Source organism: Bombina bombina, chromosome 4, assembly GCF_027579735.1.
Source record: "Bombina bombina isolate aBomBom1 chromosome 4, aBomBom1.pri, whole genome shotgun sequence".
In the NCBI taxonomy this organism is placed as follows: domain Eukaryota; kingdom Metazoa; phylum Chordata; class Amphibia; order Anura; family Bombinatoridae; genus Bombina; species Bombina bombina.
This window is the reverse complement of record NC_069502.1, coordinates 247,580,462-247,817,324: the sequence shown is the minus strand read 5'-3', so window position 1 is coordinate 247,817,324 and position 236,863 is coordinate 247,580,462. Positions and strand designations below refer to the sequence as shown.

Genomic DNA, 236,863 nt, shown 5'->3' with positions numbered 1-236,863 from the left:
CTGGGGTGTCTTTGCCTCCTCCTGGTGGCCAGGTTCTTAATTCCCACAAGTAATAAATGAAGCAGTGGACTCTTCTACCAGAGATGGAAATGAAATGATCAGGTAAGCATAATTTATGTTATCGTTTGTGCTCAACAGTTAGCGCACCATTCGTAATCTCGCCCACATATCTGGTATAAAACACTTGCAAAAACACTGAGCTTCGGGTCTGTGAGTGAACATATTTTAGGCTTGAAATGGCTATCCTGAATGAATTAATGAGAAATGGGTCTGAAACTGGATATTCCCGGCAAGCTGCTTCCCATAGAATGTAATGAGGTTCTCTGTAACAGCGGCTGTGAGAGTTAACAGGGAAGCTCAGGAATCTGCTAAATCCTCTATCTGAAATAAATACAAATGGAAATGCAATAAGTTATTATACGGCCTTTTGTTTCACCTCAGTTTTCATTCTGGGTTTAGTGAGTTTGATTTGTATTCCAGTGCAATCTAGTGAGACTGATCTGCGAGTCCTACACAAGGATTATTAAACACACCCTGAGCTGTGAGAAAAGTGACATAAACCTCCCCCGCATTTTTCATGATTCAGATAGTGTAAAATGTTTAAAAAAAAAACTTTCCAATTTATTTCTGTTATCAAATTTACTTTGTTCATCCTTTGACATCCTTTGTTGAATAGTAGGTAGGAAGGTGTAGGAGCGTACACACGACTTGAGCAATATATAGCATCCGTTTTGTAACTTATACATTTGCAAGAGCACTAGGTGGCAGCAGTGTTTCCTGTCATGTACTGCTCCAAAAATGTGCTTGCAACCTACCCGGGAATCTCTTCAACAAAGAACACTATGAGAATGAAGTAAATTTGATAAAGTAAATAAATTGAAATTGTATACTCTCACCAAAGAAACGTTTCTGGTTTCTTATCCCACAGAAGGAAATTAATTCCTTTAATCAGCTAACTTGCTAACACAGGGACATTTTACTGTACATTGTATTAAAACAAAATAGATTTTAAAAATCAGATTTCCAAATGAATTGATCTACCCCAAATACAAAGTGTAAACTGAAGAGTGTATCACGGAGTACTATATCTGTTTCTCCTTATCCTGAAGTGCCATTGTGCAATACAGACTTTTCAGAATGAAATATAATCCTGTGTGGAGACCATGGAAATCTCAAGGACCCTAGATGAAAAATTGAGAATAAAACTGTAGTTATAATTCACTTTAGCAAGCTGGTAAATAAAAGCAAAAAACAAAACAACACATTCTTATGTCTGTAAAAAAAATGCTGCAGGGTTAAATACTTGTCTTTTTCGAAGCATTTACAATTCATTGCTAAAAGGGAGTCATTTCACTGTGCGATTGACACTCTCTCATATACCAACATTTAGCTCCAAACCCGCAGAAACATAGCAGTGGTTATGGTTTTCATGCCAGGCACCATAACTATTCAGCTCCATATACCATTTGCTGAGGTAATGAATCAACTCATTTCAGTCACACAGAATACTGCTAATCCATTTCTAGCTGGAATTAATATTTACCTCTCAGACACATGCTGAGCACTGAATAGCCTCTTCTTGACAAATGCATTAAGTATTGATTGACTCTTTACAGCCAGTAACATAGAGAGCAATGATTAACCCCTTCTTACCTGTTTCATCAAGAGAATGAACTCCTTCCTGCAGTCACATGGACAGCAAAATATAACCCTTCAGGCAGGAAAATACTAAACCAATTAAAGGGAAAGTAAACGTTTACAATGAATTGTTATACCACCTGCAGAGTTTAAAATGTATGGGAAATTGCTCCTTTTGGTTTATTTTGTATAATAAATACCTTTCTGCTAACTTAAACCATGACATAATAAAATGGGCTGAGCTTCCAGGGAGTGCAGACCTCATTAGTTTAATATTCAAAAGTGCCGACATTATTGTTTAAAGGCAGCATCGCTTGAGGTTCCGCTTGAGATTTTACTTGGTAAACATTGTACTATTTGTCCAACTGACCTGTAAAAAAGCTAATAAAGCTAATCACATGTTGTAATCAAACTGATGCCATGTATAACTGAGGCCATTACAAATGGAGCCTTTCAGGAGAACAATAGTGTTATAAAATAAAAGTTTCCTTTAAAAACACGTAAAAGTAACTTTGCTAAATGAATGCACTTAGTTGGGGGGTTTTTACTTTCTAGAGCACTTTTTTTCTTCTTGTATATCCCTAAGAAAACAGGCCGAATGTTAAAAGCATTGTGATAATTTCCCTTGTTGTAAGTCCTACTTATTGAACTCTACAGTCTATACACGTTATTAAATATATCGGAACTACAGTTCATGCAATATTTCTGTTGAAATACTTGACTAGTCCTAGTGCTCTCAAAGGTATCTCTGAACATTACATGGCCATAGGCCTTGCACATACAATCTCCACATTTTTTGGACAACCAAGTACTCTGTTCCACCCTTTCCGATTTTAACTGTGTTGGTAAAACTGTATTCCCTATTGTCAATCCTTTCAACATCCCTTTTTAACCAAATATGTCAGAGAATTTTTATTGTTTAAAAAGATAGAAAATTCCTTTATTACCCATTCCCCAGTTTTGCATATCTAACAGGGTTATATTAATATACTTTTTACCTCTGATTACCTTGTATCTCTAAGCCTGTGTAGACTGCCCCCTATCTCAGTTCTTTTGACAGACTTGGATTTTAGATAATCAGTGCTGACTCATAAATAACTCAAAGGGAGTGAGCATAATGTTATCTATATGGCACACATGAACTAGTGTTGTTTAGCTGTGAAAAATGGTAAAAATTAGATAAGAGGCTGCCTTCAAGGGCATAGAAGTTAGCTTATGAGCCTACCTAGGTTTCACTTTCAACAAAGAATACCAAGAGAACAAAGCAAATTTGATAATAAAAGTAAATTGGAAAGTTGTTTAAAATTGCATGCCCTATCTGAATCATGAAAGTTTAATTTCTTTTGCAAGATGTACCGAGTCCTTACTTGTGGGATATTGTCCTTCCTAACAGGAAGTAGCAAAGAGAGCACCACAGCAGAGCTGTCTATATAGCTCCCCCCTTAACTCAACCCCCAGTCATTCTCTTTGCTGGCTCTAAGCTGGAAGGGTAAAGAGAAGAGGTGTTAAACTGTTAGTTTTTATTTAATCTTCAATCAAGAGTTTGTTATTTTTAAATGGTACCGGTGTTGTACTATTTACTCTCAGACAGGACATAGATGAAGATTTCTGCCTGGAGGATGATGATCTTAGCATTTATAACTAAGGTCCACTGCTGTTCCCACAGAAGCTGAGGAGTACAGGATAACTAAAGTGTGAAGAACGGTTTCTTGCTATACAGCAATGAGGTATGTTCAGTCATTTTTTCTGCAGAGACTGTGTTAACTCAGAAAGGCTGACAGTTTCCTCATTAGGGGAAGGGTAAGCAGTAATCCTAGTTATATAAGGGGCATTACTAGCTTACATACAGGGCTAATCTTATGGGCACTCAGTTTGTGTATAATATATTGGGCAAACGTTTGTGTTTTATGGGACATATGTTTGAGGGTACACTTGGCTTATTTAAGGGTTTTATAACCCACATGGCTTTCAAAAAAAGGTTTTTGTGTAGGCCCCAGCTACATCGAGTGAGAGGGGCGGGGCCCTATTTTCGCGCCTCAGTTGCGCACTTAGTTGATGCAGGCAAGCAGCAAGCAATGTCTGCAGAGGTCCTGGTACTCTTCTGGGGCCCAATCGAAGCTTTATTCCCACGGAATCGTTCCCTAAGGGCAGGTAGGGCCACAGCAGAGCGGTTTTTTTTTTACCGGTTTTAGACATTTGTCAATCCGTTTTTTTCATTTGGGGGTATATTGCTTAGATATTTGTGGTGCAATCTTACTATAACTTAGTGGGTGTACTGTAAAAATTTCGAAAAATTTGAGGCAATTTTAAGCATTTTTGCTGTTTGTGTATGTCTTTTTTCTCTTAAAGGCACAGTACCGTTTTTCAAAATTGTGTTTTTTTCATTAAATAAAGTGTTTTCCAAGCTTGCTTGTCTCATTACTAGCCTGTTCAACATGTCTGACATCGGGGAAACTCATTGCTCAATTTGTTTAGAAGCCATTGTGGAACCCCCTCTTAGAATGTGTCCCACTTGTACTGATATATCTATAAATTGCAAACAGCATATTTTGACTTCTAAGAGTTTGGCATTGGATGATTCTCAGACAGAAGGAAATCAGGTTTTGCCATCTAGTTCTCCCCAAGTGTCACAACCAGTAACACCCGCACAAGCGACGCCAAGTACTTCTAGTGCTTCTAATTACACCTTGCAAGATATGGCCTCAGTTATGAATACTACCCTTAAAAGAGGTTTTATCTAAACTGCCAGGGTTGCAAGGGAAGCGTGGTAGCTCTGGGTTAAGAACAAATGCTGAGCCTTCTGACGCTTTAGTTGCCGTATCCGATACTCCCTCACAATGTTCTGAGGTAGGGATGAGGGATTTGCTGAAACACTCTAAATCAATCCTTGGATTGAAAAATTGTGCACCTGAATAGCACTCTTTCCCCAATCTAGGGTGGCAAGATTTGGGCACAGACTGAATAACTATGGAGTGGGAGTGCTGGAAAGTATTTAAAATATAACCTTTATTTGGAAATTTAAAATAAAAAACCAAAAACACACACACATAAATCTACATATATACAATGTTAAAAAAATACAGGGTTTGGTCGGATTTATTTCAATCCAATGTATCCTACTTGGATAAAGTAGTGATATCTACTGAATTTTTCAACTGACCAATTCCCAAATGTTAATGTTTGTAGATAACAATAATTATGGTGATCTTGGTTGATATCATGGATAGTTAATTCTCAGACGATGATGTGCTGAGTTGAGAAAATAGGGGAGAAGATATGCCTTTACAATATATCAGGCATAACTTATAACATATCCAGATAGTAGCTGTTAGTAAAAGAATTAGTTGACTACTCAAAGTAAAGCTTTAAATACAGAACATCACTCATTCCATATTTGAAAAATCATTCTGGCAACAACAGTGATATCGAATTTGCAAAGTCCAAAACGTCAATATTTATAACAAGACAAACTAGACTCTGCCGCATATCACTTTAAAATTAGTTTCTACAAAATTGCACTACTACATGTATGTTCAACAAAGAACTTAGGAAGACAAGACCGACTACAACTTAAGATCAATAGACAAGGAATAATAGAGTCCTTAATACAGTGATATAGGGTTAATAAATACCACGTATTACCACGTAAGACAAGACCGACTGTAACTTAAGAACAATAGACAAGGAATAATAGAGTCATCAATACAGTGGTATAAGGTTAATAAATACCACGTATTACATACGCTATATCAGACCTATACTAACCTTAATTGAAAAAACTGACTCCAAAATAATTAATTCAAAACCCAAGATATCACTACTTTATCCAAATAGAATACATTGGATTGAAATAAATCCGACCAAACCCTGTATTTTTTAACATTGTATATATGTAGATTTATGTGTGTGTGTTTTTGGTTTTTTATTTTAAATTTCCAAATAAAGGTTATATTTTAAATACTTTCCAGCACTCCCACTCCATAGTTATTCAGTCTGTGCCCAAATCTTGCCACCCTAGATTGGGGAAAGAGTGCTATTCAGGTGCACAATTTTTCAATCCAAGGATTGATTTAGAGTGTTTCAGTATACAAGTGCACAGCACCTCAGCCACTTTGTAATCAAGCCAGGTTTACAGATACAAATCTACATAGAATCTATCTCTAATTCCAGAGATTCATAGGCTACCCCAATCTCTTACTTTCAGCAGTGCCATTAGTACTCTTTTCTTTCTATGATGAGGGATTTGCTATCTGAGGGAGAGATTTCTGATTCAGGAAGGTTACTCCCTCAGACAGATTCAGATATGACGGCATTTAAATTTAAGCTAGAACACCTCCATTTATTGCTCAGGGAGGTTTTAGCGACTCTGGATGATTGTGACCCTATTGTAGTTCCAGAGAAATTGTGTAAAATGGACAAATATCTAGAGGTTCCTGTTTACACTGATGTTTTTCCGGTCCCTAAGAGGATTTTGGACATTGTTACTAAGGAGTGGGATTGACCAGGAATTCCGTTCGCTCCCCCTCCTGTTTTTAAGAAAATGTTTCCCATATCTGACACCATGAGGGACTCATGGCAGACGGTCCCTAAGGTGGAGGGAGCTATTTCTACTCTGGCTAAGTGTACAACTATACCTATTGAAGACAGTTGTGCTTTCATTTATCCTATGGATAAAAAATTAGAGGGTCTACTAAAGAAAATTTTTGTTCATAAAGGTTTTCTTCTTCAACCCATAGCGTGCACTGTTCCTGTAACCACTGCAGCTGCCTTTTGGTTTGAGGCTCTAGGAGAGGCTCTTCAGGTGGAGACCCCACTAGATGATATTCTGGACAGAATTAAGGCTCTTAAGCTAGCTAATTCTTTTATTACAGTCGCCGCTTTTCATCTCGCTAAGTTAGCGGCAAAGAATTCAGGTTTTGCCATTTTAGCGTGTAGAGCGTTATGGCTTAAGTCCTGGTCGGCTGATGTGTCATCAAAATCTAAGCTTTTGACCATCCCTTTCAAAGGTAAGACCCTATTCGGGCCTGCACTGAAAGAGATCATTTCAGACATCACTGGGGGGAAGGGTCATGCCCTTCCCCAAGATAAGTCAAATAAGACAAGGACCAAACAAAATAATTTTCATTCCTTTCGAATCTTCAAGGGTGGTCCCGCTTCCTCTTCCCCTGCTGCAAAGCAAGAGGGGAACTTTGCTCAATCCAAGCCAACCTGGAGACCTAACCAGGCTTGGAACAAGGGTAAACAAGCCAAAAAGCCTGCTGCTGCCACTAAGACAGCATGAAGGGGTAGCCCCCGATCCGGGACCAGACCTAGTAGCGGGCAGACTCTCTCTCTTTGATCAGGCCTGGGCAAGAGACATTCAGGACTCCTGGGCCGTAAAAATTGTAACCCAGGGGTATCTTTTAGATTTCAAAGATTCTCCTCCAAGGGGGAGATTCCATCTTTCTCAATTGTCTGTAAACCAGACAAAAAGAGAGGCGTTCTTACGCTGTGTAGAAGACCTTTTTACCATGGGAGTGATCTGCCCAGTTTTGAAAGCAGAACAGGGACAAGGTTTCTACTCCAATCTGTTTGTGGTTCCCAAAAAAGAGGGAACCTTCAGACCAATTCTAGATCTCAAGATCCTAAACCAATTCCTAAGATTTCCATCCTTCAAGATGGAGACCATTCAGGCTATTTTACCAATGATCCAGGAGGGTCAATATATGACCACCGTGGATTTAAAGGATGCGTATTTAAACATTCCTATCTACAAAGATCACCAATTCCTAAGGTTTGCCTTTCTGGACAGGCATTACCAGTTTGTGGCTCTTCCCTTCGGGTTGGCCACGGCGCCAAGAATCTTCACAAAAGTGCTAGGGTCCCTGCTGGCGGTCCTAAGACCGTGGGGCATTGCAGTGGCGCCTTATCTAGACGACATCCTAATTCAAGCGTTGACTTTCCAATTAGCCAAGTCTCACACGGACTTAGTGTTTGCCTTTCTAAGATCTCATGGGTGGAAGGTGAACGTTGAACGTGAAAAAGAGTTCTCTTATTCCTCTCACAAGAGTTCCATTCCTGGGAACTCTGATATATTTGGTGGACATGAAAGATTTTAACCACCTGCCGAGCTCTTCATTCCATTCCTCGGCCGTCAGTGGCTCAGTGTATGGAGGAAATCGGAATTATGGTAGCGGCAATGGACATAGTTCCGTTCGCTCGCTTGCATCTCAGACCACTGCAACTATGCATGCTCAAACAGTGGAATGGGGATTATGCAGATTTATCTCCTCAGATAAATCTGGATCAAGAGAACAGAGACTCTCTTCTTTGGTGGTTGTCACAGGATCACCTGTCCAGGGGAATGTGTTTCCGCAGGCCAGCGTGGGTTATAGTGACGACGGACGCCAGCCTACTGGGCTGGGGTGCAGTCTGGAATTCCCTGAAAGCACAGGGTTTGTGGACTCAGGAGGAGGCCCTCCTACCGATAAATATTCTGGAATTAAGAGCGATATTCAATGCTCTTCAGGCATGGCCTCAGCTGGCTTTGGCCGGATTCATCAGGTTTCAGTCGGACAACATCATGACTGTGGCTTATATCAATCATCAGGGGGAGAACAAAGAGTTCCTTGGCAATGATAGAAGTTTCCAGGATAATCTGATGGACAGAGACTCACTCTTGCCATCTATCAGCGATCTATATCCCAGGGGTAGAGAACTGGGAGGCAGATTTTCTAAGTCTTCAGACTTTTCATCCGGGGGAGTGGGAGCTCCATCCGGAGGTGTTTGCTCAACTGGTTCAGCTATGGGGCACACCAGAATTGGATCTGATGGCGTCTCGCCAGAACGTCAAACTTCCTTGTTACGGATCCAGGTCCAGGGATCCTCAGGCAGTGCTGATAGACGTCAGTCACCTCTGCACCTTATAGTTTCTCCTTTTCTTCCTTGGCCTTTGGTCGAATGACTGGGGGGTGGAGTTAAGGGGGGAGCTATATAGACAGCTCTGCTGTGGTGCTCTCTTTGCTACTTCCTGTTAGGAAGGACAATATCCCACAAGTAAGGATGAAACCGTGGACTCGGTACATCGCAAAAGAAAGAAATTTATCAGGTAAGCATAAATTTTGTTTTTGACTAGACTGTCCCTTGAAATAGGATCTTTTTTTTAAAAAAAATAAAATGATTTTTTTTAATGAAAATCTATCTAAATATAGTTTCTATTTAAGGTACATTATTATCTAATGGTTATTTATCCTGAAATAAGGATTCATTTTTTCTTATGTGGCATGAGGCTGTATATTAAAGGCTGTAATGTTAAATTTTTTTGTTAAATTAATTCCATTAATCCATTTACAAAGTCATACTCTCCCAGAGGTTTCTGTAAGATTATTTTTGGCCTTTTTTTCTATCTAGAAGATCACATATTCTTGGTTTCTCTTGTAAGGTGTATCCAGTCCACGGATCATCCATTACTTGTGGGATATTCTCCTTCCCAACAGGAAGTTGCAAGAGGACACCCACAGCAGAGCTGCTACATAGCTCCTCCCCTAACTGCCATATCCAGTCATTCTCTTGCAACTCTCAACAAAGATGGAGGTAGTAAGAGGAGAGTGGTAAAATATAGTTAGTTTTTTTCTTCAATCAAAAGTTTGTTATTTTCAAATAGTACCAGAGTTGTACTATTTTATCTCAGGCAGTATTTAGAAGAAGAATCTGCCTGCGTTTTCTATGATCTTAGCAGCTTATAACTAAGATCCACTGCTGTTCTCACATATGTCTGAGGAGTGAGGTAACTTCAGAGGGAGAATGGCGTACAGGTTATCCTGCTATGAGGTATGTGCAGTTTTAAGTTTTACTAGGGACTAGAAAATGCTGCTGGTACCTGATTAATGTAAGTTAAGCCTAAAAACAGTGATTTAATAGCGACTTGTATCAGGCTTACTACCAGAGATATATACTCTGATAATATGGCAATATAAAACGTTTGCTGGAATGTTTAATCGTTTTTATTTATGCTTTGGTGATAAAACTTATTGGGGCCTAGTTTTTTCCACATGGCTGGCTTGATTTTTGCCTAGAAACAGTTTCCAGAGGCTTTCCACTGTTGTAGTATGAGTGGGAGGGGCCTATTTTAGCGCTATTTTGCGCAGTTAAAATTACAGACAGAGACATTCAGCTTCCCTCAGCAGTCCCCTGCATGCTATAGGACATCTCTGAAGGGCTCTAAAGGCTTCAAAAGTCATTTATTGAGGAAGGTAGGGCCAGAGCTGTGCTGTGGCAGTTGTTGTGACTGTTTAAAAAACGTTTATTTCGTTTTTTTTATCAGTTTTTTGCATTAAGGGGTTAATCATCCATTTGCAAGTGGGTGCAATGCTCTGCTAACCTATTACATACACTGTAAAAATTTCATTTGATTTACTGCCTTTTTTCCAATTTTGACAAAATTTGTTTCTTTTAAAGGCACAGTACCGTTTTTTTTATATTTGCTTGTTAACTTGATTTAAAGTGTTTTCCAAGCTTGCTAGTCTCATTGCTAGTCTGTACAAACATGTCTAACACAGAGGAAACTCCTTGTTCATTATGTTTAAAAGCCATGGTGGAACCCCATATGAGAATGTGTACTAAATGTATTGATTTCACTTTAAACAATAAAGATCAGCTTTTGTCTTTAAAAAATTTATCACCAGAGGATTCTGACGAGGGGGAAGTTATGCCGACTAACTCTCCCCACGTGTCAGACCCTTTGAATCCCGCTCAAGGGACTCACGCTCAAATAGCGCCAAGTACATCAAGGACGCCCATAGCGATTACTTTACAAGACATGGCGGCAGTCATGGATAATACACTGTCAGCGGTATTAGCCAGACTACCTGAATTTAGAGGAAAGCGTGATAGCTCTGGTGTTAGGCGTAATACAGAGCATACAGACGCTTTAAGAGCCATGTCTGAGACTGCCTCACAATATGCAGAAGTTGAGGAAGGAGAGCTTCAGTCTGTGGGTGATATCTCTGACTCAGGGAAACCTGATTCTGATATTTCTACTTTTAAATTTAAGCTTGAGAACCTCCGTGTTTTGCTTAGGGAGGTTTTAGCTGCTCTGAATGACTGTGACACAATTGCAGTGCCAGAGAAATTGTGTAGACTGGATAAAATCTTTGCAATGCCGGTGTGTACTGAGGTTTATCCAATACCTAAAAGGTTTACAGAAATTATTAATAAAGAGTGGGATAGACCCGGTATGCCGTTTTCCCCCCCTCCTATTTTTAGAAAAATGTTTCCCATAGACGCCACCACACGGGACTTATGGCAAATGGTCCCTAAGGTGGAGGGAGCAGTTTTCTACTTTAGCAAAGTACTATCCCTGTCGAGGACAGTTGTGCTTTTTCAGATCCTATGGATACAAAATTAGAGGGTTACCTTAAGAAAATGTTTATTCAACAAGGTTTTATCCTGCAACCCCTTGCATGCATTGCTCCTGTCACTGCTGCTGCGGCGTTCTGGTTTGAGTCTCTGGAAGAGTCTTTACAGAGAACGACTCCATTGGAGGACATACTTAACAAGCTTAGAGCACTTAAGCTAGCTAATTCTTTTGTTTCTAATGCCATTGTTCATTTGACTAAACTAACGGCTAAGAATTCTGGATTTGCCATCCAGGCGCGTAGGGCGCTATGGCTCAAATCTTGGTCAGCTGACGTGACTTCAAAGTCTAAACTACTTAACATTCCCTTCAAGGGGCAGACCCTATTCGGGCCTGGTTTGAAGGAAATTATTGCTGACATTACTGGAGGTAAAGGTCATGCCCTTCCTCAGGACAGATCCAAATCAAGGGCCAAACAGTCTAATTTTCATGCCTTTCGAAACTTCAAGGCAAGTGCAGCATCAACTTCCTCTGCTACAAAACAAGAGGGAACTTTTGCTCAGTCCAAGACGGCCTGAAAACCTAACCAGTCCTGGAACAAAGGCAAGCAGGCCAAAAAGCCTGCTGCTGCCTCTAAGACAGCATGAAGGAATGGCCCCCTATCTGGTAACGGATCTAGTAGGGGGCAGACTTTCTCTCTTCGCCCAGACGTGGGCAAGAGATGTTCAGGATCCCTGGGCGTTGGAGATTATATCTCAGGGGTATCTTCTGGACTTCAAAGCTTCTCCTCCACAAGGGAAATTTCACCTTTCTCGATTATCTGTCAACCAGATAAAGAAAGAGGCATTCTTACACTGTGTGCAAGACCTCCTAGTTATGGGAGTGATCCATTTAGTTCCAAAGGAGGAACAGGGACAGGGATTTTACTCAAATCTGTTTGTGGTTCCCAAAAAAGAGGGAACCTTCAGACCAATCTTGGATCTAAAGATCTTAAAAAAATTCCTCAGAGTTCCATCATTCAAAATGGAAACTATTCGGACCATCCTACCTATGATCCAGGAGGGTCAATATATGACTACGGTGGATCTAAAGGATGCTTACCTTCACATTCCGATACACAAAGATCATCATCGGTTCCTAAGGTTTGCCTTTCTGGACAGGCATTACCAGTTTGTGGCTCTTTGTCAGGATTCCATTCCAGCTTTTCTTTTTCACCTAAGCTTACCTGCCTTGCTTTTACCACTCCCCTATTTAAGGCATCACAGCACCTTGCACAGGTGCTTAGTTATTGTTGATTTGCAGCTAGAAGCTATGCCAAAATTCTACCTGACTCCCTACTGAGGATTAAGAAAGGATTACAATTTTATACCAAAGAACTAAAGACTTATTTGAAGCCTCTCTTTATTCACTGCAGCTTGCCTGAAGTGCTGCAGCGCTTGTTTGGATTTCCTTATTTATTTACCTGAATGTGATTACCAGCGTCAGCGCAATCTCTCAACTGAAATTAAAAAGCTACAATCTGGGACATTTCACTGTTTCATTCTGTATTAGGCATTGAGGTTTACTCGGGACATACTAAACATCTACTTGTTACCTTATATAACGGATAACCCACTGTTGATTAACGGAACTTAGCCACACCCACCAACTATCACCGTGACACTTCCAGAGCTTCTACCGGAGCCAGAAGCCGACTCTGATTTAACAACTCACTTGCTCATCACACTGTAGCAAGATATCTCTTGATACACAGACCGCATAGCTCCGGTAACTACTCCAGCAGCGTCTCTGACGTCACTCCTCAGTAGATGAAAACTGACACTCGGATTTCATTTCGCTGCAACGCTTAAGCTATAACAAACCTCCTTACTTGTATGTGCTCTGACTCAAGTAATATTTAAAGGGAACATAACAAACTCTCTCTGTGCATTTAGTTTCTAGGATAAAGGCAACTAGAAGTAAAATAACAGGTTCTCATACATAATAGAAACCTGCTTATGCAAAGTCTGATACTTTCATCTTACCTTAAGTACTATTCTTTAAAGGACTGTTCATCTCATAATTTACAGACTTCTCATTTAATTAAATTCACTTATGTCACTCTGAGCTCATCACTTATATAAGCACAGAGACTAAAGTGATACAGTCACTCATTGTTGGATAATTAGATCTGCAGTTGAGATCCATAATATCCTTTAACGGTGTCAACTGCTGACACTCTACACATTTTCTCACAGAATAACTAAGCCCTACAGAATAAATGGATCCAGTAGATCTACCACAAGTAGTCTACAATCTCTCTCAAAGAGTCGACCAACTCAGCCAAGGGTTGCGGGAACTCCAGTTGGAGAATGAAACACTGCGCAAAGTAATCAAGGATACAACCACTTCCAGGACTCCACCTTCTGATCAATCTCCTGAACCTTCTGTTTCCCCACCTGATCTATTCTATGGAGATAGAAGTCAGTACAGACATTTCAAGAATGTTTGTCTCCTAATGTTCCACCTGAAACCCAGGACCTATCCCAATGACGAGGTCAAGGTACTTACTCTAATATCTTACCTCCGAGCTGAACCTAGGGTTTGGGCTGACACCCTATATGAAACACGTAACCCAGTGTTATCCACTCTAAATACTTTTCTCACAGCCATGGATGAATACTATGCAGACACCAATCTCCAACTTAGTGCTGAAGGGAAAATGAGAAAGTTAAAGCAAGGAACTAGACCAGTCGAATTATATATCACTGACTTTAAGCAATTTGCGACTGACTCGCAATGGAATGAAATAGCTTTGAGGAACCAGTTTAGATTAGGCCTTTCAGAGCCCCTTAAAGATGAACTCGCCAGAGTTGTTCTACCGGATACACTGGAGACACTTATGAAATTAAGCATGCAGATAGACCGAAGACTTCGGGAAAGGAAAAGTGAACGTCACAATCAAGATGTGCCTTACAAGAAACCCACTATACCACCTGCACATAGCCCAGCTATATCTCCTAATCAAAGTGAAGCCATGGACATAGGGTTCATTCGGGGACCCTTGACAGCCGAAGAACGTTCAAGACGCAGTATCAAAGGCTTATGCATGTACTGTAGTATGGCAAACCACACTGTTAGGGACTGTCCAACCCTTGAAAGGAATAAAACTCGTAAGTGCTCTCCTTTCATAACTTCTCTCATTATGCATAATAAACCTTCTCACTGTAGTCTTCTACTCTCTTTACAGTGGGAGCAAAGGCTGCTGAAGAAAGAAGCAATCGTTGATACTGGAGCCCAAGAAAATTATATTGATCACACACTTGTAACCTTAAATAAAATACCACTAATTAAAAAAATAAACCCTGTGTCTATCCGTGTTGTAGATGGTTCAGAAATCTCCTCAGGTCCAATCACACACCACACCATCCCTATTTTGGTTTCAATTCAAGGATCTCACCAAGAATACATTACATTTGATGTGATTCTCTCCCCATTATTTCCAATTGTTTTGGGGTTGCATTCGCTACAATTACATGAACCCTCAATAGATTGGAAAACCTTACAAGTGAGATTGGATTCCTCTTATTGCAAGCAGACTTGCTACCAACATTCCTTAACTTCACTTTTGCACTTCAATGAAGTACTATCAGAACCAGATTTAACTTCAATCCCAGTCGTATACTCCAAGTTCTCGGAAGTATTTAGTAAGAAAGAGGCTGAGACATTACCTCCACATCGTCCATACGATTGTCCTATAGATCTAAAACCTGGGACCACACCACCCTGTGGACGTCTTTACCCCCTTAACAAACCAGAATTGGACCATCTTAAAGAGTATTTAGAAGAAAACCTGCGTAAAGGTTTCATACGTCCTTCAGTTTCACCAGCCGCAGCCGGCATGTTCTTCGTCCGGAATAAGGACCAATCTCTACGTCCAATTATTGATTATAGAGATCTGAATAACATCACTGTGAAGAACAGATACCCACTTCCCCTCATCCCTGAATTGATCGAAAGACTACAGGATGCGAAGATCTACACGAAATTAGACTTGCGAGGAGCATATAACTTTATTCGCATTAGAGAGCGGGATGAGTGGCTCACGGCCTTTAGGACAAGATATGGGTTGTACGAATATTTGGTTATGCCCTTCGGGTTGACAAATGCCCCAGCAACCTTTCAATATTTTATTAATGATGTCTTCAGAGACCTACTGGATATCTGTGTTGTGGTTTACCTCAACGACATCTTGATATATTCTTCCTCCCTGGAGGAACATATAAAGCATGTTAGTTGGGTCCTTTCCCGTCTACAAGTACATCGCCTTTATGCAAAGGCTGAAAAGTGTCTATTCCATACACAAGACATCACGTTCCTTGGATATCGTATCAGTCCCAAAGGTATACAGATGCAACAAGATAAGGTAGATGCAGTCAAACAGTGGTCACAACCCACAACTAGGAAGCATCTGCAACGATTCTTAGGCTTCAGCAACTATTATAGAAAATTTATCAAGAATTACTCCAAGATAGTAAAACCTCTCACAAAACTAACCAGTTCTAACATACCTTACATATGGAATGATCAAGCTAACCAAGCCTTCCTTTTCCTAAAAGATGCATTCACTTCTGCACCCATACTAAGTTTTCCGAACTCCACACTTCAGTTCATTTTAGAAGTGGATTCCTCAGAATACGCTATAGGGGCAGTCTTATCGCAACGGAACACATTGAATTCACCCCTCCATCCAGTTGCCTTCTTTTCAAGCACCTTATCTCCAGCAGAGATGAATTACCCCATCGGGGAAAAGGAGCTCTTGGCCATCAAAAGGGCGTTCGAACATTGGCGGCATCTATTAGAGGGCACCAAAGACCCAATTATCATATATACGGATCACCGCAACCTCGAATACCTGCAGAAGAACAAGTCTCTTTCTAGTAGACAAGTCAGGTGGAACCTCTACTTCAGCCGCTTCAATTACCAGATAATATACAGACCAGGATCACGAAATGGAAAAGCTGACGCCCTTTCAAGAATGGTTGATAAACCACCTTCATCCACCTCTCCCACTTCCATGATCCCACCTGAAAGATTCCTCGGAGCTATGACGGTTCTAGAAAGCGATATCCAAGTAGCATTGAAAAATGACAAACAGATACCTTATGACAAACTTTCTTTCTACAATGACTTGTACTTCCTCGGAAACAGACTCTACATACCTGATTCACTGAGGTCTCAACTGATAAGAGATTTCCATAAACCACCATTATCAGGACATCCAGGTATCAGAAGAACGCTGGAATTATTACAAAGACATTATTGGTGGCCTAATATGTTCATTAGCGTACAGAATTACGTAAGGTCATGCAATATCTGTTCCATTTCAAAGGCAGAAAAGAAACCACCATATGGTTACCTAATGCCAATGCCCATTCCAGACTCCCCATGGAACCATTTAGGAATGGACTTCATTGTTGATTTACCGCTCAGTGCTGGGAAAAATACCATCCTAGTCATAACAGATCTCTTGACTAAGATGGCACACTTCATTCCCTTTCATAAGATCCCCTCTTCTCTTGAGACTGCTCATCTGTTCCTTGATAATGTGGTTCGTCTTCATGGTCTTCCTTCCATTTTCACTACTGACAGAGGTAGTCAGTTCACTTCCCGATTTTGGAAACATCTCACAACAGCTTTACAAATAGATCATCGTCTATCTACATCCTATCACCCACAAACAAATGGGCAATCAGAGAGAATAAACCATTGGTTGGAGCAATATTTAAGATGTTATTGTGCATACCACCAACAAGACTGGATCAAATTTTTGAGTATGTCAGAGTTTTCATATAACAACACCCTAAATTCGTCTTCTAAAATGACACCTTTTTATGCTAATTATGCATATCATCCACGCTTGTCATTCAATTATTCTGGCATTGAAGACATACCTTCTGTTGACGAATTAATACGTAAACTGACAGAAAATTATCTTTCATTGAAGAAAAACCTGCAACAGGCTCAAGCTTCCCAAAAGCGCTTTTATGACCTTAGAAGAAGACCCTCGCCTCATTACTCCGTGGGCGATAGAGTTTGGCTTTCCACTAAGTATTTACGACTTCAGGTACCTAGCAAAAAACTTGCCTCTCTTTTTATCGGTCCATTTACTATTTCAAGGATCATAAATGAAAATGCTGTAGTTCTTGACCTTCCTCCTTCCCTGAGGATACACCCTTCATTTCATGTGTCTCTCCTGAAACCTCTTACTTCTTCAGATCCAACTGATCAGATACTCCCACCAAATTCTACCATCTTGGATGCGGATTCGTTCGAAGTACAAGATATCTTGGATTCCAGGATTGTCAGCATTGTTCAATATCTCATCCGTTGGAAGGGGTTTTCGCCTGATGATGACACTTGGGAACCTTCAACTAATGTATCTGCTCCTAGGTTGGTAGCTCGCTTCCATAGACGATACCCTCAACGACCCAAACCCCAAGCCGAGGGTCGGCTTGCTTGAAGGGGGGGGATCTGTCAGGATTCCATTCCAGCTTTTCTTTTTCACCTAAGCTTACCTGCCTTGCTTTTACCACTCCCCTATTTAAGGCATCACAGCACCTTGCACAGGTGCTTAGTTATTGTTGATTTGCAGCTAGAAGCTATGCCAAAATTCTACCTGACTCCTTACTGAGGATTAAGAAAGGATTACAATTTTATACCAAAGAACTAAAGACTTATTTGAAGCCTCTCTTTATTCACTGCAGCTTGCCTGAAGTGCTGCAGCGCTTATTTGGATTTCCTTATTTATTTACCTGAATGTGATTACCAGCGTCAGCGCAATCTCTCAACTGAAATTCAAAAGCTACAATCTGGGACATTTCCCTGTTTCATTCTGTATTAGGCATTGAGGTTTACTCGGGACATACTAAACATCTACTTGTTACCTTATATAACGGATAACCCACTGTTGATTAACGGAACTTAGCCACACCCACCAACTATCACCGTGACACTTCCAGCGCTTCTACCGGAGCCAGAAGCCGACTCTGATTTAACAACTCACTTGCTCATCACACTGTAGCAAGATATCTCTTGATACACTTACCGCATAGCTCCGGTAACTACTCCAGCAGCGTCTCTGACGTCACTCCTCAGTAGATGAAAACTGACACTCGGATTTCATTTCGTGTCAACGCTTAAGCTATAACAAACCTCCTTACTTGTATGTGCTCTGACTCAAGTAATATTTAAAGGGAACGTAACAAACTCTCTCTGTGCATTTAGTTTCTAGGATAAAGGCAACTAGAAGTAAAATAACAGGTTCTCATACATAATAGAAACCTGCTTATGCAAAGTCTGATACTTTCATCTTACCTTAAGTACTATTCTTTAAAGGACTGTTCATCTCATAATTTACAGACTTCTCATTTAATTAAATTCACTTATGTCACTCTGAGCTCATCACTTATATAAGCACAGAGACTAAAGTGATACAGTCACTCATTTTTGGATAATTAGATCTCCAGTTGAGATCCATAATATCCTTTAACGGTGTCAACTGCTGACACTCTACACATTTTCTCACACTCTTTCCTTCGGGTTAGCTACAGCCCCAAGAATTTTTACAAAGGTTCTGGGGTCGCTTCTGGCGGTCCTAAGGCCGCGGGGCATAGCAGTGGCCCCTTATCTAGACGACATCCTGATACAGGCGTCAAATTTCCAAATTGCCAAGTCCCATACGGACATAGTTCTGGCATTTCTGAGGTCGCACGGGTGGAAAGTGAACGAAGAAAAGAGTTCTCTGTCCCCACTCACAAGAGTCTCCTTCCTAGGGACTCTGATAGATTCTGTATAAATGAAAATTTACCTGACGGAGTCCAGGCTATCAAAACTTCTAAATTCTTGCCGTGTTCTCCATTCTATTCCGCGCCCTTCGGTGGCTCAGTGCATGGAGGTAATCGGCTTAATGGTAGCCGCAATGGACATAGTTCAGTTTGCGCGCCTACATCTCAGACCGCTGCAACTATGCGTGCTCAGTAAGTGGAATGAGGATTACACAGATTTGTCCCCTCTAATAAATCTGGATCAAGAGACCAGAGTTTCTCTTCTCTGGTGGCTATCTTGGGTCCATCTGTCCAAAGGTATGACCTTTCGCAGGCCAGATTGGACAATTGTAACGACAGATGCCAGCCTTCTAGGTTGGGGTGCAGTCTGGAACTCCCTGAAGGCTCAGGGATCGTGGACTCAGGAGGAGAAACTCCTCCCAATAAATATTCTGGAATTGAGGGCAATATTCAATGCTCTTCAGGCTTGGCCTCAGTTAACAACCCAGTTAACAACCCTGAGGTTCATCAGATTTCAGTCAGACAACATCACGACTGTGGCTTACATCAACCATCACAAGGAGTTCCCTAGCGATGTTAGAAGTCTCCAAAATAATTCGCTGGGCAGAGAAACACTCTTGCTACCTATCAGCGATCCATATCCCAGGTGTAGAGAACTGGGAGGCGGATTTTCTAAGTCGTCAGACTTTTCATCCAGGGGAGTGGGAACTCCATCCGGAGGTGTTTGCTCAATTGATTCATCATTGGGGCAAACCAGAACTGGATCTCATGGCGTCTCGCCAGAACGCCAAGCTTCCTTATTACGGATCCAGGTCCAGGGACCCGGAAGCGACGCTGATAGATGCTCTAACAGCGCCTTGGTCTTTCAACCTGGCTTACGTGTTTCCACCGTTTCCTCTACTCCCTCGACTGATTGCCAGAATCAAGCAGGAGAGAGCATCGGTGATTTTGATAGCGCCTGCATGGCCACGCAGGACCTGGTATGCAGACCTAGTGGACATGTCATCCTTTCCACCTTGGACTCTGCCTTTGAAACGAGACCTTCTACTTCAAGGTCCTTTCAATCATCCAAATCTAATTTCTCTGAGACTGACTGCATGGAGAGTGAACGCTTGATTTTATCAAAGCGTGGCTTCTCCGAGTCTGTCATTTATACCTTAATACAGGCACGAAAGCCTGTTACCAGGGAAATCTACCATAAGATATGGCGTAAATATCTTTATTGGTGTGAATCCAAGAGTTACTCATGGAGTAAGGTTAGGATTCCCAGGATATTATCTTTTCTCCAAGAGGGTTTGGAGAAAGGATTATCAGCTAGTTCTTTGAAGGGACAGATCTCTGCACTGTCTATTCTTTTGCACAAGCGTCTGGTGGATGTTCCAGACGTTCAGGCGTTTTGTCAGGCGTTGGTTAGAATCAAGCCTGTGTTTAAACCTGTTGCTCCCCGATGGAGCTTAAATTTGGTTCTTAAAGTTCTTCAAGGGGTTCCGTTTGAACCTCTTCATTCCATAGATATCAAGCTTTTATCTTGGAAAGTTCTTTTTTTGATGGCTATTTCCTTGGCTCGTAGAGTCTCCGAGTTATCTGCTTTACAATGTGATTCTCCTTATCTGATATTCCATGCAGATAAGGTAGTTCTACGTACAAAACCTGGGTTTTTGCCTAAGGTGGTATCTACTAAGAATATCAATCAAGAGATTGTTGTTCCATCATTGTGTCCTAATCCTTCTTCAAAGAAGGAACGTCTTTTACATAATCTGGATGTGGTTCGTGCTTTAAAGTTTTACTTACAAGCTACTAAAGATTTTCGTCAAACATCTGCTTTGTTTTTTGTTTACTCTGGACAGAGAAGAGGTCAAAAGGCTTCGGCAACCTCTCTTTCTTTTTGGCTAAGAAGCATAATACGCTTAGCCTATGAGACTGCTGGACAGCAGCCTCCTGAAAGGATTACAGCTCATTCTACTAGAGCTGTGGCTTCCGCTTGGGCCTTTAAAAATTAGGTTTCTGTTGAACAGATTTGCAAGGCGGCGACTTGGTCTTCGCTTCATACTTTTTCCAAATTCTACAAATTTTATACTTTTGCTTCTTCGGAGGCTATTTTTGGGAGAAAGGTTTTACAGGCAAGTACCTGCCTTGTCCCTCCCTTCAGCCGTGTACTTTAGCTTTGGTATTGGTATCCCACAAGTAATGGATGATCCGTGGACTGGATACACCTTACAAGAGAAAGCACAATTTATGCTTACCTGATAAATTTAATTCTCTTGTGGTGTATCCAGTCCACGGCCCGCCCTGTCATTTTAAGGCAGGTCAAAAATTTAGATTAAACTACAGTCACCACTGCACCCTATGGTTTCTCCTTTCTCGGCTTGTTTCTAACTGGATATGGCAGTTAGGGGAGGAGCTATGTAGCAGATCTGCTGTGGGTGATCCTCTTGCAACTTCCTGTTGGGAAGGAGAATATCCCACAAGTAATGGATGATCCGTGGACTGGATACACCACAAGAGAAATACATTTATCAGGTAAGCATAAATTGTGTTTTTGTAGTTCTCACAACTGTGAATTTGTGTCTGCAGAAATATTATGCCTCCTCTTTAAAACAAAAATGTTATAAAATAAACATACAGGGCCAGATTATGATTGGAGCACTATCATTAGCGCGAGGAGCGTAAATATGATCGCGAGATTGCAGTGTTCTTACACTCAAATCCATATTACAAGTGGTGAGTGCCCTAAACTGTCGCAACCCCCATCACAAAGTAACTCACTAACATATAAACCCCATAACCAGCTAAACCCCCAAACTTAACACCCCCTAAGTTATACCAAAAAAATACTAACCTTACCTGTAAAAAAACAAAAAAAAAAATCGGCTAAAATACGAGTTTTGAGTTAGCCTTACAAAGCAGCGTTGAGAGGTCCCAACGCTGCTTTTTTTCCTAACGCTGGTATTAAAAGTCTTGCAGGTACAGGTGTACCGCTCACTTTTTTTCCGCGACTCGAACATACCGCAAATCCACTTACGTCAATTGCTTATCCTATCTTTTCAATGGGATTTTCCTAACGCCGGTATTACAAGTCTTGGAAAAAGTGAGTGGCAGACCCTCTCCTGTCAAGATTCCTACCGCATTTAAAAGTCAGTAGTTAAGAGTTGTATGGGCTAACGCCGTAACATAAAACTCTTAACTAAAGTGCTAAAAAGTACACTAACACCCATAAACTACCTATTAACCCCTAAACCGAGCCCCCCACATTGTAAACACTAAAATAAAATATTTAACCCCTAATCTGCCGACCGGACATTGCCGCCACTTTAATAAATATATTAACTCCTAAACCGCTGCACTCCGGCCTCGCAAACATTAGTTAAATTTTATTAACCCCTAATCTGCCATCCCTAACCGCCGACACCTACCTACATTTATTAACCCCTAATCTGCCGCCCCCAACGTCGTCGAAACTATATTAAATGTATTAACCCCTAAACCTAAGTCTAACCCTAACACCCCCCTAACAAATATAATTTCAAATTATCTAAATAAAATAACTTTAATTAAATAAATTATTCCTATTTAAAACTAAATACTTACCTATAAAATATACCTTAAGCTAGCTACAATATAACTAATAGTTACATTGTATCTAGTTTAGGATTTATTTTTATTTTACAGGCAACTTTGTATTTATTTTAACTAGGTACAATAGTTATTAAATAGTTATTAACTATTTAATAACTTCCTAGCTAAAATAAATACAAATTTACCTGTAAAATAAAAATAAACCTGTTACAATTACACCTAACACTACACTATAATTAAATTAATTCCCTAAACTAACTACAATTAAATACAAATGCACCTATTCACCCATATCACTCTCGCTAGCTTTTCAGTGGCAAGATTTTAAATTGTAAGAAAACTACTGAATGTATAGTGAAAACTAGTTTACATATGTATTACAGTATTTAAACTATTACTACACAGAAAAAACATTTTTATATTTAGTGAACACACATTCTGAGCCAAAGTAAACATTTATTGCTGCCAGGTTAGCGTGTGTATTACAAGCTGCAAGTAAAAAGTTAGCGTAAGAGCAAAAGTCCAATAGACTTCTATGGGGCGAACTGTAATAAAAAAATTAATAGTTATTGCTTGCGTACTAATTGGAAACCATGTTAGACTAACTGCGCTTTATATTCTTAAAAAAAAATATATATATATATATATATATAGTGTGTATATATATATACAGTATATATATATATATATATATATACTGTATATATTTATTTATTTATTTTTAAATAAAAATGATTTTTTTTTCTATTTGAAGAGCACTGGATTTGTTTAGTATATCTATTAGAAGTTAATATAATGGGCAAAGTAAATGGAAATCTAGATTTAATACTGAAAAAGGTTCTACATTTTGAAAGTAAAAATAAGCAGGCAACCTATTATTTAACTGGGACTAGATTTAGCAAAACAGAGGAGGAAATGGATTTGGGAGTATTTATAGATAACAAGCTAAAGATGGGTGCTCAATGCAGGGCAGTGGCTTCTAAGGCTAATACCAACATGTATTAAAAGAGGCATTGATGCAAGGGCAAACTCCCCTTTACCTCTCTCTGACCATCATCTCCTAACTTGCAACATCACTTTCCTACCTACAACTTCCCCTCCCTCTACCCCTCACACCAAACTTCACAGAAGCACTAAGTCACTAGATCTGCATCAGCTCGCTAGCTCTCTCAAACCTCTCATCCATCACCTCCTTTTCCTGTCCTGACCATTCTATCTACCAGTATAATTCCACCCTTACATCGGTCATTGACACTCTGGCCCCTCCAACCTTAGCTCAGAAACCACACTCTCATCCTCAGCCCTGGCATACTCCTCTGACACGATACCTATGCAGATGCTCCCGTACTGCTGAGCGATATTGGAGGAAATCTCGGAGTTCAGCTGACTTTCTTCACTACAAGTTCATCCTGAACTCCTACTATTCTGCCCTTAATCTTTAAATTGACTCCATCAGAAGTGAAATCAGCTCTCAACATACTTCCAATCTCCCACCCCTTCAAAAGCTCACGATCACCCAAAACACAAATATCCAAAAATGCAGCTCTTTTGCCCCTGTTAATGAGGATGAAGTTTCTGCCCTTATACTGTCCTCCCACCTCACTACCTGTCCCCTCGACCCCATCCCCTCACAGCTACTCCCCTCCCTCTCTTCTACCCTCACCCCCATACTCACACACATTTTCAACCTCTCCCTCAGCACTGGTATATTTCCCTCATCTCTAAAACATGCACTGGTCACACCTATCCTCAAAAAACCTTTCCTCGATCCAACCTCCCCTTCCAATTACTATTTCCCTACTCCCTCTTGCCTCAAAGCTCCTCGAAAAGCTAGTTTACGCACGTCTATCCCATTTCCTCACACTAAACTCTCTTCTTGACCCACTGCAATCTGGATTTCGTTCCCATCACTCTACAGAGACAGCAATTGTCAAGGTTACCAATGACCTACTTACAGCAAAATCCAAAGGCCACTTCTCTCTGCTTATCCTCCTTGACCTGTCTGCAACCTTTGACACTGTTGACCACCCTCTTCTGCTCCAAACCCTCCAATCCTTCGGCATCTGTGACACAGCTCTCCCGTGATTCTCTTCCTATCTGACTAACCGTACATTTAGTGTAGCCTTCTCCATAGCATCCTCTGCCCCATTACCACTATCTTCATCTGCTGCACCTCTCTGCCAATCCCTTCACTGGCTTCCTCTTGCCTCTAGGATTAAACATAAAATCCTCACCCTAACATATAAAGCTCTCAACTGCACTGTTCCCCCCTACATCTCAGAACTTGTCTCTAGATACTGTCCCTCCCATCCCCTTCGATCAGCTCAGGATCTCCTCCTCTCTTGTTACTTCCTCACATTCCCATTTACAGGACTTCTCCAGACTGGCGCTCATCTTGTGGAATTCCCTGCCTCGCTCCATAAGACTCTCCCCTAGTTTTAACAGCTTCAAACACTCCCTAAAAACTCTACTATTCAGGGATGCATACAACCAACACTAACCTTTCCTAACTCCATTGCTTTACCCTTGAACCCCTTAGAATGTAAGCCTATGGGCCCAGCTGTTTACAGATCGCTTCATAAGAGCCGACTACAACAGTGAAACTCTCGGCAGGGCCCTCTACCCACTTGACCCCTACAAAGCTATCCTGTACACCGACTATGTTTACAGCGCTGCGGAATCTGTTGGCACTCTACAAATACCTGATAATAATGATAATAATAAAGGGAGGAAAGCATAATTGTGTCACTATATAAATCTCTTGTAAGACCTTACCTTGAGTATGGAGTGCAGTTCTCAGGACCAATCTCTAAAAAAGTTATTGCAGACTTACAAAAAGTTCAGAGAAGGGCCACAAAACTAATAAGGGGATTGGAGAATTAAAGCTATGAGGAGAGGTTAGCCAAATTTGGTCTGTTTTTAATTTTAAGATCAACTGAATCTTTTATTGTACATAAATTAAGATTTGTAAAAGTTAAATACGATGGACTTTTGTCTTTTTTTAACCTCATCTACTATGTTACATTTCAGATTTAGAAGCATCCGCATTAAAAAACAGTCACTATATTTTTAGATCTGTCAAACTTTACATACAACTAATCAAGATAAGTCAAGAAATTGTCTATAATATCAAAACTTCACCTACCTGCTTATATTTAAATTTGTACAAATCAAATACATGACAATATTTTTTAATGCAGGTGTCTCTGCATAGATAGTGGTTGTGTAATAACAATTGTTCATTAGGGAGTATTATTTTGTTCAAACATATTTATTGATCCATTCAATATAATGAAACAAAATAATGTATTATTATTTAATATGAAATAGATCTAAATCATGATCACAAGATACAATTTTCTGTTTAATTTGATTTTATGACATTCAAAGAGCATATCATGTTTTATATATCCTGATTGATTTCATATAACTATGCTCACTAGAAAAATGTAAGAAATGCCAGCAATATAACCTTAAATCACCTCAACAAGAAACTGCACTTAGTCTACAGCAAGTGATGCATAAAACTCACTTGGAAATAACTTTTCCTATTCAGTCTTAAAACATTTAGTTCCAGATTACGAGTGGAGTGCAAACGTTTGTGCGTGAGCAATATCGGGTTTTTGCGTTAGTTTGAAAGTAAATGCGATCGCGGGTTAGCGTGTCCTCAGAGCTGTGGTTAACTGTTTCGCAAAACAAAACAGTGTCACAAAACACATTAAAAATACTTTACACAATAAAGTTACACTCATAATCACTCTATCTAATAAAAAATATTACCAAAAAATATTGCAGAACAAAAGTTGTAAGGGCTCAAAGGTATGAAATCTCAGGTGATAGAAAGAAAAAAAACAGGCAAAGGGATTTAACCTAGACATACATGTACATGTCTAAAGATGGGTATGTATGGATATATATATATATATATAAATGTATAGATATGTAATTATGTATTTATATATAAATATATATGTACTTGCAGACATATATACACATATAAACACATTAATACATATGTACACATATATAAACATATAAATAAGAGCCCTTTACAGTTAAGTAGATGAAAACATGTAAAAGTATATAAATGCAATATTCATATTTAATAAAGTGTTATACTGTGTATTTACTGCAAATATTTCACATTCCAATGTTCTACAAATAGAACACATGTTCTAAGTATTTAAAAACAGATCTCTCTCTCTCTCTCTCTCTCTCTCTCTCTCTCTCTCTCTCTCTCTCTCTCTCTCTCTATATATATATATATATATATATATATATATATATATATATATATACATTATCTCACAAAAGTGAGTACACCCCTCACATTTTTTTTAAAATATTTTATTATATCTTTTCATGTGACAACACTAAAGAAATGACACTTTGCTACAATGTAAAGTAGTGAGTGTACAGCCTGTATAACAGTGTAATTTTGCTTTCCCCTTAAAATAACTCAACACACAGCCATTAATGTCTAAACTGTTGGCAACAAAAGTGAGTACACCCCTAAGTGAAAATGTCCAAATTGGGCCCAATTAGCCATTTTCCCTCCCCAGTGTCATGTGACTCATTAGTGTTACAAGGTCTCAGGTGTGAATGGGGAGCAGGTGTGTTAAATTTGGTGTTATCGCTCTTACACTCTCTCATACTGGTCACTGGAAGTTTAACATGGCACCTCATGGCAAAGAACTCCCTGAGGATCTGAAAAAAAGAATTGTTGCTCTACATAAAGATATCCTAGGCTATAAGAACATTGCCAAGACCCTGAAACTGAGTTGCAACAGGGTGGGCAAGACCATACAGCGGTTTCACAGGACAGGTTCCACTCAGAACAGGCCTCGCCATGGTCGACCAAAGAAGTTGAGGGCACGTGCTCAGCGTTATATCCAGAGGTTGACTTTGGGAAATAGACATATGAGTGCTGCCAGCATTGCTGCAGAGGTTGAAGGGGTGGGGGGTCAGCCTGTCAGTGCTCAGACCATACACCGCACCCTGCATCAAATTGGTTTGCATGGCTGTCGTCCACGAAGGAAGCCTCTTCTAAAGATAATGCACAAGAAAGCCCGCAAACAGTTTGCTGAAAACAAGCAGACTAAGGACATGGATTACTGGAACCATGTCCTGTGGTCCGATGAGACCAAGATAAACTTATTAGGTTCAGATGGTGGCAAGCGTGTGTGGCGGCAACCAAGTGAGGAGTACAAAAACAAGTGTGTCTTTCCTATAGTCAAGTATGGTGGTGGGAGTGTCATGGTCTGGGCCTGCATGAGTGCTGCCAGCACTGGGGAGCTACAGTTCATTGAGGGAACCATGAATGCCAACATGTACTGTGACATACTGAAGCAGAGCATGACCCCCTCCCTTCAGAGACTGAGCCGCAGGGCAGTATTCCAACATGATACCGACCCCAAACACACCTCCAAGATGACCACTGCCTTGCTAAAGAAGCTGAGGGTAAAGTTGATGGACTGGCAAAGCACGTCTCCAGACCTAAACCCTATTGAGCATCTGTGGGGCATCCTCAAATGGAAGGTGGGGTAGCGCAAGGTCTCTAACATCCATGCAATGTCTTCATGGAGGAGTGGAAGAGGACTCCAGTGGCAACCTGTGAAGCTCTGGTAAACTCCATGCCCAAGAGGGTTAAGGCAGTGCTGAAAAATAACGGTGGCCACACAAAATATTGATACTTTGGGCCTAATTTGGACATTTCCACTTAGGGGTGTACTCACTTTTGTTGCCAACAGTTTAGACATTAATGTCTGTGTGTTGAGTTATTTTGAGGGGACAGCAAATTTACACTGTTATACAGGCTGTATACTCACTACTTTACATTGTAGCAAAGTGTCATTTCTTCAGTGTTGTCACATGAAAAGATGTAATAAACTATTTACAAAAATGTGAGGGGTGTGAGATGTGAGATACTCTCTCTCTCTCTCTATATATATATATATATATATATATATATATATATATATATATATATATATATATATATATATATATATGTGTAGAAATATGTATAATGAATAAATAGAACATATTTTTCTATGTGAAGAACATTGGAATGTGAAATATCCATATTTCATGTCGGGTTAGCGCACTTGAGAATATGCGATCCGGTTTGCATGCGAGTAGGGTGTTTTTTACCACTTCTTTTACTCCATTGACTTCTATGGGGGAATAGGTTATCACGCACGTGATATTCTAAGTTCGGCTTTTTGCGCTCGTCAGGTTAGCACAAGAGCAAAAACTTTTTACTTTTAACTTCTAATATAAGCGCAACCCGATGCACCCAAAACGTTTACTTACGCCAGAGCGCAATTAGCTCTCTGGTGAAAGCCCAAAATAGAGCTCCACTCATAATCTGGCCCTTATTCTTTTAGGGGTGTGTGTGTGTATCTGCTTATTAAACCCCCTTTGTATCACTTGCAAACATTGCATAATAATTATAAAACATCAGAAAGTTGTAATATTTGGTATTTTATTGTTTCAAGTACAAAAGTTAAAAAACAACAACTCTTTTTAGTGTAATTTTTGGGCACAATGTGTAGGGTAGTTTAAAGGCTGTCACTCTTACACTCTAACAAAACAATCACAGTTACAGCTCTATAAAACAAGTAACAAATCATAAGCCAACACACGCTTACTTACTATTTATTTTACATTGTTCCCCTGATTTGCGGTGTTATATGAGCACCAATCTCATCCGTGACTGCTGCCTGCTGGGTGTAGATCAACCTTTGCAGACACCTCTGAATCACTCCTTCCAAACAGTGACTGAACTTCTCTTCAAGCTCTTAGCCCACCAAAAGTGAGTGGATACGTCTCGGTCGTGTACTCCTCCCAGAAACTACCCCCATTTTCAGCCCATCCTTCAAGATCACATGGTCACAGTCTAAACTTGTGGCGCTGATGCCTGAGTTTTCAAGAGCAGGATACAGCTCACTGGTGCAGCAAACATTAAAGTACAAATGTAGAAAACCAACTGATCCGCTCTTTAAATAAAACTTTATTTTTTTTTTGTCATCAGAGTAAAGACATTTTCATAATAACCCTAGCCACAAAGGATGATCTTCCTGGAGTCATTCTGAAGTAATCAATGATTCCAGACTAGTCATCAGAAGCCATACTGAAGTCTGCCCACAGGCCAAAATATTTAAATGAGATGACTCTAGAGTCATTCGCTATTCATGCTTGTGAAGTAATCAGTAAGGTAATCTGCTAATCATTCTGAAGTCATCACCCACAATTTTTTACCCTAGCTGATGACTTTACAAGCCTGATGATGTCTGATAATGTGCAAATGACTTCTAAAGTAGTTTGATGATCATTAAATGACTCCAGGATGGTCTCTAAATTTATCATGTTTGTCTTGGGAAACACAAGGCATGGCAGTGTATCAGTCATGCCTTGTGTTTTATTAAGAAGTTATTTTTACTCTGACATCAATAAAGATTTAGTTTTATTTAAGGAGCAGATCAGCTGGATTTCTACATTTGAATTTAAAATATTCTCATCGATGCACACAGAAAGAGAAGCAGTCTACCAGAATGAACAGTTCTATTGCAAGTTACCACCTAGAAGCAGCCTCTTTTAGTCCAATTGTGGGCTAGATTACAAGTGGCGTGCTAACTGTTGTGCGCAATCAATAATAGGTTTTTACGTGTGGCGTATTACAAGTTGAAAGTAAATGTGATCACAAGAGCACAATTGCTTTTTACGTTCGTCAGGATAGCGTGACTGAAACCCTTGCGTAAAAGGTAGTGTGTAGAAAAAGAGTTGCACTAAACACAACATAAATACATTTAAAATAACAGTTACGCTATCTGATAAAAATTAGTTATAGAAATATTAAAAAAAGTTATAAGGGTTAAAAGACATGGAATATGACAAAATGTTTGACTGCAAAGAGCTATATCATATACTGTATATACATAGTTACATACATACACAGTACCTCTATATATATACAGTACTGTCTTAGGCCACCATAAGATTTGTTGTTTTAGCAAAATTTTAATGACCATCCCTTTTTTGGTCTCTTTATTAAGATATAAAAAGAAAATACAGGAAATATGTACACAAAATATAAAAGAACACGTTTCAGAACAAAATGGCTTCTTCAGGCAAAGTGAGTGTTTAGTGTAGTTCCCTTAGCACTAAGCACATCTTGAACTCTTTTGGCAAGACTGTCCTGAAGTTTTCTTAAATAATCTTCTGGAATATTATACCAGGCTTCTTTCAACACTTCCCAGAGTTCTTTTTTAGGTTTAGGTTGTATTTTATTCATTTCTCTGTCCAGGTGATCCCATACTACCTCTATAATATTAAGGTCTGAAGTCAGTGGAGTCCAGTTCATGACTGTCAGTGTTTTATCAGCTGTTTTTCTCTCCAAATATGATTTCGCTCAATTAGCAGTGTCCTTGGGATCGTTATCATGCAGAAAAACAAAACCATTCCCAATCAGGCGCTTTACAGAAGGAATGGCATGATGAATTAAAACCTGTCTGTACTTTTCAGCATTCTTGATCCCATCAATTCAGACAATATCGCCAACACTACTGGCAGAAATGCAGCCCCAAACCAGGACAGACCATCCACCATGTTTCACTGAAGGCAGCAAACAGTCTTCCATCTTTCTTCAACTCTTCTTCTCACATATAGCCAACGATTGGACCCAAAAATGTCAAACTTGGATACGTCAATCCATAATACTCTTTTCCACTGATCTTCATTATCACAATCTTTGTGAGCTTTAGCATATCTTAGCCTTTTCACCCTGTTCCCCTTCTGAAAAAGTAGTTTTTTGGCTGCTACCCTTCCACAAAGACCATTCCTGATCAAGCTTCTTCGGACAGTAGGCATCCTGATGAAGCTGCCAGATGCTGAGCCAGGTCCTAGCTGTACTTCTGGTCTCTCAAAGAAGAAACTCTGAGAAACTTCTTGTCAGATTTTGAAAGTGTTCTTGGCCTTCCAGTCTTTTTTTTGTCCTTGACCTCTCTTGATTCTTCAAATTTCTTTATAACAGCTTGAATACCACATCTTGAATATCCAGTTTGTTTCTTGATTTCCCTTTGGGAGTGGCCTTGCTGATGCAAAAGTATGATTTTATGTCTGTCAAATTCTGTGCTCTTTGGCATTTTGAATGGAATGATGTTAATGAACGCTGTTAAGCTCATACCACATGTGTATGTAGTGTTCAAGCATGTCTTGCACAAACCTGGTGTAATAGACCTTTTATTACAGCAGTAATTTTGACATGAAATATTAGGAAAAATACAGGTGTTTGCAATGACATTAATTAGGTTCCATTCCATTTAGGTTTGTGAGAGCCAGGATCCTGCTATTGCTCAAGTGTAAGGGGAGGTCATACTAAATACTTGCCACTTTAGCCTATAGAAGCTGTTTTTTTATAATTTTGTTCTGTTTTTTAATACTGTATACAAATATCATGTATTTTCTGGTTGTATTCTAATAAAGAGACTGAGAAATACTTATATATGATCATTATACCATTGCTTAAACAACAAATCTAATGGTGGCCTAAGACTTTTGCATAGTACTGTGTATGTAAGCATAAATGTGTGTACAGATGTATTTATATATTTTATTGTATAATGTAATTTTTATTGTAAATGCATAGATATTTATATATATATATATATATATATATATATATATATATATATATATATATATATATATATATATATATATAGAGAGAGAGAGAGAGAGAGAGAGAGATCTCTATTGACTTCTAGGGGGGAGAATACGTTAACGCGGTCATTCTATTTGGTTAGCACATGTCGGGTTTACGCTCGAGTGAAAGTGATAAATAGGACTGGACTCATTGTGTTAGGTGGGATCTGACTATTATACTTCAGGAAACTTCCCCTCTGTGAAAACCACAAATGGGCTAAAAGAGGCTACTCCCAGGTGGTAAGCAGGCCATAGAGCAAGCCACTGAGCGGTTGTTCGTTCCCGGCAGATTGTTTTTCTTTCTGTATGTATTTGTATTATGACCCTTGGGAAAGTCTCCCTAAGGGTGATGGGGAAACCGGATGTGGACTCCTTGCCCAATGTGCCTAGAGGGATATGGCTGCACTTCACTGACAAGGCCCAAAGGACACCAAAACAATCATCAGGGTTGCTATTTCCCTTGTGCAGATGAGAATTGCCTGGTATTTTGGGACTGGACTGACCCTGTTAGTCGGGATCAGATTCCCAGGTGGTAATTGGGCCATAGAATAAGCCACTGAGCTGTTATTTGTTCCTGGCAGATTGCTGTACTGTGCACAGGGAGACAGGAGTGCATTGTGCAATGGTAGGAAGTTGCAATTACTAACCGAACAACAGCAGTGAAGTAATTATGCAGAAAGGAATAGGAGGTTGCTGTTGACCTCTGCTTGTTCTTCAAATATACATTTTATTTAGCTAAATGTCTTCAACTTGTCACACAACCTTGTTCATAAAGGAAAATGAATGCAGCTAAAATTATTTTATTAATGTAATGGGCCACCGTGACTGTGTGTATGTATGTGTGTGTTTAAGTATGAGTGGTGTGTGTATGTGTGAGTGCGTATGTGTGTGTGCAAGTATTTGCGTAACTATGAGTGGTGTGTGTATGTGTAAGTATGAGTGGTGCATGTATGTGTGTGAAAAAGTATGAGTGGTGTTTGTATTTGTGTGTAAGTATGAGTGGTGCATGTATGAGTGGTGTATGTATGTGTGTGTGAAAAAGTATGAGTGGTGTTTGTATGTGTGTGTAAGTATGAGTGGTGTATGTATGTGTGTGAAAAAGTATGAGTGGTGTTTGTATGTGTGTGTATGTATGAGTGGTGTATGTATGTGTGTGAAAAAGTATGAGTGGTGTTTGTATGTGTGTGTAAGTATGAGTGGTGTATGTATGTGTGTGAAAAAGTATGAGTGGTGTTTGTATGTGTGTGTAAGTATGAGTGGTGTATGTATGTGTGTGAAAAAGTATGAGTGGTGTTTGTATGTGTGTGTATGTATGAGTGGTGTTTGTATGTGTGTGTATGTATGAGTGGTGTATGTATGTGTGTGAAAAAGTATAAGTGGTGTTTGTAAGTATGAGTGGTGTGTAAGTATGAATGATGTCTGTATGTGTGAGTGCATATGTGTGTGTAAGTATGAGCGGTGTATGTATGTGTGTGTGTAAGTATGAGTGTTGTGTGTATGTGTGTGTAAGAATTAGTGGTGTATGTATGTGTGTGTGTAAGTATGAATGGTGTGTGTATATGTGAGTGTATATGTGTGTGTAATTATGAGTGGTGTATGTATGTATGTGTATGTGTGTGTAAGAATTAGTGGTGTATGTATGTGTGTGTAAGTATGAGTGGTGTGTGTATAAGTATTTTTGTAAGTATGAGTGATGTATGTGTGTGTATGTGTGCATATGTGTGTATTCGTGTAAGTATGAGTGGTGTATGTATGTGTGTATGTATATGTGTAAGTATGTGTGTATGTGTAAGTATTTGTGTAAGTATGAGTAGTGTATGTATGTGTGTGTAAGTATTTGTGGTATGTGTATGTGTGATTGTGTGTAACTTTTTTCCATATTTTGCATAATATGAGGTAGGCACATATCTAATTTTAACACAGTGCAATACAAATTTGCTAGGGGGTACTAGTGTTAAATAAAACAAAATAATATAATATGGCAACAGAAAGTAAATATAAGAAACAAAATATATCCAATAATAGGTCTGTATAATAAATGTCACCATACAGGTTCTGCAATAGTCCTCAGATGTAAAGAGGAACTCTTCTGCATGTATTTACTGCTCTTCTCCTTCCACTCACAGAAAAGCAGTTCTAAAAAGCAATAGCAAAAAAAAAAAACAACAAGAAGGCACCATATGTGCATTTCTATCAAATCATCAATTTAAAACATGCAGCAGGAGACACACACAGGGTACTCACATCTCAGATAAGCACCCAAATGCACTTAAATGGTGCGTGCTGACAATTCACAGAGTGCTAGCTCACTGGACCAGGCAACAGCAATGTCCGATGCAATTTAGGGTCAGATCACAATAAACTCAAACAATCGGCTGATGCTCAATAAAGTGTCGATATGCGCACTCGTTAACCCTTTGAGTGCTAACGACGTCATGAGCACTCTCCCACCTTGAGGGAGATCTGGGGTCTCCCACAAGCTCCTACCACGGCGATCGTGCCTGTAGAGTGACAGGCATCGCCGGGGCTTCCCGTTTTGCGTGATGGCGTCACGAGCAACTTTATTTATACTTAACAATGTTAAGTATAGGAGCAGGGGGCATGCTGCTTAGAGCCTGTATCTCAGGTAATCGCCTAACCTTTCCAACAGTGTAAGTCTTGGGGGTCTGAAAAAAAATTGTTCAAAAAATAAAAAAACATTAAAAAATCTTAGCACCCAGGTGGGAAAGTGCTTAGCACTCAAAGGGTTAAATAACACAATTTATTAAAAACATAAAATACAATTGATAAAAGCAAGTGCGGACACCTAGGGAGAGAATCAACACCCCCAAATATATGAATACATATGAATAGCCAGCAAGCACCATTTAACACATTTGGGTGCTTATCAGAGATGTGAGTACCTTGTGTGTGTCTGCTGCTGCTTGTTTGAAATCGGTGATTAGATTGATGCGCACATGTGGCGCCCTCTTGTTTTATTTTTTGCTATTGCTTTCAAGAGCATAGCTAATTCTGTACCTCCTAAAATGTGTGCACGCTGCTCTGCCAAAAATTGCAAAGGCCAATTCTTTTTGCTCACACTGCTCACTAAAATTAGAGGGAAAATTGTGTGATAAGTACACACAGTATGTGGGTGTTGCTCATTGTCACATGCGGGGGAGAAACCTAAATGTTAGGTACATGTGTTAGATGGTGAGAGCTTTAATGACTAGCTATGGCCACAAAAGCTGAATTTACTTATTTTTGCTAATAAGCCCCTCACTTGTGTGTAGGCTTGCCACCTCGGCCATGGTTTCCTGGACACCTATGAGTTACACATGCTGCAGGATAAGCAGGGAGGTATATGTATTGAGCCTCTAGACATCACATTAATAGTGCTCATGAACAGCACAATACCTGTTCCTCCCTGCACACCCTTCAGCATGTGTAACTCATAAGTGTCCAGGAAACCATGGCCGAGGTGGCAACCCTACTTATGCGGTAAATTGATGGTTGAAAAACAAAACAAAAAATACCTGTCTGACAAGGGGTTTGTAATGGACTATATTATGATAATGGGATCGTGGAAAATTTTAAAATATAAAAAAAGGGTCCTAGGTGAAAAAAGTTTAAGAAGCACTGATCTAGCTCACAGCAGTCTTGAATGGAGATGATTAGGTTTATGCTTTCCATTTAAAGTAAGAGAGAGATGTTGACTACTGCACCTTGCACAGAATTCTCCATCTGAAGGTAATGCGAGTTAAAGTATAATTTAAAAAATATGGTTGACTTGTATTTCTCAGGGTTACAAACACTTTCTTTTGTATACATAATTTACAATCTCATTATCTTAAGGTGGAAAGATGGATTGCTGTTCTCGCTCCCATAATGAACTTCATGTGATCAAGAAGAGTAGATTATGTAAATGCACAAACACTAATGAAAATGTAATTAAACTTGGCTTATTTCTAGTTTTCTAAATAACAGATCACCACACACTTTAATGTTCATTTTATAAGGTTTGGAGAAAATAGTAAAATGATTTTGCAATTACAATTAAATTCCATTCAGCTAATTATATTTCAGTAACACCCTTCGTCAGTCAGACTGACCACAATGCAGATTAGAACTAACCTTCTATAGAAATACAATAATATACATCGGAAACATTGAAATGGCATTTGATAGTTGAAGTATGATAAACAACGTACACTTGAATAAAACTGGGATAAACATTTGCACATAATATTAATACTGTGAAGGAGCTTGGGATGAATTTTGGAAATATCATCAACCTAGGTTCCCTAAATATGGTATTTAAGTCATATTCAGATTCTATGGTATTTGTCAAAACTATAGATATTGTAACTCAATAGTTTTCACTGGGGAACATGAAGAATAACATATATATATATATATATATATATATATATATATATATATATATATATATATAGTCCATTACTGTTATTAAGACAGGACCAATATACACCTTGCTGTCTTATAATTGAGACAAGATCCACTGAAGTCTAGAACCATAAAGTACAAGGTTAAATATGTACTACTTTGTGAAGGCCACATATTTCAGTGACATTTCTTCTATTTATCGTTAATATTTTTGTATGCCACATTAAAATGACATGGAAGTATTAAGGCATATATTTAATTAGATATATATATACATACATACATACACACACACACACATATATATATATATATATATATATATATATATATATATATATATATACATATACAGTATATATATTTATTATATATATATATATATATATATATATATATATATATATATATATATATATATACACATACACATATTTATGAGAAACAGTGGGGCAAAAAAGTATTTAGTCAGCCACCAATTGTGCAAGTTCTGCCACTTAAGATGAGAGAGGCCTGTAATTTTCATCATAGGTATACCTCAACTATGAGAGACAAAATGTGGAAACAAATCCAGACAGACAATCACATTGTCTGATTTGGAAAGAATTTATTTGCATATTATGGTGGAAAATAAGTATTTGGTCACCTACAAACAAGCAATATTTCTGGCTCTCATAGACCTGTATCTTCTTCTTTAAGAGGCTCCTCTGTCCTCCACTCATTACCTGTATTAATGGCACCTATTTGAACTTGTTATCAGTATAAAAGACACCTGTCCACAACCTTAAACAGTCACACTCCAAACTCCACTATGGTGAAGACCAAAGAGCTGTCGAAGGACACCAGAAACAAAATTGTAGACCTGGGAAAACTGAATCTGCAATAGGCAAGCAGCTTGGTGTGAAGAAATCAACTGTGGGAGCAATAATTAGAAAATGGAAGACATACAAGACCACTGATAATCTCCCTCGATCTGGGGCTCCACGAAAGATCTCACCCCGTGGGGTCAAAATGATCACAAGAACGGTGAGCAAACATCCCAGAACCACACTGGGGGACCTAGAGAATGACCTGCAGAGAGCTGGGACCAACGTAACAAAGGCTACCATCAGTAACACACTACGCCGCCAGGGACTCAGATCCTGCAGTGCCAGACGTGTGCCCCTGCTTAAGACAGTACATGTCCGGGCCCATCTGAAGTATGCTATAGAGCATTTGGATGATCCAGAAGCGGATTGGGAGAATGTTATATGGTCAGATGAAACCAAAGTAGAACTATTTGGTAGAAACATAACTCGTCGTGTTTGGAAGAGAGAGAATGCTGAGTTGCAACCAAAGAACACCATACCTACTGTGAAGCATGGGGGGTGGCAACATCATGCTTTGGGGCTGTTTCTCTGCAAAGGGAATAGGATGACTGATCCGTGTACATGAAAGAATGAATGGGGCCATGTATCGTGAGATTTTGAGTGCAAACCTCCTTCCATCAGCAAGGGCATTGAAGATGAAACGTGGCTGGGTATTTCAGCATGACAATGATCCCAAACACACCGCCCGGGCAACGAAGGAGTGGCTTCGTAAGAAGCATTTCAAGGTCCTGGAGTGGCCTAGCCAGTCTCCAGATCTCAACCCCATAGAAACCCTTTGGAGGGAGTTGAAAGTCCATGTTGCCCAGCGACAGCCTCAAAACATCACTGCTCTAGAGGAGATCTGCATGCAGGAATGGGCCAACATACCAGCAACAGTGTGTGACAACCTTGTGAAGACTTACAGAAAACGTTTGACCTCTGTCATTGCCAACAAAGGATATATAACAAAGTATTGAGATGAACTTTTGATATTGACCAAATACTTATTTTCCACCATAATTTGCAAATAAATTCTTTCCAAATCAGACAATGTGATTGTCTGGATTTGTTTCCACATTTTGTCTCTCATAGTTGAGGTATACCTATGGTGAAAATTAGAGGCCTCTCTCATCTTCTTAAGTGGGAGAACTTGCACAATTCGTGGCTGACTAAATACTTTTTTGCCCCACTGTATATATATATATATATATATATATATATATATATATATATATATATATATATATATATATATATATATATATTCACACACACATATATACATATATATATATATATATATATATACACATATACATACACACACACATTGATAGAAGAAAAATGCACTCTCTGGATTTAGGTCTGAGGAAGCGGTGAAAACCTTGAAACGTCACACAGTAACAGATTTTGATTTATAAATCCAGAGAGTGCATTTTTCTTCTTCTATCAATGTGTACATACATACTTTGCACCCTGTTATATATATATGTTTGTATGCACAAAGGAGGCCGCGTAATTTCTGAACTTCTGTAACGAAAAACTAAAAAAAAACTAAAAAAATAAATAAATAGTTTAATAGGTGGAATAGAAGCAAAGCATTAAAGCTAATATACTCTTTTTATGACTCTTTAATGGTTTGCCGGTATCTTCATAAGGATAAAAATGAATACAGCACAAGCCAGTAAGATTATTCTACAAATAAAAAAAAATCAGACAAGAATTCACTAAGCTATGTTAGACAAATAGAAAAACATTTTCTACCATTTTCTAGTATTGATAAAGGGCCAGATTACGAGTGAAACGTTTGCGCACGAGCGCTAAGGGGTTTATCATGGGTGTTTGCGCTCATTGGTTTTACAAGTTGAAAGTAAACGTGATCACTTAAGCGCAATCGTGATTTACGCTAGAATGATTACCGCGTCCTCAGAGCTCTGGTTAACTGTTCCACGAAACAAAGTCTCACAAAACACATCAAAAAGTATAGTTACACTCATAATAACACCATCTAATAAAAATGATTTAAAAAAAATATTGCACACAAATGTTATAAGGGCTAAAATATATGAGATCTCAGTTGTTAGAAAAAACTAAAGGCAGGCAAAGGGCTTTAACATAGAGATACATACATATACGTCTAAATATGTATATGTGTGTATGTATGTATACAGTATTACAGTATATATATATATATATATATATATATATGTGTGTGTGTGTGTGTTCAGATATGTGTACATGTGTATTTATATGTGTATATATATATTTATTTACAGGCATATATACACATATAAATACATATGTCTACATATACTGTATAGACATATATAGAAGTGTATTGGAGCCCTTTCAGTTAAGTAGATGAAAACATGGAAAAGCATAATTATGCAATATTAATTTTTAATAAAGTGCTAAAGTGTATATTTAATGTAAATATTTCACATTCCAATGTTCTGCACATATCAGAATATGTTTTATGTATTTCTAAATAGATATTCCTATACATATCTGTATATATCTATACCTATATATAATCATGTATATCTATAGGTATCATTATATATTGTACCAAAAAAACATCAGATATACTCTACATATATAGAAATATCTATGAATAAATAGAACATATTCTGTTATGTGAAGAACATCGGAATGTTAAATATTCATATTTTCATGACGGGTTAGTGCACATGAGAATATGCGAAAGGGTTTGCAATATTCTAAGTTCTGCTTTTTGCTCTCATCGGATTACTTTCAACTCATAATACGAGCGCAACCAGATGAGCGCAAAAAGCCAAATTTCTAGTGCAGTTAACACTCGAGCGTTATTTAGCGTTGCACTTGTAATCTGGCCCATAATGTTTAATGATATACAGTTCATTCAGACCCCTTTTTTTCTCAGGAGCGAGCTGCATTGAGTGTAATGGCGCGGTCGGGCCGGGCTGTTACTAGACAGCTGGCCAGATGTGCTCTGAGGGGAAACCAGACCCGCTCAGTAGAGCACAGAGAGCGGGTCTGGAAAACCCTGTTTTTTTATAAAAGTTTACCGGATATATTAGGTTTTATAAAGCTAGCACTCATATAATGTTATATAATTCTGCAATATGTGCAGAATTATATAACATTATTTTTTAGGTTTACTGGCACTTTAAGTATTGTGATTGGTATAGGCTAACATCACAATGCATTATGTAGTTTAATGTTTGCTTGGCTCAAAATATCTGGTAGCTATAATGATCGTCGGCATCTGGTAATAATAGATTCCCTCTCACAATGAAGTCAGGTGTTTCTCTTCCATGCTAGTGACAACATTCCAAAGTTATAGACCAACAGAGGTTTAGTGGTAATGATTCTACAGGAACTTAGGTTTCTATAACTTGCACAAGCTCTCATTTTCCCACAAACAAAAAAAAAGATTAATAAAAAATTCATATTTATGTTGTAGGAAATAATAGGAAATAATATATTGTGTTATATTCCAATCCATTAGAATAGCTGTGCAAAGTGGTTGTATGGATATTCCAAATTTGTGCCATTCAAATTGATCAGAAAACCTGTTTTGACTTGTTTCACAAAGTATAACTTGGCTGTTTGTGAAGCTTTATTTAAAATGTTAAACCTTTTCTCGCACGCATGCTCAGTACACATTGACCTCAATTGTTTCCTGGTTTGATAAAATTATTAAAAATATAGCTCAAATCACACTAAACTATAAAACTTGAACACTGCTAAAATTATGTTAATTTTTATTACAACAAAGGGCCAGTTATGAATGGTGCAGTAATTTGCGCTCGCAGTCGAACGTTAAAACCCTAAAATTATTATTTTTTGGCTTTCTTTGATTCATGCTCGTATTACGAGTTGAAGGAAACAAGTTTGCACGCTTGTGTTCGCAAAGTCATGGTAACAAATAGACTTTGCGAAGTTGTAAACGCAAAATCGCATTGCCCCATAGAGTTCAATGGAGCTGAAAAAGTTGAAAAAAACCTAACAAACCACAAGTTGCACAAACACAATCTTGGTTATTTAAAAATGCAAGATAAGAAGATAATATTGCATATTTCATAATCCAATGTTCTGCACATAGCAGAATATGTTCTATTTATTAATAAAGAGATATTTAAATATATATCTGATTAATTTTTGCACAAATATATATTTATACCTATATATATATATATATATATACAGTGGATATAAAAAGTCTACACACCCCTGTTAAAATGTCAGGTTTTTGTGATGTAAAAAAAATGAGACAAAGATAAATCATTTCAGAACTTTTTCCACCTTTAATGTGACCTATAAACTGTACAACTCAATTAAAACAAACTGAAATCTTTCAGGTAAAGGGAAATAAAAATAAAAAACTAAAATAATATGGTTGCATAAGTGTGAACACCCTTAAACTAATACTTTATTGAAGCACCTTTTGATTTTATTACAGCACTCAGTCTTTTTGGGTATGAGTTTTTCAGCATGGCACATCTTGACTTGGCAAGATTTGCCCACTCTTCTTTGCAAAAACACTCCAAATCTGTCAGAATGCGAGGGCATCTCCTGTGCACAGCCCTATTCAGATCACCCCACAGATTTTGAATTGGATTCAGGTCTGGGCTCTGGCTGGGCCATCCCAAAACTTTAATCTTCTTCTGGTGAAGCCATTCCTTTGTTGATTTGGATCTATGCTTTGGGTCGTTGCCATGCTGAAAGATGAAGTTCCTCTTCATGTTCAGCTTTCTAGCAGAAGCCTGAAGGTTTTGTGCCAATTTTGTCTGGTATTTGGAACTGTTCATTATTCCCTCTACCTTGCCTAAGGCCCCAGTTCCAGCTGAAGAAAAACAGCCCCAAAACATGATGCTGACACCACCATGCTTCACTGTGGGTATGGTGTTATTTTGGTTATATGCAATGTTGTTTTTGCGCAAAACATATCTTTTGGAATTATGGCCAAAATGTTCAACTTTGGTTTCATCAGACCAGAACACCTTTTGCAACATGCTTTTGGGAAACTTCAGATGTGTTTTTGCAAAATTTAGTCGGGCTTGGATTTTTTTTTTGTAAGAAAAGGCTTCCGTCTTGCCACTCTACCCCATAGCCCAGACATATGAAGAATATGGGCGATTGTTGTCACATGTACCACACAGCCAGTACTTGCCAGATATTCCTACAGCTCCTTTAATGTTGCTGTAGGCATCTTGGCAGCCTCCCAGACCAGTTTTCTTCTCATCTTTTCATCAATTTTGGAGGGACATCCAGTTCTTGGTAATGTCCCTGTTGCACCATATTTTCTTCACTTGATGATGACTGTCTTCACTGTATTCCATGGTATATCTAATGCCTTGGAAATTATTTTGTACCCTTCTCCTGACTGATACCTTTTAACAATGAGATCCCTCTGATGTTTTAGAAGCTCTCTGCGGACCATGGCTTTTGCTGTAGGATGCGACTAACAAAATGTCAGGAAAGACCTACTAGAACAGCTGAACTTTATTTGGGGTTAATCAGAGGCACTTTAAATGATGACAGGTGTGTACCAACTCCTATTTAACATGATTTTGAATGTGATTGCTTAATTCTGAACACAGCTACATCCCCAGGTATAAAAGGGTGTTCACACTTATGCAACCATATTATTTTAGTTTTTTATTTTTATTTCCCTTTACCTAAAAGATTTCAGTTTGTTTTTCAATTGAGTTGTACAGTTTATAGGTCACATTAAAGGTGGAAAAAGTTCTGAAATGATTTATCGTTGTCTCATTTTTTTACATCACAGAAACCTGACATTTTAACAGGGGTGTGTAGACTTTTTATATCCACTGTATATGCATATATATATATATATATATATATATATATATATATATATATATATATATACACACACACACATATCTCTCTTTAGACATGTATATGTATGTATCTATGTTAAAGCCCCTTGCCGTCCTTTTTTCCTAACACCTGAGACCTCATATCTTTTAGCTCTTATAACTTTTTTAATGCATTTTTTATTATAATATTTATTAGATAATGTTATAAGTGTAACTGTACTTTTAAATGTATTTTTGATGTGTTTTGTGCAACTTTTTTGTAGAGCGTAACAGCTAACCAGAGATCTGATGTTACGTAATCATTCTAGCGTAAATAGCGATTGCGCTCACATGTTCGCATTTACTTTCTACTTGTAATACGAGCAGAATTTAGCTTGCACTTGTAATCTAGCCCTAAGTGTTTTGATGCTCAAGAAAATATTAATTAATAAATTATGCAAAATTGTTTGAAATTATTAATACATCTTGATTTCCTGCATTCAAACATTGTATGCAGTTATCATTATAACTACTGAAATAGTCACCTTGTATTAATTTTGCATTGCTTGGGTATACTTTGCTGTGAAGATCTGTGGAACTCTCCATAGAACCTATTCCCCTTGTAAAAAGTCTGTTTTATCGGTGTGCTTATCTAATCTGGGGGTCATAAAACCAGACGTTGTGGTTATTTGTATATATAATTTGGACGGCTTAAAGGGGCAGTAAACCTACACAATAATGTTATATAATTCTGCACATAGTGCAGAATTATATAACATTATCTTAGCGCCAACTTTATATAACAAAGTATTTCACAGATATTTTATCACAAAGTAGAATTTTGCAGAACGCCGCTCCTGGCTCTACTGAGCGGGTCTGTTTTTTTCCTAAGCGCATCGCGGCACGCTGTCTAGTCACAGCCGCCCCAATTGCGCCATTAAACTGAATGTAGCTCGCTCACGCTCTGGTCTGGTAGCGGGAATAAAAGTATATAGGAAGTCATTTTAAAACTCCATGCTCTATCTGAATCATAAAAATTCAAACTATCCTGCTCCTAATATACTGCAATGCCAAAGAAAAATAACCAAAAACACACAATTTTAATGCCAAGTTTTTGAAAACAGGAAAATCTAATGGATTGGAATGGGGACTATAGTATTGTAGGTATTATGTGAAAAAGACGTAATTATAAAAAACATTTTCTATTGTTACAACACACAACATGTTTATAATTTTGTACACAAATAAATTCCATGAAGAGAAGACCTGCTTACTTTATGTTTACCTTATTGCTGAGCTGCAGCTAAAGTAGTATATGGCTATTGCATTGTTTATTAGATGAACCAACTCTGTATCTAAATTTTATGTGGTAAAAGAGGCATGATACCTATAAAAAAAGAGCACTCGCAATTATATAGTTTACAAAAATAAAAAATAGAACAGCATTCATGTACCTACAATTAAAGGGGTTGTCACTTACTGTTCTATGTGTCTGTAGTAGGGAAAATCTGTGCGGCCAGCACACTTACATGCCCCTCTCCAAATATGATATAATAGAAGGAACCACTGTAGAAACCAATTGTCTGATCTGCTGTATCCATTTGTGGAGATGACAGAAGAGTAAAGAGGTAGGTGTGTGAAAATGTTTCCAGGGAGGGATTGTGTCCACCCAGTTTTGAGGCGAGCTTGTACAGCCCTGTCCCCTGCAGCCAATCACACAAAAACATGGCTTCTCAATCGACAGTCCAGGATGACAACAGCTTCTTAATTTGTGGTTTGCCAAAAGGCTTATACAGTCTGATAATGGGTGTCTTTGGGACATGACTAGTCAAAAAATAAACTGCCCTAGCAAAATATAGCACTTGGTGTTTTTTTTGTGTTTTTTTTTTTTTACTGGTCTGCCCCATTCAAATTAATTTTTGTTTGTATTTGTTGGCTCCTCCCTCTCATGTCCTTTTAAAATAGCATAATCATATATATATTGCTGGATATATCAGGTTATAATTTATATCACAGATATATTACTCTAACATCAGGCTACCAAGAATAGTATTGAGGTTATTCCCTGACTTCTGCTAGACATAGGTGCCACCAGGTTGGAATTTACCATTTACTGCACATGTGCAGCAACTCTCCTTCAGATAACTGCAATGTAACCTAGGTTCCAATATGGCAATACCCATGATTAGAGGGAGGTGATTTAAACGTATTTAGTGTTTAATTTCCCTTTATTGATGATTGTGTAATGGTATATGACACACAGAGCTTAATGAATTGGTACCTAAATCATTATCACATTATTTTTCTGATACATCACATATTTTTAATTTTTATTAAAATGATATTTATTTCTCTTGATACTATTGCAAGGCTTGATTTAAAGAGCACTGGGAGTCAAATCTTCATTGTTTCCCATACATTAAAAAGAGCATGTTTAAAACATTACAAAAGATTTGTTTGTTTTTTAAATTGGAAATAATTGTTTTCTTCTCTAAAAATGTCACTGGTTATGTTGCAGCACAAAAAATGTTTGCAAACATTGTTCCTCTTGAGCGCTCACTTTGTTAAATGCCATACACTGTATACTGTTGTTCTGCTACCCGATTGGCTGAATAATATAAACTTTTATGAAACTGAACAATGGTTGAGCTGTACTGCAAAACTCTGAAATCTCCGGAGCACATATTTTCATGCAAAAACCTTTTGAAATATTTAAAACATGCCATTTTAAGTACATTAAATATTTCTATGTCCCTTTGAGTAAATGTAAAAACATATTTTGAAAAGTACAACTTGATTAAACCTAAGGCTGTGTAGTGCAAGCGATATAGGAGAGGCAACAGTTCTGTTAATCTGTCACTATAATGGAAATATATATATATATATATATATATATATATATATATATATATATATATAAAATTAATTAAGAAATGTTTAATATAGATCAGAACCTTACAGGTACTTTGTCACATGAAATGTTGGTATATACAATTCGTTTACTGCTTATAAAATATCTCTGTAGATGTTCCAATGAATAAAGATAATTAAAGAAAAAAAACAAAAAATCCATATTGATCTTATAGAGAACAAAGACTAACTACTTGATCCTAAACAAAGACCATTGTTCTACTCAACTCAGTCTTTGGCAATCGATGGATGAGTAGAAAGGGTTGCAATAGAAAATAATGCACAAAAATCCAGCTTTTGTCACACTAAAAAGTGCACATTCTGATGACAAGGCCGAGGTGTGAATCCACGCGACAGTAGTTTACCCAGTGCTTTATCAATGGACACTAGAGAACTTCCAACAAATTAAAAAAAAAAATGCTTTATATAGAAACACAAAGAAAATTGCATAACTTGCTCGTAACCACTTTTCAGTTAGTATTTTATATACTTAAAACTAATAAATATTTTAATCTCAAATATTTAATCTTTAAAAAAAACAAATTCACCCGATATTAGTGAGATTTACATCGCTTAAGACGGTGTCCTATTAACCAAGGAGAAAATAAAAAAACAGCCAGACATGGTTTATCTGTATTGCAAAATGAAATGCACTCAATTACAAAAAAAACTAGAGGTACAGAGGCAGGTACAGTCTGTAGAAGAGCACAGTGATATAGGGACAAACTCTGGCAAATCATCTCCTTTCCACTTGACGATCAAGTTTATTTTGGGCAAATAAAACAGCATTCCCTTTATTACAACAATTCACTAGTTACCATCTGGCACACTGTACCACAAGGATGGCCACAAGAAGCATAAAACTGCTAGACTGAAGCATTGTGCCCTTCCCTGACGCATCATTTCCAGGAGGATTGGGTATTGCATGTGTTGCTATCTGTACAGTGCCAGTGCGAGAGTCCTTGGAATTCTTTTTGACACATGCTTCCTCGCCGCATCCGTCTCCACTTCCAGAGCCACTGATGTCATCACCTGGGCAGATAAAACACTGAAGATTAGTGCACGGTCCTATAATGTGTAAGGCTGTATGCTTGGTAAAGATTCCATTAACCATAGAACTCAGTTAATTGTACTTCAGCATAACAGGCTACCGTCTCTCTACTTTCATTTAATGGTGGCTACCAAATTACTTGTGCTGTCTACACTTAATGGCCTTCTTGCACATGAAAAAATGGCTTTTCAGTTCCAGCTGTGTGTATGTGAGATGCACAGAGCACTTAGCACCATGGAAGGCAGCAAGTAGACAGTAGCGCCCTTTCTTTGTATGAAACCTCTGCTAAAACTCTAAAAGACTATTTACCGTTAGGCATCACCCAGACCAAGCCCATAAACAGCCCCTTCAGGTCATGTATCCAACACATGTCCTGCATTTGTGTAAATAATGATTTTGGGAGGTGTTGGGCAGTATCTATGTGTATAAACTATAAACCTTTACACTAAATAAATGCTAGATAGAACAATGTATTATTAGCTTGACAAAAATATGTACATGTATATTTAAAGTTATATTAGTTTAAATATTTAAAAAATAGTGTTCATAAAGCTATGGGCGCCTGCCACCATGTTGTAAACCTAGCATTCCTTCTATGTTAAAGTCAATTAGGGACAGTTATAAATAGGTTATAAGAGCTTGCAGCCAATAATGTGTGGAATATAGCAAAGCCAAGTCTGTACTTTCATTCTTAACAGAAGCTAAAAGTCCACAATTTACAAAATTAAATTGCAGGAAAGGGAAACCAAATAAAAAATATATAGCAAAGTTGTTTTACTACACATAATTAAACCATTTTATTTCACAATCTCAAAGTGTGTAATGTTCCTTTAAAGATTTATTCTGAGTCAAAATTCATACAATTTAATTTGTTACTAGTAATTTGAGCAATACTGACTCTTCCTATATATTAAGCCCCGCTGCATGTACTGCAACTCCTGAGAAGGAAACATTGGCAAGTGCGTTTATCCGACACCGCTGACTGCGGCCTAGTGTCCACTGAGGTGGTAAATTGTGGAAACTGGTGATAAAAACATTGAAGTCCCCTAAAGTCTGTGGAGAATTTTTATTTTAAACAACCAGTTTCCACACTTTACCACCTCTATCGAAACTAGGCCTGTGTTTCTGCTGGGACCTTACCAATTACCTGTAAGAATAGCAATACTTTTAATAATTGTGTTTTATAGAGCATAATACAGAACTTAGCTTTCAGTAAAGAAAGCTACATTTTGAAATGATAAAAATACAGAATACAAATGGTGTTGTATATGCAATAATTAAATCACATATGATATCATTTATTTTGTGAAGTATAGCCCTACACAAAACAATATCAGGTCTGTAAAATAGAAAATGCCTGAAAAATACATGAAACATTCAAAATATGTAATGGAGGAAATAACAAGTGCATGTTGTCACATTTCCCTTTGGCGTGTTGAATTACGTAGGTAACAATATAAGGGCATGCAATTATATACACATCTGGCAGCCATATTGTCTGCAATTGCTATTTAAAAACTATCCAGAAATGTCTCAGGCCACACAAATCTATGTCCAATCACACTACAAACGTTCACCATTTGCTTGCTGGAGAACTGCACTTTAAGCAATAGGGCAAAGAGAGTAAACAAAACAAATCTATATTCTAAACATATCTAAATGCTATACTTACTTTGGCACAGGATGGGTCGTGTTTAGAGTAACAAGATGAGTTTTTTTTTCTTTATTCTTAAGTATGTCTCTATCCGCCCGTGGATGATAAATGCAGCCCTAAGCAGTGCTCTAAGGTGGAACTTTTAGCACTTAATAATTAAGATGGAATATTTCCATTTAAGAAATGATTGACAACTTATGGCTTCTACGTTTGACAGACTTTGCTAGTGTCTATCTGTATACTAATATAGATCTATGTGTGATTTAATACATGCTGCCATTTTTTGGCAAAGTATATGTACTAACATAGCTTGACATATGAGTAGAGTTTTACCTTAATGAAACTGCTGACAACTATTGGTTATTGCTGTTGGAAAGAATATTGCTAATGACAGCATGCGAATCCATAAGACTGAACTAAGATTGAATTATTGCATGTTGCTGAACTATTCACTATTAACGGCATTGTTTTCTGCTAATTAGGAGCAGTGAGGTACCAGGCTTTCCACTAATCTTGGTTTGGATTACAAATTCCAATATTTTTTTCCCCCCAGAACATGGACATACTTTGTATTATCTGTTTATACAATGCGCTATCATCTAAATGTCTACTTGTTTTATCATTAATTACACTTTTGAATTAGTGATAAAGTCTATGGTACTTGGCCAAGCTGAACTACACAAATCAGAACATTTTAAAGAAACAGTAAACACTTCAAGAGTGTAATATAAAATGCTTAATTATGCATAATTAAATAACTTTGCAAAATACATGCATTATTAATTTTGCCATCTTTTTCTGTAATTTAAAGGGACAGTGTGTTTCCAGTGACTTCTTATACCAGCTGCAAAGTATAAAACATATGAAAAAATTACTTTGTTCTGTTTATGTTTGTATATGAAATAGCTGTTCTTTGACACCACAACCCATTAAAATGTATTGTTCTTGCAGGGAAAACAGATCCCTTTAGTTTATCACTTCCTGTACACACACTTGCTTCTTTCTATTATCTCTGTCTGTTTACCAGACACCAATACAATTGAAATTATCACTTTATTACTTATCTCAGCTCTTCTTTAGACTATACTTAAAGGGACAGTCTAGTCCAAAATAAACTTTCATGATACAGATAATGTAATTTTAAACAATTTTCAAATTTACTTTTATCACCAATTTTGCTTTGTTCTCTTGGTATTCTTAGTTGAAAGCTAAACCTAGGAGGTTCATATGCCAATTTCTAAGCCCTTGAAGGCCGCCACTTCTCTCAGTTTTTGACCACTAGAGGGTGTTAGTTCATGATTGGCTAAAATGGATGTCTGTCAAAATAACTGAAATAAGGGGGCAGTTTGCAAAGGATTAGATACAAGGTAATCACAGAGGTAAAAAGTGTATTTATAGAACTGTGTTGGCTGTGCAAAACTAGGGAATGGGTAATAAAGGGTTTATCTATCTTTTTAAACAATAACAATTCTTGTGTAGACTGTCCCTAAGTGAAGAAACGTTCAGTGTAGGTAGGTATACCGCAGGGAAAATCAGCTATTTAAATGCTGAAATAAATGTAAAGGAGCTATTTGTAAACAATTTAATACACTCCAGCACATAAAAATAAAATGTATGCTTACCTGATAAATTTCGTTCTTTCCGAACATGGAGAGTCCACAACGTAATTCCTATTACTAGTGGGATATTCAACTCCTGGCCAGCAGGAGAAGGCAAAGAACACCCCAGCAAAGCTGTTAAGTGTAACTTCCCTTACCCATAATCTCCTGTCATTCAGCCGAAGGAAAATGGAAAAAGAAGAAACACAAGGGTGAAAAAACATAATTTATGTAAGAACTTACCTGATAAATTCATTTCTTTCATATTAGCAAGAGTCCATGAGCTAGTGACGTATGGGATATACATTCCTACCAGGAGGGGCAAAGTTTCCCAAACCTTAAAATGCCTATAAATACACCCCTCACCACACCCACAATTCAGTTTAACGAATAGCCAAGAAGTGGGGTGATAAGAAAAAAGTGCGAAAGCATATAAAATAAGGAATTGGAATAATTGTGCTTTATACAAAAAAATCATAACCACCACAAAAAAGGGCGGGCCTCATGGACTCTTGCTAATATGAAAGAAATGAATTTATCAGGTAAGTTCTTACATAAATTATGTTTTCTTTCATGTAATTAGCAAGAGTCCATGAGCTAGTGACGTATGGGATAATGACTACCCAAGATGTGGATCCTTCCACACAAGAGTCACTAGAGAGGGAGGGATAAAATAAAGACAGCCAATTCCTGCTGAAAATAATCCACACCCAAAATAAAGTTTAATGAAAAACATAAGCAGAAGATTCAAACTGAAACCGCTGCCTGAAGTACTTTTCTACCAAAAACTGCTTCAGAAGAAGAAAATACAACAAAATGGTAGAATTTGGTAAAAGTATGCAAAGAGGACCAAGTTGCCGCTTTGCAAATCTGATCAACCGAAGCTTCATTCCTAAACGCCCAGGAAGTAGAAACTGACCTAGTAGAATGAGCTGTAATCCTATGAGGCGGAGTCTTACCCGACTCAACATAGGCAAGATGAAATAAAGATTTCAACCAAGATGCCAAATAAATGGCAGAAGTTTTCTGGCCTTTCTAAAACCGGAAAAGATAACAAATAAACTAGAAGTCTTTCGGAAAGACTTAGTAGCTTCAACATAATATTTCAAAGCTCTAATAACATCCAAAGAATGCAACGATTTCTCCTTAGAATTCTTAGGATTAGGACATAATGAAGGAACCACAATGTCTCTACTAATGTTGTTGGAATTCACAACTTAGGTAAAAATTCAAAAGAAGTTCGCAACACCGCCTTATCCTGATGAAAAATCAGAAAAGGAGACTCACAAGAAAGAGCAGATAATTCAGAAACTCTTCTGGCAGAAGAGATGGCCAAAAGGAACAAAACTTTCCAAGAAAGTAATTTAATATCCAATGAATGCATAGGTTCAAATGGAGGAGCTTGAAGAGCCCCCAGAACCAAATTCAAACTCCAAGGAGGAGAAATTGACCTAATGACAGGCTTTATACGAACCAAAGCTTGTACAAAACAATGAATATCAGGAAGAATAGCAATCTTTCTGTGAAAAAGAACAGAAAGAGCAGAGATTTGACCTTTCAAGGAACTTGCGGACAAACCCTTATCTAAACCATCCTGAAGAAACTGTAATATTCTCGGTATTCTAAAAGAATGCCAAGAAAAATGATGAGAAAGACACCAAGAAATATAAGTCTTCCAGACTCTATAATATATCTCTCTGGATACAGATTTACGAGCCTGTAACATAGTATTAATCACAGAGTCAGAGAAACCTCTTTGACCAAGAATCAAGCGTTCAATCTCCATACCTTTAAATTTAAGGATTTCAGATCCTGATGGAAAAAAGGACCTTGAGACAAAAGGTCTGGTCTTAACGGAAGAGTCCACGGTTGGCAAGAGGCCACCCGGACAAGATCCGCATACCAAAACCTGAGAGGCCATGCCGGAGCTACCAGCAGAACAAACGAGCATTCCTTCAGAATCTTGGAGATTACTCTTGGAAGAAGAACTAGAGGCGGAAAGATATAGGCAGGATGATACTTCCAAGGAAGTGATAATGCATCCACTGCCTCCGCCTGAGGATCCCGGGATCTGGACAGATACCTGGGAAGTTTCTTGTTTAGATGAGAAGCCATCAGATCTATTTCTGGAAGTTCCCACATTTGAACAATCTGAAGAAATACCTCTGGGTGAAGAGACCATTCGCCCGGATGCAACGTTTGGCGACTGAGATAATCCGCTTTCCAATTGTCCATACCTGGGATATGAACCGCAGAGATTAGACAGGAGCTGGATTCCGCCCAAACCAAAATTCGAGATACTTCTTTCATAGCCAGAGGACTGTGAGTCCCTCCTTGATGATTGATGTATGCCACAGTTGTGACATTGTCTATCTGAAAACAAATGAACAACTCTCTCTTCAGAAGAGGCCAAGACTGAAGAGCTCTGAAAATTGCACGGAGTTCCAAAATATTGATCGGAAATCTCACCTCCTGAGATTCCCAAACCCCTTGTGCCGTCAGATACCCCCACACAGCTCCCCAACCTGTAAGACTTGCATCTGTTGAGATTATAGTCCAGGTCGGAAGAACAAAGAAGCCCCCTGAACTAAACGATGGTGATCTGTCCACCATGTCAGAGAGTGTCGTAAAATCGGTTTAAAGATATTAATTGAGATATCTTTGAGTAATCCCTGCACCATTGGTTCAGCATACAGAGCTGAAGAGGTCGCATGTGAAAACGAGCAAAGGAGATCGCATCTGATGCGGCAGTCCTAAGACCCAACATTTCCATGCATAAGGCTAAAAAGGGAATGATTGTGACTGAAGGTTTTGACAAGCTGATATCAATGTTAAACTTCTCTTGTCTGACAAGGACAGAGTCATAGACACTGAATTTATCTAGAAACCTAAAAAGGTTACCCTTGTCTGAGGAATCAATGAACTGATTGGTAAATTGATCCTCCAACCATGAACTTGAAGAAACAACACAAGTCGATTCGTATGAGATTCTTCGAAAATGAGAAGACTGAGCAAGTACCAAGATATCGTCCAAATAAGGAAATACCAAAACCCTATTCTCTGATTACAGAAAGAAGGGCACCGAGAACCTTTGAAAAAAATTCTTGGAACTGAGGCTAGGCCAAACGGTAGAGCCACAAAACTGGTAATGCTTGTCTAAAAAGAGAATCTCAGACACTAAAAGTGATCTGGATGAATCGGAATATGCAGATACACATCCTGTAAATCTATTGTAGACATATAATGCCCTTGCTAAACAAAAGGCAGGATAGTCCTACAGTAACCATCTTGAATGTTGGTATCCTAACATAACGATTCAATAATGATAGATCCGGAACTGGTCTGAAGGAATTGACCTTCTTTGGTACAATGAAGAGATAAAATAAAACCCCAGCCCCTGTTCCAGAACTGGAACTGGCATAATTACTCCAGCCAACTCTAGATCTGAAACACATTTCAGAAATGCTGAGCCTTTGCTGTGTTAACTGGGACACGGGAAAGAAAAGAATCTCTTAGCAGGAGGCCTTAACTTGAAGCCAATTCTGTACCTTTCTGAAACAATGTTTCTGAAACCAGAGATTAAGAACGGAATTGATCCAAATTTCTTTGAAGAAAACGTAATCTGCCCCATACCAGCTGAGCTGGAATAAGGGCCGCACCTTCATAGGTACTTAGGAGCTGGCTATAGGTTTCTATAAGGCTTGGATATATTCCAAACTGATACCGCTCCTGAGGATGAAGGATCAGGCTTTTGTTCCTTGTTGTGAGGAAAGGAACGAAAATGATTATTTACCCTGGAAAGAAAGGGAAAGCAAAGTTGACTTAGAAGACATGTCAGCATTCCAAGTTTAATCCATAAAGCTTTTCTAGCTAAAATAGCTAGAGACATATACCTGACATCAACTCTAATGATATCAAAAGATGGTATCACCAATAAAATTATTAGCATGTTATAGAATAATAATAATGCTATAAAATTATGATCTGTTACTTGTTGCGCTAAAGCTTCTAACCAAAAAGTTGAAGCTGCAGCAACATCCGCTAAAAATATAGCAGGTCTAAGAAGATTACCTGAACATAAGGAAGCTTTCTTAGAAAGGATTCAATTTTCCTATCTAAAGGATCCTTAAATTAAGTACTATCTGCCGTAGGAATAGTAGTACATTAGCAGGAGTAGAGACAGCCCCATAACCTTAGGGATTTTTGTCCCAAAAAACTCTAATCTGTCAGATGGCACAGGATATAATTTGCTTAAACGTCTAGAAGGAGTAAATAAATTATCCAAATTATTCCATTCCCTGGAAATTACTTCAGAAATAGCATCAGGGAGATAAAACACTTCTGGAATAACTACAGGAGATTTAAAAACCTTATTTAAACGTTTACATTTAGTATCAAGAGGACCAGAATCCTCTATTTCTAATGCAAATAACACTTCTTTAAGTAAAGAACGAATAAATTCCATCTTGAACAAATACAAAGATTTATCAGCATCAACCTCTGAGACAGAAACCTCTGAACCAGAAGAACCATTATCAGTATCAGAATGATGATGTTCATTTAAAAATTCATCTGAAAAAAGAGAAGTTTTAAAAGACTTTATGTATACTAGAAGGAGAAATAACAGACATAGCCTTCTTAATGGATTTAAAAAATAAAATCTCTTATGTTATCAGGAACACTCTGAAAATTAGATGTTGACGGAACAGCAACAGGTAATGTAACAGTACTAAAGGAAATTTTATCTGCATTAATAAGTTTGACATGACATGCAATACAAATAACAGCTGGAGAAACAGATACCAAAAGTTTATAGCAGATACACTTAGCTTGGTAGCTCCAGCACTGTGCAGTGATTTTCCTGTAGTATCTTCTGACTCAGTTGCAACGTGGAACATCTTGCAATATGTAAAAGAAAAAAACAACATATAAAGCAAAATTGATCAAATTCCTTAAATGACAGTTTCAGGAATGGGAAAAAAAATGCCAGTGAACAAGCTTCTAGCAACCAGAAGCAATAAATAATGAGACTTAAATAATGTGGAGACAAAAATGACGCCCATATTTTTTAGCGCCAAAAAAGACGCCCACATTATTTGGCCAAAAATGACGCCACATCCGGAACGCCGACATTTTTGACGCAAAAAAAACGTCAAAAAATGACGCAACTTCCGGCGACACGTATGACGCCGGAAACAGAAAAAAAATTTTGCGCCAAAAAAGTCCGCGCCAAGAATGACGCAATAAAATGAAGCATTTTCTGCCCCCGCGAGCCTAACAGCCCACAGGGAAAAAGTCAAATTTTTTAAGGTAAGAAAAAATGATTGAAACAAATGCATTTATCCCAAATATGAAACTGACTGTCTGAAAAATAAGGAATGTTGAACATTCTGAGTCAAGGCAAATAAATGTTTGAATACATATATTTAGAACTTTATAAATAAAGTGCCCAACCATAGCTTAGAGTGTCACAGAAAATAAGATTTACTTACCCCAGGACACTCATCTACATGTTTGTAGAAAGCCAAACCAGTACTGAAACGAGAATCAGCAGAGGTAATGGTATATATAAGAGTATATCGTCGATCTGAAAAGGGAGGTAAGAGATGAATCTCTACGACCGATAACAGAGAACCTATGAAATAGACCCCGTAGAAGGAGATCACTGCATTCAAATAGGCAATACTCTCCTCACATCCCTCTGACATTCACTGCACGCTGAGAGGAAAACCGGGCTCCAACTTGCTGCGGAGCGCATATCAACGTAGAATCTAGCACAAACTTACTTCACCACCTCCATCGGAGGCAAAGTTTGTAAAACTGAATTGTGGGTGTGGTGAGGGGTGTATTTATAGGCATTTTAAGGTTTGGGAAACTTTGCCCCTCCTGGTAGGAATGTATATCCCATACGTCACTAGCTCATGGACTCTTGCTAATTACATGAAAGAAACATAAATTATGACCTACCAGTCAATTTCCTTTTCTTCTATATGGGAAGAGTCCACAGCTGCATTCCTTACTTGTGGGAAATACTGAACCTGGCTACCAGGAGGAGGCAAAGACACCCCAGCCAAAGGCTTAAATACCTCCCCCGCTCCCCTCATCCCCTAGTCATTCTGCCAAGAGAACAAGGAACAGTAGGAGAATATCAGGGTATAAATGGTGCTAGAAGAATAAATTTAAATTTAGGGCCACCCATCGGAGAACACAGGCGGGAGCTGTGGACTCTTCCCATACAGAAGGAAAGGAAATTATCTGGTAAGTCATAATTTATGTTTTTCTTCTTAATATGGGAAGAGTCCACAACTGCATTCCTTACTTGTGGGAAACATATACCCAAGCTCTAGAGTACACGGAATGCTAACGGGAGGGAAAAAAGAGAGGCGGACCCTAATCTGAGGGCACAACAGCCTGCAAAACCTTTCTCCCGAAGGCTGCTTCAGCAGAAGCAAAAACATCAAACTTGTAAAATTTGGAAAAAGTATGTAAGGACGACCAGTAGCCAGCCGCCTTACAAATCTGATCCAAAGAGGCCTCATTTTTGAAGGCCCAAGAGGAAACCACTGCTCTCGTAGAATGAGCTGTAATCCTCAGAGGAGGCTTATGTCCCACTGACTCTATGCTAAACAGATGACACTCCTCAGCCAAAAAGATAAGGAAGTTGAAGAGGCCCTCTGACCCCTACTCTTCCTGGAAAGGAGAACAAACAGCGAAAGAAGTTTGTCTAAATCCATCGTGCCCTGAAGATAGTACTTCAAGGCACAAACCACATTCAGAATTACGTTATAAACGTTCCTTCGACGAAGAAGGATTAGGACATAAGAAAGGAACCACAATCTCTTGATTGATGTTGCTAAATGACATAACCTTAGGAAGAAAACCTAACTTGGATCGTAGAACAGCCTTATCAGCATGGAAAGCCAGATAAGGAGGGACACATTGCAAGGCAGCAATAACAGATACTCTGTGTGCAGAAGCAATAGCCAGTAGAAAAGGAACCTTCCAAGACAACAATTTATTGTTTACTTCATGCATAGGCTCCAACGGAGCCCGTTGCAAAACTTTAAGAACAACATTTAAACTCCAAAGAGGAGCATTCGATCTAAACACATGTCTGATCCTAGCAGAGCCTTAACAAAAGACGGCACATCTGGAGGCTCAGCGAACCTCTTGTGCAGTAACACAGACAGGGCCAAAAACTGTCCCCTCAGTTCATCCTGGAGAACAGAATAAGTAGGTCCTCTACAACTTATGATAGATGCGACGAGCAACCAGCTTACAAGCTCGAATGAGAGTAAGAATAACTCTCTCAGAAAACTTTCTCTTGGCTAGGACTAAGCGGTCAATCTTCACGCAGTCAGCCTCAGAGAATCTAGACATTGATGAACAAAAAGACCTTGGTCAGCAGATCCCTCCGACAAGGTAACTTCCACGGAGGAGATGATGACACACCCACTAGATCAGCGAACCATATCCTTTGCGGACAAGACGGAGCAATCAGACTCACTGACGCCTGCTTGATTCGAGCCACTACAGTAGGAAGTAGTGGTAACGGCCGGAAAGATAAATTAGATTGAACCTCCAAGGCACTGCTAATGCATCTGTTAGCTCCGCCTGAAGATCCCTGTACCTCGACCCATATCTGGGTAACTTGGTATTGAGACTTCATAAGATCCTCCTCTTGCAAATCTCCGTAAACATCCGGAATGGAGAGATCATTCCCCCGGATGAAAGGATTGTCTGCTGAGGAAAACCTCTTCCCAGATGTCCACACCCGGAATGTGGATCGCTGACAGAGAACAAACGTGGGTCTCAGTCCACTCCAGAATCCAAGATACTTCCCTCATTGCTAGGGAGCTTCTCGTTCCCCCCTGATGGTAGATGTAAGCCACCGAGGTTATATTGTCTGATTGGAATCTGATAAACTGGGACAAACCCAGCAGAGGCCAAGCCTTCAGAGCATTGTATTATTGCCTGAAAATCCAAAATGAGATCGGGAGGGAGCTTTCCTCCTCCCTGGCACCCCAAACAGCTCCCCATCCTGACAGACAGACTCGCAACCATAGTCACAATTACCCAGGATGGTCTGAAGACGGACGTCCCTCAGGACATGTGATCCGGACAAAAATACCAAGAGAGCGGTTCTCTTGATCAGATGTCCAGAGTAATCTGTTGAGACAGATCCGATGATTGCCGTTCCACTGCTTCAGCATGCACAGTTGCAACAGTCTGAGGTGAAACCTGGCAAAGGAATGATGTCCATTCTGGATACCATGAGCCCAATCACCTCCATACACCGAGCCACAGATGGCCTTAAGGAGGTCTGAAAAGCAAGACATGTTGAAGCTAGCTTGCAACATCTCTGGTCCGTTAGAATATTCCCATTCTAATATAGTACCCAAGAATTCTATCCTGGTACTTGATACAAGAGAACTCTCTCTATTATCTTCCATCCATGGGATCAAAGAAGACAGAGGAGAGATTCCGAATGGTCCACTCTTCGAAAAATTTCTTGGAGCCGTAGCTAGACCAAACGGAAGCGCAATAAACTGGAAGTGCTGGTTCAGGAACGCAAACCTTAGGAACTGGAAGTGGTCCTTGAGACTTGGTACGTGAAGGGAGCACCCTTCAGATCTATTGTGGTCATGAACTGCCCTTCTCGAACAAGGGGAAGGAGGAAAGTTCCCTCCTTCTTCGGGACCACGAAAAGGTTTGAATAGTATCCCAAACCTCTCACTGCGATAGGCACCGGGACAATAACTCCTAAGTGGACAGATTCCATACGCACCCCAGAAAGGCTCTCCTCCTTTCTGGTCAGGGGGATCGGAGAGAGACGAGGAATCTGCCCTTGGATGGCTGAGACTTGAAACCTATCTTATAACCCTGAGCTATGACCTCCAGGACCCATGGATCCTGCACATCCCTGAACCAAGCAACTAAAAAGAGCGACAGACTGCCCCCTACACGATCTAGAAGAGGACCAGGGACCATCCATTCATGCCGTCTCGGCGGGCTTCATGCTCTGCTTGGATTTATTCCAGGACTGAGCCGGCTTCCAAGAGCTCTTGTTTTGCTCTGGCCTAGTGGAGAACTGCTGACATGTGCTTTATCAGAACGAAAAGAATAAAAATTGTCCCTTAGACTAGTTCATATTCTCTTGTGGTAGGAGGGCCCCTGAGACTGTGGAGATAAATCATTCCCTGAAAGGGAAGAGAAAGGAATCTAGACTTAGAAGTTGTATTCGCAGACCATGACTTCAGCCCAAGCCCGATGGGCCTGAACAGAAAAATCCGAAGCCGTAGCATTCAGATGAATAATCTGCATATTAGCATCATAGATAAAAGAATTAGCAACCTCAAGGCCTTAATTCTTTCCTGAAGAATGTCGAGGGGACCCTCCCCCTCGATCAAATCCCGTAAGGAGTCGCACCAATAGGTAACTGCTCCAGCAACCATGGCAACAGCCACCGCCATATGTTGAAACATCTTCTTAACAAAGTTTCCATCTTTTATCCATGGGCTCCTAAAACGAAGAGCTATCCTCAAGCGGGATAGTAGTACGTTTAGCAAGGGCGACTATAGCGCCATCCCTTTTAGGGACAGAACCTCACAACTCCATAGAGAGTCCAGGACCGGGAACAATTTGTTAAAGGGAGAAGAGGGGAAAAAGGAATCCAATCCTGTCCCATTTATTCTTAATAATGTTCGCCATCTAACAGGAGCAGGGAAGGATAAGGTACCACCCTGTCCTCAAACTCTATCCCAATTTAGGAATCAAAGGTTCATCAGGCAATTTGTCCTCTGGAATTCCCCAAAAACTTCCTTTAGAAGAAAGCGCAAATTCCTAAAATTAAAGTCTGGTTCCTCTGCAGCTGGAGGTTTAGAGGCAGCAGACGCAGACCCAGAATGTTCATACTATGAAGGGAAGGAGAGCAATATGTAACCTTTCGTTTGCGCTTGGCAGGGCGAGGTAAAGCATTAAAGGCCGCAGACACCACCGTCTGAACTGCGCAGTAACGTCTGGTGAAAAAAAGGCCCCCTCCAGATGGAGGATCAGCAATGCTACGGGAAACTGCATGTGTAGAGAGAGAAGAATGAAGGGTACGCACCTCACTGGACGACAACTCCTCAGAGGTGGATGGCTCAGTGGTATCAAACATGTTTGATATTATCACATTATAAAGGCATACGGAACATAATTGAGAGGGGTGATCTAAGGCCTCCTCAAAATATAAACAGGAATTACTCTTTAGGAATAGAGGGAGTACCCTCTAAAGTAACAGAATCCTCCGTCGCTAGTGCAATAAGCGGAGAACTATAGAAAATAAAAACAATATTATTTTATTCACAAAACGGCACCCTTATACCCCAATGACTGGGGCATTCCCCACCTCCTATGACCCAGACAGTACAGAGATTTATGACTCCTCTCTGATAAACACCCCGGTCAAGAAAGAGGGAATGAAAACTGCGCAATGCAGAACCGTCTCTGCTATGAGAAAAAAGCATGCCAAACGTGTAAGCTGCACAGCTCACAAAGTGAAAGTAAAACCTGTATATTTCATAACAGCCTATGAGCCTATAACATCTCACACATAAAAGCAGCATAAAGTTAAATAAATATATAAGATTATTCCCCACTGTTCAATAATCCCCCTCAGGAGATATTAACCCTTCATTCTATACAGATAAAGAGTGTCACACTGTGGGACACTGTCTTCTTGCGTTATCATACATGTAAAAAAAAATGATCTTACCGGAATCTATGCCGTGGAACAGTAACACGGCCCTTCAAGTGTGACAGATAGTAGCGTCACTTCTGACATAGACTTGAGAGAAGAAAGCAGGCAGCAAAACTCGTAAACGCTGTTTACTTATGGAGCTGTTAATATGAGTTGGGATGGTTTCGCAGAAAGACTCTCCCAGCATCTCCGGACTCTAATTTTCATCCATGCTCTTACTGAGAGGCTGACAGGACTTCTTAAAACTCCAGTTCCATCTTGAAGAGTACTACCCTCCATAAGAGACTACTCCGAAATCTTCTGACATTTCTCTGCTAACCTCCTGTGACGAAAGACAAAGAATGACTGGGGTTATGAGGAAGTGGCGGAAATATTTAAGCCTTTGGCTGGGGTGTCTTTGCCTCCTCCTGGTGCATTTCCCACAAGTAAGGAATGCAGCTGTGGACTCTTCCCATATTAAGAAGGAAAGGTGCCTGAAGTTTACTCAAAAAACTGCCAAATTATAATTAAAAAGAGGGCGGATCGTGGATTCTCCATGTCCGGAAAAAAGGAAATTTATCCGGTAAGCATAAATTTTGTTTTCTTTCCTATGACATGGAGAGTCCACAATATCATTCCAATTACTAGTGGGAACCATTACCCAAGATAGAGTACACGGAATGAATAGGGAGGGAGAGCAAAGGCAGGAGGACCTAAACAGAAGGCACCACCGCTTGAAGAGCTTTCTCCCAAAAGAGGCCTCAGCCGAGGCAAAGTATTAAAATTGTAGAACTTGAAAAAAGTATGCCAAGAAGACCATGTTGCCGCCTTGCAAATCTGTTCCACAGAAGCTTCATTTTTGAAACCTGAAGAAGATGAGACAGCCCTAGTGGAATGAGCTGTAATTCTCTCAGGAGGCTGCTATCCAGCAGTCTCATAAGCCAAACAAATCATACTTCTTAAACAGAGGGAAAGAGTAGAAGAAGTGGCTTTCTGACCCTTACGCTTTCCAGAGAAAACCAAACAGGGCAGAAGAATGCCGAAAATTGTTAGTATCTTGTAAGTAAAACTTAAAAGCACGCACAACATCCAAGTTATGCAAAAGACTTTCCTTATGAGAAGAAGGGTTAGGACAAAAAGCAGAAACAACAAATTCCTGAGAAATTATTCGATCCTATACAATATTAGGGAAAAAATCCCAATTTAGTATGAAGGACTGCCTCATCTGCATGAAACAAAATATACAGGGAAACACACTGCAGAGCTGAAATCTCAGAAAATCTGCGAGTGGAAGAAATAGCAAGGAGAAGCAAAACCTTCCAAGACAACAACCTTATAACAACATGCACCGGCTCAAAAAGGAGCCAGCTGCAAAACTTTAAGAACTAGATTAAGACTCCAAGGAGGAGCCACAGGTTTAAACACAGGCCTGATTCTTACCAGGGCCTGAACAAAAGCTTGAACATCTGGGAAAAACTGCCAGACGTTTGTACAAAAGAATAGACATAGCAGAAATCTGACCCTTCAGAATACCGACTGAAAAACCTTTCTCCAGGTCATCCTGAAGAAACTATAAGATTCAGGGAGTCCTCACCCGACTCCAGGGGAAACTGACAATTCTTTCTCCAGGCCATCCTGCTGAAACTATAAGATTCAGGGAGTCCTCACCCGACTCCAGGAGAAAAACTTTGCACCAAAAAGGTATCTACGCCATACCGTATTGTAAATCCTGCGAGTAACAGGAGAACGAGCCTGAAGCATAGTATCAATGACCACTTCCAAAAACCATGTCTAGATAGAACTAGGCATTCAATCCAAGCAGTCAGCTTCAGAGAATCCAGATTTGGATGGAGGAATGGACCCTGAGATAGATGGTCCTTCCTCAGAGGAAACCTCCAAGGTGAAAGAGATGACATCCTCACTAGATCCACAAACCAGATCCTATGAGGCCAGGCAGGAGCTATTAGAATCACGGATGCTCTCTCCTGTTTGATACGAGCAAAGACTCGTGGAATGAGAGCAAACAGATGAAACAGAAATGCTAGACCGAAAAACCAAGGAGCCCTCAGAGCAACTCTCAAGGCGGGCCGAAGATCTCTTGACCCTGAACTGTTCCTTTGAAGCTTGGTGTTCTGACGAGACGCCATCAGATCCAACTCCGGAACCACCCACCTGAGGGTTATCCTGGATAAATATTTCCATATGAAGAGCCCACTCCCTGGGATGAGAAGTCTGTCTGCTCAGAAAATCCGCTTTACAATTATCCACTCCTGGAATGTGGATGGCAAATAGGAGACAATCGTGAGCTTCCACCCACTGCAGAATGTGAGTCACCTCCTTCATGGCCAAGGAACTCTGAGTTCCTCCCTGGTGGTTGATGTAAGCCACTGAGGTGATGAAGTCTGACTGGAATCTAATAAACCGGAATAAGGATAATTGAAGCCAAGCTGTCAAGGTAATGAAGATTGATCTCAACTTCAAGATGTTTATGGGAAGAGAAGACTCTTCCCAGGTCCACAGGCTCTGAGTCTTCGGAGAGCCCCAAACTACAGGCTGGCGGCCGTGGTCACAAACACCCAGGAAGGTCTCAGGAAGCAAGTCCCCTGAGACAGATGTTCCTGTGAAATCCATCACGAGAGATAGAGTCTAGTTAGGAGGATCCAGATCTATCCTCTAGTCAAAAACTAGGCGTTCATGCAAGAGATCTGAATGGTCTCCATTTGATTGAATGAGCATGCATAGTTGCAGAGGTCTCAGATGGAACTGATGAAAAGGAATGATGTCTATGGCAGTAACCATCAGACCAAACACCATGCATTGAGCCACAGATGGACGAATAGCAGACTGGAGAAAAAGGCACTAAGAAAGAAGTTGGGATTTTCTGACAGCCGTCAGGAAAATCTTCATGGACAGGGAAAATATGATTGTCCCTAAGACACACACTTGTAGTTGAAACAAGGGAACTCTCTTCCAGATTCACTATTCATCCGTAGGAACGTAGAAACGATAACAAAATCTCAGTATGAGATTTGCTAGATGAAAAAATGATGCCTAAACCAAGATGTCGTCTAGGTAAGGCTCCACTGCAACTCCCAAAAGAGCCCCCAGAACCCTTGTAAATATTCTGGGAGCTGAGGCAAGACCAAACTGAAGTTCAACAAAATAGAAACGCCTGTCCAGAAAAGCAAACCTCAGAAACTGGAGATGATTGCTAAAAATGGGAACATGAAGATATGCGTCCTTCAAGTCTCTGGTCGTCATGAACTAACCTTCCTGAACCCATGGAAGAATGGACTTAATATTTTCTATCCTGAAGGATGGAACCCTGAGGAATTTGTTGAGACGGAGAGTTCCCTTCTCTTTGGGAACTACAAACAGATTTGAATAAAATCCTTGACCCCATTTCCTTACAGGAACTAGAATAATTACTATCAGGGAGGATAGGTCCTCTACTCAGTTTAAGAATGCCTTCCTCATACCTGATTTGTGGATAGTCGAGGCAGGGGAAATCTGCCCCTTGGAAGGCAAGACTTGAATCCTATTCTGAAAACCTGGGATACTATATTCATGGCCCATGGGTCTGGGACATCTCGTATCCAAGCATGTATCTCTCGGGATGTATCCCAGTGACTTACCACTGAGCCACCAGTGGGCTTCTCTAAAAAAAGAGAATAAAATGTCTCAGACATAGCAGAACTCACCTCAACTTGAGGGAGATAAAAATATTGTGCCCTACTCAAGTAGGGAAACCTAAAAAGAAAACTATACAGATTGACATATGACACAGACTCTTTCAGGAATCGCCTCAATATGAGGAGATATAAGGAATAATGACCTTACACGATAATATATATGTGATATATAGGACAATGCATGAAGTAGTAGACTTCAGCAAATTATCTCAGTTAAGGATAATTAAATAAACAAAAAAAACAGAGAAACAGTCTCTTCAATATGAAAAGGTATATGCCTGAGCAAACAAGTCTCAGAAAATATGCTATAAAAAGGACATACCTATTTCAAGATTCTTCAATAAAAAGGATCACTTAATAGAAGGAAAATAATAAGGAGCCATAGGGCTCAGATATAAATCAAATATGGCAGCGTCAAGAAAATTGTACGCATGCTACATAATACCCACAAAGGTAAAATCTATACATGGAAAGACATGAAAATTAGGTCCTGACTACATGTAAAATACCCCCAAATGGAGGCAAATACCAGGGATTAAACCGTAGAATTTGATACTATCCCTAGGATAAAAAACTCTAAAGTAGAGGAATGTAAAAAACCTCTAAACCAGAGGAATGTATCACATCTGTGGGACATCAGAGAATCAATTTAGATATTGTTTAATCAATTTACATAATTTAGACCTATTCTTTCCTGAAATAAAAGAAGATATCTGTAGCAGTCAAACTACATGGACTGCCACAAGATGGCAGCAAATGATAAGAAATCCCTTATACACTTAAAAGGTCTCTGAAAAGTGTAAAAAAAAATAGTAATCCCACATTACAAGTATTTTAGCAGATCAATGCTAATACCATGGCTTAAAATGTCCAGAGGACAAGAGGTAATATAAGCAAAACCTAAGGCTTAGATTCACATCCAAAATAAACCCTTACTGAAAACAGAAAGGGTGCTCAAAACTTTTAGATACTATGTACACATAAATAAATGACAAGTAAGCCAACATAATGGAGAAAATGCTAAGTAGCATAAACCAAATATAAGGAAAGGTCTCTTTTCCACATAACATGAGTATGAAATCACATTTAGAGAGAAAAACTACTCTCCGGGATGCTCCTAAATAAAAGGGATTGAGCCGAAGCTGTATTTTCCAAATCCCATCAGCACACTGATAATCATTTAGAATAGGCTATTGAAAGTTCATAAAAGAAAGCCGCAACAAGCAATCACCTATGACACTTAAGCTTTTGTACTTCACAAAAAGCGGCGCCAAAAGGAAGCGGGTTCCAAAATATAAGCACCCTACAGTCCGTGGTGCGAAAACAATAGAGCCCCGTATCACTTCACATACATCCCCTTCTCTGTATGGCGTCGCGCATATGCTGCAGAGCACCCAAGCTTTCATGGCTGAACAAGGGCTATGTAATAAAGTCCGCCTACAGAAAAAATGTACTCCTAGTATCTTACTAAAGCTAGTAGAATATCTGAGTAAAATAGAGAAGAGAGACAACCATTTGTAAAAATGGTGTCTCTAACTATTTTCTGCCATTATCTGTCCATTAAAAATGCAAGACGGTTATACCACCGCAATTGCGATACATAAATGAAGGGGACTGAGAGATAATAGCCAGCCCGCGACTATCTGTGTAGAATAGTACCTACGCAGCTGAGAAAAAATGTTAGCCATTATAGCCTGCGCAGTTTGAGGAAAAACAAGCGTGCATACCAATACTGAGACCCAGTAAAGAAAAAACACCTTTATAACCGTAAAAACTGAATATTGATGGATATAAAAGTGCGGTACAATATCACAAACCATATGATACCCAGTTCCAACACATCATAAAGCCTGGGTCTATCCTGTACTTTAGACCGTCAATGGGGGCGGCAAAAAAATCATGTCTCAGTTAACTGCTCGGCCGCAAATATCCCAAACTATGCGGATATATTAAAAAATTATATACATACCCCTCCTGAGGGTGGCAGGTCCCACTAGGTCCCTGATCTTCCCAAACCTCCTGAATATTTAAATATAACAGAAAAGACTTACCCTCCAAGGAAATTCTGCTGTTGAGCAGTTAAAGCAGCTGCAGGTTTGATAGCCTCATTCGACCGCTAACAGAGACCTGAAGAAAAAGAAACAACAGAGTAACCAACCCTGGTTTTCTATGAAGGGGGTAGTAATAATGTTAGAAATAAAGCAAAGACAACCGTGCTGCTTTCTAACTGCTAATAGCCACCATTACTCTTACTAAAGAGATTGACATGGAAACAGCATAGCCCCTAATCCTTGCTTGCAGGGAAAAGTACACCATCTTCGCACAACCTCTATTGACAGAGGCAAAGAGAATGACTGGGGATTATGAGTAAGGGAGGTTACACTTAACAGCTTTGCTGGTCTGCTCTTTGCCTCCTCCTGCTGGCCAGGAGTTGAATATCCCACTAGTAATTGGAATGACGTTGTGGACTCTCCATGTCATAGAAAAGAAAATTAATTGGGAACAAGAAAAAAAAATAGGGTATACTTACCCTTTAAGTTAGAAAATTGTGGATTTTCCAGTCCTAAAAATTTAAAGTGCACATGACAGAATTCACAAGCCTAACCTTGTCCCATATATCAACCCAATTAGCAGATTGTTAAATTATCTCTTCCACTGAAGCCAAACCTGACAACTCAAGCCCAAGTTATCCTCAAATGGTAGGTGGAGTTTGACTACTGAAAAACAACTGGAGGATCTGTTCAGACTCTGCTGTTAATCTATTTGAAGACTGTTGTAATTAGAAGGTGTTTATTATCCCTTTAATTTTGAGATAAAGCCCCAACAATTACAAATGTAAAATGCTTTATAAATACTCTACAAGTTTCCCACAACCAAGTAACAACTTGATGAAAATGCTGATCGCACTATGAATCAAAATGGTGCTAAATAAGGCGTGGTAAATAATAAGTACGTCTAAAGTGAGTTATATGCATTTCACTGAGCACTGTATTTTTATCTCTCAATGCCCAATTCTCAAAAGCTCTCCAACATGCATAGATGAAGCTCTCTGGAATGGGTTGAATTTAAGAGAGCGCATCTGAAGCAATTTTTTTTTAACAAATACAAATCAATCAAAAAGTGGTGTTTTTAGTGTACTTGCATTTGTTTTACAAACATGGTATAATGTTTATTTGTAGAGCGGCAACAGATTTCGCAGCACTATGTCTCTTTTTGTCTATCAATGTAATAAGGGCATTGTGTATTTTGAGACAAGCTCGCCAGAAAGCATTTGTTGAGCTAAAACAGTGGTAACGCCAGCTGTAAAATGCTAGTTTGTGTTGCTCCTTCACATTAAAAAAATGTAGAGAACCCACTAGGCAAGTTACACCTCTCTCAAAGTAATATCTGCCTCTCGAGAGTCCTGTGAAGGACCTTGTAGTACTGAGGGAATGTTATAAATATTCTTGCCAGAGTTGAGAGCTTCAGAAAATAGGCCCTCAGTGAGAAACATTTAAAATGCTCCTTAACAATCTATGGAGTGTACATAGGGATGCCAGCTGTCCTCAACAAAAATACTGGATCATCTAAAAGTAACTTGGAACAGGTGGTAGGTGGGGTCACACAATGGCTCCTCCCCAAATATCTATCTTAGGCTCCACCCTTGAAACAGCCATATATATTTTCATAAATCAGTAGTAGTTTTATCCCATTAGCTGCCATTAGCACACAAACCAAATATCTTACCTTCTTAAAGGGACAGTCTAGTCAAAATCAAATGTTCATGATTCAGATAGGGCATGCATTTTAAACAATTTTCCAATTTACTTTTATCATCAAATTTGCTTTGTTCTCTTGGTATTCTTTGTTGAAAGCTAAACTTTGGTAGGCTCATATCCTAATTTTTAAACCCTTGAAGCGGCCTCTTATCTCAGTGCATTTTGACAGTTTTTCACAGCTACACAGCGTTAGTTTATGTGTGCTATATAGATAACATTGTGCTCTCTCCCATGGAGTTATTTGTGTGTCAGCACTGATTGGCTAAAATACAAGTCTGTCAAGAGAACTGAAATAAGGGGGCAGTCTGCAGAGGCTTAGATACAAGGTAAAAAGTATTAATATAACTGTGTTGGTTATGCAAAACTGGGGAATGGGTAATAAAGGAATTATTTATCTTTTTAAACAAAACAAATTCTAGACTGCCTAGACTGCCAGAAACAGACACAGTAGTGATCTTACCTCCTTAAAAACTGCCAGTAACAGACACAGTAGTGATTTTGCATCCTTAACTAACAGTTGGCTACATTACGAGTTTTGCGTTATGGGTCATAACGCTGCTTTTTTCACTACCGCTGGTATTACGAGTCTTGCAGGTATAGCTGTACCGCACACTTTTTTAGCCGTAACGCAATGGGGCATATTTATCAAGCTCTGTATGGAGCTTGATGCCCCGTGTTTCTGGCGAGCCTGCAGGCTCGTCAGAAACAGCAGTTATGAAGCAGCGGTCACAAAGACCGCTGCTCCATAACCTATCCGCCTGCTCTGAGCAGGCAGACAGACATCGCCGGAAATCAACCCGATCGAGTACGATTGGGTTGATTGACACCCCCCTGCTGGAGGCCAATTGGCCGCGAGTCAGCAGGGGGCGGCGTTGCACCAGCAGCTCTTGTGAGCTGCTGGTGCAATGCTGAATACGGCAAGCGTATTGCTCGCCGTATTCAGCGAGGTCTGGCGGACCTGATCCAAACTGTCGGATCAGGTCCGCCAGACTTTCATAAATAGGGGCCAATGTAACTACCGCACCTTTCAAAAAGTCCTTTTTTAATGGGACTTCCATAGCGCCGGTATTACGAGTTTTCCTGTCCGGCCAAAAAGTGAGCGGTACAGCCTATAACTACAAGATCCGTACCGTAAACTGAAAGTCAGTAGTTATGGGTTTTTGCGCTACAAAGCTGTAACATAAAACTCATAACTAAAGTGTTACAATGTACACTAACACTCATAAACAACCTAATAACCCTTAAACCGAGGCCCTCCCGCATCGTAAAGACTAAAACAAAATTATTAACACCTAATCTGCTGCTCTGGACATCGCCGCCTCTATAATAAACATATTAACCCTAAAACCGCTGCACTCCCGCATCGCAAACACTACTAAAATATTATTAACCCCTAATCTGCCTCCGCCAACGTCACATCCGCCACTATACTAAAGTTATTAACCCCTAAACCTAACCCTAAGTCTAACCCTAACACCCCTAACTTTAATATAATTAAAATAAATCTAAATAAAAATTACTATCATTAACTAAATAATTCCTATTTAAAACTAAATACTTACCTATAAAATAAACCCTAACGGCTAGATTTAGAGTTTTGTCGGTAACGACCCGAAAAGCTAACGCCGGCTTTTTTCTGGCCGCACCATAAAAATAACTCTGGTATTGAGAGTCCACATAAAGGCTGCGTTAGGCTCCAAAAAAGGAGCGTAGAGCATATTTAACGCAGCTTCAACTCTCAATACCAGAGTTGCTTACGGACGCGGCCAGCCTCAAAAACGTGCTCGTGCACGATTCCCCCATAGAAAACAATGGGGCTGTTTGAGCTGAAAAAAACCCAAACACCTGCAAAAAAGCCGCGTTCAGCTCCTAACGCAGCCCCATTGTTTGCTATGGGGAAACACTTCCTACGTCTGCACCTAACACCCTAACATGTACCCCGAGTCTAAACACCCCTAACCTTACACTTATTAACCCCTAATCTGCCGCCCCCGCTATCGCTGACCCCTGCATATTATTATTAACCCCTAATCTGCCGCTCCGTAAACCGCCGCTACTTACATTATCCCTATGTACCCCTAATCTGCTGCCCTAACATCGCCGACCCCTATATTATATTTATTAACCCCTAATCTGCCCCCCACAACGTCGCCTCCACCTGCCTACACTTATTAACCCCTAATCTGCCGAGCGGACCTGATCGCTACTATAATAAAGTTATTAACCCCTAATCCGCCTCACTAACCCTATAATAAATAGTATTAACCCCTAATCTGCCCTCCCTAACATCGCCGACACCTAACTTCAAACATCAACCCCTAATCTGCCGACTGGAGCTCACCACTATTCTAATAAATGTATTAACCCCTAAAGCTAAGTCTAACCCTAACACTAACACCCTCTAAATTAAATATAATGTTAATCTAACGAAATTAATTAACTCTTATTAAATAAATTAATCCTATTTAAAGCTAAATACTTACCTGTAAAATAAATCCTAATATAGCTACAATATAAATTATAATTATATTATAGCTATTTTAGGATTAATATTTATTTTACAGGTAACTTTGTATTTATTTTAACCAGGTACAATAGCTATTAAATAGTTAAGAACTATTTAATAGCTAAAATAATTACAAATTTACCTGTAAAATAAATCCTAACCTAAGTTACAATTAAACCTAACACTACACTATCAATAAATTAATTAAATAAAATACCTACAATTACCTACAATTAAACCTAACACTACACTATCAATAAATAAATTAAATACAATACCTACAAATAACTACAATGAAATAAACTAACTAAAGTACAAAAAATAAAAAAGAACTAAGTTACAAAAAATAAAAAAATATTTACAAACATAAGAAAAATATTACAACAATTTTAAACTAATTACACCTACTCTAAGCCCCCTAATAAAATAACAAAGCCCCCCAAAATAAAAAATTGCCCTACCCTATTCTAAATTACTAAAGTTCAAAGCTCTTTTACCTTACCAGCCCTGAACAGGGCCCTTTGCGGGGCATGCCCCAAGAAGTTCAGCTCTTTTGCCTGTAAAAAAAACATACAATACACCCCCCCCCAACATTACAACCCACCACCCACATACCCCTAATCTAACCCAAACCCCCCTTAAATAAACCTAACACTAAGCCCCTGAAGATCATCCTACCTTGTCTTCACCTCACCGGGTATCACACTGATCCGTCCTGGCTCCGATATCTTCATCCAACCCAAGCGGGGGCTAGACATCCACTGAAGAAGTCCAGAAGAGGGTCCAAAGTCTTCATCCTATCCGAGAAGAAGAGTAGATCCGGACCGGCAACCATCATCTTCCAAGCGGCATCTTCTATCTTCATCCGATGAGGACCGGCTCCATCCTGAAGACCTCCACCGCGGACCCATCTTCATCCGGCGACGTCCAACTGAAGAATGACGGTTCCTTTAAGGGACGTCATCCAAGATGGCGTCCCTCGAATTCCGATTGGCTGATAGGATTCTATCAGCCAATCGGAATTAAGGTAGGAATATTCTGATTGGCTGATGGAATCAGCCAATCAGAATCAAGTTCAATCCGATTGACTGATCCAATCAGCCAATCAGATTGAGCTTGCATTCTATTGGCTGTTCCGATCAGCCAATAGAATGCAAGATCAATCTGATTGGCTGATTGGATCAGCCAATCGGATTGATCTTGATTCTGATTGGCTGATTCCATCAGCCAATCAGAATATTCCTACCTTAATTCCGATTGGCTGATCAGCCAATAGAATGCAAGCTCAATTGGATCAGCCAATCGGATTGATCTTGATTCTGATTGGCTGATTCCATCAGCCAATCAGAATATTCCTACCTTAATTCCGATTGGCTGATAGAATCCTATCAGCCAATCGGAATTCGAGGGACGCCATCTTGGATGACGTCCCTTAAAGGAACCGTCATTCTTCAGTTGGACGTCGCCGGATGAAGATGGGTCCGCGGTGGAGGTCTTCAGGATGGAGCCGGTCCTCATCGGATGAAGATAGAAGATGCCGCTTGGAAGATGATGGTTGCCTGTCCGGATCTACTCTTCTTCCCGGATAGGATGAAGACTTTGGACCCTCTTCTGGACTTCTTCAGTGGATGTCTAGCCCCCGCTTGGGTTGGATGAAGATATCGGAGCCAGGACGGATCGGTGTGATACCCGGTGAGGTGAAGACAAGGTAGGATGATCTTCAGGGGCTTAGTGTTAGGTTTATTTAAGGGGGGGTTGGGTTAGATTAGGGGTATGTGGGTGGTGGGTTGTAATGTTGGGGGGGGGGTATTGTATGTTTTTTTTTACAGGCAAAAGAGCTGAACTTCTTGGGGCATGCCCTGCAAAGGGCCCTGTTCAGGGCTGGTAAGGTAAAAGAGCTTTGAACTTTAGTAATTTAGAATAGGGTAGGGCATTTTTTTATTTTGGGGGGCTTTGTTATTTTATTAGGGGGCTTAGAGTAGGTGTAATTAGTTTAAAATTGTTGTAATATTTTTCTTATGTTTGTAAATATTTTTTTATTTTTTGTAGCTTAGTTCTTTATTATTTTTTGTACTTTAGTTAGTTTATTTCATTGTAGTTATTTGTAGGTATTGTATTTAATTTATTTATTGATAGTGTAGTGTTAGGTTTAATTGTAGGTAATTGTAGGTATTTTATTTAATTAATTTATTGATAGTGTAGTGTTAGGTTTAATTGTAACTTAGGTTAGGATTTATTTTACAGGTAAATATGTAATTATTTTAACTATTTTAGCTATTAAATAGTTCTTAACTATTTAATAGCTATTGTACCTGGTTAAAATAAATACAAAGTTACCTGTAAAATAAATATTAATCCTAAAATAGCTATAATATAATTATAATTTATATTGTAGCTATATTAGGATTTATTTTACAGGTAAGTATTTAGCTTTAAATAGGATTAATTTATTTCAAAAAGAGTTAATTAATTTCGTTAGATTAAAATTATATTTAATTTAGGGGGTGTTAGTGTTAGGGTTAGACTTAGCTTTAGGGGTTAATACATTTATTAGAATAGCGGTGAGCTCCAGTCGGCAGATTAGGGGTTAATGTTTGAAGTTAGGTGTCGGCGATGTTAGGGAGGGCAGATTAGGGGTTAATACTATTTATTATAGGGTTAGTGAGGCGGATTAGGGGTTAATAACTTTATAATAATAGCGGTGCGGTCCGCTCGGCAGATTAGGGGTTAATAAGTGTAGGCAGATGGAGGCGACGTTGAGGGGGGCAGATTAGGGGTTAATAAATATAATATAGGGGTCGGCGGTGTTAGGGGCAGCAGATTAGGGGTACATAAGTATAACGTAGGTGGCGGCGCTTTGCGGTCGGCAGATTAGGGGTTAATTATTGTAGGTAGCTGGCTGCGACGTTGTGGGGGGCAGGTTAGGGGTTAATAAATATAATATAGGGGTCGGCAGTGTTAGGGGCAGCAGATTAGGGGTACATAAGTATAACGTAGGTGGCGGTCGGCAGATTAGGGGTTAAAAATGTAATCGAGTGGCGGCGATGTGGGGGGACCTCGGTTTAGGGGTACATAGGTAGTTTATGGGTGTTAGTGTACTTTAGAGCACAGTAGTTAAGAGCTTTATAAACCGGCGTTAGCCCAGAAAGCTCTTAACTACTGACTTTTTTCCTGCGGCTGGAGTTTTGTCGTTAGATTTCTAACGCTCACTTCAGACACGACTCTAAATACCGGAGTTAGAAAAATCCCATTGAAAAGATAGGATACGCAAATGAAGTAAAGGGGATCTGCGGTATGGAAAAGTCGCGGCTGAAAAGTGAGCGTTAGACCCTTTTTTTAATGACTCCAAATACCGGCGGTAGCCTAAAACCAGCGTTAGGAGCCTCTAACGCTGGTTTTCACGGCTAACGCCAAACTCTAAATCTAGGCCTAAATTAGCTACAATATAACTAATAGTTACATTGTAGCTAGCTTAGGTTTTATTTTTATTTTACAGCTAAGTTTGTATTTATTTTAACTAGGTAGACTAGTTACTAAATAGTTATTAACTATTTACTATCTAGGTAAAATAAATACAAATTTTCCTGTAAAATAAAACCTAACCTGCCTCACACACCTAACATTACACTACAATTAAATAAATTACATTAATTAAATACAATTAACTAAATTACAAAAAAAATAAAAAAGAAATTATCAAATATTTAAAGTGTCAGTAAACCTAAAAATAATGTTATATAATTCTGCACATAGTGCAGAATTATATAACATTATTTTACTGCTATAGTTATAAAACCCTTTTTTTCCTTTTAATATTTAAAAAACATGCCGCTTTTACAGACCTGCTCTCTGCTGAGCGGGTCTGTTATATTTACTCAGCGCATCGGGCCAGCTGTATAGTCACAGCCCGGCCCGACCGCGCCATAAGACTAAGTGCAGCTCGCTCCTGCTCTGTCTGACAGCAGGAGCGAGCTTCACTTAATGTTATGGCGCGGTCGGGCCGGGCTGTGACTATACAGCTGGCCCGATGCGCTTACTAAAAAAAACAGACCCGCTCAGCAGAGAGCGGGTCTGTAAAAGCGGCATGTTTTTTAAATATTAAAAGGGAAAAAAGGGTTTTATAACTATAGCAGTAAAATAATGTTATATAATTCTGCACTATGTGCAGAATTATATAACATTATTTTTTAGGTTTACTGTCCCTTTAAACTAATTACACCTAATCTAATTTCCCTATCCAAATAACTTCCCCCCCAAAAATAAAAAAAATACCATAGCCTAAACTACACTGCCAATAGCCCTTAAAAGGGCCTTTTGCGGGGAAATCAGCTCTTTTACCTGTAAAAAAATACAAACAACCCACCAACAGTAAAACCCACCACCCACACAACCAAACCACCCAAATAAAATCCTATCTAAATAAACCTAAGCTCCCCATTGCCCTGAAAAGGGCATTTAAATGGGCATTGCCCTTAAAAGGGCATTTAGCTATTTTCCATTGCCCAAACCCTAAGCTAAAAATAAAATCCACCCAATAAACCCATAAAAAAACCTAACACTAACCCCCGAAGATCCACTTACAGTTTTTGAAGACCGGACATCCATCCTCATCAAGCCGGGAGAAGTCTTCATCCAAGCGGGCAGAAGTCCTCAACGAAGCCGGGAGAAATCTTCATCCAAGCTGCAAGAAGTTGTCCTCAGGGCGGGCAGAAGTCTTCATCCAGACGGCATCTTCTATCTTCATCCTTCCGACGCGGAGCGCCTCCATCTTCAAGACATCTGGCGCGGAGAATCCTCTTCTGTCAACGCTACTGAAGAATGAAGGTTCTTTTAAGGGACGTCATCAAAGATGGCGTCCCTTGAATTCCGATTGGCTGATAGAATTCTACCAGCCAATCGGAATTAAAGGGTAAAAAATCCTATTGGCTGATGCAATCAGCCAATAGGATTGAGCTTGCATTCTATTGGCTGTTCCAATCAGCCAATAGAATGTGAGCTCAAGCCTATTGGCTGATTGCATCAGCCAATATGATTGAAGCTCAATCCTAATCCTATTGGCTGATTGCATCAGCCAATAGGATTGTTTACCCTTTAATTCCGATTGGCTGATAGAATTTTATCAGCCAATCAGAATTCAAGGGACGCCATCTTGGATGACGTCCCTTAAAGGAACGTTCATTCTTCAGTAGCCGTCGACAGAAGAGGATGCTCCGTGCCGGATGTCTTGAAGATGGAGCCGCTCTGCGTCGGAAGTATGAAGATAGAAGATGCCGTCTGGATGAAGACTTCTGCCCGCCTGGAGGACCATTTCTTGCCGCTTGGATGAAAACTTCTTCTGGCTTCGGTGAGGACTTCTGCCCGCTTGGATGAAGACTTCTCACAGCTTGATGAGGATGGATGTCCGGTCTTAAAAAACTGTAAGTGGATCTTCTGGGGTTAGTGTTAGGTTTTTTTAAGGGTTTATAGAGTGGGTTTTATTTTTAGATTAGGGTTTGGGCAACGGAAAAGAGCTAAATGCCCTTTTAAAGGCAATGCCCATCCAAATGCCCTTTTCAGGGCAATGGGGAGCTTAGGTTTTTTTAGATAGGATTTTATTTGGGGGTTTGGTTGTGTGGGTGGTGGGTTTTACTGTTGGGGGTTGTTTGTATTTTGTTTACAGGTAAAAGAGTTGATTTCTTTGGGGCAATGCCCCGCAAAAGGCCCTTTTAAGGGCTATTGGCAGTTTAGTTTAGGCTAGGGTTTTTTTATTTTGAGGGGGCTTTTTTATTTTGATAGGGCTATTAGATTAGGTGTAATTAGTTTAAAAATATTTGATCATTTCTTTTTTATTTTGTGTAATTTAGTGTTTTTTTGTAATTTAGTTAATTGTATTTAATTAATTTAATTTATTTAATTGTAGTGTAATGTTAGGTGTTAGTGTAAGACAGGTTAGGTTTTATTTTACAGGTAAGTTTGTATTTATTTTAACTAGGTAGTTAGTAAATAGTTAATAACTATTTAGTAACTAGTCTACCTAGTTAAAATAAATACAAACTTAGCTGTGAAATAAAAATAAAACCTAAGATAGCTACAATGTAACAGTTATATTGTAGGTAGCTTAGGATTTAATTTATAGGCAAGTATTTAGTTTTAAATAGGAATTAGTTAGGTAAGGTAATAGTAATTTATATTTAGATTTATTTTAATTATATTAAAGTTAGGGGTGTTAGGGTTAGACTTAGGGTTAGGTTTAGGGGGTAATATATTTATTTAGTGTTAGTGATGTGGGAGGCTAGAGGTTTAGGGGTTAATAACTTTAGTATAGTGGCGGCGGCGACGTTGGGGGCGGCAGATTAGGGGTTAATAAATGTATGTAGGTGTCGACGATGTTGGGGGCGGCAGATTAGGAGTGTTTAGACTCAGGGTTTATGTTAGGGTGTTAGGTGTAAACATAAATTTTCTTTCCCCATAGGAATCAATGGGGCTGCCTTACGGAGCTTTATGCTCCTTTATTGCAGGTGTTAGGCTTTTTTTTAGCCGGCTCTCCCTATTGATGTCTATGAGGAAATCGTGCACGAACACGTAAAACCAGCTCAAAGCAGCGCTGGTATTTGTGTGCGATTTGGAGCCATATTGCCCGCTAATGCCGGGCTTTTGCAAACCTGTAATAGCAGCGCTATTAAAGGTGAGCGGTGAAAATAACTTGCAAGTTATTACCGAGCCGCTCATAACGCAAAACTCGTAATCTGGCTGAGTAGCAGACACAGCAGTGATCTTACCCAATTTGGCTGCTAGTAGCACACATAGGACAGTGTTTTTATACCACTATGGATCCCCATAAAAGCACGGAGCAGTGATTTTAACCCAGTGGCTACACGTAACAGACAAAGAGCAGTAATTTAACATTACTGGAGAGTGGCTTTTTTTTTTACTATCTTTGCCTGCCAGTAACACACTGAGTAGTATTTTCTTTAAAGGTCATATTTGTAAAGTATTGAGACATAAGAGGCTTTTAAAATTTAACTGCCCCTCAGGAGACTTTAAAAAATGGACAATTAAGTGTCAAGTATTTTTGTATACATTTTACTGGATAATTTACTTAAATACTGGACTGTCCGGTTGAATACTGGGCACCTGGCAACCATAAGCGTACACTTACAGACCTTGCAGCTTGGTCATATCTAGCAGGAGCAGCCTGAGGTGCAAACACTCTTTATTGCCTCTAGACCAGTGTCAAGTTGTCTACTTACTTGTGTCTTGAAAGTCCACATCATTTCCGTTGTATGCATTGTGTAAGCGACTTGTCATGATCTTTAGCTGCATAATCTGCTGTCGGATGCTCATATCTGGTTTTGTTATGTCAACTTCAACTTCAGGATTATTAATCTGATTGGCAAGACCACTTCCCATGCGTTCGGGCATGTACCTGTCACATAAATATAACCTTAACATCCAGGATTCCAACACATTCAGAGGCATAATTATTACATTGTGTCTTGTTATGTAAATAGACATTTTTATTAACCCTCCAATGCAAAGAAAAGCTATTTTAGTACTTTGTGATTACATTACAAAATAGGTTGAATGAAAAAAAAAAGGACTGGAATAGATTACAAAAAGAAACCCCCCAAAAATCCTAGCATGCTTTTGTCAGGCAATTCTTATGCATTGTAATGGGTTTTATGTCCAAGCAAATCAGAAGAAGCAAAGGTTGGGGAACGATGGAACAAATCTAAAGACTTTACAATTGTGCTTCACAATAAGATCTTTAATGTTCCGATCACATATTTGTTCATGCAATTTATTTGTATAGTTACAGTATGCACTTTACATTAATAATACAACTATATCAGTTTGTTTTATGTTTCTTTACAATGTTGTTTACTTGATGCCAATCCTTCCTGATGGAAAAATGACAAATTAGCTAAACTCCGCTATCTAACTCCAGGAATCTAAAATTATGTTTAACTCATATCATGTTTCACTCAAAGGGTTGGATTCATAGATGCTCGTTATGCAGTAGGGGGGTCTTATAACTCTTACTGTTTAGGCAAGAAAGCATTAATTGAGGCTCATTTTAACTGTCTTTTCTAGCGGATCAACAGTGGGTGTTTCTGCCTTTAACATCTATAGTTGTGTTAAAAGGCACAATAAAGGATATTGCACGCAACAAAATGAACTGCTAGAAACGCAGAAAAACAATAAACACAACTGCAACACTTAGAAAATGTGTTTGCAAAATGAGAACTGTAAATGTGTGTGAATATTAACGATTTGAATGTTTGTTTTGTTAAGTGAAAGTATTCTCGCTGGACAGAACTGTATTTGAATCAGAGATCTTGCAAATTGGCGGTGAATGATCTGTGCTGGTTCAGGGCATTCTTGAGGTGTGGTCCATATTTTTCACCAAAACAGTGACTCCATATTCCTTATGAAGTATGTTGTTTTTTGTTTTATATTTATTTTTTAAATTTTCTTATTTTCTAGCTTTTATGCATATATTTGGGCAGAGTTTTATATTGTTTTTTTGCTACTTTGTTTTTAACGGTTTTTCTTTAACATTTTTATGATGCCAGCATCCTTGATGGTGGAAGTGGTTCTATGCTGCAGGAAGTTAAAGGGACAGGAAACCCCAAATATTTCTTTCATGATTCGGATAGAACATACAATTTCAAACAACTTTTCAATTTACTTCTATTATCAAATTAGCTTCATTCTCTTGTTATCCATTGCTAGAGGAACATCACTGCACTACTGGCAGCTAGCAGAACACATCTAGGTAGCCAATCACAAGAAACAAATGTGTGCAGACACCAAACAGCAGCTAGCTCCCACTAGTGTAGGATATGTGCGTATTCTTTCTCCCCAAGGGATACCAAGAGAACAAAGTACATTTGAAAATAGAAGTAAATTTAAACGTGCCTTAAAATGACATGCTCTATCTGAATCATGCAAGTTTCATGTTGGCTTTCCTATCCCGTTAACAAGACAGAAATTACCCTATTGATTTCAAAGGAGCTGATCCCACCACTGACCAGTCTGATGCATGATGGTTAAAAATCTCTATAAATCTCAACATTTTTGAGCGGCAGTTGGTGGTGTTTTTTATTCTCAGTGAAATATTATTATAACAAATGAGTTTTTATGATTATAAGACAAAGCATCTCACACGGAACAATTCATGCTCTAATAACAGTGGGATTCTCTATCAACCAGAAGGAAATAGCTTTTATAGATATTATACTTTCTCAAGGTAATTAGAAACCTAAAAACATAAAAATCAGAGTCATATAAATAAAATGTGGCTCTGGCCTTAAGATTCACTTGGGAAAATCCTATAAAATAAATTACAAGAACAATTATAGCTACATGGTAAATAAAAGATCCACTGGTGAGATTAAACAAGTAAAGATATATTTTTAGACGAGCACCGTACGGTGCTAACATACACATTTTAGTACAGAAATCTGCCTATAAATATTCCCACTCTCATCTTCCTCCTTGATGGTTTAGATGATTAGAACTTTCTGGGCAGCTAATACTGGACGACTGCCAGTCTGCAGCAATTAAATGCAGACAAAACCAGAGGTTTTAATTCTAGAGTCCTAGTTAAGACTGACCACACTTGTGCCTGCATATTGCGAGTATTCTATTGCATATGGCGAATTGTACTGCCTATGGCGAGTATTCCTGCATATGGCGAGTATTCCTGCATATGGCGAATATTCCTGCATATGGCGAGTATTCCTGCATATGGCGAGTATTCCTGCATATGGCGAGTATTCCTGCATATGGTGAGTATTCCTGCATATGGCGAGTATTCCTGCATATGGTGAGTATTCCTGCATATGGCGAGTATTCCTGCATATGGCGAGTATTCTATTGCATATGGCGAATTGTACTGCCTATAGCGAGTATTCTATTGCATATGGCGAATTGTACTGCCTATGGCGAGTTCTACTGCAACAGTATCATCCTCTATGCAGGTAAAAAGTCTTGGAATGATTATAATGTGAATGAATAACAATCTTTCATTTAAAATGACAGGAAAGTTACAATTAAACTTTAAATAGAGCATGAAAACTTCAAATTTACTTTCGGCTAGATTTAGAGTTCTGCGTTAGCCGTCAAAAGCAGCGTTAAGGGGTCCTAACGCTGCTTTTGGCCGCTCGCTGGTATTTAGAGTCAGCCAGGAAAGGGTCTACCGCTCACTTCCTTACCGCGACTCCAGGCTACCGCAGATCCCCTTACGTCAATTGCGTATCCTATCTTTTCTATGAGATTTGCCTAACGCTGGTACTTGGAGTCTTGGAAGAACTGAGCGGTAGACCCTCTACCGACAAGACTCCAGACGCAAAAAGAAGTCAGTAGAGCTTTATGGGCTAACACAGGAATATAAAGCTCCTAACTACTGTGCTATAAAGTACACTAACACCCATAAACTACCTATGTACCCCTAAACCGAGGCCCCCCCCACATCGCAAACCCTCTAATAAAAAAAATTAACCCCTAATCTACCGACCGGACACCGCCGCCACCTACATTATCCCTATGAACCCCTAATCTGCTGCCCCTAACATCGCCGACACCTATATTATATTTATTACCCCCTAATCTGCCCCCCCCGACGTCGCCACTACCTTACCTACACTTATTAACCCCTAATTTGCCGACCGGACCTCGCCGCCACTATAATAAATGTATTAACCCCTAAACCGCCGCACTCCCGCCTCGCAAACACTATAATAAATTGTATTAACCCCTAATCTGCCCTCCCTAACATCGCCGCCACCTACCTTCAATTATTAACCCCTAATCTCCCAACCCCAACGTCGCCGCTACTATAATAAAGTTATTAACCCCTAAACCTAACTCTAACCCTAAACCTAACACCCCCCTAACATAAATATAATTTAAATTAAACAAAATAATATTCCTATAATTAAATAAATTAATCATATTTAAAACTAAATACCTATAAAATAAACCCTAATATAGCTACTATAACTAATAGTTACATTGTAGCTATTTTAGGATTTATATTTATTTTACAGGCAACTTTTAACTAAATACAAAATTACAGGTATTTATTTTAACTAAATACAAAATTACCTGTAAAATAAATCCTAACCTAAGTTACAAATACACCTAACACTACACTAGCAATAAATTAATTAAATAAATTAACTATAATTAGCTAAACTAAAATACAATTAAATAAACTAATCTATAATACAAAACCCCCCCACTAAATTACAACAAAAAAAATTACAAGAAGTTTAAACTAATTACACCTAATCTAAGCCCCCTAATAAAATAAAAAATCCCACCAAAATAAAAAAATTCCCTACCCTATTCTAAACTACAAAGTAACCAGCTCTTTTACCAGCCCTTAAAAGGGCTTTTTGCGGGGCATTGCCCCAAAGTAATCAGCTCTTTTACCTGTAAAAAAAAACTACAAACCCCCCAACATTAAAACCTACCACCCACATACCCCTACTCTAACCCACCCAAACCCCCCTTAAAGAACCTAACGCTAACCCCCTGAAGATCTCCCTACCTTGATCCAATCAGCCAATCGTATTGAGATCGCATTCTATTGGTTGTTCCAATCAGCCAATCGGATTGAACTTCAATCTGATTGGCTGATTGCATCAGCCAATCAGATTTTTGCTACCTTAATTCTGATTGGCTGATGCAATCCTATCAGCCAATCGGAATTGAAGGGATGCCCAACCTTCATTCGTCGGGAAGTCGTCAGTTGAAGAGGATGGCTCCGCGTCGGCTCCTTTGAAGATGGCTCCGCTCCGCTCCGGATGGATGAAGATTGAAGACGCCGCCTGGATGAAGACTTCTACCGGATGAAGGACCTTCTCTGCGCACCTTGGATGAAGATTTTGGCCCGGTTGGATGAAGACGACTCAAGGTAGGGAGATCTTCAGGGGGTTAGCGTTAGGTTTTTTTAAGGGGGGTTTGGGTGGGTTAGAGTAGGGGTATGTGGGTGGTGGGTTTTAATGTTGGGGGGGGGGTTGTATTTTTTTTTACAGGTAAAAGAGCTGATTACTTTGGGGCAATGCCCCGCAAAAAGCCCTTTTAAGGGCTGGTAAAAGAGCTGGTTACTTTGTAGTTTAGAATAGGGTAGGGCATTTTTTTATTTTGGTGGGATTTTTTATTTTATTAGGGGGCTTAGATTAGGTGTAATTAGTTTAAACTTCTTGTAATTTTTTGTATTTTTTTGTAATTTAGTGTTTGTTTTTTTGTATTATAGATTAGTTTATTTAATTGTATTTTAGTTTAGCTAATTGTAGTTAATTTATTTAATTAATTTACTGATAGTGTAGTGTTAGGTGTATTTGTAACTTAGGTTAGGATTTATTTTACAGGTAATTTTGTATTTATTTTAACTAGGTAGCTATTAAATAGTTATTAACTATTTAATAGCTATTGTACCTAGTTAAAATAATAAAATAAATACAAAGTTGCCTGTAAAATAAATATAAATCCTAAAATAGCTACAATGTAACTATTAGTTACATTGTAGCTATATTAGGGTTTATTTTATAGGTAAGTATTTAGTTTTAAATAGGAATAATTTATTTAATTATAGGAATATTATTTAGTTTAATTTAAATTATATTTAACTTAGGGGGGTGTTAGGGTTAGCGTTAGGTTTAGGGGTTAATAATTTTATTATAGTAGCGGCAACGTTGCGGGCGGGAGATTAGGGGTTAATAATTGAAGGTAGGTGGCGGCGATGTTAGGGAGGGCAGATTAGGGGTTAATACAATGTATTATAGTGTTTGCGAGGCGGGAGTGCGGCGGTTTAGGGGCTAATACATTTATTATAGTGGCGGCGAGGTCCGGTCAGCAGATTAGGGGTTAATAAGTGTAGGTAAGGTAGCGGCGACGTTTGGGGGGCAGATTAGGGGGTAATAAATATAATGTAGGTGTCAGCGATGTTAGGGGCAGCAGATTAGGGGTTCATAGGGATAATGTAGGTGGTGGTGGTATCCGGAGTGGCAGATTAGGGGTTAATATCATAATGCAGGTGTCAGCGATAGCAGGAGCGGCAGATTAGGGATTAATAAGTGTAAGGTTAGGGGTGTTAGGGGGTTCATGTTAGGTGCAGACTTAGAGAGTGTTTCCCCATAGGAAACAATGGGGCTGCGCTAGGAGCTGAACGCTGCTTTTTTGCAGGTGTTAGGTTTTTTTTCAGCCAGCTCAGCCCCATTGTTTCCTATAGGGATATCGTGCACAAGCACGTTTTTCCAGCTTACCGCTACCGTAGGCAACGCTGGTATTGAGAGTTGAAGAGAAGGTAAATTATGCTCAACGCTCCCTTTTCTGAGCCTAACGCAGCCACTCAGACAACTCTAAATACCAGCGTTGTCTTAAGGGTGCGCTGGGAAAAAAAGCAGCGTTAGCTACGCGGGTCTTTACCGACAAAACTCTAAATCTAGCCGTTTGTTATCTTGGTATCCTTTTTGAAAAATATACACAGGTAGGCTCGGGAGCAGCAATGCACAATTAGGAGCTAGCTGCTAATTGGTGGCTGCACATATATGCCTCATGTCATTGGCTCACATGATGTGTACAGCTAGCTCCCAGTAGTGCATTTCCTTTTACACTGAAGATATTAGCAATGATCTGCAGAATTTGACACCTACTTGGCAGAGGAGACATGAAAATTATTGTTTCCTCTTTAGCACTCTCTTGTCTCATTTGTTCCAATGCTTTATGTGTATGTACTGTATGTAAGGGCTGTGGATGGGGTGTATTTAGCAACCAGTGTTTTATGAAGTCAATACCCTGATATGTGGGATAATACAGACAGCCCCATGGAAAGAATGTGCTTAAACTAACTTCTTTAGTTATTATGGGTTCCCTGGGTAATTGAATGTACAGGATCCAGTCCAGATTTTACTGGGTTCTTTCTCACTAAGTTAATGAGTCTGATTAAGCTCCCCTGGAGTTTGCTGAGGCTATAAAGGTCTCATTAAAGGGACAGTCTACTTGGTTTTTTTTGTATTGTTTTAAAAAATGATAGATAACGCCTTTACTACCAATACCCCAACTTTGAACAGCCTACATTGTTACCTTTAAACCTCTAAATCTGTGACTGTTTCTAAGCTTCTGCAGGCTGCCCATTTTATCAGCTTTTCACAGCAAGATAGTGCTAGTTCATGTTTGCCATATAGATAACATTGTGCTCAATCACATGGAGTTATTTATGAGTCAGCACTAATTAGCTAATATGCAAGCTTGTAAAAAGCACTGAGATAAGGGGGCAGTCTGCCGAGGCTTAGATACAAGGTAAACACAGAGGTAAAAAGTATATTAATATAACTGTGTTGGTTATGCAAAACTGTTGAATGGTAATAAAGGGATTATCTATCTTTTTAAACAATAAACATTTTCGGGTAGATTGTCCATTTAATTGAGTAAGGAGAGAGATGTATGTCATTGTGGTGAAGGAAAGTGCTGGAGTGGAGTGCAATATACTGGAATAAACCAGTGTTAAACAGACTGTTGCTATTTTGCTGGATATATGCTGAAAACTTGCTGTTTGTTTAATTTGCTGGACTTCTACTGTGATGTAGAAATAAAGAGGCTGCGGGCCTTTTTAACTTGACAACAGTTTGGACGTGATTTCCTTAAAACCCTAGAGGGCTATGCAGGTCCCAGGCAGACAGGCAGTCTGTTACAGTATGTACACATATACTGGGTTAGCTGTTCCCACCCCTACAGGCCATACAAACACTGTAACTCAAATAGTCACAGTCTGATTTGGGGATTTTGAACTAGGGTATACACATTTATAACATGCATATAGATGAGCATAATTAACATGGTAAAAAACAAATAAATGAATAGTGCATGTCTATGCAATTCTGGTCTTTGGGACAGAAGCTCACTTGACATTCTGACAATACAGAAATATCCACTTTACAATAAAATACAAAAAATAAATTGAGAAGAAGTATAACCAAATATCAGAAGAACTAAGGAAACTACACAGGTTACTCATAGTACAATGTGCAGTATCCAGGTTACGCTTGATCAATCAGACTTCAGCAAAAGTGGTCCCAGTATGTTCAGCAAATGTTCCCTTAGTACATAACTCACAGGCATCAGCAAGCATTAAACCCGGTAATTATAGAAAGCTGGGAGATTGTGATCAGTAATAGGCACACAGCTCTGAAATACATTCCCTTCAGATTTGCACAGCATTCTGGAAAAAGCTCTGGTCTAGGCTTTAATACTACGTTATTGTTACCTGCATCTCACCTCCCTGTTGCCTTGTTCTGTTTACATTAGCTATGTGGTTTGTGTCTATGTTCTCCGATTCCCTCTAAGCCAATAGAAGCAGGGGTTCCTTTTTGTGCAAGATATACATGTTCAGATGGATAGAGAAATGAATAGACACAAAGACAGATGGATGATAGATAGATAGATACACAGACAGATATGTAGAGAAAGATTGATAGACAGACAAACAAACAGGCAGAAAGATAGGTAGAGATAGAAAGATAGATAGACAGATAGACAGATAGATGATTGATAGATAGATATATACAGGGAGTGCAGAATTATTAGGCAAATGAGTATTTTGACCACATCATCCTCTTTATGCATGTTGTCTTACTCCAAGCTGTATAGGCTCGAAAGCCTACTACCAATTAAGCATATTAGGTGATGTGCATCTCTGTAATGAGAAGGGGTGTGGTCTAATGACATCAACACCCTATATCAGGTGTGCATAATTATTAGGCAACTTCCTTTCCTTTGGCAAAATGGGTCAAAAGAAGGACTTGACAGGCTCAGAAAAGTCAAAAATAGTGAGATATCTTGCAGAGGGATGCAGCACTCTTAAAATTGCAAAGCTTCGGAAGCGTGATCATCGAACAATCAAGCGTTTCATTCAAAATAGTCAACAGGGTCGCAAGAAGCGTGTGGAAAAACCAAGGCGCAAAATAACTGCCCATGAACTGAGAAAAGTCAAGCGTGCAGCTGCCAAGATGCCACTTGCCACCAGTTTGGCCATATTTCAGAGCTGCAACATCACTGGAGTGCCCAAAAGCACAAGGTGTGCAATACTCAGAGACATGGCCAAGGTAAGAAAGGCTGAAAGACGACCACCACTGAACAAGACACACAAGCTGAAACGTCAAGACTGGGCCAAGAAATATCTCAAGACTGATTTTTCTAAGGTTTTATGGACTGATGAAATGAGAGTGAGTCTTGATGGGCCAGATGGATGGGCCCGTGGCTGGATTGGTAAAGGGCAGAGAGCTCCAGTCCGACTCAGACGCCAGCAAGGTGGAGGTGGAGTACTGGTTTGGGCTGGTATCATCAAAGATGAGCTTGTGGGGCCTTTTCGGGTTGAGGATGGAGTCAAGCTCAACTCCCAGTCCTACTGCCAGTTTCTGGAAGACACCTTCTTCAAGCAGTGGTACAGGAAGAAGTGTACATCCTTCAAGAAAAACATGATTTTCATGCAGGACAATGCTCCATCACACGCGTCCAAGTACTCCACAGCGTGGCTGGCAAGAAAGGGTATAAAAGAAGAAAATCTAATGACATGGCCTCCTTGTTCACCTGATCTGAACCCCATTGAGAACCTGTGGTCCATCATCAAATGTGAGATTTACAAGGAGGGAAAACAGTACACCTCTCTGAACAGTGTCTGGGAGGCTGTGGTTGCTGCTGCACGCAATGTTGATGGTGAACAGATCAAAACACTGACAGAATCCATGGATGGCAGGCTTTTGAGTGTCCTTGCAAAGAAAGGTGGCTATATTGGTCACTGATTTGTTTTTGTTTTGTTTTTGAATGTCAGAAATGTATATTTGTGAATGTTGAGATGTTATATTGGTTTCACTGGTAAAAATAAATAATTGAAATGGGTATATATTTGTTTTTTGTTAAGTTGCCTAATAATTATGCACAGTAATAGTCACCTGCACACACAGATATCCCCCTAAAATAGCTATAACTAAAAACAAACTAAAAACTACTTCCAAAACTATTCAGCTTTGATATTAATGAGTTTTTTGGGTTCATTGAGAACATGGTGGTTGTTCAATAATAAAATTAATCCTCAAAAATAGAACTTGCCTAATAATTCTGCACTCCCTGTAGATAGATGGATGATAGATAGATAGATAGATAGATAGATAGACAGGCAGACAGACAGATAGATATTGATAAATAAATAGATCTAGATAGATGGATAGACAATAGAAAGCTAAATAAACAGACAGACAGACAGATAAACAGACAAACAGATAGGTAGATAAATAGATATATAGATGTATGTATTGATACACTCTCTTTATCATCAAATAAGTCTGCATTAAACATTTCAGTACAGGAAATGAGTGCTGATTGGAAGATGAAAAATACCAATGCTCTATAGGGTTATTTCCCAGGACTTTACACTGTTAAGTACTCAGGTTTGTTTTATATGTCTGCATAAGCGTTACTCTGCACAGATTACTTACTGTCCTTTGGTTAATCCATTCCAGCACTTGTCATCATTTACTGGCCCTGCAGTATTTTTTTCATTACAGAACATACTTGGCAGAGAAACCCAATAGTCTAGAATGTCATTTAGTTTTCCTTTCACATCCAAAACCTACAGAAAAGCACACAAATATTTAGAGAGGTTGTGTTTCAGCAGAAAATATTAAAAGTGAATAAAAGCAAAACTGACATGCAAAGAAAGCCTTTTAAAAACAATTACGGAATGCAAGTTTAAAGTCTTTGCTTTAGTACATGAAACTGTATCCGTTAGCGACGGAAATATTTCTGTTTACTTAATTTAGCTTATTACTACTACTAAATCTATTTTCCTCTTCTTTCTGTTATATATAATTTACATATAATTTACAGACTATTCACTTAAAGCGACATTAAACACCTCATGCTTTAGTTTTTTTGTCACCATGAAGATGACAGTAGCCACAGGATAACTGCTTAGAATGCACTCACTCTGAGCAACTGAAAAGATTTTGAGGTAAAATATCTTCCTTTTTTCCACAGAGATGTTCAGGTGATATCGGGCTCCATTTAAGAAGCTGTGAAGCCTGCAGCCATAATGCCAACTTTACAGTGGTGTTCTTTAATTCCCCTGGGCATTTCTGATTGACAGCCCTTGCTCGCGCAAGATTAGCCATAAGCAAGCAGGGGGAGGCATTGCAATGATGCCAGACGGACAGAGGCAGAGATGTTGACCCCTGTCTGTTCAGCCCATGTTAAATAGAGGCCATCTTGTCAGCTTTTAACATATAAGCTTTATCTCTTTTAAGTGCTTTAGCATATGGGTATTATGTCCCTTTAATTCCACATGTCCCCTATTAGAAATTCAATGGAGCTGAACCAGGGCCACCCTTAGAATTTGTGTGGCCCCTCAGTCCACTAACCTCATTCCCCTCACCCTGTATGTTGTGCCCCCTATATGGCACACCCCTGTCCTGAAATATATATTACAACTCCTGATACTATAAACATTTCTTCATAAACTAAATACAGGATGTACCTTTTCATACCGCAAACCCCATGACATTGCGAGGCCCCCAAAGCGTGGGGCCCCTGGGTGAGTTCCCCTCTCACCCTTCCCAAAGGGAAAGCATGAGCTGAATTTTGCTGCTTTGACGAGGGGTAGGTACAAAACTTTATGAATTCTCCAATTCTCTAGGTTGCTGTGAGTTTTCTAATCTAGGATAACAATCTCTTTAGGCATTGAGACATAAATTAATTTGCATATCTAACCTTGTTTAATATCTCAGCCTACATACAGTTCTTCATTATTTTCTTATGCAGACAAACACCCTACCTATTTATTCATGACACCATTAAAGAGTACATTAATATAACAGAAAATATATCTAGTAGCAAATTATAGCCTGACTCATAGAAAACCCTACTTTGTACATGTTATGCTATATATTAAACATATACAGTATAACATCTCTACTTACAGGAACTCCATACAATTAAAAAGCCCTCATATGTGCAGACACACAGTCAAACTCAGTGTATAGTACGTATGATTATTAACATTTCCAACTACATATGTGCTGTACACATTACATTACTGAGGATTATGTAAGCAATTTATACACATATTAATAGTAATCCTCTGTGCTGCCTACGATTAGTGATGACTTGTTCTCTCTGGAAAACAGTGCATTGCTTATAATAATTATTTTATGATATATGCTATAAAAATTTATTTTACAGCATTAATACCCATTGTAGATAAACAAATCTCCACCTTAAACATATCTGACTGAAGAGGGATTAAAGAATTCCCATGAACTCTGCAAATTCTTTTGTCCTCTGTAACATACACAACATACCTATGATTCATACACAGGTTTATGTGAACTTTACACCCAGATACCATGAAGCACAAGGATGTGTACAAAGTGCCATAAAGATTCCCCAGTCTTTCTTGTATTTATGTTTATCTGGCAACAATTGTCCTACAGACGTGAGTTTCAAAAAGCTAATGTGAGCAGTACCAAAAGATACAACTCCCAGAATATATGACTCGGATACAAAAGGAAACATGAAACGATATACTGCTTATTGTAAAGAAATGTATTAAGTAACACAAAGGGTAAGACCAAAGATAAGTGTTCAATACAAAAACCACGGAGTACCTTGTTTCACTTCAAGGGCAGGGTCTGTCTAGCCACTGGAGCAGGAGGGAAGTTATCCTCCTATATACACATCTAAAAGCACCTGACGGATGACCTGTTATATTGTGGTTCCCCTAGGCTGAGCGTCACTAGTCCATGTGCCCAGCTCTTTAAGATCAGAAGGAACTGGATAACAATAACCTGTTACTGCATCCTCTGCTTTAGATTGCATGGCCTACAGCGATCCTGCAATGTAGCTGATAATTCACTAGCAGCTGTGCTGTCATTTGGGAACATGTGCAATGCAGATTCATATTCTGCATGTTTTAATTAGAAGGGGCATTAAATACATTGCTTTTGTGAAATATTTGTGATTTGTCCCACACTACTTAGAGAGGCCAAAAAGCAAAATCTGTAACCTAGGTTTTCCAAATTGCATAAAGCAGCTAATTGCTTTGCAGCATTTGCAGGTTACAGAATGTGCTTTTTGCCTCCCAAAGAGTGTGGGTAAGCACCATTGTTACACAGAGGTAAGAGATAATTGATGTCCTTTAAACACAGATATGGAAATGAATAAATAAGAAAAAGCACAAACCAGGTTATCCATGGCTACAACTGTAGATTTGTCATCCTGAGCAGCTTTTCCTTTCCGCCTCCTCTCCTCTGTTTTTGCACCTTTATTGGTCTTTTTTGGATTTCCACAGCTTTTAAATACCTTGAAAAAAAATTATATTTTGGAATTATTGACTACAAGCGTGCAGACTATGGGGCATATTTATCAAGCTCCGATTGGAGCTTGATGCCCCGTGTTTCTGGCGAGCCTGCAGGCTCGCCAGAAACAGCAGTTATGAAGCAGCGGTCACAAAGACCGCTGCTCCATAACCTGTCCGCCTGCTCTGTGCAGGCGGACACACATCGCCACAATACAACCCGATCTAGTACGATCGGGTTGATTGACACCCCCCTGCTGGCGGCCGCGAGTCTGCAGGGGGCAGCGTTGCACCAGCAGCTCTTGTGAGCTGCTGGTGCAATGCTGAATACAGCGAACGTATTGCTCGCCGTATTCAGCGAGGTCTGGCGGACCTGATCCGCAGTGTCGGATCAGGTCCGCCAGACCTTGATAACTAGAGGCCTATATGTGGTTAATGTAGAGCTTTGTTTTTACTCAAATACTATGCCATTATTTAATTATTCTACGGATCTCATTCTACCACACCAGGATACTGTTGATTTACTGAATGATAAAAACATAATTTATGCTTACCTGATAAATTTATTTCTCTTGTAGTGTGTTCAGTCCACAGGTCATCCATTACTTATGGGATATATTCTCCTTCCCAACAGGAAGTTGCAAGAGAATCACCCAAGCAGAGCTGCTATATAGCTCCTCCCCTCACATGTCATATCCAGTCATTCGACCAAAACAAGACGAGAAAGGAGAAACTATAGGGTGCAGTGGTGACTGGAGTTATAATTTAAAATTTAGAACCTGCCTCAAAAAGACAGGGCGGGCCGTGGACTGAGCACACTACAAGAGAAATAAATTTATCAGGTAAGCATAAATTATGTTTTCTCTTGTTAAGTGTGTTCAGTCCACGGGTCATCCATTACTTATGGGATACCAATACCAAAGCTAAAGTACACGGATGATGGGAGGGACAAGGCAGAAACATTAAACAGAAGGAACCACTGCCTGTAGAACCTTTCTCCCAAAAACAGCCTCCGAAGAAGCAAAAGTGTCAAATTTGGAAAATTTGGAAAAAGTATGAAGTGAAGACCAAGTTGCAGCCTTGCAAATCTGTTCAACAGAGGCCTCATTCTTAAAGGCCCAGGTGGAAGCCACAGCTCTAGTGGAATGAGCTGTAATTTTTTCAGGAGGCTGCTGTCCAGCAGTCTCATAGGCTAAGCGTATTATGCTACGAAGCCAAAAAGAGAGAGAGGTAGCCGAAGCCTTTTGACCTCTCCTCTGTCCAGAGTAAATGACAAACAGAGAAGAAGTTTGTCGAAAATCTTTAGTTGCCTGTAAGTAGAACTTCAGGGCACGGACCACGTCTAGATTATGCAAAAGACGTTCCTTCTTTGAAGAAGGATTAGGACATAACGATGGAACAACAATCTCTTGATTGATATTCCTGTTAGAAACAACCTTAGGTAAAAACCCAGGTTTAGTATGCAGGACTACCTTGTCTGAATGAAAGATCAGATAAGGAGAATCACAATGTAAAGCAGATAACTCAGAGACTCTTCGAGCCGAGGAAATAGCCATCAAAAACAGAACTTTCCAAGATAAAAGCTTAATATCAATGGAATGAAGGGGTTCAAACGGAACACCCTGAAGAACTTTAAGAACCAAGTTTAAGCTCCACGGAGGAGCAACAGTTTTAAACACAGGCTTAATCCTAGCCAAAGCCTGACAAAAAGCCTGGACGTCTGGATTCTCTGCCAGACGCTTGTGTAAAAGAATAGACAGAGCAGAAATCTGTCCCTTTAGCAAACTAGCGGATAAGCCCTTTTCTAAACCCTCTTGTAGAAAAGACAATATCCTAGGAATCCTAACCTTACTCCATGAGTAACTCTTGGATTCACACCAATATAAATATTTATGCCATATCTTGTGGTAAATTTTTCTGGTAACAGGTTTCCGAGCCTGTATTAATGTATCAATAACCGAATCCGAAAACCCACGCTTTGATAGAATCAAGCGTTCAATTTCCAAGCAGTCAGCCTCAGAGAAATTAGGTTTGGATGGTTGAAAGGACCCTGGATTAGAAGGTCCTGCCTCAGGGGTAGAGACCATGGTGGACAGGACGACATGTCCACTAGGTCTGCATACCAGGTCCTGCGTGGCCACGCAGGCGCTATCAGAATCACTGATGCTCTCTCCTGTTTGATCCTGGCAATCAGTCGAGGTAGCAACGGAAAAGGTGGAAACACATAAGCTATGTTGAAAACCCAAGGGGCTGCTAGTGCATCTACCAGCACCGCACCCGGGTCCCTGGACCTGGATCCGTAACAAGGAAGCTTGGCGTTCTGGCGAGATGCCATGAGATCCAGATCCGGTTTGCCCCAACGGCGAATCAGTTGAGCAAATACCTCCGGGTGAAGTTCCCACTCCCCCGGATGAAAGGTCTGTCGACTTAGAAAATCCGCCTCCCAGTTCTCCACGCCTGGGATGTAGATCGCTGACAGGTGGCAAGAGTGAGACTCTGCCCAGCGAATTATCTTCGAGACTTCCAACATCGCTAGGGAACTCCTGGTTCCCCCTTGATGATTGATGTAAGCCACAGTCGTGATGTTGTCCGACTGAAATCTGATGAACCTCAGTGTTGCTAACTGAGGCCAAGTTAGAAGAGCATTGAATATTGCTCTTAATTCTAGAATGTTTATCGGGAGGAGTCTCTCCTCCTGAGTCCACGATCCCTGAGCCTTCAGGGAATTCCAGACTGCTCCCCAGCCTAGTAGGCTGGCATCTGTTGTTACAATCGTCCAATCTGGTCTGCGAAAAGTCATTCCTTTGGACAGATGAACCTGTGACAACCACCAGAGAAGAGAATCTCTGGTCTCCTGGTCCAGATTTAGCAAAGGGGACAGATCTGAGTAATCCCCGTTCCATTGACTTAGCATGCATAGTTGCAGCGGTCTGAGATGTAGGCGCGCAAATGGCACTATGTCCATTGCCGCGACCATTGAGCCGATTACTTCCATGCACTGAGCTACTGATGGGCTTTGAGAATCTTTGATAACCTGGACTCCGTCAGGTAAATCTTCATCTCTACAGAATCTATAAGAGTCCCTAGAAAAGGGACCCTTGTGAGTGGTAACAGAGAACTCTTCTCCACGTTCACTTTCCACCCATGCGACCTCAGAAATGCTAGAACTATCTCTGTATGAGACTTTGCATTTTGAAAACTTGACGCTTGTATCAGAATGTCGTCTAGGTACGGAGCCAACGCTATGCCTCGTGGTCTTAGTACCGCCAGAAGTGAGCCCAGAACCTTTGTAAAAATTCTCTGGGCCGTAGCTAACCGGAAGGGAAGAGCTACAAACTGGTAATGCCTGTCTAGAAAGGCAAACCTTAGGTACCGATAATGATCTTTGTGAATCGGTATGTGAAGGTAGGCATCCTTTAAATCCACTGTGGTCATATATTGACCCTCTTGGATCATGGGAAGGATGGTCGGAATGGTTTCCATCTTGAACGACGGAACCCTTAGGAATTTGTTTAAGATCTTTAAGTCTAAGATTGGTCTGAAAGTTCCCTCTTTCTTGGGAACCACAAACAGATTTGAATAAAACCCTTGACCCTGTTCCGTTCGCGGAACTGGGTGGATCACTCCCATCACTAAGAGGTCTTGTACACATTGTAGAAATGCCTCTTTCTTTACTAGGTTTGTTGATAACCTTGACAGATGAAACCTCCCTTGTGGAGGAGAAGTTTTGAAATCCAGAAGGTATCCCTGAGATATAATCTCCAACGTCCAGGGATCCTGTACATCTCTTGCCCAAGCCTGGGCGAAGAGAGAAAGTCTGCCCCCCACTAGATCCGTCTCCGGAAAGGGGGCCCTGTCTTCATGCTGTCTTAGGGGCGGAAGTAGGCTTTCTGGCCTGCTTGCCCTTGTGCCATGACTGGTTGCCTTTCCAACCCTGTCTGTAACGAGCAGTAGTTCCTTCCTGTTTTGGAGCGGAGGAAGTTGATGCTGCTCCTGCCTTGAAATTACGAAAGGCACGAAAATTAGACTGTTTGGCCTTTGATTTGGCCCTGTCCTGAGGAAGGGTGTGGCCCTTACCTCCAGTAATGTCAGCAATAATTTCCTTCAAGCCGGGCCCGAATAAGGTCTGCCCTTTGAAAGGAATGTTTAGTAGTTTAGACTTAGAAGTTACATCTGCTGACCAGGATTTAAGCCATAGCGCTCTGCGCGCCTGTATGGCGAATCCGGAATTCTTAGCCGTAAGTTTGGTTAAATGCACTACGGCATCCGAAACAAAAGCATTAGCCAGCTTAAGGGTTCTAATCTTGCTCAAAGATTCATCCAATGGTGCTGTGCGAATCGCCTCTTCCAGAGACTCAAACCAGAATGCCGCTGCAGCAGTGACAGGCGCAATGCATGCAAGAGGCTGTAATATAAAACCTTGTTGAACAAACATTTTCTTAAGGTAACCCTCTAATTTTTTATCCATTGGATCTGAGAAAGCACAGCTATCCTCCACCGGGATAGTGGTACGCTTGGCTAAAGTAGAAACTGCTCCCTCCACCTTAGGGACCGTCTGCCATAAGTCTCGTGTGGTGGCGTCTATAGGGAACATTTTTCTAAATATCGGAGGAGGGGAAAAAGGCACACCGGGTCTATCCCACTCCTTGCTAATAATCTCTGTAAGCCTCTTTGGTATAGGAAAAACGTCAGTACACACCGGTACCGCATAGTATTTATCCAGCCTACATAATTTCTCTGGGATTGCCACTGTGTCACAATCATTCAGAGCCGCTAACACCTCCCCTAGCAACACGCGGAGGTTCTCAAGCTTAAATTTAAAATTTGAAATTTCTGAATCCGGTCTCCCCAAATCAGAACTGTCACCCACAGAATGAAGCTCTCCGTCCTCATGTTCTGCAAATTGTGACGCAGTATCAGACATGGCTCTCTCAGACATGGCTCTGTCCTTAACCAAGAGCTGTCGCGCTTGCCTCTTAACTCGGGCATATTGTATAATACTTCTTTCATAACATTAGCCATATCATGTAAAGTGATTTGTAAGGGCCTTGATGTACTTGGCGCCTCAATCTTACGCACCTCCCGAGCGGGAGACGAAGGTACTGACACGTGAGGAGAGTTAGACGGCATAACTTCCCCCTCGTTGTCTGGTGATAATTTCTTTATCGGTACAGATTGACTTTTATTCAAAGTAATATCAATACAATTGGTACACATATTTCTATTGGGCTCCACATCGGCTTTTAAACATAATGAACAAGCAGATTCCTCTGTATCAGACATGTTCAAACAGACTAGCAATGAAGCTAGCAAGCTTGGAAATTACTTCAATAAGTTTACAAGCAATATAAAAAACGCTGCAGCGCTTTTTTTAAAAAACACAATTGAATAACAAAGAACTAGTTCAGTCAACAATTCTTTAAATGTATTAATTAGCAGAGGATTGTACCCATTAGCAAAAGGATGATTAACCCCTCAGTACCCAAAACGGATATCAAATTAAGATTTAACGCTTTTATCACAGTCAAACACACTGTCACAGGTCTGCTGTGACTGATTACCTCACTCAAAAACGAATTTTGAAGATCCCTGAGCTCTCTGGAGACGTCCTGGATCAAAGAGGAAGAAGCAGGAAGACTGTGCTAGAATTTTAACTGCGCAACAAGGCGCTAAAAATGGTCCCTCCCACTCCTATTACAACAGTGGGAGACCTGATATAACGGTTTCTATGCAGAAATATACGTTAGCCGTGTGGAAAAAAATCATGCCCAAAAAATTTTATCACCAAAGTACCTCACAAAACGATTAACATGCCAGTAAACGTTTTAAAAAACAACATTTCAGATGCTGTGTAAAGTTATTACTAAGCCTGCTACCAGTCGCTTCTACTGCAGTTAAGGCTCACACATTATATCAGTATTAACAGTATTTTTTCAGTCAAATTCTAGTCCCTAGAAAATAACTCTACTGTGCATACATTTATCAGCCTGATACCAGTCACTACTACTGCATTTAAGGCTGTACTTACATCATACGGGTAACAGCAGTGTTTTCTTAGTCAATTCCATTCCCAGAAAATATTGTACTGCACATACCTCATTTGCGGGAGACCCCGCATGCTATTCCCATTTTCTGAAGTTACCCCACTCCTCAGAATGTCGAGAACAGCCAGTGGATCTTAGTTACGCCTGCTAAGATCATAGAAAACGCAGGCAGTTTCTTCTTCCAAATACTGCCTGAGATAGAAAAACAGCACACTCCGGTGCCATTTAAAATAACAAACTTTTGATTGAAGAATAATTAAGTAAAAACTCCAGCTCCTCTCGTGACCTCCTTCTTTGTTGAGGGTTGCAAGAGAATGACTGGATATGACATGTGAGGGGAGGAGCTATATAGCAGCTCTGCTTGGGTGATCCTCTTGCAACTTCCTGTTGAGAAGGAGAATATATCCCATAATTAATGGATGACCCGTGGACTGAACACACTTAACAAGAGAAATAAGGGTTAATACCAAAACAAGATTGCACAAATGTGCTTGAAATCCAGAAAATGTATAATCATACCATCAGGTTAATGCATCCTTAAAATATTAAATACCATTATGTCCGAACCCTACAATGCAACAGCACACGTGCTATGGTTTTATTACATTGTGTAGAAAATGTAGACTGTGGTTTGGGAGAGATGCATTTATACTGAGTTTTACAGCACAGGTTTTACTACAATCTATACGAGAGCTTCAAAGCACAAAGGCAACAGACTACTATCTCATATATATTTATAATAATGCTAAATATAACAAAGACACAGCTCTAGCTCAATAAGAACACAACATTCACTTTAAAGGTTTAGATGGAGCATATTATCTATAAGATGCTATTGCAAACAACCTTGTACAGCAAAAAATGGATTAGCACAGCTCGGAATTAGAAGCTTATGAACCTAAGGGTATCACTATATATTTTTTTCTTTTATGTAAAAGTGGCTATTGATATATTTAGTATTTTTTTAATACATTCTCATGTTCTGAATAAGCCATTTATTTCTAGTCAGATTAGCAGTTGTGTGCTCCTCTCCAACAACAAAGCCGTGCTGCCAGCAAATAATTTATATCTATTTATTAGTTCTGTACAAATATACGCTTACTGTTAATTTTACTTTAGTGTCTGAGCTATTGCTTAAAGGGACATGTTACCCATATAAATAAAATCACTTGAAAGTGATGTAGCATATCTTTCTAGCAGACTAGAAAATATCACACTAACATCTCTAAAAAAAAATGAAGCTATTTTACTTCAAAATCTTCTCAATAGCCACATCCCATTGTAGAGGAACTTTAAAAATCCAATAAGGATCCTTGCCCTGGGGCTTACACGGGAGCGTGCACCTGGCATGTGCAGACACAGTCAGTTTGTTTAAAGAAAATGACCATAAAATCTTGAGATTTTTTTCACTATAAAGTTAAAAGTAAAAAGAGTGGCTGAATGATAATTTCTCACAAACTCTTTTAAACTCTGGTGAGCTGATCTTAGTTTAAAATAAAAATAAAAAATGTTTAACAATGCTTCAAGGATACATTTATGCTAAGTAACATGTCCCTTTAACCTTTTTTTATTATTATTTAAAACTACATTTTTAACATGTTTAATGGTTGCTTTTTCATATGAATGACAAAAAATATGTGACTGCATTATCATTATAACAAAGCAAGAAAACACTCCCAGGAAAACCATAGCTAATGCACTACAAATAGCGTTTTAACAATGATAGCATAGTCATATGAGTACCATTAAGCTGGGTAATAATAATACCTGTTATCAGTGCCGCGAGTTGATTAAGTTCGAAGTTGTGCGCTATACAAGTATCCAATTATTATTATATGACTGCATGAGCATGGCGTTCAGCTTTCCATCTGCACAGTAATATGTTAGACACATAAATATACTAACAAGCTCACCTTATTTGTTATCACTTCTTTGTTCTCTTGCATGTGAGTTATTGCCTCTGAGATCTTTATGTGTATTGCTGCCACGATACTCTCTAAACCGGAAGCGCCATTAAACTTATCTGCCACCAGAAGCAGCGACTCTGATAGAACAGAGAAAGTCTCAGTCAGGTTATAACTTGCAAGTACAGTCATACACGGTTAATTATGCACATTACATAAGCAAATATATGTGAAAAATAAATACCCATAATCTAGATTATAAACCGAAATAACACACTGTACTCCACTCACTAGTTATCTATCTTATAGCAAATTATATATTTATAGTGTAACTAAATGCTAGAATGTAATCATAAACACTTATAGTGACATTAAACACAAAGGGCTAGATTACAAGTGGAGCGGTGTTTAACGCTCCTGCACGAGCACCAAATCCGCTAGAAGTAAGCTTTTTGTGCACATTGGGTAGCGCTCGTATTACAAGTTGAAAGTAAACTGTTTTCACACGTGCACCCGCCTGATGCACGTAAAAAGCCAAACTTAGAATATCGCACCCGAGATAACATATTCCCCCATAGAAGTAATCGGAGCAAAAAAAAAGTGGAAACACACTACTCGTGTGTAAACCCGATCGCATATTCTCATGTGCGCTAACCCGACATGAAAATGTGAATATTTCACATTCCAATGTTCTTCACATAGCCTAATATGTTCTATTTAGTCATTAATACATATTTCTACATATATCTGATGGTATTTTGCACAAATATATATTGACACATATATATATATATACAGGTGTATATATATATATATATATATATATATATATATATATACATATACATACATACACACATAGACGATTAGATATAGGTATAGATATATACAGATATATATATATAGGAATATACTGTATGTATATATATATATATATATATACGCACACATACATACATACATACATATACAGACGATTAGATATAGGTATAGATATATACAGATATATGTATATAGAAATATACTGTATATATATATATATATATATATATATATATATATATGTTTAGCAAAGATGTGCACTCTCACTTACTTGCAGCAACCAGGGTGCTAGTGGAATTAAATATAACATCAGAAAAAGACCTTGCACTCGCTGGATTTTTTAACAAACTTTTTACTTGGCAAAATTAGTGACGTTTCGGGGACAGTGTATCCCCTTCCTCAGACAGTGAATGCTTCAAACATTAGTGAATTTATACAAACAAACAAATAACCCCTCCCCCCAATTAGCAAGAAAAAAACGCCAAAAGTGTTGCTATGGTGACCATATGTCACAAAGTGAACATCATATATAGGATGTAATATAAGCGATCAATGCTGTGACAGTGCAAATATTCATATTAAAAGACCTATAGCAATACAAACATGGTAAACAAATTAACATTCCACAGTTATGGTAATCACGACGTACCCCTTATAACCGTTATTATCTGGGGAGCCAACCAATATTGAAAGCCTCATGTGTTGTTACCTAGGTGGTCAGGCACAAAGTACATATATGTACAAACTCACAACCTACCATGATTGCAAACAAACACAGTTCTAATGCCGATCGCCGTGTACCACGCCACCGCAACTGCACCCGCACTAGGAAAGACAGGCAAACCCGGAAGTGCATCGGCCGATCACGTGTGTGGCGATGCACCAATCACCCGGGTTGCGGTTGGGGTTGCCATGGCGATGGGTCACAACGATCCAAACAGAAACAAAGAAACAAGTCAACGATATTCTATAGCAAATTAACTACTAAGCGTAAATTAACAGCACCAGAACACTGAACCCTATCATTGTTATAACACATATCAAACAATACTTATAGTGCGCGCTGCTACAGTGACTATACCACTACTATAAAGATAATCACAATATATACAGCATGACAGTCCTGCCGTAATATGATAGGGGTATATTAATATCATACACTGAACCCTAAAGAGCATATCTATCAACACTCATAGTGGGCGCTGCTACAGGGACTATACCACTACTGTACAGTTACTATACAATATATACAGTGTACCATGATGGGGGGTATATACAAATCTGATACACGGTAGCACCGCCCATTAGAAGAAGGTGATCTTAGATGGAAGACCCCACAGCCCATGAACCATCCCAAGAGAAAGTACCCAAACACCCCAAAGAGTAAAAATAATAAACCAGATGGTGAATGAAAAACACAAACTATAAATATAGTGATAAGGGATAAATAAAACAAAAACAAAAAATGGGATAAAACGTAATAAGAAAAATACGAGATAGAAAATAGAAGAGAATAAAAATAAGAATAGACACCAAAGACAGAAAAAGACAATAGGACAAAAATAGGAGAAACAAGAAGGGAAAAAGAGAAAAAAAAAAGGAGGAAGAAAAAAAAAGAAAAAGGGGAGAGAAAAACAGAAAAGAAAAGAAGAAAAAAGAGATGAGAGAGAAAAAAAGAAATAGAGAAAAAGACAGTAAAAAGACAAAGTATCAACAAACCAAAAGTGAAGCAGAATAGAAAGTGAACAGCAAGAAGGGAATAAAAGATAAGCTAGTAACCAACAAAACATCGAATAGAGTGTGGACTCTCAGGTAGGTAAGTCAGGATAACATGGACTCTCATGATCAGTAAGGCAGATATCCATAAGGGCTGGATCTAATTTACAAAAAACAATGCCAGTCAAACATAGTATTGAGTCCATGTGGTTGCAGGGTATTTAAACGAAAGATCCATTTAGCCTCAACTTGTAGGAGAAGTGTATCCCTATCACCCCCCCCGCCTTAATGGGGGGACATGATCAATTAGGGTGAATCTCAGATCATGGAGTCCATGGCCTTTCTCCACGAAATGCCGGGCCACAGGTTGATCACTAGAGCCCTTCTTAAGAGCCGTTCTGATGAATGACCTGTGGTTAGCGAACCTGGTCCGTTATATATGATGTTCACTTTGTGACATATGGTCACCATAGCAACACTTTTGGCGGTTTTTTCTTGCTAATTGGGGGGAGGAGTTATTTGTTTGTTTGTATAAATTCACTAATGTTTGAAGCATTCACTGTCTGAGGAAGGGGATACACTGTCCCCGAAACGTCACTAATTTTGCCAAGTAAAAAGTTTGTTAAAAAATCCAGCGAGTGCAAGGTCTTTTTCTGATGATATATATATATATATATATATATATACACACACACACATACATCTTTAGACATGTATATGTATGTATATGTTAAAGCCCTTTGCCTGCCTTTTTTTTCTAACACCTGAGATCTCATATCTTTGAGCCCTTATAACTTTTTTGTGCAATATTGTTTTTATGAGTGTAACTGTACTTTTAAATGTTTTGTGGCACTTTTTTGTTTCGCGAAACAGCTAACCAGAGCTCTTAGGATGCGATAATCATTATAGGGTAAATCGTTTACTTTCAATTTGTAATAAGAGCGGTAAACCAGACGTGCGCAAACACCCGTGATAAACCCCTTTTCGCATAACTGCTAACACGCCACTTTTAATCTGGCTTTAAATAAATACTAGAAAGAATAAAAGCAAAGATTAGCCTGAGAATAATATGCAGATGCATTTTTAAGACAGTGTTTGTTATTTAAATATTAAAGAAATTAATGTTAAAGGGACATGAAACACAATTTAGTTTTTTCATTATTCAGATAGATTATACAATTTTAAGCAACTTTCCAAATTACTTCTATTATCAAATGTGAACCATTCTCTTTATATTTATTAAAGGAGCAGCAATGCACTACTGGGAGCTAACTGAATATATCAGGTGCGCAAAGGGCAACAAGCAACAAGCATATACGTGCAGCCACCAATCAGCAGTTAGCTCCCAGCATTTCTGCCCCTGAGCCTACCTATTTATGTTTTTCAACAAAGGATACCAAGAGAATGAAGCAAATTAGGTCATAGAAGTAAACGGAAAAGTCACTTAAAATTGCACTCTGCAGTATATTCCCTTCCCTGCTTGAGGACAATTAAGGACCGTTGCAAATGGGTCACTAGAGTGTGCAAGCAATGACCAATGTGTAAACTATAGCAGTGTTAGTCTGATGTCTATACTTTTAACAGGCATTGGAAAGAAAACAAATTTTAGAATAAAATAGTAAGGAACGGAGGGAAAATAAGCAATACAAGTTTTTTTTAACTTTATATAATTAAACATTATACATACAATATCAAAGTGTTTAATATCCCTTTAAATAAAATATGAAATAAATAAAATATTCTATCAAACCAATTAAACAATATCATTGCAAACACTGGAATAAAGGATACAGCCTGTATTATCCAACCTAGAAAATCTGTAAAATGATCAGTCCCTTGACTGAGACTTTTCTAGTTTGGGTAATATATAACTTTACTTAGGTATTAGCAATTATTTTATCATTATTGTATATTAAGCCCGAAATACATATTTCACTATAAGATAGCTAGAATGAGTGGGATACTCAAGGTGCTATTTCTAGTGACATCACATATGTAAAAATGACCCAGCAGCCATTAGCACATAATAAAAGTAGCCTACTTATTAGGCGTGCGCATAAATCGGCATGCGGTCAGCGGCTATTTTCAACGCTATTTATATATAACTGTTAAAGTGCATCCCAGAAATATCTGGATTTGTACTGGTGTTTGTGTTTTGCACTTTAACACTAATATATCTGGTGCAAAAAATAGCCGAAATGCCGTCGCCCGCGGCCATACTCACCATTTGTTTTCAAATTTATGTACATGTCTACAAGTTATTTGGTAACTTATAGACTTTGGTCAAATTTAAATTACATTTTATATTTCATATTTCAATTTTAATTGTGTGTGTTTGCAAGTTATAAAGCGAACCTCAGATAGTAATTGGGAAATAGGGGTAGAGAAATGTATAGATTTTAGAGTTATGTAAGAAGCTGTAAAAAGTTAAATTCAAATAATCAAGGCTCCTGAAAACTGAATTGGTGTTGTATTCTGGATATGTGTTGTCTGATCAAAGAAAATGTAACAGGAAGGAATACATACAGCTGATTTAATTGTTATAATAAAGTACTAATATGCTTTAAATGGGATAGTACAGGGTGTGAGGAAAAGGAAGTGCCGCTTATTATTACCCTTTTAATTAATTGGGGTGTAGGAATGGACAAAGTAGTTGTAATTTTAGGAAATACTGTACACGTTTCTTGATGTATTTATTCAGCTTTGTTTACTATATTGTTAAACTGTTGCAATAAAAAAGAGAACTAATAATATTTTTGTAATGTTTTCTGTCCAGAGATATAACCCTTTAAAATCATCTGTCTTTTTATTTTATTTCCTCTTCTGTGGCCAACTAGGGAAATATATTATTGAATTCCTGCACTGATCTAACAATCGCTGTACAAAATGTTGAGGGACTCCGTGTTTGATTTCTGCAGGATGCGCCACAGCCTCTCTGGAGTGGGAAAAATCACAATTTCCAGAGGAAAATTACAACAAAGCAGGCAAAATACATAATGATGATTAATGATTATGTATAAATAACCACATTGTGAATGGGTTTGCTTTTTATTTTAATTAATTTTGCCAATTTACATATGGTAAGGTGCAATTTTAAGAGAAAAAAAGTTAATGTTGAGTTTAATATGTGCTACAGAACTAAACGTGTGTGAACATAATATAACACTGCTCTTTCAAGTTACTATTAGATATCAGTTATGCAAAAAGAACAGACATGTCTTTCTCTTGTTGAAGATGATGCATTATTGATGACATAAATAATTAATTGATGATATTAATAATTGATCTGCTCCTAATTTCGGTAACTACAAATGTTGTTTAAGAGTTTACAAGAACATCTTTTCCTTATTTTCTAAAGAGCATTCAAACTCCACTTACAGCTGCACATGCTGAATTTAGGAAACTGACAAATCAAAACTAACTGAGTTTGAAAGAGATAATTAAAAAATGGCTTTACATTATCCTTGTAAAGTGATGGCCACTTGGATTTATACCCAAACATGTTTTAGACTCATAGAACACACTCTTGGAAATGTCTAAATGATCCTTAGTGCAGGTTTCCATTAGAGCATGGACATCTACAATGGGGGCAGGACAAATGTCTGTACTCTGATCTTAAAGATGAGATCTTTACAAAAAGGCACCCTTGCAAACCCTATTTTGTGTGAATGGTCACATAATCCTCAGGTTATCATGTGCCTGATGTAAAAATGCTGGGAGAGTACTGCTGCTGATTGGTTCACAGGCCTTTCCTGTACAGGACTAATAGTTCACAGCTACTCCCAAGTGGTACTTTAAAGGGACACTGAACCCAATTTTTTTCTTTCGTGATTCAGATAGAGCATGAAATTTTAAGCAGCTTTCTAATTTACTCCTATTATCAAATTTTCTTTATTCTCTTGGTAACTTTATTTGAAATGCAAGAATGTAAGTTTAGATGCCGGACCATTTTTGGTGAACAACCTAGGTTGTCCTTGCTGATTGGTGGATAAATTCATTCACCAATCAAAAACTGCAGTCCAGAGTTCTGAACGAAGAAAAAAGCTTAGCTGCCTTCTTTTTCAAATAAAGATAGCCAGAGAATGAAGAAACATTGATAATAGGAGTAAACTAGAAAGTTGCTGAAAATTGCTTGATCTATCTGAATCACAAAAGAACAAAAATTGGGTTCGGTGTCCCTTTAACTAAGTGTTTAACATCTTTGAGGAGGTTAAATACTTATAGTCACAGGGTAACTAGTGCTAAACTTATATGCTTTAATGAATTAGAGTGTGTCATTGTATTCACTATAATGGTACTGTAACCTGTTTAAAACATCTTTAGAATAATCATTCACATGTCCACAAAGCTCTTCATGTGAATATGGAGAACTTCCTCTTTCTAATGATAGGTCACATGCCTCTCTAAGTGTCAAGTGGTGAAGGTAAAAATAGCAGTTACATACCTTACCAGTCAAAAGTTTGGAAATACCAGAAAATATATTTCACTAATGATCTTAAAATCCTTTTGATCTAAAGGCTTATAATTAAATGCTTGAAATTAGCTTTGTAAACAAAATATAAATTGTAAAGGTAATGCCTATGTTGCATTTCTTTACAAAATGTTTGCTTTAAAAAATGGGGTTTTTTTTTAAGTGTCCCCTAAACGATTTGGTTTCATTTAAAACATCAGTGAAATGTAGAAGTGAAAAAGCTGAATCACATGGATTAAATCATCATTTGAAGAGAAAACATGGTAAATTGTTTACTTTAAAAGTTAATTTGTGGAATTTCTTTTCTGATTAACCCCTTATGCTAATAAGTAGTGTGCCCTTTTGGTAGAAGGCCATAGATAAACAACAGTCCAATACATTTCAAGAGCTTTGAAGTGCAGCAGCAAAACAACATTAACAACTATGAAGAAGGAAGTTGTCACGAGGATTGCCACAGGAAAGCAGACCACAAATGATGTCTGCTGCACAGGATGATTTTATTTGAGTCAGCAGCCTCAGAAATCACTCATTTTCAGCATCTCAGATTTGATACTAAATAAATTCTTCAATGAGTTCAAACAGGAGACAGATCTCAACAACAACTGCTCTGAGGGGACTGCACAAATCAGAATTGCTACAGAGGAGCCAATAGAGAAGGTGACAAATAGGAATAGGAGATGTGGCCAAGGAACACAGACATTGGACATCAGACCAGTGCAAATCTGTCTTTTGGTCTGATGAGTCCAAATTTGAGATATTTGGTTGCAGCCACTATATCTCCTGATTTAAGAGATGATTTCTAGATGTGTGATTCCCACCATGAAACATAGGAGGGGGGAGGTGCTAATGACACTGTTGGCGATTTATTCAGAGTTGGGGGCACACAAATAAAATAAACACTTTGTAATTGCAAGGTAATTAGATTGCCCTGTTGTAGAATAACATATAACTTTTAAAACAAATGAACATATTGTTTGTGGCAATTGATTTTAAATAGCCAGACTCCCCCCCCCCCCCCCCACATGCCTTATATGGGGGAAGCAATCCAGTCTTGCATCTGTAGAAGACAAGGCTAGCCGTGGTCATAACTTTAGTATTAACTGCATTGTTTTTCAGTTGTTATCTGCTGAAGCTGATTAGGGAAATCTATATAGCAGGATTGGCCTTGAGAAGTTTACAGTGTGCATTTACGTTTCTGAGAAATAGACATTTTCAGAACTAAATTAAAAGAAAATGGTCAGAATAACTAATGAAATGATATAGCAAAGTTATTTTACTAAACATAACTATACATTTTATATTAAAATCTTAAGGGCTTTACTGTTCCCTTACCCAGCATCACTACCAAATAATTGTTCAGTTAAAGGTCAGTTGGGCTGGCATTTATTTTTCAACATGACAGTGACCCTAAATACAGCTCTAGGCTGTGTAAGAGCTATCTGACAAAGGAGAGTGATGAAGTGCTGTACCGGACAACCTGGCCTCCAGGCACACAGTGACTTAATAGCAAAGGTTTGGGATGAGTTAAGCTGGAGAGCAAAGTAAAAGCAGCTAACAAGTGTCCAGAATATATGGGAACTCCATCAAGTCTATCTCAGGTGGCTACCGCAAGCAGCTGGTTGACAGAATGCTCAAAGTGTGCAAAGCTGTTATTAAAGGGACAGTCAAGACCAAAATAAACTTTCATGATTCAAATAGGGCATGTCATTTTAAACAACTTTCCAATTTACTTTTATCACCAATTTTGCTTTGTTTTCTTGGTATTCTTAGTTGAAAGCTAAACCTAGGAGGCTCATATGCTAATTTCTTAGACCTTGAAGGTAGCCTCTAATCAGAATGCATTTTGACAGTTTTTCACCACTAGAGGGCATTAGTCCATGTGTGTCATATAGATTTTTTGGTATGTACTAGACATGTACTAGACATTGCACCTTTTTGGGTATTTTAATCTAGAACCCTTTATATTATTGTAGTAGTCATCTGCATTGCGCCCCCTAGAGCTGACACTTGTGTTCAGCTAGAGTTGTATATACAATTCTGGTGTTGACTGTCCCTTTAAGGCAAAGGCTAACTACTTTGAGGAATCTTAAACATAAAATAGTTTTGATTTGTTTAACACTTTTGGTCACTGCATAATTCAAATTGTGTTGTTTCATAGTATTGATAACCTTGTATAATTCTAAAAAAAAAAAATATGAAAATAATTAAAGGGACAGTCAACTCCAAAATGTTTATTGTTTAATAAGATAGATAATCCATTTGTTACCCATTCCCCAGTTTTGCCAACATTGTTATATTAATATACTTTTTACCTCTGTGATAACCTTGTATCTAAGTCTCTTCTGACAGCCCCCTTATCACATGACTTTTTATTTATTATCTATTGACTTGCATTTCAGCCAATTAGTGCAGTGTCATCCACAACCCACGGGTGTGAGCACAATGTTTTCTATATGGCCCACATGAACTAGCAGCCTCCTGTTGTGAAAAGCTAATAAAAAAAGCATTTGATAAGAGGTTGTCTGTAGTGGCTTAAAAACAGGCAGACATTTAGAGGTTTAAATGTTATAAAGTATATTAATATAACAATGTTGGCTGTGCAAAGCTGGGGAATGGGTAGTAAAGGCGTTATCTATCAATTTAAACAATAACAATTTTGGTGTTGACTGTCCCTTTAAGAGTGGCTGTGTCAAACGTTTGACTGGAAGTGTAACCTAGGCACCTACTTTAAAGTGTAAAGTAGCAATACATAATATATCAGTAATAAATTAGACGACCCACTATAGATCATGCAAAAATGTCAGCTACGTAACTTGCTAGATACTAGCTTTATAGTTATAATTCTGTCAATTAAGCTTTCTCTGCCCGTCCCCATCTTTCAAGTCTGGCAATGGTAATTATATTATAGCTTCAGAAGTTACTACATCTATTTAATATATACTTTATACTATGTAGAATTTTTGCTCATTTTCTGCTCAAACTCAAACGTCATCAGACAGGAGAGATGATAGATTGAATGCACAAATAATTTTGTCTTTTAAAAAAAAAAAAAAAAAAAATAGCCTTGGTATAACCACACCTTTTAAAATGCGTTTTTGCTGTTCTAAGAGGTACTCATTGAAATAATAGACCCAAAGAAAAACAAGTTGCTTATAGTAGTTAATGCTGCATTGTAATTACACACAAAACTAATGTTCTAAAAGCTTTTATAAACTCACTTACGTAAGCAAAACAAAATTATGCTCAAACCATACTTAACCAAAGAAAAACACACATTAATTAAAGATTACTTACATTATATGTTACTTCCAAATAGATGGATTAAATCATAACACAAGTTATATATCTGGTGTCTGCAAACTGAGGTGAATTGTATAACATAATATTCAAACTCATCTGTTTAATCCTGTATAATCCTAATAATACATGGATGGAAAACATAATTTCCTTTGTAACATTCAACATCAAAATAAACTGGATAGAAGATATAAGAATACATTACATTCTGGTTCAAGCTGGAGAGTTACCATGTGAACAATGACTAAAACAGGCGTGTGATTGGAACCTACCAATAAGATTTCTCCATTCTGAGTCGAGATCAGCCTGATTGGCCAGACAGCCGTGCATAACATTCCAGCAGTAGTTATAACATATTTTTGTGCTGGAGAAGCCACGACAATGTGGACAGTACATCAGTTTCATGATTGCGCGTGTACATTCATGGCTCATGGGAACCTGTGAAGGCAGAACACATTGGAATGGTTTGCATTTAGTGAACAGTATGTTGAAAAGTTCTGCAGTGCTGAAGACTAATAAATAGTTATGGCAGTCAAGTTAGAAACATTTATAAAACACTGACATTGTTCAACAACGTCTACCCTCTAGAGCTGGAGACAGAACAGATATTTGGATATGTATGTGTAAGCACACTGAATTTGCTCCCACAGGGATATCCTTAAAATCGGGTTTGCTGCCATCCCTCCAAGGTATTCACTTTTATAACCCTGGGTTAGAAAGATTGAGGTACACGTGAACTGCAATGTTCTAGGCCACGTTATTACAGAATGTCACTAATACTGATACTGTCATGAAAGAAGGAAGAGAATGTTCGGCAAGTAAAGTGGAAATTTTAAAAGTGTATCTGAAACTGATAAAGATGCAAAGATTCAGTAGATGACTAGGTATGATCTGCAACAAAGGAACATTCTTAACTGTATGAAATGAAAAAAAGAGGGCAGGACATAGTGAAGATATGTGTTGATTGATCAATGAGTATTATCTTTGATAATGATAAAAGAAAACAGTCTCCTTGTCATCACACACCACTTTTGTTCTTCCAAATCGCACACCTGTTAGACTGATAAGATGCAAAATGAATCAAACGGCTGTTACCAGCTGATGGAGCTATAACATTAGATAATGGCAATCTCTCTCAGTGGTCACCTGCCGAGTTCTGATTCTAACTACATATATACAACTTTGCAATATACTTTCATTGTTTATTTTGTCCCCTTTTCTTGTAATTCTATTCTGAAATTGTGAGCTGTTCCTGTTAGAAATGAAGTGGAGAACACTGTTATATTTCACACAGCCATTGGCTGCACACTCTAGTGACCTATTTATAACGGTCTCTAATTGGCCACAGCAGATAAGGTAACCTAAGTTACACCATGGTAGCTCCCATTGTTTTATAGACACTAAAATTTTATACTTATTTTGTCAATATTTAAACAGCTAATGAAACTTTAAAAAATATATCTACATGTTATTCTCAGACTAATCTTTTATTTTAATGCATCATTCTATCGAGCATTTATTTAGTGTTTAATGTCCTTTTAAAGAATGCACTACTGTGAGCTAGCTGAATGCTAATGAAATATAAATATAGAAATAAAATCGAAAGTTATTTAAACTACATGCTCCATCTAAATCATAAATGAAAAAAATTGGGTTTCATGTCTCTTTAATTTAAACAAGTAATGCGTGTTAAATAAAAGTGGCCACAAAACAAAACGTGTGGTACCCAAACATACCTATCAATGTATAGTCATTTGAAGATATATGTTTTGTCCAGATTTTGTTGGAGCACATACCTGAGTGACTTTCTTGACAATGTCAGCAGCAGCACTCAGACCCTGCACAAAGGATCGAGCAGCAATAAATGCCCTGGTCGCCTTTAGCTTCATCTCTCGCGGGATGTCTCCAAATGGCTTCAGTTGTTCATATTGCTTGACCAAGCAGTCCAGATACTCGTCTGAGAAAGTGAATTGTGAATTTTGTGTCTTAAACACTCGCTCCAGAAGGCGGCTCCAGAAATCAGTCAATGCTTCCTCCAGATTAATTCCAGACCCGCGATAATACTGACGTAGCTCCGAGTACAAGTCTTTGAAAATCTTTCCATTTTGGATATAAATGTCCCCATATAGGCTCGGAAATGTTTCCTGAAGCACCTTCTCTGACTTATTTAGCAAGTCTTGGAAGTAACCTGCGGCAGGACAAAGGTGGTTATAATGGAACAAATCTCACAATGCCCCTGAAAATCATGTGACACCCCTGATTTACCCTTTATTTAACACAATTATGAAAATATTATATTAGAGTAAATGAATGAGTATTTTAGACAGTAGCACACAGCATGCATCTACTGACTACCATATTCATTGTATATTCATTACAAAATTACAAGAAGCTGTATACTGTAGTACTGTAAAAACTGCAGTACTGTCTATCGTTTTAAAATTTTGTGCCAACAGCAAAGTGTATACTTAATGTGCATATTAGATGTTTAAGTACAGCTATATACTTACAACGGTACCACATAAATGTTTTTACTAATATACTGACTCATTAATTAAATTATCTATGTATCCGTCTAGTTTCATAGTCTTACTGGGAACTCTATAATTAACATACTGTATTTACCAGCACAGGCCCTGCCTTTTACTCCATAAAATTATCAGATATAAAACTGTAAATTGAAGAGTTTCAATTCTTCTGCTGGGGGATAATATTATTATTGACTATTTGATTATTTCTAACCAATAAGCTAAATTTATGTGGTTTTGAAAAAGTGACTTTTTACTAGTATGAATATGTATGTCAAACAGGGGATAATAAATACTGAGTACAAGGTTGCCATGGTGACTAGTAAATGGCCCCTAAATTCTGTCTCCTCTAGTTCCCTTCCTTAGCAGCAACCTGATGTGAAGCAAATTTTTTTTTTTCATTTTCAAAAGCTTTATTCTTAAGCAAAAAGAAAACAGTACATATAACAAGAGGTATTCGTTACATGAGACTACAGAGAGTTACAGTATTCGCATTGAAACAGGGGCTTAGTGTTAGGTTTATTTAAGGGGGGTTTGGGTTAGATTAGGGGTATGTGGGTGGTGGGTTGTAATGTTGGGGGGCTTGGGTATTGTATGTTTTTTTTACAGGCAAAAGAGCTGTATTTCTTGGGGCATGCCCCGCAAAGGGCCCTGTTCAGGGCTGGTAAGGTAAAAGAGCTTTGAACTTTAAGGTAAGGTAAAAGAGCTTTGAACTTTAGTAATTTAGAATAGGGTAGGGCATTTTTTTATTTTGGGGGGCTTTGTTATTTTATTAGGGGGCTTTGAGTAGGTGTAATTAGTTTAAAATTGTTGTAATATTTTTCTTATGTTTGTAAATATTTTTTTATTTTTTGTAACTTAGTTCTTTTTTATTTTTTGTACTTTAGCTAGTTTATTTAATTGTATTTATTTGTAGCAATTGTATTTAATTAATTTATTGATAGTGTAGTGTTAGGTTAATTGTAGGTAATTGTAGGTAGTTTAATTAATTTATTGATAGTCTAGTGTTAGGTTTATTTGTAACTTAGGTTAGGATTTCTTTTACAGGTAAATTTGTAATTATTTTAACTATTTTAGCTATTAAATAGTTCTTAACTATTTAATAGCTATTGTACCTGGTTAAAATAAATACAAAGTTACCTGTAAAATAAATATAAATCCTAAAATAGCTATAATATAATTATAATTTATATTGTAGCTATATTAGGATTTATTTTACAAGTAAGTATTTAGCTTTAAATAGGAATAATTTATTTAATAAGAGTTAATTAATTTCGTTAGATTTAAATTATATTTAACTTAGGGGGGTGTTAGTGTTAGGGTTAGACTTAGCTTTAGGGGTTAATACATTTATTAGAATAGCGGCGAGATTCGGTCGGCAGATTAGGGGTTAATAATTGAAGTTAGGTGTCGGCGATGTTAGGGAGGGCAGATTAGGGGTTAATACTATTTATGATAGGGTTAGTGAGGCGGATTAGGGGTTAATAACTTTATTATAGTAGCGCTCAGGTCCGGTCGGCAGATTAAGGGTTAATAAGTGTAGGCAGGTGGAGGCGACGTTGAGGGGGGCAGATTAGGGGTTAATAAATATAATATAGGGGTCGGCGGTCGGCAGATTAGGGGTTAAAAAATTTTTTTCGAGTGTCGGCGATGTGGGGGAACATCGGTTTAGGGGTACATAGGTAGTTTATGGGTGTTAGTGTACTTTAGAGTACAGTAGTTAAGAGCTTTAGAAACCGGCGTTAGCCCAGAAAGCTCTTAACTACTGACTTTTTTCCTGCGGCTGGAGTTTTGTCGTTAGATGTCTAACGCTCACTTCAGAAACGACTCTAAATACCGGAGTTAGAAAAATCCCTTTGAAAAGATAGGATACGCAATTTACGTAAGGGGATCTGCGGTATGGAAAAATCGCAGCTGAAAAGTGAGAGTTAGACCCTATTTTGAGTGACTCAAACGCTGGTTTTCACGGCTACCGCCAAACTCTAAATCTAGACCTTAGTCTCTTGACATGTGCTTTTACTCATACTCCATGTCAAGAGTGTTCAAATCTGTGTTTAAGTGCAATCAGAGGAAGAAAGACTAGGAGGAGCAAAAAGAGGAGAACTGGAAGAGAAAAGAAGGTAAGAGGGAAGGAGGGGAGGGAGGATCAGGTTGGGTAGGGGAGGGGGAGGAGAGGAGGGACCGGTGGCCTCCTCTTCTGGGAGGTTTCAGAAGGCCACATAGGAGCACTGGATTCCCAGTACCAGTTATCTGTCTATGTATTAGGTCTCGAGTTGGAAGCAGGAGGTCTCCAGAGTTCCAACATGTACTCGTGTATCTCTATTTTATCATCTCTCATATATCGAAATCTCTCGAGCTGCAGATGTCTGTCAACCTGGTTCGTCCAATCAACTATTGATGGGACTTAAACCTTCTTCCATTTCCTAGGGACAAGGGACTTAGCACTGTTAAACATGATAAAGAAAAGCTGTTTTGTGGGTTTATCTATAAATTTGGGAAGGAAAACAAAATAACTAATGGCACTGCTGGGGTTTGAAGATTAGGGTAGCCTGTTAATCTCTGGATTTATAGATAATATATACACATATTTGTGTCTATAATCCAGGTTAAATTACAGTATGGCTGAGGTGCTGTGTACTAGTATAATGAAACACAAAAAATCAATCCTAGAATTGATAGAATTGTATACCTGAATAGCACTCTTCCCTTAATCTGAGATAGCCTGAATCGGATAGAGACTAGATATCTAGGGAGAAGGAGTGCTTAGGAATTTTAAAATATAACCTTTATTGGGTAATTTAAAACAAAAACACAAACACAATCCACATATTTACAATGTTTAAAAACACAGGATTTGGTTGGATTAATTTTAATCCAATAATCTCTGAATGGAAAAAGTAGTTGTATTATTTTTTTAATGTGATTTAATTTGTCTTAGGTCTGTAGTATCTGTGAGAATCTGTTTTAATCTGATCCTCTTGGAAATTACGTATACCACTGTGATAATAAATCAGTTGTTCCTTTTCTTATGAATCAAAATTAAAATTGGCATAATCTTACTAGGTGTTTAAAGTGAACACAAAGTTATACAATTTGATTAGAATTAATCTTGAATTTCTTATAACAGTGTCTGGTTTCTATTCTGTTTTGTTACTTATATCTCAATTTTGCAATACACTTTTGCAAATCCTTTGTCACTGCTAATATAGAGGATTAGATGCTGTGTTTGGTATAAAGTGAGCAGTACTGTCAATCTATAACCACATTTTGGGTGACAAACTTAATTCTGCCACTGTTTCAACTGCTGTCTAAATATGCTGACAGCTTTGCTTAATGTATTGCCAGAATATTTGCTGCACTATCAGGCAGTTTGGAAAAAATATATATAATAATTTACATAAGATCTCATCTGATTCTACAATCGATTTTACTTTATACAAAATATTTGTTAAAGTCTCATAAATTGTTTAGTTAGATCTTATATAATATGTAGCTGTTTTCTGTACTTGAAAATATATATTTTTGGCTGCTTAATCTACTCAAAGAAGGTCCAGACAGGGTAGTTAAAACTCAGCTTAATCTCAGTTTTTTTATTTTGTTTGAAACAAAGTGTTACACCTTCCTTGTAATATGCTAGTTATCGTAGCGATGTACTTAGGGAAAATTCTTTATAAGTTACTTTGTAATCGTATCATTGTATTTGGGTGATGTTTTGTGGCAGATTGCTCTCAACTGATTATAACAGAGCGCTGCTTATAACATTCTTGTATTTCACAACTATGTTAATTTGCTTTACTGGTAGATTTTAATAACAAATGGATTTGCTAAGAAAGATATTCTTAGTATGTATTATTATAAAGTAAATCCAGTGTTGCTACTACGTTTTGACATTTTTTCAGATTGGCTGTGATAGATGTTCAATGCGTGTATTAACAGAGGATAGATAAAGTACTTTTGTAAATATTTTTACCAACACTTTGGGTTAGGCTAAATATTTTACATGTTTGGTCCACACGTAATGATTACAGCGGTTAAGCAGATTTACTCTGACATTACTGCAGACTTAATACATATTGGTAGCGTCTATCTGCCTTTACTTCTACAGATAATCACTGTTATTTCAAGTTATACAGATGCAGCTTGCAGTTTAGCGGCTTTGTAATCGCAATTTGTTGGGTGTTTGGGGTATTATATTTAAATCCCCTAGCCCCATAATAGTGTCCTTGTAACAACGCCTTGCTGCAAGTGCCGGTTAAGAATAATAGTAAGTAAGCGAAGTTAGATTAAACCCAGTTCTGAGATTTACAACTTAGCTATAACTACAACTACTTTTGTTTTTAAATTAAAGACCAAGTGTCCTGCTAGTTAAAAATGTTAGGAAGCATTTACAACAAACAATTCCCTAACATGTTTCGCCACTAACGTGGCTTTTTCAAAAAGGTTTTGTGTGTTGTAAATGCCTCCTAACATTTTTAACTAGCAGGACACTTGGTCTTTAATTTAAAAACAAAAGTAGTTGTAGTTATAGCTAAATTGTAAATCTCAGAACTGGGTTTAATCTAACTTCGCTTACTTACTATTATTTTTAACCGGCACTTGCAGAAAGGCGTTGTTACAAGGACACTATTATGGGGCTAGGGGATTTAAATATAATACCCCAAACACCCAACAAATTGCGATTACAAAGCCGCTAAACTGCAAGCTGCATCTGTATAACTTGAAATAACAGTGATTATCTGTAGAAGTAAAGGCAGATAGACGCTACCAATATGTATTAAGTCTGCAGTAATGTCAGAGTAAATCTGCTTAACCGCTGTAATCATTACGTGTGGACCAAACATGCAAAATATTTAGCCTAACCCAAAGTGTTGGTAAAAATATTTACAAACGTACTTTATCTATCCTCTGTTAATACACGCATTGAACATCTATCACAGCCAATCTGAAAAAATGTCAAAACGTAGTAGCAACACTGGATTTACTTTATAATAATACATACTAAGAATATCTTTCTTAGCAAATCCATTTGTTATTAAAATCTACCAGTAAAGCAAATTAACATAGTTGTGAAATACAAGAATGTTATAAGCAGCGCTCTGTTATAATCAGTTGAGAGCAATCTGCCACAAAACATCACCCAAATACAATGATATGATTACAAAGTAACTTATAAAGAATTTTCCCTAAGTACATCGCTACGATAACTAGCATATTACAAGGAAGGTGTAACACTTTGTTTCAAACAAAATAAAAAAACTGAGATTAAGCTGAGTTTTAACTACCCTGTCTGGACCTTCTTTGAGTAGATTAAGCAGCCAAAAATATATATTTTCAAGTACAGAAAACAGCTACATATTATATAAGATCTAACTAAACAATTTATGAGACTTTAACAAATATTTTGTATAAAGTAAAATCGATTGTAGAATCAGATGAGATCTTATGTAAATTATTATATATATTTTTTCCAAACTGCCTGATAGTGCAGCAAATATTCTGGCAATACATTAAGCAAAGCTGTCAGCATATTTAGACAGCAGTTGAAAAAGTGGCAGAATCAAGTTTGTCACCCAAAATGTGGTTATAGATTGACAGTACTGCTCACTTTATACCAAACACAGCATCTAATCCTCTATATTAGCAGTGACAAAGGATTTGCAAAAGTGTATTGCAAAATTGAGATATAAGTAACAAAACAGAATAGAAACCAGACACTGTTATAAGAAATTCAAGATTAATTCTAATCAAATTGTATAACTTTGTGTTCACTTTAAACACTTAGTAAGATTATGCCAATTTTAATTTTGATTCATAAGAAAAGGAACAACTGATTTATTATCACAGTGGTATAAACTCTATTAATACTACGTAATTTCCAAGAGGATCAGATTAAAACAGATTCTCACAGATACTACAGACCTAAGACAAATTAAATCACATTAAAAAAATAATACAACTACTTTTTCCATTCAGAGATTATTGGATTAAAATTAATCCAACCAAATCCTGTGTTTTTAAACATTGTAAATATGTGGATTGTGTTTGTGTTTTTGTTTTAAATTACCCAATAAAGGTTATATTTTAAAATTCCTAAGCACTCCTTCTCCCTAGATATCTAGTCTCTATCCGATTCAGGCTATCTCAGATTAAGGGAAGAAATTTGGGAAGGCCATGAAATAGTAGGAGGCCTGGTGATCTATTTAAGGAGATGCTTAGTTTGGCTCCCATGATATCTAGGATTGAATGCCAGAAGGGCCCAATAAGCCTGCACTCCTACCAAATGTGAAGGAGGGTACCCTGCTTCCCGCATCCCCGCCAGCATCGCCCGTCTGTTTGTTTGTATATTTTTTTTTATTCTATCTGGCGTGAGATACCACCGGGACAGAAATTGAAGCAATTTTTTTTTATTAATAAAGTAAACCCTTCTTTCAGATGCTTGGCGGCTCACTGATAACTGCTTTATTTATAAAAATAATGCAAACATCTAATGCAGCCAATCCAATGCAGCTAAGCCCTCACATGCTCACAGCTGTCTGCTGATTGTACGGAAGCTGTAGGATTTCTACACAAACAAGCAGGGAAGTACACGTGACAGCGCTTCCCTGCTTTGGCACTGGTCTCCCTCACTGGATACCCTGGTAATAAAGCAGGACTGGAGGATGGTCAAGCAGGGGTAAGATACAGTCAAGGGATTAACCACTATGTGCTATTACCGTGTGGCAGCCAAGCAGGTCAATCCCTTTAGTGTATTCTATCTATCTATCTATCTATCTATCTATCTATCTATCTATCTATCTATCTATTGGGTACTTATAGAGAGCAAAGTAATCACTCAGGAGGGTCTCAAGGCGCTAAGGGAAAACGGATAGGAGGAGGGGAAGGAGGGGGGAGGGGAGGGGCATTCAGTCGAAGAGCCAGGTTTTGAGGTCCTTTCTGAACTTTGTAAGGGAGGTGGATTGTCTGAGGTGCAGCGGGAGGGTGTTTCATGTCTTTGCTGCCATGTGGGAAAAGGATCTTCCGCCCGCTGTGGATTTGCTGATGCGAGGGGTGACTGCTACCCAGATAGCCAATATAATACTAATGTACGTAACGGGTCTTCCCATATTGCAACTGGATGCCAAAGGGTTAATCAATTATGTGTGCTGTTACCTGTAGCAAGGAGTTAATATTTGGGGTTAATTACTATAGTGTGTGTATATGTCTTTATTATATATATATATATATAATATGGGGCTCGCCCTCTCATCTCGAATGCAACCGCCACGGCACTTGCTAGACTTTTACAAACAATCCTTATTTTATTGGTGACATTTCGGGGACCTTAATCCCCCTGAATAGAAACTACTACATCCTTTACCTAGAGACTATAGATGGTAAATGGCATATATTTGCGGCTATGTGCTATTTAAATAAAACAAACTATCAATACTGCACCTATAAGAAATTCTGAACGGGAGAGGGCGTGTATTAAGTGTCCCCACATGCACAAATAGTCTGTGTGATAGCTCTATAGAGTAGCCCATTAACGGTAATTTGACAGGTTCAACTTTTGAGTAAACCACAGTGATACTATATGTTAAGATGCTAGATTTAGCCCTATCTGTTTGCACTCTATTACATGTTCAAGGGGTCAATATTATTTTACCATATAGATCCAGCACACATGTCATAGTTTGTCTTACAGTGTGGTATTAGGCAGCCACGTTAGTAAGACACTTATACAGTGGTTATTGGATGCATAGGCGATACTGAATTCTGATGTAGAAGCTCTACACACAAACTACCGTTAACGGGCTACCCTATAGAGCTTGCACACAGACTATTTGTGCATGTGGGTACACTGTTAATACACGCCCTCTCCCGTTCAGCATTTCTAATAGGTGCTGTATTGATAGCTTCAGTCTGCGCCCCCCACCAGATGATTTGCTTTAAATGTAATACTCAGCAGTTATGTTATTCTGATATACAGTATACACAAGTGGATGTCACTTTTTTGTAATGGTATGTGATAATGACATTTAAACTATTATGTACAAACATGTAATGACTGTGATTGCAGATGTGGAGTTTAGTGCATTACTACTGCAGGGGCGGTAATATACATCTACATATATATTTATATTTACACACACACATATGTGCATATATATATATATAAAGAGAAAGAGTTAGAGAGAGTTTAGTCCTCTCTGTTTAGTTCTTGCTTACTGTCAAAGTTTCTGTGCTGTAATATAAGCACTCCCTGAACTGATAGACTGGATATCTTCAATGTGTCTTCAAACTCCACTTTGCTAGTATTGGCAAACTTTTCTTCCATTTCTGAGGTGCAGCAAGTGTATCCTTGTGTGCAGATCCGTAGGTGTTCCCCTGTAAAAAAAAAATATATATATTTTTAGAAGAACAATTGTATCACTCACTTCAAAATCAAAGACTGAAAACATTACCCGTGTTACGATAGTATAGACTCCCTGCTGGCAGCTATCCAATTTAACAGCGAATCGGAACATCAGTTCCGATTTACTGTTTCTATGTATGTACGTCATCATGATTCAATTTAGCAGACACCATGCATGTGGTAGACATCGACCCGCATGACAATAGATCTGAATGGCTGAAAGAGTGACCCTTATTTGGCCCCTAATACCCATGTGTAAAGACAATCAAGCACGCCTGCACATTAAATTCAGTAAGCTATGCAGCAATGATTCTCATTGGGTGACTGACAAAAACGTCACCAGAAGAAAAAAGAGTCAATCGAGGGGGGCAGGTGGAGGAATGAGAGGTATGTAAAATTAAAGGGTCATTAAACCCAATTTTTTTCTTTCATGATTCAGATAGAGAATACCATTTTAAACAACTTTCTAAATTACTTTTGATATCTAATTTGCTTCATTCTCTTGATATTCCTTCCTGAAAATCATATCTAGATAGGCTCAGTAGCTTCTGATTGGTGGTGGCACATATTTTCCTCATATGATTGGCTCACCCATGTGTATTGCTATTTTTTAAACAAAGGATATCTAAAGAATGAAGCAAATTAGATAATAGAAGTAAATTAGAATGTTGTTTAAAATTGTATTCTCTGTCTGAATCATGAAAGAAAAAGTTTGGGTTTAATGTCCCTTTAAGGAAAGGAAGAAAAAAAAATGATAAGCATTTTAGGAATAAAAAGAAAAAAAAACCTCTTTGGACAATATTAATAAAGAGCTAAATATGGCCTAGATTAACAGTGGATGGCTAACAGTTATGCGCGAGCGATAAGGGGTTTGTCACAGCAATGGAGCCCTTTGCAGTTAAGTAGATGAAAACATGGAAAAACATATTTATGCAATATTCATTTTTAATAAAGTGTTATACTGTGCATTTAATGTAAATATTTTACATTCCAATGTTTTGCACATAGCAGAATATGTTTTCTGTATGTATAAATAGATATTCCTATATATATATTTGTATATATCTATAAATAATCATGTATATCTATACCTATATATAATCATGTACACACATATATATATATATATATATATATATATACACACACACAGTATATACACATACACACACACACACACACACACACACAGGTATAGATATATATTGTACCAAAAAGCCATCAGATATATATAGAAATTTGTATTCATGAATAAATAGAACATATTCTTCTAGGTGAAGAACATTGGAATGTGAAATATTCATATTTTCATGTCGGGTTAGCGCACCTTAGAATATGTGACCGGGTTTGTGCGTGCGTAGATATTGTAAGATTGTCTTTTTACATGCGACGGGTTAGCGAGCAAGCGAAAACTGTTTACTTTGTAATACGAGCACAAAAAGCTTGCTTCTAGCGCAGTTAACAATTGAGCGGGAGCTCTAAAATCTATTACAAATTATTTTTCATTCAGTCTTCCCTTTCTTTGATGCACAATAGTTCACTGCACGACACATCTGCACATTCCTCCACATAAAAACTCAACTAACAGTGTTTGCACTGGAGCAAGTGATTCTGGGTAAGGATATGCAAATTACCTCAATGCCTCGCCTATTTTGCTTCCCTAGGCAGCTTTATAGCATTGCAGAGATCAGAAAGTACAGCATGAGAAATCCCATGTGGACAGATGTTTTGGTCTTGTTAGACTTCATTAGCAATAGGCAGATTTCTATTTGTTGCTCTTATAGGGCATACAAACCATTTTTCAAAATAAATTATGGTGAGTATAAAAATCTACACAGTGAGAATAGTGATAGTTTCTCTTAAAGCTCATTACATACATGTTAAAGAAATGCATAGAAATTCACAGTTGTATGAAAAGCAGCATTGTCTTAGAGCAAATCAATTCTTCAGGACAGAGAGCTGTCAATTCACACTATGAAATTATGTGACACACTATCTGTAGTGTCTTCTCTAATTTACACTATGGCTAAGCATTCCTTGCAAATGAAGAAGAGATAAAAATCCTGCAGTTTGCCGTCTGTACAATCTCATGGATAGCTGACAAGTTTACATCTAAGGGCTAGATTTATCAACCCTTGCGGCAGCAAGTTCTCACAAGAACTTGCTCGCCGCGATTTATCAAGCAGCGATCACCAGACAGCTGCTTCCCTAACATCTTCGCCACATCTATTCTGGCGAAATTCAATCTCCTCGGTCGAGTCCGACCAAGGAGATTGACAGCTCCTGCCCGCGCGTGATTGGCCGTGCGCGGGCAGGGGGCGGGATTGCACGCGAGCGCAAAATTGCGCTCGTGTGCAATGTTAATTACCTGCGGGTAATTGCGCCCCGCCACAGGCAAGCTGATACGCGCCCCTGTACTCCTCAGGGTTGATAAATCTAGCCCTAAGTAGTCAATTCATTAGGCAATAGCAAGATATGCTAGAGGAGGCATGGCTAGCACATTATCTGGTCCAATTGCATTACTACCAGTTACATTATCTACTATTTCATACACTAATGCAGCTTCTGTATAAAATAGCAAACATATTCAGACATCAAATGTTCTGTTGGAGTAAGTTTGTTTTTTTAAATACATATTTCACTTTTACCAATTCCTTTTCAAAAGTGTGATTTTGAATGGGATGCCCGAGAAGCTTGTGTGATGGTAAGGTGTCTACATACTTTTGGCCATACAGTCTATGAATATATATATATATATATATACAATTCCCAGTAATTAAAGCGTTAACACAAACAGAGCATTTCATACCAGCATGCTTAGTGACAAAGTAATGTGCAGGCACGTTCCTTTACATATGCACATCCCACTGCCAAGTATAGCAGATATAGAACAGATTTTCTGTAGCCAAAAAGAGATCGTGAGAATGCACCACAGCCAATCACACAGCAAACATATGCTCCATAAACAAAATAGCTCCATAACCAAGTGAAGCAAAAAAAACAAAAACAGGTTTTGTGCCCACATAAAGAAATTTTACATTCAAACATCAAATCGAACACGATAATGCGAGGCATTCTGAGATTTTTCTGTTGGTATTGCATTGCATGATATTAGCACAGTAAAAAAAAAAATTAAACAAAGAATATGCAGAAATTGCAACAGAATTACTAAATAGAAAATAGAAATGCAAAAAAACTCTCTATTGGAGTGTCATAACCAACAAAACAGCAATCTTATGGCTAAACACAGCCCTTAGTCATGCGCATGATTCTGTATATTCTTTGTGTTTTGTAGATACCCTGTTTGTAACTTGCACACAGTTTAAGTTGGATTTGGTGCTGTTCTTGATCTGCTTTTTTTGTTTACAAAAAATATGAAAACTTGACATAAGTTAGCATTTCCCAATGTGATGAAACAGGAGGAAAATAGTTTAAATGCTTTGTAAAAGACAATGGGCTGCATATACTAACAGTCTATCCAACCTCTGGAGTCACCAACATTTTGATTGTAAGGTACTATACGCTGAAAGAAGAGTATTCTGATTTAAACTGGCTGCAGGATTTCATTTTCAAACTTTACTCTCCCCAGAAAAGTTTCCCTTTCCAGTGAGCTCCATTACTTTCTACTTGCAGGGACAGACCATTTTTCTAGAGAATTATTTGAGGGCAGCCCCTGTGAATATCGGCGTGACCCAGCAACGTTTTGATAATAGGGCCCTAAAGCTTCCTTACGAACTATGATTTAGTTAATGGTCTCCATAGAATAACAGGAATTGGCTTAAACTCCATTATAGCTCATTCATCTCTGGGTTGCACAGAATAACAAAGGATTAGCAAACGCTGGGCATTCCATTCCAGTTTATTGAATGAAGGGGAGTTGAGATTTCTCAACATGTCAATGGACTATATTCACTAAAAGCCTCACCAGTCTCTCTAGTAACTAATAAATTGACTACTCAGATCCTCAAGTCTTATAGGCTGATAATCTAAAATTTGTCAGCATGGTGAGAAATATCACATAGACCCTTGCATGGGCAGACCTCATTAAATGATCTAAAAAAAGGGTCTGCACCACAAATTACCGGCGAGTTGCAAACTTACCTCTATAGAAAGTAATATAGCTCACTAAAATGCAGATTTGCGCAGGGGAGAGCAAATATGAGAGGGATCACCTGGTACTCGTTATTTTGTACATTTATTGTCTGAGACTCCTGTTGCTGGCCAAAGTACACACAGCCAAACACTAAGTACAAACATTTTCAAAAGCCGTCTGCACATCTGTTCCCAGAGTGCAACTTGTTGCAAGTTCTGTACACAACATATTGAATATGAAGTAATGCCGCCAAGGGAATCATGCAAGACAATTTTAGAGGCAAAACTGAGTTTGTGGACATACATAAATACAAAATAACAGAACACCACAGCCGCCACACTATCTAACGCATTTTTGCTTATTAGTACTGCATATTTTCTGACAAATTATGGTATTAGACAAAAGTATTGTTACTGTAGTGTGCTGTTAAGCAGTATACACTTACCCCAATAAAGTTTTAAAATTTTGCAACCAAATGGAACCAAGCATCATTCAAACGCCTCTTGGTACCGCTAGTTACAGCTTAGTATGAATTAGATATGTGTACAACGTAATAACATTTTGTATGCTATAAACACCACAGGTTTACCATGCTCATCTGATTATATATATATATATATATATATATATATATATATATATATATATATATATATATAAAACCAGGCCTCACACCTTCATATAAATAGTAGGAGCAAGCCACAGTATTGAGTAGTCCGGTCTATACTGTTTAGGAGCTAGAAAAGTAAATGACATGTATCTGTATGTAGAATAACCCAAAATGGCCGCTTGCATGTGTTTCAATTTTAACTTTGTGCCCTGGGTTGGTGTCTGCCCTGGGGATACTTTTATAAGCGACATATACTGTGCTTTGTGCATTACAGATATACAATGAGCCACATGCCACGTGCTACCTGCATTACACATAAACCCCTCAGCATTTTTATACAGGTATACAATACTTCTGCATTACATAGAAAGTGGGCCATGCATAGTAAGATGTTCTCTGGTAATTAAAGGTTAACCACACAAAACTCCTGCAATCACGTGTTTACCGCTATGCTTATTAAATCCACCAACAGAGATTTTTCGACTTAATTTCCCATTAGACAGGTTGTCATCACAAAAACATTTGTTTTATATGACGTTGAGTACTTCTTTGCCTATTAGTATAATAAAAGGGACAATTATGTACAAGGCACTCAATGTGCCCTTTGATCTAATATAATATCTTTCCTCCATCAGTATCTGGAGAAGAACTCAGCACAATATCATTACACACCGGAGTTTATTAAATACCATTGAAATGCTCAGTCAGGGTCTCTAGGAAATCCGCTCTAGAAACACAAAATGTAGCACAAGCAAAGAGCTGATTCACCTGGTCTGCCCTTTCACTCATAATTAAATGCTTAGCGCTGGTTTTTTTCTTGTCTGCGCGGCCTGATGCGTGTCCCAGGTGTTCTTTCGAATGTCATTACTATTTTACACACTGCATACGAGGCCTGCTTCCTCGCATATCTCTGACTGTCACACTGAGCTACTGTCATACTAAAATATTCTTCAGCCTAAACCTATGAATAACTTCTTAAAAGTATTTTAGCTCTGCAAAACATTTTTCCATACTATTGGTTTTTTTTTTAAATGAGGGAATTATCTGTGCTTACATTGCAAGAGCAGTGAGCTATCTTACAAAATAGATTAATAAAAATAATTAGCGTCTGCTGCAGGGCAGAGAATAAAAATATAGATAAGTGCCTAATTGCTTCATATTAAATGTGACTAAATAAAAATACATTAAATTAATAAGCTGAGCATTAAGCTAGGTTTAAATGAAGATAAGCAATCAATCAGCTAGATTACGGGTTTTGCGTTATGAGTGAAAAAGCATCGTTATGCTTCATAACGATGCTTTTTCCCTAACACTGCTATTACAAGTCATGTAGGTATAGCTGTACCGCACACCTTTTTGGCCGTCACACAACGTCAGTACCGCACTTTTAAAAAAGTCCTTTTTCAAGGGGACTCCCATAGCGCCGGTATTACGAGTTTTGCTGTGAGGCCAAAAAGTGAGCGGTACAGTCTAAAATGACAAGATCCGTACCGCCATCTAAAGTCAGTAGTTTTATGCTACAAAGCTGTACCATAAAACTCATAACTAAACTAAAGTACACTAACACCCATAAACTACCTATTAATCCCTAAACCGAGGCCCTCCCGCATCGCAAATACTAAAATAAAAATATTAACCCCTAATCTGCTGCTCCGGACATCGGTGCCACTTAAAAAATGTATTAACCCCTATTCAGCCGCTCCCCGACATCGTTGCAACTAAAATAAACCTATTAACCCCTAAACTGCCACCCTCCCGCATCGCAAACACTATTTAAAGATTATTAACCCCTAATCTGCCGTCCGCCAACACCGCCACTATAATAAACCTATTAACCACTAAACTGCAATCCCCCCACAACGAAATATACTAAAATAAACTATTAACCCCTAAACCTCTAGCCTCCCACATCACTACATAAATATATTAACCCCTAAACCTAACCCTAATGTAACCGTAACGCTAACCCCCCTAACTTAAATATAATTAAAATAAATCTAAATAAAACTCACAATTATTACTTAAATAATTCCTGTTTAAAACTAAATACTTACCTATAAAATAAAACCTAAGCTAGCTACAAAATAACTAATAGTTATTTTGTAGCTATCTTAGGTTTTATTTTTATTTCACAGGTAATTTTGTATTTATTTTAACTAGGTAGACTAGTTAGTAAATAGTTATTAACTATTTACTAACTACCTAGTTAAAATAAATACAAATTTCCCTGTAAAATAAAACCTAACCTGCCTTACATTAAAACCTAACATTACAATAAAATAAGATAAATCAACTTAATAAAATAAAAATGATCTGAATTACAAAAAAATAAACACTAAACTACACAAAATAAAAAACGAAATTATCAAAAATAAAAACGAATTACTAATCTAATAGCCCTATCAAAATAAAAAGCCCACCAAAAAAAAAAAAAACCTAGCCTACACTAAATTGCAAATGGCCCTTAAAAGGGCCTTTTGCGGGGCATTGCCCTAAAGAAATCAGCTTTTTTACCTGTTAAAAAAACAGTAAAACCCACCACCCACCCACCCAACCAAACCCCCCAAATAAAAACCTATCTAAATATACCTAAGCTAACCATTGCCCTGAAAAGGGCATTTGGATGGGCATTGCCCTTAAAAGGGCATTTAGCTCTTTTACATTGCCCAAACCCTAAGCTAAAAATAAAACCCACCCAATAAACCCTTAAAAAAAAACTAACATTAACCCCCGATGATCCACTTACAGATTTCGAAGACCGGACATCCATCCTCATCCAGACGGCAGAAGTCTTCATCCAAGCAGGCAGAAGTCCTCATCGAAGCTGGTAGAAGTCTTCATCCAAGAAGGCAGAAGTCTTCATCCAGACGGCATCTTCTATCTTCATCCATCAAGCGCAAAGCAGGTCCAGCTTCAAGACATCCGGCGCGGAGCATCCTCTTCTTCCGATCGCTGCTGTAGAATGAAGTTTCTCTTTAAGTGAGGTCATTCAAGATGGCGTCCCTTGCATTCCGATTGGCTGATAGAATTCTATCAGCCAATAGGAATTATAGGTGAAAAAATCATATTGGCTGTTGCAATCAACCAATAGGATTAATATTGCATTCTATTGGCTGATTGGAATAGCCAATAGAATGCGAGCTCAATCCTGTTGGCTGACTGGATCAGCCAATAGGATGAAAGCTCAATCCTACTAGCTGATTGCAACAGCCAATAGGATTTTTCCCCTTTAATTCATATTGGCTGATAGAATTCTATCAGCCAATCGGATTGTAAGGGACGCCATCTTGGATGACCTCACTTAAAGGGAAACTTCATTCTACAGCAGCGATCAGAAGAAGAGGATGCTCTGCGCTAGATGCCTTGAAGATGGACCCGCTCCGCGCCGGATGGATTAAGATAGAAGATGCCGTCTGGATGAAGACTTCTGCCCGCTTGCTTGGATGAAGACTTCTGCCGGCTTTGATGAGGACTTCTGCCGCCTGGATGAGGATGGATGTCCGGTCTTCGAAAACTGTAAGTGGATCGTCGGAGGTTAGTGTTAGTTTTTTTTTAAGGGTTTATTTGGTGGGTTTTATCTTTAGCTTAGGGTTTGGGCAATGTAAAAGAGTTAAAATGCCCTTTTAAGGGCAATGCCCATCCAAATGCCCTTTTCAGGGTAATGGTTAGCTTAGTTTTATTTAGATAGGTTTTTATTTGGGGGGTTTGGTTGGGTGGGTGGTGGGTTTTACTGTTGGAGGGTGTTTGTATATTTTAACAGGTAAAAGAGCTGATTTTTTTCGGGCAATGCCCCGCAAAACGCCCTTTTAAGGGCCATTGGCAGTTTAGTGTAGGCTAGGTTTTTTTTATTTTGGGTGGGCTTTTTTATTTTGATAGGGCTATTAGATTAGAAGTAATTCGTTTTTATTTTTGTTAATTTCGTTTTTTATTTTGTGTAATTTAGTGTTTATTTTTTGTAATTTAGATGATTGTATTTTATTAATTTAATTTATTTTATTGTAAAGTTAGGTTTTAGTGTAAGGCAGGTTAGGTTTTATTTTACAGGTAAATTTGTATTTATTTTAACTAGGTAGTTAGTAAATAGTTAACTATTTACTAACTAGTTAGTCTACCTAGTTGAAATCAATACAAACTTACCTGTGAAATAAAAATAAAACCTAAGCTAGCTACAATATTAATAATAACTATTAGTTATATTGTAGCTAGCTTAGTTTTTTTTTTTTTTTACAGGTATTTAGTTTTAAATAGGAATAATTTAGGTAATAATCTTAAATTTAATTTAGATTTATTTTAATTATATTTAAGTTAGGGGGGGTTAGGGTTAGACTTAGGCTTACGTTAGGGTTATGCTTAGGTTTAGGGGTTAATATATTTTTTTAGTGTTAGTGATGTGGGAGGCCAGAGGTTTAGGGGTTAATAACTTTAGTATAGTGGTGGCGACATTGGGGCGGCAGATCAGGGGTTAATAACTGTAATGTAGATGGCGGAGATATTGGGGCGGCAGATTAGGGGTTAATAGTTTTATTTAGATGGCGGCGATGTTAAGGGCAGAAGATTAAGGGTTAATAACATTATGTAGGTTGCGGCGATGTTAGGGGCAGCAGATTAGGGGTTAATAACTGTATGTAGGTGACAGCGATATCGGGGGCGGCAGATTAAGGGTGTTTAGACGTGTTTTTATGTTAGGGTGTTAGGTTTAAACGTAACTTTTTCTTTCCCCATAGACATCAATGGGGCTGCGTTACGGAGCTTTTGTTTCCGCGATCGTAGGTGTTAGGCTTTTTTTGTGCCGATTCTCCCCATTGATGTCTATGGAGAAATCGTGCACAAGCACGTCAAAACACTGCTTGTATTTGGGTGAGGTATGGAGCTCAATGCAACCATATCGCCCGTACATGCCGGGATTTACAAAACCTGTAATAGCAGCTCTATAGGGAGGTTAAATACCGCCGCTTTTGTGGCGGTCGTTAATTTCCGTATATCGCTCAAAACTCATAATCTAGCTGTATGTGCCGAAAATAGTAAGAGCGCTATACTTTTTTACTTCTGAATGAGTAATATTTTATTTAATATATCCTAAAGTGTTAAATTCCCCCCTCCGCCCCTTCCTATTTGTTTCTGTAGTGTAGTGACGTATAGAGCGTTACCAGCACTGCTCTTCCATTCACATATATGCAACATGCTGCATGGTTTTGCACTGGCCGTGTCAGCTACTGAATAAGAACTTAAAAAAACAAACTTTTCCAAATGTCAGGCAGCTAAACAATAATAAGGTAAGAAGAATAAACATTTTTAAAATAGCTGTGCTGCATATTTAAAAAACAAAACAAAAGAAAAGAAAAAAAACACACAAAAACAGCATTAACATCACTATAAAGGGACATGAAACCCATTTTTTTCTTCTTTCAGAATTCAGAAAGAACAACTTTCCAATGTACTTATATTATTAAATCTGCTTCATTCTCTTAATATCCTTTGCTGAAGGAGCCGCAATGCACTACTGAGAGCTTGCAGAATACATCCTCAGCCAAGCACAAGAGACAAATGTGTGCAACAGTGCAGGCACCAATCACCAGATAGCTTCCACTAGTGTAGGATATGTACATATTATTTTTCAACAATGGATACCAAGAGAACAAAGTACATTTGAAAATAGAAGTGAATTTAAAAGTGTCTTAAAATATGCTCTATCTGAATCATGCAAGTTTGATTTTGACTTTCCAATCCCTTTAAATAATTAAATAATATCTGAGTGAATCTTAAACTATAGTGATCAGCCTACAGATTACTCTACATAAGTCATGTATTTTGATACATTAAACGATTACCCATAAATATTAATATAATCTTTTTTAAATGTTTTTTCAAATTGTATTGTAATAAGAAAAAGATTAAATTTGTAACAATTTGTATTAACATAATCACTTTTTGGATGAGATGGATTACAAACATTGGTTTTATTATAAAGCACACTCATTGGCTAATACTGATTTGCATCCAGGTAGACCAGTCTAGTAGTACTATGTCACTTCCAATGACACTGAACAATATGAAATAACTATGGGCCCTATGAGCAAAGGATCGTCACAATTGCACTATGTTCTAAAGGTATCCACATCGCAATCGCAAATTGGAGGTGAAATGTTATAAAGGGATTAGATGCTTGTGTGCAGGCAGTCTTGTAAAGAGGCGTTTTAGTTAACTTCACTGTGGGAGGCGAGGCGCCTCTACCAGTGGCGGAATGTTCAAAGCAGCATCAAGGGTTTAATGTAAATTATCCCTTTAGACAGTATGGAATAACAATACAATTTATGCGTGCAAAGTGAAACCAAAACGATTTAAGTTGGGGGATTATGGGTATATTGAGCATGTGCAAATATGGAGATATATATATATATATTAGAACAAAACAATGCACTCACAGGACTTTTCAATGTGAAAATAGCTAGGTTATTTTTAATGAAATGTTTTCGGGTATAGACTACCCTTCATCAGCATGACAAAAGTGAAAACAAGCATACAACTTATAGTGATAAACAAATTAAACATTTTCCAATATTTAGTGTACTGCCTGTGTTCCACCGTCTCGTGTAGCCGGAAGTAGTCACTTCCGGTTCTGTATACAAATACGATGTACACAAATCTATACAAAATTACTTAACCATATGTGTTCTATGTGAAGAAACATTGTGAAATTGAGCCCACCAATTGCAGCCCAAGTACAAAGACTTTCATTAGATTGGTAACAAAAGATCTGGACTCAGATAGAACACAGAAACCCTGGAAAAATAATCTAACTAAAGACAAACTGGAGGCTATACGTACATTTCAGAATGACCCCTCTTTAGTCATTAGGCCCGCTGACAAGGGCGGTGCGATAGTACTATTAAACTATACTGTCTATAGGGAGGACATTCTTGAGCAGCTGGCAGATAAAGACACATATAAACCCTTGCACATTGATCAAACTTTTACGTATAAAAAGGAATTGGACAGTTTGATATAACTTGGATTTGAACAGGGATTTATTTCAGAACAGATTAGGGACTTTTGTGTTACAATCCACCCTAGGATTCCAATCCTATATACTATCCCTAAAATTCACAAAAGATTGAATAGACCCCGGGACGACCTATAGTCTCAGCGGTCCAGTCACTACTCCAACCAGTTGCCCAGTACATAGATGCCCTTCTCCAACCTGTAGTCAGAGGTATCCATTCTTTTGTTTTAGATACTAATGATCTTCTTAGACATCTAAAGAATGTAGACATCCAAGAGGGTGACATTTTGGTCACCTTAGACGTGAATAGTTTGTACACAATTATTCCGCATAAGGTTGGGTTGGTTGCAGTGAAGGAACATTTGGTGCAGGACCAGGCATACATTGGCCCTCCTGTAGAGTTCTTGCTGACCTTAATCGATTTTTATCTACACAAAAATTATTTCCGATTTGAACAGAGTTTTTATTTACAGATCGCTTGCACAGCGATGGGCTCATGCATGGCCCCAACCTATGCAAACATCTTTATGTCACATTTTGAAAACCATCATTTGTGGGATCAATGTGATGGGTCTATTATCTTCTATAGAAAATACATAGACAATGTATTTTTGATCTGGCATGGTGGTCAGCAGGAACTCCAGGAGTGGTTTCAGACCATCAATAGCACTGATACCACAGTTAGGTTTAAGATGACCCATAGTGACAGAGAGATTTCCTGGATCTTAACATTTTTATAAATGATAAGACAGTGGGGACAACTTTATATAGCAAACCCACGGATAGAAATTCAATTCTTAGGGCAGACAGTTGCCATCCTCCTGCACTACTTAAGGGCATTGTCAGATCCCAAATGATCAGAACAATACGTAATAACTCACATAGAGAAACGGGAGTCTCTCAGTTGTCCGGGATAAGGGAGAAATTCTTGCAGAGGGGGTACAAATCCCGGTTAGTTGATAGTATCCTGGAGGAAATATCACTTCTGTCCCAAGCTGATGTGATCCAAGACAAACCCCAGAGATGTGCTGAAAACAAGCTTATTATGACCACCACATTTGCACCGACCACCACAAATACAGGCCATATATTGAGAACTCACTGGCCAGTAGTATCATCTGACCCGAAACTACACTTTTCTAAGAAATTGGCTCCTATGGTGGGATATCGGAGAGCAACGAACCTGAAGGATATGTTGGTCAAGATGGACCCTAAACATTGTTACCAGAATGCAACCAGGGTCAACATCAAGGGTTCATATCGATTCCTAGGGTGCACTACGTGCAATGGATTGATCAGCACTAAAACTTTTCACTACCCACACTCTACAAGAATTACATCATTAGGCACTCACTTACATGCACCACCACATATGTGGTGTATATGTTGTTCTGTCCATGTTCCAACTTTTACTTAGGAAAAACAACAGGGACACTAAGAGAACGAATGGCGAATCATAGGAGGGCGATTCATCTTGCCCTTGAGAAAGGTGATTCAGACCAACCGGTGGCAAGATACTGTGCCATTAAACGACATCCAGTGTCCTCCATATGATACATCTTTATTGATCATGTGCCCAGTTTGGACAGAGGAGGAGATAGGGGAAAGATACTACTCATGCGGGAAGCCCAGTGGATTTTCAGGCTGGGTACCATTTTCCCTGGTGGACTCAATTCAACTCCGGATCTTAAATTACTGATCTAGTCCATAGGAGTGAGATACACACTGGGGGTGCTAGCCTGTGTAGCTGGACTTAGCTTGGAGCATTGATATAGGGAACCCATCATTTGGGGGCTTGGTCTCTTATGGCTCTGGCTGTACATATCACTTGGAACATTTTGTGTCCCAGAGGTTGTGTGCGAGTTCGAGCAGCACAGGGGGTCACTCAACCATCCACTGATACATGTGACTATAGAAATGCAGTAATTCTTTGCTTAGTATTGTCAACTGACGGTATATTGGGTACCACTTACCAGGGGTGCGTATGGTCACTATTCAAATGTGTACTTATCTGGGCTTTAGAACATACGTGTTAGTAATACCCACATATAAGTATAGAAACCCTATACTGAATGCATCTGAAATTCCCGGCTGGTCCTCTGCATCAAGCGCTATAATGTTTGCCCTGGATATAAGGAGAGGATACACATCTGGTACAAGCATTACCCGGAGTATGCATTTGGTCACATTGGACAATGCAGTGACTGTGTGTAAAAAATTAGATTCTTATGTATACTTATACATGTGTGTTGGTCAGGTGTATTTGAATATTGAGCTCCTCTTTAGAGCTATAAACAGTGTAGTCCATAGGTGTTGTTTTTTCACAAAATATATTTATTTTTTTTACAAAATATTTTTTTAGGTTTTAGTAGTATTAGGAGTAGTTGAAATGTTGTGTGGTCTTAAGGATAAGTTTCACACATACTTATGTTTATTTTTATTTTGTTTTGTTCTGTCACTCAAGATTAACATCAATAGCCGCATCTTACTGAGATAATATTACTGCTAGAATGACCAGTGGTTTATATATGGTTTGTTTTATTGATGTCTGAGCATAGAATATGAATTCACACTAAGGATGTTAATATCATTTTGATAGATGGTTAGAAAATCTGACATTATACATGTTGCAATTTCTTTTATATTAGATAACGTAGGATGTAGCAATGTGTATGTTGTGTAAATTTCAGCACCTGTTGCACATTTTGACACGCAAACATTTATGGTTGCCAAGGCAACCAATACTTATAACGTAGGATATATTGACTCCATTAGAAAATACTAAGAATGTCTTTCTTATTTCACAATGTTTCTTCACATAGAACACATATGGTTAAGTAATTGTGTATAGATTTGTGTCAGACACAGTTTTTTCCTTTTTTAGTTAAGTATCGTATTAGTATACAGAACCGGAAGTGACGTGACTACACTTCTGGCTACACGAGACGGTGGAACGCAGGCGTGCGTTCCAGTACTGTAGTTTGGCGCCACAACACTGAGTAGGTTTGGAAAATGTTTAATTTGTTTATCACTATAAATTGTATGCTTGTTTTCACTTTTGTCATGCTGATGAAGGGTAGGCTATACCCGAAAACGTTTCATTAAAAATAACCTAGTTATTTTCACATTGAAAAGTCCTGTGAGTGCATTGTTTTGTTCTACTATTGTCTTTCGCTTTTGCACCCAGGCAGTTGGCATCGGGTGGGTTGACTTGCAGAGTGGATTTATATATATATATATATATATATATATATATATATATATATATATATATATGGGTCAAGTCCTACAGAAAAGAAGTCACCAAGACTTCCACCCTCCTTCACAATTAATATTGTTTTTTATATATATACAGGGAGTGCAGAATTATTAGGCAAATGAGTATTTTGACCACATCATCCTCTTTATGCATGTTGTCTTACTCCAAGCTGTATAGGCTCGAAAGCCTACTACCAATTAAGCATATTAGGTGATGTGCATCTCTGTAATGAAAAGGGGTGTGGTCTAATGACATCAACACCCTATATCAGGTGTGCATAATTATTAGGCAACTTCCTTTCCTTTGGCAAAATGGGTCAAAAGAAGGACTTGACAAGCTCAGAAAAGTCAAAAATAGTGAGATATCTTGCAGAGGGATGCAGCACTCTTAAAATTGCAAAGCTTCTGAAGCGTGATTATTGAACAATCAAGCGTTTCATTCAAAATAGTCAACAGGGTCGCAAGAAGCGTGTGGAAAAACCAAGGCGCAAAATAACTGCCCATGAACTGAGAAAAGTCAAGCGTGCAGCTGCCAAGATGCCACTTGCCACTTGCCACCAGTTTGGCCATATTTCAGAGCTGCAACATCACTGGAGTGCCCAAAAGCACAAGGTGTGCAATACTCAGAGACATGGCCAAGGTAAGAAAGGCTGAAAGACGACCACCACTGAACAAGACACACAAGCTGAAACGTCAAGACTGGGCCAAGAAATATCTCAAGACTGATTTTTCTAAGGTTTTATGGACTGATGAAATGAGAGTGAGTCTTGATGGGCCAGATGGATGGGCCCGTGGCTGGATTGGTAAAGGGCAGAGAGCTCCAGTCCGAATCAGATGCCAGCAAGGTGGAGGTGGAGTACTGGTTTGGGCTGGTATCATCAAAGATGAGCTTGTGGGGCCTTTTCGGGTTGAGGATGGAGTCAAGCTCAACTCCCAGTCCTACTGCCAGTTTCTGGAAGACACCTTCTTCAAGCAGTGGTACAGGAAGAAGTCTGCATCCTTCAAGAAAAACATGATTTTCATGCAGGACAATGCTCCATCACACGCGTCCAAGTACTCCACAGCGTGGCTGGAAAGAAAGGGTATAAAAGAAGAAAATCTAATGACATGGCCTCCTTGTTCACCTGATCTGAACCCCATTGAGAACCTGTGGTCCATCATCAAATGTGAGATTTACAAGGAAGGAAAACAGTACACCTCTCTGAACAGTGTCTGGGAGGCTGTAGTTGCTGCTGCACGCAATGTTGATGGTGAACAGATCAAAACACTGACAGATTCCATGGATGGCAGGCTTTTGAGTGTCCTTGCAAAGAAAGGTGGCTATATTGGTCACTGATTTGTTTTTGTTTTGTTTTTGAATGTCAGAAATGTATATTTGTGAATGTTGAGATGTTATATTGGTTTCACTGGTAAAAATAAATAATTGAAATGGGTATATATTTGTTTTTTGTTAAGTTGCCTAATAATTATGCACAGTAATAGTCACCTGCACACACAGATATCCCCCTAAAATAGCTATAACTAAAAACAAACTAAAAACTACTTCCAAAACTATTCAGCTTTGATATTAATGAGTTTTTTTGGGTTCATTGAGAACATGGTTGTTGTTCAATAATAAAATTAATCCTCAAAAATACAACTTGCCTAATAATTCTGCACTCCCTGTATATATATATATATATATATATATATATATATATATATATATATATATATATATATATATATATATATATATATATATAGTACACACACGCACTGTATTTATATGTATATAATCTATACACTTTGGTTAATGAAATCAAATTTAAACTAATGAAGGGTTGAATCTCACTCACTTAAGGTGCAAAAGTCCTATTTCTGCTGAGGGGAGCTAAATAACCCCAGAGCAAGCCACATAGAAATGCAAGCACCATGTGTTACACAGTGCAGGGTGATCACACAGCAGGACCGCTGACAGGCTTACATTTAGTGTATTGTAGGAAGTGCTACTGCCCATAACTAGAGGATCTCACTATCCCTCTAACCAGACTGTGCTACAACTCCTCCCACCAGCAGCAGCAGCAGTGTTTACTGAAGCGTTTCTGTTCTCTTTCCAGGGGGAACTTCGTTACTCCTGCAAAAATAGTGCAGGAACTCCGTTCCCATGCGTTCCCGCTCAACTTGACCCCGAATATATATATATATATATATATATATATTCTGTAAAATAGTATACCTGTATTATGTATTTGAACTACTGTAAGTCCGTTGTTTTTTAGTTTAAGAAACAAGATTTTGTGCACAGGTTATTAAAGGGACACTAGACACTAAATAGATTTCATGTACCTCCCTTTAATCATGGGTGCTGTCATTATGGAACCTATTTTACACTGCGAACAGGTCAACACTGGAATGTAGTGAAAATACTATGTTTATAAATTGTATTTAGAAAAAGACAGCTTTTTTTAGTATTGTATTTATTTAGCTGTTACAATTGCACAACTTTAAGTTCACACTGTACTGAACGGGTTATTAAAAGTAAGCACTTGTCCCACAGTCTCAAATTAATTATTTTACATCTGCAACAAAATAAAAAAAAAACAGATGCTTAAAACGATTACAATGAAAAACAAACATGAGATACATCCCTTAATTTACAGAAAATAAGCCTCATAATAATTAGTAGTAAACTAGATGACAATGGCCACAACTGATAGTCCTTTCAAATATACTGATGTACATTTTACAAATGCTCTTAATAATGTTTATAAATAGTGAATAATGCCCCAGTGGGCATTAATATATGTTAAGTCTTTGTTACCTGCCACTGTCTGCGCTCTGTGCATTTCCAAGGTAGCGCAACAAACTGTTAGCAGGATAATCCCCAAGGGCCAACGGTGAGAGACTATTGTTTTGAGTCTATAAACATCAACACAACACAGAGCTGTTTTTAATTGCTCATCAATCAATTAAGAACACCCTGGTATCTGTAATTAAACAAGCAAGTGAAATCATAGAAAGAGATCACTCACAAGTGATATTATACAATATTTGCTTTCCAGCTTTTGCACTTTCTTGCTAATGTGCTGTGAACGGGTAACACCAATTCATGTATAAAAAAGTGAATGTATTAAATTGCTTTCCTTTGTTTAAATAAATACCGTACTAGTTATATGTTTAGATTTTAGTTCCAGGTGCTAAGACAGCAAAATATCAGATTATAGTAAAGAATTGAAAGTACGGATCCTCAACAGAACCACATGATTTCTATCTACAACCTAAAAGCAAGACTATACTATTACAGATGATGTTGTTGCTTCATGTAAAACACAGGGACACATTTTGGAGCAGCGTTCCGTTTCACTGCCCATACAAATACAATGGAAAATCAGGGTTCCCCAGGACGCAGACTGGGAAAAATTAAAGGGCTACTACATTAAAAATGTAATAACTCATAAAATGTTTCTTTATTGAGAGTATAACATTATTGCAATATATATGTATTATTTATTTTGCTGTAAATTAATAATTTTACTTGTTCTACTTTCTCCAAGGAAGGCTTGGGTTAAAACTACTACTTTAGCCATGTTTTCCTGGACACTTATGAGTTATATATGCTGCTGGGTGTGCAGGTAGGAACATGAATGTCATCTCTGGACAGCACACAAATAGTGACACTGAACAGCACTATTTATGTTCCTCTCTGCACACCCTGCAAAATATATAACTCATAAGTGTCCAGAAAAATATGGCTGAGGTGGCAACCCAACCCCCCCCCCCCTCTCTCCCTCACCTTGTCTCTCTTGTTATTTGCTCTCTTAACGGTGGATTAAACTTTAAGCCAATATTAAGATAAAATTATTTCCATTTTCCCAAGTTTATTGCACAAATTATCACTAAATCAGTTTATGTTAAAATATACAATTAGTTTGTGGTAATTAAGTAACATTTAGAAATAACAGAAAATGTTATTATATTGCAAAGTATTACACTACTCCCACTCAGCTTCTTAATGCCACCTGTCTGGCAATGTTTATTTAGATGTTAGCCAGGGCTCAGATGGGAACAAAAAGTAGCCCTGGAAAAGAAGACCAGCCCTATTGTCCATTATAGGAACATAAAACGCAATTTTTTTGTTCATGATTCAGACAGAACATACAATTTTAAACACTCTGTGGCCCTCTCTGCACCGGCCAGTGATGGTGCCGATCGTTGGTGGGTGGGAGCTGTAGCAGGAAGGCAGGTGGGCGGCACATCAGTGGAGGGACTTCCGGATCCTGTCACTGCAGTGCGCGCGAGTGAGCGTGTGCACAAAACTCATTCACAATGTATGGGAAGGAGGGAGAGGGAGAAAGAGAAGGAGGTGGGTATAAATGTTGGAAAAGGGATCTGGGAGGGGGGTAGGGAATTGAGGGGGGGGGGCAGCTACATTACATAACGTTGGGTTTGGAGAAAAAAAATGAAAAAAAAATACCTCTTTTTTTTTTAGCAAACTGGGTACTGGCAGAAAGCTGATAGCACCCAAGATGGTGGCAAATAGGTAGAGGGGGAGGGTTAGTTAGAGAGCTGTTTGGGAGGGGATCAGGGAGGTTAGGGGCTAAGGGGGGATCCAACACTGCATTTTATATATATATATATATATATATATATATATATATATATATATATATATATATATATAAAGCCTTTTATTTTAGTACTGTCAAACTTTCTGCCAGTACTTAAGATGGCGGTGACAATTGTGAGGTGGGGGAGGGAAGAGAGCTGTTTGAGGGGGGTCAGGGAGGGATCAGGGGGTGGGATGTGTCAGGTGGGAGGCTGATCTCTACACTAAATCTTAAATTAACCCCTTCACTGCTGGGCATAATACAAGTGTGGTGCGCAGCTGCATTTAGCGGCCTTTTAATTACCAAAAAGCAACGGCAAAACCATATATGTTTGCTATTTCTGAACAAAGGGGATCCCAAAAAAGCATTTACAACCATTTGTGCCATAATTGCAGAAAGCTAAAGTATGTGAAAAAGTGAACGATTTTTTTAATTTGTTCGAATTTGGCTGTGAAATTGTGGCATGAAATAAGCAAAATGGGCCTAGATCAATACTTTGGGTTGTCTACTAAAATATATATATATATATATATATATATATATATATATATATATATATATATATACACACACACACACACATGTGAAGGGTTATTCAGGGATTCCTGACAGAAAAAAAAATGGTTTGGAAATAGCAAAGTGCTACTTGTACTTATTGCCATATAACTTGCAAAGAACATGTAAACATTGGGTATTTCTAAACTCAGGACAAAATTTAGAAACTATTTAGCATGGTTGTTTTTTGGTGGTTGTAGATTTGTAACAGATTTTGGAGCTCAAAGCTAGAAAAAGTCTGTTTTTTTTTATTTTTTCATCATATTTTATAAAAAAAATTTATAGTAAATTATATGATATGATGAAAACAATGGTATCTTTAGAAAGTCCATTTAATGGCGAGAAAAACGGTATATAATATGTGTGGGTACAGTAAATAAGTACGAGGAAAATTACAGCTAAACACAAACACCACAGAAATGTAAAAATAGCCCTGGTTATGAAAATTGAAAAGTGGGCTGGTCACTAAGGGGTTAAAGGAATAGGAAAGTCAAAATTAACTTGCATGATTCAGATAGAGCATGTAATTGTAAGACACTTTTAAAATGACCTATTTTTTCAAATGTGCTTAATTCTCAAGGTATCCCTTGTTAAAAAAAAAATATGTACATATCCTACACTAGCGGGATCTAGCTGCGGATTGTGATGTCCTACTGACTACTAGTGATGTCCCGAATAGTTCGCCAACGAATAGTTCCCGGCGAACATAGCATGTTCGCGTTCGTGCGGGGGGCGAACATATGCGATGTTCGATCCGCCCCCTATTCTTCATCATTGAGTAAACTTTGACCCTTTACCTCACAGTCAGCAGAAACATTACAGCCAATCAGCGTCAGACACTCCCTCCCAGACCCTCCCACCTCCTGGACAGCATCCATTTTAGATTCATTTGGAAGCTGCATTCTTAGTGAGAGGAGGGACAGTGTAGCTGCTGCTGATTTAATAGGGAAATTGATAGCTAGGCTAGTGTATTCAGTGTCCACTACAGTCCTGAAGGACTAATCTGATCTCTGCTGTAAGGACAGCACCCCAAAAAGCCCTTTTTAGGGCTAGAACATCAATCAGTCTGCTTTTTTTTTTTCCTGTGTAATCTAAATGCAGTTGCCTGCCTGCCAGCGTGTGTGTGAGGCTCACAGCGTATACTGTGCCCACTTGCCCAGTGCCATCACTCATATCTGGTGTAACAGTAGTGTACATTTAAAAAAAAAAGCTACACTACAGAAAAAAAAACCAACAGAAAAAACTACTTTTTTTTTGCAAACTGGGTACTGGCAGACAGCTGCCAGTACCCAAGATGGCCACCAATAAGGCAGATGGGGGGGTTAGAGAGCAGTTTTGGGGGGATCAGGGAGGTTGGGGGCTAAGGGGGGATGCTACACCACAGCATATGTAAATATGCTAAAATAAAATAAAATTTAAAAACCTTTTATTTTAGTACTGGCAGACTTTCTGCCAGTACTTAAGATGGCGGGGACAATTGTGGGGTGGGGGAGGGAAGGGAGCTGTTTGTGAAGATCAGGGGGTCTGATGTGTCAGGTGGGAGGCTGATCTCTACACTAAAGCTAAAATTAACCCTGCAAGCTCCCTACAAACTACCTAATTACACCCTTCACTGCTAGCCATAATACACGTGTGATGCGCAGCAGCATTTAGCGGCCTTCTAATTACCAGAAAGCAACGCCAAAGTCATATATGTCTGCTATTTCTGAACAAAGGGGATCCCAGAGAAGCATTTACAACCATTTATGCCATAATTGCATAAGTTGTTTGTAAATAATTTCTGTGAGAAACCTATAGTTTGTGAAAAAGTGAACAATTTTTTTTTATTTGATCGCATTTGGCGGTGAAATGGTGGCATGAAATATACCAAAATGGGCCTAGATCAATACTTTGGGATGTCTTCTAAAAAAATATATATACATGTCAAGGGATATTCAGTTATTCCTGACAGATATCAGGGTTCCAATGTAACTAGCGCTCATTTTGAAAAAAATTGGTTTTGAAATAGCAAACTGCTTCTTGGATTTATTTCCCTATAACTTCCCTATAACTTGCAAAAAAAGCAAACAACATGTTAACATTGGGTATTTCTAAACTCAGGACAAAATTTAGAAACTATTTAGCATGGTTGTTTTTTGGTGGTTGTAGATGTGTAACAGATTTTTCAGGGCCTGCCAGGGCACAGTGTCACACCAGTGCAACTCATATCTGGTGTAACAGTAGTGTACATTAAAAAAAATATACAATTTTGACTGTAATAGATTGAATAGCAGTTAGTTATCTACAAGCGTGTGTGCCAGGCCTACAGCGTCTACTCTGCCAACTTCTGCCAGTGCACAGTGCCACTCATATCTGTTGTCACAGTAGCTTGCACGCATAGTACCACTAATCGAAAAAAAAAAATGACAGGCAGAGGCAGGCCACCCCGCAGGGGCCGTCGTGGTCGTGGTGCTGTGATTCCCTTTGGCCCTAGAATAATTCCCAGTGTTCAGAGGCCATGTACCCTGAACTCGAAAAGTTCTGAGGACATAGTTGACTGGCTAACACAGGACACCCAATCTTCTACAGCTTCCGCTCATAACCTTGACGCACCACCCTCCTCCAGCTTAGCTTCGGGCACCTCTCAAGTGACCACTCGCCCGCCTGACGCCACCACAAACACTAGCACCACAGCCGCTTCACTTGATCTGTCAGAGGAGTTATTTACACATCAGTTGGAAGAAATGATTGATGCGCAACCATTATTGCCAGAGGATGTAGATAACAGGGATATGTCTCAGTCAGGCAGCATTACACACATGGACGTACGGTGTGATGATGATGATGTTGTACCCGCTGCGGGAGTTTGGTCTGTCACTGTGAAGCGGGCGTAACCCTTACACTACCTGATCGATACAACATCATACCTGATGTTTTAAAGCACATTATTCCAAACAATTAAGAATCTTAGGTGATTTATGCCCTTTATGGATTAAAACCAGACTCTGCATCAACTATGTAATTTTCCATGGGAGTTTTGCCATGGATCCCCCTCCGGCATGCCACAGTCCAGGTGTTAGTCCCCTTGAAACAACTTTTCCATCAATCTACAAAGACAAGAGAAGACAGAAGCGCAACATGGCCCAATATTGTTTGGTCCAGAAAACAACTTGATATATAAGGGAGTGAACTCACATTTGTGAAAGCACCTCAATTAGTGCTATGCAGACAGTCTGGGATCTATAACAGTCACCCAGAAGACCAACTGCCGGTAATGATGTAGTGTCTGTATCAGAATGACAAGAAGAACACAGGTGCCTATATGGCCTAGTATTGCCTTAACACAGGTGAATTGTGAGTACCATTCTTTTCTATTGTATTGATTCACCTGTGTTAAGGCAATACTAGGCCATATAGGCACCTGTGTTCTTCTTGTCATTCTGATACAGACACTACATCATTACCGGCAGTTGGTCTTCTGGGTGACTGTTATAGATCCCAGACTGTCTCCATAGCACTAATTGAGGTGCTTTCACAAATGTGAGTTCACTCCCTTATATATCAAGTTGTTTTCTGGACCAAACAATATTGGGCCATGTTGCGCTTCTGTCTTCTCTTGTCTTTGTAGATTGCTGCTCTGGATCCCGGCCTGGATCTCCACAGATAGCTGCCTCGATCTTCCTTTCAGAGACTGATTACTCACTTCTGAGACTCTTAATTAATTATTATATGGTTATTGTTATTTACATATGTTTATGATTTTTATTGGTTGATCTATCATTTTATATACTCCATCATATATCATTATATTTTATTATCACATTGCTTTTTTATATCCTGGTATTACCAACTAATAGTTTAATATATCCATATCTATCTACAAGCCATTTTGAGGTATTATAAACTGAGGTATAGTCACCTATTTACTATTTAGTATCTTTACCCCTTCTTTCTCTTTTGAGGTTGATATATATCCATCATGTCTCCATAAGACCGTACAATTTTAACTATCAGGTTTAGTGATTATTCCGCAATAGGGCGCCCCCTCCCTTGTTGTTGTTTAACTTTCCCATCACTATTGTGGCCAGAAAGAGTCCCTGTGGGTTTTAAAATTTGCCTGCCCATTGAAGTCTATGGCGGTTCGCCCGGTTCGCAAACTTTTGCGGAAGTTCGCGTTCACCGTTCGCGAACCCAAATTTTTATGTTCGCGACATCACTAGTGCCTACACACATTTGTCTCTTGTGATTGGCTAGCTAGATGTGTTCAGCTAGCTGACAGTGTGTTTGGCTAGCTAGATGTGTTCAGCTAGCTGACAGTGTGTTTGGCTAGCTAGATGTGTTCAGCTAGCTGACAGTAGTGCAATGCTGTTCCTTGAGCAAAGGATAACAACAACTTTTTTTCTTTCAACTTGTAATACGAGCACTACCAGATGCAGCAAAAAGCTTACTTCTAGCGGAGTTAACACGTGAGCGGGAGCAATGAATATTTGTGTTCTGTCCACTTTTTGTAACAAAGAAATAAGTAACTGTAATGTACCTTTAACCCAGACAGGAAATACTTTTTGCTCACTGCAACACATATAGTTAACATACTATTTTGTTGCACTAATTTAGCTTTGAAACCCTGTATTATGACACCTGGTACACATGGTACACCTGGCCAAAAATATCTTCACAGCAAGAGTGCAAGTTCATTTATATGTAAAGTGTCTTGGCTGTTGTCAAAAACATCTGTTCATTTGTTTGTTTTTTTGGTTTGTTGTTTCAAAATACTTTGATCAAAATAAATCATAATAATAATACTAATAAAACAATGTATGAGATTAGAGGTATTAGAACATAGTATAACACTCTGCATTGCAGCTACAGTATGCAGTTGATGTGTTGTCATATTGATACAAAATAAAGATTATAATTATTATTTTTAAGTATAACATGGTTTATGGTACAATGACTAAATAATACACATCTAACTTAATGTCAAAAAATATATGAAAGAGAAATAACTAAAATGCTCATAAAAGTTTATTTTTTGGTGTTCAATGGGTTCTGGTTATGAAGTCTATATTATCTAATGAAGATTAAAGGGGTAATGAACCCCCCCCCCCCCCCCCCAAAAAAAAAATAAAAAATTTTTTTGATTCAGACAGAACATACAATTTTTAAACTGTTTCCAATTTACTTCTATTATCAAATTTGCTTTTTTTCCCATGGTACTCTTTGTTGTTCCATTGTCCCTGCTTTTCAACAAAAGATACCAAGAGAAAAATTAAAATGTTATAATAGAAGTAAATTAGATCATTATTTAAAAAAACACTCAATGTAGTAGAATTATATAATTAACCAGTGCATAATTAGACGACAATGATTTAACACCTACTCTGAATTTCAAATAAGCAGTAGATTTATTTTTTCTTACAAATTTACTTTTTCTTCCATTTTCCGGCCCCTTGTATCATGTGACAGACATCAGCTAATCACAGACTAGTATACGTATACCCTGTGAGCTTGTGCACATGCTCAGTAGGATCTTGTTCCCCAACCAATGTGAATATAAAAAGACTGCACAATTTGATAATGGAAGTAAATTAGAAAGTGTTTTAAAACTGCATGCTCTATCTGAATCATAAAAGTTTGTTTTGAATTGAGTGTCCCTTTAAAATTGCATGCTCTATCTGAATCATAAATAAAATGCTGTAGCGCACTAGAGGATTTCTACACTTCTATGTTGTCTACTTAAAGGACCAGTCAACACAGTAAATTTGCATAATCAACAAATGCAAGATAAGAAAATGCAATAGCACTTTATCTAAACTTTAAACAACTAGTAAATTTTTTTCCTGACAATTTTAAAAGTTATGTCTATTTCCACGCCCCCTGTACCATGTGACAGCCATCAGCCAATCACAAATGCATACACGTACCATGTGACAGCCATCAGCTAATCACAAATGAATACACGCTTATTCTGGGAATTCTTGCACATGCTCAGTAGGAGCTGGTGACGCAAAAAGTTTAAATATAAAAAGACTGTGAACATTTTGTTAATGGAAGTAAATTGGAAAGCTGCTTAAAATTGCATGCTCTATCTGAATAAGTAACGTTTAATTTTGACTTGAGTGTCCCTTTAAATACAGCAAGAAAAATCATGTCTATTTTCCAATGACAACATTGTAGTGGAAGTCTTATAAATATACTGTTCATAAAATACCAATAACCAATACTGTACTAATAATATTACTATCAGATAACTGTTTCGGAAGCTACTACAGACCTTCAATATTTGTCCGTTATGTTTCCGATTAACTGTTTGAAAACTGTGTATCATTGAGATAAAAAAACATAACTAGCAAAATACTGTTTATAAAGATGAAGATCAGTTTAATATATTAAGTTAGATTAAGGAATGTAGGCAAACACAACTGCATTAATTATGTTGGAATCAATAGAGCAAAATAAACCAATTAAAAGCAAACTGTTTCATATCACATACAACAAATATCAGCTCTGAATAAATATGACATCTAGGGCCCTATTCTCCAAAGGAACAAACAGATAAAAAACCAATACGCTGCAAAAAGCTGCCAGCTCAGATGTATCTGCACTAAGAACTCCCCAGGCAAATTCCATATTATTTTATATATTATGAGCTATTTCTGCACATTATTCTATTCTCACACTATCTTTGATCTTTGCCCTTTAATTAAATCTAGGAGGCGTGGCTTTCTCAGTAAATATATTGACAGCGCTGAATCTGAACCTCGTTCAATTCTTTTGTCATCTGTTTGTGACCTATATGAATCATCATTTCTCCCCGTGCTATAGGAACCACAAATCAGATAATAGGCCCTTTAGGGAGGACATTCTATGTGCCTGAACAGTTGTGAGAATATTGTGGAGAATGCTGCCTGGGCTATCTGAGAATAATGATATTATTTTGAGAACATTATGTCTATCTCAAGCTAATTTAAACCTCCCTAATGAATTATCTCTATCAGTGTAGCATTTGTAAAGAAGGAAATATTTATGCCTATGTTAACACAATGGCTGCCGAAAAGCACACAAAGTAATAAATAATGCTTCTTAACCCTCTATATACTTATTAGTTAAACTGACATTATTGTGCAAATAGTACATGCTTTAGTTTGTTAGAACATGTCATTTTAACACCGATGCTGGATGTTATGGGGTCGATCCGATAAAAATCGTCGCCCGCAAAAGTCGGCGACGCCAATATTTGCATGGGTTTGGTATCCTATATACGGCGTAACCTAGAAGTTATACAGCGTAAGGACTTACGTGGCGAAAATGGAGAAATCTTACTCCATTTTCACCTCGCCACAAAAAGCAGCCGTAAGAAGCCTTACGCTGACTATTGGAGCCCCGTAACTCCCTAAACTGGCTGCTAAAATAAACCTAAAACCTAACGCATGCGCAATGTCTATCTCCCTGTCAACCGCGATCTGCTAAAATAAACCTAACACCTAACGCATGCGCAATGTCTATCTCCCTGTCAACCGCGATCCCCCCGCCGCAATCCATAATAAAGTATTTAACCCCTAAACCGTCGCCATCTACATAAACTAACCCCCTACTGTGAGCCCCTAAAACCGCCACCATCTAACTGATCTATCCCCTAATGTGAACCCCTTACACCGCCGCCATCTATATTAAAATTATTAACCCCTAATTTAATCAACCTACCCCGCCGCCAGCTATATTATCTATATTAACCCTAAGTATATTATAGTTAATATAGTTATTACATTATATATATTAACTATATTAACCCTAATTATATTAGGGTTAATATAGTTAATATAGTTACTATAGTATTTATATAAACTATATTAACTCTATCTAACCCTAACACCCCTAACTAAATTCTTATTAAATAAATCTAATTCATATTATAAACTAAAATATTCCTATTTAAATCTAAATACTTACCTATAAAATAAACCCTAAGATAGCTACAATGTAATTAATAATTACATTATAGCTATGTTAGGGTTTATATTTATTTTACAGGTAAATTGTTAATTATTTTAACTAGGTATAATAGCTATTAAATAGTTATTACCTATTTAATAGCTACCTAGTTAAAATAATTACCCAATTACCTGTAAAATAAATCCTAACCTAAGTTACAAATACACCTACACTATCAATAAATTAAATAAACTACAAATATCTATCTAAAAATACAATTAAATAAACTAAACTAAATTACAAAAAAAACAAACACTAAATTACAAAAAATAAAAAAAAGATTACAAGATTTTTAAGCTAATTACACCTATTCTAAGCCCCCTAATAAAATAATAAAGCCCCCCAAAATAAAAAAATTCCCTACCCTATTCTAAATTAAAAAAAGTTCAAAGCTCTTTTACCTTACCAGCCCTTAAAAGGGCCTTTTGTGGGGGCATGCCCCAAAGAAAACTGCTCTTTTGCCTGCAAAAAAAAAACACAATACCACCCCCCAACATTACAACCCACCACCCACATACCCCTAATCTAACCCGAACCCCCCTTAAATAAACCTAACACTACCCCCCTGAAGATCTCCCTACCTTGTATTCACCCAGCCGGGCCGAACTCCTCATCCGATCCGAGCGATGTGTTCCAGCAAGCGGCCGTGAAGTCTTCTTCCATCCGGGCGATGTCTTGAAGCAAGCGGCAGAGAGTCTTCTTCCATCCCGGCGATGTCTTGAAGCAAGCGGCAGAGAGTCTTCTTCCATCGGCGATGTCTTCAAGCAAATCGGCATCTTCAATCTTCTTTGTTCGCTCCTCCGCCGCGGAGCATCCATCCGGCACGACGACTTCCCGACGAATGAGGTTCCTTTAAATGACGTCATCCAAGATGACGTCCGTCGAATTCCGATTGGCTGATAGGATTCTATCAGCCAATCGGAATTAAGGTAGAAAAATCTGATTGGCTGATTGAATCAGCCAATCAGATTCAAGTTCAATCCGATTGGCTGATTGGTTCAGCCAATCGGATTGAACTTGAATCTGATTGGCTGATTCAATCAGCCAATCAGATTTTTCTACCTTAATTCCGATTGGCTGATAGAATCCTATCAGCCAATCGGAATTCGACGGACTACATCTTGGATGACGTCATTTAAAGGAACCTCATTCGTCGGGAAGTCGTCGTGCCGGATGGATGCTCCGCGGCGGAGGAGTGAACAAAGAAGATTGAAGATGCCGATTTGCTTGAAGACATCGCCGATGGAAGAAGACTCTCTGCCGCTTGCTTCAAGACATCGCCCGGATGGAAGAAGACTCTCTGCCGCTTGCTTCAAGACATCGCCCGGATGGAAGAAGACTTCACTGCCGCTTGCTGGAACACATCGCTCGGATCGGATGAGGAGTTCGGCCCGGCTGGGTGAATACAAGGTAGGGAGATCTTCAGGGGGGTAGTGTTAGGTTTATTTAAGGGGGGTTTGGGTTAGATTAGGGGTATGTGGGTGGTGGGTTGTAATGTTGGGGGGTGGTATTGTGGGTTTTTTTGCAGGCAAAAGAGCAGTTTTCTTTGGGGCATGCCCCCACAAAAGGCCCTTTTAAGGGCTGGTAAGGTAAAAGAGCTTTGAACTTTTTTTAATTTAGAATAGGGTAGGGAATTTTTTTATTTTGGGGGGCTTTATTATTTTATTAGGGGGCTTAGAATAGGTGTAATTAGCTTAAAAATCTTGTGATTTTTTTTTATTTTTTGTAATTTAGTGTTTGTTTTTTGTAATTTAGTTTAGTTTATTTAATTGTATTTTTAGATAGATATTTGTAGTTTATTTAATTTATTGATAGTGTAGGTGTATTTGTAACTTAGGTTAGGATTTATTTTACAGGTAATTGGGTAATTATTTTAACTAGGTAGCTATTAAATAGGTAATAACTATTTAATAGCTATTATACCTTGTTAAAATAATTAACAATTTACCTGTAAAATAAATATAAACCCTAACATAGCTATAATGTAATTATTAATTACATTGTAGCTATCTTAGGGTTTATTTTATAGGTATTTAGATTTAAATAGGAATATTTTAATTAATAATATTAATATTAGATTTATTTTAATAAGAGTTTAGTTAGGATGTTAGAGTTAGATAGCTTTATTATACTTAATATATATATAATATAATAACGATATTAACCCTAATATAATTAGGGTTAATATAGTTAATATATATAATATAATAACTATATTAACTATATTAACCCTAATATAATTAGGGTTAATATAGTTAATATAGCTGGCGGCGGTGTAGGGGGATTAGATTAGGGGTTAATACATTTATTATAGGTGGCCGCGGTGTAGGGGGATGTAGATTGTAGGCAAAAGAGCAGTTTACTTTGTGACAAAGCCCCGCCAAAAGCCCTTTTAAGGGCTGGCAAAAGAGCTGTTACTTTGGGGCAATGCCACGCAAAAAGCCCTTTTCAGGGCTATTTGTAGGGTTAGACTTAGGTTTAGTGGTAGGGATAGTTTAGTATTTTAGGGGTTAAATAATTTAATATAGATGGCGGCCGGGTAGGGGGATTAGATTAGGGGTTAATAATTTTAAAATAGATAGCGGCGGGGTAGGGGCTCACTTTAGGGGGTAGGTAAGGTAGATAGCGGCGGTGTTAGGGGCTCACTTTAGGGGGTTATAGATTTAATATAGCTGGCGGCGGTTTAGGGGTTAATAACTTTATTAGGTAGCGGCGGGCTCCGGGAGCGGCGGTTTAGGGGTTAATACATATTTTATTGTTAGGCTAGTGATGGGGGATAGCGGATAGAGGGTTAGACGTGTCGGGCTATGTTAGGGAGGCGTGTTAGACTTGTCGGGCTATGTTAGGGAGGCGTGTTAGACAGTGCGGGTGATTTAGACTTTAGTCAGGTTTTGTAGGCGCCGGCAGTTTCTAACGTGCCGCAAGTCACTGGCGACGCCAGAAATTTGTACTTGCGCAGATTTCTGGACATCGCTGGTTTGTCAGACTTACGGCACGTTAGCATCTGACGGCGACATATATGGGATAGCTCGAGTTGCGAGCTGAAACTGCGGGCGACGCGGGTTCCCTCGCTTGCGCCGCAAACTACGATCTATATCGGATCGCGCCCTATGTGTTTAATCCTTGCAAAGCACTACTGGTCAAGAGTGGATACAGACAGTAAGCCAATCAGAATCGGTAGTCACACGATTAGATCAGCTGCTGTATCTGTTCAGTGCTAGCAGTTCTCTGTGGCTCCTGACAAGTACTTTAACTATGTGTTAAACCCCTTTGTTGTAGTCAAACACGTAGTACTGCAGGGCCATTGATGCTAAAATTACATGCTCTAATATATCAGAGCATGTCATTTTTGCACTATAACAGCCCTTTAAAACTTAATTGTAGCAGGAAATTCTTATGTAATCAGCATGAATCCTTAGTTGGGCAGCAGTTAAATAAGAAATTATATTAAATTGAATTTCTTTAATTTTGTTAATTTAACAGCAGGACCTCTTGACCAGCCACTTGGGTTTCCATTCTAAAAAAAATTGTACATACAAACATTCTATAGTTGACTGAGTAGTTTATCCGTATCTCTTTAAAAGGGTTTCCAATCAATAAGTGAAACCACTGAATACATTTAAAGGGACACTGAACCCAATTTTTATTATTTCGTGATTCAGATAGAGCATTAATTTGTAGCAGCTTTCTAATTTACTCCTATAATCAAATTTTCTTCATTCTCTTGGTATCTTTATTTGAAGTGCAGGAATGTAAGTTTAGATGCCGGCTCATTTTTGGGGAACAACCTGGGTTGTACTTGCTGATTGGTGGATAAATTCATCCACCAATAAAAAAGTGCTGTCCAGAGTCCTTAACCAAAAAAAAGCTTAGATGCCTTCTTTTTCAAATAAAGATAGCAAGCGAACCAAGAACATTTGATAATAGGAGTAAATTAGAAAGTTGTTTAAAATGGCATACTCTATCTGAATCACGAAAGAAAAAAATTGGGATCAGTGTCCCTTTAAAAACAATAGATATGCAAATCATATTGATGCATTTGTAATATGTTAAAAAAAGAAAAACAGGTGTATTGTAGATGTTTGCATAATTGATCATTTTTTAAACCTTTCGATTTAGATAATATTTAATTGGTGTACAAACTTCATAGTTGAACTTTATTTTTAATGAATTTATATTGTATTTTTATTTTTTACTTTTTATTAAACAAAACTGTTTATTAAAATGTGAACTAAGCATAAGAAACAACCTAAAATGCAACTTAAATAATGGAAAAATGTGTTTTTCACACAATTTGAAAAATCCAATTTGAATAGCACTGTCAGATTGTCTCAATGCAACATATAGGTAATATGTATGTGGCGCAAATGTATTTAAGATTAATGGGTTCCCAGTGATCTTTTTTACCTTCTGGAGTATATATATTTTTTAAGAAATAAAATATTTTCTCGTCGTCTGTTGAGACTGCCAGCTATACTGAAAATTCAATATTGTAGAAGAATTAGCTATAGAAAACCTATGTAGACAAGATGCAGCAGCAGAAATCAACCTGTCTGTGGGGCAGAAAGAGAAAGCCCAGCCTATTTGAATACAATAAACTCTCAGTGGTCAATTTTTTCACGCTCCGTACGGAGCTTGATGCCCTGTGTTTCCGGCGAGCCTTCAGGCTTACCGGAAACAGAAGTTATGCTCTGAGGCGGCAGACAGAAATCAATCCCATCGAATACTATCAGATTGGTTGACACCCCTGCTAGCGGCCGACTGGCCACGAATCTGCAGGGTGCGGCATTGCACCAGCAGTTCACAATAACTGCTGGTGCAATGATAAATGCTGACAGTGTATGCTGTCGGCATTTATCGATGTGCGGCGGACATGATACGCTACATTGTATAATGTCTGCTTGCACATTAATAAATTGACCCCTTAGCACAAAGCTTTCCAAACTTTTCATGTTGGTGACACACTTTTTAGACCTTCATCATTTTGTGACACAGTAAATCAGTTGTACTAGCAAACAGGAGGTTAAACTAATTTGTTTAAAGAGACACGGACACATACATAAATTATATAATAACAAAATGTATTTACAAGTAACAGTATGTAAGTATGTGCAAGAATTAAAAACATTTTTTAATAACACCAATAGCTACTTACTATTTTAATGGGATGTATGAGGTTGATGGGATGAACACAGTTTCTGAATATTTAGTGGAATATTAGATAAAGACACTCGCATTTCATCATCAAGCATTTTTAAGCTTCCACTTCCTATCCATATATCCAGAGCAGGAACAACAATGCACTATTGGGAGCTAGCTGCAAAAAAAACAAAAACAGACTGACTACTGCCCGCGCTGCAAGCACACTGCTGTCCCACTCACTGACTACACGTGCAGTCACGAGCCGATTGAGAAGACTACACATGCAGTCAGGAGCCAATGTGCCGCCAATGGGAATAGTTTCAGTTCCCGCTAAGCTGCGTCAATAGGTTAAGATGATCTGTGACCCACTAGGTATCAATCACGTGTCAACCATGTGATATGTGTAGCAGGCAGGCGGAAAGTCGGAAACAAAAAAAAACATTTAAAAATAATTTTAAATTAAAAAAAAATTTGTGCTGAAGCAGACACACCTACATACTGCCGCCGACACACTAATGTGTCACGACACACAGTTTGGAAAGCACTGCTTTAGCAGCTACCTGCATGAGTACACTGTCCCTTTAAGTAATGTAGTGGTCTTTCGGTATCTTTAGGGAGCATGGTATAAGAGCAAAATCAAGCAAAATAAATAACAAATGTACATTGCAAAGTTTTGTATTAAATTTATAGGGAAGTCTTAGTTTAATGCCCCTCTAAATGGTCAGTGAAGTGCCTAAACAGGCTGTTTGTGGAACCCTTTATAATGTTATGGAAAAAAGGATTTGTAGAAAATGAAAAGAATCTTAAAACCATTCTTCCAGATGCAAGAAGTGCATGTTATGTGTGCTAGGACAAGTAGTAACATGCTTAATATACATTGAATGTTTCCCAGCCTCTCGCTAGCAGATCCTTGTCAGGACACTGCATAGGCTTCTGGCAATGTACACAGCACACAAAAGGCACTCTGGGAAACAGTCAATAGGGCGTAGAGGGGGAGAGGGGCTAAAAAAAATCATGAATAAAAACAAAAGGCCATTGAATAAAAGTTGGAAGATAGAAGTCTAAAGAGAAATGTGAGGAAGATTTACTTTGCATACATGGTTGGTAATAGCTAAAAAGCACTGGCTATTCATATGTGTGGTAGAATAACTTAACACAAAGGTCTTTACTGAAGGAATGTGTAGAATATGATCCAAGGATAAAATAAATATGATATTGTTACACAATACTGACAAATGATAACTGTAATTGTGTGTCATATATTAATACAAGAACACTTAGGGCCCGATGACTTTAAGCAGTCAGGGCCAGTTTCCTAACATGGGGGCCACAGATCAATATTTTAGAAAGGGCTGCTTATACATTTATGGCTAACAAACACAGAAATAAAATTGTCCTAACAATGCCCACAATTGCAGGGTACCTTCTGTCTACTGTGCTCTTCTTCAGAGGGTTTTTTGAGTTGTCGCCTTGTTTACCCAAACACCCACCAGAAATCACCAAATTACACATTTTTAGTTCTACTTTATCTTCAGTCCACAAAAGCTATGACACACATTCTTAGTTCTGCTATTTCCCAGCAGCTTCAAAAACTATTGCAGAGGGTTGCATGTGGCCCTTTGGCTGCTAGTTGGCCATCACAGATCTAAAGCTCTACGCTCAGACCAAAAGAAAGGAAGAAGCAACAGAACACATTGCAATTTTCATGAAATTGTGTTGATTCACGGTAACATGATGAATTTGTAGCATGAATTCACAATGAAGTGAAGTCTAAGATCTTGTGAGAACCTTCAGCAATTATCTCTAACCTCCTAAACACTGTATTGATAAACATGAAATGTTAGTTAACACTTTCAGTAAACAGCTTTTTAGAATATTAGTTAACACTTTCTGCAAATAACTTTTTTAACCCCTTAAGCCAAATGAATGTAGGCACTATGCCACAGAGTACTTTTTCCAGTATACTGTGTTGAGGTAGCACCTATGTCTAATAGTCTGGCTCAAGCCGCGGTCCTTGCTTTCAGCTTTGACAGCAGCGACTGCAGCCAGGGACAAAAGGTGTCTGCCTTCATATGGTAAGGAAGAACTGATCATTCTTCCTGTACCATATGAAGGCAGATCGCAGATACAGACAGTGATGCCGTGTGGGAGGGAAAGAGGGAGGCGGGCAGCGCATCATGTGAGACAGGGGAGGCTTCCCTACGCTACATAACATTTTTTGTTGAGGGAGGGTGAGTGATGGGTTCCCCAGCTACAGAAAGGGTGAGGGAGGAGTCCCTAGTGTCAATTGCTTGGGGTGAAGTTGATAAGGGATCGCCGCACTAAGAGAGAGTGTTCATGAGCCTCAGCACTGGTTAGTTTTTATATTGTTTAAGTCAGTGTTTTTCAACCAGTGTGCCGTGAGAGATCCTCAGGTGTGCCACGGCAGTCTGACAACAATGTGACATATTTTTTAAATTTTGCTTGTTTTTTTATTTTGGGCCTTTTTTTATTTTAAGTGAGATGATGACTGATGGGGGGGACTTTTCCCAGTGCGGGGGTGTCCCTCTTTCAAATTTTGAAATATTGGTAGGTATGTGACAGGCTCATCAGGCATCATTTACAACCATGACATATTGACATTCATTCACAGACAATCATTATTGTTTGTGAATGAATGTCAATATGTCATGACTCATGTATAGTTTGTAGGAGGCATGGCATGACAGCACAGTACAGTGTGTGTGTATATATATATATATATATATATATATATATATACATATATATATATATATATATATATATATATATATATATACACACACACTGTATTAAGCTACAATGTGTTATTTTGTAAAATTTTGGGATGGTGGTGTGCCACAGCAAAAAAAAAGATTGAAAATCACTGGTTTAAGTAGCCTGCAATGTAGCCAATCAATATCTAAATGCAAAGCTGAATATATTATTGGTGATTCTGTCTGTATCCGCAGGGGGGATTTAAAATAAATATATTTTTTATAATTTATTATTATTTATTGGTGGCCTTAAAAATCCTGTTTCTTTACTGACCCTTTAACTCTAAAAATGGTGTATCTTACAACGCAAAGAAACAGAAGCACATACTGCAGAATTAATAAGCTTAACCCTGCTACATATCTGTCTCTATATATCAGATAACAAAATGGCACTGGCAAGTCTTGTCTACTCTAGAACCAAATCTGGACTGGCTCATCTAAATAAGGCAAGAAGCAGGAGTGTGTGTGTGTGGGGGGGGGGGTTAAGCAATTGAAAACCTACCGCAGCAAACAGGGCGTTAATATATTTAGAAAGTTTAACACTGGACTTGTATGTTAATTTAGTGTAAGACAACAGAAAACTAATAAAAGGTGTTTTATAAGTCATTAAGATTCCTTTCTTTTTTCCCCAACAGTTTTCTTTATGTAAAGTTGTTTACCATCAGAGACATCTTAAAGGGACAGCAAATATCTTATATATAAAATGTTTAGAGTCATGAAAAATCTTTGCAATATACTTGCATTGTTTATTTTGCCCCTTTTCATGTAGCTGTTAGAAATGTGGATTTTATAATTCTCAGAAAATGAAATTCACCTTGCTGGCTTCTCAAGGCTAACCCCGTCACATATCTGTACATAATTTGCTTCAGCTGATAACAACTTAAAAATAATGTAATGTATACTAATATTATATATATATTATTAGATTGTGGCTATCTTTGTCAGCTGCAGACTCAAGCCAGGATTGGCTCCCCTAAATGAGGCAAGTGGTGGGTAGAGTTTAGTCATTGAGAAACAATTGCAGTAAACAAGGCATTTATTTGTTATAAAATGTTTACACTTGGCTGAAATGTTATTCTATAGCAAGACAACAGAAATTGTGTAATTGCAAGGGGTTTACTGTCCATTTAAGACAATGCAAATTCTACTAAATAAAGGGGAGCTCCTACCCACTTCCTTAAACTGTACAAAGATCACTACCTCACTATAATGTATCTTGCAACCGGATTTTATAGAATCTTGGCAAAGGGAGGCGATACATTTCTTATGCTGACTTACTACACAGTGAGTTACAATATAGAATGCATTTCATACATTTCAGCCTGACAAGCTATTTTGGTCCAGATGCTTTCAGACTGCATATGGCTTTTACGCACCCAGCATTATACAGCAGTTTAGATGTGAATGTCATGCAAAGAACAATAACGTTTATTGGTTACCTAGTGCATTACTTATTATACAAACACTAATATATGTCTGGTAAGTGTTAGTTTTGTTACCGAGGGCTGACACATTTTATCTCACTTTAACATAGTCTTTGTGTTGGTGCTGATCATTTTACAGGTAATACAGGGTACTACTATAAAAGGGACACTTAACTTTCATGATTCAGATAGAGCATGCAGTTTTAAGACAATTTCAATTCACTTTATCACATTTTGCACAGTCTTTTTATATTCACACTTTCTAGGGAACAAGATTCTACTGAGCATGTGCACAACCTCACGGGGTCTGTGATTAGATTATGTCTGTCACATGATACAGGGGGCCGGAAAATGGGAGAAAAAATAAGTTTGTCAGAAAAAAAATCTACTGATTGTTTGAAATTCAGATTAAGTGCTATTGCATTGTCTTTTTATTATGTGTTAATTATGCAATTCTAGTGCACTGAATTGTCCTTTAATGTAACCATCTCTAACTATAAAAACATAATTAAACAGCAGTAGGCAGCACTCTTCCTTGTGGATCAATAGCCTTATTTTATGATCAGGACATACTTAGTGCTTGTACTAAATACTCATTGATCCAGGCTACCATTAAAAAGCAATATTAGACATATGGGCCCCTTACAGTTGGACCATGTACTAAATCCCATAGAGATTTTTTTCTTGGTGAAATTCCAAGGCATATCAAAAAATTATAGTGTTATAAACACAATCATACTAACGGGACGTAATCTTATTCTTAAATTATGGAAGGCACGCGAAGCATCGAAAATATCCCATTTCAAACAGGCCCTACTGAGTCAGTTTACGACAGAACAATTTAATATACCCTATCCACAAGAAGAACATCTACCTTCATTTTTATGAAATGGGAAACGTTTGTTATATCACTTCCTTTGGATTGCCAAATAAAAGTGATCAAACCATTTTGTGAGTCGGAATTTATTCTGACAAACATATATGCACATCGCTTCCCTGGAAGTTGGGTCGAGGACATCGGGTGAGTGATGGGGGGATGACAGAGATATGGGCGGGCGGGGCGGACCGCGAGGGCTGGCTTTCTTTTCTTTCTTTCCTTTTTTTTTTTTTTGTTGTTTCTCCTGTGTTTGTTTATATGTTTGTCTGTCCATTGGCTATAGAATGAAGAAATTTTTAAAATAAAAATGGGAATGCAAAAAGCTATACTTACCCGACACTGGATCATATCTATTTGAATTACATGTATTAATGGAATTGATGTAAAAATATTGTTGTCTTGGATTCTGTCTTGTTATCCTGCTGTACTTTTATACACTCTATATTACTATGTGCTTTATAAGATTTTATTTGGTCTCTGTGAATTTTTGTATCTTTCTTATATTATAAATAAATTATAAAAAAAAAAAAAAAAAAAAGAAGACATATGGCCCCTATTTAAGAAAGTCTGGCAGACCTGATCCGACAGTGCGGATCAGGTCTGCCAGACCTCGCTGAATACGGCGAGCAATACGCACGCCGTATTCAGCATTGCACCAGCAGCTCACAAGAGCTGCTGGTGCAACGCCGCCCCCTGCAGACTCGCGGCCAATGGGCCGCCAGCAGGGGGGTGTCAATCAACCCGGTGATGTCTGTCCGCCTGCTCAGAGCAGGCGGACAGGTTATGGAGCAGCGGTCTTTGTGACCGCTGCTTCATAACTGCTGTTTCTGGCGAGTCTGCAGGCTCGCCAGAAACATGGGGCATCAAGCTCCGTACGGAGCTTGTTAAATATGCCCCATGGGCCGGTGCAAACCCTTTGGAAAAAAATCTTACTATATTTATTTTACCAACTTTACCTGTAATTTAACTCTGAAACCTGTTTTTTTCTAATTCTGTTCACAAGCCTAAACCTGGCACATATCTGTCTCTAAATAGTCTCAGCACAGGTGATAAGATAGGATATTGCAAAACAATGTAAGTTTTAGTCACAAAATGGCAGTAGCTATCTATATCTGCTCCAGTTACAACTCTTTAATTTGCACACCTTTGTGCTTATTGGGCTCAGGGAAGGGTTAAAATATTCCATTCCACTGCTGTCTCTTCCTGCTTACCTACACCTCTGGAACTCAGTAGTATTCCATTCACTAAATGCCCATCTCCTATAACAGACACCTGTGAATTGCCTCTGTGCATACTCACTCCATCTACAGATCAATCTGATTCAGCCCCCAACATCATCCCCTGTCATAGCCCTAATCCTAATATTATCCTGGCTCTATCTCTAACATTAACCCTGAACTTAAAGGGTCACTAAACCCAAAATCTTTCTTTCATTATTCAGATAGAGAATAGAAATTTAAACAACATTACAATTAACTTCCATAATTTATTTTGCTTCATTTTTTAAATATCCTTATTTGAAGAAAAAGCAATGCACATGGTGAGCCAATCACATGATGCTTCTATGTGCAGCAACCAATCAGCAGCTAGTGAGCATATCTAGATATGCTTTTCATCAAAGAATATCCAGAGAATAAAACAAATTAGATAATATAAGTAAATTAGAAAGATGTTTAAATTTGCATTCTCTTTCTAAATCATAAAAAAAAATGTGGGTGGCATGCCCCTTTAACATCAAATCTTACCCTTATATTAATGCTATCATTAACCCTTACATTAGCCATAACCCTAACCATACTCCTATCAGTAGACTTCATTCTAATCCTATCACTGGCCAAACTCTGGCCCTAAAATTCCCAAAAGAATGTAGCCACTAACTATCTGGAGATTGTTGATGATGTCAGAACTGTAAAATGTCATGGGCAGCCAGATTTCAGTGTAGTCAAGACAAATAAGCATTTCAGATTCTGATGTTCAGCAGTGGACTCTCCTAATATAATTATAGCTTCTATATACGTGATACTAAGCTCTAACCGAACTGTTCCAAGACTACAGGCCACTCACGTGAAAGTATTTGTATTTGTTTTGTACTGATTTAACAGCTCTACATGCGAAGGAATATTTAACTTTCATAGTGTGAGTTCTTTGCTTGTTCGTCTTTCACATGTATGGATTGAACACTTAGCCTTCTGTTTCATTACAAAAAGCTCCGTAGAGTTATGGACCCACTCATAATTAGCTGTTCCTAAGATCCATAAATATGACCCATAACTCAGCCCTCAGCTTTCCTATTATATCACAAATTGCATTTCCAATTGATTTCCATGACCTCATCCGCAATTCTGCAGCTCCCTGCCATGCAGACACCATTAGCTCACACTGGAAGACTTCAAAATCCATTTTGCAAACCTTTCATCGCTTAATTCTTAAAGAAACCTCCCAGAAGTTTCACAAAATACAGATTAACTGTCAGAAAAATATTTACTATAGAAACAAAAGGAAGCCAGTTCTGCAGCCTGAAGGCACAGCCGCAGTAACATTAAATTGCTGCGTGGTCTAAATGCAGCTCCGTAGACAGAATAAAAGGCAAACACTCCCAGGTGTATGATAAGGCAACTGAACAAAAAAGGGCTGATTACCTGTAACCTGACCCAGTAACACTACAAATATTATTAAGTTTTATTACTAAATATGAGTAGCATACATGACAGAATTCTTAATTATTTTATACTGTTATTACCTTATTTCCTTAGTGTATTCAATCTAATTTAATGTATTTTTAAACAAAGCTGATGATAGGGAAACTAGAAGCAGCCCACCCTGAGGCATCTCCCAGACGTTCATCCTTTCCGTAAGCAGTCATGCTGAACTACAAAATCATATTTAAGATAAAGAGAATGCTGGGAGAGCAGATTATACTCCAGAGAATGAGAAGGGTTTACAAACAGCAGGAGGGTAGATAATACTGTGATCATAAAGTAAAGCAAAATAAAACATATATGATATGATGTATTAACTCCATAGCTGTAAAAAGAGCTATAATGGCAGTCAATGAATTAAAGGGACATGATAGCAAAAAGTTCAACTTTAGTAGTTTAAATAGGCCATGCAATTTTAAGAGATGTTTTAATTTACTTATGTTATCAAATTTATTTTTAGTATTCTTTGTTGAAAAGCATAACTAGGTAGGCTCAGGAGCTGTAATGCACTAAAGGGAGCTAACTGGTAAATGTTGGCTACACACATATGTCTTTTGTCATTGACTCACCAGAGGTGCTCAGCTAGCACCCAGTAATGCATTGCTGCTCTGGAGCTATTCAGCATATTTGTAAAAAGGGAGTTTAAGCAGCCAATCAGGATTCTAGTCCCAGGACTTGCAAGGTAGTATGCATCTGGCACGTTCAGGCACATTCATGTTATTTCCCTACTCAGTTTAAGGATGCAAGTTGAAAAAAAAAACAAAAAAAAAACAATAGCCAATCAGCATTAGCAGTGCTGAGATCATGCTTTGCTTTACTATGAAATCTCACAAGATCACAGTAAAGCAAAGCATGATTTCAGCACTGCTAATGCTGATTGGCTATTGTTTTTTTTTTTCAACTTGCAGGTGGACAGTAGCTAAAGTAAAACTGAACACAGAGCACTTACTATTGTGAGCTGATTAAATGTTTAGGCAAACTATTTTCCTTTTTACCTAGAGCTGTTCATGTAATATTTTCTTGTCAGCTTTTTACAGTTATGTTGCTTCACTTTCTAGTGATTTAGCATATAACTATTATGTCCCTTTAACCCATTTGCAGAAATTAAATACATAGGCCTCAATTACAATCTTTCTGATATCAGCTCCAGATAATGAAATTTCGTCTGAACAGGGTATGGTATACCCACCATGCCTAAATACAAATGTCAAATCTGTTGATAATTATAAAGAAACTGGATTGTGATAAGATAAAAATGTTGGCTCCATATTGAAACTAATGAATTTTCAGCTCTGAGAAACACATACACACACACACACACACAAAATGTGATTGTAATCGGAATGAAAAGTGTATTTTTTTTCCTGAAAACCAAACCAAATTCAGCTAATAGATTGTGATTGAAGCCATAATTATATGCAAGAAACAGTACAATAAAGTACAGGGCTCAACAAACCCAGAAGTCAGGGAGCAACTGGCTTCTATAATTTTACCCCTGGCTCCTACATTAGTAAGAGTCGATTCTGTGCACATAGATTTGCAGGCGAGCATTGGCATTACAGGGACAGTAAAGTCAAATGTATACTTTAATGATTCAGATAGAACTTGAAAGGTTAAAAAAAACTTTCCACTTGGTATCCATTGTTGAAAAACATACATAGATAGGCTCAGGAGAAATGGACTGCTGTGATCTAGCTGCTTGTCACTGGCTCACCCAATGATTGAAGATTGAACTTCAATCTGATTGGCCAATAGAACAGCCAATAGAATGCGAGCTCAATCTGATTGGCTGATTGGATCAGCCAATCGGATTGAACTTGATTCTGATTGGCTGATTCCGTCAGCCAATCAGAATATTCCTACCTTAATTCCGATTGGCTGATAGAATCCTATCAGCCAATCGGAATTCGAGGGACGCCATCTAGGATGACGTCCCTTAAAGGAACCGTCATTCTTCAGTTGGACGTCGCCGGATGAAGATGGGTCCGCGGTGGAGGTCTTCAGGATGGAGCCGGTCCTCATCGGATGAAGATAGAAGATGCCGCTTGGAAGATGATGGTTGCCGGTCCGGATCTACTCTTCTTCCCGGATAGGATGAAGACTTTGGAGCCTCTTCTGGACCTCTTCAGCCGCCGGAAGATGGATCGCCAGCCCCCGCTTGGGTTGGATGAAGATTTTGGAGCCAGGAATGATCGGTGAACCTGGTATGGTGAAGACAAGGTAGGATGATCTTCAGGGGCTTAGTGTTAGGTTTATTTAAGGGGGGTTTGGGTTAGATTAGGGGTATGTGGGTGGTGGGTTGTAATGTTAGGGGGGGGGGTATTGTATGTTTTTTTTTTACAGGCAAAAGAGCTGAACTTCTTGGGGCATGCCCCGCAAAGGGCCCTGTTCAGGGCTGGTAAGGTAAAAGAGCTTTGAACTTTAGTAATTTAGAATAGGGTAGGGAATTTTTTTATTTTGGGGGGCTTTGTTATTTTATTAGGGGGCTTAGAGTAGGTGTAATTAGTTTAAAATTGTTGTAATATTTTTCTTATGTTTGTAAATATTTTTTTATTTTTTGTAACCTAGTTCTTTTTTATTTTTTGTACTTTAGTTAGTTTATTTCATTGTAGTTATTTGTAGGTATTGTATTTAATTTATTTATTGATAGTGTAATGTTAGGTTTAATTGTAGGTAATTGTAGGTATTTTATTTAATTAATTTATTGATAGTATAGTGTTAGGTTTAATTGTAACTTCGGTTAGGATTTATTTTACAGGTAATTTTGTTATTATTTTAACTAGGTAACTATTAAATAGTTCTTAACTATTTAATAGCTATTGTACCTGGTTAAAATAATTACAAAGTTACCTGTAAAATAAATATTAATCCTAAAATAGCTATAATATAATTATAATTTATTGTGTAGCTATATTAGGATTTATTTTACAGGTAAGTATTTAGCTTTAAATAGGAATAATTTATTTAATAAGAGATAATTAATTTTGTTAGATGTAAATTATATTTAACTTAGGGGGGTGTTAGTGTTTGGGTTAGACTTAGCTTTAGGGGTTAATACATTTATTAGAATAGCGGTGAGCTCCAGTCGGCAGATTAGGGGTTAATAATTGAAGTTAGGTGTCGGCGATGTTAGGGAGGGCAGATTAGGGGTTAATAATTGAAGTTAGGTGTCGGCGATGTTAGGGAGGGCAGATTAGGGGTTAATACTATTTATTATAGGGTTAGTGAGGCGGATTAGGGGTTAATAACTTTATTATAGTAGCGCTCAGGTCCGGTCGGCAGATTAGGGGTTAATAAGTGTAGGCAGGTGGAGGCGACGTTGTGGGGGGCAGATTAGGGGTTAATAAATATAATATAGGTGTCGGCGATGTTAGGGCAGCAGATTAGGGGTACATAGGGATAATGTAAGTAGCGGCGGTTTACGGAGCGGCAGATTAGGGGTTAATAATAATATGCAGGGGTCAGCGATAGCGGGGGCGGCAGATTAGGGGTTAATAAGTGTAAGGTTAGGGGTGTTTAGACTCGGTGTACATGTTAGAGTGTTAGGTGCAGACGTAGGAAGTGTTTCCGCATAGCAAACAATGGGGCTGCGTTAGGAGCTGAACGCGGCTTTTTTGCAGGTGTTTTTTCAGCTCAAACAGCCCCATTGTTTCCTATGGGGGAATCGTGCACAAGCACGTTTTTGAGGCTGGCCGCTTGCATAAGCAACTCTGGTATCGAGAGTTGAAGTTGCGTTAAATATGCTCTACGCTCCTTTTTTGGAGCCTAACGCAGCCTTTATGTGGACTCTCAATACCAGAGTTATTTTTATGGTGCGGCCAGAAAAAAGCCGGCGTTAGCTTTTCGGGTCCTTACCGACAAAACTCTAAATCTAGCCGTTAGGGTTTATTTTACAGGGAAGTATTTAGTTTTAAATAGAAATAATTTATTAAAGTATAGTGTAGTGTTAGGTGTAATTGTAACTTAGGTTAGGATTTATTTTACAGGTAAATTTCAGTTTAGCTAGGTAGCTATTAAATAGTTAATAACTATTTAATAGCTATTGTACCTAGTTAAAATAAATTGTAAGTTACCTGTAAAATAAAAATAAATCCTAAAATAGCTACAATATAATTCTAATTTATATTGTAGCTATATTAGGGTTTATTTTAAAGGTAAGTATTTAGTTTTAAATAGGATTAATTTAGTTAATAATAGAAATATTATTTAGATTTATTTAATTAATATTTAAGTTAGGGGGGTGTTAGGGTTAGTGTTAGACTTAGGTTTAGGGGTTAATAAATTTATTACAGTGGCGGGCGGGTAGGGGGGGCAGGATAGGGGTTAATAAATGTATTATAGGTGGCGACGGTGTGGGGGGGCAGATTAGGGGTTAATAAGTTTAATATAGGTTGCGGCAGGGTCCGGGAGCGGCGGTTTAGGGGTTAAACTATTTATTTAGTTGCGGCGAGGTGCGGGATCGGCAGGATAGGGGTTAATAACTTTATTATAGAGGGCGGCGGTATAGGGGGGCAGGATAGGGGTTACTAGGTATAATGTAGGTTGCGGCGGTGTCCGGGAGCGGCGGTTTAGGGGTTAATCAGTTTATTATAGTGGCAGTGGGCTCTGGGAGCGGCGGTTTAGGGGGAAATAACTTTATTTAGTTGCGGCGGTGTAGGGGGGACAGATTAGGGGTGTTTAGACTCGGGGTACATGTTAGGGTGTTAGGTGTAGACAGCTCCCATAGAAATCAATGGGATGTCTGGCAGCAGCGAACTTGTACTTTCGCTATGGTCAGACTCCCATTGATTCCTATGGGATCCACCGCCTCCAGGGCGGCGGATTGAAAACCAGGTACGCTGGGGCCGTAAAAAGTGCCGAGCGTACCTGCTAGTTTTTTTGATAACTAGCAAAAGTAGTCAGATTGTGCTGCACTTGTGTGTGCGGAACATCTGGAGTGACGTAAGAATCGATCTATGTCGGACTGAGTCCGGCGGATCGAAGCTTACGTCACAAAATTCTACTTTTGCCGGTCTCTAGCCTTTGATAACTAAGGCGAATCAGCCTCGCCACAAATACGCTGCGGAATTCCAGCATATTTGAGGGTGACGGCTTGATAACTACCCCCCATGGTCTCCAGAACTGTACACAATATTCCAGAGGCCTAACCATATATCTGCAAAGTAGCATTAGAACCCTGCTATTTCTGCTACTTAGCTCCCAGTGGATAATTGCTCTCCTTCAACAAAGGATACCAAGATAATGAAGAAAATTTGATAAAATAAGTAAAGCTGAAATCTGAAAACTGTATGCTCTATCTGAATCATAAAAAATGGGGTTTATGTCCCTTTAAGGACTATTTCTCAACTCTGTGTTTATTTTATAACATTTTCGCTGTGAGGAAGGGACATGTTAGTTCTGCAGACACAAATTCACCATTTTGAGATCTACAAAATCAATAATATGTGACAGAAAAATTGCCAAAAATAATCTTACAGAAACCTCTGGGAGAGGATGACATTGAGAATGGATCAATGGAAGTAATTTACCAAAAAATAAACATTACAGCCATGAATATACAGTCACATGCTACATAATTAAAAACTAATTCTTATATCAGGATGAATAGCCTTCAGATGATAATGTACCTTAAATAGAAACTATATTTAGTTATAGTAATAATTTAGTATTTTATTTTAAAAAAATCAGATTTAAATGAAAAAAAATCATCAATTTTCTCTTTTTTCGAAAATATCACTGACTTTTATCCATCCTGTCTACAAATAGTGCTGAAGACTTTGCACTCTGCTAAGCCTATCTTAGTGTAATCTAATGGAAAGATATTTGTTTCAACAAAGGACACCAAGAGAAATAGGCAAATCTGATAATAGAAATAAATTGAAAAATTGCATGCTCTGGGGCTGATTTATCATTGGTCTGTCCGTCATGACCCGCTCAGCGCATAGGCTGTCGGCATTTATCATTGCACAAGCAGTTCTTGTGAAATGCTTATGTAATGCCGCCCCCTGCAGATTTGCGGCCAATCGACCGCTAGCAGGGGGTGTCAATCAGCCTGAGAGTATAGGATTGGCGGATTGATGTCCGCAGCCTCAGAGCAGACAGACCAGTTATGGAGCAGCGGCCTTAAGACCACTGCTTCATAACTGCTGTTTCCAGCGAACCTGAAGGCTAGAGAGGAAACAGGGTTCAAAGCTCCATTCGGAGCTTGATAATTCGGCCCCTCTGTCCGAATCATGAACGTTTAATTTTGGCTTCCCTTTTAAGTCAGTAGTAAGTTTTATTCCAATTCAATGAAACTAGAACCTGAGGTTCTATAGAGGTGCGCTAGTGTGAGTTCGATAGATCAGCAGAGTCCGGCAGCACTCTTTATAGTTAGAAGCAATAGTAAAAATCCTGTGGAGGCAAGGATAGACAGAGGCGCCACATAGGGTACTAACGTAAGGGGACAACAAAAGTGATGACAGAAGACCCCCCCCCTGAATATGGCTACTCACAAACAAAAAAGGCACACCTGAAGTGCCCCACTGTGCAGTACGGGACCAATACAGTTGCCCGAGAGACTTGATGCAGGGACGCCCACACACGTCAGGTCACATCGATGGATAAACTGACACCCGCAACGGATGGTTCCTCAAGGGGTGACGGTCGTCCAATCGTCGATGCACCCAGGTGTTTGTTGTGGCTGCACACAAAATCAGACAGGGGTATATGCAGCCAATCCACAAATTGTATATAACGATTAAAAAGTATCAGAGCAAGTAATGTTAAAAGTGCAAACTTTAATAGCACACTATATAAGCATAAATGTGCAAAATGTTTCGTCAGATTCTTTTGGATGTTCTATTTTATTGGAAAATCCGATAATTATTCAATTGAGTAGTTTTGTGATTTGACATCAGTATTCTAATCCATAGAAATTGTGTATGTAAATTGTGACGTCTTCAAATCATTTTTTTTTTTTTTTGAATGGCAAATTTTAATTGCTGTCTGCTTAGTGCACAAGCTGAGTTCACATATTAATAAACAGGTTCCTTGTTAAATACAAAAAAGTAAAACATATCTCAAATCACACTTTTAAACCATGAAAGTTTTACACAACTAAAATACAATCATTAGATTGTGCAGAAACATCCAGCAAAACATATTTTTATTTTTCCTGTATTTACCCATTTGGAAAATAAGAAAAACAGATTTTCCTTTTATAATGTATTTATAATTCAGGGTCTTTACTAATTAATGTCAAATTGATTGAAAAGGCACAGAAAGGGTAGGGAAAAAAGACAATTGTGAGGAATACAAAGATTCTGTATAGATAACTCTAATGGATGGAATAGGGGTGCCATCTTGCACTATACACACTATGTATAATAACACATAAACATAAACTTGCACATAGTTATTCACACTCTCACACATTCTCTCTCTCACCTACACACAATCTCACACACTCACACACACACCTTCTCTCTCTCACACACACACTCTCTTGCACACACACACACACACACAAAGACACTAACAGTCTTACACACACATTCGCTCACACACTAACTCAGACACTCACACACATTCTCAGACACACACACACATTCTCTCTCATACACACTCACACAAATACACTCACTCTTTTACACACACTGTTCACTGCTGTACACACACATACATACATTTACACACACAACACACACATACAAACACACATATACAACATTTACACATGTAAACACACACAGATATACAAACATACAAATGCACGCACACACATACAGTACATTTACACACACAAACACACATACATACATACATTTACACACACAAACACACAAACACATACAGTACATTTACACACACACACACATTTACACACACAAACACACATACATTTACACACTTAAGCACAGAGATATACAAACACACACACATAAGTTTAAGGAAATACATTTTTGCTGAGCTCCTTGTGCACTTTTTTTTTATTTCTTATTGTTTCAATGAACCAACCTCATCTCACATAACCACTTCACAATGATCACATTTGTTCTCCTCTAAAAAGCCCCAATTCTGTTCTAGCTTCTGACACTTTCTTTTCTATTAAGGCCGGATGATGTAAAGCTCTCCGCTTTGGCAAGATTTTCTAAGAAGTCTCATCAGTGCTTCCAGGTCCCTCAGAGAAAGTATGGGCTGCATGTACGAAGCAGCGAAAGCTGCTCCGGAGCCTTTGCGGGGCAGGTTCGCATATACGAGCCTGCTTCCCGCAATGTAAGAAGCAGCGGTCATTAAACCGCTGCTTCCTACACCCTACGCCACCTCTTAGGTGGCGAAGCAAAATCACCGAGAGCTTGCTCGCTCTCGGTGATTGACAGCCCCTTCAGTCGCGTGATTGGTTGCGCGACTGAAGGGGCGGGCATTACACACTCCGCTGAGTGTGTAATGATACATACGGGCAAGCGGATCAATAGATCCGCTGCCCGTGTGTAGCGGAGGCGGGGCGGACAGCTTCGCGAGTTAAGAAGCTGTCCGCCCGCCTCTTAGTACATGGAGCCCATATTCCAAGCTGTTTATCGCACTATGTAGGTTCTGGATGTGAAGCAGAGACACATACATTACAATATAATGTTAAAAAAGCCCTCCATGATGGTGAGTTTTTAATCATCAGGACCTTAATGAAATGAAAATGACTAACAAACAAAATGTTGTTTTACTGTTGGCAATGCAGCTAACACTTCATATTTAGAAAGAGTATAGGCAATTAGACTGCTGAGCATCTTGGGAACAAGAAATCCCTGAGGCTATAAAATTCAGCTCTGGGAAATTCCTAACGTAGTGTATGAAAGGGAAATATTTTAGAAATGAAAAATAATTTTTTCCAGTGTTTTTTAATATTGAAACAATAAAAACAAACCAAAGCAGAAGATATAATTAGTGTCTAAATACATCAACCTTATTGTAAAACATATTTATATTAACTAAGAAAAAGATGTAATGATGCAGTGTTTGCAATGGGTTACATCAGATGCAGCAATGTTTGTAATGTAGTTCAGCTAATAAATAACAATTATGTCACTACAATGCCACCTGCAATACACAGTACTTTGTATATGAAACCATTTCTCATAAAGTATTGCAACAACTGAAGTTAAACTATATACTTTAGCATAAATTATATAAAAAAAAACAACTTTAGAGATATTTACCTATAAAAAAAAAATGTTGGGCATAGCTACAGCCCTAATAGCTAATAACATAATCAGAAACATATACTAGTGTAGTTTATTGCAAGCAAATTAGAGATGTGCCTCTAGAGATACACTATACAGGTATGTTGGAGCTTTTTGGACATCCCATTCCATTTCAATACGATGGGCATTTATATGGTGTTGCCCCCCCTTCCCCCCTTTGTGGCTATAACAGATGTAACTCTTCTGGGGAGGCTTTCCATAAGATTTCAGAGTGTGTCTGTGGGAATTTGTGCCCATTCAGCAAAATGAGCATTTGTGAGGTCAGGTGGACAAAAACTTAATCTTGTCAAACCATATCTTCATGGACTTCGTTTTGTGAAGAGGGTCTCAGTCATGCTTAAAGTGAAGGTTAAGTTACCTGTTTGACAATATTGAATTCAATTCTCTGTCCCAAATGAATATGACTTTCATTCATCATCTTGTATAAAATCATCGTTAACTGTACTTATCGCCCTAATAAATCTATCTTTCTAGCTAATCAAATTCAACCCGTTTTTTTATAAATCACGTTCTCCTTAGATCACGTTCTCCTTACATCCAATTGAAATTCTGGCCGTTAGGCGGCCGTCGATCTACGTCACTCACATCCCTTTTAAAGTGCGCATGCGCTAATCTCTCTTCTTCATATTGTACTCAAGGCGCGTTCCCATTTTTTGCGCATGCGTAATAGATTTAAGTAGGACTAGCCACATATTTATACCACTGTTTGTTTGCTATGGACGTCTCAGAAACAGAAGACCATTGCTAATGATTGCTGTACTTCGGATAAATACGATACTTCTATACGCACTTAGTTAACTATAGCTTTGCATGCTCAGTATCGGTAGAAACCGGCAATTCGCGCATGCGCAATAGTTATGATTACCGTGCTTGCGCTTTGGAGATGCGTATAGAGCGGGTGAGACCGCTCTATACGTCACAGCATAGAAAGTGCGGAAGTAGAGGTGGGGAGGAGTTTTCGTGTAAACGGTAGGCAGATATTTATTTATAAAAAATAGCAAAATTGATCAAAAATATTAAAATAAACTTAGCGAACAGCTTATTCTTTTAATAATATATGAATTTATGTCTTCAATTCAAGAAAACTTTACCTTCACTTTAAAGTTATTGTAAATTTTGATGCTAAAGTGCCCGGTTTTTAAAAATTTGATTAAAAACAGGGGCACTTTAATTGATCAAAATTTACATTTCACTCGTTGTGAAAAAATACTTCTCTTTTAAACTTGACAGTCGCTCCAGCTTCCCCAGGTCATCGCAAGCCATTTCTGACGTCAGAAATGATGGATCGTCATCCTCCAATCATGGCTTCCCCTCCTGGGAAATCAGTGTCTGATTCAACGCCGTGATTGAAGGAAGCCGGATTCCTCATTTTAGACTCAGGAAGAGGCTTTGCGACGGGCGGAGGAAACTGGAGCAGCTGTCAAGATTAAAAGGTAAGTTTTTTTCACAACACGAGTGAAATGTAAATTTTGATGAATTAAAGTTCCCCTGTTTTTAATCGAATTTTTAAAAACTGGGCACTTTAGCATCAAAATTTAAATTCACTTTAAACAGGAAAGGGCCTAACCCAAACAGTTTCTGCAAAGCTGGAAGCACCCAATTGTCTAAAATATCTTTGTATCCTGCACCATTAAGATTATTCTTCAGTGGAGCATAGTGGCCTGGCCAAACAATGAAAAACAGCCGCAGACCATTTTCCCTTCTCCATCAAACTTTACAGTTGTCATTATGTATTCACTATCTGGCATTTGATCAGACTGCAAGATAGTGAAGCATGGTTCATAGGTCTAGATAACAGTTTCCACTGCTCCAGCGTGCTTTACACCACTCCAGTCTATGCTTGGCATTGCACATGTTCATGTGAGGCTTGTGCACAGCTGCTCAGCCGTGGAAACCCATTTCATGAAGCTCCCAAATCAGAGTTCTTGTGCTGATGTTGCTTCCTGAGGCAATTTGGAACTCTGTATTGAGTAATGCAACAAATAAAAGGTGATTTTTACATGCTACATGTTTCAGCACTATGTTGCCTGCTCTGTGAGTTTACGTGGTCTACCACTTTGTGGCTGAGCTGCTGTTCCTCCTAGATGCTTCCACTCCCCAATAATAGCACTTACAGGTGACTGGGCAGATCTAGTAGGGCAAACATTTAACAAACTGACTTGTGGTAAAGTTGGCATTCCATGATAGTTCCACGTTTAAAGTCACTGAGCTCTTCACTATGACCCATTGTACTGGAAATGTTTTTGTATGGAGATTTCATAGGTATTTGCTGAATTGTATGCACCTGTAATCAATGGGTGTGACTGAAACACCTGAACACAATATTTAGTAGTAGTATCACATACAATTAGCCACGCACACAAAATTGTGAGCATTTATTGCAAAAACCCAGTTTACTATACATTAGAGATGTGCTGATTTCACAGTTCCCAAATGCTCAATACAAATAACTATTTTTAATTTTAATACTCAATACCTGATGTCTGAAATTTACCAGACATGTTTTATAAAGTAATAAAAATAATGTTTCTACAGAATGATTCTTAAAATGTGAAAAAAAATGTAACATATTAAAGGAAACAGAGTACCATAATAATAATGTAATACTATTTTATCCTTAACTATCAATGGTCTTCAAATATTAAAATGACTGATAGAGAAGCATATTTATATAAATATAAGATAAACCCTTCACATGAGGAACTGGTAGGATGTTAAATGCCAGTCCACCACTTTTAACAGAGGAAAGGAAGGAGATGTTCTGCAGTCTGAGCACCATTAATGCACTGAGGTACTGAAGGGTTTCTCAATATGGCCCCCATTACTCTCTGTGTGCATTAAAAGATCTCAGGATTCCTTATTGGTAGTAACCTCAGGACTCCCTAGTTCAAGCACTATTTGCCCAGACATAAATCTGAAAGGTTAATATTTCTTGTGAGTATATTTCCTATTAGCCTATGGGGCATGCAGGCTCGCCAGAAACAGCAGTTATGAAGCAGAGGTCACAAAGACCGCTGCTCCATAACCTGTCCGCCTGCTCTGAGCAGACAGACTATGCCGGAAATCAACCCGATTGAGTTGATTGACACCCCCCTGCTGGCGGCCGATTGGCCGCGAGTCTGCAGGGGGCGGTGTTGCACCAGCAGCTCTTGTGATCAGGTCCACCAGACTTTGATAAATCGAGACCTAAGGCTATATGTGACAATTATCTTACTGCTACAGTATGGGAGTTACTAAACTACAATAGCTTGACATCATATTTTATACCCTTTTTGTTTCTTACACATGTAGACTTAAAGGGACAAGAAACCTCAACATTTTTTTCATGATTTGGATAGAACATACAATTTTAAACAACTTTCCAATTTACTTCTATTATCAAATTAGCTGAATTCTCTTGTTTTCCTTTGCTGAAGGAACCACACTGCACTACTGGCAGCTAGCTGAACACATCTAATTAACCCTTTAAGGACACAACTTTCAGTTTGCTCAATTGTTTTATGACGGAAAAATTCCGTCATATGTCCTTAAGAGGTTAACCAATCACAAGAGACAAATGTGTGCAGGCACCAATCAGCAACTAGCTCCCACTAGTGTAGGCTGTGTGCGTATATTTTTCCAGGAAGGGATACAAAGAGAACGAAACACATTTGAAAATAGAAGTGCATTAAAAAGTGTCTTAAAATGACATGCTCTATCTGAACCATGCAAGTTTAATTTTAACTTTCCTATCCCTTTAAAGAAACCATTTCTAACAGATATCTTGCATGAATTGTTTCAGTAAGAACGTATTTAGTTATATTGTACTATTATGAAGGATTTGCATTCATTATTTAAAAGTTTTGATGTTGGAAGATTTGTGTAGAGTTTAAATTATATGCTCAAGCTAAACACTTTCTCTCAAAGATGAACTCTTCAAATACAGAACAGTTTGGATAAAAGGAAAATTTCCACATTACTGTCTGGCTCCAGCACTTTCATTTTTTTCCAGTGTTCCCTTTTAATTCTGGTTCATTACAACATCCCCAATGTCAACACCACTGTGTTTTCATGAAATGTTTATCTCTAATCTGCTTACTTTGCCTTCTCTAATATAACATCCAGCCTCATCTTCTACCATTTCTTCTTTATTGCATCTTTCTTCTCTGACCACAATCTCTTAATGTTTTATCCTTATGAACCCCTATTCCCAGACATTGTCCATGCTCTAGACCTTTATCAACCTGGTAACTGTCTATATCAGTGTTTTTCGGCTCCAGTAATCAGGGCACATCAACAGGCCAGATTTTTATTGTATATGAACTAGAGCAAAGGTGAAATAATCAGATGATCAGTAACCGTAGTTACCTCTTTTTCATTCATTTCATCTGTGCTCTAGTTTAGAAATTGTGAAAATCTGGCCCATTGGTGTGCCCTGGGGACTGGAAAAACACTGGTCAAGCGCTTTTGTTCTTGAATGTTTTGCCCTCTCCTACACCAGCTTCATTAATTCTTATTGTACACTACTTAAACATAAAACAAACATAGCGTTTTATCGCACATAATAAATGGGAGATGCCACTAATCTGCCCATATACCAAATATAGGAGCAGGTTTAACTAGAACTTGGTATAGATTCATGTGTATCCCAGGAATTATTTCACTATATCTGTCACTACTACAATTTTGGTTAAATCACCACTGCATAAACCAGCTCCTGGTACTGTATAATGCTTTGAACTATGTGGAGAATAATGTGTGCGTGCTATTTCCCAGATATATGAAGCAAGCACATTTCTCATCAACCTATGACTAATCTCATTTCAACTTAAAATCTTTTACTCCTGCTATATGCTACGGCAGTGATTTTTAACCTTTTTTTGCCGTGGCACACTTTTTTACATTAAAAAATCCTGTGGCACACCACCATCCCCAAATTTAAAAAAAAATCACACATTGTAGCCTAATACAGCATATATATATATATATACACATACACACAAACACACACATACTGTATGTATTGTGCTGTTATGCCATGCCTCCTACAAACTACCCCTGCACTGGGAGTAAAAAACAAGCAAAGTTTAAAAAATATGTCACACTGTTGTCAGTCTGCCGTGGCACACCTGAGGATCTCTCACGGCACACTAGTGTGCCACGGCACACTGGTTGAAAAACACTGTGCTACGGCACCCACTATTCATAATCTGCTGTTCCTCTCTCTAGCAGTACACACAATCTACATAAATCACAGGAACAAACATTTACTTTCCTCCTTCTGTTTGTCTATACCTCAAATAATGATCTCTTCAAATGTATTCTGCCCAACTAGCCAAATTAAATCTATCAAACAAGAGTCTCTAATGATGTATGAATTTGAGCAATTTGTATGCCATGTTTTACTACACATGTGACAGATCAAATGCTTGAATTTTCACATTTATAATGGAGAAAAAATGTTCCACTTGACGTTTGATCAGCCATTCAAATATTTTTTTAAAGTATACTAACACTAATAATAAAAATAATAATATTTAAATATCAAAGGTCACATTTTAGTATTCTAATTTAACATTAAAGGTTACAATTACAAATGAATATTGACTAGTCTAACAGACTCAACTTTCAAATTCTATTTTAATATCTAAATGTTAAATTTCATATTCAATGTTACAATCAATAATCAAATTTTTCTTTATTAAGAGAAAAATTAAGGGGATAGAAATGTCAAAATTAAAATGTGCATGAGTGCATTTCAATTTTTAATAGAAACATTTTTGCAATATACTTCCATTAGCAACAATACGTTTTGTAAACGTTATTACGGTTTTTCAGTGGCATACGCACATATGCTGTAAATGTCGTGCACCAGCATTCAAACACCTCACCTTGGCCCCGATGTTAAAAGTATCCCAACTATAGAGATATTTTAAAAAGGGATACGTTTTGCATCAAAATTGGCTGTGAAATGTTATAAAGGGCTGAAATCAGTGCTTGAAGAGGCATTTTGCTATACTTCTCTATGGATGGCGATGCTTTTCTGACACTGGCAGATTTTAAAAACAGCATTGCCACCTGCATTGAAGGTGTAATATAAATGATAACCTTAAAGACATTATTGAATAGCAATACAATTTACATGTGTCAACTGAAACTCAACCCCTTTTATTAAAATAGTGAGACTAGGACATCCTTTAGGAGTTAGAGGGATCTGGGTATATTGTACGTGTATATGCCTATTATTATTATTATATGTATGTACTATACTGTCAAATACTATAATATGCTTCATTAGTTAGATATATGTGTTTTTAATTTTTGCGAGTTCTTTTATTTTTCGGAAGAAAATTAAGTGTATGGTATATGGAATATATGGAAGAATATGGAAGAATATTTAATACATGGAAGTTATCTGTATTTAAAGAGATAGTAAACACCAAACGTCATTGTTTAAAAAGATAGATAATCCCGTAATTTACCATTCCCCAGTTTTGCATTACCAACACTGTTATAGAAATACATTCAGATAAAGAGACGGCCTTCAAGGGCTTAGAAATTAGCATATGATCCTACCTAGGTTTAGATTTCAACTAAGAACCAAGAGAACAAAGCAAATTTGATGATAAAAGTAAATTAGAAAGTTGTTTAACATGCCCTATCTGAATCATGAAAGTTTAATTTGGACTTTACTATCCCTTTAATGACTGACTATGTATGGGGTACGTCCTTAAAAAGTATACTTAAAGACCGAGGACGTACCCTGTACGTTGTCGGTCTTGGAAAGAGATGGAAGCAATCCTGATCGCTTCCAGGCGGTTTCCGGTTATTGCAGTGATGCCTCAATATCGAGGCATCCTGCAATAACCTTTCTTACCCATCTGATGCAGAGAGAGCCACTCTGTGGCCCTCTCTGCATCAGACATCGATGGCCGCAAATCGTTGGTGGGTGGGAGCCTATGTGGGAGGCGGGTGGGCGGCCATCAATGGCATGCATGGTGCTAGAGGGGGGCGGGATCGTGGGTGGTGTCGCCAGGGGTGCGCGCTGGCGTGCACGGGGGCGGCGGGCGCGTGCGCGGGGCGGGAACCACTACACTATAGAAACATTTTATATATTAAGTTGGAGAAAAGGGGATAAGAATTGGGAATTTAAATTGATCTAAGGCATCTGGGAGGGGGTGGGGGGTTGGTCTTTGGGGGGGAAGCTACACTAAAGAAAAAAGTAAAAAATACACAATTTTATTGTAAACTGGGTACTGGCAGACAGATGCCAGCACCCAAGATGGCTCCCAGTAAGGTAGAGGGGGAGGATTAGAGAGCTGTTTGGGGGGGGTCAGGGAGGTTGGGAGCTAAGGGGTATCCTACACAGCAGCATATGTAAAAAAAATAATAAAAAATAAATAAATAAAAGATACATTTTAGTAATGGTAGACTTTCTGGTGTGGACAATTGTGGGGTGGGGGAGGGAAGAGAGCTGTTTGGGAGGGATCAGGGGGTGTGATGTGCCAGGTGGGAGGCTGATCTCTAGACTAAAGCTAAAATTAACCCTGCAAGCTCCCTACAAGCTCCCTAATTAACCTCTTCACTGCTAGACATAATACACGTGTGATGCGCAGAGGCATTTAGCGGCCTTCTAATTACCAGAAAGCAACGCCAAAGCCATATATGTCTGCTATTTCTGAACAAAGGGGATCCCAGAGAAGCATTTACAACCATTTGTGCCATAATTGCACAAGCTGTTTGTAAATAATTTCAGTGAGAAACCTAAAATTTTGAAAAATTTAATGTTTTTTTTTTTTATTTGATCGCATTTGGCGGTGAAATAGTGACATGAAATATACCAAGATGGGCCTAGATTGATACTTGGGGTTGTCTACTACACTACACTAGAGCTAAAATTAACCCTAGAAGCTCCCTACATGCTCCCTAATTAACCCCTTCACTGCTGGGCATAATACACATGTGGTGCACAGTGGCATTTAGTGGCCTTCTAATTACCAAAAAGCAACGCCAAAGCCATATAAGTCTGCTATTTCTGAACAAAGGGGATCCCAGAGAAGCATTTACAACCATTTATGCCATAATTGCACAAGTTGTTTGTAAATAATTTCAGTGAGAAACCTAAAGTTTGTGAAAAAAATTGTGAAAAAGTGTACGATTTTTTTTATTTGATTGCATTTGGCGGTGAAATGGTGGCATGAAATATACAAAAACTGGCCTAGATCAATACTTTGGGATGTCTTCTAAAAAAAATATACACATGTCAAGGGATATTCAGGGATTCCTGACAGATATATAAATAGTAAAGTGCTACTTGTACTTATTGCCCTATAACTTGCAAAAAAAGCAAAGAACATGTAAACATTGGGTATTTCTAAACTCACGACAAAATTTAGAAACTATTTAGCATGGGTGTTTTTTGGTGGTTGTAGATGTGTAACAGATTTTGGGGGTCAAAGTTAGAAAAGGTGTGTTTTTTTTCCATTTTTTCCTCATATTTTATAAAAAATTTTAAGTAAATTATAAGATATGATGAAAATAATGGTATCTTTAATGGTATATAATATTAGTGGGTACAGTAAATGAGTAAGAGGAAAATTACAGCTAAACACAAACACCACAAAAATGTAAAAATAGCCTTGGTCCCAAACGGACAGAAAATGGAAAAGTGTGGTGGTCATTAAGGGGTTAAATGGGCAAACATGGTTGGGACTTTCTGGAGTGTATGTTAGCGGCACGTTTTGTCACATACCAGTCTCGCCGGCCTTTCAGTGTCGACATTTTTGACCGTAAAAAATCTGCAAAATGTACAATGAAACTTGGTTTGCATATGTATTATTTGAACTGTTACTACACAGAAACCATTTTTACTTTAAGTGAACGCACATTCTATGTTGTGTAAACATGCTTTCAATACACTCCTACTCTCCGATGCCGAGATCCAAGTTCACTGGGGATTTTTGTTTAGACAGTGATCCCTAATGTTTCCTATGTAAGGCACATCTCCACTCATCAGGAAAGAGAGGGTCAGCCCACTTTTTTTATAAAATATCGCCGGACGCACAAACTGCGAGAATTGTGGGTCTGACAATCCTTTTAACATCAAGCTCCTTCTCAACGAGTGTGGCATCTATGACACAAATTAAGTCTTCACTGATGAAATATACACCTCCTCCAGGGAGGAGGTAGCTTATAATAGTGCGGTCCCATGGCGTTATTATAAACATAGAAATGAAACCCCTTTTTAAATGTAACCACTATTAAATCCCTAAGGGGTTCAATACCGGTGCTCTAGTCACACATAGCATATATGAGTATGCCACTGAAACAGTAATAACATTTATTAGGAGCATTTTGCTAATGGTAGTATATTGCAATATTGCTTCTATTTAAAACTGAAATGCAAACGTGCACATTTCAATTTGTGACCTTCCTGTCCCTTTATCTTTTGTAAAATGAACGCTGAGTGAACATTTGTTTAGAATGAACAAATGCAACCTACATGTGTTAGTTTTAATCACTGTGCTTAGACATGTGTTCGTCCGTAATAGGTATTGCATTCATTGCACTCTGGGTGCAGAATATATTGGGTGGTCCAAAATTACATGTGTGATAGATAGATAGATAGATAGATAGATAGATGGATAAACTATTAAATAGATATAGATAAATGTTGCTGCTGTCTGAAATGCAGATGCTTCTTAAAGTGATGGTAAACTCCCCTTTTAAAAATCAGATCTGGAATGTAAGCGCTATTTTAGATGGCGTTTTATTCATCATGTGCAATGAAGATGCGCTATAACTTAGTTATTAATATAGATATGATATTGAAATACCCCACGTTACACCACCCACTTCAAAAGTGTCAGCTAAATGATTGAATTACTCTCCAATCAATGCTCTAGCTACAACAAAAGTGCCATATGGGGAGAGTGCTGATTGGACAACAATTCAATCTGTTAGCTCATAGAAAATTTTACTTTTGAAGTGGGCGGAGGAGCATGTAGTATTTGAATTTCATATCTATATTAAAAAGCATGTTATACTGCATCTTCATTACAGCTAATGAATTAAACTCCATCTAAAATAGCGCTTACGTTCCAGATCTGATTTTAAAAAGGGGAGAGTTTACCATCACTTTAACTGTATCTCTAAGATGTCTAATGTTACTTAGTGAAATCAGACTAGAAACACTATAATTTGAAGACTTTGTCTCATATCCAGTTGCACCTCTCTGTCCATACTTAGTTGGTCTTGGTACACTGCTGATTATCTGTAAGAAACTTCACACTGATCAAAAAAAGGCCTTGCAGCCCTGAACTGTGCTCAACCAAAAATCTCACTGACTTTTAACGTGCCACAATACATGATCCGACTTGCTCCTTCCAAGAACTAAGCTGCAATTAAACTGACTGCCAAAAGATAAGGCTCTGCTCTGTGGGAAGATGATGAGTAGTGAGTCAGCTTCAGAGGTTAGGCTACAGCTTGAGAATACTGAAAGATGAGCGCATTAACCCATTACTGGCTGAACAGTTCTGACCTTCGTGGGCACCTCTCAGTTACTGTATGAAAGAAAAAGTAATATGCCTATTTTACAGTGCATGTGGATATTAAAGCAGCAATTGATTCACTATTCCTATGAAACAAGGAGGTGCGGAGCAAGATATTATATTACATTAAATATCTCACTTGGTAACTAACCCCTTTCAGGGAAACATTTTGAACTAGAATATTTGTGGTTGGCTCAGGTTTCTTTCATGCTCAGGCTGTAACTGTGTTCTCTGCTCCAGGCAACATTTAAGATTAATAACACTATAATATCAAACAGCAGAAAGAAAAAGGCTGTCGGGTCATTATCCCAGATAAGTAAAAGACTGACACGCAATGGGAAAGTGAGACGGTGGTACGAAGAGCGGTATTAGCAGCTGTGACAATGAGATGGTGACTGTGCTTTAGTAAGATCACAGCTATGGTAGTTCAGAATCACTCTTTAAAATGAGGGAATTAAAGGACACTGGAACATCTCATTGATTTATTACACAGCTTGTCACTGAGATGACAGGAAGGATCCATTACTTTATGGCTGAAGTTATAGTATCATTAATCGTATGTTCTGCTATTGGATTTTCCACAGACAGAGGGATTCACTATTGATAGTTGTATTTAACATTGTTTCTCTTGGCTCTGTTACTCCTATATTGATTATGCTCTATACTAGATTCAAACACCATCATATCTGAAAATGAAGATAGTTTTCACATTATATTGGCTATGTAGACTCTAAAATATACATCTACGAACACACTAATTCATCTATACCTCATTTACCTGTAATTCAGAAGTCACAGCCCCACACATGCAGAATAGGGGATCTGTAAAACTAAAAGCTGGTACACAGTCAATATAATATGGGCTCTTTCATCCGCACCCAATAAAAACAATGTTCATATTTAATCAGCCACTTCTCTGCTGGCTCTATTTTGTTAACAGCTACAACCCAACCCAACCCAACCTTCAAGATCCTTTTGATATTGTCCTCTCTCACCCTCTTTATTCTGCATTCTATAGACACTCCTCTGATGGCCTCTGGGAGAAATCTCATACTCTTGATGACTTCCTAGATTTCAAAAATTCTCCTGTATTGTTTAAACCTCTCTGCCTCCCCAAAGCTATTTTTCTTCACTGAACAAAACTCAAGTTTTGTCCATTTTTTCTCAGGCTATGGACTTTCTTTGGCTTTATCCAGTGACACCCAACCACTTTCATTCTCGTGTATATCTCAAGATCTCATAAATAACAATGATCCTAAGTAGCCGTGGCCTGAAAAAGAAGATTTCTATTGTTATTCTGGTAAGTTTGAAATTATTACATCTTTTTAGAATTACACCAAATGGACCATCACAGGAGCTTAAAATATATTACTTAAGCTAAATGAGATTTTTTTTTATAAATACATAAATAATTTAATTCCACTGGCATTAAAATCTATTTCGGCTTACACTAAGAAAGCATATTATTAAAGGGACATGAAACCCAACCATTTTATTTCATGATTCAGATAGAGAATACAATTTCAAACAATTTTCCAATTTACTTCTATTATTTAATTTGCTTCCTTCTCTTGTTATCCTTTGCTGAAAGGTTTATCTAAGCAAGCCCAGGAGCAGCAGAGAACCTAGATATTAGCTGTTGATTGGTGGATGCATACATATATTGATTGTGATTGGCTCACCCATGTGTTCAGTTAGAAACCAATAGTGCATTGTTGCTCCTTCAACAAATGATACCAAGAGAATGAAACAGATGAGATAATAGAAGTAAATTAGAAAGTTGTTTAAAATGATATTCTCTATCTGAATCATGAAAGAAAAAAATTGGGTTTCATGTCCCTTTTAGCATTTAATTAGGCTTACATTTTAATTACAACATCCATTTAAAGGGACATGAAACCCAATTTTTTATGATTTAGATAGAGCATGCATTTTTAAACAACTTTCTAATTTACTTCCATTATCAAAATGTCTTCATTCTTTTGGTATCTTTTATTGAAAAGAAGGGACGTAAGCTCTGGAGCACTATATGGAAGCAGTTTTGCAAGAATGTTATCCATTTGCAAGAGCACTAGATGGAAGCTTTATTTCTTGTCATCTAACGCTCCAGATGCCTACCTAGGTATCTCTTCAACAAAGAATACCATGGGAACAAAGCGAATTTGATAATAAAAGTACATTTTATTTAATTGTATGATTTCATACCCCATTAATGGTAGTGTGATCTTTAAAGACTTTTTTTTAAAATAGTCTGTCACCTCAAAAAAAATGTTATAACCAAAATATAATACAAGGGGGGAGGAGGGGTATTTATATTGCAACTAACCTGCACTTGTTATACAATTTAGAAAATACAGTTCTAATTACTTATAAGCACCCAAACTAGTACCCTCATACTGCAAGTAATTCACTTCTGTATGCCAGGGAAGCATTCAGCTAGATTACGAGTTTTGCGTTATGAGTGAAAAAGCATCGTTATGCTTCATAACGATGCTTTTTCCCTAACGCCGCTATTACAAGTCTTGTCAGAATAGGTGTACCGCACACCTTTTTGGCCGTCATGCAACGTCAGTACCGCACTTTTAAAAAAGTCCTTTTTCCCGGTATTACGAGTTTTGCTGTGAGGCCAAAAAGTGAGCGGTACACCCTAAAATGACAAGATCCGTACCGCTATCTAAAGTCAGTAGTTATGAGTTTTATGCTACAAAGCTGTACCATAAAACTCATAACTAAAGTGCTACAAAGTACACTAACACCCGTGAACTACCTATTAACCCCTAAACCGAGGCTCTCCCGCATAGCAAATACTAAAATAAAAATATTAACCCCTAATCTGCCGCCCCGGACATCGCCACCACTTAAATTTTTTTATTAACCCCTATTCTGCCGCCGGGATGAGGATGGATGTTCAGTCTTCAAAATCTGTAAGTGAATCGTCTGGGGTTAGTGTTAGGTTTTTTTAAGGGTTTATTGGGTGGGTTTTATTTTAATCTTAGGATATGGGCAATGAAAAAAAGAGCTAAATGCCCTTTTAAGGGCAATGCCCATCCAAATGCCCCTTTCAGGGCAATGGTTAGCTTAGGTTTATTTAGATAGGTTTTTATTTGGGGGGGTTGATTTTGTGGGTGGTGGGTTTTACTGTTGGGGGGTTGTTTGTAATTTTTTTAACAGGTAAAAGAGCTGATTTCTTTGGGGCAATGCCCTGCAAAAGGCCCTTTTAAGGGCCATTGGCAGTTTAGTGTAAGCTAGGGTTTTTTGTTATTTTGGGTGGGCTTTTTTATTTTGATAGGGCTATTAGATTAGGAGTAATTCATTTTTTTTTGTTAATTTCGTTTTTTATTTTTAGATAATTGTATTTTATTCATTTAATTTATTTTATTTTATTGTAATGTTAGGTTTTAGTGTAAGGCAGGTTAGGTTTTATTTTACAGGTAAATTTGTATTTATTTTAACTAGGTAGTTAGTAAATAGTTAATAACTATTTACTAACTAGTCTACCTAGTTAAAATAAATTCAAACTTACCTGTGAAATAAAACCTAAACTAGCTACAATATAACTTTTTTTTACAGGTAAGTATTTAGTTTTAAATAGGAATTATTTAGGTAATAATTGTAAGTTTTATTTAGATTTATTTTAATTATATTTAAGTTAGGGGGGTTGGGGTTAGATTTAGGCTTAGAGTTATGTTAGGGTTAGGGTTATTGCTTAGGGTTACGTTAGGTTTAGGGGTTAATATATTTATTTAGTGTTAGTGATGTGGGAGGCCAGAGGTTTATGGGTTAATAACTTTAGTATAGTGAGGGTGACATTGGGGGCGGCAGATTAGGGGTTAATAACTGTAATGTAGGTGGTGGTGATATCGGGAGCGGCAGATTAGGGGTTAATAGTTTTATTTAGGTGGCGGCGATGTTAGGGGCAGCAGATTAGGGGTTAATAACATTATATAGGTTGCGGCGATGTTAGGGGCAGCAGATTAGGGGTGTTTAGACGTGTTTTTTAGGTTAGGGTGGTTTAAACTTAACTTTTCTTTCCCCATAGACAATGGGGCTGCGTTACGGAGCTTTTGTTTCCGCAATCGCAGGTGTTAGGCTTTTCTTTTGCCGACTCTCCCCATTGATGTCTATGGGGAAATTGTGCACGAGCACATCAAAACACTGCTTGTATTTGGGTGAGGTATGGAGCTCAACGCAACCATATCGCCCGTACAAGCCGGGTTTTACAAAACCTGTAACAGCAGCGCTATAGGGAGGTGAAATAACAACGCTTTTGTGGCAGTCGTTAATTTTCCTATAGTGCTCAAAACTCGTAATCTAGCTGAATATAAATATATATATATATATATATATATATATATATATAAAAACAATGCGGTATTGATGATAGATAAGAATAAAGATCTGTAAATCTGTATTCTAAATGAAAAATTAGGTTTGATTATTCCTCACTATAATCTTACACATATTTACAGACTGTAGCTGACATTTGATGTATATATTTTATTAGTTTATACAAATATTCCATATTAATGGAAAATTAAAGTTATTTTTTAATTTATGTACCAGACGAATCACAGAACTGCAAAATATCTGCATAGAAAATAAATGTTCTAAAATCATTTAAAACTGCAATGATTGTTTTGTAGGCTGATGACACACTCTTTGAATAGCCTCTCAAAGTTTTTATTTTTCTGTGATCTATTAGGGAGGAGCTCTTGCATATATGAACTAATCACTGGGCAGCATATAAGAGGGTTTTGGCATCTCTCTCTAGAGAGAGAGGAAGCACTGCAACTTTAATAAATAAATTACAGGAAACACAGGCAAAATAAATAAATTACAGTACATTAAAGGGACACTGAACCCAAATTTTTTCTTTTGTGATTCAGATAAAGCATGCAATTTTAAGCACCTTTCTAATTGACTCCTATTATCAAATTGTCTTCATTCTCTTGGAATCTTTATTTGAAATGCAAAAATGTAAGTTTAAATGCCGGCCCATTTTTGGTGAACAAACTGGGTTGTTCTTGTTGATTGGTGGATAAAGTCACCCACCAATAAACAAGTGCTTTCCATGGTACTGAACCAAAAAAATAGCTTAGATGCCTTCTTTTTCAAATAAAGAAAGCAAGAGAATGAAGAAAAATTGATAATAGGTGTAAATTAGAAAATTGCTTAAAATTGCATGCTCTATCTGAATCACGAAAGAAAAAATTTGGGTTCAGTGTCCCTTTAAGTTTTTTAATTATGCACAGGGCCAGATTTACAGCCCAGGTGTCTGTAGGCACCAAAATCTATAGTGCCCCCCACGAGCTCCCAGTTCACATTTATGAACCTATAGATACAGCCTAAAACTTTATAGAATTAGGATTTTTTTTACAGCAGCTGCAAATAAATTTTGCCACATAAAAGCCAGTCCATGATCTATAACAAAACACTCCAGACAGTATTTGCCCAGTATGATGAGATTCCAGTCAGAACAGTATTTATTTTTAATATAATTTATACAAGAAACGTGCAGGTTGTCTAGACTGGGGCTTCATTCAGAAACTTTGCTGACCAAGCCTGCAATGTGCACAATCAACCAAGGGTCAGTTGTCCCTTAAAGTGTGTTTATCCTGTGCAACAGCCATGGTATTTTGCATTTTAGCAATAATATTCATACCTATGGTATTTTATATGAAATACTGCCTTCTGATTGTACAATCTGTCATTTAGATTTTGACAGTCCATGGTGCTGCAGCTGATACATGCCCACTGTGCACTCAGAGCGCTCTGTAATAGCGCACAAATAGTCACTCACCATCACTCCCCATAAAAGAACTAACCCCCAAACACTTACTCTCAGGCTGCTCTGTCCTCATTCACTGGAAAAACGGACCAGACAGGCCAACGTGTTGCTTGTTTCTTTAGGGAAAAGTTATTATCTACTATGGTGAGTGAGGGCAGAGGTGTGCAGAAAAGGCATATGGAGCAGAGAGACAGGCGCCCCTCTATGGCTTTATATAGGATTTTCTGTATCACACACACCCTACTTTTGTGGATTTATATAGGAGTTTCTGTATCACACACACCCTCCTTTTTCCCTCTTATGGAAGGTGCCTGTAGGCACATGCCTACTCTGCCTAATGGTAAATCCGGCCCTGATTATGCACATGGCTTTTGTTCTCCCCAGGACCTTTGCAATGGATACACCACTCAACTGATGTCACTGACCATCCGGCAAAAATGTTAGCCAAAGTTAAACTAAAATGATCTAATATGACATTTTTTTTTATTATTATTATTTTTATTGATGATTGATAGTATATACAAGAAAACATGAAATCAATACATTTTTCATACAATTACATCATTTTTTCTCTCCCCTGATGTTGTGATATAGGCCTCTCTTGGACCATAACAATTGTTTTGATTTGGTTCTAGGGGTCTGTATGGAACACATAAAGAAATAGACACATAACAAGAAAGGGAAACAAAATGCAGCTTTAACAGAGTAACATAGAAGTAATAGGATCAACTAAGATAATATGCTGCATACGTCTGAACCGGACACACTTAAAATGTTCAATTCGATTCTATATAGAGGAGTTTTATACCTAAATATAGGTTTGGTAAAGGATCTCTTTGTATAAAATTATGTCCAAGCTTTGATGGCATGAGATTCTATGCTTACTTATTCTTTCTGGATTAAGCATTATTTACCACTTTGAGATTGTACCTGAATAGGCTATTTCCCTTGTTTTAGTGCTTATATAAGGTAGCAGAGTTTCTAGTCTCCGCACATTTGCTTGATGTATATTGTGTCGCCCATACATGACTCTCGCTTGCATCCCGCCGAGGCCCCGGCCGCTGGCCACAGGGAGGAGACCCGCAATATATCCTAGTTCTGCATACCCAAGCTATAGTTCTATCAGTTTAATAACCGCCATGTTATTAGAAAAGTTAAGAGGCAACTCTCTGGGGCCCCCCACATACCCCATCCAGAAACCTTCAAAAGTATAAAAATGTGATATAATATAAACAATATAAATAAACAAGCATCCTGGACATTTCAAATCTCTGACTAGCAGTCCAATGCAGTTAACTTAACAGGGGAATGAAGTGCATGGTAAACTTAATCAGTTAGAGCCTGGTATATTTTTGTCCTTATTAAGATTTTTCCGGTATTTTTGCATAGAATGTCTCCTGACTGTTACAGCCCATGATTTTCGGGTGGTGAGCCGAGTTCAATTGTGGTAAAAAGATATGGCTCAATTTAAATGGGAGGGTGTCAACAGGTATTTTGTAAGCGTTAATGGTATTTGTGGCAATCTGGGAGTACCCCCCTAACTCCCAAATGCACCTCACACTCTCTGCCTCCATACCTGTCAATGAAGTTCCATATGCTAAAACAGCATGTTCTGAGAGAGTTGAGAAAGCTGCATATGAGCCTGATATTGTTGCGCACCGTTTTCTAGTTGTATGATTAATGTTGTCTTCAGCATAGATGTCAGTGTCTTTTTGTTGTTTGTTGGACGTAGATTCATCTATATTCGTCTGAGTTGTCACCTCTGTACATGATAGTTGCTGGTAGAATGGCTTGTGCTTTAGACGCAGGAGATTCTTCTGATTCTGGGGAAACGTGGGCGCGCTTGTGGCCGTGGCCCCATCTTGCTCGTATATTGTATCTGGGGTCTCTTTTACTTACCTAGCTGTAACGTATATTAGGTGTAGGTTTTGCAGTGAGTCCCAGGGTGCTCTCTCTAGCATGGTCATGAGGTGATTTTCAAGCCTTTCCAAATTGCGGTCGATGTAATATAGGATGCTGTCTGCTCCCTCAGCAGCCATCTTGGATGTGTGAAGGTTGGAAATGTATTATTCGATATCTTCCCCTCCTCTCTCTTTACTGCCTTTCAATTGTGCAGAAAAGCGGAAGTATGTTTATTTAATAGTTTCTTGCCAGTGTGTCCAGTGGGGGGGGCGACAGGCCGCCTGTGAAGTTCCTTTTGTCCAAATCCGTCTCCAGGTTCATAAATTTCATAAATACAGCAATATGTTATTTTTATCTTAGCAAGTTATATGTTGTAGTACTGAACCAGTCGTACTGTCTATAGGAGCTGTAAGATAATATTAATAATCAGCGGATTAATACGTTTTCGCCCGGAGCTCTAAAGATATGCGACTGCTCAGAGCCGCAGCTGGGAGACGCCCCCAATTTGTTTTAATGTTTATTGTACAAATCATCATTAAATAAATATAAGTTAAATTATGCTATTAATTTGTGCTTTGGATAGCAGAAAAAACATAATTTATGCTTACCTGATAAATTTATTTCTCTTGTAGTGTGTTCAGTCCACGGGTCATCCATTACTTATGGGATATATTCTCCTTCCCAACAGGAAGTTGCAAGAGGATCACCCAAGCAGAGCTGCTATATAGCTCCTCCCCATTCACATGTCATATCCAGTCATTTGACCGAAACAAGACGAGAAAGGAGAAACTATAGGGTGCAGTGGTGACTGGAGTTATAATTTAAAATTTAGAACCTGCCTCAAAAAAGACAGGGCGGGCCGTGGACTGAACACACTACAAGAGAAATAAATTTATCAGGTAAGCATAAATTATGTTTTCTCTTGTTAAGTGTGTTCAGTCCACGGGTCATCCATTACTTATGGGATACCAATACCAAAGCTAAAGTACACGGATGATGGGAGGGACAAGGCAGGAACATTAAACAGAAGGAACCACTGCCTGTAAAACCTTTCTCCCAAAAGTTGCAGCCTTGCAAATCTGTTCAACAGAGGCCTCATTCTTAAAGGCCCAGGTGGAAGCCACAGCTCTAGTGGAATGAGCTGTAATTCTTTCAGGAGGCTGCTGTCCAGCAGTCTCATAGGCTAAACGTATTATGCTACGAAGCCAAAAAGAGAGAGAGGTAGCCGAAGCCTTTTGACCTCTCCTCTGTCCAGAGTAAACGACAAACAGAGAAGAAGTTTGCCGAAAATCTTTAGTTGCCTGTAAGTAGAACTTCAGGGCACGGACCACGTCTAGATTATGCAAAAGACGTTCCTTCTTTGAAGAAGGATTAGGACATAATGATGGAACAACAATCTCTTGATTGATATTCCTGTTAGAAACAACCTTAGGTAAAAACCCAGGTTTAGTACGCAGGACTACCTTGTCTGAATGAAAGATCAGATAAGGGGAATCGCAATGTAAGGCAGATAACTCAGAGACTCTTCGAGCCGAGGAAATAGCCATCAAAAACAGAACTTTCCAAGATAAAAGTTTAATATCAATGGAATGAAGGGGTTCAAACGGAACACCCTGAAGAACTTTAAGAAACAAGTTTAAGCTCCAAGGAGGAGCAACAGTTTTAAACACAGGCTTAATTCTAGTCAAAGCCTGACAAAAGGCCTGGACGTCTGGATTCTCTGCCAGACGCTTGTGTAAAAGAATAGACAGAGCAGAAATCTGTCCCTTTAGTGAACTAGCGGATAAGCCCTTTTCTAAACCCTCTTGTAGAAAGGACAATATCCTAGGAATCCTAACCCTTCTCCATGAGTAACTCTTGGATTCACACCAATATAAATATTTACGCCATATTTTATGGTAAATTTTTCTGGTAACAGGTTTCCGAGCCTGTATTAATGTATCAATAACCGAATCCGAAAACCCACGCTTTGATAGAATCAAGCGTTCAATTTCCAAGCAGTCAGCCTCAGAGAAATTAGGTTTGGATGGTTGAAAGGACCCTGAATTAGAAGGTCCTGCCTCAGGGGTAGAGACCATGGTGGACAGGACGACATGTCCACTAGGTCTGCATACCAGGTCCTGCGTGGCCACACAGGCGCTATCAGAATCACAGATGCTCTCTCCTGTTTGATCCTGGCAATCAGTCGAGGTAGCAACGGAAAAGGTGGAAACACATAAGCTATGTTGAAAACCCAAGGGGCTGCTAGTGCATCTACCAGCACCGCACCCGGGTCCCTGGACCTGGATCCGTAACAAGGAAGCTTGGCGTTCTGGCGAGATGCCATGAGATCCAGATCCGGTTTGCCCCAACGATGAATCAGTTGAGCAAATACCTCTGGGTGAAGTTCCCACTCCCCCGGATGAAAAGTCTGGCGACTTTGAAAATCCGCCTCCCAGTTCTCAACGTTGGATGTAGATCGCTGACAGGTGGCAAGAGTGAGACTCTGCCCAGCGAATTATCTTCGAGACTTCCAACATCGCTAGGGAACTCCTGGTTCCCCCTTGATGATTGATGTAAGCCACAGTCGTGATGTTGTCCGACTGAAATCTGATGAACCTCAGTGTTGCTAACTGAGGCCAAGCTAGAAGAGCATTGAATATTGCTCTTAATTCTAGAATGTTTATCGGGAGGAGTTTCTCTTCCTGAGTCCACAATCCCTGAGCCTTCAGGGAGTTCCAGACTGCTCCCCAGCCTAGTAGGCTGGCATCTGTTGTTACAATCGTCCAATCTGGTCTGCGAAAAGTCATTCCTTTGGACAGATGAACCCGTGATAACCACCAGAGAAGAGAATCTCTGGTCTTCTGGTCCAGATTTAGCAAAGGGGACAGATCTGAGTAATCCCCGTTCCATTGACTTAGCATGCATAGTTGCAGCGGTCTGAGATGTAGGCGCGGAAATGGCACTATGTCCATTAAGCCGATTACTTCCATGCACTGAGCTACTGATGGGCTTGGAATGGAGTGAAGGACACGGCAAGCATTGAGAATCTTTGATAACCTGGACTCCGTCAGGTAAATCTTCATCTCTACAGAATCTATAAGAGTCCCTAGAAAAGGGACCCTTGTGAGTGGTAACAGAGAACTCTTTTCCACGTTCACTTTCCACCCATGCGACCTCAGAAATGCTAGAACTATCTCTGTATGAGACTTTGCATTTTGAAAACTTGACGCTTGTATCAGAATGTCGTCTAGGTACAGAGCCACCGCTATGCCTCGTGGTCTTAGTACCACCAGAAGTAAGCCCAGAACCTTTGTAAAAATTCTCGGGGCCGTAGCTAACCCGAAGGGAAGAGCTACAAACTGGTAATGCCTGTCTAGAAAGGCAAACCTTAGGTACCGATAATGATCTTTGTGAATTGGTATGTGAAGGTAGGCATCCTTTAAGTCCACTGTGGTCATATATTGACCCTCTTGAATCATGGGTAGGATGGTCCGAATGGTTTCCATCTTGAACGATGGAACCCTTAGGAATTTGTTTAAGATCTTTAAGTCTAAGATTGGTCTGAAGGTTCCCTCTTTTTTGGGAACCACAAACAGATTTAAATAAAACCCTTGCCCCTGTTCCGTTCGCGGAACTGGGTGGATCACTCCCATCACTAAGAGGTCTTGTACACATTGTAGAAATGCCTCTTTCTTTACTAGGTTTGTTGATAACCTTGACAGATGAAACCTCCCTTGTGGAGGAGAAGTTTTGAAATCCAGAAGGTATCCCTGAGATATAATCTCCAACGTCCAGGGATCATATACATCTCTTGCCCAAGCCTGGGCGAAGAGAGAAAGTCTGCCCCCCACTAGATCCGTCTCCGGAAAGGGGGCCCTGTCTTCATGCTGTCTTAGGGGCGGAAGTAGGCTTTCTGGCCTGCTTGCCCTTGTTCCATGACTGGTTGCCTTTCCAACCCTGTCTGTAACGAGCAGTAGTTCCTTCCTGTTTTGGAGCGGAGGAAGTTGATGCTGCTCCTGCCTTGAAATTACGAAAGGCACGAAAATTAGACTGTTTGGCCTTTGATTTGGCCCTGTCCTGAGGAAGGGTGTGGCCCTTACCTCCAGTAATGTCAGCAATAATTTCAATCAAGCCGGGCCCGAATAAGGTCTGCCCTTTGAAAGGAATGTTCAGTAGTTTAGACTTAGAAGTTACATCTGCTGACCAGGATTTAAGCCATAGCGCTCTGCGCGCCTGTATGGCAAATCCGGAATTCTTAGCCGTAAGTTTGGTTAAATGCACTACGGCATCCGAAACAAATGCATTAGCCAGCTTAAGGGTTCCAAGCTTGCTCAAAGACTCATCCAATGGTGCTGTGCGAATCGCCTCTTCCAGAGACTCAAACCAGAATGCCGCTGCAGCAGTGACAGGCGCAATGCATGCAAGAGGCTGTAATATAAAACCTTGTTGAACAAACATTTTCTTAAGGTAATCCTCTAATTTTTTATCCATTGGATCTGAGAAAGCACAGCTATCCTCCACCGGGATAGTGGTACGCTTGGCTAAAGTAGAAACTGCTCCCTCCACCTTAGGGACCGTCTGCCATAAGTCTCGTGTGGTGGCGTCTATAGGGAACATTTTTCTAAATATCGGAGGAGGGGAAAAAGGCACACCGGGTCTATCCCACTCCTTGCTAATAATCTCTGTAAGCCTCTTTGGTATAGGAAAAACGTCAGTACACACCGGTACCGCATAGTATTTATCCAGCCTACATAATTTCTCTGGGATTGCCACCGTGTCACAATCATTCAGAGCCGCTAACACCTCCCCTAGCAACACGCGGAGGTTCTCAAGCTTAAATTTAAAATTTGAAATTTCTGAATCCGGTCTCCCCGAATCAGAACCGTCACCCACAGAATGAAGCTCTCCGTCCTCATGTTCTGCAAATTGTGACGCAGTATCAGACATGGCTCTCGTGTCATCGGCGCGCTCTGTCCTTAACCCAGAGCTGTCGCGCTTGCCTCTTAACTCGGGCATATTGTATAATACTTCTTTCATAACATTAGCCATATCATGTAAAGTGATTTGTAAGGGCCTTGATGTACTTGGCGCCTCAATCTCACGCACCTCCCGAGCGGGAGACGAAGGTACTGACACGTGAGGAGAGTTAGACGGCATAACTTCCCCCTCGTTGTCTGGTGATAATTTCTTTATCGGTACAGATTGACTTTTATTCAAAGTAATATCAATACAATTGGTACACATATTTCTATTGGGCTCCACTTCGGCTTTTAAACATAATGAACAAGCAGATTCCTCTGTATCAGACATGTTTAAACAGACTAGCAATGAAGCTAGCAAGCTTGGAAATTACTTTCAATAAGTTTACAAGCAATATAAAAAACGCTGCAGCACTTTTAAAAACACAGTTGAATAACAAAGAACTAATTCAGTTATAGTCAACAATTCTTTAAATGTATTAATTAGCAGAGGATTGCACCCATTAGCAAAAGGATGATTAACCCCTCAGTACCCAAAAAACGGATATCAAATTAAGATTTAACGTTTTTATCACAGTCAAACACACTGTCACAGGTCTGCTGTGACTGATTACCTCCCTCAAAAACGAATTTTGAAGACCCCTGAGCTCTCTAGAGACGTCCTGGATCAAGGAGGAAGAAGCAGGAAGACTGTGCTAGAATTTTAACTGCGCAACAAGGCGCTAAAAAAGGCCCCTTCCACTCATTTACAACAGTGGGAGACCTGATATAACGGTTTCTATGCAGAAATATACGTTAGCCATGTGGAAAAAAAAATTCATGCCCAAAAGGATTTATCACCAAAGTACCTCACAAAACGAATAACATGCCAGTAAACGTTTTAAAAACAAACTTCTTTTAATGTCATGCAAAGTTATCACTAAGCCTGCTACCAGTCGCTTCCACTGCAGATAAGGCTTAAGCATTATTTCAGTATTAACAGTATTTTCTCAGTCAAATTCTAGTCCCTAGAAAATAACTCTACTGTGCATACATTTATAAGCCTGATACCAGTCACTACTACTGCATTTAAGGCTGTACTTACATCATACGGGTAACAGCAGTGTTTTCTTAGTCAATTCCATTCCCAGAAAATATTGTACTGCACATACCTCATTTGCGGGGGACCCCGCATGCTAATCCCATGTTCTGAAGTTACCCCACTCCTCAGAATGTCGAGAACAGCCAGTGGATCTTAGTTACGCCTGCTAAGATCATAGAAAACGCAGGCAGTTTCTTCTTCCAAATACTGCCTGAGATAGAAAAACAGCACACTCCGGTGCCATTTAAAATAACAAACTTTTGATTGAAGAATAATTAAGTAAAAACTCCAACTCCTCTCGCGACCTCCTTCTTTGTTGAGGGTTGCAAGAGAATGACTGGGTATGATATGTGAGGGGAGGAGCTATATAGCAGCTCTGCTTGGGTGATCCTCTTGCAACTTCCTGTTGGGAAGGAGAATATATCCCATAAGTAATGGATGACCCGTGGACTGAACACACTTAACAAGAGAAAATAATATTAAAAGTATTTGTCAGACTACAACACTGAGACACAGATTGCACTGTAATGCTGTAAACAGAGTGAACTGTGCCTAACAAAATGGTGCCAGTCACTTTTCTTGCAATCTCACGATGAGTGAACACTGTTTCCAAATACTTGAAGGTTGAACTTCAGCTCCAGAAAGCTGTGTATTAGCGAAGAGCTGTAAAGTGAAGCGCTGTAAAGTTAGGTATACCTGTATATATATATTATATTCACAGCATGATGCAATTAATCGTGATATGAGGCTATGCAACATCTAAATAAACAGAACAAAAAACACAAATACTTTAGGCCAGCCCAGCAGCAGCACTGATTACTCCTCCAGGGAGGCAGAGCCAGCAGCGCCACATCAGTGTCACAGGCACAGCCCATAACGGTTCAGCCGCTATTTTACTTGGATTGTTGCTTCGGACCTGAGGTGTGCACGGACATGGAAGGTTGCAGATTAGCTGGGCTCTTTTCTCTGGCCTACACAATAAGTTGCAATATATTTTTATTATTTATCTTTCCTCTTTTTCTAGAATTTAACTCTGATATTGAGGGCTGACAATTCTGAGAATTGGAAATGCACAGTACAGATTTCAGAAACCTAACCCTGCTACATATCTATCTCTAACTGGCTTCAGCAGAGGTGGTATTGTAACATACTGCAAAACAACACTTATTTTGATAACAATATTACAAGTGATAAGCCTTGTTTGGACTGGCTCCTCCATATAAGGCAAGAGGTATGGGGAGAACTTTTAAAAACTACTGCAGCAAGCAAAGTGTCAAGAACATATGAAGAACTTTTCTGCACTTAAAAGAATAGGAAACCCAACATTTTTTTCTTTCATTATTTAGATAGAACATGCAGTTTTTAAATGACTTTCCTGTTTACTTCTATTACTTCTTTGTCTCTTTGTATCCTTTGTTGACAGAGCATAAATGCACTACTGGGAGCTATTGTAGCAGAAAATATCAGACGGAACAAAGACAAGAGATATATGTGCAGCCACCAATCAGCAGCTAGCTCCGAGTAGTGCATTGCTGCTTCTGAGTCTACCTAGGTATTCTTTCAAACAAATGATACAGAAGGAACAAAGCAAATTAGATAAGTCAGTTGGAAATGTTTTTAAAATTGCATGAAAGTTTAATTTTGTCTTTACTGTCCCTTTAATTGATATACTAATTTATTGCAACGATACAAGGCATTTTATGTCCCTTTAGTTGCAATAGAAAAATGAACATATCATACACACAAAAACAGAAATTCAAAAAGGAATGACTGATCTTTAACCCTTTAACTGCTGAGCCAAACCACCCCCACCTGTGCTGAGCTGTTCTGGAGTTTCTAGAAGCTGCACACATTTAACATGAACTGTAGTCCATTTTCACTGAGACACCCACACAAATTATATATTTACTTTTTCCAGCAGACACAGCAGATTTAAACTATACCATTATTTTATGTATAGATCATGACACATGACATCGTGCAACAAAAAGTTTTTATAGGAAAGGAAAACCTATACAAGATCCCCAGAAGATATGTGACTTTAACAGGCCTATGTGAATGTAAGAGAAAAACTCACATTCTTACAAAAATGACATCACATATCAGATCTTGTAATAAAGGTGATTTACAATGAAAATGAACCGTATTGGGGATATCCAATAAGCTGCATGTTAGACTTGAGATAATTCAGAAATCTAGACAGATAAATCGTGTACCTATCAGGCTGCCATCTAAAATGTCATGAATAATGTCATTGCAACGTGTTAGATGCAAGTTAGATATGAAGTAGAGACAGTATCTCTGTCAAGTGAACATAGTACTGGTATCACAGAATCTCCCACACACTAGATCTTCCCACCCCAGCATCAGTGAGTCAGCCCCATGTGATCCATTCTTATGAAAACGTATCACGCTGCTCCTATACTGCATGATTAGGCTGTGATTAGTAATAATAATATTATTATTATATTACTGTTCAAAGTACAGTCAATACGTATCACTGCAGTATAACATGGTTAATTATGTGTAGTAAAGCAACTTTGCACTATACTTTATTTATTCTGTCCCCTTTTCATGTTATTTGACATTGGGTCTTCCCAATGACAACGAATGTAAGTACATAATATACAGTATGTCCCTAAGTGTACTCAGCTGAGGTAATCACATTACAAAATGCCCAGCAATGCAGGTTTTGAAACAAAATGACAGTGGCAAGTATACTCAAGTAACAAGCACAGATTGGCTAATCCAAATAAACAAAATGGTGGGGTAAGTTTGGATATGGAAAAACAAGTGCAGCAAACCAAATTTTTTATTGTATGATACTAATAGGGCATGCAGTTTTAAGCAACTTTCTAATTTATTCTTATTCTCATTTTTTTCTTCGTTCTCTTGGTATCTTTATTTGAAAATGCACCAATCAGCAAGCGCTACCCAGGTGCTGAACCTAAAATAGGCCCGGCTCCTAAGCTTTCATTCCTGCTTTTAAAATAAAAATACCAAGAGAACAAAAATAAATTGATAATATGAGCAAATTAGGAAGTTGCTTAAAATTGCATGCTTTATCCGAATCATGAAAGAAAAAAAATTGGGTTTAGTATCCCTTTAAGTGCTTTAAAAAATATTTACATTTGGCTAATGCATTATTCTATAGTAAAACATGTCTTGTAAATGCAATGTGTTTGTTTCCCTTTATGTTCTGATGACTTTTAAAAAGAAAATACAGATAGATTTAAATGGTCTATAAGAACAGCCTGTTTACCTACGGCAAAATCTTCAAATACAGGTAGCCCTCCGTTTACACCGGGGTTAGGTTCCAGAAGGAATGGTTGTAAATCGAAACCGTTGTAAATTGAAACCAAGTTTTTAATGTAAGTCAATGGGAAGTGAGGGAGATAGGTTCCAGGCCCCTCTCAAAATTGTCATAAGTAACACCTAATACATTTATTTTTAAAGCTTTGAAATGAAGACTTTAAATGCTAAACAGCATTATAAACCCAATAAAATAATCACACAACACAGAATATATAATGAAACTAAGTTAAATAAACAACAACATTTGCTAAACAGCATTATAAACCTAATAAAATAATCACACAACACAGACTTCACTTGCATTTTTCTGCAAACAGTTCTTTCTATGAATTCCAATTTGGACTGATTTATAGACAGGAAGATCTTGTTCCTTTGAAATCTGCTCGATAGCTCAGGTCTGGTTAAACTGATTAATTTCAGCTTGCTTGGCTTTGCTGCAACACAAGCGGACAGCTCCACCTACTGCCTATTTTAATAAATGCACTGCTTCTCAATGCTTTTTCAATAGCAGTCACATGACTGGAAAAAAAGGTTGTTATTCTGAAACGGTGTAAATTGAACCGTTGTAAAATGAGGGCCACCTGTATTTAGGATGTTAAGTATTTTTTGTTATAAATGCCTAAGAAATTAACCCCCGTAATGCAAAATCTGCAAACATTATATATCGTAATAGTTTAAATTTTTTATTTAAAACTATAGTTTTGCTAGCAACAGTTGTGGTGTTTTGAAGTACAGGGACACACCATTTGAAAGCAGAATGCTCTTTCTCTTATCTTTTTTGAAGTGGGACAGATAAAAACAAGCTTCTTGGGGGCAGTGGAAAACCCACAATTGTCATATTAAAATGACATGAAACGGGAAACAAAATTAATAATAAATAATAATAAAAAAAAGTTTTGTTTCACTATGCATCATTGAACATTTTAGGAGAATTAAATGTTTAGCTTAATGGCACTTTAAAGGGACATGAAACCCAAAACTTTTCTTTCATGATTAAGATACATAATACAATTTTAAACAACTTTCCAATTTACTTTTATTATCTAATTTGCTTCATTCTCTTGGTATCCATTGTTGAAAAGCATACCTAGGTAGGCTCAAGATCTGGGAGCTAGCTGCTGATTGGTGGCTGCACATAAATGCCTCTTGTCATTGGCTTACCGATGTGTTGAGCTAGCTTAGCTCCCAGTAGTGCTGCTCCTTCAATAAAGGATATCAAGAAAATGAAGCAACATTAATAATAGAAGTACATTGGAAAGTTGTTAAAAATGTCATGCTCTATCTCAGGGGTGTCCAAACTTTTTTGGAAGAGTGCCAGATTTCATAAAGTGAACATGTGCGAGGGCCGACCATTTTGCCTGACATTCTTTGAACCATTTTAAAATAAATACAAATTAACTATTTTATGCAAAGTTTATTGAAAACGGCATACTTTTACATTTTGTGACTTGGATGACAAATCTAAACAGGTGTTAAATCACTCTGCCTTTAATATAATATAACAGGAACATTGTAAAGTACATTACACAAACTAATATAGGTTGTCTGTCAACTTTTAAGTTCAGAAAATGTGAACAGGAACATAACACCAAGTATACATGTGTTCAAATATATTTATAACAACGTTTCTCCCAAGAAAAAGCTGTGTATGCTGTGCCTTTTACGTTTTTACATTGAATGACATGTCATAAATTGAACTTTTTATACCTTGAAATATCTCCTTGCTTATTCCTGTGAGACGTTTTGGTGCTATTATGAAAATTGGCCAGATTCCTATGCGTCCGAGATCTCGCGAGATTTGGACTTTCCCCTTCTTCCTGTGCTGGCTGATGACGTCAAACCAGAGATCTCAGGAGTCCTGAGCAGCGCTCGGGGACTCACTGAGCGGCGCTCTGGGACTTAACTGAGCGGCGGTCGGGGACTTACTGGGGGGCCGTATAATGTATATTTGTAAAATTATCTGTGGGGCCATATCAGTCCGGTACTCGTGCCGCAATTGGCCCGCGGGCCGGACTTTGGACATGCCTGCTCTATCTGAATCATGAAAGAAAAAAATTGGGTTCAGTGTCCCTTTAAAGAAAACTTTTGGGTTTCATGTCATTTTAATCTTAAAATTAGACTGATGAATATTCCAGGCTTTTTGGACTCATAATTTTTTCTTTAATGATTCAGATAGAGCATGCAATTTTAAACAACTTTCTAATTTACTCCTAGTATCAATTTTTCTTCGTTCTCTTGCCATCTTTATTTGAAAAGCAGGAATGTAAAGCTTATGAGCTTGCCCATTTTTGGCTCAGCACCTGGGTTGTGCTTGCTGATTAGTGGTTAAATGCAGCCACCAATCAGAACGCCCTGTCCAGGGACTGAACCAAAAATTGGTCGGATCCTTCACTTAGATTCCTGCTTTTTTTTCAAATAAAGATAGCAAGAGAACGAAGAAAAATTGATAATAGGCGTAAATTAGAAAGTTGCTTAAAATTGCATGCTCTATCTGAATCATGAATAATAATACATTTTGTTTTGGTGTAGTATCCCTTTAACATAAAAAGAAAAGACGTTTGAACAATTTGCATAACTGCAGTTCTTACTTTGACTCTAAAGTAGAAGTATTTATAGAGTTTAAGCACAAATACGAGTGTATTGCAGTATGTAGTGGTGATGCCTTTTTTTGGACTAACATTCCTTAGTACAAATACTACAAGAGAGGCTTTCAACAGTTTCCTTTCATCTATAATAACTTACAGGTTTGAAAGGTACATAATGGTAGAAAGAATGTTCTGGCTGTTTAGATACAACATATTGGTTTAAGAGGCTTTCCAACAGAAATATGTTAAATAAGGCCTTTTATATGCACTGGGTGCAAATAAAGGAGCAAACCTAGACAAGGTTAAATGTGTACATAGCATGTATATGCCTGTCATTCAAGAGCAGGTAGATGCTCCAATCAGCAGCCCTGCTTGCTCAGATACTGGCACTGGGGTGTGTAATAGGTGCAAGGATTGGGGTTAAAAAAAGGTGAGAATAAACTTAAAGGGACACTAAACCCAAACATTTTCTTTCATGATTCAGGTAGAGAATAGAATTTTAAATAACATTCCAATTGAATTATATTATCTAATTGGCTTCATTCTTTAGATATCCTTTGCTGAAGAAATAGCAATGCACATGTGTGAGCCAATCACACAAGGCATCTATGTGCATCTACCAATCAGCAGCTACTGAGCATATCTAGATATGCTTTTCAGCAAAGAATATCAAGAGAATGAAGCTAATTAGATAATAGAAGTACATTAGAAAGTTGTTTAAAATCACATGCTTTTTCTAAATCATGAAATAAAAAATTTGGGTTTCATGTCCCTTTAAAGGGACATGAAACACAACATTTTTCTTTCATGATTCAGATAGATTATACATTTTTAAACAACTTTCCAATTTACTTCTGTTAGCAATGTTGCTTTATTCTCTTGGAATCCGTTGCAATTGACTCCTGGGGCGCGATCCGATATAGATCGCAGTTTGCGGCGCAAGCGAGGGAACCGGCGTCGCCCGCAGTTTCAGCTCGCAACTCGAGCTATCCCATATAAGTCGCCGTCAGATGCTAACGTGCCGTAAGTCTGACAAACCAGCGATGTCCAGAAATCTGCGTAAGTACAAATTTCTGGCGTCGCCAGTGACTTGCGGCACGTTAGAAACTGCCGGCGCCTATAAAACCTGACTAAAGTCTAAAACACCCGCACTGTCTAACACGCCTCCCTAACATAGCCCGACAACTCTAACACGCCTCCCTAACATAGCCCGCACTGTCTAACCCTCTATCCGCTATCCCCCCTCACTATCCTAACAATAAAAAAGCTATTAACCCCTAAACCGCCGCTCCCGTACCCCGCCGCAACCTAATAAAGTTATTAACCCCTAAACCGCCGCTCCCGTACCCCGCCGCCAGCTATATTATATCTATAACCCCCTAAAGTGAGCCCCTAACACCGCCGCCATCTATATTAAAATTATTAACCCCCAATGTAAGCCCCTTACACCGCCGCCATCTCTATTAAAATGATTAACCCCTAATTTAATCTACCTACCCCGCCGCCAGCTATATTATCTATGTTAACCCTAAGTATATTATAGTTAATATAGGTATTACATTATATATATTAACTATATTAACCCTAATTATATTAGGGTTAATATAGTTAATATAGTTACTATAGTATTTATATTAACTATATTAACTCTATCTAACCCTAACACCCCTAACTAAATTTATATTAAATTAATCTAATTCATTTATAAACTAAAATATTCCTATTTAAATCTAAATACTTACCTATAAAATAAACCCTAAGATAGCTACAATATAATTAATAATTACATTGTAGCTATGTTAGGGTTTATATTTATTTTACAGGTAAATTGTTAATTATTTTAACTAGGTATAATAGCTATTAAATAGTTATTAACTATTTAATATCTACCTAGTTAAAATAATTACCCAATTACCTGTAAAATAAATCCTAACCTAAGTTACAAATACACCTACACTATCAATAAATTAAATAAACTACAAACATCTATCTAAAAATACAATTAAATTAACTAAACTAAATTACAAAAAAAAACAAACACTAAATTACAAAAAATAAAAAAAGATTACAAGATTTTTAAGCTAATTACACCTATTCTAAGCCCCCTAATAAAATAATAAACCCCCAAAATAAAAAAAATTCCCTGCCCTATTCTAAATTAAACAAATTTCAAAGCTCTTTACCTTACCAGCCTTTAAAAGGGCCTTTTGAGGGGCATGCCCCAAAGAATTCAGCTCTTTTGCATACAAATACAATACCCCCCCCCATTACAACCCACCACCCACATACCCCTATTCTAAAACCACCCAAACCCCCCTTAAAAAAGCCTAACACTACCCCCCTGAAGATCTCCCTACCTTGTCTTCACCACACCGGGCCGAACTCCTGATCCGATCCGGGCGATGTCTTCCTCCAAGCGGCAAAGAAGAATTCTTCCTCCGGCGATGTCTTCCTCCAAGCGGCAAAGAAGAATTCTTCCTCCGGCGACGTCTTCCTCCAAGCGGCAGCAAAGTCTTCATTCTTCCGGCGGCATCTTCAATCTTCTTTCTTCGCTCCGCCGCTGCGGAGCATCCATCCCGGCCGACTACTGAACTTGGAATGAGGTACCTTTAAATGACGTCATCCAAGATGGCGTCCGCCGAATTCCGATTGGCTGATAGGATTCTATCAGCCAATCGGAATTAAGTTAAAAAAATCTGATTGGCTGATTGAATCAGCCAATCAGATTCAAGTTCAATCCGATTGGCTGATCCAATCAGAAAATCAGATTGAGCTCGCATTCTATTGGCTGATCGGAACAGCCAATAGAATGCGAGCTCAATCTGATTGGCTGATTGGATCAGCCAATCGGATTGAACTTGAATCTGATTGGCTGATTCAATCAGCCAATCAGATTTTTTTAACTTAATTCCGATTGGCTGATAGAATCCTATCAGCCAATCGGAATTCGGCGGACGCCATCTTGGATGACGTCATTTAAAGGTACCTCATTCCAAGTTCAGTAGTCGGCCGGGATGGATGCTCCGCAGCGGCGGAGCGAAGAAAGAAGATTGAAGATGCCGCCGGAAGAATGAAGACTTTGCTGCCGCTTGGAGGAAGACGTCGCCGGAGGAAGAATTCTTCTTTGCCGCTTGGAGGAAGACATCGCCGGAGGAAGAATTCTTCTTTGCCGCTTGGAGGAAGACATCTCCCGGATCGGATCAGGAGTTCGGCCCGGTGTGGTGAAGACAAGGTAGGGAGATCTTCAGGGGGGTAGTGTTAGGCTTTTTTAAGGGGGGTTTGGGTGGTTTTAGAATAGGGGTATGTGGGTGGTGGGTTGTAATGGGGGGGGGGTATTGTATTTGTATGCAAAAGAGCTGAATTCTTTGGGGCATGCCCCACAAAAGGCCCTTTTAAGGGCTGGTAAAGTAAAGAGCTTTGAAATTTGTTTAATTTAGAATAGGGCAGGGAATTTTTTTTATTTTGGGGGTTTATTATTTTATTAGGGGGCTTAGAATAGGTGTAATTAGCTTAAAAATCTTGTAATCTTTTTTTATTTTTTGTAATTTAGTTTAGTTAATTTAATTGTATTTTTAGATAGATGTTTGTAGTTTATTTAATTTATTGATAGTGTAGGTGTATTTGTAACTTAGGTTAGGATTTATTTTGCAGGTAATTGGGTAATTATTTTAACTAGGTAGATATTAAATAGTTAATAACTATTTAATAGCTATTATACCTAGTTAAAATAATTAACAATTTACCTGTAAAATAAATATTAACCCTAACATAGCTACAATGTAATTATTAATTATATTGTAGCTATCTTAGGGTTTATTTTATAGGTAAGTATTTAGATTTAAATAGGAATATTTTAGTTTATAAATGAATTAGATTAATTTAATATAAATTTAGTTAGGGGTGTTAGGGTTAGATAGAGTTAATATAGTTAATATAAATACTATAGTAACTATATTAACTATATTAACCCTAATATAATTAGGGTTAATATAGTTAATATATATAATGTAATACCTATATTAACTATAATATACTTAGGGTTAATATAGATAATATAGCTGGCGGCGGGGTAGGTAGATTAAATAAGGGGTTAATCATTTTAATAGAGATGGCGGCGGTGTAAGTGGCTTACATTAGGGGTTAATAATATTAATATAGCTGGCGGCGGTATAGGGGGATTAGATTAGGGGTTAATAATTTTTATATAGGTGGCGGCGGTGTAAGTGGTCAGATTAGGGGATAGATAAGGTAGATGACAGCGGTGTAAGGGGTTCTAATTAGGGGATAGATAAGGTAGATGGCGGCGGTTTTAGGGGCTCACAGTAGGGGGTTAGTTTATGTAGATGGCGGCGGTTTAGGGGTTAATAACTTTATTAGGGATTTCGGGGGGGGATCGCGGTTGACAGGTAGATAGACATTGCGCATGCGTTAGGTGTTAGGTTTATTTTAGCAGATCGCGGTTGACAGGGAGATAGACATTGCGCATGCGTTAGGTTTATTTTAGCAGCCAGTTTAGGGAGTTACGGGGCTCCAATAGTCAGCGTAAGGCTTCTTACGGCTGCTTTTTGTGGCGAGGTGAAAATGGAGTAAGTTTTCTCCATTTTCGCCACGTAAGTCCTTACGCTGCATATTGGATACCAAACTGCGCGGGTTTGGTATACCTGCCTATAGCCCAAAAAACTACGGGCGACGGCAGAAATATACGCGCGTAACTTCTAGGTTACGCCGTATATGTGATACCAAATCCGCGCAAATATTGGCGTCGCCGGCTTTTGCGGGCGACGATTTTTATCGGATGGACCCCCTGGGAGTTAGCTGAACATATTGTGTGAGCCAATGACAGGAGGCATATATGTGCCAGCAATCAGCAGCTAGCCTCCTTGTAGTACATTGCTACTCCTGAGCCTTCCTAGGTATGCTTTTCAATAAAAGATAGCAAGACAGTAAAGCAAATTAGATTATTAAAGTCATTGGGAAAATTATTTAAAATTGTGTGCTCTATCTGAATCATGGAAGTTTAAAGGGATAGTCTAGTCAAAATTAAACTTTCCTGATTCATGTAGAGCATGCAATTTTAAGCAATTTTCTCATTTACTTCTATTATCAATTTTTCTTCGTTCTCTTGGTATCTTTATTTGAAAAAGCAAGAATATGTGTGTATGCAAAAGTATACAGAGTAGTCCAAAATGTTGGAAGCCATAAGTAAAATTCTAGGAGCTGGGATTCCATTGAATTTTTAGAGCCCCGATTTGTATAAATGTTAATATATTTATGTCTGTCTATCTTGCTTTATATAGTATATACACACACAAAAACAAAGACCTGTAATTAACCCCATGGGTGACCATAGCACACAGAGGCCTGTAATTTATCCCTTGAACACCTGTAGCAATCACCCGTAATTAACCCCTTGGCCGGCCATCAGTAGAACAACAAACAGACCACAGATCAGACCCATGATCTTTTTAGTTCATTCAGCTTGAGCTCCTAGTTCAGTCTTGTGTGCACAATTTACATGTAACTGTACAGGGAAGAAGAAGACAGAACTGATCCTTGCTGCCGCACAGAAGGCAACCAGGTACCTCTGACAAGTGGGTTACTCCTGCACCACTAAGGAAGGGTGAGTGAGGGATGGGGAAGACATAGACATCTCTCCCACCCACCAGCCTGCCTCAGTGACAGCAGCGCAAGTGTGAAACTGGCAATGCCCTTCTAGAGGAGGCAGGTGATCTGTTGTTGGGTGCCAGATCCCTGTTTCTACTCACCATAATACATATTCAGTATTTCTTGATCCCTGGCCTCTTTATACACATATACATAATATAGAACAATATTAGTACAAGATCTATGATGAAGGCAGTATCTCTCACATACTTGTCTCTTAAAGGGACATTAAACAGCTGGGTACAACTACAGTAGTAGGCTTACTATTCACCCTGCTAGTGTTTTCCATCCTGTACCTACAGCTGTCTTTAAAGCTGTTCTCTTATTTTAACCCAGAATTCAGTTAGTAAAGCTCTGCATTTAATACTGGGTGCCGCCATCTTGTCGCATATGTATTGTTGCATCCTGTTATAGGAGCAGTGCACTTTCACAGATCTGTAATGTTACTGGCTTTTTGACAGCTGTACCTTTCACTTCAGTTTAGCTCACATAATAGAGAGCGGTAGTGTTACATTTTTGCAGGGTTTTTTTGCACAGTTTAAAATGTACAGTACATAACAAATATAAGCTCCAAGATGGTGGCACCCAGTGTGGAGACGCAGAGCTTCACTAACTAGGGTTGCCAGGTGTCCAGTATTTTAGCAGGGTGTCCATTAAAACCTTTACAAAACTACTAGGCACTTAAATGTGCAGTTTTTCCTGAGTTTCTGAGTTTTGTCTAAATTTTGTCAAAAATTCTTTCTTTATAAATACGGTGCATAAAAGTGAGTGGTTGCTACTGTTTCCATGTGTTACTGGCAACCAAAGAGGTAAAACTCTTGTTACAGGTAGCCAATGGGTAAAATCACTGCTCATCTGTGAAAAATATATATGGTTAGATCAAGAGTGGGGGCTTTTCGAGGGCATTATGTGACCAACACCTGCCATTGTGCCCAGTCACCTAGAGAATAGAGATTGACAGTATTTTTTTAGAGGACAGCTGGCAATCCTATTACTAAGTGATACTTGTAAAGAGAATGACTCTAAAGACAGCTGCAAGCACAGGAGAAAAAAACAATATCATGATAAGTAGGAACCATTCTACTGTACTCAGCAGTTTAAGGTCCCTTTAATGGGGAATGACAGTTCAATAATTACTGTATCGCTACATCCTGCAATTCGGTTTTTGATCTGAATAGTCAGACTAGTTAGGTTATGCCATTCCATGTAGCTATTTAGATTTTTACAATAACTTTCTTAAATATTTCCAATTTAATTAATAAAATTAGTTTCTTTAATTTAACAACACAGTGATTGATTTATAATGTACCCATGAGTTAATAAAAAGTCACTTTATTATTGCATATATATGTAACTTAAAATGTCCTATTACACTTGTTTATATGATGAAACCTAATAATAGTAAAAAAAAGTAATTCTGTATTTGTATTGTTTATTTATAAAATGATGTCCTCTTTGGAGCAGGTCCCGCCTGTATTTTTTTTTATATTTAGTCTGTTTTATGTATCTGTATTTTTTACCATGAATCAGTGCTGTACAATGTTGTGGGGTTTTACAAATAAATAATAATAATAATGTGAGACATAATAAAATAATTTGGACTCGCTAACTAATAACCAGTGAAGCCTGACGCACAGACTGAAGGTAAACTAAATACCAACATCCAATAACACTGATAACACGGAAATACAAAGACCAGTAACATAAAGCAGCTCTACCATCTAAAAAAACTAACTCAATAACATAACACAGACCAGTATCATTAAAACAAAGCAAATGAATGCATATACTGCCAACCCCAATAAAATATATAATCCAGTACCATTTGAAACCAAGGTAAATAGCAGCCAGGTACTCAAAGGTATCTATCTATCTAGTGTCATCCATCTATTTATCTGTATGACATATATATATTTCTATTCTGTCTGCTATCTATCATCCATCTATCTATCTGTATCATATATATATATATATATATATATATATATATATATATATATATATATTTTTTTTATTTTTTTTTTACCTATTCTATATGTATGTACTCCATCTGTCTATCATCATCTATCTGATCTATCTATCCATCGATCATCTATCTATCTAGATACTCTGTCTGTCATATATCTATTTATATTCTATATGTCTGTAATCTATCAATCTATATATATATATATATATAATCTATCTAGATATTCTATCATCTATCTATCTATCTATCTATCTATAATTTATCTATCTATTCTATAAGTTTGTAATCTATATTATATCTATATGTCTGTTTCACTGTCTGTCTCTCTGGCTGTTTATCTTTCTGGCTAGCAATCCACACTTTATATGTCACTCTAAGCCTATTCATAGAGGGATTTCATGGAGGGATTTCATGCTATTTACATTACATATTTTATGTTAATATTATTTCAATTCAAACCATGATAAGTGCAAATATCAGCAACATTGTAGAGGAAACCAGTGCCTGATGCTAATAAATGCCCAATAACAAATACAGAATCATGTAAAGGGACAAAATGTCACTGCTCTTCAGCAACTTTTACCCACTACCCCTTAAAATAAAGCTCAGAAACACATACAAAGGAAAGCATCCCTGGACCAATTACAACAAACCTCAGTAAAACACAAGACAGTGCCCAGGACCATTTGATGACTTGGTAACAAAACCAGGCAAGACTGAACAAAATAGATACTATATTATCCCTTGGTAAAATAAATGCATACATATAGCAGGGACTATGGTTCTGTTTGACATCCTCACATGATTAATAGGCAAAATGTTTCATCATTTTAGTAATCACCTTTATTAAACATAATGGCCAAGTAACCTGTATGACAAATGTCAATAATACATGTAGCAGAACACACTAATACACAACACAGTGACACCTATATCAAACACCTGTCACACCTATAGTGAAGCCTTATAACATACACAACACTATTTAACAACACCATTATAAAAGCCCAATAATACATATGACAAAGCCCAGAAACATGCAGCGCCCTGTAAGACCTAGCAGATGTATATGTACTAACAAACTCAACCAAGGACAAGAACGACTAATCACTAACTGAACATGAAGGAAGGCAAGAGGGGGTAATCTCATAGATAGGGTGGTTTCCTAGATAAGGTTAACAAGACACAAAAGAGAAAACATTTCTAGCATATAATTATGTGCTTAACCCCTGCACAGAGCAGAAATGCACTAATAGGAGCTAGCTGAGCACATCCAGCAAGCCAATGACAAGAGATATGTGTGTGTAACCACCAATCACCAGTTAGCTTCCAGTAATGCATTGCTGCTTCTGAGCCTACCTAAGAATGTAAATGTTTTTCAACAAAATATTCTATGAGAATTAAAGGGACAGTCTACTCCAGAATTTTTATTGTTTAAAAAAAAAAAAATCCCTTTATTACCCATTCCCCAGTTTTGCATAACCAACATTGTTATAGTAATACACTTTTTACCTCTGTGATTACCTGGTTTCTAAGCCTCTGTAGACTGCCCCCTAATCTCAGCTCTTTTGACAGACATGCATTTAGCCAATCAGTGCTGACTCTAAAATAACCCCATGGGAGTGAGCACAATGTTATCTATATGACACACATGAACTAGCAGTATCTAACTGTCAAAATGCACTTAGATAAGAGGCAGGTCATCGGCTTAGAAATTAGCATATGAGACTACCTAGGTTTAGCTTTTCACAAAGAATACCAAGAGAGCAAAGCAAATTGAAATCATTTAAGTTTAATTTTGACTAGACTGTCCCTTTAAGTAAATCAATTATATAAGTAAAGTGGGAAGGTTTTTAAAATCACATGCTCTTTTTGAACCATGAAAGGTTTTTTTTCCCATACCCCTTTAAGCTGGAAACTTGCTGATGTTATTGGAAATCCATGCTATTTTTATCTGACATCCCATTCTGCATATGTTGCCATGTGAAATAACATGAATATATCATTATGCTGTAACAGTACAATACGGTACACAGAGCAGCAGATATGAGCAATGCATCAATGTGTGATTGCATAGAGAGTCCTAAGTGGCGGTGCTCTCTATATTCACTTAAAGGGACATGAAACCAAAAATATTTATTTCATTATTCAGATAGAGAATACAACTTTAAAAAAAAAATCAAATTTACTGAACTTACATCCTTGATTTTCAACAAAGGATAACAAGAAAACAAAGAAAAATGATAATAGATGTAAATTGTAAAGTTGTTTTAAATTGTATACTCTATCTGAATCATCAAATAAAAAAATGAGGTTTTATGTCCCTTTAAGGGCATATTAATTGAAGTTTTTTTTCTAGTGCTTCATTAATGATTTATTTGGGCATATTTTAGCATTAACCGCTTTCCGCCCGGTCTTATTTGTCTACAAATAAGTAAACATTGAAATGACGCGATCGCTTATGCGATTGTTTGATTTCAATGATGGGATTGGGTCCGGGGGGAGTAGCTATGACGCTAAGCACGCCCTCCAGCTTGTGATCCCAGTTAGGAAGCTGTTATGGCTTCAGTACAGCCAAATGGCTAGGACGTTCCATGGCGTCCTAACAGTGCTAAAGCCCAGTGCCGTTAGGAGGGCATGGAACGTCCTAAGGGCGGGAAGGTGTTAAGTCACCAGTCTTGTTTATCCCTCTGAGTTCATAGTGTCTGCCTCTAGTTTGTTAAGAGACATCAAGCCACCTGAAAATATTAAGATTTATTTAAAAAACATATTTAACTTAAACAAATAAATAGTTCATCATTTATTTTCAACAATAATGATATAAAATGTATATATAAAACATTTTGAAAATTCAAGTTCAAAGGAACAGGAAACCCCCAAAATGTCCTTTCGTGATTTATATAGAACATACAATTTTAATCAACTTTACAGTTTACTTCTTTTATCAAATTTGCTTCATTATCTTGTTATCCTTTGCTGAAGAAACATTGGTGGCTAGCTGAACACATCTAGCCATTCACAAGAGACAAATGTGTGCAGGCACCAATCAGTAGCTAGCTAGTGCAGGATATGTGCATCTTCTTTTCAAACAAGGGATATCAAGAGAACAAAGCAGATTTGAAAATAGAAGTGAAATTAAAAGTGTCTTTTTTAAATGCTCTATATGAATTATGCAAGTGTAATTTTGACTTTCCTATCCCTTTAATTTTTAGTCTCAATAATGGGTAAATTGTATCAGTGTTATGTATTAGCTCTGTAATTATTGTATGTACAAGGGGGTCTGGTGACTACTGACCCACAGCTTAAAGGGACACTGTACCCAAAATGTTTCTTTCGTGATTCAGATTGAGCATGAAATTTTAAGCAACTTTCTAATTTACTCCTATTATAACATTTTCTTCATTCTCTTGGTATCTTTATTTGAAATGCAAGAATGTAAGTTTAGATGCCGGCCCATTTTTGGTGAACAACCTGGGTTGTCCTTGCTGATTGGTGGATAAATTCATTCACCAATAAAAAAGTGCTGTCCAGAGTACTGAAACCAAAAAAAAGCTTAGATGCCTTCTTTTTCAAATAATGATAGCAAGAGAACAAAGAAAAATTGATAATAGGAGTAAATTAGAAAGTTGCTTAAAATGGCATGCTCTTTCTGAATTACAAAAGAAAAAATTTGGGTTCAGTGTCCCTTTAATGGAGCCCACCTGGCTCTGTAAATATTTATACATACACATATATGTATACCGGTATGTCTGTAAAATGTATGTATATGAAGGGTAACAAGGCATGGAAGTGATTCTACCTCAGATCTAGCCTGCAGGTAAGCAGTTTCTACAAGTTACACTGCTAGTACTGTCCTAAACTCAGATCGGTCAGCAAGATACTCATAGAAGCCCATTACTGTCAAGAAACATTTTGAAAATCACTGATGTCCTCTAATGTAATGCAGGAAATTATCAACCCGAGGACAGGAAATCTAGTCAACAGTTTCTTGGTACATCTAGTATATTCCTGTTTTTTGTCAGTAATCCTATGTTTAAATAATGTTTCCTTTGCTAAGGTACATATAGCGCTTGCTTACTATGGATGTCACTCATTATGAACAAATAGAATATTTTACAGTGTCCCACTGGTGTTGCATATCTTACCAAAGGAAGATTGTCTATTAACATAGTCTGCTTTACATCACAAATGAGCACTTGACTAAAATAAAATCAGTATTACAATTCAAATAAGACTAATCAGTGGCTACTAACATGAGATTTATAACTAGCACAGTGTGACACTTGCTCTCCTGATATCTGTGTGTGTTATACAGAGCTGAGATGTACAAAAACCTGACAGACTACACTCATGATATTCATGAATACAGAACCAACCTGGGTTTACCGCATGTAGGCAAATACCAGATTTGAGAGCTATGCTTGGGATGTATTGATACTATAGACAATGATTTAGCACTAAGTCATGGGACATATATGTAGGATTGAGACATTTACATAACAAATGTAACATAAACCCACTAATTTGATATATTTTAATAGAAAATAGTCTATGAAAACAAGATACTGACACTTTTTACAGTATTTTAACTCCCTGACAATGATACTGATTTGAAATCTCGAACTGGGAAAATAAATGGTTAAACTTGGGCACATTGAAGTGAAATACAATTTTGATATTAACTGGGACAATTAAAATGCACTGATTAAAGCCCATATTATGTAATATGCAAATTCAGAATAGGAGGTTTCCCATGAGACAAGATCATTATCCTCAGAGCTTACCTGAAAGCTCAGACTAGTAAACTCACCAGATATTTCTGACTGTGGAACCCCACTCAGGCTATAACCCTTTGCACTGTACACCTGCTTCACCTCTGTACAGCTTTTGGGTTTGCCCACATTGTCACCAGCCGCCCAAGGCACAAGGCACAGAATTCCAAGTTGCCACCACCAGCACCAGTGTAGCCGTTCCATGTTGTCAGTGAGGAGGGTACGAGGAGATGTCAAAAGATATGGAAGAGTCAGGAGAAGGAAATACCGTTATGGGAAGCCACATACACGGTTCCGCAGGCAGTGCCCAGAAGTCTCAGGGCTGTGCTTGTGATGGTATCTCACAGTGTGGGGCAGAGATCCCAGATAGCCACTCTGCAGATGGAAGCATGAAACTGTGCATTCACCTGACAGCAGGGCCACATAGAAGCCCTCAATAGATATAATGCAGAATGGTTGAAACTGGACATGCCCTGGAAAAAGATCCTTCTACATGGAAATTAGGGCTGAGGCTACAAAGAGAACAAAGCACAGGGCCAGGCTGCCAGACAATGCAGTAACACTTGAGCAGTGGCTATATACTGGATTCACACTGGAGCATCTGGAGATGGGGCTCACTAAGCACAAGGAGGAGGATTTCCATAAAAAATGCCTTATTGGCTGTGGCTCAGATATCCTTAATTCAGGGATGTGTTGGTATTTTCAGTGTCCCGTACTGAATGTCATATGTTCCCATAAGATCCTCTATTGTAGGCTACTGGCGATGCCTTCCGATGACCTTTTCCTTTATCAAAGTATAAAATATTCCTTTGCTCTGGGGTAGTGCTATACACACCAGAGGGTCCCATGCATATATGTTATTTGTTGATCTCTGAATTTAACCCAACGATCCTCCCCAATTCTACTCTAGGATGTCCCCTTACAACAGAGGATCCTGTACTGTAAAACCAGATGATTTCTTGCACTGACAGATGCAATACACAGGAGTAGGTAATTGCTCAGTACACTCATGAAATTTCAAGGATACTCTTATCTATCGCTGCCTATACAATTTATCCTCACGTGCTGGGTGTTGCTCCTCTTGTGCAGCGTGATTGATGTTTTCCCGGAATGATAATCCCTGACTGGCGCTCATGTGCCAAAAAGATGCAGCCTCCCCCGCTGCTGCTACTGTGCAGACTGGGCACCCAACCAGCGCTACACTGAACACACTGATAGAGCGGAGCCAATCACAACGACTGACACTGCCGCTTCTCAATGATAATGAAACAAAAGTGCTGATTGAATGCCGGGCTCAGAGAAAAGGCGGGGTCTTCAAGGGAGTTAGAATAGAAGTGACTAAAATAGAACAGAGATTGAGATGATAGATGTTAGAGATAAATGATAGACAGACAGATAGATAGATAGATAGATAGATAGATAGATAGATAGATAGATAGATAGATAGATAGATAGATAGATAGATGATAGATAGATAGATGATAGATAGATAGATAGATAGATAGATAGATGATATAGATAGATGATATAGATAGATTGATAGATGATATAGATAGATAATAGATACATAGAGAGATGATAGCTAGATATATAGTTAGACAGATAGATAGCTAATATATAGATAGATAGATAGATAGATAGATAGATGATATATAGATTAGATAGATAGATATGCCAATAATTATATTGATACATTAGATAAATAGGCAAATATATATATAGTAGATAGGTAAATAATAGAGAGATAATAGATGGATAGATAGATCGATAGATACAAATATGATTGATTGACAGATAGATATATGATTAATAGATAATAGATAGATAGATGATACATAGATAGATATATAATATATAGATAATAGATAGATGATAGATAGATAGCAGACATCCCAACCTGCAAAATCTCATTTCAGGGAGGTGGCTTCACCGGCTACTGCGCATCATCCCCCGAAAAAGTGGTTTAATGTCCCTTTAAATTGTTACCTGACCAAATTATATATATCATGTTTTTCTATATATATATATACACACATTTTTATGTTGTCCACACTTTGTACAGCTCATGGCAGAAATTGTAAAACTGAACTAGAAAACACAATTTTTTTTATTACCTTTCTATCACCATTACAAGACACCCTCCCCTTTCTTACAGGCATACGCCTAGATTTAGAGTTCTGTGTTAGGGTTAAAAAGCAGCGTTAAGGGGTCCTAACGCTGCTTTTTAACGCCCGCTGGTATTACGAGTCAGGCAGGAAAGGGTCTACCGCTCACTTTCTTTCCGCGACTCGAGGATACCGCAGATCCCCTTATGTCAATTGCGTATCCTATCTTTTCTATGGGATTTGCCTAACGCTGGTATTACGAGTATTGGAAGAAGAGAGCGGTAGAGCCTCTACCGACTAGACTCCAACCGCAAAAAAAAGTCAGTAGTTAAGAGTTTTATGGGCTAACGCGGGAACATAAAGCTCTTAACTACTGTGCTATAAAGTACACTAACACCCATAAACTACCTATGAACCCCTAAACCGAGGCCCCCCATATCGCAAACCCTATAATAATTTTTTTTAACCCCTAATCTGCTGACCGGACATCGCTGCCACCTACATTATAGCTATGAACCCCTAATCTGCTGCCCCTAACATTGCCGACACCTATATTATATTTATTACCCCCTAATCTGCCCCCCCCTCCCAACGTCGCCGACACCTACCTACACTTATTAACCCCTAATCTGCCGACCGGACCTCGCCGCCACTATAATAAATGTATTAACCCCTAAACCGCCGCACTCCCGCCTCGCAAACACTATAATAAATATTATTAACCCCTAATCTGCCCTCCCTAACATCGCCGCCGCCTACCTACAATTATTAACCCCTAAACTCCCACCCCCAACGTCGCCGCTACTATAATAAAGTTATTAACCCCTAAACCTAAGTCTAACCCTAACCCTAACACCCCCCTAACTTAAATATAATTTAAATTAAACAAACTAAATTTAATATCATTAAATAAATTAATCCTATTTGAAACTAAATACTTACCTATAAAATAAACCCTAATATAGCTACAATATAACTAATAGTTACATTGTAGCTATTTTAGGATTTATATTTATTTTACAGGCAACTTTGTATTTATTTTAACTAGATACAATAGCTATTAAATAGTTAATAACTATTTAATAGCTACCTAGTTAAAATAATTACAAAATTACCTGTAAAATAAATCCTAACCTAAGTTACAAATACACCTAACACTACACTATCATTAAAGTGAAGGTAACGTTTTCCTGTTTTTTGCACATTATTGTATTATTTATATATTGTATAGTCTGATCGCCATATTTTTTTTTTAAATTCTTTATATATAAAAAATGTAAATAAAAAGGATTTTTTTTTACATACGCTTCCCTTCTTTACTCCTCCCTCCATGAATTTCCGGGTTTCTGAGACTGTGACGTATAGAGCGGTCCCACCCACTCTATACGTAGTACAAAAGCTCATTCTCGCTTACTTGAACAATTTGCGCATGCGTGACTTCGACTCAGTCAGTACTGAATTTGTTATTACAGACGATGGAATGAATGTTGTCAGTAGGGAATCCTTATTGCGTCTGCGCTAAACTGGAACGAGCTTTTGTTATAACAGGGAGGAAGTAAAGGCAACGCATGCGCATATCAATAAGTAATGCTGTGACGTAATATGAAGGCCGCCTAATGGCCAGTATTTCAATTGGATTGTCATTGTGACCGGGCTAAGAAAAACAAAACAAAAAACAGATTGTTTTAAAAGGGTAGAGAAATGGATTAAAAAACGGCAATAACTTAATAAATATAGCGAAATTAAAAAAATCATGAATTAAAGTCCAATTCAATTTGTGTGTATTTACAGGGAAAGCAATATAATAGATCACACTTTAAACTAATTAAATAAATTACCTACAATTATGTAAGCTAGAATACAATTAAATAAACTAAACTATAATACAAAAACAAACAAACACTAAATTACAGAAAATATATAAAAAATTACAATAAGTTTAAACTAATTACACCTAATCTAAGCCCCCTAATAAAATAAAAAAGCCCCCCAAAATAATAAAATGCCCTACCCTATCCTAAATTACAAAGTAATCAGTTCTTTTACCAGCCCTTAAAATGGCTTTTTGCAAGGCATTGCCCCAAAGTAATCAGCTCTTTTACCTGTAAATAAAAATACAATACCCCCCAACATTAAAACCCACCACCCACATACCCCTACTCTAAAACTCACCCGATCCCCCCTTAAAAAAACCTAACACTACCCCATTGAAGATCACCCTACCTGGAGCCGTGTTCACCCAGCCGGCACCGATGGGCCAGAAGTGGACATCCGGAGCGGCAGAAGTCTTCATCCGATCGGGGCAGAAGAGGTCCTCCAAGCGTTAGATGTCTTCATCCAAGCGGCATCTTCAATCTTCAATCAACTGGAGCGGAGCCATCTTGAATCCAGCCGACGCTTAGCCATCCTCTTCTTCGATGTCCTAACAGCAAATGAAGGTTCCTTTAAATGACGTCATTCAAGATGGCGTCCCTCGAATTCCGATTGGCTAATAGGATTCTATCAGCCAATCGGAATTAAGGTAGAAAAAATCTGATTGGCTGATGCAATCAGCCAATCAGATTGAAGTTCAATCCGATTGGCTGATCCAATCAGCCAATCGGATTGACCTCGCATTCTATTGGCTGTTCCGATCAGCCAATAGAATGCAAGGTCAATCCGATTGTTTTTTGTATTATAGTTTAGTTTATTTAATTGTATTTTAGCTTACATAATTGTAGGTAATTTATTTAATTAGTTTAAAGTGAAGGTAAAGTTTGATCTATTATATTGCTTCCCCTGTAAATACACAAAAATTGAATGGGACTTTAGTGTAGTGTTAGGTGTATTTGTAACTTAGGTTAGGATTTATTTTACAGGTAATTTTGTAATTATTTTAACTAGGTAGCTATTAAATAGTTATTAACTATTTAATAGCTATTGTACCTAGTTAAAATAAATACAAAGTTGCCTGTAAAATAAATATAAATCCTAAAATAGCTACAATGTAACTATTAGTTATATTGTAGCTATATTAGGGTTTATTTTATAGGTAAGTATTTAGTTTTAAATAGGATTAATTTATTTAATGATAGTAAATTTTGTTCGTTTAATTTAAATTATATTTAAGTTAGGGGGGTGTTAGGGTTATGATTAGACTTAGGTTTAGGGGTTAATAACTTTATTATAGTAGCGGCGACGTTGGGGGCGGGAGTTTAGGGGTTAATATTTGTAGGTAGGTGGCGGCGATGTTAGGGAGGGCAGATTAGGGGTTAATAATATTTATAATAGTGTTTGGGAGGCGAGAGTGCGGTGGTTTAGGGGTTAATACATTTATTATAGTGGCGGCGAGGTCCGGTCGGCAGATTAGGGGTTAATAAGTGTAGGTAGGTAGCGGCGACATTGTGGGGGGGAAGATTAGGGGGTAATAAATATAATATAGGTGTCGGTGATATTAGGGACAGCAGATTAGGGGTTCATAGCTATAATGTAGGTGGCGCGGTGTCCGGAGCGGCAGATTAGGGGCTAATAATATAATGCAGGTGTCAGAGATAGTGGGGGCGGCAGATTAGGGGTTAATAAGTATCAATGGGGCTGCATTAGGAGCTGAACGCTGCTTTTTTGCAGGTGTTAGGTTTTTTTGCAGCCAGCTCAGCCCCATTGTTTCCTATGGGGAAATTGTGCACAAGCACGTTTTTTCCAGCTTACCGCTACCGTAAGCAACTCTGGTATCGAGGGTTGAAGTGGAGCTAAATTATGCTCAATGCTCCCTTTTCTGAGGCTAATGCAGCCATTCAGACAACTCGTAATACCAGCGTTGTCTTAAGGGTGCGCTGGAAAAAAAAAGGAGCATTAGCACCGCGGGTCTTTACCGACAAAACTCTAAATCTAGGCGATAGTTTGCTCCACGGCCACCTGACCTCTTAACGGCCACTCACTAATCCTCTGTGTTATGATCTGATTACCGGGTGGTTTCCAGCATTTACACTGGAACACAGATGAACGCAAATGAAGCAGCCAGCAGTTATTCAGCCAATCACAAAACTGCTGAACGGAAAGGACCAACAAGCGATCGCACAGATCAAAACAAACCAGTTACTGGCTAGTAACATAGTGTGCATAACGGTTTGTTTTGTGTGATGTCATCACATTAAAAAAAAAACGTTATGCACGCTCTGTTACTAAATGAAGAAATTACCATAATTATATTGGTTAGTTGCCGTAGGTTGAACTTCCGGGATAGTCCAATTGTTTTGCGGGTGTCAGGGAGCAGCTATTTCAATGCGCGAGACTCCCGGAGCTTCCGGGAGACTTGGGATGTCTTAGATAGAGAGATAGAGAGATAGATAGATAGATAGATAGATAGATAAGACAATTACTGAGGTAAAAAGACAGATCATATAGTTTGATGAATAGATAAAAGATACACACACAATTATATTGCATGTATTATGTATGTTTGTATATATAGAGAATGATACCCTCTAAACTAATGTATTAGACAAACACATACATTATTTTGTGACTACAAATAACAAATGTGATAGTTTTAATAGCTACGAGAGTGGTCTATTTTAATCCATTAGAAGAGCTATGCAAAGTGCATTGGCTTATCTTGGGTTTTTCATAACTGAGGCCATCCCAATCAATTAGCAAGCAAGTAATTACATAGTTTTATAGAGGCTTTGCTGTGAGTTAACTGCAGCAGTGCTTTGCATTGAGAGAATTCAAAAGGGGTATTTCAGTCCTTAATAATATATATTCTAAGCAACTTTTATTTTTTAAGATACTCTCACTATACTAATTTAGCATCAATGACTTCTTGTAAACCTGTTCTACAGAATCTCAGCAATCCCAGATCTTGTGGGTTTGTTGGAAGATCTTTCAGCTTTCCCATTGGTAGCCATGCTGGCTGGGGCAAATATCCTGTTATTTAGGGACTGTCCAGGCTCTTCCTTGCTATGATAAACCATGATAATGCCCATGACACTCCCCAACCCACACACATAAATTAGAAGTGAATATGCCATTTATTAACAATAGTGAGCCAGCAATGAAAATGGTAGCATCATTCAATCAGCAACAGTAATGTAATTGCTTGCAAACTTGCTATCAAAATAATGCAGCTAGTGTGATTCGTACTCAACCCTTATGATGTCTTTTACTCTATGGCCCCCATTTCAGAAGCAGCGGGCAGTTGTTGCCAAGAAGAGAACCTGTGCGTCAACACTCTTTTGCAACCCCACCTTTGCTCTCACTCAAACTATTGTTTGTGAGAAGGTGTTGTCAATCAGCCCAGTAGCATTAGTCAGATGATTTTAGTCACCACTTCTCAGGTGGCAGAGAGGTTAGGAAGCAACAATCTTATGACCGTCACTTCATAACCTCTTGCTGCAGGTCTCATGAGTTAGCATTCACTGCAGCTTCATAAATGGAGCTCTATGTGTGAAGATTTTTATTATTTTTTATTATTATTATCAGGTATTTGTAGAGCGCCAACAGATTCAACAGCGCTATAAACATAGGCGGTATACAAGATAACATTTACATAGATCAAATGGGTAGAGGGCTTTGCCGAGAGTTGCACTGTTGTAGTCGGCTCTTGTGAAGGTGAACTTCAAACAGATGGGCTCATAGACTTGCATGCTAAGGGATTCAAGGGGATAGCAGTGGAGATAGGAAAGTTAGTGTAGTATAAGGTTATTACCTGGCTAGGCAAAAGTAAAGGATCTCAACTGCAGACTTAAAGAGAAATGGAAATGTATCACTTTGTTGAACAGGCTATTAATTAGCATAGACTGTATGGACAAAGTGAAATAAAGTTAATATATTTTACAGTGGAGGAAATAGGTCTGTATTTCTCTCTGTTCTTGAAACGGATACCAGAAAAGCAGAACTGTAACCTGATAATACCTGATTGAATCAGTATAGGAAGTCCCAGGGAATCAGGTTAACAGAATAGAAGTTAGATTCTTGTATATAAGCAGAGTTCCATATAACTCCTATAATGTCTTGCAAACAGGTAATGTAGGAAACAAATTGCTCAGGATATGATACGGCTCTGACCTTCCAAGAGGTAAGTTGGCAGGCTTTGATCAGAGGGAGTTAAGTGGAGAGTTTCCCTTTACAAGCTTAGACTGAGCAAAGTGGGTAAACATGTAACTTACTGCCTACGCTTATGACCACTATAGTGCAGAGTTCCGTAGGAGCTGATGGGAGGAGCTGAGGAGTTGAGTGACAGCGGCACAAGCGGCAGTGAAATCTGAAGCTCCGGTCACAGAGGAGGTTAACGGTTGTTTCCGTATGTGAGATAGAAACTGAAGGAGTCAGATCCGACTCAGAGTAAGACTTCAGGGTAGTTCTGAGGGTATGCGTGGTCACACTGGTAAGCGCTGAGGCTTGTAAAGCAGCTGCAGAGGAAGTGCCGATTACGGCAAAGGTTGAATGAAAGAAGAGCCTTAGTGCAGCAGTGTAAGATAATTCTCCTGAGGTATGATGACAGGTAAAAACCTGGTGACAGTAATAAACAAGTTTACAGGGAGTGCAGAATTATTAGGCAAATGAGTATTTTGACCACATCATCCTCTTTATGCATGTTGTCTTACTCCAAGCTGTATAGGCTTGAAAGCCTACTACCAATTAAGCATATTAGGTGATGTGCATCTCTGTAATGAGAAGGGGTGTGGTCTAATGACATCAACACCCTATATCAGGTGTGCATAATTATTAGGCAACTTCCTTTCCTTTGGCAAAATGGGTCAAAAGAAGGACTTGACAGGCTCAGAAAAGTAAAAAATAGTGAGATATCTTGCAGAGGGATGCAGCACTCTTAAAATTGCAAAGCTTCTGAAGCGTGATCATCGAACAATCAAGCGTTTCATTCAAAATAGTCAACAGGGTCGCAAGAAGCGTGTGGAAAAACCAAGGCACAAAATAACTGCCCATGAACTGAGAAAAGTCAAGCGTGCAGCTGCCAAGATGCCACTTGCCACCAGTTTGGCCATATTTCAGAGCTGCAACATCACTGGAGTGCCCAAAAGCACAAGGTGTGCAATACTCAGAGACATGGCCAAGGTAAGAAAGGCTGAAAGACGACCACCACTGAACAAGACACACAAGCTGAAACGTCAAGACTGGGCCAAGAAATATCTCAAGACTGATTTTTCTAAGGTTTTATGGACTGATGAAATGAGAGTGAGTCTTGATGGGCCAGATGGATGGGCCCGTGGCTGGATTGGTAAAGGGCAGAGAGCTCCAGTCCGACTCAGACGCCAGCAAGGTGGAAGTGGAGTACTGGTTTGGGCTGGTATCATCAAAGATGAGCTTGTGGGGCCTTTTCGGGTTGAGGATGGAGTCAAGCTCAACTCCCAGTCCTACTGCCAGTTTCTGGAACACACCTTCTTCAAGCAGTGGTACAGGAAGAAGTCTGCATCCTTCAAGAAAAACATGATTTTCATGCAGGACAATGCTCCATCACACGCGTCCAAGTACTCCACAGCGTGGCTGGCAAGAAAGGGTATAAAAGAAGAAAATCTAATGACATGGCCTCCTTGTTCACCTGATCTGAACCCCATTGAGAACCTGTGGTCCATCATCAAATGTGAGATTTACAAGGAGGGAAAACAGTACACCTCTCTGAACAGTGTCTGGGAGGCTGTGGTTGCTGCTGCACGCAATGTTGATGGTGAACAGATCAAAACACTGACAGAATCCATGGATGGCAGGCTTTTGAGTGTCCTTGCAAAGAAAGGTGGCTATATTGGTCACTGATTTGTTTTTGTTTTGTTTTTGAATGTCAGAAATGTATATTTGTGAATGTTGAGATGTTATATTGGTTTCACTGGTAAAAATAAATAATTGAAATGGGTATATATTTGTTTTTTGTTAAGTTGCCTAATAATTATGCACAGTAATAGTCACCTGCACACACAGATATCCCCCTAAAATAGCTATAACTAAAAACAAACTAAAAACTACTTCCAAAACTATTCAGCTTTGATATTAATGAGTTTTTTGGGTTCATTGAGAACATGGTTGTTGTTCAATAATAAAATGAATCCTCAAAAATACAACTTGCCTAATAATTCTGCACTCCCTGTATAATCCACAAGGAGAGCTTGAAATTAAACTGAGTAGCTTAGGATAGCAGGAGTGCTACATGCTGCTACAAGTGAAATAACTAAGCACCTGTTTACAGTCAGGTGAAGACTTAAATGCAGGTAGACAGAGATCATGTGATGAAAGGAAAACTGGAAAAGGCGGACTGGAATCCTTACATGTATGTTGTCTGCATCCCTGAATAGTATAGTCTTTAGGGAGCACTTGAAACTTTTAAATCTAGGGGAGTCTTGTAGAGCGAGGCAGATAGTTCCATAAGATGGGAGCCAATCTGGAGAAGTCTTGTAAACGGGAATGTGAGGAGGTAACAAGAGTGGAGCAGAGTAGGTGATCACGAGCGGAGCGAAGGAGATGGGAGGGAGAGTATCTGGAGACAAGGTCTGAGATATAGGGGGGCAGTGCAGTTGAGGGATTTGTATGTCAGAGTGAGAGTTTTGTGTTTAATCCTGGAGGCAAGAGGATGCCCATGAAGGGTTTGGCAGAGAGGTGCAGCAGATGAAGAGCAACGTGTAAGGAAGATGAGCCTGGCAGAGGCATTATTTATGGATTGTAAAGGAGCTAGGCAGCAGCTAGGGAGACCAGAAAGGACAGAGTTGCAGTAGTCGAGGTGGGAAAGGATGAGAGAGTAGATTAAAATCTTAGATGTGTCTTGTGTAAGGAAATGTCTAATTTTAGAGATGTTTTTAAGGTGAAAGCGGCAGGCTTAAGCCAAAGATTGAATGTGAGGAGTGAAAGAAAGATCTGAGTCAAGTGTGACCCCAAGACATCAGGCATGCGGGGTAGGAGTAATGATGGAATTATCAGCAAGGAAGGAGATAGGTCTGGTGCAGAGAGGTAGATTTGGGTGTCGCCAGCATACAAATGATATAGAAACCTGTGGGACTTTATTAAGGAACCTAATGATGACGTGTAGATTGAGAAGAGAAGGGAACAGAGGATAGAGCCTTGCAGTACCCCAACAGAAAGTGGTAATGAGGCAGAGATTTACAAGTATATTAGGAAAGCTAATATAATATAAAACAATTAGAATAATTTGCAGAATTTAAATTAGATAAAGTTCACAAAATGTAGCTATAAAGTAAAATTTATAAAATGAATACAAATACTGGGTCCAATAGAAACAGACATGCAATATTATTATAAATCACATTTCCCAAATAATGGGGAATGAAGGGAATAAGCAAATGTATTTATGTTATATTTCAGTAATAGTCCAGTGTGAGGAAGTTATATGTAAAATTATGTGAGGCGTTATGTATCTGTTATTGGAAGAAATATACTAAATGTGCCCTCTTTTATGGAGAAATCTTATATTTAAACGTTAAGATCACATTTTATATGTTTATCTCTCTGATTAATTTCATGTAACTATATTATTATAATATTATGCATAATAAAGAAAAACATACAAATATTCTGTAGTGTGAAATGGCCCTATTTTTTCCATAAGTATGATGATTTTTCACCTGATATTTTTTTTATTTTGGACAGGAAAATAAAATAATCTTGAAACACAACCAATATTGACTCCCTAACTCATTATTCCATGGGGGAAAAAAAACTGGTCTAAATTTTCATATATTATTATTCTTTATGTATAAAGCAGCATCAGATTCCGCAGCACTGCCCATGGGTACAAAGATAAAAGTACAACGGAGAAACAATACAATAAAAGACAACATTTTACAGACAACTACAGGTGGAATTGAGGGTCCTATTCCTGTGGGAATTTACAATCCAGATGGGTAGGAGTATGGGAAACAGGAGGTGGGGACTGCAAAGGTGAGAATGATATTAGTGAGGTGATAGATGATGGCAACTGTTAGGTAAGTGAAATGAATTTGTTACTTAGTCAGGTGATAAGTTTCCCTGAACAAAAAAGGTATTTAGGGAGCATTTAAAGGAGGACAGGTTAGGGAAAAGTCTGACAGTTCGAGGAAGTGCTTTCCAGAGGGTTGGCACCGCATGAGAGAAGTCATGTATTCTAGCATCGGAGGAGGTGATGGTAGAGGATGCAAATAGCAGGTCGTTATATCTTAGGGGGCGGGCTGGAGTATATTTGTTAATGAGAGAGGACAGGTAGGGTGGGGCAGAATTGGTGAGGGCTTTGTAGGTCAGGGTGGGAATTTTAAATTTAACTCTGCTATGAATGGGGAGCCAATAAAGGGACTCGCAGAGAGGTGCAGCAGAAACAGAGCGTTGGGAGAGGTTGATTAGCCTGGCAGAGGCATTTAGGATGGATTGAAGGGGAGAGAGGCGGGAGAGAATGAGGGCAGTTAGTAGGTTATTACAGTAGCCAACTCAGGAAAATTACCAGGGAGTGGATTAGCTGTTTAGTAGTTTCAGTGCTCAGAAACAGACACATATTGGAGATATTGTGTAGGTAGTTGCGGCAGGATAAAGAGAGCAATTGGATTTGGGGAATGAAGGATAGATTTGAGTCAAGTGTGACTCCAAGGCAGATGACTTGGGGTGATGGGGAGATAGTGGTGCCACCAACAGTGATAGAAACATTAGAGACGGGAGTAGAGTTAGAGGGGGGGGGGGATTAGAAGTAGTTCGGTCTTGTACATGTTTATTGTTAGGTGGTGAGAGGCCATCCAGGAGGAAATGCCAAATAAGCAGTTGCTGATGTGAGAATTGACAGAAGGAGTACAGGGGTGGATAGGTAGATCTGGATATCATCAGCAGGTGATAGTTGAAGGCATAGCTGTTGATAAGTTTACCCAGTGAAGAAGTATAAACAGAGAAGAGTAGAGGACCCAGGACAGAGCCTTGAGGTACTCTAACAGACAGAGGCAATAGAGAGTCACCAGCTGGATGGAGATGGAGAAGGATCTGTTAGAGAGATAAGAGTGAATCCAGGAAAGGGCAGTGTCACAGAGCCCAAGAGAGCTGAGAGTCCGTAGGAGGAGGTGATGGTCAACAGTGTCAAAGGCAGCAGAGAGTTCAAGTAAGATTGGTATAGAGTAGTAGCCATTGTTTTTAGCAGAAAGATAATCGTTATTAACCTTGATGAGGGCAGTCTCCGTTGAGTGTTGGGGACGGAAGCCAAATTGCAGGGGGTCGAGCAATGAGTTGGAGGACAGGAAGTGGGTTAGGTGATCGAAAACTAGTTTTTCAAGGATTTTTTAAGTTAGCGGGAGCAATGATATGGGGCGGTAGATTGCAGTAGAGTTAGGGTCAAGGGAGGTTGAGGATGGGGTGACCTTAGTATGTTTGAAGGAGGCAGGGAATGAACCGGTAGAAAGGGATAGTTTGAATATGTGAGCAAGAGCTGGAGTGAGAGTGGAAGACAGAGAAGGTATTATATGCGAAGGAATAGGGGTAATTGGGCAGGTAGTGAGGTGTGAGGAAGACAATAGGGAACCAACTTCATTCTCAGTGGTTTGGAGGAGGGTGCAGAGAGTGGCAGAGGGGGGGACTGGGAGTGAAGTAGAGAGATTGCAGGCTTATTGAAAAAATAGTCAGTCAGGTCTTGAGCACTGAATGCAGATGAAGGGGGCGGTGCAGGTGGGTAGAGGAGAGAGTTAAAATGGAGAAGAGTCTTTTAGGGTTTGAGGAGTGAGTGGATATAAGAGAAGAGAAGTAGGTTTACTTAGCTAAGTGAAGGGCAGAGGTGCATGAATAAAGAATGAACTTATAGTGGATAAAATCAGGTTCGTAGCGAGATTTCCTCCAGGCCTGTTCAGCAGTGTGGGATTATTTTTGTAGGTGGTGTGTTTGCTGAGAGTGCCATCGCTGGAGCTGATGATGTGGGGCTTTGCGTAGTTAGGGAGGAGCAAGAGTGTCAAGTGCAGAGGAGAGAGTATTGTTATAGTGGGATGTAGCTAGGTCGGGGCAGAATATCGTGGAAGTGTGGGGGAGGCGTTTTTGAATAAGGTTGGAAAGCTTAGGAGGATCTACAGTGTGCAGATTTCTACAGGTGCGGGGGGCGAGGGGGAGAAGTAGGTTTAGCCTGTATATTGAGATTAAAGGTGAGCAGATGGTGGTCTGAGATGGGAAATGGGCAACAGGCAACATCAGAGAGAGAGCAGAGATAGGAGAATACCAGATCAATAAAGTGTCCATCACGGTGAGTAGGGAATAGGGTGGATTGTGAGAGGCCGAAGGAGTTAGTGAGTGAGAGAAGTTTAGAGGCAGAAGGGACAGATGGATTATCAATGGGGATGTTGAAGTCCCCCATAATTAGAGTAAGTGTATTTGTAGAGAGAAAGTGAGGAAGCCAGGCAGCAAAGTTGTCAAGGAATTGGGAGGTTGGTTCAGGGGGCGATAGATAACTGCCACTCTGAGAGAGAGGGGGGAGAACAAGCGGATGCAGTGGACTTCGAAGGAGGAAGAGGAGAGAGATGGAAATGGAGATAGATACTGATAAGAGCAGGAGGGGGAGAGTAAGATCCCAACACCGCCACCATGTCTCTCACCTGGCCTAGGTGTGTGGCTAAAGTGGAGAGCACCATGTCTGAGAGTTGCAATGGAAGCAGTGTCAGAAGAAGATACCCAGGTCTCAGTAATTGCTAGAAGATTGAAAGCATTGGAAACAAACAGGTTGTGAACAGTTGTATGTTTGTTACAGGCAGAGCATGTGTTCCAGAGAGCACAAGAAAAGAGAGGGGATAAGAGCTATGGGTTAATAGAGATCAGATTGTTAGTATTGTGTGACCTAGGGTTTTTACAGTGGGAGACTGAGCGAGAGTATAAAAGTGTGGTGATAGCTGCAGGGCCAGGGTTAGGAGAGACATCACCAGCAGCACATCACCAGCAGCAAGCAGTAGTAGGAGTGTGAGTGACAGAAGGTGAGAGTGAGACTTGCAGGAGCGGGTATAATTAGACCCAGGTGAGTTAGATGGGGAAGTGTTTCTAAGGAGACAGAGTAGTTCATGAGAGGACACCATAGGGGATAAGAGAAGGGAGGGTGTAGGGTTGCCATCTTTTGTCCAAAAAAATCCTGGACACTTTTTAAGTGGGCATGGAGAGGGCGTGGTTTGAGGCATGGTTTGGGGGCGTGGTTTGTCACAGTCTCAAATTCATTATGAAATTAATTTATATATATATATATATATATATATATATATATATATAATATATACCGGTATATATACAGGTGGCCCTCATTTTACAACGGTTCAATTTACACAGTTTCAGAATAACAACCTTTTTTTCCAGTCATGTGACTGCTATTTAAAAGCATTGAGAAACAGTGCATTTATTAAAATAGCCAGTAGGTGGAGCTGTCCTCTTGTGTTGCAGCAAAGCCAAGCAAGCTGAAATTAACCAGTTTAACTAGACCTGAGCTATCGAGCAGATTTCAAAGAAACAAGATCTTCCTGTCTATAAATCAGTCTAAATTGGAATGTATAGAAATAACTGTTTTCAGAAAAATGCAAGTGAAGTCTGTGTGATTATTTTATTAGGTTTATAATGCTGTTTAGCAAATGTTTTTGTTCATTTAACTTAGTTTAATTATATATTCTGTGTTGTGTGATTATTTTATTAGGTTTATAATGCTGTTTAGCATTTAAAGTCTTCATTTCAAAGCTTTAAAAATAATGTATTAGGTGTTACTTATGACAATTTTGAGAGGGGCCTGGAACCTATCTCCCTCACGTCCCATTGACTTACATTATAAAATGGGTTTCAATTTACAACGGTTTCAATTTTTACAACCATTCCTTCTGGAACCTAACCCCGGGTAAACTGAGGGCTACCTGTATATATATTATATACTATATATATATATATATATATATATATATATATATATAAAATATACGACACAGCAGGGAAGCTTATGTAACCCTCCATTGTAGTGGAATAGAATAAAAGAGAAAAGCTTGAGGGTTTAGTGAGGCTTTAGAGGCTGAATTTAGTGAATCTGACCCACTGTCTCCTCTTCTCAAGCTTCCAGTACCTACTATCTCTGTTATACAGATTCTTTATCACTAAGAGTCTCAGTCACCCAGATATTCTGTCAACCAGATTCGGCTAACTCTGTGAGTATTATACAGCAGAGGAACGAGAATCCCAGTTTCCTGTTCACAGGCAACAGCTAGAAATTGAACAGTGGATTATGCTTGTGTTTGTTTGAGGGGGGGGGGGCATGCCATGCCCTGCCCTGTCACAGTACCATCTCTCCTGCAGACTCCACCTACCCGGTTAGTAAACCCGGGCTAAGCGCTCCTCTGGCGAGTTTATTTTTTGTAAAGTCTGTGCTCGAGTCACTGCTGTGCCAGGGGAGCGCTTAGCCTGGGGCATTTGAGGCTAGTTCCGGGACACTGGACACATAGAGGGGTAGATATCAACGCGTCTACTTTTCCTGCCTTCGCCGGTTCAATACGCCCGCCTAAGCTCGCCTACCATCGCCGCCGCGGACCTGCAAAATTTCGCCTAAGTTATCAATAAAGCTGTCAAAAAGCCACGCACCAAGTACGGGGCGATGAGCAGCGGATTGTGAGAGTTATCACTCATCCGATCTCGCTGCTCTTCGGCTTTTTTACAGCTTTATTGCTAGCTTGTCACTAAGCACCCACACTAACTACACTGTTCTACCCCCTATACCGGCGCCTCCGGAGCCTCCCGCAACTAAATAAAGTTAGTAACCCCTAAACCGCAACTCTTATAAATGTATTAACCCCTAAACCGCCGCTCCCGGACACTGCCGCAACCTACATTATACCTAGTAACCCCTATCCTGCCCCCCCTATACTGCCGTGCTATATAATAAAGTTATTAACCCCTATCCTGCTGATCCCGCACCTCGCCGCAACTAAATAAATAGTTTAACCCCTAAACCGCCGCTCCCGGTCCCCGCCGCAACCTATATTAAACTTATTAACCCCTAATCTGCCCCCCTACACACTTAAATATTAATTAAATAAATCTAAATAATATTTCTCTTATTAACTAAGTTAATCCTATTTAAAACTAAATACTTACCTTTAAAATAAACCCTAATATAGCTACAATATAAATAATAATTATATTGTAGCTATCTTAGGATTTATTTTTATTTTACAGGTAACTTTCAATTTATTTTAACTAGGTACAATAGCTATTAAATAGTTATTAACTATTTAATAGCTACCTAGCTAAAATAAAGAGAAATAAATTACCTGTAAAATAAAAACTAACCTAAGTTACAATTACACCTAACACTACACTATACTTTAATAAATTATTCCTATTTAAAACTAAATACTTACCTGTAAAATAAACCCTAAGATAGCTACAATATAATTAATAATTACATTGTAGCTATTTTAGGATTTATATTCATTTTACAGGTAACTTTGTATTTATTTTAGCTAGTTAGAATAGTTATTAAATAGTTATTAACTATTTAATAACTACCTAGCTAAAAGAAATACAAAATTACCTGTAAAATAAATCCTAACCTAAGTTACAATTAAACCTAACACTACACTATCATTACATTAATTAAATAAATTAACTACAATTAAATACAATTACATAAAATAACTAAAGTACAAAAAATAAAAAAAGCTAAGTTACAAAAAATAAAAAAAATAAATTACAAACATTTAAAAAATATTACAACAATTTTAAGCTAATTACACCTAATCTAAGCCACCTAATAAAATAACAAAGCACCCCAAAATAAAAAAATTCCCTACCCTATTCTAAATTAAAAAAGTTCAAAGCTCTTTTACCTTACCAGCCCTTAAAAGGGCCTTTTGCGGGGCATGCCCCAAAGAAAACTGTTCTTTTGCCTGTAAAAGAAAAATACAACCCCCCCAATATTAAAATCCACCACCCACATACCGTTAATCTAACCCAAACCACCCTTAAATAAACCTAACACTACCCCCCTGAAGATCATCCTACCTTGAGTTGTCTTCAGCCAGCCGACCCACCGATGGAACCGAAGAGGAGATCCGGAGCGGCAGAAGTGATCCTCCAAGGGGCGCTGAAGAAGTCTTCCATCCGATAAAGTCATCATCCAGACGGCGCTGAAGAAGTCTTCCATCCGGGCGATGTCATCTTCCAAGTGGCGCTGAAGAAGTCTTCCATCCGGGCGATGTCATCTTCCAAGCGGGGTCTTCAATCTTCTTTCTTCAGGATCCATCTTCATCCCACCGACGCGGAACATCCTTCTTTCCCGACGGACTACTGACGAATGAAGGCTCCTTTAAGGAACGTCATCCAAGATGGCGTCCCTTCAATTCCGATTGGCTGATAGGATTCTATCAGCCAATCGGAATTAAGGTAGGAAAAATCTGATTGGCTGATTAAATCAGCCAATCAGATTGAAGTTCAATCCGATTGGCTGATCCAATCAGCCAATCAGATTGAGCTCGCATTCTATTGGCTGTTCCGATCAGCCAATAGAATGCGAGCTCAATCTGATTGGCTGATTCAATCAGCTAATCAGATTTGTCCTACCTTAATTCCGATTGGCTGATAGAATCCTATCAGCCAATCGGAATTGAAGGGACGCCATCTTGGATGACGTCCCTTAAAGGAGCCTTCATTCGTCGGTAGTCCGTCGGGAAAGAAGGATGTTCCGCGTTGGCGGGATGAAGATGGATCCTGAAGAAAGAAGATTGAAGACCCCGCTTGGAAGATGACATCGCCCGGATGGAAGACTTCTTCAGCGCCGCTTGGAAGATGACATCACCCGGATGGAAGACTTCTTCAGCACCGCCTGGATGATGACTTCATCGGATGGAAGACTTCTTCAGCGCCCCTTGGAGGATCACTTCTGCCGCTCCGGATCTCCTCTTCGGTTCCATCGGTGGGTCGGCTGGCTGAAGACAACTCAAGGTAGGATGATCTTCAGGGGGGTAGTGTTAGGTTTATTTAAGGGGAGTTTGGGTTAGATTAGGGGTATGTGGGTGGTGGGTTTTAATGTTGTGGGGGGGATTGTATTTTTCTTTTACAGGCAAAAGAGCTGAATTCTTTGGGGCATGCCCCGCAAAAGGCCCTTTTAAGGGCTGGTAAGGTAAAAGAGCTTTGAACTTTTTTAATGTAGAATACGGTAGGGAATTTTTTTATTTTGGGGGGCTTTGTTGTTTTATTAGGGGGCTTAGATTAGGTGTAATTAGCTTAAAATTGTTGTAATATTTTTTAAATGTTTGTAATTTATTTTTTTATTTTTTGTAACTTAGCTTTTTTTATTTTTTGTAACTTAGCTTTTTTTATTTTTTGTACTTTAGTTAGTTTATGTAATTGTATTTAATTGTAGTTATTTGTATTTAATTTATTTAATTAATGTAATGATAGTGTAGTGTTAGGTTTAATTGTAACTTAGGTTAGGATTTATTTTACAGGTAATTTTGTATTTCTTTTAGCTAGGTAGTTATTACATAGTTAATAACTATTTAATAACTATTCTAACTAGCTAAAATAAATATAAAATTACCTGTAAAATAAATATAAATCCTAAAATAGCTACAATGTAATTATTAATTACATTGTAGCTATCTTAGGGTTTATTTTACAGGTAAGTATTTAGTTTTAAATAGGATTAATTTATTTAAGTATAGTGTAGTGTTAGGTGTAATTGTAACTTAGGTTAGGATTTATTTTACAGGTAAATTTCTCTTTATTTTAGCTAGGTAAGCTATTAAATAGTTAATAACTATTTAATAGCTATTGTACCTAGTTAAAATAAATTGAAAGTTACCTGTAAAATAAAAATAAATCCTAAGATAGCTACAATATAATTATTATTTATATTGTAGCTATTTTAGGGTTTATTTTCAAGGTAAGTATTTAGTTTTAAATAGGATTAATTTAGTTAATAATAGAAATATTATTTAGATTTATTTAATTAATATTTAAGTTGGGGGGTGTTAGGGTTAGGGTTAGACTTAGGTTTAGGGGTTAATACATATATTATAGTTGCGGCGGGGTCAGGGAGCGGCGGTTTTAGGGGTTAATACATATATTATAGTTGCGGCGGGGTCAGGGAGCGGCGGTTTAGGGGTTAATATATATATTATAGTTGCGGTGGGGTCAGGGAGCGGTGGTTTAGGGGTTAACATATTTATTATAGCTTGAGGTGGGGTCAGGGAGCGGCGGTTTAGGGGTTAACATATTTATTATAGCTTGCGGTGGGCTCCGGGAGCGGCGGTTTAGGGGTTAATCATTTTATTAGAGTGGCGGTGGGCTCCGGGAGCGGCGGTATAGGGGGTAATAACTTTATTTAGTTTCGGCGGTGTAGGGGGGCAGATTAGGGGTGTTTAGACTTGGGGTACATGTTAGGGTGTTAGGTGTAGACAGCTCCCATAGGAATGAATGGGATGTCTGGCAGCAGCGAACATGAACTTTCACTATGGTCAGACTCCCATTGATTCCTATGGGATCCGCCGCCTGCAGGGCGGCGGATTGAAAACCAGTTACGCTGGGCCGGAAAAGTGCCGAGCGTACCTGCTATTTTTTTGATAACTAGCAAAAGTAGTCAGATTGTGCCGCACTTGTGTGCGGAACATCTGGAGTGACGTAAGAATCGATCTGTGTCGGACTGAGTCTGGCGGATCGAAGCTTACGTCACTAAATTCTACTTTTGCCGGTCTCCTGCCTTTGATAACTAAGGCGAATCAGCCTCGCCACAAATACACTGCGGAATTCCAGCATATTTGAGGTTGACGGCTTGATAACTACCCCCCATAGTCTCAGACCTGGACTGTCCCGGTGAAACTGGGGCGGGTGGCAACCCTAAGAGGGTGAGATATGGATAGTGTGGGGGCAGTTATTGTTATAGGGACATGCAGATAGTTTTAGGAGAAGGGCAGACAGAAAGAGTAGAAAAGACAAGGAGATCATTGTGCAGGTGTATAGTTAGTAAGTTTTAACTGTTAGGGGGACTGTAGTTTCTAACTACAGTTAGTAACTCTGTCACTTGTAACAGAGCCTCTTTGAGCAGAGAGCCAGACTCAGAGAGCCTGTGGTCTGCTGTTTATAGCAGTGAGCTCTAAGATAATGCATTTAACTCCACAGGATACAAGAAAAAATAAAATAAAAAAATAATAAGCAACCAATAAAATACTGATTTTTTTTACTATTTTCAATATTGCCATAGCAATATTTTTACACAAAGCAGCAAACTGAGTGTGTACCAGGTTGTTGACTAGTAGAGATGTTCTGTGCACAATGCTCTGTAGCCTGGGCTTTCTTAAAAATGCTGAAAATTCCCTACATAATCCAACTACTGATTGGTAGCATTTTGAAGAAAACATACGCCTAGATTTAGAGTTTTGTCGGTAAAGACCCGCAGTGCTAACGCTGCTTTTTTTCCCCCAGCGCACCCTTAAGACAATGCTGGTATTACGAGTTGCCTGAATGGCTGCGTTAGCCTCAGAAAAGGGAGCGTTGAGCATAATTTAGCTCCACTTCAACCCTCAATACCAGCGCTGCTTACTGTAGCGGTAAGCTGGAAAAACGTGCTTGTGCACGATATCCCCATAGGAAACAATGGGGCTGAGCTGGCTGGAAAAAAAATTAACACCTGCAAAAAAAGCAGCGTTCAGCTCCTAACGCAGCCCCATTGTTTCCTATGGGGAAACACTTTCTAAGTCTACACCTAACACCCCAACATGAACCCCGAGTCTAAACACCCCTAATCTTACACTTATTAACCCCTAATCTGCCGCCCCCAACATCGCCGACACCTATTTATATTTATTACCCCCTAATCTGCCCCCCCAACGTCGCCGCCACCTACCTACACTTATTAACCCCTAATCTGCCGACCGGACCTCGCCGCCACTCCCGCCTTGCAAACACTATAATAAATTGTATTAACCCCTAATCTGCCCTCCCTAACATCGTTGCATCTACCTACAATTATTAACCCCTAATCTCCCGTCCCCAACGTCGCTGCTACTATAATAAAGATATTAACCCCTAAACCTAAGTCTAACCCTAACACCCCCCTAACTTAAATATAATTTAAATGAATCTAAATAAATTTACTATAATTAAATAAATTATTCCTATTTAAAACTAAATACTTACCTATAAAATAAACACTAATCTAGCTACAATATAACTAATAGTTACATTGTAGCTATTTTAGGATTTATATTTATTTTACAGGCAACTTTGTATTTATTTTAACTAGGTACAATAGCTATTAAATAGTTAATAACTATTTAATAGCTACCTAGTTAAAATAATTACAAAATTACCTGTAAAATAAATCCTAACCTAAGTTACAAATACACCTAACACTACACTATCAATAAATTAATTAAATAAATTACCTACAATTAGCTAAACTAAAATACAATTAAATAAACTAATCTATAATACAAAAAAAACAAACACTAAATTACAGAAAATAAAAAAAATACAAGAAGTTTAAACTAATTACACCTAATCTAAGCCCCCTAATAAAATAAAAAAGCCCTCCAAAATAATAAAATGCCCTACCCTATTCTAAATTACATAGTAATCAGCTCTTTTACCAGCCCTTGAAAGGGCTTTTTGCGGGGCATTGCCCCAAAGTAATCAGCTCTTTTACCTGTAAAAAAAATACAACCCCCCAACATTAAAACCCACCACCCACATACCCCTACTCTAACTCACCCAAACCCCCCTTAAATAAACCTAACACTAACCCCCTGAAGATCTCCCTACCTTGAGTCGTCTTCACCCAGCCGAGCCGAATTCTTCATCCAAGCGGAGCAAGAAGAGGTCCTCCATCTGGTAGAAGTCTTCATCCAAGCGGGGCAAGAAGAGGTCCTCCATCCGGTAGAAGTCTTCATCCAAGCGGGGCAGAAGAGGTCTTCCATCCTATCAGCCAATCGAAATTCGAGGGACGCCATCTTGGATGATGTCCTTTAAAGGAACCGTCATTCGTCGTTCAGTCGTCGGCCAGGATGGATGTTCCGCGTCGGAAGTCTTCAGGATGCTGCCGCTCCGCTCTGGATGGATGAAGATAGAAGATGCCGCTTGGATGAACACTTCAATCGTATGGAAGACCTCTTCTGCCCCGCTTGGATGAAGACTTCTACCGGATGGAGGACCTCTTCTTGCTCCGCATGGAAGAAGAATTCGGCTCGGCTGGGTGAAGACGACTCAAGGTAGGGAGATCTTCAGGGGGTTAGTGTTAGGTTTATTTAAGGGGGGTTTGGGTGGGTTAGAGTAGGGGTATGTGGGTGGTGGGTTTTAATGTTGGGGGGGTTGTATTTTTTTACAGGTAAAAGAGCTGATTACTTTGGGGCAATGCCCCGCAAAAAGCCATTTTAAGGGCTTGTAAAAGAGCTGATTACTTTGTAATTTAGAATAGGGTAGGGCATTTTATTCTTTTGGGGGGCTTTTTTATTTTATTAGGGGGCTTAGATTAGGTGTAATTAGTTTAAACTTCTTGTAAT

General features: G+C 38.4%; 2 protein-coding genes across 2 annotated transcripts; both read right to left on the bottom strand.

Moving 5' to 3' along the window:
* Positions 1 to 28,844: 28,844 nt before the first annotated feature.
* Positions 28,845 to 36,745, bottom strand: LOC128656138 (putative uncharacterized protein FLJ46204). Its single transcript, XM_053709864.1, has 2 exons — positions 35,595 to 36,745; positions 28,845 to 35,375 (listed from the first exon to the last, which is right to left on the bottom strand). Exon 2 carries the CDS (start codon positions 33,983 to 33,985, stop codon positions 32,927 to 32,929), a length of 1,059 nt encoding a protein of 352 aa, XP_053565839.1. The 5' UTR covers positions 33,986 to 35,375; positions 35,595 to 36,745; the 3' UTR covers positions 28,845 to 32,926.
* An 8,584-nt stretch (positions 36,746 to 45,329) lies between these two features.
* Positions 45,330 to 214,505, bottom strand: GPC1 (glypican 1). The gene is made up of 9 exons (XM_053709863.1): positions 213,360 to 214,505; positions 120,338 to 120,496; positions 111,398 to 111,789; positions 109,874 to 110,039; positions 99,305 to 99,435; positions 91,233 to 91,352; positions 88,493 to 88,626; positions 78,239 to 78,414; positions 45,330 to 47,062 (listed from the first exon to the last, which is right to left on the bottom strand). Exons 1-9 carry the CDS (start codon positions 213,523 to 213,525, stop codon positions 46,845 to 46,847), a joined length of 1,662 nt encoding a protein of 553 aa, XP_053565838.1. The 5' UTR covers positions 213,526 to 214,505; the 3' UTR covers positions 45,330 to 46,844.
* Positions 214,506 to 236,863: the final 22,358 nt, after the last annotated feature.

What these genes read in the sequence shown, in the direction of transcription:
- LOC128656138 (XM_053709864.1), bottom strand. Translation starts at nt 33,985, where the DNA reads ATGTGCCTACCTCATATTATGCAAAATATGGAAAAAAGTTACACACAA.
- GPC1 (XM_053709863.1), bottom strand. Translation starts at nt 213,525, where the DNA reads ATGGAACGGCTACACTGGTGCTGGTGGTGGCAACTTGGAATTCTGTGC. An exon ending in AAGAAGTGATAACAAATAAG is followed by an intron (nt 91,353 to 99,304) that starts GTGAGCTTGTTA and finishes TTTTTTTTCAAG; the next exon opens with GTATTTAAAAGCTGTGGAAA. An exon ending in AATGGATTAACCAAAGGACA is followed by an intron (nt 78,415 to 88,492) that starts GTAAGTAATCTG and finishes TTTATGTGACAG; the next exon opens with GTACATGCCCGAACGCATGG.